The sequence below is a fragment of the Erinaceus europaeus genome, chromosome 13, assembly GCF_950295315.1.
Source record: "Erinaceus europaeus chromosome 13, mEriEur2.1, whole genome shotgun sequence".
Classification (NCBI taxonomy): Eukaryota; Metazoa; Chordata; class Mammalia; order Eulipotyphla; family Erinaceidae; genus Erinaceus; species Erinaceus europaeus.
This window is the reverse complement of record NC_080174.1, coordinates 19355146-19643503: the sequence shown is the minus strand read 5'-3', so window position 1 is coordinate 19643503 and position 288358 is coordinate 19355146. Positions and strand designations below refer to the sequence as shown.

General features: G+C 39.7%; 2 protein-coding genes across 7 annotated transcripts; one reads left to right on the top strand and one right to left on the bottom strand.

The window, feature by feature from the left end:
- The first annotated feature begins 698 nt into the window (after positions 1–698).
- On the top strand, positions 699–120427 carry IMPG1 (interphotoreceptor matrix proteoglycan 1). Its single transcript, XM_007521957.2, has 16 exons — positions 699–864; positions 6178–6344; positions 6644–6672; positions 10815–10879; positions 13636–13715; positions 19118–19270; positions 30728–30786; positions 35585–35605; positions 37941–38188; positions 39890–39966; positions 41973–42051; positions 81226–81746; positions 85224–85443; positions 111976–112159; positions 116246–116318; positions 119796–120427. Exons 1-16 carry the CDS (start codon positions 714–716, stop codon positions 119871–119873), a joined length of 2205 nt encoding a protein of 734 aa, XP_007522019.2. The 5' UTR covers positions 699–713; the 3' UTR covers positions 119874–120427.
- Positions 120428–132303: 11876 nt separating this feature from the next.
- MYO6 (myosin VI) lies at positions 132304–281002 on the bottom strand. Of its 6 annotated transcripts, XM_016187611.2 has the most exons (36): positions 280752–281002; positions 221680–221822; positions 216821–216890; positions 212670–212743; positions 209597–209726; positions 206095–206200; positions 201642–201697; positions 199358–199455; positions 198938–199102; positions 195019–195099; positions 191806–191986; positions 187650–187794; positions 186998–187155; positions 185740–185831; positions 181997–182069; positions 181082–181209; positions 179540–179635; positions 179039–179212; positions 173629–173667; positions 172252–172345; positions 168671–168801; positions 168491–168568; positions 166205–166334; positions 163549–163639; positions 161879–162029; positions 158596–158804; positions 157236–157314; positions 155631–155791; positions 153202–153228; positions 152798–152827; positions 148426–148464; positions 143294–143397; positions 140714–140845; positions 136670–136696; positions 134035–134253; positions 132304–133528 (listed from the first exon to the last, which is right to left on the bottom strand). In XM_016187611.2, exons 2-36 carry the CDS (start codon positions 221794–221796, stop codon positions 133329–133331), a joined length of 3885 nt encoding a protein of 1294 aa, XP_016043097.1. In that variant the 5' UTR covers positions 221797–221822; positions 280752–281002; the 3' UTR covers positions 132304–133328. The 6 variants fall into 6 exon arrangements, with proteins under 6 accessions (XP_016043097.1, XP_060061396.1, XP_060061395.1 ...); XM_060205413.1 differs by lacking the exon at positions 148426–148464; XM_060205412.1 differs by lacking the exon at positions 136670–136696 and having other exon boundaries at positions 280752–281001.
- Positions 281003–288358: the final 7356 nt, after the last annotated feature.

The window sequence follows — 288358 nt, the reverse complement described above, 5'->3', positions numbered from 1 at the left end:
TAATAAGACAAATTTTTAAAAGGAAGTCTAGACCTAATTATAACAGATATCACAATGTCAACAGGATGGGATGACTTTGGAAGTTAAATTCTTGGACCTCCCCTGCATTCTCCCACTTACCACCAACAACAACCATAAAATATCAAGCTAGCTGTGTGAAAACAATTCTAACCCAAGTCCTAGCCTGAATTATTCCCAATGAAATTGCCACTCTCAGAGCCCCACCTGTATAGAAGTCCTCAACGTGCCATTAAGAGCCAGTAAATTTTGTTGCATATTTCCCACTAGGTTTGTTGAAACACTGCACTCTCTCATCAAGAGTACGCCTCTGGGTACCATAATGCTGCATCACTTCCCACTTATGGTACAGTATCTAGCAACAGAGGCATCTCTTGAGAGGTTTGAGTGCTAAGCAGAGAGCGATTTGTAGAGAGATGTTAGGGAGTAGTTTCAATATTTGGCAGTTCCTGGAGGCAAGATTATATTTAGCAGTTGCACCACTGGAAAATGTTCATAAACCAGAGGATTCTAACTTTGAGTTTATTCTATCAATCATGTGTCATATGTATTACATAAGTAATAATAATAATAATATGTATTCACCAGAAAAAATCAATCTTCCTTTTACAGATCTCTCCATTAAGCCATACCATTCTGAAACTGACGATGTAGACAATGCTCCAAGAATCAAAACAACTGAAAGTATCACAAAAATGTACAAAGTATCAACCATGAGACGAATATTTGATCTGACAAAGCTTCGAGCCAAAAGATCAGCATTTTTCACAACTGGGGTTAAAATCTGCCCTCAGGAATCCATGAAACAGATTCTAGCCAGTCTTCAAGCTTATTATAGATTAAGAGGTAAGGAAAATGTTAAAACCTGTTTAGCCTTTTGTCTTTTTCATCCCTTCTTTTTCCTTCATCCCTAGATTTTCTTCAATTTAAAACATCTAGAACCTCTCATTTAGTCAAACAAGTTTAAAAATCTGAGAGTAATAAATAATAAATATTCAAAACTGCAGTCATAGTCAAGTCAACTATGACCAAGAGATATCAGCTATTAGACTTTAAAATAATACCCTGTTCAACGTGGAGTCAGTCAGGCATTTGACAAGACACCAGAAGACCTTGGCATCTGAGTTTCACCTCTGTTTTATTTTTGCTGAAGTTCAATATTGAATTTTAATGTTACTCTTATGAAGTTAGATGCAAAAAATGACTGCCGTGTCAGGAAACTAAGCTAGTTGATTTATGACTTGAGAGTTCATTTTAAAAAAGCACCATCACCATCAGATCCTATCTCCTTCCTTGATAAGTTTAAGTTGTTTATTGCAGATTCAGCAAACATTTCTGACACTAAAAACCTACAAGGATAGCCAACTGCAGAGGAGTCACCAGTTAACAGTTGTTACCAAGATATACTACAAGGCAGTGCATAGAATTTACAACCTAATTACTGTGGTTCCTAGCAGAGTTACAGAGTAGTTGTTACCCCAAGATAGAATCACAGGACTCTCAGAATTTCTGGAGATAATTCTGGTGTTCAGCCACTCACTCCACAGCCATCAGTGGATGTCCTTGCTATTCACTTGCCATGCATTGGAAAAGAAAAATTCTCCATGGTATTTTGTTTGCTTGATTTTCTCTAAACAAACAAACAAACAAAAACAAACATTCAAATCTTTAGGGGCTGGTACTATATCCCCTACAGATCTCCCCTAGAGATCTTCAAAAAAATGTGAATTATCTTGTCTGTCTGAAACCTAGACTCCATCCATCCCACATTTGGAAACTGGAGAGGTTTACAAATTATTATTTTGATCAAATTAGATGTTTGTTTCCATTTCAGAAAAGCACAATCACCCTGCTGGATTATAAACTCATTAACTAGAGAAAACTAACTCCAAGCTAATCTGTGACGGGGCTGCCCACTCTGACAACTGAAAATCCATTTCCTGACACTAAGGTCCTACAGAGTTTGTGGGTGTTTACCTCCACAAAGTATGCAAGGGTTGAATTAATCTGGGGAGTCTTGCTGGGCTTGGAAGGCATAATTAGCTAAACCTCAAAAATATCCAGGTCTCCTTTTATTTGGAAGTAAAAGGACGTTTACTTTCTGACATGCTCCCAGAGAAATGGCAAATGCTGGCTCAGAGTCAAAAGGTAGGTTCTAATTATAGAAAGTTGTGTGCACTTTATTACTATGCTGAGTTATTAACACAGCACCTCGGCATAGCTGGTTCTCAGTAAATGCTTGTTAATGGCTATGGAAGGCAAAGAGTCCCCTAGAAATGCAAAGACGGTGACATATGTAAACTATCCATTTTAAATGTGCCTATGCATTAATCAGTTAGTGGCACTGATCAATTTCATACTATTTTTTCACAAATGGAAGAATAAGCATATAGTATATGCATCAGATTGAATATGCTACTACTTCTAACTCTTTGCTACACATGTATGTAAGGATTCATGGCAGGTATTTGCAGAATAGACTGTTTTCTGTTACAAGCAAATTTCCAGCCCAGAATTTTGCTCTTAGCTATTTATTCTTGATTAGGCCTGCCCCCGTTCATTCTTGCATCCCTGGATGAAACAAAGCATTGTTTTTCTCCCCATGGCAGTGACAGTCCATTCTCTTTATGGCTGCCCCCTAGGTGCTATGAAATTTTCCTATTTATCAGCATAGATTTCTTAAGTCTAATAAATTAGTTCACAAAGAAACAAGAAATAAGACCCAGCTACAAAGCAGTACTCTTTAACAGAGTAACCCACTTGCTGTTTTCATAGCTTCCTCTATGAAATTATACATAGACATCATTCAAACTTGGGGGGGAGGCAGGTCCTACAGAGTTTGTGGGTGTTTACATCTGTAAAGTTTGCAAGGGTTAAAGTAATCTGGGGAGTCTTTCTGGGTTTAGAAGGCATAATTAAACCTCAAAAATATTGAGGTCTCCTTTTATTTGGAAGTACAAGGACGTTTACTTTCTGACATGCCTTCAAATCAAGTGGAATATTGATCTACTTCTTTTCCCAATGCTTGAAACAATACAAGAGAAAAGCTTCTGAGCCTTGTGGTGGAATCATAAATATGCTGACCCCAAAACTCAGAGGCAGGTTTACTTCTCATCATCTCCCAAGCTGGTGACCCAGGAAGAGTCCCTCATCTCTCTTGTAGGGAAGTAGATATTTACCAATTCAACAGCTCTCTTTGGCAAAAATTTATCTCCTGATATCTGATTACTGTAAAAAATGGCAACTAATCCCTAGCACTGCAAAAACGGTATCATCTGTTTTCCATCTACACCATGCCTCGGCCTCGCGTGAGCTTAATGTGCAGCTTGGCGATACGATAATACGGCAGGAAGCCCAGCCAGTCTATCTTGGCGTTACTCTCGATCGCACTCTGTCATTTCACGAACATCTCATAAAAACTGCAGCAAAGGTGGGCGCGAGGAATAACATCATTGCAAGACTGGCCAGCTCCTCATGGGGCGCGAGCGCTTCCACACTACGATCATCATCTCTGGCATTATGCTATTCCACTGCAGAATACTGTGCCCCAGTATGGTTCCGTAGCCCCCATGTCCACTTGGTCGATTCCAAATTATATTCCTCCATGAGGATAATTTCTGGAACCATCCGTTCCACCCCGGTACCATGGCTGCCAGTTCTTAGCAACATCGCCCCGCCAGATATTCGTCGGGATGCGGCATCACCTAAGTTCATTTCCCGCGTCTACACTCCACCGGACCTGCCAATATACGCAGATATCTTCGCCCACCCTGTTCAACGCTTGACGTCTCGTCACCCAATCTGGTCCCCTACGCCTACACTGAACTTCTCTGTTCCAGTCTCTTGGAAACAGAGTTGGCAGTCAGCTGAGGTAAAGAACAAACACCTCATCACAGACCCCTGCGAACGTCAACCCAGCTTTGACCTAGCACGTTATGATTGGGCCCTCCTCAATCGCTATCGAACAGGCCATGGCCGGTGCGCCGCTACGTTCCATCGCTGGGGAGCCAGAGACTACCTGAACTGCCCCTGTGGTTCCAGACAGACTATGACCCACATAGTCAATGACTGCCACCTCTCCAGATTCAAAGGAGGTCTCGAAACTTTACATCAGGCTCAACCTGACGTTGTTGACTGGCTACGGAAGAAGGGCAAACGCTAGAAGAAGAATCTCCCTAAGAATGGCCCTCGGCAATTTTGATTAACTTCACTGTAAAGTGTTCCCCTAGTGAGTTTGTAGAGAGGGTTGAATTTGAGTCTGCATGTATTTATCTTACTATGCTCCACCTTTTTTGTCACCTTCCTAATTATTCTTCCCCAATGTTCTTTGTATTGGCCAAACAATTTTAAGATCGTATCTAGGGCCATATGGTGAGTTACTCAGAATTTCTGGTCTCTCCCATATATACAGGAGGTATACATGTTATTTGTAAATTTTCCTTCACTTTTTCTCTTATCAGTTTGTCTCACGCTTGTCTGATTTTTTTCCTATCCTTTGAAAAACCTAGTGAGATACAATATGATATTCCCTTACCCTGCCCCCATACTCTCCTTCCTTCCTTTCTGTATCTTCTTCCCTTGCTCTCCAAATCCCAAAATAAAGTTATATTATTTTTCACAGTGATATATGACTTAGAAAAGATTAAAGTTGGATTCTTAGTTCCTGAAAATCCAAGTGCTGTCTACATACCAACAGCACCATCATCTTCAAAGGACTTGTTATCAGTGCAGATACTCACATACCACACTAGTCCTACTTTTAGAATCTGCACTTTAAAGTCCACTTTAAAGGCCAGTAGAAGCACTGGCCTTGAGAACATGTAGCCAGCAACCCCTTTGTAAAGATGAGGAAAGTATCTGTCCAGACTCTATTGATAACCAAGCATAGTTAGGACCCAGTTTCCTGACTTCCATAGCAGCAAATCTCTTTTTCTAATGTGTGTGCCAAGTATGAAATGAGCATTTCACATACCATGGGTCTAACTAAATCCTTCCAAATCTGAACAATTATCCTGAGGTTAAATCTGGCTTCAAGGGCATGTGCTCTGTGGTTTCAAATCTATAATGTATAACAGTCCGGGATATGGCAATCAGTAGAAAGTTTTGGGCTCTGTGATAAAAATATCAGGCATAGACCAGCAATTATGGGGAGGATAGAAAGTCAAAACTCTGGATTTCTATAGAATTCCTGTGCCACTCCTTCCAAGATAGTTTAGAAAAGTATGGTGCAGAACAGGGAAAACAAGATCCAACATTCAGAGGTTGTCAGACACCTCCTATCGCTGAGATTCCTCTGATGTTTCACCCTTCAAGGATGAGACTGAAGAAATGGTTCAACTGGTAGAGGGCCAGCCTTGCATGCCTGAGGGTTTCCAGTTTGACCCCAGTGTCATGTGTACCAGAGTGGTGCTCTGGCTTCTCTTTCATTCACGGAAACTTTCTCTCTCATGTGTAATAAATAATTTTTTTGTGGGGGAATCTGTCCCAGCAGAAACATGAACTAGTATACCTGTGCTCCTGTCATAGAAAGATTCTAGGCCTACTACTTTGGGGGAAGCTTCTAAGAGAAGCTAAAATTGACATTAGAGAACACACAGACACAAACGCACGCACGCACACACACACACACGCACGCACGCACGCACATACACCTTGTCCCTCAAGAAGACTCTAAAGAAAATCTACTTGTGTCAACATAAACCGCTAAAGACCTTTGGGCGAGTTGGTGGGGTGAGCCGTAGCACAGTGGCTTAAGCACAGGTGGCGCAAAGATCAAGGGCTGGTGTAAGAATCCCGTTTGAGTCCCGGCTCCCCACCTGCAGGGGGGGTCACTTCACGGCAGTGAAGCATGTCGGCAGGTGTCCTTCTCTCCCCCTGTCTTCCTCTCCTCTCTCGGTCTCCCTGTCCTATCCAACAACAACAACAACTATAACAAGGGCAACAAAAATGGGGGAAACGCCAGGAGCAGTGGATTCCTAGTATTGGCACCCAACCCCAGCGATAATCCTGGAGGCAAAAAACAAAAATTAATTTAAAAAATTAAAAATAAATAAAAATTTTAAAAAGAGCTTCCCAACATATAAGATTGTGTTTGAGTTGGAAGAAGGGAATATTCTTAGGATGTGACCATTTTCTATCTCTAATCAATCTACATTGCAGTGTGTCAGGAAGTAGTGTGGGAAGCATTTCGTATCTTTCTGGATCGTATCCCTGAAACAAGGGAATACCAAGACTGGGTCAGCATCTGCCAAAAAGAGACCTTCTGCCTCTTTGACATAGGGAAAAATTTCAGCAACTCCCAGGAGCATTTGGATCTTCTTCAGCAGGTGAGCCTGAACATGTTTGGAACATTATCCTAAGAGTTCCCAGGTGGCCTGCCTCGACCCCTTTTGAATTGCTTTCCACAGCATAAGGGTTAGTCAAAAAAATGACTAGAAATATCTGCTAAGGCCAATAGGAACTTTATTCTTTCTTTCTTTCTTTTTTTTTTTTGGAACTTTATTCTTATGAAAGAACATTCTACTGACAAGTGAAGTGAAGTTAAAGGGGAAAAGGAATGAAAATAGACTTTACCTCTTCACTTGGCATTATCTCCTGGTAAAATTACTTTTTTATCTTTCTACAGAGAATAAAGCAGAGAAACTTCCCAGAGAGGTAAGTACCCAAAATAGAGTGTTGCGTGCTCTTGACTTTTGAAAGATAATATAATGGAATGAGACTGAGCTATTGTACCTTTATGATATTATGTCAGCCCCTGAGATCTGTGTAGGTTATTCTGACAATTTATGCATATTTTTGCTGAAGGTAAATGAATATATAAAAGAGAAGTGATTAGATCTTATGGATTTGATTACCAGCTCTATGTTGGCAGATAAAATGAATTTGCAATTATCTGACAAGCACCTAATGTATATTTTCACTTATAAGCTATAAAGCAATTAGAAGAGTCTGTTTTTTACATTTGCGATAAATTATTAGTTACATGAGGAAAATTTTAATACAGAGAATATCATGATTTTTGAACTCCAATTTGGTATTCCATAAAGTGTTTGTGCTTCTCAAGCTGGATTACAGGTCACTGAGCTATATCCTCAACTAACGCAGAATATCAAAATGTTTTTGAAATGCAAAAATAAGAGACAGTATGTTAGGCATAAATAATTTAAAAGCAATGTTACAAATTCTAAGTTCACAATTTATCTGCATTTTATAACATTTAGAAATCTAAAGATAATAATGCAAAGAGACACTAATTGAAATGCATGCATCACTGACATTTCCTTATAATACTTTTCACATCTGACATTCTTTATAATACTTTTCATTGCTGTCACAAACAATCTGGTTTATAAACTTATTAATTTACACTGTGGGAAAAAAGTTCAATCTGATCTTCTTATTTTCTTGCCTTTTACCACTTCCTTTCCCTAACTTGCATAGCTGTTGTTCAATCAGTACATCTGAACTATGTTTTTTCTTGCACTGAGCCCTGTTCAGTACTTTCAGAGAGCCCCACATCTTCCTCTGGCCCTTTAGAATATCTGTTCCCTACATATTCCTTGTTCAGATTGCTGAGTCACAGGAAATGAATTACTGGTATCCTTCGCTTTCTGGCTTCTAGTTAGGCCCATCCAATAAGGAGTAGGAAATCAGAGAGAGGAAGTAGAAGGATGTCAGCTAACATATTGTCTCTCCTGCACACACAAGCGCACACACATCAGTAAGTAGCATAGTCTTTGGGAAATATTGCATTCCTATTACAAAGTCCTTTTCACAGAGCCTTCTTTGTCTCTAGTTCCTGTAACTACCCCATTTTTCTCTCCCTTCCTAATTTAGGAAAGGTTTTAACATTCCACCATCAAGTCTTTAGAGTACCCTCATTACTCTTAATATCTTTCCCACAATGTAATAAGTTAGGTCTTTATTAAACATTACCCAAATTACCCCACTGAGAAAGAATCATCTGGGGCAGGGATTGATAGCATAGTGGTTATGCAAAGAGACTCATACCAGAGGCTCCTAAATCCCAGGTTCAATCCCCTGCACACCTATAAGCCAGAGCTGATCAGTGCTCTGGTAAAAAGAGAGAGAGAGAGAGAGAGAGAGAGAGAGAGAGAGAGAATGAACTATCTGTGTTCAGAATCTCCACTGAGGTAGAGGTCAAACTAATAAAATTCCTTCACCCACTTACCTTTTAACTTTTGATCCCTTTAACCCCTGACCCCAATGCTGCCTCCATGACACTTTATTACTTCCCATAGACCATCACTCTGCTCATCCTGAGAGCTGATCCCAGCCCATTCTCTTGCGTGAAAACAAACAAACAAACAAAAAAACCATTCACCTTATACTAACCAAATCTCCCTTTTCAAGCTCCAAGTAGAGTCATGCCTTGTAAATATCTTGACTGCCTGTTCAAGTCTCTGCTTTGAACTTTGTATTCTACACCTCACTTACACTTCTGTTTATCACTCTTTCAGTTTACCATGTGTCCCTGCTAACTTCTCCAGGACAGAAAGTATTATAAAATTTTCCATCCAATGCCAAAAAAAAAAAAAAAGAGTAAAGTTTTCCTATATTTGTAAAAATAGTAGTACTTACTATGTCTGGCCAGATATTTAGAAGTTAAAAAAAAAAAAAGATATGACTAGAAAAAAAAATGTGACTTGAGAAAATCTCCAAACCTTACTATTATCTTTCACATAAGGAAAATAGATATAAATTTCTCTGATTTAAATATAGGATGATCCTTATGTCTCCATTTTCCAAAAAGAAGAAGGGCTAGGGCAATCCATAAGAAAACCTTTAGCAGTCTGCTCTAAGGTTTGACAGAGAGACATGTAGTATTATTCTTCTTCTAGCGTTTGCCCTTCTTCCATAGCCAGTCAACAGCGTCAGGTTGAAAGCTGTCAGGAGCTGCTTGTTGCTGGCTTTGAAAGTGACTGGGATCCATGTGGATTCAGTCGGCTAGGAAGGATCCTCAGTTTCCCCAATGAATGTGTACTCACAGGATGCACCACGAGAAGGTCGATCCAATGCATCCCATTTAGTATTATAAGAACCAATTACTGACATCAAAATGAAAATGAAATAGAATCATTCCTTCCACTCCTGTGTGGGCCAGCATTGCTAGAGAGAAAATAAAAGACAAACGTGTTACATCTGCTATAGTTACCAAGTTGTTAAAAAGAAATGAAACTTAGAAAGAAAAAAAAGTTTCTTATTTTTATTTCAGACACTTCCAGATAGACACAACAGAAAATCTTCTTACCTGACTAGCCCATAAGTCTGCCACGCTTAGAAATAGAAATCAGTGGCCCCACTACCCAAATGATAATTCTTCTTTGATGGTGTAGATTGTCAGGTTAGTGACAGAGTCTAGCCTACTGGCTCAGGATTAAGAAATAAAGGATTCAAATTAGGATCCTCTACAAAAGAGGCAATTAACTTACAAATATTTCAATAGCCAGCATTTAAAACTATTCTTTTTGGTTATTGTTTTCTTTTCTTACAGCAAAATGAAACAAGGGTCTGAAAGTTATAATAAGAGAAAGAAATATCATAAACAAAGACCTATAGACTAAGAAGAAAAAAAAATGTCTGAGTTACAACGGCTATAGGCCCGGTGGTGGCATATCTGGTTGAGTGCGTACATCACCATAGGCAAGGACCAGGGTTCAATTCCCAGGTCCATACTTGCAGGCAGAAAGCTTTACAAGCTGTCAAGCAGTGTAATTGTACTTAATTTTTCTTTGTCCTATCAAATAAAATTAAGGTTAAGGGGGAGAAGAGATGGCCACTGGAAGCAATGGTCCATTGTGAAAGCATCCTCAGCAATAACCCTGGAGACAAAAAGAAAAGAAAAAGATTTCAACTGGACCAGAAAAATAACTCCCTTGACTAGTGTGCTGCCCTACCATGTGCATGATCCAGGCTTTAGGCTGTCTCGCAGTGATCAAAGAAAGTGTTGGTATTGGGAGCTGGACGTAGAGCAGTGGGTTAAGAGCACGTGGCACAAAGCGCAAGGACCGGTATAAGGATCCTAGTTTGAGCCCCCAACCCCCCGGCTCCCCACCTGCGGGGAAGTCGCTTCACAGGCAGTGAAGCAGGTCTGCAGGTGTCTCTCTTTCTCTCCCCCTCTCTGTCTTCCCCTCCTCTCTCCATTTCTCTCTGTCCTATCCAACAACAATGACAGCAATAACAACAGTAACGATAAACAACAAGGGCAACAAAAGGGAAAATAAATAAATATTTAAAAAAGAACTCCAAGAAAGCGTTGTTACTATATTATCCTCTCTCTACCTCTCTCTCTCTCTCTCTCTCTCTCTCTCTTTCTCTCTCCCTCTCTCTCTCCCTCTCTTTGCCTTTTGGTCCCTATATAAATTAAAAATAATAACATTAATGTTTCAGTGATAACTCATTGCCATCAGTTATACACCCATGATGTCAAGAGCAGAGTGTAAATGCAATATGCGTAGGAAACATCAGATCCCAAAGGCTCACCCTAACTACTACAAAAATGCTCCCCAGACTGCATAACTACATAGCCAAAATGGCTGTGGAAAACTTTAACTCAAATAACCATCTGGGGTGGGGGAGGAAATGACTGATATTTTCCTTCAGTGATGTTCTGTTGGGCTACTCCTGTAATGAAAAAATAGGTAACCTGAGTTTTGTAGTGTATTTTTTTCTTTAATTTCTAGGTCAATCTATATTGTATGGGAAATTTTAAACACATTTCCCCTGTTACCATTAAACTCCTAGTCACTGTCTCTTCCTTTCTCTGGTGCTACTAGAAAAGATGAAGTGTCTGCACAAGACCCTCAAGGGAAGCCAGGTGAAACTCCCATGTCTTCTACAGGTGAGCTCAGAATTTATTTCATGTGTCTGAAATTCTGTTCAAATCATCAGAAAAGTCTGTGAATTTTTTTATTTATAAAATGGAAACACTAACACGTCCATAGGATAAGAGGGGTTCAATTCCACACAATTTCCACCACCAAACTCCATAACCCATCCCCTCCTCTGACAGCTTTCCTATTCTTTAATCTTCTGGGAGTATGGACCCAGGATCATTATGGGGTACAAAAGGTGGAAGGTCTGGCTTCTGTAATTGCTTCCTCACTGAACATGGGCACTGACAAGTTGATCCATACTCCCAGACTCTCTCTCTCTTTCCCTAGTGGGGCAGAGGAGCTCTGGGGAAGCGGGGCTCCAGGGCACACTGGTGGGGTCATCTGCCCATGGGAAGTCCGGTTGGCATCATGGTAGCATCTGGAACCTGGTGGCTGAAAAAAAGTTAAGATATAAAGCAGAACAAATTGTTGATTTTTGTTTTGTTTTGTTTTGTTTTGTTTTGTTTTTTTGTTTGTTTGTTTTTGTTTTGTCTGGGAGAGAATGATTTGCAGGATAGTTGTCACATGGGTACAATTTCTTATCTTTCCATTATAGGTGTCTGCACACCATTATTACCACATTCAACCTACAGCCTCCTCTGTTGTAATGCACTTGGCCTGCCATTTTCCCTAACCCTTCCCCAACCACGCTTATGCCACCCCACTTCTCCAGTTCTTGGCCTTGCTGCAACAGACTATGCCTAGTCCAGGATTCTTCCTGTGTTTGGCCTTTCTTTCCTTGTTTCTTAACTTTCACCTATAAGTGAGGTCATCTGACATGTATTCGTCTGCTGGCTGATCTCACTAAACACAATTCCTTCAAGTTCCATCCAAGATGAGACAAAGGAGATAAATTTATCATTTTTAATAACTGAGTAATACTCTATTATGTACATATCCTAACCATTCAGCTGTAGTTGGGCATCTGGGTTGACTCTGTGTTTGAACTATTACAAATAGTACTGCTATGTGGGGTGGGCAGAAGGGAGAATACAGGTCCAAAAATGATGACAGAGGACCTAGTGGGAATTGTATTGTTATACAGAAAACTGGAAAGTGCTATGCATATACAAATTTGTATTTACTGTCGAATGTCAAACATTAATTCCCCAATAAAGAAATTTTAAAAATATAGTATTGTATTGCTATAAACATATGCACACAAAAAGCCCTTTGGATAGGTGTGCCCTGTAATTTCAGAAAGCATCCCTTGGCGGGTAGTGTTGTTTTATCTAGGCTGGCTTCATGGGCGGGTAACAGAGACTCGAGGACACATGGCTAGGCTAAGAAGCTGTATATCTTTATTCACAAGGGGCAAATCACCACACCATGTGCTTTTCTCCATCATCCCCTCTCCGCTGCTGCTGGGACTCTTCTCGTCCTTAGTATAGGGGGCGGGGAGAAAGAGGGGAGCAAAAGTAGCAAGGGGCAAACCAATTCTTCTCAGAGGTCGGGGGGAAGGGAACATACCAACAGGGTAGGGGCGGTGCCAAGTGATAGCCTAGTGCACAGGGCACGTGAAGCTCAAGGACTGGCGTAAGGATCCCGATTCAAGCCTCCAGCTCCCAGCTCCCCATCTACATAGGGAGTTGCCTCACAAGCAGTTACACAACTCTGCAAGCTTCTCATTCTCTCCCCTCTCTGTCTTCCCCTCCTCTCTCAATTTCTCTCTGCCCTATCCAATAACAACAAGGGCAATGAAATGGAAAAAAATGGCCTGCAGAAGCAGTGGATTCATAGTGCAGGCAATGAATGAGTCCCACCGATAACCCTGGAGGCAAAAAAAAAAAAAAAAATCACTTGATTCTAACTTTCTAAAATAATTCTTACTTAGTGCAAAAGTTAGGAAAATATAGAGTAGAATAAATGTAAAACAAAATCCCCCATCATCCTATGACTTGAAGACAATCATTATGCGGCCAGGTTGTGGTGTACCTGGATAAGCGCACTCACTACAGTGCTCAAGAACCCAAGTTCAAGCCCCTGAATCCCACTTGCAGGGGGAAAGCTTCATGAGTGGTGAAGTAGAGCTGCAGGTTTCTCTCTGTTTCTCTCCATCTCTATCCACACCCCCTCAATTTCTCCCTGTCTCTATCCAGTAACAAATAAAATTTTTAAAAACTACAATAATAATTATTACCAGTATTTTCAAATAGTAGGGGCCAGATGGTGGCGCACCTCGTTACAATGAACAAGGACCTGGGTTTGAGACCCCGGTCCCTACCTACAGAAGAAAAGCTACACAAGTAGTGAAACAGAGCTGCAGTGTCTCTTATCTCTTCCCCTCTCTATCTCCCCCACCCCTCTCAATTTTTCTCTGTCTCAATCCAAAAAATAAATAAATATAAGAAAACAATTTTAAAAGATATTTTCAAATAGCAAATCCAAGATTTACTCGTCTAAGTCACACACACACACACACACACACACACACACTAACCAAATTCCCATAGGTAAAATTATTTAACTGTGACATCTAGGAGAGCACCAAATATGAGTCCTACAAAAAGATCCAAAAAGAACATAACTAGGACCATGAGTAATAGCTTTCTTTTGCTCAAGAACATATTTATATGATCTCTGAAAAAAAAAAAATAAGTTCAGCATGTACTTAATGCCTATAAATTCTATAATGACAAAAAAAATGTGAGACTTTAACCTTGCTTTAATATAGACTCCTCCAGTCACATGTTTGTGATTGCATTTATTTTAATTTCCACAGATGTTGCCAATGTCTCACTCCAGCCCATCCCTCTCCATCCTGATGACACTCTCTTCAATAACACGAAGACACCTATCATAGTAAGTTCTGAAAGTCACTGCAGCTTTTCTTATGCCTGCCTGGATTTTTTTTTAATTAGTGAAGCAAGAAAAGAGATTGCATAGACTAGCCATTCCATGCTTCTGTGTTGTATTTTTATTAACTCTGATTAAGGGTCAGTTAGTGTGTGCTATTTTCAGTATTATCACTTCTCCTTAGGGACTCAGAGGAAAAAAAAAAAACATAATTAGCTAGAATAACATGAGAATAATTGCAAGATGCAACTGAATTATAAACTCCAAGAGGACAAAGCTTTTTTCCTCACTGTATCTAACAGATCTTTATACAGAATAGATGCTCATTAAGAATTAGAATGAATGAATGAATCTGCTAAATGATCAGTAACATTTTTTTTGTATTGAAGCAAATGTCTGCCTGCTAACAGGTTAAAACTATTGTCTTCAGTCATGTCCACCAGGACAAGATCAGATAAATATCAAAATGATGGAAATAGTGTGTCTCAAATTGGGGGAAAGTAGGATGAGCCAGTTTTAAGATGAGCCAGTGCACTGGTCCCCAATCTGTTTGACTTGAAAGGCAAGCAGGATACAAGGACTGCTAACAGAATTTCTTATGAAATTTCAAAAAAGCAGGATGGTTTTAATATTTTTCAAGGAGCTCTGAACCCAGACACTCAGTATCAAAGTAACTACCATCCTCCTTACTCAAGAGACCAAGTGTATGTGAAGAGCGGGAAATGCAGGACAGGACAGGGAGCGGACTCAGAAGAGAACAAATGAGAACCTGGGTCACCTTACCCTTTGACCATAGAACCAGCAGGTGGCAATGGACCCATGTGATAAGAGTGACTTCTCTACCCCTCTCCTCTTCCTGTGAGTCTCCTTCAAAAGCACAGGTCACAGTTGCTTGAGTATGACTAGAGAGTCACCTCATCAGTTTGCCATGCAGATTCAGGGATGAGAAAATTCTACTGGCCATGCTATCCAATCTTTAGATCAAAGGGCTGCAGAATCTAAGGAACTGTTGCTATGAACAAATTTTGCTCAAAAATGTTCTTCTTTCAACAATGAAATGGGCTGCTGGGGAAAAAATGTATTGGGTTGAAAAATGTTCATTATAAAATTTCTAATACAACTCCAGCTAGCCTTTTCTCTCTCTCTCTCTCTCTCCCTCCTCTCTCTCTTCCCACATTCCCTATATCCTATGTCTTTCAAAATATAAGTCTCTGTTGGATATCTCCTCATTCATCTTAACTGCTTGTTACCACCTGCATCTGGCAAGAATTCTTTACAATCAGTGGACATGCTAAACATTGGGCTATGCACCAAAGATCCTTAGAAAAACAAGACACTCTCTTCCATCAAGAAATTTATAATGCAGATAGTACTGCAGAATAGCCTAAGTGCTGTTAGATATGTCAGGTGGATAGACTGGCAGAAGATGATAGGTTAGAACAAGTTGCAGGGAATGGAACCCCTGGTCATGTATATTCACACAGTTTTGTGCATAAAAAGGCCTCATGCATTCCACTCTGGCTGTGAAGTATCTGAAGCATGCAGGATTTTAAGAAACTCATCTGTGGGTGGGGGCAAGATTAGCATATGAAAAGTCTCCAGGTGAGCTTATCATAAGTACCAACAGAGCAATTTGCATGTTTCTCAATGCTACAAGAATTTAGAGAAAGCAAAGATTTCTTCCCTAAGGGGTGTGTGTGTGTGTGTGGGGGGGGTGTGTGTGTGTGTGTGTGTGTGTGTGTGTGTGTGTAACAGTGAGTAGAGCAGTCGAGTAATCAGAGAAGTGAGACAGTCTAAAATTGTTCAGAAACTGCTGAAATAGTTCAACTAGACAATGTGTTGCTTTGCCACGTATATAACCCAAGTTCAATCCCAGCCCCCACAGCACTGAAGGGAGCTTTGATGTTGTGATCTCTTTCTCTATCTATCTATCTATCTATCTATCTCTTTGCTATGTCTGTCTCTATCAAAAATTAATTAATTAACTAATTCAAATTTATATCAGTCTGTGGAGAGCATTGAATATCAGAAAAGAGTTTAGGTTTTATCCAATAGGAAATAAGTCACTAAAAGCAGTGGAGGAGAGCCATAAAATACTAGTCTAGTGGCTAGGAGAAAACTAGGAAACTTCTCATCAGTACACCTAAAGAACTTATTCAAATGTCTAGTATGAACTTCAAATCTACCAAATGAAATGGTAGACTTCCAGAGGATAATATCACAGTCCATACTCCCATTGAGTTTTGTTCTGTTTTGTTTTGTTTTGTTTTATTGTCATTGTTGGAGCTTCAACACTCTACGTTAACTTTTTCAAATAAAGAGAGGAGAGAGTGCAAAGAGGGAGAGAGAGAGAGAGAGAGAGAAAGGACACAGCTTTGAAGCTTCATCCAATATAATGAGGCCAATACTCAAACCTGGGTTAAGTTCATGATAAAGTAGGTGTACTATCTAGTTGAGTTATTTTACCATCCCACTTGTATATATATTTATTCATTTTTATTTTTTTACTATTAGTGTGTTACAAAACTTTAAGATTGCATTGTGTAGAGAGTCGGGCAGTAGCACAGCGGGTTGAGTGCACATGGCGCGAAGTGCAAGGACCAGCATAAAGAACCCAGTTCAAGCCCCCGGCTCCCACCTGCAGGAGAGTCACTTCACAGGTGGTGAAGTAGGTCTGCAGGTGTCTATCTTTCTCTCCCCCCTCTCTGTCTTCCCCTCCTCTCTCCATTTCTCTCTGTCCTATCCAACAAAGACAACATCAATAACAACAACAATAATAACTACAACAACAATGAAAAACAAGGGCAATAAAAGGGAAAATTAAAAATAAATAAATAAAGATGTGGGAAGAATTCTGAAAAAAGGAAAAAAAAAGATTGCATTGTGTAGCTCCACACTATACGCACCAACAAAGATCTGTGCCCCCATTCTCCCATCTCCCAAAGATAACTACCATAGTTCTCACAAAAGCTTATAGCCTATTTGCTTCTGTTTTATTTCTTTGCAAGTTCATGTGTATCAATTCTTTAGATTCCACAATTGAATGAAACCATCTAGCAGTTGCCTTTTATCTCTATTTATTTTACTAAGCATTGTACAGCCCACTTTTCAATTTATATCGGCCCTAGCATTGTGAACCCATATAGATACTCAATATCTATGTCATTACTGAGTGAATGAATGAATGAATGAACGAATGAATGAATCTTAGTTAAAAATACTAGGAGTCAGATATCATGTTAAGTGAGATAAGTCAGAAACAAAAGGATGAATATGGGATGATCTCACTCATAGACAGAAGTTGAAAAACAAGATTAGAAGGGAAAACACCAAGCAGAACTTGAACTGGAGTTGGTGTACTGCACCAAAGTAAAAGACTATGGGGTGTCAGGGTTGGGGTAGGGGGTGGGTTTCAGCTCCTGGAACATGATGGCAAAGGAGGACCGAGTGGGAGTTTAATTGTTATGTGGAAAACTGGGCAATACTATGAATCACAAACTATTGTATTTTACTGTTGATTGTAAACCATTAATCCCCCAATAAAGAAATTTAAAAAAAAAAAAAAGGAAAAACACTAGTAATCAGGTTTGTGTGTATCCAAATCCCACTTGAGGCCTGTTGGTGTTAGAGACTCTGCTGTTGTCCACCGATCAAGACAGAGAAGGGTTTGTAGTAAGACAAGAGGAAAAGCTACAGCAACTACTGTGCAAATGAGTTCTGCCCATCTTGGCATTTCCCACAAGGCATTCTCTGCTTTCAGCTCCTACAACTCTAAGTTCACTACATGAAAGCATGTACATTGTCACTGACATACATTTTTTTCATAAATGTCCTTATTTGCCTCTTTGAGAAAGCTCTGCAGAAATCAGATAATTCAATTCCAGTGTCCGAGACTGAATATCCATCAACCCCTAAATCTGGAGCTCAGTTCCAGTCTGCATCTATACCCTGGGAGCCTATGTGGATTCAGACAGGTGACTCTGGTTTGTTTCCACACCAAAGGACAGGAGGGGTAACCCTTGCCTCTTTGTGATCAGAGGCCACATCTAGATCCTCAGAATGGTGCATCTGTTCTTAGTCACTTTCAAAGGTGGCCCCAAGTGTCATTCTTCTCAAGAAAAATTTCAAACCGTCTCTTCATGTAACAATGCTTTCTGACTGGATTCAGTGTTTAACCGAAGCCCAAATAGTCTCATTAAATTAGTTTAACTCTTATCTAAAAAGGATAAAGTTAAATAATAGCCTGGCACCCACAGGTTATTTCTGTAGTTCAGTTTTCCTCAAAGATTATTTTTAGAACTACTGAAGTGGGGGCCAGGGGGTGGCACACCTGGTTGAGTGTACATGTTACAATGAGCAAGGACCCCAGTTCAATCTCCAGTCCCCACTTACAGGGGGAAAGTTTCACAAGTGGTGAAGGAGTGCTGTTGGTGTCTCTCTGTTTCTCTCCCTCTCTGCTTCTCCCTTCCTCTCATTTTCTGGCCTTCTCTATCCAATAAATAAATCAAGATTATAAAAAATTGAGATTTAAAAAATAAATAAATAACACTCCTTTGGCACAATCTTAATGACACCCTAGCAAATATATATATACACACACATATATATGTATATATATATATATATATAGAGAGAGAGAGAGAGAGAGAGAGTAAATGTTTTAATAAAGAAAATGTAGTCATAAAATGAGTGTTCTCAAGCAATCTAAATACATGGTAATTTGCCTCTCAGTGAAATTCTGAGGCTACATCTAGTTAATACAACTTTTATTCTAAAAGCATTTGCGTGTGCAGGATGATGGTTCAGTGGGAGAACACCTGCTTTGTATGCACAAGGCCTTAAGTTCCATCCAAATAGCAAAGAACAACAAAGATGGGGTAGTGGTTTTACATGCTTTCTCTAGGTCTCTACCTACTTATCTCTGTCTCTCTAACAAAAAATAAATAAAATAAAAATCGGGTCAGGGGAGTATCTTGGGGGCTGAGCATATGCCTGAGACCCTGAGTTCTGTCTCTGGCATTGCATCACAAAACTAAAATGGCAAAAATAAGGGCTAGTGGAATAGTGTCAGTAGTAATTCTCAGACTTGCATGCAAGATGTCCCAGGCTGGAACTCTCACACCACCAGTAACCTGAGCTGAACAATGTTCTGGTCAAAAAGTAAAATAAGACAAAAGCATATTAGATTTCATAGTCCATTTCTTTTTTCATATATATATTTATTTATAACTGGGTAGAGACACAGAGAAATTGAGAGGAGAGAAATGAGAGGCACCTTCATCCATGCTTCACCACTGGTGAAGCTTTCCCCCTGCAGGTGGGGAAATAGTCCATTTCTTGAGACAATATTAATGTGTATCACATAAGACAGCCTGTAGCTTATGTTAACAGCAGTCCTTCTTATTCAGGAAGCAGAAGCAGAATTCACTGCTGTGTCTGAAGACCCGACAGAGCAGAAGGTAGAACTAAGCATCTCTCTCACAAACCAGAAGTTCGAGGCTGAGCTCACTGACCCCCATTCCTTGTATTACCAGGAGCTGGCAGCGAAGTCTCAACTGCAGGTGAGTAAACTCAACCAACACAACCAGAGGCCAAGTCATGATCCCCAAAATCTCAGAACCAACAGGACTTAATGGTTCTGACTTCTTAGGGCCAGATGTTCACTTGTCATGATTAAAAAGACAACAAAGGACCAGGGAGATAGTTCAGCAGGTAAGCACTTAAAGTTAGGCACCATCTAGCCAGCGTGTTCAGTTAAAGTGTAAATTTTCTTTTTAGTGGTTTTAAGTTTCTTTTCTTTTTTTTTTTATTTAAGAAAGGAGACATTAACAAAACCATAGGATAGGAGGGGTACAACTCCACACAATTTCCACCACCCAGTTTTCATATCCCACCCCCATCCCCGATAGTTTTCCCATTTTCTATCCCTCTGGAAGTATGGACCCAGGGTCGTTGTGGGTTGCAGAAGGTGGAAGGTCTGGCTTCTGTAATTGCTTCCCCACTGAACATGGATGTTGACTGGTCGACCCATAGTCCCAGCCTGCCTCTCTCTTTCCCTAGAAGGGTGGGTCTCTGGGGGAAGCGGAGCTCCAGGACACATTGGTGGGGTCATCTGTCCAGGGAAGCCTGGCCGGCATCCTGATGGCATCTGGAACCTGGTGGCTGAAAAGAGAGTTAACATACAAAGCCAAACAAATTGTTGAACAATCATGGACCTAAAGGCTGGAATAGTGCAGATGAAGTGTTGGGGGGTATTCTCTGCAGACTTTTGTGTACTTCTGCTTTCAGGTATATATTTTTCCCTGGTTTATGGACACATGTGAACATATGCTCTATATCAGGGGATCTGGTCTATATCTAGGTTTGGGGACTTAATTGGGGAGTGGAACACCTGGAATGGAATTAGAGAATACTATGTAAGGTTTCACCCGAGTGATGAAGCTGAAGGGTTGTCATTCCATACCTGAAGTCTCTGGACACAGTCTGAAGTGAAGCATGCTGGGGTGGCACTCGCGTTAAAGTGTAAATTTTAACCCCATAGTACTTTCTCTTACATTCTATTTCCATTTTTACTTCATTCTGATGCAACTTAAAGACATGCCACTTTTCATGGGTGATAAGTGGAAGGCAGCTGTGTGGTTTGGCATCCATCACTAAGCAAAGGAGCTATCCAATAAAGCCCCTCTCATCTCTGACCAACTCATTACCCAACTCTAGTTAAACTAAAAGGTTTGTTGTCCCCTTTAGGAAACTACTGTGCTGGGTGTGGCTTCTGTATAACATAGCAAGAATCCCTGCTTTTGTTTCCAACCTCATCTTCACATCAATCCTTACCCAACATCCTCCTTTACACCCTGATTTCCAGAAATACTAACTGCTTACAAATCTCGTCTTACCTTTAACCCTTTGCACATACTACCTGATTTGAAAGTTCCATTTGTTTTCCCTGCCTCCTCTTACAGACTATTTTTTTCTTTTTTTTTTTTTAATTTCTTTATTGGAGGAATAATGCTTTACAGTCAACAGTAAAATACAATAGTTTGTACATGCATAACATTTCCACATAACAGTAAAACCCATACTCGGTCCCCCTCTGCCATCATGTTCCAGAACCCAAACCCCACCCCACACCACCCCAGAGTCTTTTACTTTGGTGCAATACACCAACTCCAGTCCGAGTTCTGCTTAGTGTTTTCCCTTCTTATCTTGTTTCTCAACTTCTATGAGTGAGATCATCCTATATTCTTCCTTCTGTTTCTGACTTGCCTCTTACAGACTTTCACCCCATATGAAGTTCCTTATTTCACTGTATGTATCCTTTATAGTCTCCACTTCTCCCACCTCACTGTCACACTCACTGACATCAGGCTGTGAAATTCCCCTTGAATGCTGACACTATTTATTTTGACTCTGCAAACTTACCTGCTAATGCAGAGCTTTGAATGCAGCTGACTACTCAGTAAGTGTTTGTATAAATGCAACTGGATATCAAGGCTCCCTAGATTACATAACCATAAACTTCATTTATGAGCAGCCCTGGTGTCCAGACATCCTCGTCAGCAAAGTTAAGGGACCAACACACCCTGCGGACCAGATCTGCAGGATTCAATGTTTCCCTAAACTGCATTCTCTTCCTGCATCAGCAGCCAGTCAATAAAATGTAAAGAATCATTTCCACAGACTTCAAAGAATAAGCATCAGCATGGGATGTTTATGAACCAGAGAAGTACTTAGACATGGCTTATTAGATAGAATGAATTTTTTAATAGTGAGTTAATGTTGCTACTTATTCTTTGAAAAAAAAATTTTTTAGCAACCCTGTGGTATAGTCAGTATTTTCAAAATTAAATAATCAGCCATACACTGTCTTCATTGACCTGATAGAAATTTTCTAATTGCCTGGAATAAATCGTAGTTTTAAATCCTATTTCTATTCTTATATCTGTCAATAAATTCCCATAAGAATTATCTTTTAGGGCCAGGGCACACCTGGTTGAGCACACATGTTACAGTGCACAAGGACCCAGGTTCAAGCCCCCAACCCCCACCTGCAGAGAGATTTCTTAGCAAGAGGTGAAGCAGTGTTGCAGGTGCCTCTCTGTCTCTCTGTCTTTCCTTCTCTGTCACCCCCTTCCCTCTTGATTTCTGGCTGTCTCTATGCAGTAAGTAAAAAATAAATTAAAAAATTTTAAAAAAACCCATTTTCTTTTAGTGATTTAATATTGAGTTACAAAATTAGCAGATCACAGGATATAATTCTATACCCTGCCCATCATCAGAGTTCTGTGTCCTTATCCCCTCCACTGGAACTGCAGTAGTTCTCCAAAGACATGCGTTAACTATTATTTTTCTAAGTTTATATTTATATATTTTCCCATTTTATGGTCCTGCCTTTTCTATAAGAATTTTTTTTATTGTCACTAGAGTCATCATTAGAGGTTGATGCCTGCACTACAAATTCACTCTCCCCAATAGTCCTTTTTTTTTCTTTCCCCATTTTTTTTCTGGAGAGATAAAGAAACTGACTGAAGAAAGAGTGTGTGTGTGTGTGTGTGTGTGTGTGTGTGTGTGTGTGTGTGTGTGTGTGAGAGAGAGAGAGAGAGAGAGAGAGAGAGAGAGAGAGAGAGGGAGAGAGAGAACCTGTAGCACTGCTTCACCATTTATGAAGCTCCTCTCTCCCACTAGTGGAGAGAGGGGATTTGAATCCAGGTCCTTGTACATAATAACATATTCACTTTACAGGATGAACCACCCAGCCCCTGGCCATGAAAATTTGGAGGACACCTCCCTAACTTTCAATTCATTGCCTAGGAATTAAAGCAGATGGCCTCAAAGTGCCTTTTCAAGTCTCAAACACTATGTCGAGAAGGTACAGCTAGCTCTAGATGTCCTTAATGCATTATATTAGTAACTTAAATTTGACACAGTCCTCTAAGGTAATTGATATTATTTTCTTTTTTCCTTGTGAAGATGTTGAGTTGTATAGAGACTGATTCGTATGCTAATTAGTATTAGGTCTAATAAAATCAGACCTATTAACTGGTAAATTCAAACCAAATCAACCTAGTGTCAGAACCCCTGCTTTTTTTTTTAGAATTCACATTGAAGATTTTTCATTAGTAACTAAACAATACTTTACATGATCATAATATTACAGGATTATAGTTGCATACCACACTCACCACCACAGTGCTGCCTCCAACCCGAAGAATACCGACCATAGTTCTCACAGACTTTGGGACAGTTTGGTTACCCTTATATATTTTTTTTTAATTTTTATTATCTTTATTTATTGAATAGAGACAGCCAGAAATTGATAGGGCATGGGGTGATAGAAAGGGAGAGAGACAGAGAGACACTTGCAGCACTGCTTCACCACTCACAAAGCTTTCCCCCTACAGGTGGGGAGCGGGGGCTTGAACCCGGGACCCTGTGCATTGTAATAGGTGCACTCAGCCAGGTACACCACCACCCGGCCCCAACCCTTATATTTTTTATAATGTGCTTCAGTTCTTTATATCGCACATATGAGGAAATCACCCTGTAGTTGTCTTTAAGAAAAATGTAGGTGATTTGCTAACATGTATAAATGACACAAGACAAACTGAGGAATAAGATTATTTGACTTTACTTTTGCCCCCAGGTCCCTGCTTGTAACTCCTATGCTCTGATTTCTACTTTCCCCAAAGAGATATTTATGAAGAATACATATTATTCTGTCATTATTAAGTGAATGTGCTCCTCCTAACCCTTAAAGTGTTTATTAGGGAAGGGAGATAGCTAACAAGTAGACTACACACCTCACTGTGTGTGAAAGTCTGGATTTGATGGTCAGCACAATAGGGAAGCACCACAGACAGTAGTAAGTGTACTCCATGGACGAGATAGCAGTACTTCAATGTCTCGCCCCCTCTCCTCTCTCTCTCTCTCTCTCTCTGTCTTTCCTGTTGTCTCTTTCACTCTAAATATATTGAAATAAACATTAGGCTGAGGGGGTCACTCAGTAGTGTGGCATATGTACAAGGTCCTTATTTCATTCCCTGGTGCTACTTAAAAAGATCTTGGCTACTATGAATTTGTGGAGAAAAAGGGACTCTGTTACACTATTGGTGGGAATGCAGACTGACTGGTGCAGCCCCTTTGGAAAGCTCTATAGAGAGTCCTTGAACACACTAATGTGGAATTGCCTTATGATCCTGCAATAGTACCCTTAGGCACAATGGATATGAAAACACTAATTCAAAGGGATCTATGCGTTCCTATGTTTATAGCTACATTGTTCACAATAGCTAAGGAGTGGAAGCAGCCCAAGTGTCCATCAACAGATGACTGAGTAAAGATATATATTTCATGGAGCACTACTCTGTAATTAAAAAAAAAATGATATTGAATCCTTTGCAACAAAATGGATGGAACTGGATATTGGTGAGAGAAGGAAAGAGATAGAAAACAACTACCAGATGATATCACTCATATGTGGAATCTAAAGAACTGAAATACATAAGCTTTCAAAAAAAGAAAAACAGTAAACAGTCTCTAAGAATCTGTGAAAACTATCATGCTTATCTTTGAGAGGGTAAAGGCACAGAACTTTGGTGGCAGGTACAATGTAGAAGCAGACTTTGTAATCCTACAATCTTGTGAACCACTATTAATCACAAATTTTTTAAAAAATGGTTTGAATATATATATATTCAAATATATGTATTTTTAAAAATATTCAATGTGAATTCTAAAAAAAAGTCAGAGATTCTGGAATGAGGTTGATTTGGTTTGCATTTACTAGTTAATAGGTGTGATTTTATTGGACATACTACTTACTCTAATGACTTAATATCCTCACATATGAAAAAGGAAATAATAACATTTAACTTATAGGAATATATATATATGTATGTATATAATATATATATAGCTTACTAATTACTCTCTATATGACTAATATCCTCACATATGAAAAAGGAAATATCATTTAACTTATAGGAATATATATACATATATATATATGTGTGTGTGTATATATACATATACATATACATATACATATATACATACATATATATATATATATATATATATATATATATATATATATATATATATATGGCAGTGAAGAGTGAATCTTACCCAGTCTTGGTCCATAGACCATCACACCAGTCCTCCTCATTCCATTTGGAGAATCACTGGCTTCTCAAGGATGGAGCCCCCTGAATTTCACTATCTGTTCCACTTCCCAGTTCCTGAGCAATCTCCACTACTTCCTCACAGGCTGCCAGCAGATAACCAGCCAGCCCCACCATAGCCCAGCCCTGGTATTAGCACAGCCATTTGGGTCTAATCAGGAATTAATGGACAGTGCTTTGCAGTAATTTAATTTCCACTATAAGCCTAACGAACAATTTAATACAAATGTCAGAAGGAATGCTTAGTTGTTGTCTGAATGCTTGCTCCTTTGCAAACATTCCTGAGAGCTCAACACAGCTGCCTTTTTATAGCCCGTTAACATATATCCCCGGCAGAAGCTTGGAGGCCCCTGTGCATTTCGTATTATTAATAAGGTTAACTGGGTACTTAATTAGCAATTTAGTGGTTAGTGCTTCATGATTGGAAAGTCTCCAGAAGATTATTTAGCAACAGTAACTGAAGGCCTTTGTCATCTCCTCCCTGGATGCCTTCTGCACCCTCCTAAGCAGAGCTGATTCTTAATCAATCAAAGCTGGGTTCACAAAGAGGCCATGGACATAAGCAATAAATTCCCTGTACTGGAGCCAGTATAGTGGAGCACCACTGCAGGGGGAATGGCTCCCCCAGCAAGCTCACTGCTGCCCAGGCTGCAGCTGTAGGCTTCTGTGCTTAACGGATTGTTTTCATATATATATATATAACTGCAGTTCTGATTGTTCCAGTCCTCTGCATGAAAGAGGGAAAAGTTGGGGTCTTAATCCTCTACTCCCCAAATATTGAGTCCCAGGTGCTGTCACTGGTAAAGCACGACAAATGCACTGTAACCCAAAACTGTTTATGTCACAGAGGTTAAGCATGTATAGAGCACTTCCCTGCCCCTCAACTCTCCACCCCCCCAAAAAAAAAAAAACAGCTCTGCAGAAGGTGACCTACTAACTCTCCTCTGTTACATGGCTATTTAGGAGTAGAGGAAGGGACTTAATATCTGGACTCCTGCCCCTACCCTACCTCTGTCCCTAATGGGATATGAATCCTGTCTTTCCTTCTGCCATTTGAGTCTACAAAAACCAACTGACCCAAGGTTTGCTTTACCCTTGGATATCTTCTTCTTGTGTGGCTATTGAAGGAACAAACAAAAAAAAACAAAAAAACCAAAAAAATAGTCAGTCAGTCAACCTGCAGGGCAATCCAGAAAAAGAGAAAGACAGGCAGAGGGAGAGAGAGAATGGGCAAATAAATAAAGATCTGGGAAGGTAGTTCTGGGTAAGTTGGGTGCCTTGACATGAACACAGCCTAGGTAAGACATGGGAGTGCTATGGCACTGAAAGGAGATCCAGTGCTGTGGTGTCTCTCCCTATCATTCTACATATAGATAGATAGATAGATAGATAGATAGATAGATAGATAGATAGATATAGATAGATACAGATATATGTTTCTACCTCAGTGGAAAAACAGCCTAGGTTTGGTGGAATAATAATGTCTATGTAAGGCTCTAGCTACACATACACATACACACACACACACACACACACACACACACACACACACATATTAATTAATGCAATGTCACTGACTCTGTCCACTATGTGCCAGACATTGATTGTATCCTTATGATATAACTATTTATGATCCCATTTTTGGTAAGAAGATAGAAATTCTGAAAGACCAGGCAATAAACTTAAATTTATGCCACTAGAAAGTAGCAGAACTAATATGTAATTTTAAGTCTATCAACACAACTCTATCAATCAAATGTATCAATATACATTCGGGGAATAAAAACTATTTTTAATATTTTCACAAACAAGAAATTAGAACTTATTAGGTAGGTCAGTCTCCAGGGCGTGGGGGGGGGGGGGGATGATGTATTCCAAAGCCTACTGTGAGTAAAGCAGAGGAATTTCTAATCATTACTGTTCTCATCCTCTGCATAGATAAGTGAAGACAGCAGTAATTTTAGATACAGTAATTTTAGTTCAGCGGCATGTTATGTTGATGTATTTAAATATTAAAGGGAGCATGGACATGGAGTAGCAAGAGACTGAAAGATGACACTCAGAAACAACCAGATAAAGCAATGAGAAAAGCACCCAAAATCTCACATTTCATCTGCAATATTTAAATAAATTCACTGAGTCACAGATGGGTAGAGGTGCACATGGAATGGGAGAAAGTTTCAAAACAAAAATGTCTTAAATTGGGAGCCCACAGCCACCAGTGGGTAGAAAGCACTATTTTCACAGTCCAAAGCAGAACACACAGACTCAACTCCCAAAAAGAGGGGGAAAACATGAGCAAAAACTGAAACTATGTAGACTTCTCAGACTGCAGCAGTGGGCTGCTAAAGATCACAGTAAAGTCTGAAACAAGGCAACAAGAACATATTCTGTCTATACAAAGGAATACAGAAGGCTCTTCCCTCCATCCCACCAAAATATAAACAACATGGCCACCGCACCACCTGCTGGCTTCAAAGCAGAAACCACACTTAACAAAAATATGTCCCCCCCCCCAATTTTTTTTCAAACTTATAAAGATTTGGAAATAATATCTAAGTTTGAACCCAGAAAGCTTATTGTGAAGGCAATTCAAGATGCCAACTATAACCTTCAAACACAAATTCAGGACCTCAGAGATAATTTCTCCAAAGAGCTACCAACACACAAAGAAAACTGACTAGAGCTACATGATGAGAACACTTTGGATAGAGTTAGAGTTTACATGAGTGGGCTAGCAAATAGAATAGATCATCTTTATGAGAGAATATCAGGACTAGATGGTAGAATTACCACATTTTCAGAGGCAAAACTATTAGAGAGGTAAGGTTCATAAAAATGAAGTGATTCCCTGTAAAATACCAGACTCAATCAGAAAAAAAAGTGAGATTTATAAGAATAAATAAATAAATCTGAGGACAAAGACATAGGGAGAGGAGCAAATAATATATTCAAATCATAGTATAAAATTTTCCACAGCTAGGCAACATTTAAATCACAGACACCAGCAAACTGAAACCATTAACTACTCCCCAGAAAATGTAAATAAATAAAATAAAGGGGTACAATCAACTCATTTAATTTTTTTGCCTCCAGGGTTATTTCTGGGGCTTGGTGTCTGCACTGCAAATCCACTGCTCTTGGAGGCTATTTTTGTTGTTGTAGTTGTTGTTGCCCTTGTTGTTTTATCATTGTTGTGGTTATTCTTGTTGCGGTTATTGTGGTTGTTGTTGTCATTGCTATCATTGTTGTTGGATAAGACAGAAATGGAGAGAGGAGGGGAAGACAGAGAGGGGGAGAGAAAGACAGACACCTGTAGACCTGCTTCACCACCTGTGACGCGATCCCCTGCAGGTGGGAAGCTGAGGGTTTGAACCAGAATCTTGACACCAGTCCTTGTGCTTCATACTATGCGCTACCGCCTGACCCCCCCCCTCATTTAACTTTTTATTGATTTAAATTAGAGAGAGAAAGAACTAGAGTATCACTATAGGATATGTGGCAGTAGTGCTCAATCTCAGAATCTCACATATGTAAGTCATGTACTCTGCTTCTCAACCACCTTCCCAGATAACGTTCAGTGCATTCACACACTATTGCATAAGCCCCTACTATGTGAAGGCGATCTGCAAGATACCTGGAGGGAGGGAGATGAAGAGACTGAAGACATGGTCTCTGAGTTCAAAGGACATAGTCAGAGAGAGAAAGAGAGAGAAACTTTGTGCTTTATAGTTGATTTATGGGTACGTTGTAATATGAGCTCATACAGCACTGCACTTTGAGTTGGGGCATTTGGGTTGTTCTTTAGTAGAAATATTTGAGCCGGCTTTGAAGATGAGAGGGGGTAGTCAGTGAGCAGAAGGTAGGAAACGTTGTATCTTGGAGTAATGCAAAAAATATCATGGAAGTCTGGAAGTGGTACATGAATTTAGAGAGGAGCAGAGATTAGCTTAGTGTGGCTAAGGAACACAGTATTAGCCAGGTTGACAATGACAACAGAAGATGAAAAGAGTGGGGCTGGGGAGTGGTATATCCAGTGGAATGCACATGTTATACAATGTGCAAGGGCCTACATTCAAAGCTTCTATCCTCACCTGCACAGGATGAAGCTTCATGAACTGTGAGCAGTGCTGAAGATGTCTCTCCCTATCTATCTCTATCTATCTCCTCCTTGCCTCTCAATTTCTCTTCATCTCTCATATGTAAATAAGTAAAGACTTTTAAAAAGAAGACAATGCTAAGATACCTGTATAGAGAGGACAGACTGTGTGGAGGGTCTTTAATTTCACTTTAAAGATCTGTATCTTACTCAATAAGCCGTGCAGTCCATCAAGGAATTTTAGTGACAATCAACAGCAATAACATGACTAAAGTGAAAAACAATTGTAGTCAATGTGAGAGCTGCCCTACCACACCTTATAAAATTATTTTCTCCTCCATTCCACCAGACAAACTCAGAAAACCATGTTAACAACATAGGAAGAAGAGTTGGAGGATGTGTCAGATGTGGAAATAAGAACAGAGAAGGAACAAATGGGCAAATGGAAGTCAAACAAACAGGAACTAGTGACTGGGTCTGAAGAAGTACAGAGAGATGGTAGCTATTGTGGCTGTACTTTCTGTCATGACCTCAATGGTGGTACACAATCAAGAAAGAAAAAAGGCAGATTTGGGACATGGAAAGACTCTGATTTGGGCATATTTAACAAATGGCAGATGTTGGGATAGTCATGTGGAGGACTCTGAGCTATGTCTCAAGTAGTCACTGAAACCATAGAAGCAAAAAGGATACCGTAGTAAGAGGCAGAGGAGATTGGACACAGAGGATAGAGAACAAAACCAAGCCTCTCTCTTCATTTCCATCATGCTCTCTCTTTCCTCAGCTTCACTGATAACCTGCCATTACTCCTTGGTCTTTCTGGCCTCCTGGCCTTTATAGAACTAAGTTGGAAGGAGCAGGACTTTTTTTTTTTTTTTTACTTTGTGACATCGAGTTCCTAAAACCTACCACTGTGTCTCCAGTTGAGCTTAGTGAACAAATAAATGGGCTGGTGAGTGAGGTCAAAAGATGAGAAAGAAAAATGTACAGAATCTTATCTTTAAAATAGAGAACACAAGGAGAAGGTAAGGAATACAGAGAAGGTGGTCAGAGAGATGGAAAAAAAAGAACCAGGGACAAGGAGGAACTTCATGAAGAAGTAATGGAAAATGCCACTGGATCTGAAGGTTGACAAAAGACATTGACCTGGAGAAAACCCTGCCTTTTGGAGAAAACTGGGAGGGGAAATGGCAGAAGCCAGACTGTAGTACTTTGAGAACTAATTAAGTATAGCAATTAAGTCTATCTTGATAATATTCTTCATTAGTTAAGTCAAATTAATCAAAAACTTTACTGTGTACTTCTTATAAATCTAAGAGCTAGTCTAATTTTTTGTACCTACCTCAACCATTTTATTCCATTTGAGCAGCCTGTTCAACTTTAATAATATCTTCAATAGTACAGACAGTTTTCAAATATAAACCAATTCAGAAAACCTTATGCTCTGTGCATACAAATGCAAATATTGTAGCCAAAACACGCTTCTTCCTTTAAATTATTTTATTTGTCGTGTAATTAGGTCACAGTCACCTAATTATAATCTTTAAATAAAAAATAAATTACAGTCTTCTGAGTTTCAGACACTACTGAGAACAAAATACTTGGCCTTGGTGACTGTTTCTATTTTTTTATTTCAATTTTCCCCCTAATTCATAAAAAATATTAAGGCTATTCCAGTTAGATAAGATCTGACTCAGTATAAGATGTATATTTCATAAAATTCTTTCTCTCTGCAGATGCAAAAGGTATTTAAGAAACTTCCTGGATTCAAAGAAACCCAAGTGTTAGGATTTAGGTAAGAGCCAGACTCTTCTCAATTTTTAAATTACTTTCTCCCTATCCTCTTTTTAAAAGTGATGTTCTGAGGATTATAAATTCCCTCCCCCCCAATTGTTTAGCTCTGCCAAATCCTGAAAACTGAATCTATTTCAGATAAAGGAACTGTCTAATTAGAACATGACTTCAGGTACAAAGGAGCTGTATCTCTTTCTCCCTCTGGAATCAGAAACACTGTTCTCTAAAGAGAACTCACCTGCTTGTCCTTGGCAGTGTTAATAGCAAAACTCTTAGGAAAATACTTCAGTAGAGACAGATCCAGAAAAAGTTGCAATTAGTTACCTTGGTTTCTGGCTTCTGATTGCCTAGTTTCTTATCAAATGTTAAATATATTCATCATTTAAACAAATCAAGTTGGCTCTAGGAAGACAAAAGCAAATGAAAAAGTCATGCCTGGGACAGAGGTGAGTGAGTTGAAGGAGTAAGGTAGACAGTGGCAAAAGCAAAAGCAACATTTCACCAAAATCCAACTTTTGTATCATGTTCATATCTCAACCACAGTGATATATCACCAACAAAAAAGTATTTGAAGTAGGGAAATAAAATAATAAAAATAGTGTCACTAACATCAGGTCTAATTAAGTTCTCTTTAGTGTAGGTCTGTGATTTGGGACAAGAATGTTTGCAACTTTCCCTTTGTTCTCATGACTCAGAATACCTATGGTTTGGGTCATAATATGATATATATTTTTCTAATTTCTCTATTGGGGGATTAATGGTTTACAGTCAATAGTAAAATACAATAGTCTGTACATGTGTAACATTTCTCAGTTTTCCATATAAAAATTCAACCCCCACTAGGCCCTTGTCTGCCATCACATTCCAGGACCTGAACCCTCCCAATAGTATGATATATTTTGTAATGTGCCATAGGTAAATATTTGCCAGCCTCACCCCACCCTCTGGAGGATTTGCAAAGTGATCAAGGAGTTATCATCCAGGGTCCTTCCTAGACCCTTCAATATACTCTTCCCAAGCAAAAGGTACACAGAGTTCACCAAGCTTACTTCAAAGTTGTCAGACCCTTCTGATTTGTATAACTCCAGAGGAAGGGAACATTGAAAAGCCACAGCTATAAAGATAGAGCACTCAATACACACCAAAGCAGACTTGTTTTTCTTAATTTCAAGATGCTACTCTACAGGACTTGATGTGAAATCACATGGATTAGAGAGAAATGAATATTCTGCACAGATGTCAAGATCTTCTAAGTAAACCACGGGATCTAAGGAACAAAGTTAACATTTAAAACTGAAACAAATGATAGAGCAGTTCCCTTGATGAATTTTCTAATACTCGTTACCCTCTCTCTTCAAATAAATGAAATATTAAATTTTTTAAAGATCAATTCTAGAAGAAAACCAAATATTAGGTGATGAAATGTTGCAACGTAAAAAAAAAACATTAGAGATATACCCCTGAAACTGCATCCTTTCCATTCTTTATCTCTTTAAGAAGTTATTCTTATTTCTGTTGAAAATGTTTATAAAGTAAATTTGATTACCGAGCCCCCATCATTCCAATGTTTAATGAAGATTATTCACCCAGAAAACATTTTGATCCCTGAACATAATAAATGGTATGCTTATGAGTATGGGGGGGTTAATCAATAATAATAATGCTCATAATATTGTAAATTTATTGCAAAGGAAATTGCTTTCTCATGGGGTCAGATCCTCACAGAAGACCCAAAATCAAATGGCTCTCCAGTACTGTCAGCTTATCTGTGTAAATCCTGGTCTATAATTTAATAAGCACTGTTATAGCACTGACTCATTCAATTCTTCCAACATATCTTGGAACAGTTAGAATGTCTATTATCAAGACAACTCTAAACATGAATAGCAAAAGACCCATTATAAATATCCCCTACTCTTTAAGCCACATACAGGGAACTACTAACAATCATTCACTCTAGACAGTGAATACCCTACATCTAAGACTTGTACACAAGTGTCCATAGTGGCATTAATTTTAATGGCCAAGAATTGGGAGCTACCCAATGTGTATCAGTAGAGCAACAGAATGAATGACTGGAAGACATAAAACACTGATCCATCTCAAAGTAAATACATCTAGTGAAAATAGAACAGAGTGTTTCATTATTCCATTTCTATTTGCCTCTAGAAAATGCAAGCTAACTATGGTGATAAAAAAATAATAATAGGGAGTCGGGCTGTAGCGCAGCGGGTTAAGCGCAGGTGGCGCAAAGCACAAGGACCTGCATAAGGATCCCGGTTCGAACCCCGGCTCCCCACCTGCAGGGGAGTCGCTTCACAGGCAGTGAAGCAGGTCTGCAGGTGTCTATCTTTCTCTCCTCCTCTCTGTCTTCCCCTCCTCTCTCCATTTCTCTCTGTCCTATCCAACAACAACAACAATAACTACAACAATAAAACAAGGGCAACAAAAGGGAATAAATAAATAAAAATAAATATTAAAAATAATAAATCAGTACAGGTAGTTGCTTTCACTAACTGAAAGAAACCTAACAAAGATTTTCAATTTTGCAACAAAAGGTGAAAAGCAAAAAGAGCATTTGTTTTATAGGAGCTGGTCTTGAGTAGAACCATCCAGCTCCTTCACCTAGGAATTACTTCATATGGGATATGCATTCTTTTTTTTAATCATTTTTGCTTTTACTATATGTTAGTGAATTCTGTTTGTTATTAAGCTTGATTGGGTAGGTTATCCTGTGAGCCTAAGAATGCTTAAAATTTTTTCCATCTACATTAATAGTAATTGGTTTTTGTTTACTTGTTTGTTTTTCACTTAAAAATGTGTTCATAGAACCAGTCTGCTTTCATATCACAGGAATTCTGTATGTGCTTGGGAAGGCAAGACAGAGAGAAATGGGAAGAAAAGATTACCAAGGGGCATGAGTAAATCTTTGGGAGTGATAATTAAGATAAAGCTCACTATCTTGACAAGGTAAAGGTTTCACTGGTCTCTGGTGTCAAACACATCAGTTTGTAAACCTTTCACATGTGTCTTTTGTTTCATAACAATTGTATTTCAATAAAGTGCTTATTTAAGAAAATCATGGATTACAAATTATAGCTGGAAGCAGGAAAGACAAAGATCAGATGAATGCCTAGCTTGGTACAAAAGGCAGACCAGAACCTCCCCTACAGAGCAGCCCCAGTTAGGTAGTCTAGATTCTCCCTTGTCTCCAGAGAAAGAAAGGTATAGAAAAGTCTATTTCAGTCATCTTAGCGCAAGGAATGGCAAACGCTAGAAGAAGAAGCGCAAGGTATAAAAGAAAGTCAAATAATCAGCGTCCAGGCAGTCAGATCAGCAATGACATAGAACTTCACTATCAGCAACTATCATGTATACTGTAAGGAGAGAAACAATATAACTTCTGGGAGTCGGGCTGTAGCGCAGCGGGTTAAGTGCATTTGGCACAAAGTGCAAGGACTGGCATAAGGATCCCATTGGACCCCCTGGCTCCCCACCTGCAGGGGAGTTGCTTCACAAGTGGTGAAGTAGGACGGCTGGTGTCTATCTTTCTCCCTCTCTGTCTTCCCCTCCTCTCTCGATTTCTCTCTGTCATAGCCAATAACAACAGTAATAACTACAACAATAAAACAAGGACAACAAAAGGGAATAAATAAATATAAAAAAAAGAAAACAATATAACTTCTAAATAAAATTCACATACTATATGTTCAAAGAAATGTCTGTCAATTTTTTCCACAAATGTTTTCTTATTCCTTTTCTGTCTTCCCCCCCTTGCCAGTATGGATACTAAATGACTTTCTATCAGTCACCAGAAGTTGCTGGTATGATAAAGTAAACCCAGGAGTAAGGTCAAGGCAGTCATGTTTTGAACCCTGTCACCGTCACAATTCAACTGACAATTCTACTTTTGTCCATGTGTTCTCTTATCTGTAAGTAGGGATTGTGTGGACAAAAAGATTAAAAGAGATTGCATGGAAACTGCCTGGCGTGGACCACCCAGTCAGTAAACAGGTGTATGTTTTTCTTGCAGCCTGTTTCATGTGAATTGCACTATTCCCTTAAAGCTTACTGATTAAAGTAATTCAAAAACCAATCAGTCTATAAAACCCCAGTTCCAGAGGCCCAGTGTCAGATGAATTACCTCCAGGGATAAACTAATCATTTAATGCTAGTCAGCATATTTTTAAAAATCCATTTATAAAATAATTAAATAAAAAAAAATAAAATAGAAACCTCTTGGCACCATCCAAAGTGTAAAATCTGCAGCATGTATTTGCTGCCTCTTTACAAGGACTATGAGAACTTCAAGGCATTCAGAAAAGATCAGAAGTACCTATGGACCTTAAATCCTAATTACCAACATCATACAATGATAATTACTTTCTGGGAATCATATGTCCTCAGAATTTCCATTCAAAAATCTGATGGCAGTTTTTGTATTCCTTTTCTTTCATTTTTTTCTTTTCTTTTTTTTTTTTTTTAGATAGGACAGGAAGACAGAGAGGGAAAGAGAAAGACAGACACCTGCAGACCTGCTTCACCACCTGTGAAGCAACTCCCCTGCAGGTGGGGATCCTTATGCCAGTCCTTGTGCTTCGCGCCACGTGCGCTTAACCCACTGCACTACCGCCAACTCTACAGTTTTTGTATTTCTTTCATGTTCTAGCCAAATATGGGGGACAATGAAAGGAAATCTTTCTAATTTTTTGTATATGAAATGATACATTTAGTATCTCAATGAATTTCATAAAAATTTTTCTCCTTTGCATGTTCCCATTGTGTATGGTGAAATGAAGACCAAAGAAAGAAAGAGATGGGTAAATAACCTTCCTTTTGTTTTTATAATATAGTACATATTCCTCCTCAGATTTCTATGCTGATCTCTTAAATAAGTTTTACGTATCAAGGCTAGGATAAGCCAATGACTTTTTAATGGTGTCTTCTTCTAGTGGATTTACTTGATCAGTGAATAGTGCAAAAAATGAGTCAAACATACTGTGACCAGCAAGTAAATAATGATTTGGTATGCAGAAGCATATTCTATAAACTCAAGATGTAATTAGAAAAACATAAAAATGTATATCCCTGATATAAGCATTTGAACAATTTCTTAGATGCCATTTGACATAAGAAGTTGTCTCTCTCAGGCAGACTGGGAGTATGGACCGACCAGTCAACGCCCATGTTCAGCGAGGAAGCAATTACAGAAGCCAGACCTTCTACCTTCTGCAACCCTCAATGACCCTGGGGGTCCATGCTCCCAGAGGGATAGAGAATGGGAAAGCTATTGGGGGAGGGGGTGGGATATGGAGATTGGGCGGTGGGAATTGTGTGGAGTTGTACCCCTCCTACCCTATGGTTTTGTTAATTAATCCTTTCTTAAATAAAAAAAAAAAAAAAAAGAAGTTGTCTCTCTGAATGCACAGGTATATATGCAACCACCCTGAGTTTGAAATACGGTAGAGGAACTAATTCATTCCATGCTTTCAAGGTTAGTTGGAATTGAGGAAAGAACCACCATAGCTTGGAGAGCTCAGTAATAAGAATCCAGTTTGAGCTCCTATAATTGACTAGTGAAATAATGAAATGTAGACTCTAACTGATTGCATGGCCCAAAGAACTGCCAAGAATACACATTATCAGTTCCTTTGGACTTTAAAATACCTTTGCATCCCTTTGTGTAGATTTATGGCATGAAAAAGAAAATAACCTGATCCTTTAGAGGTTAGAATGCATATGATCTGGGAGGTTATTTTCTGTTTGCGAATGCTCACACATTTGTTCCATATAAATTCATGGTAGAGATGCTCTGCAGAGAAATTTATTTCATTTTATATGCAAAAAGGTATTGAATCAATAAATATGATAATAAATACAGTTAATCACATACTACTTCTATTTCTGTGTTCTCACATCACAGAGATGTTATTTTTTATTGTTTATTTATTTGTTATTGGATAGAGACAGAGAGAAATTGAGAGAGATGGGGAGATAGAGAGGAAAAAAGACAGAGAGACACCTGCAGACTTGCTTCACCACCTGTGAAGTGATTCCTCTGCAGGAGGGGAGCTGGGGGCTTGAACCGGGATCCTAACCGGTCCCTGTGCTTTGCACCACATGTGCTTAACCCGCTGTGCTATTGCCCAACTCTCTGGAGATGTTATTTTTAAAAACAACTTGAAGGAAAATACATTATATCCAATTTCAACTTTTACTTTTAATTAAAAAAAAAACACTTAAAAAAGTGCAAGAGATCCAACCTTGAGAACTAAAGCTTTGACTTGGCTGGCTACAGGATATTCATACTGTTTTCCGTTGCTATGTTCCACACTGTTATTTAGAAGACCCTGTTAGAAAAGGCCATTTGTAGAAGAAAGGGCAATTCAACTTTCTTGCTGATTTGACACTGCATGTTTTTTCTCATAAGACCACCAAAGGCACTTGTGAATAACACAGCTCTTGACTAATAACACTTTTACATAAAGGCCTAAAGTTAAAAAGAAAAAAAATCTATAGTTTCTTGATTCCGTTAGTACTGGGCTTACCCCATCCTTACATTTTACTTCAGAACTAAAACAAGTCGATTTGTATTGGTGTCAATTTTCAAAACTGAAATTATGTTGAAGTGAGATAGTTTTTAGGAGTCTGTTAGCACAGAAGCTGAACCTGTCCTGAAGTTTTATAGAAGTGCAATGACTCTTTTCTTTTCTTTTTTTAAAAATTTTATTTATTTTCCCTTTTGTTGTCCTTGTTTTTATTGCTGTTGTAGTTACTATTGTGGTTGTTACTGATGTCGTCGTTGTTGGATAGGACAGAGAGAAACTGAGAGAGATGGGGAAGACAGAGAGGTGGAGAGAAAGACAGACACCTGCAGACCTGCTTCACCACCTGTGAAGTGACTCCCCTGCAGGTGGGGAGCCAGGGGCTTGAACCAGGATCCTTATGCAGGTCCTTGTGCTTTGCGCCACCTGTGAAGTGACTCCCCTGCAGGTGGGGAGCCAGGGGCTTGAACCAGGATCCTTATGCAGGTCCTTGTGCTTTGCGCCACCTGCGCTTAACCCGCTGTGTTACCGCCTGACTCCCACAATGACTCTTTTCTAACATGGCATGTGATGGTGACTTAGGATAACTTATGTCTCCTGCACTCTACAGTTCAAATTCCATAGAGATGCGACTGATGGTCATCTTTACTAGAGAGACTGCAAACAAAAAATACCCTGCAAGTGACCTCTTGCCTTTTGATTCCAACCAAATTGAAAGTGAAGAACTCCCTGATGAGATGATGGAGGAGGACAAACAGCCAGAAATCTTTCTCACAGCACTGGACCTCAAAAAGCTGATCAGCAAGGCATTGGAGGAAGATCAGTCCTTGAACACGGGGAGAGTTCAGTTCACTGATGGTCAGTTGGCTGTTTCATATTTCTAGTTTTGTCCTCATTCTAGCAAAAAGGTTATGTGATATTAATGCCTCATGCTTACTAAAATTTTAAGAAAAGTAATATAGAATAAAATATTACTGTGTCCAGAAGATATCATATACAGGCTTATTTCTCTGTGTGTTTCCTTCCTCCTGCATTTCATGCAGTGGGTCTTTAATGACCACTTCATGCCAACAATGGCTCTCGGAGAAGTCTAAATATTTGGTTGAGGCCAGCTCAGCTACATTTCTCCAGCAGAGCCCTGCACAATTCTTTTTCCCTGTTCTGACTCAGACAGTGTCCCTCATCTTGTAAATTGGTCAGATCCCAGAGGGAAACAGATGGCACATTCAATCAGGATAATTTGAAGAGAGTTTGATCGACTATAAAAATTTTCTTAATGCCCAAAGGAATAATACAGTTCCCTGGGGCCAGAAGCAGTAAGACTTCATTACTACCTCTAAGCATGAAGGATTGCCTAATGACCTAAGACATCCCAAAGACAGAAGGCTAGGGGCCATTGATATGATTCAGATAAGTCACTATTTGAGACACAGAGAGTAATCGGAAGAGAAGAGGACAGTAGATGTAAAGAAGTCAACAAGGTAATAAAATATAATCAAGACAACAGAGCATGCTTGAAGGAGCCTGGAACTTCTCTGTAGGCCCTATGCCCCTGGCATAATAGATGAACCCTGAAAATGCCATATATATATGATATGAAGTGGCATAGTACAGACATTCTTTGCCAGTTCTTTTCCTTTGGTTTAAATAGTCAAATTCAGCACTGGAAAACTTCACAAAGATCTCCTGAGGCAAGATGCTGGGTAGGAGAACTTCCTCAGAAAGAAAGAAAGAAAAAAAAAAAAAAAAAGATAAACTTCAGACTCATCTCATCTCAGAGACCATCTGTTTTTTTAAGTATATCTCTCTGTTGATGTATCAGGCATATTCTGAGTGTGAACAGGAACCCAAAAATGGCCTTTGGTTCCAGTGTTTCTGGTTTAGTTATATTTTCACCACACTGGTTTTACTAACCTGTGTGCCTGTTTGATGTAAATCTGTACAATGAAATTTTAAACAACCTAAAACTCCTCTTTAGTAACTTTTTTTAGTACAGAACTAAACAAGATTCATCCTTGCAATTGTCCTTCAGTTTGCTACTCAGATCAATGACCATGAACTTATGGAATACTGAATTTTTTTAACTTAATATTGGTTTTTAATATTATAAGATTTTATGTGTGTGTCTGTATGTGTACTTATCACACCCACCTCAAAGACCCTTTATCTACTCCGCCCACATCCCCTTTGAAATTCACTACAGTTTTCACACAGTCTTAGAGTCAGTTTGCTTACATTTTTGACAGTGTGGTTCCTTTAGTCATTTATAATCCACATATAAGTGAAATCATTAGTAGTTGTCTTTCACATCTTATTTCACGTAGCATCATTATCTCTATTCCATCCATTTGGGACACTGATTTCTTAATGATTTATCATAGCATTCCTCAAGAATGGATTATTGAGAAAATTAATTATTACCACAGTTTGCAATCTGGCTTCACTAGTTCAGTTGTAAAACAAAGAAATACTCAAACCTTGGAGTTCCAGTGGCGCAATCGGTTAGCGTGCGGTACTTATACAGAAATATTCAAACCTTGTGATTTTGTTCACCTACAGATATTGTTGGGTTATTGCCAGACTCAGAACCTGACAAACAATTAGCACTACCTACACTTCTTGTTGACATCATGGAGGTAAGTGGATATATTGTCCTTTTGTACTTTTATCCTTAAAACAGTAACAAAAGCTCAGAAACCTTTTATCAAAAAAAAAAAAAGAAGAAGGAGAAGGAGGAGAAGGAGAAGAAGGAGAAGAAGAAGAAGAAGAAGAAGAAGAAGAAGAAGAAGAAGAAGGAGAAGAAGGAGAAGAAGGAGAAGAAGGAGAAGAAGGAGAAGAAGGAGAAGAAGGAGAAGAAGGAGAAGAAGGAGAAGAAGGAGAAGAAGGAGAAGAAGGAGAAGAAGGAGAAGAAGGAGAAGAAGGAGAAGAAGGAGAAGGAGAAGGAGAAGAAGAAGAAGAAGAAGAAGAAGAAGAAGAAGAAGAAGAAGAAGAAGAAGAAGAAGAAGAAGAAGAAAGAAGAAGAAAATCTGCTTAAGGGTTGAACAGAGCAAAATGACTTTGTAATGAAATTATATTTCTCTTATATTTCTTACAGTTACTTGTTACAAAGTTCCAGACTCTGTATTAGTAAAATATAACAAACCCACAATTCAGTTTCTTAAATTCAGAAGATCTCTTCAGTTTATTTCGATCTTCATTTCAATCAAGTTAGCATTTACTTCATTTTTGATACAACAAACATGTCTATGAATTGAACGTAATGGGAGAGCAGAATGTATTTCTCAGTTTTGACTTTCTAAACTAAACATATATATATATATGTTTTTTGCCTCCAGGGTTATTGCAAATCCACTGCTCCTGGAGACTATTTTTCCCACCCACCCCCCCTTTGTTGTTGTTGTTGTTGTTGTTGTTGCCCTTGTTGTTTTATCATTGCTGTGGTTATTATTATTGTTGTTATTGAGTAGGAAAGAGAGAAATGGATAGAGGAGAGGAAGACAGAGAGGGGGAGAGAAAGACAGACACTTGGAAACCTGCTTCACCGCTTGTGAAGTGACCCCTCCCTGCAGATGGGAAGCCAGGTATTAAACTGGGATCCTTAGGCCAGTCCTTGCGCTTTGAGTCATGTGTGCTTAGCCCACTGGGCTACCGCAGGTTACCCCTAAATATATTTTATAGTTGTTCATATAAACCTTAAAATACAATCCATATATATGTGTGTGTGTGTTTGTGTGTGTATGGGGTTTCATAAGTACAACTTAATATCTCAGAAATAAAAAATAAATTTGCTAATAATTTTTAGATTTAAATCCATACTTATTTAACTAATGCCAGAATATGCCATTAGGTTCTCATTTTTGATAATGCTGACTAGGCTGTACTCCTTCTTTAAATGAAAGAATTCATATATTCAGACATGATTAAAACAACTCAAAGTACTTTGCTTTTCACTTAATCCTACTTAGGCATTCTCAGCTAACCAAGAAACCAACAGATCATCTTTTACAGTTGCATCAGTTCATGTTTTCCTTCCAGAGTATACTTTTATATTATAATCTAAATCTTCACCCACCCTGTCCAACGCTTGACGTCTCGTCACCCAATCTGGTCCCCTACGCCTACACTGAACTTCTCTGTTCCAGACTCTTGGAAACAGAGTTGGCAGTCAGCTGAGGTAAAGAACAAACACCTCATCACAGACCCCTGCAAGCGTCAACCCGGCTTTGACCTAGCACGTTATGATTGGGCCCTCCTCAATCGCTATCAAACAGGCCATGGCCGGTGCGCCGCTATGTTCCATCGCTGGGGAGCCAGAGACGACCCGAACTGCCCCTGCGGCTACAGACAGACTATGACCCACATAGTCAATGACTGCCACCTCTCCAGATTCAAAGGAGGTCTCGTAACTTTACATCAGGCTCAACCTGACGCTGTTGACTGGCTACGGAAGAAGGGCAAACGCTAGAAGAAGAAGAATCTAAATCAGAATACACAGTCAGTTTGTGAGCACTACAAAATTATTTGCCTAATTTTAAAAATCAACAACACAAAGTATAATTCTTCTTGCCTACAGAAATGGGAAAGCATATGAGAGCATCTTCTGTATGTTTTCAACATCTGTTTTTCTAAATTCGTTTTCCAGGATGCAACTTTGAGTTCAGAACTTTCCCTTGGTCATCCCAGGCTTGACACAGTGGACAGAGCAGGACACAGTCTACCTGGTGAGTTTCTCCTCACAGAATCTTTGTTAGATAGTGATGTCCTCTTTGACGAGTTCATACATGACCCTAACTCAAAAACAAGTGACAGAGTCATCTTTGACCTAGGAGAAGGTCTGGTAATATTTCCATTTCCAATACAACAGTCCACTGAACCACCCTCCTCTGAAAAGAACATACATAGCATCTTCTTCTCAACTCTAGTTCCCAGTCCCACAGTGAGCACTGATAAATCTTTCCCAACGGACCCAGTACAAGTAGGTATAACCAAAGCAACACCAGCTATGCCCCCATAAAACAGCCATCTCTTCTAGGCGTTGAAGCTAAGAGTTCTTCAGAACAAGGTAGGACTGAAATTCAAAGTTCAAGTCAACCAGAGATTCAGCCCGTATGATCAGTATGTGTACTCATATACACCACAGACAGGCTGAACATTGATTCTATCTGTTCTGGCTATGTGTGTGTGTTTTTTACTACTAATTAGCTCATATATAACTGATAATTATGAATTTCAGTGAATATTAAAATTGTTTTGGTTGGCTTTAAAATTTCCAAGAATGATTATTTTTGAGACAGCAAGTTCAGACTTCCTCGCAGTTAAAATAAATCTTAAGCACTATATGAAAACATTAAGGGGGAAAAAATGAAAATTTGCAAAACTGTCTTTAATGCAAGAAGAAAAAAAATTTAGTGACTTTAGGAAGTCCCTATGTTTTCCACTTTATATAGCTCTCTGGTGAAATTATAAGGGAAAAAAATACCATTAACATAGCTTGAACCCCAGAATATAAAGCTAATAAGGACATTCTGTGATCCTAAGAGCAAATGCCAGTGGAGGTATTTTTGGCTGGTATTTTTTAATAGGATTCACTTTACAAAATACAGCAGACTTCAAGTGGTCCATCTCAATGCTGTTTTCTTCATAAGCCCTTTTTTCAACTAATGTGTAATATTTCAGAATGCATAGTTATCCATAAATACAAATAGTACAGAATCATCTATGTAAAGTGCATTTGGTTTCCATTACTATGAATAAATGTTAACCGCATGATACAATTACCTTTCTCTACATTGCAAATCACCCCCATGAAGTTAGTAGCATAATAGGATGACTGTTTATTTTGCCCACATACTTGAAATGTGCAGAGAGGAAATCAATGGACAAAGAAGAGTTTCTCTTCCTTATCCCCTCAGCCAGAGCATGTTGACTGGTATTGAAGAGCTAATTCCAAGATGTTACATTCACAGAATTGGCAAATCAGAACTCAACCAGATTTGGTGTCAGGGAGCCTCATTATCTCTCTGTGGGCCTCTCCATAGGGTTACTTGTGCTTCTTCACAGCATGACAGCCAAGTTCAAAGAGTCAATATTGCAAGAGTCAGGAAGAGGAGAAAACAGATGTTGTCAGTCTCCTTCTAAGGTCCCAGAAATAATGCCACTTCCTCACATTCAGATGATTAGATAGTTAATCATAACACCCATTTCTATTCAAGGGGAGAAAATATAGGCCTTTTCTTTTAATGAAAGAAGTATCAGGTAATTTATGCCACTTATAGTCAATCATATTTACAACAGCCACTATCTTTATTTTTTAAATCATTTCAGACTTAGTTGGATACAATAATACAAAGTTTTTCATTGAATAATTGACTTCATCAAATAAATACTTAAATGCTCACTGGGTTCTTTTCTTTCACTGTATCATAAAACATTATAAAACTACCATTTCAGATAGATTAAAAAAAATTAGAGTAGTGAGGCCAGGTGGTGGCACACCTGGTTAAGCATACAAGTTACTATAAGCAGGGACCCTGGTTCAAGTCCCCACTCCCCACCTGCAGGAGGGGGGAAGCTTCACAAGCGGCAAAGCAAGTACTGCAGGTGTCTGTCTTTCTCTTCCTCTCCCTCTCCCCCTCCTTCCCCCCTCTCTCTTTCTTTCTCTCTCTCTCTCTTTCTCTCTCTCTCCAGCCTTTCAAATTCTCTCAGTCCTATCAAATAAAGGAAAAAATTAATTGTGTAGGGCACCAAAACAGTTTTAAAAAATTAAGAGTAAGAAGCCAGGCGGTAGTGCAGCGGGTTAAGCGCACATGGCGCAAAGTGCACGGACCAGCATAAGGATCCCAGTTCGAGCCCCCAGCTCCCCACCTGCAGGGGGATCATTTCACAAGCAGTGAAGCAGGTCAGCAGGTGTCTGTCTTTCTTTCCTCCTCTCTGTCAAAAAAAAAAATTAAGAGTAGTGGACTAGGGAGAAAGCATATTGGTTATACAAAAAGATGTTTATAACTGAAGCACCAAGGCTTCCAGGTTTAACCCCCGGCACCACTAAAAGCCTAAACTAAGCAGTACTTGGGTAACAAAAAGAAAATAAAAACAAGACGGTATCTATTATTACCACTGGGAAAGTGTGGAAGAATCATACACAGGAATTGTCTGTACTATTCGTACAACTTCTTGTGAAGCAACCTATTTCAAAGTAATGAGTATTTAAAAATAGAAAGAACCTTATTTCAGGCTACTAAATAAAAATATATATAGTCTCAAAAAAAAACATAGAATATATCTATGATTCAAATACTACTGTGTTATTGTTCTTACTATCTTTACATTTCCCATTTGTGACAGTACTATAGAACACTAAAGCAGGTATCTTGGGCATAATTCAGTTAAGCTAGTGTATTTCACATATACAAAAACCCACAAGGGAAGCAAAGTGTCATCCTCAAGGTCATATTATAGCTGGTGACAGGGCTAGGACCATTATTTGCTTCTTCCTCTTAGTGCACTGACGTCAGTAACCCTATAATTTTGTACACATGCGCACTCATACACATACACTAATATACATTCCCTAAAATATATGCATATATACTCTCTCAAACATATATTACATATATGTTTATATATGTGTATGTTCTGACATACATATATATATTCTCTAAAACTTTCTTCTCCCTCATACCAGTCTTGTCTCCATTTCACTACTCTGTTAATTTTATATAATTTTTTAATAAAATATATTTTTAATAAAATATATATATAGTTTAACCACCTGGGTTTTTACTGTTTCACCTTCTAGTCACAATTTTTTTCAGACTATAGTGATTTAATAATGATTAACAAGATTGTAAGATAACAGGGGTACAATTCCATACAGTTCCCACCATCAGAGTTCTGTGTCCCATCCCCTCCATTGGAAGCTTTCCTATTCTTTATCCCTCTGGGAGGATGGACCAAAATTCCTCCTCGTGGGGTGCAAAAGTTTGGAGGTCTGGTTTCTATAATTGCTTCTCCTCTGGATATAGGTATTGACAGGTTAATTCATGCCCCCGGCATGCTTTTGTCTTTTGCTTGAGAGGTAAGGTTCCAGGACACATTGGTGAGATCATCTCCCCCCCGGGAGCATCATGGTACTGTCTGCAGCTTGGTGGCTAAAAGGCCAGGGATCTTACACAGGGCAGATTTGATGCAGAGATGCAGGCTGGGGCCATCTCTCACAGACTGGTGATGTGATGCAGGTCATGCTGATTCCGTGACTTGGTGGGTTCCCAAAGTAATTCCTGTCTGTCTTGTTGTGTTCTCAGGTGATCCTCTTTGCTGTTCCTAGTTGAACAAGGAGTGTCAAACATAGCCGCCCACAAATTTTTATAAAGTTTCACCTCTAGGGGGCCGGGTGGTGGCTGGCCCAGTTAAGTGCACATAGTACGAAGTGCTAGGACCCGTGCAGGAATCCCAGTTCAAGCCCCAGACTACTCACCTGCAAGGGAGGTGTCATTTCACAAGTGGTGAAGTCAGTCTGCAGGTGTCTATCTTTCTCTCTCCCTCTCTATCATCCCCTCCTCTCTCAATTTCTCTCTATCCTATCCAAAAAAATTGAAAAAAATGGCCACAGGAACAGTGGGTTTGTAGTGCTGACACCTAGCCCCAGTGATAACCCGGCAGACAAAATTAAATGAATAAATATAAACTTTCACCTCTGGCCACACATCACACAGACAAGCACACATACATCACAATTAACTTATTTATTAACCAACTTAGCTGCCTTGTTTCCACCTTCATTTTCACTGACATTTCTGACTTGGGCTTCTTTTTTTTTTTCTTTAAATAAATCTTTTTTCATATTTTTATTTATTTTATTTTAATGAGAGAAAGATAGAGACAGAGACCAGAGCACTGCTCAACTCTGGCTTATGGTGGGACTGAACGTGGGACCTCAGAGCATCAGGCATGAGAGTCTGTTGTTTTGTATTCTTATCCCTACTTTACCAGAGGATGAACTCAGGGTCAGGTATGAGCAATATCACCAGAGAAAGACTTCCCCAGGCCAATTTTTCATTCCTTATTTCTTAATGAAGGAGATAAAAAGAAAAAGAAGAATTAAGACACACACACCCTGCACTGTTCCACTATCCATAGAACTCCACCTGGGACCAGCCATGATGCTCATATATGGTGATAGGGACTCAGCCCAGGGCCTCACACAAGGAAAATATGTGCTGTATGGCCAGGAGGTAGAGCTGCGGGGTAAGTGCCGGTGGCGCAAAGCTCAAGGGGGATCCCACCTGCAGGGGGTTTGCTTCTACATAAAACTCCTTCCTCACTTGATATCCACAAAGTGACTCCTTGTTTCTTCTCATTTTATTCTGATTACTCCTCTTCTATCTCCTACACTGGGACTTGCTATCAGATTGCCTTCTAATTTGTTTATTATTAAAATCTTCCCTCATTCAAAAAAAAAAGATGTGATGATTTCTAGACATGCATGAAACACAATAAGATTTTACTTTAAAGAACTGAGAGGAAAACAGGGAAAAAAAGATGAACTCTTTGAGTAGTGAAAATTTTTGAGAACTAGGTAGAATTAGTGACTCACAAAATTGTGAGTTTACTAAACCAAAATTATTGAGTGATTTTTTTTTTTTTGCATCCAGGGTTATTGCTGGGGCTCGGTTCCTGCACTATGAATCCACTGCTCCTGGTGGCCATTTTCCCCATTTTGTTGTCCTTGTTGTTGTTGTTGTTGCCATTGCTGTTTTTGTTGTTGGATAGGACAGAGAGAAATTGAGAGAGGAGGAGAGGACCATAGACACCTGTAGACCAACTTCACCATCCATGAGGCGATCCCCCCATCAGGTGGGGAGCCAGGAGCTCAGATGGGGATCCTTAGGCTGGTCCTTGTGCTTAGAGCCATGTGCACTTAACCCACTGGGCTACCGCCCAGCCCTCTGAGTGATTCATTTTTAATGGTTAAATTAATATGTCAAAAATTAGATTACTCTTTAGGGGAAAACTATATCTAAAATAAACATCACCTCCTTCAACTTCAGACCCCATGCATTAAAGTCTGGTATTCTTGTCACTGTATCAACTCCTGGGTCACCATTTTCTGTATTTGAATAGGAACAGAAGCTTAAAAGGCTCCCTGATGGTCAGGTAACACTTACTCGGGTTTTCTTTTCAAAGATAAAGTAAAATGAAGAAACAGCCAGGGGCAGAGCACTGGACTTGCCTGCCACCACTGGTAGCCAGAGCTTAGCAAGGTCTGGTCTTTCTCTGTCTTTCTATTTCCTTTCCTCTTTCTCTCTTTCTCTTTCTATTTCTATTTTCTCATTTGCTTTCATGATTAATCATTTCAAACAAAAAATAAATAAAATAAAATAAAATAAATAAACATCACCTAGTTCTCTTAAGTTTGCTCTAAGAGGCAGATGGATTTGGCTCTTAGCTTCTTAGCAGATCGTGCAGTGAGGAAAACACAATTAGCCATGTAATTTAGAGACTGCATGCTTACAGAATGGTAATTGCTTAGGAGAGAAAATTTTTTTGCCTTGTGGGTCCTCACAAAGCAGAGAGTCTGGGCTATGGGGAAACATGCCCCGTCTTCATCAACCTCCTTACTTTATAAAATTAGTGGCAGATGTTTTCTTAAAGGCTGGTATTGGGCATACATAACAAATTCTAAACCTAGTGCTGTACAGTATTTTTCTGAGGAGTTAGATTTTGACAGTCTCACTGAATTCCAGGATTGATTTTAGCGTTGCTATTCAATAGATGAATGAATATGCTGCAAAATCTTCAGTCAGTGCTCCATAAATAAAAATTATATCTAGTAGCTGAGCTGTTGATTAGTATTGATCATGAATCACTATATTTGCTGACATGGGTCTACAATACAAATACTCTGCTATCCACTAAAAGAAGATCTATGTGCTTTTATAATCAGTCCAGCTAGATACAGAAATGATGTATCTTAATGAAACATGAAGACATAACTAGGACATGCCCCAGATATTAAAAAAAAAAAGAAAGAAAGAAAGAAAGAAAGAAAGAAAGAAAGAAAGAAAGAAAGAAAAGAAAGAAAAATGCCTAGGGTCAGATGGTGGCTCACCTGGTTGACCTACACAAGGACCTGGGTTCAAGCCCCCAGCCTTCACTTGCAGAGAGAAAGTTTCATGAGTGGTGAAGCAGTGTTGCAAGTTTCTTTCTCTCTCTCTCCCTCTCTATCTCCCCCTCCCTCTCAATTTCTGGCTTTCACTATCCAACAAATAAAAGAAGAAGGAGGAGGAGGAGGAGGAGGAGAAGAAGAAGAAGAAAATCATGCCATTTATACATGGAAATTTGGTTGGGGAGTACACTCTAGATAAAGGTCAAGGTTACCTCTCTCAATAAACAGTTCTAAAGTCTCCTATGCTGAAATAAAATGACTATCAAGACTCCACAGGTTCTGCACTATGGAGGTACTAAAACAATTTTAGCCTGAAAAAAATTTAAGGCGTCACCAAACACCCACCAGCCCATTAAAATCCTAGCAAAGTAATCAGAAAACTCTCAGCCTCTGCACTTTAATTTAGTAGTTAATCCCCCAAGATAAAGTAATTGCAAAATATGCCTCTGGGACATGAATTGCTACATTGTATAGAATTCTGAATTCTTCTATTATTAATGTATTAGGCCTGTTGATATGGGACAATTTTTTCTGCCAAGTCAGTTATCTGTTAATATTACTTCTTTTTCATAAAGGTGTGAGCCTTAAATATATAGGTGAAATTTAACATTGTTTGACACCTATCATGCATCCAATCTATTCAAAAACAGTATTGAAATTGTTAGGCTAGAATTTTTTTTTTTTGTATTTGTATTTAGTTAAATTTGTTTTTAGCCAGCGTAGGAGGCAATACATTTTTTTCTTTTTGCTCATAGAATGATTATCTGAACTGTGAAAAGAGAAGCTCTTTAATACTCTCCTTTGGGAATTGTAGCCTTTTTTCACTTACTAGACATTGTATTTAAGATGTAAGCCAAGTCTTTTAATAAAATGCATTAAGTGGTGAAGAAGCAAACTTTAGACAGTTATTCTGCCATTGAGCACTGTTTTGTCTTTCATTCTCCTGGACTAGCCTAGGTTCTCCAAAGTGTCAGGATGAATAGGGTATCTATATTATGTATAATATATTAATGGTTATTATCAGCATCATGTGTAGTCATGATATACTATATATGAGAGACATGTCGCCTTTCTAGATGCATATCAGTAGAGCAAGATTCACTACAAGGAGTTGGATTGTACAGTTATGGGGCCTAAGAAATGCCACTTGCAATTAGCAAGTTGGAGACTCCAGAAATCCAAAGGTATACATTTTGGTGTAAGTTCAGAGCAAACTCAAAGACAGTCTGACAGAAAGCACAAATTTTCCCTAAACTTGTTTGTCCTATTCCAACCTGGAACAGATTAGATAAAGACTACAAACATCAGGGAAAACAATCTACTTAGTCTAGTGATTCAAATGTTAATCTCATCTACAGACACCCTCATGTACACACACAGAATGAAATCTTCACACAAAGCAGTTGGCCACCCTATGACCTAGTCAAATTGACAAAATTATTCTATCCTCCTGGGTCAGTTATATCTGCTTACCTTTGGATTCTGCTTATATAATCAATGAAGTGTTTAAGATTCAACAAATAGGCCTGCAGAGACAGTGTAATTGTTATGCAAAACTCTTTGTTGCCTACAGTTTTAAAGTCCCAGGTTCAATCCCTGGTATCACTGCAAACCTGAGCACTGAGAAGTTCTGTGGTCACCACAGATCTCCAGCTTTTCTTAACCTCATTCAGACTTTGAACTCATTGAAAGGAGCCCATGAAATAAGTTGAATAAACTTAGTACATCACCCAGCTACTAATGTTCCACACAGTTAAGAATTCAGTTGGTAAGGCCAGTAAGATAACTCGCTTTTAGTGTTCTGTTTTGGAGGTCGGGTGGTAGCGCAGCGGATTAAGCACACGTGGTGGGAAGCACAAGGACCAGCGTAAGGATCCCCGGTTCAAGCCCCCAGCTCCCCACCTGCAGGGGAGTCGCTTCACAGGTGGTGAAGCAGGTCTGCAGGTGTCTTTCTCTCCCCCTCTCTGTCTTCCCCTCCTCCCTCCACTAGAAGCCAAATCAGGTCTGTTTCTTTTCATACTTTGTGGCACTGAAACGCTTAGATAAACCTGTTGGGCCCTTACTTGCCTCCCCCCTCGGCAAAACTCAGCTCTAATAACAAGGAGAATGTCTCCACCTCAACTAAACTAAATTAAATGCATTTCAAAATTAAGCCGTCCTAAAAACCTAAACAGAAGTCAAAACTGAAAAATACATCCCTTAGTGATGAGAGGGAGATACTAGAGAAATGGTTTTGAGCAGAAAAAAAGTACAAAAGGAAGAAAGAGATTAAGATGACATTGTATGAGGGGAAATATGAGAGAAAATATAAAGCTGTCAAAAAATGCAACCCCATAATAAAACAAGATGTCACATATTTCTATAAGGTTATCAAGGCCAAGATCAAGAAGTAAATTAAAATTTCATGTTAGACAATTCTTAATCATACTAATGCCAGAAGTTCATTCTGATTGTTCAACAAGCAGATAATGGTTCTGAAAGAGTAGACTAAGTTCACATTGGACCACAGTGTACTTTCCATCTCTTTTCTTTCAAGACTTACACAAATGAAATAGAAATAATCTAAGAATTTATGTATAAGATTAAAAACAAATTCTAGGATAGTGTGCTCGTTTATCTTGTGTGAAACCTGGGTTCTAGCCCAGCTCCCATCACAATGAAGGAAACATCAGTGTTGTAGTCTTCCTATTTCTTTTTCTCCTCCTTCTCACTCTTTCTCTCTCTCTGCCTCTCTGTTTCTATGAAAAACAAACAAACAAAAAAAAACCTCTAGGCAATTTTATGTAATTTTTTTCAGTCAGGTAGAACATCAAGTGAGGCATAAAGAATACAGAGGGCTTTGCTGAAGAGAAGGGAGATGGCCCCACAGCAGAAGTTTCATTAGCAAAAATGAAGACAAAGACGTTGGAGTGAGATTGAGGGATTAGTTTATATTAATAAGGACTTTGAAAGTCAGGGGGTGGGGGAAGAGTTTATTCTGGGTATTCTAATTTATTCTGAGAAAACAAATGAGGAGAAATAAACTGAGGCTTGAAAATTTTCATCTGAACACAGATTGGTAAATGAAAAGTAGAACAGGGAGGGATTTTTGCCCCATATTTTGTGTGAGGATGGGGACATGGATAAAGACAGAAGTAGAGGAAGAGGAGTAGGAAGAGAAAGAAGAGATACTTTCTTTTTTAAAAAGTGAAATAAGGAATACTCTACTTTGAATAGTGGTGGGTGGAGAGGAAAAATGGTTGAAAGAGTCTAGGTCACTATGTTAAACCCAGCGCCATCTTCATTGTACATGAACATCAACGTCCTTATCCTGGAGTGTAAAATCGAATTGAACACCATGAACAAATCTCCCTCTCTCTTTCTCTCTCTGAAAAAAATTAGTGCATGTCAGAGAACAGGGGGTTCCAATATGCACTAGGAAGACCCTACTTGTGTGATTGGAATTGACCATAAAAGTAAATTGAATGCTCAGTATGTGTATTAGTTAAGAATTTTCAGGAAAACAGAAGAGAGTCTGTGGATTATAGAGACTGAGAAATTCACTCTTACAAATGTGGAAGCCAACAAACTCAAATTTTGAAAAGTAGGCTGACAAGTTGGAGACGTCTTCAGGTAGAATTCTCATTACATTTGAGATGGTCAGTCTTTTTTTTCATACAAAGCCAAACAAAATGTCGAAAAATCATGGACCTAAATTAGGCTGGAATAGTACAGATGAAGAGTTGGTGAGTCCTTCATTTTGTAGATAGATAATAGATTATTTTAGTTATATTCCAAAGGGCCTGTGGCTATACTAGTTGTTTTTTTTTTTTCTTTTTCCTTTTTCCCCTGAGCCTGAAATCTGACATGCCAGAGGATCCTAGTTATTGTCTGGGGAGATGATGTCACGGCTGGAAAAAGGACCAGTAAGCTGGATCAGGGAAAAGAGTAGCTCCCTAATATGGGAAAGGGGTATAAATATTGTTGACTGTAAACCCCATTGATTTGACGTAATCTGGGGCTCATATTCAACTTAGGAGTCTAGGTGAACACTGCATCCCTCTAGATCTGCGCTCAAATTCAGTGGTCATGAGTAGGAACATTCCAAGCTGCCCCAATATCTACCCAACTTCCTCAGGTGTAGCATAGGGTATGTTGTCTATCCTTTCTTCGGAGGATGGAATATTCTCTACCATTGTTTATCCAAGTTGAGGGCAAGGTCCTCTGGGGGACCCACAAAAGGGTCTATTGTGTTTATCCTGATAGAAATGACCAGTAACAATAGAGAGAGGGATTTATTCGAGGTCTAGGCCCATCATCTCTGTTTGGGAATCTCAGGATTCCCTGATTAGGGACCCAGCTACCCAGGGGTTCTTAAGCAGCATGTTAAGTGCACGTTGGCCTTTTAGCTCAGCTATTTCAGCTTTCATTTCTCTAATTACCTCGAGGTAGCTAGTATTTTCCTTGAGGGTGTTGTTTTCCTAATTCTGACAGCCCTTTCTTCTATAGTTGTCTTCATTTCTGTGATTATTAGATTTATTATTGCTTGCATACTTTTCTTATCTATGATTACTTCTGACTCGTTTGGAATTTCTCCTGGGCCCCTGTCTTGATTCATTGTGGTAGCAGTTTTATTTGCTCTTGATTTAACCTTTTTATTTTTGATGTGGTTTTTATTTTTCTGTTCTGTCATTTTTCAGTTGTTGTTTTTTGAGTACAAGCCACACCATACTAAAGACCTTTCGCAAATGCAGTCACCAACCTCAGAAATTACAATAAGAGCAACTGAAGCAAGGATTGATGCAGTTCAACCAATACCAGTTAGCCAAACCCCTCCAGTCCCAGAAAAAATAACAACCAAAACCAAATAAAAATAAAGGAAAAGAGAGAAAGCAAGAATAGACAATCATGCAAATCTACTGTCCACTATAAATTCTGGGGAGGCAAGAAGAGAAAGGGAAATAGAAAAGAGAGACACACACACAGAGAAAGTCCACTCCGAGTCAGAGTTCTTTCCCAAAATATTCACAAACGAATATCAGTGAATTCAGAAAGCAAAAGAAGGAAAAAAAGAAAAAAATAAATAAAACAGCAGTGAAAGGAAAGTTGTTTTTTTTTTTTAATTAGCTAGGAAGAGAGAAAAAGGAGAGTGAAGGGAAGAGGGAGAAAGAAACAAGTTCCCCTCACAATGGGTAGGACACCCAGTCACCTATCAATGGAAAAAACAACAACAGTTAATTTTGGTCAAGATGAAGAAGGAGGAGGGAAAGGGGACACGTGTATATAATAATTGTAATAATAAAATAAAATAGAGTAAAAAAACCCTAACAGTTAGTGTGCTGCCTGGACCGCTCCAGATTGGCTGTAGGCAGCCTGAGCAAAGACAGTTAACTATAAGTATCCAAAAAAAGAAAAAAACAACAAAATCCTCTAGGTAGTGTTTCCCAGGCAGGGGTGAGGCTCTGATTGGTCAGGTATTTTGTCACTCAAAGAGAGCTCCAGCCACCTAAAAAAAAGACAAGGAAAACAAAAAGAAAATGGTTTGGAATAACACCCCTGCTGTGCCAAGAATCTTGGTAAAGAAAATAGCTCAGCAGGAAGCCTGCTAGGAGCATCTGTCCAGCCCCTAGGGGCTGGTTCTGGGGGAGGGGGGAGGGGGAGTTCAGAAATAACCAAGCCAAAGATTTTCCTTTCTTTGTCCTTTTGGCCTCTGTTTGCCAGCCCAAGAGTGGGTTATAGGATTCTTTTGGTGTCACCCTGACCACCCCTTGTTCACCCTCCTCCTGATAGCCCAGTATCCTACCTTCTCCATAGAGTCCTAGGTTGTAAGCTGCTTCATTTTGGAGCTCACACCAGCTGTTGTTTCCAAGTCACCATCTTGCCCCCTGCCCCAGTCAGTCTTTTTTTCTATGTAAACCTTCAATTAATTGGAAAAGACCAGCCCACATGCTTTCTTCAAGCTTCATCCAAGATGGGATGAAGAAGGTGAATTCACCATTTTTAACACCTGAGTAGTATTCCATTGTGTATATAGACCACAACTTACTCAGATACTCATCTTTTGTTGGACACCTGGGTTGCTTTCAGGTTTTGGATATTACAAATTATGCTGCTGTGGACATAGTTAGACACAAATCTTTTTGGATGAGTATGTTGGGTGCCTTAGGATATATTCCCAGGAGAGGATTGCAGGGTCATAGGGTAGGTCCATTTTCTAGCCTTCTGAGAGTTCTCCAGACTGCTCTCCACAGAGGTAGGACCAATTTATATTCCCACCTGCTATTCAGAAGGGTTCCTTTGTCCTCACAAACTCTCCAGCATTTGTTGCTGCTATCTTTTCTGGTGTATGACATTCTCACAGGAGTAAAGATGGTATCTCATTGTTGTTGAATTATTTACATTTTTAAGGTCAGATGGATAATTATATCTGTCAGTCTGAACATTCAATGACAATTACAGAAAAAAAATTAATAGAAAAAATGAGCCCTAGGTGGGGTAGAATCTTACATAGGGGAGGTAGCTCACCCACAACTATAAATATGAGAAAAATAGAAAACTTCATCTTAATTTATTTCTATGAATCTCAGTGAGAATTTAGCATCTTTTGACCATTGCTTAAGCCAAAATGTGAGAAGATACTTGGTTTCCTCTACTTCTACTTTTCTTCTTTGGCAATGAATGAGGTAAAAAAAATAACACTTTATTTTTCTGTCTTGTTCATAAAACACATTAGTTTTATGATATCTGGAACATTAAGTAAGTGCTAGCACAGAGAATTTTAATAAAACCTTTACTAAATATCATCCAAAGGCAACACTTATAAAACTTGCCACTCTTCCTTCGTAGAGACAGAAAAAAGTAAGGCAGAATTTACAGGGAGTTGAAAGAATACATCTTTCTGAACTTTGTTTTCTTAAGCAAAGAGAAAGCTAGGCATGAGCAAAGAAAAACAAGAAGTTGCAATACAAACTACTGCGTGGTGGGACTCATCCATGAGTATCCTTAATTCACATGTGAAAGAGAAGAAGAAAATGATTTTTTTTTTTTTTTAAACAAGACCATAGGATAAGAAGGGTACAGTTCTACACAGTTCCCACCACCAGAGCTCCATATCCATCCCCTCCACTGGAAGCTTCCCTAGTCTTTCTCCTTCTGGGAGCATGGACCCAGGATCATTATGGGATGCAGAAGATGGGAGGTCTGGCTTCTGTAATTGCTTCTCTGCTAGACATGTGCATTGGCAGGACGGTCCATACTCCCAGCCTATTTCTATCTTTTCCTAGTGGGGCAGGGTTCTGGAGAAGTGGGGTCCCAGGGTACATTTATTTTGTACCCTGAAAATTATTTTGGCAGAAACTTCCTGAGATTTAGTTCTTCACTGAAAGTTCCCTCTCTGGAGCAATTGAATCCACTGTCTCATTGCATAGGAAAGCTATGAGATGCTCTCAGTTTCATGAGAATCACCATAAGTTTTGTTGGCTTGTAGACTTTGTTGGTGTTGTTGTTGCATTTTTGCTTCTTAAGTTTTCTTTTTTAAAAATTTTTTATTATTAGTGATTTAATAATGATTAACAAGATTGTAAGATAACAATGGTACAGTTTCAAACAGTTTCCACCACCAGAGTTCTGTGTCCCAACCCACCTTCTCCATTGGAAACTTTCCTATTCTTTAGCCCAGTGGGTGTATGGACTAAAATTATTTTTTATTATTATTTTTTTTTTATTTATTTATTTATTTTAGTATCTTTGTTTGATAGAGACAACCAGAAATTGAGAGGAAGGGGGAGATAGAGAGCTACAGAGAGACACTCGTAGCACTGTTTCTCTACCTTTGAAGCTTTCCCCCTACAGGTTTGGGGGCCTCAAATCCAGGTCCTGGGCAACCAGGTATGCCACCACCCGGTCCCTCAAAATTCCTTACGGGGTGCAGAAGGTGGAAGGTCTGGCTTCTGTAATTGCTTCTCCACTGGGCATGGGCATTGACAGGTAGATTCATACCCCCAGCCTGTTTCTATCCTTCCCTACTGGGGTAGGATGAAACTTCTGAACACACTGGTGAGGCCATCTGCCTAGGGAAGACAAGATAGTGTCATAGTAGCATCTGCAACTTGGTGGCTGAAAAGTGGTAAGAAATAAAGCAGGACAAATTGTTAAATAAACAGGAACCCAAAGATAGGAATAGAGCAGATGAAATTAGGTGTCTTTGTATGGGATCAAGTTTCATCCTTCAACTAATGAATTTCCCAATTCATTCTCTATCCTGTCCCGACCTCTGGGAAGTATCATTTTCTCTATTCATTGCCAATGTTTTTTGCTTGCTCTTATAAACACTGGTTGTGCAAGAGATCCAGTTTGATGTATTGTGTAGTTTATAGCAATATGTTTCAAATGATGTCTCTCAGCCCTCATTACTGATATCTATTTAGCTTGATAAGGGCAAGTTATATTACACGTGTCATTCTGCACTGCTTTCAGGGCATTTTCCCCATTTCGAATTTCCTCAGCAAATGCACAATATATAATGCAGGGTCCTTGTGCAGATTCCAATCTAGATTTGTGTCTTCAGTGACCTCACCACCAGCTTAAAGTCAATTTAACCGGGAGTTGATGGATCCGATTCTTCCCCCTGAGACTTTATAACAAAAAAAAAAAAAAAAAGAAAGAAAGAAAGAAAGAAAGAAAGAAAGAAAGAAAGGAACTCTGGGTCAGGCAATGGTGCACATGTTTGAGCGCACATGTTACAATGTACAAAGACCCAGGTTCAAGCACCCAGTCCCCACCTGCTGAGGAAAAACTGTATGAGTAGTCAAGCAGTGCTGCAGGTATCTGTCTTTATCCCTCTCTAGCTCCCCTTCCTGCTCAGTTACTCTTCTTATCAAATAAATGTAAATATTATTTTTTAAGAAGCTCATGGGGAGTTGGGCGATAGCGCAGAGGGTTAAGCACACATGGCACAAAGCACAAGGACCAGCGTAAGGATCCCAGTTCGAGCCCCCCGGCTCCTCACCTGCAGGGGAGTCACTTCACAGGCAGTAAAGCAGGTGTGCAGGTGTCTATCTTTCTCTCCCTTCTCTCTCTGTCTTCCCCTCCTCTCTCCATTTCTCTCTGTCCTATCCAACAACGACAACAACAATAATAACTACAACAATAAAACAACAAGGGCAACAAAAGGGAATAAATAAATAAATATTTTTTTAAATAAGCTCATGAAGAGCAAAATACCAAAACACTCAAAAGTAGGCTGCTATGTTTGTTTAATAACTCTGTTATTTTTAAGTCAGAAACACTCATCTCCAGTCTGACCATCTCCCCATCTCTGCTTACCTACAGTGTAAGGTTAGACAACATTTCCATGTGGCTTCTAGTAGTTTTATTCATCTAGTTCAGAATAGAATAGGCTATTTTCACAAATGTATCCAGGGGCACATGTTTTTCTTTTTGGTTCAGGATCCAATGGGCCCTGCACAAACAGAACTATGTCTTGGTAAAAACAATACTATAAGTGGAATTACTCTCTCAAGTTTTATCGAGCAGCCTGGGTACCAGATAATAAATGGTGTAGCCATGCTGAAATAATTCAAATAACAAAGACGTTAAGAGAGGAATACTTATAAAGATGACAAAAGGGTTTATTATAAATCACTAAAGCATTATTTTAGATTGGAAATGTATTCATTTTCCATGAGTTTCCTGAAATATACTCTTCAGTGGGGTTTGAAATCTTCCATTATTTTCTATTCCCACAGAGACTCCATTAGTGTAGTTAAAGTTACTCTCTGATAAGCCAGAAAAAGAAGGATGAATATAGGATGATCCCACTCATAGACAGAAGTTGAGAAATAAGAACAGAAGGGGTAACACAAAGCAGAACTTGGACTGGGTTTGGTATATTGCACCAAGGTAAAGGACTCTGGAGGATGAGGGGGGGAGCTTTTAGGTCCTGGTGCATGATGATGGAGGAAGATCTAGGTGGGGAGTTAGAATACCTTGCAGAAAACTGAGAAATTTTACACATATACCAACAACTGTATTTACTGTTTACTGTAAACCATAAATCCCCTGATTTTAAAAAAAAAGTTTTTTAAAAGGTATTATCTATCTGATCTGGTCCCTCCTGGTTTCCTGTGTACATTCCCCGTTCCCTGTTGCTCTCTGCCTGGTACATGCTTTGTTCTTAGTCCCTGTCATCTATACCCTCTCTGCACGTCATCTGCCAGTGCTAAATCTTTTTTTGGTGGGAAGTAATCAAGGTCCCCGGGGGGGGGGGGAACCATTTCAGACATTATGTTGACGATTTTGTAAGTCAAAACAGTTGGACACATGCGACATATAATGGTTCAAATTATTTTTAGAAAAAAAAATTATTTGTTAATGAGAAAGAAAGAGGGGGAGAGAGAGAACCAGAGCGCCACCCCAGCACACAGGATGGCAGAAATCAAATTCAGGACTTCATGCTGGGTTTCATCTATTCTTTACAGAAAAGAGAATTTATGCAGGTAGTAAGTTATTCAGGTGGAGAGGGGAATTGGAAGCCAAACAGGAGGAAGAGATGACTAGGAGATGAGGATATACAGGTGCTTCTCCTTTCACTGGGCAAGAAAAAGAAAAAGAGGAGGCAGTGTTATCAGAGTCCACTGGGCCTGTCTCAACAGAGAAAAGCTGAAAGCCCATAGGCCTATTTTGCTGGCAACTGGAGACACAGAGATAAGATTGTTGCCAGAGTAGCAAGCTGACAAATGAAAAAGGAAAAAAAAGAGAGAGAGAGAGAGAGTTCTTACAACATCTTTATATCCCTGTCTACTGAAAATGCCCAAGCTGGTCAAGCCCAACCAGAAACCAAGTGGTACAGAAACTTCTGAAAAGCAGCCTATAGGAATCAGTACCACAACACTGCTTCCCTGGATTAGGACAGAGGGAAAGACAAGAAATGACTGAAGGAAACCAAACCCACAGTCAACTCAGAGCCAAAGCCAAATGGGGTGATTACTAACTCGGAATAAGGCAACTACAGTAACAATGTCTTCATTTTCCGTATAGTGGGAGCCACAGACACACAGGTCATTGTAATTCAAAATTACGCCCTTATTATTTGTGCCTAATTAAATTCAGAAGGTTCTCTCTATTATAGTAAATCACATTTAACATTGTTACACTGTTGCTTACTTTCCCAGTATAACCAGGTCTATCTGTTTTAACAAAGTAATAAACATAATAATCACCTTGTAAAGTTCCCATTTTGTGCTGACATCGTCTTGATGTAGTTACCCATTTGAGCTGCCCTTGAAACGAAGCAATCTCACTCTGTCTTTTTTACACTACCACCACTGTATTGTTTTCTTCAGATTCAGGGACACTCTGCACAAACAGATGGGTAAATGAATAGAAGAACGAGTAATAGAAGATGTGTGGATGTTAGTGATGATAATAAGGATAAGCCTAAATTTTAAAAATGGAGATGTTCTCAACCCCTTTTGGTAGCAAGGGGAATGGCTGGATCCAGAGTCATTGGTGAAAAATGTGACTGTCATTAGTGTAACACTTTTATCACTAAACTACGGTTAGAACGTTAAATCAAAAAGTAGAAAGTTAGTAATGATCTAGGGATTGTTGACTGCAGCTGAGGAGAATTTGAATGAATTGTATTTATTCAGTTACTAAATAATAAAGTATGCCTACATTATTCAGATTTTTTTTCTGAATGTGCATATTCCCCATGCATTCAACTTTTGCAGGGTGCTATAAATCCTCCCTCACGTCCACCTACCCTGTGCTATGGAATTGAATATTTCTTATGACTTACTGTTAATATATGATTAGATAACGGGTTCTTCAAATACCAGTTGTTACTCTGAATAAATCTTAGATTTTTCTAAATCTGCTGCATAACAGAAGATGAAATATCATATTTTAGGCACAGTTGTCAATGTCAAGGGCATAAAATTAACCAGGTATCTAAGTCACAAATAGGCAGTTCAAATGTTTTTAGTAGATCACTTGGGGATGAGTAATGCTTAGAAACCTAAGTTTGAAATAGCTCCAGTTGAAACTATTAAAGTATTCCAGAAAAGGTTCATGCTTCTGAGCTGTCTTTTAAAAACAGAAATTTAGTACCAGTCTTCCGCACATAATGACTCCCTTTAGCTGATATAATATGAGGTAGTCTAGCAGTGTCTTCAAAATATGTGTTTACAAAAACAAAGTTAGAGAATTTATTGATGAAGGAGGTGATTGTTTTAAGTGACTAAAATACAAATATCTTCATGACTACAACTTGGCTGAAACTATTAAAAACTATCAATCCAGTTTCTTTCCTCTGGGGGAATTATATTCCATTTAGAAGTAAGCAAAGAAAAATGTTAACCAGCTTAAATTGAAAACATCCTGGAAAACTCAAACATGCTGTTTAGCATGTATTTGCTTTTTAACAAGTTCTATAGATATATACCAGAAAATGTCATTTACCCAAAAATGACATTCATTGATATAAAAAGCATTTTAAATGTCAAATGGAAGAAGTTTTCTAAAGGAACTTCAGTGTGATCAAATTATAGATTTCTTGTTCTTCAGAATACAAAGCTACTGCCGAAAGTTGCATTTCTTTGTAATTAAATTAATTCTAAAGAAGAGTTGCCCTTTTGTAGATTTTGCAGACTTGGGTATTAAACATAAATGTTCATGTAGTTCTTCTTGACCTGCCATTACCAGCAAAATATCACAAAGAAGAACTTGCAGACAAAGAAGGATTAAGGGCAGAAGAACAATACAGTTTTGTATTCTTCTCAGGGTTGGACCCCAGAGGGGCTCTATTAGAGTGTTTTGATCACTATCAATTTTTCCATGACAAATTGCCTATGCTTCTTCTGCTGGTATATGTTTTCATGAATCATAATCCCCTGCAGGAGCCTTCCCCAGTTTCTGATTCCAATTAGTCTGAGGTGGGGAAGATTTTCTTTTTTTTTTTTTAATATTCCTTTGTATTTTAGTAATACAAATAGAGATACAGAAGGAAGGGGGATAGAGAGGGAGAGGGATAGAGAGACAGCTGCATCACTGCTTCACTGCTCATGAAACTTTCCCCCAGCAAGTTTGAACCTGGAGCTTGAACTTACTGAATCCTTGTACACAGTATCATGTGCACTCAACCAGCTGTGCCACCACCTGGCCCCATGAGATATTCTTTTTTTTTTTTTTTGGAGTAATTCAACTTCATTTTAAATAAAGTCATTCTACCATGAAAATATTTCATACAAACATCTATTTACATACAAACGTGTTAAAACCTGTGAGAAAGGGCACCGCCCCATGTGGCTGTATGGCTTGAGAGAGAGTTTCATTGCTTTGAGTAGGTACGCACACATTTGGCAAAATGAAATGATCACAATTTAGGATTTTAAAAAGTTAAAAAAAAAAAAAAGTGACACCAAGGTTCTCCAAATTCCTAAAGGGACAGATGCTAAGGCAACACACTGCACTTAGGAGTCAGACTCAGAAATGAAACAGGTCTGGGTTCCAGGACACTGCCTCTCAGACAGAAACTCCTGGCAAGCAGAAACAAAGAGAAAGAGGCAAGGGACCCTTCCCAGAAGCTCAACGATGCTATTAGCAGTGGTTTCAACTGTCTGATGGTGTGTGTGTGTGTGTGTGTGTGTGTGTGTGTGTGTGTGTGTGTGTGTGTGTGTGTGTGTGTGTGTGTGTGTGTGTGTGGCAGGGCGGGGGGGGGGGGGGGGGTTTGCCTGGTGCTCATCTCACTGAGGGGATCCACCTGGGCCTCTCTGTCCCTGAGGTTCTCACAACCTCAGCGCAGTGAGCGGTCACCAGTCACCCGGCCCCCACAGTCAGGTGGTGGGAGTGGAGAGCTTTTCCTGCCTGGAAAGCCCCTAAGGCCATAGAATTTGGGTTTTCAGGCCCAGACCACTAGCGAGGTCTTGGGAAGGAATCTTCTCCTTCCTGATCTCAGGGGAAGGAGCTGGACAAAGGACGGGGCTGTGGACTCAGCCTTGTTGGCCTTTGCTTTGCAGTCTTGAGTGCTCCCTGACTGGGAAGGCGGCCTCACACAGTGCCTGTGGGCCCACTCTTGGGGTGCCCTCTTGGGCGTTTCTTCCTGCTTCTAACACCCAACACTGGTGTTAGCTGGCTTAGAGAAGCAGCTAAGGAAAGCTCTAGCCAGGCAGGCGGTACACACCGGGATGGCTCTAAGCAGACCTGGGCGGGGGGCTGGCCTCTTGGGTCTGCGGGGAGGAAAGAAGTGACTTTCGAACCCCCTCCCCACAGAAGCTTCCACCTTTGCTCTGTGACTTTAGCCCTGAGCTGATGCTTGGACCAGAGATTTTCATTTTTAAGACAGTGCAGGGGCCCACAATGCTGGGGTAGAGATGCCACCCTTCGACAACCACTAGGCAATAATAATAGCTGTAGCTCTAGTTTATATTTGGGTTTTCACATTCTCCAAACTCTCATGCCTTTACAATTTCATTACTTTGTAAAAAAAAAAAAAAAAAAAAAAAACCTGGGAGTTGGGCTGTAGCGCAGCGGGTTAAGCGCAGGTGGCGCAAAGCACAAGGACCGGCATAAGGATCCCGGTTCGAACCCCAGCTCCCCACCTGCAGGGGAGTCGCTTCACAGGCGGTGAAGCAGGTCTGCAGGTGTCTATCTTTCTCTCCCCCCTCTGTCTTCCCCTCCTCTCTCTGTTTCTCTCTGTCCTATCCAACAACGACAACAACAACAATAATAACTACAACAATAAAACAACAAGGGCAACAAAAGGGAATAAATAAATTAAATAAAATATTTTTTTAAATTTTTTTTAAAATTTTTTAAAAAACTATAAAATGCACAGGATTCCTATTCTCTCCATTTTACAGAGAAATATTGAGCCCTTCTCCCCCACTATATTCACCGTCTAATTGAACCTAGTCACAGCCATCAGTGAAAGTAACCGGGCTGGGTACCTTTTAGATTTAGAAGTTACCAAACATCTCTCACTCCAACTCATACCAAGCCAACAACCAGATTTTGCTAAGTTTAGTCCCTGGCTTCGTGATCTCTTGCTATCTCCCATTTCTGTGCCATTGCATATATTACTGTCTTCCTAACACACTTTGATATTCATGGCTGAATTTTCTGGGCGTGGGGGAGAAATGCTTCATGTGGTTAACAATACATTAAATTTGGGTGAATGAACCTTTTACCGGTATCTGATATATTTTACTCTCTTTTAAGTATTCATGAACCTAGTATGAGCTTCAAATGTCTCTCTGTCAGACCGAGTGTCAGTGCTGAGAGGACTGAAGAAGGTTTCAGGGAAATGAAACCATTAGCACTCTGAAGAAAACAAGCAGATTGAGGGAATGAAGGAATGAGGGAGTGAGTCAGTGAGGAAGAGAGAGACCCACTGAGGCCAGGAGGGTACTAGGCCACTTTATTGCTCTTGGTCAAGCCTTTTTCTACTGTCACTGGTGCAATCAGCTTAGACCTGCGTGGTCATTGTTACATCAGGTGTGCCAAGTCAGCACTTACACGAGGCATCAGGTGCGAAAGATGCCGGGTACAAAACATGAGCTTCAAGCCATGGCTAACATCCAGACCTTGAGCCAAGGCGGAGCCCTATCTCAACACTCTTTTAAGGTTACCACTTTGTAAATGGTGACCATCTGAAACTCATTTATTTGAGACACCTGTGGCATGGTTGACAAGGCCTACTCTCCAGGTGGAAACCAGGGAAAGGATTCCCCCAAAATAGAGGAGAATTAGATTCCCATTTTATGCGTTAGATTCAATCTGCTTTTTTCTCATCTCTGACTCTTCAGTCTTTCATTTCCTCCATTGGCTCATTAACTTTAGCACTTAGCCACATCGAGTCCTGGGGCTCAATGGAGTGCGCTGCGCTTCTGAGGAAAAGTTTATTGCTAATAAATATAGCTACTTATTTTCCTTTTTTATCAGAGTACCGTTCAACTCTGGCTTATGGTAGTACTAGGGATTGAACTCGGGACCTTTGCTGTCTCAGACATGAAAGTCTTTTTGCATAACCATTGTGTTATCTCCCCAGTGCATCTGATATTCTTTTATTGTAAAGTCTTACAAGGAATATAAGCAAGGTGTTGGCTTAATTGTTGGAATTACAATTGTTAAAATCTACCTGAAGTAAATTTTCTTTAACTCGCATTTTCCATGATCTGTATTTTAATTTTTTTTTTTTTTTGGCACTTCTATAGTCACCCTGCTTCGTAAAATAGCTCCCTGCCTTACATTCTTTTTATTGGGGGATTAATGTTTTACATTCAACAGTAAATATAATAGTTTGTACATGCATAACATTTCTCAGTTTTCCACAAAACAATACAACCCCCACTAGGTCCTCTGTCATCCTTTTTGGACCTGTATTTTAATGTTAAAAAAAAGATCTCTCTGGACATTTTTTGTTAATTTTTATTTATAAAATGGAAATATTGACAAGACTATAGGATAAGAGGGGTACACTTCCACACAATTCATACCACCAGAACTCCATACGCCTGCCCAGGGAAGTCAGGTTAGCATCATGGTAGCATCTGGAACCTGGTGGCTGAAAAAGAGTTAAGATATAAAGCAGAACAAATTGTTGACTAGTGATGAACCTAGAGGCAAAATATTGCAGATGAAGATTTGGGGTCTCCGTTTTGGAAAAAGCTAGTAGGTCCATTCTAGGTATATTCCAAGGGGCCCATGACTTTACAGTTTTTGCCTAAGCCTGACAACTAACATGCAGGTGGACCCAAGGTATTGCCTGAGAAGATGGTGTCAAAATTGGAAAAAGGACTAGAAAATTGGATCATGGAAGAGTGTAGCTCCCAAATATGGGGAAAGTATATATAAGTACTGTTAACAGTAAACCCTCTGGACATTTTTGCTTAGCTATTCCTCATACCTAAATTTCTGAAATCTCCCTAGCCAAAATTGGTAGACAGGCTGGAGGAATATTGTCAGTGGACCTGCTTCACCCAACTTAGAGACAATTACCCATTTAGAAAATAGAATTTACAGAGTTTAGAGATGCATTGTTGGGGGTTTGTTTTCAGCCTGAGAACTGCTCAACTCTGGCTTAAGGTGATGCCAGGGATTGAACCTGGGACCTTGGAGCTTCACCTATGATTGTCTTATTCATAACAATTATGCGATCTTTGTGGCCCTAGAGGATCGTTGTTAAAGTTAAGAATCCGGCTATATATATTAAGCCAGATGCTTTTGATTGGAAGGAACCTTGTGCGCTATGATGTGGCACGCGGTTCCCTAAGGCTCAGCAACATTACTTCATTGAATGTTCCCATCCCCCACCCCTCTTCTGTACAGCTCCTTACAAAATGTATTAGATCAGACTTCCAGTCATTCTTTGAGAACAGGGGCATATTTCTCCAGTGCAAAACTTTTTTAAATTTTTTTATTTATTCCCTTTTGTTGCCCTTGTTTTATTGTTGCAGTTATTATTGTTGTTGTTGTTGGATAGGACAGAGAGGAATGGAGAGAGGAGGGGAAGACAGAGAGGGGGAAAGAAATATAGACCCCTGCAGACCTGCTTCACCGCTTGTAGAGTGACTTCCCTGCAAGTGGGGAGTCCAGGGCTCAAACCGGGATCCTTATGCTGGTCCTTGCACTTTGCGCCACTGGCACTTAACCCGCTGCGCTACCGCCCAACTCCCTCCAGTGCAAGTCTTATAAGTGCTACATCACTGATACTGTACTGTTATTGATCTTTTTCTGCTTCATCACTAGTACTATAAAAAGAGTCTATTAATCTTTCTGTCTCGGTTTTTGTGTGTGTGCGTGTGTGTGTGTGTGTGTTTTTTTTTATCTGCAGTAGGGATGACAGCACTTCAGACTTGGATGTGACCTTTAGGTGTGGTAACAGGCATAAAAGATACTCAATACATTGGAGCCACTTTCAGTCATTACAAGCACTGAGGCAAACAATTATTTATCTTGTTCATTACTCTTGTACCAGTGTCTTACAGGTACTAACAAGTGGTAGTACTTTGAAAACAAGGGAACAAATGAAGCCCTGACCAAAAAGGAAGCACCAGTTTCTGGCATTCTTTGTGAAAATAAAGTGGTTATATTGAGAAAACTGAGCATTAGCACTAAGACTGTCACTGTTAACTCTGAGTAGTGCTTTTGAATTTTCCTAGCCTCAGACATTTTATCTATAAGTAGAGTAGCAATACTACTTTGTCTTTCTCATAGGAATATTAATCAAAATAAGTGAAATAAATAATGAACAAGGGGAAGGCATAATATGACATGCAGCAATAAAAGAGTATTTTTGGAATTTATTAAAAGGAAAGACAAAGAAAGCACCCAAAAAAAAAACTAAAAACTAAATAAATCAAATTAAAGGAGGGAAGAGAGAAAGCACAAATATTTATCATTTTGGAAGTGGAGATTCCCTGGTGCAGTGAGACAGATGGTCTACACTGCATGAGGGTGTGAGAGAGTAAGGGAGAGAGAGTTTAATATAGGGAACTAACTGCGAGTTCATATAAAAAGCATATACACTTGGGAGTTGGGCGGTAGCACAGCGGGTTATGTGCATGTGGTGCAAAGCGCAAGGACCAGCATAAGGATCCAGGTTCAAGTCCTTTGCTCCCCACCTGCAGGGGAGTCGCTTCACAAGTGATGAAGCAGGTCTGCAGGTGTCTGTCTGTCTCTCCCCTTCTCTGTCTTCCTCTCCTCTCTCCATTTCTCTCTGTCCTATCCAACAACAACGACCTCAGTAACAACAACAGTAATAACTACAACAATAAAAAACATGGGCAACAAAAGGGAATAAATAAATAAATTTTTTTTAAAAAAAAGCATATACACTGGAATCTCTTTTATAATATTTATTAAAATCTTTTGGGACCCTTTGATAAAATATGTGAAAGTGAAGTATTCCTTTTGCCAGGTAGAAAACATTAGATAGAAATAAAATTACTTGGCTTTTGGCAGCTAAGTCATCATAATTAGTGAATTATGGCACCATGAAGCCATCCAAAACTTTGAAACTTATAGAATTTAAGAGTTTCTGCTTCATAAACACTCTCTGAGTCTTCCCATCCAAGAAACTAAGGACATACTGACATAGAGCGGAAAGTCACAGCACTTCACAACTTGTTACTGATAATTCTAAGTCCTTTTTTATTAATTTAATTTTATTAATGATTTAATATTGATATACAAAATTACAAGATAACAGGGATATAATTCCACACTGTTCCCACCATCAGAGTTCTGTATTCATATTCCCTCCATTGGGAGCAATAGCACTTCTCCCAAGGTCACAGATATGGGTTAACTGTTATTCCCATAACTCTCTGTCTATATTTGTATATATTTGCCCATTTTTTTTCCCATGGCCCCATCTTCTCTTCCTTTCTAGGTCACACCTACCCCATTTCCAGAGCAGTCTTTTTAAGATTTTTTTAATACATTATTTATTTTACTTGATAGAACAGAGAGAACTTGAAGGAGGGGAGACAGAAAAAGAGAGAGAGAGAGACCTGTAGCACTGCTTCACTGCTTGTGAAGTGAAGTTTTCCCCTTGCTGGTGGCCCATGAAATAGCTCACTTTGATAGCGTGCTGCTCTGATATATGCCAGTCCAGCTCCAATCCACTGAAGTTTCAGTGCTGTGGTCTCTCTCTCTCTCTCTCTCTCTCTCTCATATATATATATATATATATATATATATATATATGATCAACCTTATTTTATTCAACAATGACTTCAAGGTGGATCAAAGATTTAGCAGTACTGGGTACAGGCATACATGTATCCATAAGCCAGGGGCAATTACATAATTACATAACAAAATAAAAGTGCTTAAAGTTAACAACTGCATAAAGTATACCAAAAACGTTAATGTACTGGTCAATTCTGACTGCATGTGAGAGTCACCTGAGAACTTTTCAGACATGCAATGCAAGAACCATGTCCTGAGAAAGACCAAAATACTGAAACAGTTCTGAAAACTTTCCAGGATTCTATTGAAAACTATTTACAGTCTTTAGAAAATGTTAAAAGGATAATTGCTAAGGGATAAAATCATTTCTCTCATTCAAATAGAAAACGAACACACTTAGGTAATGAAAGAACCAATAATAAGTTCAATTAGTTCAAAGGAGAAGCCCTGCAGTGGACAAAGATAAATAAATAAACCAAGAATCAGCAAATTACAAACCTGTAAGCTAAATTCAGCCTATGACTTATTTAGGACTGTATATACTATAAGCTAGGCATAAATTCTACATTCCTAAATGACTAAAGGAAATAAGAAATCAAAACAACTATATTTTTAAGAATTGCTCAGAGAGAGAGAAATACTTTGGCATATATAATACCAAGGACGGAAACCTGGACCACATGCTTTAAGTCTGGTACCTAGGTCACTGCTTCTCATCCAAGTCCACTAAAAAACTGTATTCTGTCCTGTGAAATTCAAACTGACTATAAATAAAACTAGGTTGAAATGCAGTCATGCCTATTGGTTTACTGTGCTTACTGTAGCGCTATCTAGCAGCATGACTGAGCAGATGCAATGGAGACCATATAGCCTCTAGAGCATAAAATGTTTATTACTTGATGCTTTTTATATATTTAAAAAAATGTAACAACTTTCGAGACAAGCTTTCAAAACACTGACGAGAACTTGCAAATAGAGAAAAAAAACTGGTCAAAATCTACCCAGCTATTAAAAATGTAATAACTAGAATTATCTCTGCAATAGCAGGAAATCAATGGCATGTCCATCAGACCAAAAGAAAAATCACTTGCGTTTCTATTTATTAGAATTTTTAACAATTTTATACTGATTTCCCAAAGTTAAAAGAGTTTAGGGGTATAGTTCCACTAGTGTGTGTGTGTGTGTGTGTGTGTGTGTGTGTGTGTGTGTGTGTGTGTGTAATACCTGTGAAGACAGTTCTTATACTCTTCCCACTTTTCTGCTAGTAACCACCATAATTTTCACCAAGTCTAAAGAGGATATTTGGTCATAGTTGACTTTGCAAGTTCATTTGCTTTTTATCTATATTTCACATGTGAGTGAAACCATCCGGTAGTTGTTTTTCACTTCTACTTATTTCACTTAGCACAATCACCTCCAGCTCCATCCACTTTGCACTAGAATAATTGGCATTACTGTCACTTTGCTATATTTTCTGGAGTTGTAAACTAGCCCGAAGGCAATGAAAAATACAAAGTCTACTAGAAACAGGTAATTCCCAATGTCTTCAGGTGTATTATTTGGGGTCCCAGCTCAGGTTGACACACATGCCATTCAATCAAACTCAGACTAAATTATAGTAGCAGTGCTGGACGGAATTGACCAAAGCAAGAACAGAAGAGCAAGATTTCTAAGGCAGGGGAGATAGCACAATGGTTATGCCAAGGGACTCTCATACCTGAGGCTCCAAAGTTCCAAGTTCAATCCCCCTCACCACCAGAAGCCAGAGCTGAGCAGAGTTCTGATATAATAACAATAATAATAATAATTAATAATTAATAATAATAAAAAGAAGAGCAAGGTCTCTCAAATACATTTTTTTGCCTCCCGGGTTATTGCTGGGGCTCAATGCCTGCACCACAAATCCACTACTCCTGGAGGCTATTTTTTCCCTTTTGTTGCCCTTGTAGTTTTATCATTATTGTGGTTATTATTATTCTTGTTATTGATGTCATTGTTGTTGGATAAGACAGAGAGAAATGGAGAGAGGAACGGAAGACAGAGATGGGGAGAGAAAGATAGACACCTGCAGACCTACTTTACCACTTGTGAAGCCACACCCCTGGAGGCGGGAGCCAGGGGCTCAAACTGGGATCCTTACGCTGCTCCTTGCACTCAGCACCTTGTGTGATTAACCCACTATGCTACCCCACACCCCACCCCCATCAAATACAATCTAGTGGGTGAGGAGTAGAGGAACAAAACCAACATTTTTTAGGAGCCATAAAATTAGGAAGAAAATTTTGAGGAAGGAAGAAAGAGAAATCTTGTATAATCGGATTTCTTTTTGTTTTAAGTTTCATTTTATTTGCTTATTGGACTTTTGTTTTATTTATTTATTTATTTATTGCATAGAGACAGAAGGAAATTGAGAGGAAAGGAGGAAATAGAGAGGGAGGGAGGGAGAGAGACAGCTGCAATGCTTATGAAGCTTTCCCCCTGTAGGTAGGGACTGGTAGCCTCCACTCAGCTTTCTGCACAATATAATGTGCACTCAGCCTGGTGTACACCCCTTGTGTAATCAGATCTCTTAATGTCAGCAGCAGTTAGCCAGATTGCAATCAGTTAGAGTGAAAGGAAGCTTTTAAAAATAAGGACACTGCTAGAGGTGGCAGGAAATTTTCTCTTACAAAGACACCCCGTAATCTTTTAAATCATTCACATTAACATTTTCAAAATATTAGAGATACACTTCTACCAGAGCTCATTTTATTCCAGGTTTGCTTAGGACATGCCCAGAGCACTGTTTTGTAGCACATCTTCTCTGCCTGCTCCAGAAGCTTGGCACACACCAGTAACCACCACAAACTGACCTGGATTGTCAGCTTCTAAAGGTGAGTCACTTGGGAGGCACAGGCTCTTCAGAGAGTATATGTTGTTAGCACAGAAACATCCAAGTCAACAGAGATGCTCTGTTTTAATTCTGACTCACTTGTGCTTTCATAACTTCCTACCTTCCCAAACAGAAGTACAACACTCCTCTGAAATTCTTTTTTCTCTTTTTTTATAAACAGCATGTTCCTTTTTTTAAAAAAAATATATATACTATTTTATTTTATTTATTAGATAGAGACAGAGAGAAATTGAGAGAGGAAAGGGAGCTAGAGAGGGGAAAAAGAGAGAGACACCTGCAGCCCAGCTTCACCACTTGTGAAGCTTTCTCCCGTAGGTGGAGACCAGGGACTTGAACCTGTGTCTTTGCGCACTATAATATGGGTGCTTAACCAGGTGTGCCACCACCTAGCCCACTCTTCTGAAATTCTTACCCACACTGAATTTCTTACATCTATTGATATAAAAGCAATTCTGAATAAAAGAAAAACAAGTATCTGATTAGCCTTTTATGCCTTTTAGACTTCTAAATTCACTTTGTTTTTATGTAAAGGGTTGAATATCTTTTTAATTTCTTTACTGGTGGATTAGTGTTTTACAGTTGCCAGTAAATACAATAGTTTATACATGTATAACATTTCTCAGTTTTTCATACAATAATACAACCCCCAGTAGATCCTCTGTCATCCTGTTCCAGGACCTGAAATCCCCCCACCACACATCCCTGAGTCCTTTTTTTTTAATTTCTTTATTGGGGAATTAATGTGTTATATTCAGCAGTAAATACAATAGTTTGTACATGCATAACATTTTCCAGTTTCCCATATAAGAATACAACCCCCACTAGGTCCTCTGTCATCCTTTTTGGACCTGTATTCTCCCCACCCACCCCAGAGTCTTTTGATTTGGTGCAATACACCAACTCCAGTTGAAATTCTACTTAGTGCTTTCTCTTCTGATCTTGTTTTTCAACTTCTGCCTGTGAGTGAGATAATGCCATATTCGTCTTTCTGTTTTTCACTTATCTCACTTAATATAATTTCTTCAAGCTCCATCCAAGATGGGGTGAAGAAGGTGAATTCACCATTTTTAACATCTCAGTAGTATTTCATTGTGTATATAGACCACATATATGCTCAGCCACTCATCTGTTGTTGGACACCTGGGTTACTTGCAGGTTTTGGATATTACAAATTGTGCTGCTATGAACATGGGTATACACAAATCTTTTTGGATGGGTGTTTTAGGTTCCTTATCCCCAGGAGAAGAATTTCAGGGTCATAGGTTAGGTCCATGTCTACTTCCTTCTGAGAGTTCTCCAGACTGCCCTCCACAGAGGTTGGACCAGTTTACATTCCCACCAGCAGTGCAGGAGGGTTCCTTGGTCAAGGGTTGGATATTTAAAAGAATCTTCATCAGATATATTTTCAGTGTTTTTATGATAGATATAAAAACTTCTTATAATGTAAACAAATTTCCAAATCTGCACTAAAATATTTGCTTTATTTTGCAAAGTAACTCGTGCTTTGATCTTAGCAGCATATAATCAAAAGTGCTTATGGTTAGTCTCTAAAGAGAGACACTTTCCTGAAGCCAGATTGGCATTTCCAATATATTTTAGTTTCTACAAATGACCACAGCTGATGGTTCAAAGAATAACACTTGATAAATTTTGCTTTCAGGGATTATTTTCGGTTTTAGATTCACCACATCCCTGCAGCAGGCAGAGCAGATTTCACCAGCCTCATTTCCCAAAATCAGATCACCCTGTTAGTGACAGCCTGGTCTTCCTATTATGCCTCCCAAAGCAGGTGGCCTCTTTCAAAGCACATGGCATCCTTGTGATTATATAGGTAATGCCCGGAGACAGAATGTTCTGTGAAGCCAAGAGCTGTGTCGGTTGTGTTCACCACCTCTGGCTTTCTGTGACTTGAGTTCTGGAGTCTGATTTCTGTGCATCCAAACCCCATGGTTGGGCCCTTGAATTCTTAAGCATGTTATTACTCTCTGTGCCTTATTTTTATTTATTTACTTATTTATTGAAAAAAGGAGACATTAACCAAACCATAGGATAAGAGGGGTACAACTCCACATAATTCCCACCACCAGATCTCTGTATCCCATCCCTTCCCCTGATAGCTTTCCTATTCTTTAACCCTCTGGGAGTATAGACCCAAGGTGTCATTGTGGGATGCAGAAAGTGGAAGGTCCGGCTTCTATAATTGCTTCTCTGCTGAACATGGGTGTTGGCAGGTTGATCCATACTCCCAGCCTGCCTCTCTCCCTAGTGGGGTGGGGTTTTTGGGGATTGGAGCTCCAGGACACATTGGTGGGATCATCTGTCCAGGGAAGTCTGGTTGGCATCATGGTAGCATCTGGAACCTGGTGGCTGAAAAGATAATTAATATATAAAGTCAAACAAGTAGTTGACTAATCATGAACCTAAAGGCTGAAGTAGTGCAGATGAAGAGTTGGGGGGTCTCCATTCTATAGATAGCTAGTAGGCATATTTTAGTTATATTCCAAGGGGCCTGTGGCTATACTAGGTTTTGTTGGTTTTTTTTTTCCCTGAGCCTGAAATCTGATATGCAGGTGGATCCTAGTTATTGTCTGGGAACATGATTGAAACACTCAGCCCAAGATGACAAGAATCAGACCAGGAAATTATCATTAGATTAACCTTCAGTAAAGTTCCTCCAGTCTCAAATATATGCATTTGCTGTTTTAATCACATATATTTAAGCCTAATATATATAACTCCTTAAAATGCCCCTTTCCTTTCAGTTTTTTTCTCTCTCTATCCTAAATAAAATAAATAAATAAATAAAATACATTTTAAAAAAAAACAGCGGGGCCAGGCTAAGCACAGTGCAGCCATCCCAGTTCAAGCCCTGGGCTCCCCATCTGCAGGGGGTCACTTCGCAAGCAGTGAAGCAGGTCTGCAGGTATCTATCTTTCTCTCCCCAGCTGTCTTCCCCTCCTCACTCAATTTCTCTCTATGCTATCTGACAACAACAGCAGCAACACAACAACAACAAAAATGTCCACCAGGAGCAGTGGATTCATAGTGAAGGCACCAAGCCCAAGTGACAACCCTAGAGGCAAAAAAAAAAAAAAAAAAAAAAAGCAAGATTCAGCAAATCATAGGATTCAGCAAATCACTGGATTCAGCTCCATAAAAATAATTACTGGACTAACTGAAAGGTCCTTGACCTCAACCCAGTAAACCTTTTAAAATAATCATAACTGAGGCTGAGTGGTGGTGGCGCACTGGCTTAAGCACACACAGTACAAAATCATCATAACTGCATTTTAAATAATATATTTAAATTGATATTTTATGCAAGCACAGAGCAAAGACTCAATAAACGCCTGTGAAATAGGCTTCTGGAATACATATATAAGCTATATAATTTGATATCACTAGAGATTAGAGCAATGTGAAAAGCAAAGTAGGGGACTGGGTGGTGCTGCATCTGGTTAAGTGCACATATAGCCAAGCTCAAGGACCCAGGTTCAGTCTCCTGCTCCCCACCTGTAGGGGGGACACTTCACAAGTGGTGAAGCAGGTGTCTTTCTTTCTCACTCAATATCTTTCCTCCCCCTCTCAATTTCTCTCTGTCCTGTCAAATAAAATAGAAATAATAAATGTCCATGCAGACCAGTGGACTTGGAGTGCCTGTAGCAATCCCCAAATAAACTCTGGTGGCAATAAATAAAATAAAATAAAATAAAAATAAACATACCATACAATTAGGAAAACAATTTTATCCAGATTTTGACAGTCAAATGTCTTTTAATTAGTGAAGAATCTCAATGAAAAGAAGTGGAGAAGGGTTATTGAAGAAACAGGGATCTATGAATTTAAAAGTGATCATGAGAGTGGACTGGGTCTTATCCAAGTCAGACACTACACAGGTGTTTTCCAAACACCTATCACAGGAAGATGAGAAACTGTACCCATGTGTCAATAACCTTACGATAATCTACTAGCCCCACCAAAAAAGTAAAAGGGGATAAGATAATGATGATTCTTTGGAATTAGCCTTTTTCCAGAGCTAAAAACTAAAAAGGCTACGATAGAGTCAAGATGAATAGACAGGAGGGAACATTAGCCATAGTTATGTTCAGGAAAGCTGACAGCTCAGCATCATCAGCACAATCAGGCAATAGAGTCCGTGTGGGACATGATTTTAAAGTTCATAGGGGCACTTGTTTTGGTTATTATAATAAGAGAAGAGTACTACCAATATTTAGTGGGGAGAGAATTCTGTAACAGGCAAGTCAATACCACACAACAAAGAATTCATCTGCTCCCACCAAGACTTTTGTATATCTTCTTAAAGATGTGGAGAAAGAAAAAAAAACTATCAGTTTCTAAAGTCAAACATTCTAAGAGAAAAATAGAAACTCTCATACTAGGATAAAATGGCACATCGTAAATGTGTCAAAGACTGTACCTACAAAATCAAATAACGGTGCAGGAGTAGATAGTATAATGGTTATACTGCAGGGGTAGATAGTATAATGGTTATACAAAAAGACTCTCTTGCCTGAGACTCCAAAATCAAATAATAAAGAAACACAGAAAATATTATGGTCAGCTCATGGAAGAAGTTGAGCATCACAAAATCAACAATTAGATATGTAGAGATCTTTAAATAAATAAATGCAAATCTGATTAATATCCATGGAGAAGTAATTAAATTCCACCTGGTGACAAGCATTTAACTTTCTGTGGATGAGAATAATTTGCATTACTATGATTATATAATAACTAACAGGTTGCAGAGACAATAAAAGTTTCCAGCATCAAAAAACCAGTTAACAAAGAAGAGAAGTGAGCTCAATAAGAAACCTAAGTCATTCACAGTTTTTCCTGACAATTCTTTTCTCATATAAGCAGAATTTGAAAAGTGTATTTTGCAAAGTGTTAACCCATCTTCTTCTAAGGGTGCAGCTAATATTAAAGTTAAAAAGATATCCTACCTTGTGGACTTCCGGAGGCGGGGCTATGGAGCAGCAGCAGCAGCTGTGTTTCTCTCCTCTCTTCTCCTGGGTCAACTAGGAATACCAAAGGAAATCATCTGGGACCACAACAAGACAGGACTAGAACAACTTCAGGAACCCACCAAATCACCGGTGAGTGCAAATACGTGTGGCTCCTGGACAGAGAGAACCCTAGGGAGAGATTAAGCACTAGTCACAGTCTGCCAGTTGAGACACCATCTCCAGTCTGTTTCACCAACAAAAAGACAGCTGAAGGGAGAAGAGGACACCCCTAAGACTCACCAAATGCAACTGTGAATCTCCATAGCTACTGCCCTCAGAGGCTGGGACAGCAGCATGGAGGCCCTGTGCTGACACCAGGGGACAGAGAACTAACCACTACCCAAACCAAGAGACCTCTCACAGAATGGGAGAAGAGCTTTACATGCCATACATCAGACAAGAGGCTAATAACCAAAATAAATAAAGATCTTGACAAACTCAACAAGAAAACAAATAACCCCATCCAAAAATGGGGAGAGGACCTGGAAAGAATATTCACCACAGAAGAGACTCAAAAGGCCAAGAAACACATGAAAAAATGCTCCAAATCTTTGATTGTCAGAGAAAAGCAAATAAAGACAACAATGAGATACCACTTCACTCCTGTGAGAATGTCATACATCAGAAAAGGTAATAGCAGCAAATGCTGAGGAGGTTGTAGGGCCAAAGGTAACCTCCTGTACTGATGGTGGGAATGTAAATTGGCCCAACCTCTGTGGAGAACAGTCTGAAGGACTCTCAGAAGGCTAGAAATGGACCTACCCTATGACCCTGCAATTCCTCTCCTGGGGATATATCCTAAGGAACCCAACACACCTATTCAAAAAGATCTGTATACACATATGTTCTTAGCAGCACAATTTGTAATAGCCAAAACCTGGAAGCAACCTAGGTGTCCAACAACAAAGGAGCGGCTGAGCAAATTGTGGTATATATACACAATGGAATACTACTCAGCTATAAAAAATGGTGACTTCACCACTTTCAGCTGATCTTGGATGGACCTTGAAAAATTCATGTTAAGTGAAATCAGTCAGAAACAGAAAGACGAATATGGAATGATCTCACTCTCAGGCAGAAGTTGAAAAAACAAGATCAGAATAGAAAACACAAGTAGAACCTGAACTGGAATTGGTGTATTGCACCAAAGTAAAAGACTCTAGGGTGGGGTGGGTAGGGGGGAGAATACAGGTCCAAAAAGGATGACAGAAGACCTAGTGAGGGTTGTATTGTTATATGGAAAACTGGGAAATGTTATGTATGTACAAACTATTGTATTTACTGTCGAATGTAAAACATTAATTCCCCAAAAAAGAAATTTTTAAAAAATAGAGGAAGAAAAAGAGAGGAACATTTGGATGTAGTAATAGAGTTATGTGTGGCTTGGAGGGGAATAGAGGATGGAAGAAAAGGGTGCAATTATATACAAATGTAGACAGATAGTTGTAGACATGATAGTTATCCCAGGTCTGCAACCTTGGGAGAAGTGTGGTGCCTTGCAATGGTGGGACTGGGAATTCAAAGTCTGGTGGTGGGAACAGTATGGAATTATACCCCTCTTTAATTTTGTAAATCAATATTAAATCACTAATTAAAGAATTTTCAAAAAAAGCCAAAGTTTTATCACAAGTTGATATAAATTGAACTGAATTGAGCAAAGTTTATATTGCTTCTCCAGTCTATCAGCTATATTTGGGGCTTTCCTTTGAGCTTTGATCTTGGCTGGGAAAGTTTTGTTAGGCAAGAGAGGAAGTGAAGAGACACTCAACTAGCGACTTTCAGTCAAGACTTCAAGAATTGGTGAGTGCTTAACATAATGTGAGTGCTTAACATAACGTGAGTGCTTAGGATCCAGAAGAGCAGCATGGTTCATTCAGAGACACTCAACACAAAACCCAACTAGCTTATGTTTTAGTTTAGTGAACACACTGCTGTGCAAGTTTACCTAGTTCTTTAGACATTCGGCCTTTATTTTAGTTTGAAAACTTCATGATAAACATTCATATTCCTCCCTGTCTTTGTGTTTCAAGTATATGCGAGACTGTGTGTTCTTATCATGGAATAATAAATCCTAGTTATTTGTGGGGGAAAAAAGATATCCTACCTTGTTAGGTTTGATATTAAGTATTAGCCACCATTTCAGAAAAACATTCTCTTCATTTAGGGCATGGTAACCTGTTAATAGATGCCAAAATAACATCTGAGTCAGTCTGCCTTTGTAGCTAGAGAAATAAAAGTGATTTTATACAAATGTTTGTATTAAAGTAAATGCTGGGACCCCAGTGATGCACCCAGTTAAGCACACAGAGTACTAAGCACAAGAACCCACACAAGAATCTGGGTTCAAGCCCCCCCCACTCCTCACTTGCAGGGGGTACACTTCACCAGCCACAAAGCAGGTTTGCAGGGGTCTTACCTTTCTCTCTCCCTCTCTATCCTCCCCTCCCCTCTCAATTTCTCTCTTTCCTATCAAAATAGAGAAAGAAGGAAGGAAAGAAAGAAAGAAAGAAAGAAAGAAAGAAAGAAAGAAAGAAAGATGGGAGACAGGAATAAAAAAGAGAGGAAAGAGAGAGAAAGAAAGGAGAGAAAGAAAGCGTGAGTGAGAGGGAGGAAGGAAGGACGGAGAGAAAGAAAGAGGGGGGAGGGATGGAGGAGGAGAAATGAAGGAAGGGAGGAAGGAAGGGAGAGAAAGAAAGAAAGAAAGGAAGGAAGGAAGGAAGGAAGAAAGAAAGAAAGAAAGAAAGAAAGAAAGAAAGAAAGAAAGAAAGAAAGAAAGCTGTGAAGAGTTAGAAATTCATTTTCATTGGTTGATAATCTTAAGCAGAGGACGGTTTTAACCTAATCCACATAGTGAGAAAGACCTAAGCAATGAGTTGCTGACCCAGAGCCAGAATGAGGTCATCTGTCTTTGCTCTTCTTCCCAGACCCTCACCATCTAGAAGAGCACAGAGAATCAATGCCAGGAATCAGTCCAATTGCATTTCCCTCTGGAACCAAGACGTCCAGTCAAATCCCTGACAGTACTTCACCCTTGCCATTCACCCACCCTAGATCCTTCTATGGATGCCTTTATCACCAAGGCTTCTAGGACAAAATACCACAGGTGCAGTGACTTAGAGGCATTGTTGAGCCTTCCACAGATGCACTGACTTAATTAAACACTAGAAATTTGTTTTTCACACACGGGTACATATCACATATAACTTTGCTGCTGATTTGTTTCCTGGCAAGGATTTCTTTCTAGTTTACAATCAGAAAGAAAAAAAAAACAAAACAGCTTTGTTGTTATATTTATATCCTTTCATGGCAGAGAGAGAAAGAGATCATCTCTCTGATGCCTCTTCTTATAAAGGCACTAATTCTATTCACCAAGCTCCACTCTCAGGAGATAATTAGTTAACTCCCAAAGGTCCACCTTCAAGTACTATCCCATTGAAGATTAAATTTCCACTACAGGAATCTGAAGAAGACACAAATATTAAGACTATCCAAATGCAAATTTGAGGGAGCAGGCAGTGGTGTACTTGATAAAGCATGTATGTTACAATGCACAAGAACTTGGGTTCAAATCCCTAGACCCCATCTACAGGGGGGGAAAGCTTTGAAGGCAATGAAGCCAAGCTGCAGGTGTCTCTTTTTCTCTATTCCTCACTGTCCCCCTTCCTTCTCAATTTCTGTTTGTCTCTAGCCAAGTAAATAAATAAATAAATAAATAAATAAATTTTTTTAAACAAGAGAAAAGAAGCAAAATTAATTTTTAAAACAGATTCGAATGCAGCTACAAGTGTCCCTCTGGAGAGACCTGGAACCTTAGGAGACGTTCTTTCTTTCTAACAACCAAGGAAGGAAATTATGGGTAGACACATCTGAGCATCCTCTCCAGATGAGAGCAAAGAAGATGCCTCTCTGAAGTCTAGGTACAATTCACCAAGAGCCAGGTTTTATTTTAAGAAACTAATAAAAACTAATATGATTCCACCTTCCAGAACTGTTTATCACTGGGAGTTTCAGTCTGGGTGATTGCATGCTGGTAAATTAGCTCACTGAGCGTCCAGAGATTATATCTGCCTCCAGACAGTCCATTCATCATGCTTAGCATTTGGATTTCAGCACCGCTTTTCCACATCTTTGCCAAAATGCCACTGAAGTAATCACAGAAAGCTCCCTGTTTTGATCTACCTAATGCCTTAAATATTGTCAGTGGTTCTGGATTTAGGTTTATTGGAATATTTTAATAACCTACCAATCTCTTTATCTGAAAGTTTCATATAACCACTTTTTTTTGTTCATAAATACTTATTCATTTAGATTCTACACTGAAAACGGAGTGGACTTCAGTCATTCAGCCTGCACTTACCCCAGACAGTGACACAAAGCGATGACTGAAATTATCGAGATCTAATCCTGTGAAAGGAATAAAAGCTTTCATATTATCAAGTACATAGCCAGATGTACTCAATATAAAGATGAAATCACAGGTGCCACTTAACACCCTTCACTTTCTCATTGCCATTTTGCAAGTCAGCCTCTGTCTGGTTCAGTCCTATTAACCAACGTGGGGAGAGCATACTTCAAATTATAAATGCAAAGGCAACCAAAATGTGATTAACTGGTGTCCAAAAACAAAATCCAGTTGCATAAAAGGCAGACTTACATGATGGAAATAAAATTTCTGGGTCCAAATTGCCTGGCTAACTTGCTGGAATTTTCAGGTGGAAGTGTGTGACCCAAGTTTATGTCATTGCTCCTGGTGTTTAGCCCTAATGGCTGACACAATCTTTACCATGTGCTTCTTAGTTATGGTACATGCCTGGGCAATAATTCCATAAATTCTAGGTAGCCAGTGCTCAGTGTTCTCTTAGGGTCTTATACCTCAAAATGATTGAACCTGAATTAAAAAAAAGTTGCGAAGAGCCCACCCTCTGTCCGGCTAGGTCTGAACACAAGGTTCCCTATCCTCTCTATAGTTCTTCTTTTCTTCTTTTTCATGAATATAACAACAACAACAACAAAAGCAAAAGGCATTTTTGAGTAAAGTCTAACTATGATTTTCTTTTTTTTTCTTTCTGTTCCTCCCTGTTCTTTGTGGGAATACTTGGACATAATGAATTGGTCTCAGAAGCTTCCTCCACAGTCAGTCCTTGGTCATCACCTGCTTTGGACTCAACTACCCTTCCTGGAAGTCTGCCTTTCTTTGCTTCAACTAGTGTCTTCTCCCTGACTCCTCAAAATGCCACAGACCACTTGTCCATTGACCAGACAGTAGTGATCCCAGTGTCAATGACCTCAACTGGTGATTATTCTGCAAGCGGTCAACCAGTTCTAGAAATTTCCCATTGGCCCTCGCCTTCAGAAGACAGCAGTTCGAGTTCAGACGGTCAATATATGCTTGGAGTGGATGTAGTGAGCAAGTCTGCCACATTGGAGGTACCAGGACTCAGTGACGATCTTTCTACTCCAGAAGATTCTTCAGAGAAAACCACTCCCATGCCAGCTCCCGAGTACATCACTACTAGCTCTATGACCACCGTGGCCAAGGGCCAAGAGCTAGTGGTGTTCTTCAGTCTGAGGGTCACTAACATGCCCTTTTCCAACAACTTGTTCAACAAGAGCTCACTAGAGTACCAATTGTTGGAGCTACAATTCACACAGCTGGTGAGTGGGCACTGCTTACAACTCTCTGTGTGTCTCTCTTCTTTTGCTGTTGCTACTTTCTAATAAAAATCACAGGGTGTTTTGAGCTGTGCAGGCTGAAAGAGGCAAACTTCTAAAAGAACTGTGACTGGTGGCATTCAGTTTGTATGGAAAGAGATTCAGTTCTAATGAGCAAGTGAGTTCTAGTGTGGACACATTGCACAGGGAACTAACTTACTCTAAAGATGTCTTCTCTTCTTTTAATTATCTTTATTTACTGGATTGAGACAGCCAGAAATTGAGAGGAAAGGGAGGAGATAGTGAAGGAGGCTCACAGATAAACACCTGCAGCCCTACTTCACCATTCATGAATCTTTCCCTCTGTAGGTGGGGACTGGGGACTCAAACCCGGGTCCTTACACACTGTAATATGTGCACTCAACCAGGTGCGCCACCACCTGGGCCCCTCTACAGATATCTTCATGGTAGCTTTTCCCTATCTATTTTTTGTCAGGGTAATGAACTGAACTTGGAATTTAACAGCAATATGGGACGGGGAGTAGGCAATGCCGCATCCAGTGGAGTGCATAGTTCACCATAATCCAGGACTACCTGCAGGGGGAAAGCTTCAGGAGCAGTGAAACAGTGTTGCAAGTGTCTCTCTCTTTCCCTCTCTATCTCCCCCTCCTCCTCCTCTCAGTTTTTCTCTGTTCTATCAAATGAACGAACGGAGAAAATAAATAGCCACCAGGAAGAGTGGATTCATGTGCAGGCATGGAGCCCCAGTGATAACCCTGATGGCAATAAAAAATAATAATAAAATTAATAAATAAAACAATATAGAAAGGGACCAGGTGGTGGCACACCTGGTTGAGCGCACATGTTATAATGCCACAAGGACCCAGGTTCAAGTCCCCGGTCCCCACCTGCAGGGGGAAAGCTTCACAAGTGGTGAAGCACTGTTGCAGGTGTCTCTCTGTCTCTCTCCCTCTCTATCATCCCCTTCCCTCTAGATTTCCGGCTGTCTCTATCCAATAAATAAATAAAGATAATGAAAAAATTTTTAAAAATATATAGAATGATTTTTTTTCTAAATTCTAATATCACAGTTTTCTAGTCATCTGACAAAATGTTAAAAACTAGGTCCAGCATAGATGAGGTCAAGTGTCTAGGAATAAGGACTCCTTATTTAGCTCTTGTTAAATTCTTAACAACAATAAAAATAACTGAACAGATCATCTTCCCTGAACCCTAAGAAAGAAAATGAGAACATGATTACGGTAACAAATACTTTAAATGATAAAACACCTCCAAAATGCATGCCTTTAGATTAAAGTCAAGTACACAATGCATACCATGAAATTGCAGAATTTAAGGAAACAGAAAACTTCCTGCAAGTTAAAATATAGAGCCAATTACAATTGCATACAAGTCTGTCCTTAAGTAGACTCTAAAGGAAGATTTAGCTTTAAGGTTAGATTCTGCCATCTCCCTATCCTCATGGGAAGGTGAACAGCCTGGGCAGCGCAAAGGGGTGGGTGCCTTGGTACCAAGGGGATGCACCAGTGATGTCATGCCTCTCCCCCAAATTATTGCCTACCTGGATGAAAAAGCATCCCAGGGACTGATAAAGTAGCTCACCTGGGTAATGCACCAGTTTAGCCATAAATGCACATAACCCAGTTTCAAGCCAGGCCCCACTGAATTGGAGGAAGCTTTGGAGCTCTTTGTCTTCCCCTCTCTCTGTATCTCTCTCTCTCTCTTTCTCTCTCTCTCTTTCTCTCTGAAAAGTCAACCCAGAGTCATGAAACCCCAGCCAGAACAAGAACAAAAGCCACACTGAAGCAGTATAATTGTGCACATGCAAATTTCTGCTCCAAAGGAAAAAAAAAAGAGGGAGAAAGAGAGAAAGAAAGGAAGGAAGGAAGGAAGGAAGGAAGGAAGGAAGGAAGGAAGAAAGAAAGAAAGAAAGAAAGAAAGAAAGAAAGAAAGAAAGAAAGACACTGGATATGGCACACCTGGTTAAGCACACATATTACCAAGCTCAAGAATCCAGGTTCAAGCCCCCGCTCCCCACCTACAGGGGATCCACTTCATGAGCAGTGAAGCAGATCTGTAAATGTCTTTCTTTCTGTCTGTCTACCTATGTATCATCCTCTCATCTCTCAATTTCTCTGTCATATCTTTAAAAAAAAATTTAGAAAAAAAAAAAAAAGGAAAGAAAAAAATGGCCACTAGGAGCAGTGGATTCATAGTGCCAGCATGGAGTCCCAGCAATAACCCTAGTGAAAAGAAAAATAAATAAATAGATAAAATAAAAAAGAAAGGAAAAATAAAAGAGGGGGGAAAGTGGGCTGAGGAGACAACATAATAGTAATGCAAAAAGACTTCCCATGCCTGAGACTCCAAGGTCCCAGCTTTAACCTCTGTTACCCCAGAGGTTAAGCCAGAGTGGACCAGTGTTCTGATAAAAATCAATAAGAAAAGAAAGTAAAGACTTGGAAAATGAAAATGCACTCAAGCATGACAGTGACGTGGATAAGAGACAGGTGTGAGAACCATGAGTACACAGCTTTATCAAATTTGGGGGGTGCGGGTGGGGAGGTATTCAATGACCTTAAAGAGCCATGTTTTTTCTCCCTCACTATTCAGATAAGGCCATGGGATGCAACACAGTGGGTGACTTGATGAAGATCACACAGCTAGTCAGGGACACAGGACTGACACGCATGTGTCATAATTGTCAGTTCCCTGTTGTTACATTTGTTTTGACTTTAAAACATCCTGACTAGGTGGCAGGTGGTGATGTACTTGGTTAAGCGTGCACATTGCAGTGTGCAAGGATCCAGGTTCAAGCCCCTGGTCCCCACCTGCAGGGGGAAAGCTTCGCAAGTAGTGAAGCAGAGCTGTAGGTGTCTCTCTTGTCTCTCTCCCTCTCTGTCTTCCCTCTTAATTTCTCTCTGTCTCTATAAAATAATAAATAAATAAAACATTTAAAAAAACATACTGACTACACAGACACTTTGTTAATTTTTTTCATAGGTCATTTAAATTCATTCGGTTATCCCTTACATGGCTGTAGGTTAGCCTGCCTCTGAGCTCAGCTTGAAATATGTTGCTGTTTGACGTGATTTCTTAACAACTAAATCTGACATTGCTGCTTTGCTGAGAGTTTAGCCTAGTTTCTGCTTTTTGTTGCTTTTGTTGTTATTGTTGTGTTTTTAATTCTCTCTTCTCCCAATTCATCATGGAGAAAAATCACTGCCCATCCATCTCAATACACTGAGAGAAAGGTGGAAATGTGGAACAAAGTCACTGCAAATAGATCATTCAATTGTGGTGTCTTGGTTTCACATAAAATCCAAACACAAAATCCAAAAATAATTTTCAAAGGAACAGAAATTTGTGTCTTAGATCATGAAATGTGAGTATAAATGGAATTAGCAGCAGCTGAGCACTTAGAACACAGTTAAGAGGAAACTGTCTTTTGTTTTGCAGCTGGTTCCCTATCTACAATCCAATCTTACAGGATTTAAGCAACTTGAAATACTTAGTTTCACAAATGGGAGTGTGATCGTGAATAGCAAAGTGAGGTTTGCGAACACAGTACCATATAACCTCACCAAGGCCGTGCAGGAAGTCTTGGAGGATTTTCGTTCTGCTGCAGCCCAACAACTTGATCTGAAAATAGACAGCACCTCTCTCAACATTGAACCAGGTAAAAGAATCCAACCCAAGAAAATATGGGAGATTGGGGAGGGGGCATTTGTTTTAATACGAATTTTAACTTTGAACCCACTAAACTCAAATTTAAAATCCTACTTAATATATATATTCATTAGGGGCCTGGTGGTGGTGCTCATGGTTGAGCATACATGTTATAATGCACAAGGACCTGGGTTCAAGCATCTAGTCCCCACCTGCAGGGGAAAAGCTTTGCAAGTGGTGAAGCAGGACTACAGGTGTCTCTCTTGCTCTCTTCCTTTCTATCTCCCACCTCCCCTCTCTGGCTATCTCTATTCAATAAATTAAGATAATTTTAAAAAATTTAAATAACCATTTGAAAACCATGGATCTTTTTACTAGAAAGGTAAGGTTAAAATTCTGTCAAAGACATCCAGGTTAAAATTCTCCTACAGCAAAAAAGCAAGTAAGCACTGCTCTTGCTGTATAATGTTCAATTTGCCTCTCAGAACTTCTACTATGTTTAAGAGAAATTTTTTAAATTAGCCAAGCTAATTTACATTCTTCTAGGAGTCAAAAGAATTTTCTCAGTAAGCTACAACAACCTCAGGGGTTCCTACATGTGAGTCCTAGTCAGTTAGCTCTCAGAATTGCCTCTTCTCACAATTCAGGATGAACTGAAAGAATAAGTACCCTGAAGATGTCAAAAATCACAAGAATACTGGATAGAAAAGAAAGAAGCTATTGGTAACCAGGCAACCTATAAGCTGGGAAACATATCTGGTCAGAGTTGGCTGTAGAGAAAATCTCAGAAAAGAGGGAAAGAGAGTCAAGTTTTATATCAAGTACAGTAAGGATAATATAGTAACCTATATATATTTCATTGTTTTCTAGGGACACTCCTGTTTTTTGAGGGGGAAAGGTGTGCTTCCACCATTGAGGAAGAGTCAATGATCACTCAGTACACATACAGAAAATGACAGCAAAACCTCACAAGGACCTATTTTTCAGTATAGTTATTACAAAAAAGCAGATTACATGCCAGCGAGGGTTTCAATGTGCACTCTTCATTAGTTACCAGAGAAATCGTATGGTGTCACCTTAATTTTTAGATCTTCTTGAAAGAAAGACAGCTTTCAAAAGATTGAACATTGTAAACAACACAGATTTATTTACTGAAGCAAACATATAGGTTAATTACAGAGAGCATGTCCCAAAGAAATTCAAGATGGGCTGTTGCAATGGAGAAAACAGGGTTTGGTTGTAAAATGGGAAAAGTAAGCTCCAAAGAGGTAGGAGGGGCCTATCCCAAGATGGGAAGCAGACTTCAGGGTGAGATTAGGGGACTATTTTAAGGATTTTCCCTGTGTTACTTCCCACTGCTCACTTCTCTCACCCTATGCACATTTGGGTCTTTGTTGACCATGTTTGCACAAGAACTCAGCAGTGTCGTACGTACTCTAGCTGAACATGTTCAGTGACTAAGAAAGTTCCTTTACGTTTATCTTCCTCCTTATCAAGGATATGTCTATCCTCAAAGTCCTAGTTGTGGCCTGGTTACTCAAGCCTTAGGACTTTTTTTTTTCAAGTTATTTTTTTATTATTGATTTTTTTTTTTTTTAGATAGGACAGAGAGAAATGGAAAGAGGAGGGGAAGACAGAGAGGGGGAGAGAAAGACAGACACCTGCAGATCTGCTTCATCACCTGTGAAGCGACTTCCCTGCAGGTAGGGAACTGGGAGTTCAACCCGGATCCTTACAGGGGCCCTTGTGCTTCGCGCCATGTGTGCTTAACCTGCTGCGCTACTGCCTGACTGACTCCCTTGTTGTTGATTTAATAATGATCTACAAGACCATAGGACAAGTGGGGCACAATTACCACCACCAGATTTCTCCATCCCACCCCCTCCCTTGGAAGCTTTCCTATTCTTTATCCCTCTGAGAGCTGGACATGAGCGTTGACAGGTTGATCCATAGTCCCAATCTGTCCCTAGCTTGCCCTAGTGGGGCAGGACTCCAGAGAAGTGGGGTTCCAGGACACATTGGTGAGGTCGTCTACCCAGGGAAGTCAGGTTGATGTCATGGTAGCATCTGCAACTTGTTGACTAAAAAAGCATTAAGATAAAAAGCAGAACAAATTGTTTAATAATCAGGAACCTAAAGGCAAGAATAGAGCAGATGGTATTTGGGGTCTTTATTTTGGAAAAAGCTAGTAGGTCTATTTTAGGTATATTCCAAAGGGCCCTTGACTTTACTAATTTTTGCCTGAGCCTGACAGCTAGCATGCAGGTGAGCCAAAGGTTTTGTCTGGGGAGGTGGTGTCAAAGTTGAGGATAGGACTAGAAAGCTAGATCAGGGTATAGAGTAGCTCCCAAGTAGGGGGAAGGTATATAAATATCATTAACTGTAAACCCCGTCGATTGGGTCAACATACCCTGTCACTCGAGGAAGGCGGGTCCTACATTGAGTGCAGCCTAGAATGTTCCTAGCTATGACCACAGAATGCGAGCTCAGACCTACAGGGACGCAGAGCTTACACAGGTTCCTGTGCTAAATATGGGCCTCAAGACTTTCTTTTTTTATTTATTTGTTTTTATTTATAAAAAGGAAACACTGACAAAAACCATAGAATAAGAAGGGTACAATTCCACACAATTCCCACCACCAGAACTCCATATCCCATCCCCTCCCTTGATAGCTTTCCTATTCTTTACCCCTCTGGGAGTATGGACCCAAGGTCATTGTAGGGTGCAGAAAATAGAAGGTCTGGCTTCTGTAGTAATTGCTTCTCCGCTGAACATGGGTATTGAGACGTCGATCCATACTCCCAGCCTCTCTCTCTCATTCCCAAGTGGGGCAGGGCTCTGGGGAAATGGGGCTCCAAGATACATTGATGGGGTTGTCTGCCCAGGGAAGTCCGTTGGCATCATGTTAGCATCTAGAACCTGGTGGCTGGAAAGAGAGTTAACATAGAGAGCCAAACAAATTGTTGACTAATCATGAACCTAAAGGCTGGAATAGTGCAGATAAAGAGTTGTGGGGGAGAGGGTCCTCCATTTTGTAGATACTTTCTATGGGTGATCTCATGGCAAGGTTGCAAGGTTGCTGCTGATTACAGCAATAAAATCTTTCATTCACACTCTCCCCTTCCCATTCATGTTCAGCTAACTGCCTACACATCAGCCTATTCTGCTCAGCCCAGGGGTCTTCATGCCTTTGATAAGGGATTTTTAAGATTTTTCTCTCTTGAGCCAATTAAAGTCTTTAAAAAAGAGGGGGGGAGGGGTAGAGGTTTGTCATATTGACCAAACTTCAAACCTGGCTAGTGTTTACCCATTTGTTTATTCACTTTACTTCACTAAGTCTGGGGGAACACCATAATGGTTCGGCAAAAAACTTTACATGACTTAGGCTCTGAGGTTTCAGGTTTAATCCCCAGACCACCATAAGCCAGAGCTAAGCAGTGCTCTGGTCTCTGTATCGCTCTTTCATTTTAATATCTGTATTTTAAATACCATTTTACTTCCTTAATGCTAGGATGCCTTCAGTTTTGACAAGAAAGGCAAAAGAGTTGCACAGAGCTCTGATTACAAGATTGTAGACCAAAATTCAAACTTCAGGGGGGGGGAAAGTCACTTCATCACCAAAGGAAAGAAAGCAATGCTTTCCCATCTCTACACCCTCGATCAGCTTCTGTACAGATTAAAACAGAGGAGTTTCAAATATGAAGAAAGCTCATAAACATATGGAGGCTTAGCCCAAAGCTATATAGCAGAAAGAAAAACATTTTTTCTGAGAAAAAAGCACAGTATATGTACCATGGTGGCCAATGATGCTCAAATTAAGAGCGACTTCCAACCATTAGTTTCAAAGTTCTGTTTCCTGACCAAATGGAGAAAGATTTTTAGTTCCCTAGACTTCAGGGTGGGGAAGGATCCAAAAGTATTTCCAATGCTATTTCCCAGTCAAGTTCAAAACAAAGCTTCCCAATTGTCTATAAATTAGTGAAGCAAATCTTTAGCAACTCTTCAGATTTCTGAGGACTAACAATGAAGGCAGAAGGAAAAGGCCTTGGGCAAAATGCAAACAAAAGGGCTCAGCTAAGATACACTTTAACAAAACAAAACTTTGAGCAACTTTGAGAAAATTGCCTCCTATTTCTGTAAATTAAAAGGACAGGGTACCCTCAGGCACTAAGCCCACAAGTATTTGTATGACTAAATAACCACTCTGGGCTTCTGAAGAAATCAAAGGCCTCCTAAATGCTGGTAAGAACTCACTTCTTTCTTTGAAAATCACCTCAGAACAGAGAAGGGCCAAGGGAGTACCTGCTGGTTAGGATCAGGAGACCCAAGTTCTTTAGTCAGTTGAAGATGATAGGGGGGGGGGGGAGATATGTATATGAAGAGAATTTGGAAGCATATGAGGGGTGAGGAAACAAACTCTCTCTTCATCCTTCTGAGAGCTGACAGCTTACTCTGAGACTAATCTAAGAATATGAGAATGTATGTGGAAGTGCCCTTGATTTCCCTGGCTGTTGTGACCTGTGCAACCGAGACTCGGTGGCAGTCACAAAGTTCCACAAAGGAAAAGAGAGAGCAAGGCATTGAGGTTTTACAGAGACCATTTATTAGAAGCAGAGTAGTCCTCCCAGGCGGGAAGGGATAGGAGGCAAAGCGAGGAGGTGCTCTGGCAAAGATATGGTTCCTCTGATGGGTGCATGGAAATCTTTGTCATAACTGGCAAAGAAGCAAGAGGTGCTCCTCGAGTGAGGTGCCTTATTAGGCAAGGACTAGGGTCCTTATAAAGAGCTCCAGTATCTCTTTGATGCAGGTGGAGGTTTCACAGGCTATACCCATATCACTTAGTCACCTTTTGATATATGGTTCCTCTCATGGGTGCCTGGGAATCTTGTACACTGCATAACTGGGTGTGTTACAAGTTCATGAATGTTATCTGTTTGATTCATTGGGGTTATGTGTATCTTTTGATGACATGGGAATCAAGTAACACTTGGTCTTCTACCTAGGGCTCTTTTTCTTGCTTGCCACTCTGTTTCTGTCTCAGGAGTTACAGTGAGACAAGGGAAACCTAAGCTAAGCCTACTATATCAGGACGGCTTCTCAACACAGATGCCTCTGAGGATGCAGCCCATAGCCCAGGACTCTCTAGCATGAAGTCCAAGTTTTAATTCCTGGCATCACATGTATAAGAGTAATGCTCTAGTTCTCTTTCTCTCTCCCTAACACCTGTCATTTCCCGGTTTGTCAATGTAAGCCATTTTCTCATTTTTCACACACACACACACAGAGAGATTTTAATTTGAATTTTGTTATGTTTTGTTTTTGTTGTTTTTGTTTTCCCACTGTATTGGATAGGACAGAGAAAAATTGAAAGGGGATGAGGATATAGAGAGGCTGAGAGAAAGACAGACACCTGCAAATCTGCCTCACCACTGGTGAAGCATCTGCAATACAGATGGAGAATAAGGTCCTTGCACTTCATACTATGCACACTGTTGTTAAAATTCGGGCGGCTCCAGCTGGCTGGGCTAGCTTCACGGCAGGTAACAGAGACGCGGAGACAACGGCTGGGCAGGGAAGCTGTATTTCTTTATTCAGGAACAATGACTCATAAACTAAACCAAACTAATCACCAAACAGAACTCTGCTGTCTCTTTGCGGCGGCGCAAGCACTCTCTCTTACTCTCGAACTCAGGAACCCCGCCAGAGTTTCAGAGTTACAGAGTTCGAGAGTTCCAGAGTTGGAGAGGGACAGAGTAAGAGAGAGTGCTTGCGCCGCCACAAAGAGACAGCAGAGTTCTGTTTGGTGATTAGTTTGGTTTAGTTTATGAATCGTTGTTCCTGAATAAAGAAATACAGCTTCCCTGCCAAGCCGTATGTCTCTGGTCGTCTCTGTTACCCGCCCGTGAAGCTATCCCAACCAGCTAGAACCCCCGAATTTTAACAACAGCACACTTAACCAGGTGTGCCACTGCCCAGCCCTCTAAGTGGAGAAATTCTTCCTATGTCTGTGGACCATGTGTATCTCTTGTTTAGAAAACTGTATGGTTCTTTGCCCCAATTTTTCAGAGAGTCATTTTTGCCTATTTTGTAGATCTGAACCAATTCTGTATATATAGATGTTTGATATCAGTTGTTTGTCTGTTGTATAATATGCAAATATCTTTTCCCATTTACTTAGTTGCCTGCTTATCGGGGTAGTTTGCTTTTGATGTACAGAAGCATTTTACTTCCATACAATCCCATTTATATACTCTTGCTTTCATTTCTCATGCCCAAGGGGTGGAATCTCCAAATATATCTTTGATGTGAAAGTCCTGCAAAGTTTCACTGACATGTTCTTCTATAAATTTTAGAGTTTCTTCAGGATTTTTTCTTTATCCTTATTCCTTTCAATTCTAAATATGATGTGTCTTGGTGTCTTTAAGTCTGGGGTAATTTTGTTTGGGACCCTCTGGGCTTCTTGAACCTTTATGTCTTTTATGCTGTCTAGACTAGAGAAGTTCTCAACTATTACATCCTGAAGAATGCTTTCTTTCCTTCCCTCTCTTTCTTCCTCTGGTAAGCCAATAATGCTTATATTATTTCTTCTGAAGTCATGCCATAGGTCTCTGTTGTTGTTTTCATTATCCCTTAATCTCTTTTGGAGATCTCTTACTTCTTTCTTAGTTGTCTCTAATTTGTCCTCGATCTTGCTAATTCTGTCTTCAGCCTCATTGATTCTATTCTCTCTCCCCTCTACTGTTTCTGGAGTTCATCTATTTTGTTACCCTGTTCTTATACTCTTTTAGCTTGTTCAGCTAGTTGTGCTCTTAGCTCAGCTACTTCAGCTTTCAGCTCTCTAATAATCTTAAGATAATTAGTGTTTTCTTCCAGAGTCTCATTGGTCGTTTCTGCATTTCTGATGACAATTCTTTCAAACTCTTTACTCACCCCTGTGAATAATTCCTTAACTAGTGTTTGGTTGTTGACCTCATTATTTTGCGCTTCAACCTTTAGGGGGGTTTTAGCCAGACTCTTGTCCTGGTTCATTTCTCCAATATTTCTTCTTGTTGGTTTAACCATTTTATATAATATGTTATGAGGTTCCTCTCTTAGTACTTCTCAAATTACTGATCACTTTTGCCTGCATTGACTTGTGTCTAAGTAAGGTAATTAATTAAAGGGTTCACAGTTGTGGAAATTGACAGTTGCTTCAATATTATTTTAATCCCTTAGTCAGAGCATAGTGGCTTAAAAGCCTCTTTTGTTCTTTTTCTTCCCTGTAGGCTATGGGTGCCTGAGGGCTTTTAAACTATAAGTAGGCCTCTTAGCTTAATCTTTCACTCCTGACCAAGAGATAAAGCAGTGTGGGGCAGAGATAATCCAGTGGTTATGCAAAGAGTCTCTCACAGCCCCACTGCTAGGCCACTGAGGTATAGATCTTCTCCTGCGTTTCCTCCTTAGTTCTCTGTCCCCTAGTGTCAGCATAGGGCCTACCCCCTGCTGCTCCAGCTTCTGAGGGTAGTAGCAATGGAGACTCACAGTTGCATTTGGTGAGACTTAGGGGAGTCCTCTCCTCCCTTCAGCCACCTTTTTGTTGGTGAAACAGACTGGAGGTGGTGTCTCAACTGGTGAACTGCCGGACTGTTACCAGCCACTTAATCTCTCCCTAGGCTCCTCTCTGTTCATGAGCCACATGTGTTTGCACTCACCAGTGATTTGGTGGGTTCCTGAAATCGTTGTAGTCCTGTCTTGTTGGTCCCAGATGATCTCCTTCGGTATTCTTAGTTGATTCTGGAGAGGAAAAGAGAGAAACACAGCTGTTGCTGCTCTATAGCCCCACCTCCATATATCCACAATTTCTCCTTTTGGTTGTATGTTCGAGTGTAAGCTGTCATGGTGATGGACAGTAGAGCTTATTAAAATGTCCTCCTAGTAAAAACCAACCCGTGCAACCCACTCATCTTGCTACTCCCAAGTGAAGATAATTAAAGTTTCTGCAGAAGAAGAACTAGAATTCCAATGTACACGGCCTCTGGCTGCACTGCTGGTGTGGACTTTTCTAGTGTCCACAGCTGACGCCCAACCCCCAGGAAGTATGAAAAGAGGTCAGAGGGACGCTAATAACCAAAATCCCTGATAATTCCGGAATACAAAAAAACCTCCCAGATTCAGGCTTGATCTCACAAGCATTTTATTTAAACTCACTGATGCTGGTTTTATCTATTGAGAAAAAGCTTTTTGAAAAATAATTGAAAGGGGAAATCTTAAGGGAAATAAAGGGAAGTTACAAGAAATACCATGTCAGCAAGAAATGCTGAGCTTTGTCTGTGAAAGAGATTCCCAGAATCTATACTCAGCAAATGGAGAGAAGGCTTCCTATCGTTTCAATCTTTTCTCAGCCAGGGTGGCCAAACAGAAGAAACTGAGTCACTGAATGTCTGGCTACTTTGTTCTCTTCCCAGCTTCTTGGGAGAAATAAAAGATCAGAACGAGAGCTATCAACACTAGTCAGTCCCCAGACTCAACAACCAATGACCCTCCTACTGGGGGTCATGAGCCACTCCTGGTCTTTAGAATATCCCTCAAAAGGTGAAAACCATGATGGCTTCACAAATAGATAGTGAGCACGTGTCAAGGTTTTATTGAACTAATTAATGAGAGAATCACTTGGCTAAAATCTGTTTTAAAGAGGCTATGGAAACGGATTTTATGTAGCCAGAGAATACTGGAGAATGCTGAAATAAGATTAAGCTAAATACAAAAGAGAAAATACAATCACTGGATCTTATCCACTTTCTAAACACTAGCCTCTAGCTGTATAGAGTTATAAAATGCTGTAATCTTCACATAGGCTCCTAAGTTAATTATGGGCCCCAGATCAACATCAAATCAATGGGGTTTATGGTCAACAATATTTATACCTCTTTCCCATATTAGGGAGCTACTCTCTTCCCTGATCCACCTTTTTGGTCCTTTTTCCAGCTATGACATCATCCCCCCAGACAATATCTTGGATCCACTGGCATATCAAATTTCAGGCTCAGGGGCAAAAAAAAAAGTATAGCCACAGGCCCTTTGGAATTTAACTAAAATATGCCTACTAGCCACCTACAAAGTGGAGGATCCCCCAACTCTTCATCTGCACTATTCCAGCCTTTAGGTTCATGTCTGGTCAACAATTTGTTTGGCTTTGTATGTTAACTCTCTTGTCAACCACCAGGATCCAGGTGCTAGCATGATGACGACCAGACTTCCCTGGACAGACAACCTCACCAATGTGTCCTGGAGCTCTGCTTTTCCCCACTAGGGCAAGAGAGACAGGTTGTATGGATCAACCTGTCAACTTCCATGTTTAGCGGGGAAGCAATTTCAGAAGCCAGACCTTCCACCTTCTGCATCCCACAATGACCTTGGGTCTATACTCCCAGAGGGATAAAGAATAGGAAAGCTATCAGCTGTACCCCTCTTATCTTACGGTTTTGTCAATGTTTCAGAAAATTGGGGAAGCAACCATGGAAGTGATGTAGCAGATGCCAAGTTTGATCCCCTATACCACATGTGCCACAGTGACACTCTCTGATTCACTAATAATTTTTAATTAACTAATTAATGTGATAGCACAAAGAGAAATTGAGATGGGAAGGGTAGATAGAGAGGGAGAAAGAGAAATTCCTGAAGCACTGCTTTGTGTGTGTGTGTGTGTGTGTGTGTGTGTGCGTGTGTTTGGTTTTTTGTTTGTTTGTTTGTTTTTCTTTATTGGGAGATTAATAATTTATAGCTGACAGTAAATACAATACTTTGTATATGCAAGAATAAATAAATAAATAAATAAGATGCTGTAATCAATAGGAGGGGTCAATCAAACAAAGTTAAAGCTTTCTAGGGGGTGAGCAAAGTTTTATTAAAGGTCCAAGTGGTAAACAGTTTAGGCTTTGCAAATCAAAGAGTGAAACTGAGATTCTCAGGTAGGTGTTTCTGTAACCATATAAAAATGCAAAGTCCTTTCCTACTGTGCATGCTGGTGATCCTGGATTACTAGGTGATGTGGTTAGTGCTCTAATGTGGTAGGAATTTGAAAGGCTCAGGAGTAACTTTCCCTGATATTTTCAAGTGTCAGTCATTACTCTTATAACCATCAAAAATTCTTCAGCCTCTCATTTCCCCGGTACTTGTCTTTGCTATTAGAGAAAGTTTCAACAAGTATATGATCAATGTCTGTTCATTTACATGGTCTCTGAGCTCTTGGAGAGTATCCACCCTTTATCAGCCACAGTTACAGATACCAGGACCCAAAGGTGAACCAAGTCCATCTCTGCCCTCAAACAATTAAATGCTAAACGGAATGGGGGGTAACCATTAAAAGCTCTGATAGAGGGGCCAGGCAGTTGCACACCTAGTAAAGTGTGCACACTATCATGTGCACAGACTCAAGTTCAAGCCCCTAGTTCCCCTGCAGGGTGAAAGCTTCATGAGTGGTAAAGTAGTGCTGCAGATGTTTCTTTCTCTCCTTTCCTTCTCAATTTCTTACGGTCCTATAAGGCCTGATACAGTCTGCTAACTACTCTGATAGTAAGTGAACAGAATCATTTCTTTTTTTTTCTTTTTTTTTAATTTTTTTTTTTTATTTAAGAAAGGATTAATTAACAAAACCATAGGGTAGGAGGGGTACAATTCCACACAATTCCCACCACCCAATCTCCATATCCCACCCCCTCCCCTTATAGCCTTCCCATTCTCTATCCCTCTGGGAGCATGGGTCATTGTGGGTTGCAGAAGGTAGAAGGTCTGGCTTCTGTAATTGCTTCCCTGCTGAACATGGGCGTTGACTGGTCGGTCCATACTCCCAGTCTGCCTCTCTCTTTCCCTAGTAGGGTGGGTCTACAGAATCATTTCTAAAGCTCAGAGGAGAAAGCCATTATCAGGGCTCCAGAGTGAGGGAATAGCATGGCCGCTTCCTACACTGAAGACGATACTGAGCTAAGCCTTGGTGTCTGCTGGTAGGGGGCAGTGGTGAGCCCTATAGAAAAGGTGTGAAAGGACTCTGCCAGAGATGGCAGGAGGAGACAGATGTTTCCAAGACTGTTGGGGGCACTTCAGTTATTCCACTGCAGTAGCAGCTTTGAATACATAGTAGAGAGCAGAAGAGGTTCAGACTGGAAGAAAGAGATAGACAAACTGAGTCACCAAAACCTGATTATCTATGAAGCCCTGTCCTTCCATTTGCATCTACTTTGGTACCATATATTCCTTTTTTTTTCATGATTGTGGTCTTTTGAAGTTAAACTTAACTTTGGTCAAGCTCAGAAAGTCTTCAAACTACCAAATTAGTACTAAGTATTAATAAGTTAGTCCTTAATACTAAGTGCATACTTAGCAAATACTAACTAAAGACTATCTTTATTTTCTTTAATATTTATTTATTTATTTCCTTTTTTGTTGCCCTTGTTGTTTTTATTGTTGTTATAGTTATTATTGTTGTTGATGTCGTCATTGTTGGATAGGACAGAGAGAAATGGAGAGAGGAGGGGAAGACAGAGAGGGGGAGAGAAAGATAGACACCTGCAGACCTGCTTCACCACTTGTGAAGCAACTCCCCTGCAGGTGGGGAGCCGGGGGTTCGAACTGGGATCCCTACGCCTTTCCCTGCGCTCTGCGCCACGTGCGCCCAACCCACTGCGCTACTGCCTGACTCCCTAAAGACTATCTTTAAAATGTTCTGAAAGGGGAGTTGTTCGGTAGCACAGCGGGTTAAGTGCACGTGGCGCAAAGCGCCAGGACCAGCATAAGGATCCCGGTTCCATCCCCTAGCTCCCCACCTACAGGGGAGTCGCTTCATGGGTGGTGAAGCAGGTCTGCAGGTGTCTGTCTTTCTCTCCCCCTCCCCTCTCCATTTCTCTCTGTCCTATCAAACAACGACGACAACAATAACTACAACAATTAAAAAACAAGGGCAACAAAAGGAAATAAATTAATGTTCTGAAGATTAACGCTGGGTGCTTGCTCAGTGCTAGAATACATGCCTCGCATGTGGGGGACCGGGCGGTGGCGCACACACAGTAGGAACCACAAGGATCATTGCAAGGATTACAGTTTGAGCCCCCACCCACCCCCACTCTCCACCTACAGGGGGGTCGCCTCACAAGTGGTGAAGCAGATCTACAGGTGTCTGTCTTTCCCTCTCCATCTCTATTTTCCCTTCCTCTCTCAATTTTCTCTCTGTCCTATCCTCCGCCCCCAATAAAAGTTGAAAAAATGGCCACAGGAGCAGTGGATTCCTAGTGTAGGCATCGAGCCCCAGCAATAACCCTGGAGGAAACAAAAAGCTATCTTTAAGATTGTAAAAGAAAATATATAGTTTGTCATACATAAAGCACAGCTGATTTCCAATAATACTTAGTAAGAAGAAAACTTAGTAAGAAATGGTACATAGGGGAGTCGGGCGGTAGCACAGGGGGTGGCGCAAAGCGCAAGGACCGGCTTAAGGATCACGGTTCAAGCCCCGGCTCTCCACCTGCAAGGGAGTCGCTTCACAGGTGGTAAAGCAGGTCTGCAGGTGTCTATCTTTCTCTCCCCTCTCTGTCTTCCCCTCCTCTCTCCATTTCTCTCTGTCCTATCCAACAATGATGACATCAATAACAACAACAGTAACTACAACAATAAAAAAAGGGCAAAAAAGTGTATAGGTAAATAAGTAAATACTTTAGAAAATTTAAAAGAATAAAGGACACATAAATTAATTCAGTTTATTATTTTAAATGTGAAAATTAATAAAGCATCTTAAGAATACAAAAGTACTCCAAAAAAACTATTTTTTGGTAAATTGGTTTTGAGGAAGTGGACATACATTGGCCTCTAGTCTATAAAACTGGTGTCAAAAGTGAGGACTGAGACCAGAACTGAAAGTGGTTTGAGACACTTCAATTGTAGACAGAGAACAAGTCAAAATGGCTCAGCACAATGTGTAGATGGTAGGAAAAGACAACCAGAGATGGAACACTGAGAATAGTGTTCCATTCCTTACTGGGCAGATAGAACAGTCTGTGAAGGTTGCCAAGAGCAGTTTGGGAGAAGCCAGGAGAGAGGGGGTCAGCTGGTGGCTTACCAGCACAAAGACCCAGGTTCTAATCTGTGTCCCCATCGAGATGGGATGGGGTGGTTATGAGCAATGGAGAAGTACTGCAGGTGTCTCTCTCTCTCTCTCCCACTCCCCTCTCAGTTTCTCTCTATCTTATCAAATAAATAAATTTTTTTAAAAAAAGAAGAAAAAGAGGGAAGAAAGAAGGAAGGAACAAACGAAGGAAGGAAAGAAGGAAAGGTTAAGATAATTGTTAAGTAAAAAGTATTTCAGAGTCCTAGGTTCAATGCCCCATACCACTATAAACTAAAATGGAACAGTGCTCTAGAAAAAGGAGGAGGAGGAGGAAGAGGAGGAGGAGGAAGAGAAAAAAGGAGGAGGAGGAGGAGGAGGAGGAGAAGGAAGAGAAGGAGGAGGAGGAGGAGGAGGAAGAGGAGGAGGAGGAAGAGAAAAAAGGAGGAGGAGGAGGAGGAGGAGGAGAAGGAAGAGAAGAAGAAGGAGGAGGAGGAGGAGGAGGAGGAGGAGAAGCAGAAGAAGAAATCATTAGGATGCCAGGCAGTGATGTTCCCAGTTGAGCACACACATTACACATTACCATATGCAAGGACTGGGGGTTCAAGTCCCCCTCCCCATCCACAGAGGGATGCTTCACGAAAAGTGAAGCAGGTCTGTAAGTATATATCTTACTCTCTCCCTCCCTAACCCCCCTGCCAACTTCTCTGTGTCCAATTAAATAAAATAGAAAAACATTTAAAAATTGTTTTAACTTCTAAAAAGAAGGAAAATTATGAAATAAAAAAAGAGAAAGAAGGGACCAGGCAGTGGTGCACCTAGTTAAGCACACACATTACAATGCATAAGGACCTGGGTTCAAGCCCCTGGCCCCTACCTGCAGGAGGACACCTTCAAAAGTGATGAAATAGAGCTGCAGTTGTCTGTCTATCTCTCCCTCTCCATCTTCCCCCTCCCCTCTCAATTTCTCTCTGTCTCTATCCAAGAATAAGGAAATTTTAAAAAAATGAAAAAGAGAAAGAAGAAAGAAAAAATGAATAAAAAGAAAAAGGAAAGAAAGTAAGAGAGAGAACGCTGCAGAAACCAGGAAATTGAAGATGCTGGAGAGGAGGGTCAGCAGTTGTGAGTTAACAGTGGATGGAAGCCATTCAGGTTGACAGTTCAGAGGTCACTAGGAACCTTTGCAAAAGCAGTCTAGTAACGTGACAAAAGCAGAGGCCAGATCTTAGCGAGGTCAGATGATGTGGAAAATGTGAAAGTCAATACGCCCTGTTCACCTCAGTCTTTGAGCCTGCCTACCCACAGGGCCCAACCTGAGAAAGAGAGCCTGTCTTCCTTGATGATTATGTTTCAAAGGGCCAGCTCCCATGCTCTTGAGAAACAATCCAGGGTTATGATATTGGCAAGAGGCTTTAGAGAGGATTTACATCTCAAAGGGGCAAAGAAAGAATGAGCTATTCCAAGTTTTCTAACCTAACCATGATAAAATAAAGGAAATTGTGGCTTAGTTTTCCTGAAGCAGCCTGTAAAGTTTAGTCAAACTGAGAAAAATTATACAGCAGTCCTGGATAAGAGGATTTAGAGTTTCATTCCTTTTCCATTCTTTTTAGTCATTTTATTAGGGGGTTAATGGTATACAGTAAAGTTGTGGACACATGGTTACAGTCTTTCATCTCTCCATAATAGGTGTCTGCGAAACACTCTCACCCCCACCATCATGCACCAGGACCCCAGGACCCTCTCCACCCCTTCCCTTCCCCTCATTCCCCAGAGTCCTTTGCTTTGGTGCAATGCAACCACACCCAGTCCAAATTTTACTTTGTGATTTTCCTTTTTGTCCTTGTTTCTTAAGTCCCAAAGTCCCTCCATCTCACCCTTTACCCTCCTTCCCCAGAGTCCTTTGCTTTGGCATAATATATACCAGACCCAGTCTAAGTTTCAAGTTATGTTCAAGGGAAGATATTTTGTTCCCTATATTTCCTCTGTGTCGGGCTAGCGTCGCCAGAGAGAGAGAGAGAACACAGGAACTAAGCTTGTGGCTGCAAGGCAGTACAAATCTTTATTCATTTGAGAGCCCCAGAGTCAACAGCGTCAGGTTGAGCCTGATGTCAAGTTTCCAGACCTCCTTTGAATCTGGAGAGGTGGCAGTCATTGACTATGTGGGTCATAGTCTGTCTGGAGCCACAGGGGCAGTTCGGGTCGTCTCTGGCTCCCCAGCGATGGAACATAGCTGCGCACCGGCCATGGCCTGTTCGATAGCGATTGAGGAGGGCCCAATCATAACGTGCTAGGTCAAAGCCGGGTTGACGCTTGCAGGGGTCTGTGATGAGGTGTCAGGTGATAGCACACCTGGTTAAGCCATGTGGCACAAACCACAAGGGCCGGCATCAGCCTCCTGCTCTGCATTCCCTCCCTCCTCCAGGTCAGACTCGGAAGAGACAAGACAGAAACAGAAGTAGCTTGACAATACCATACATGGTTAGAAAAGGGGCAGAGAAAAGGCAAAGGGGGCCGGGAATGGTATGGACCTCCCCAGCAACTGTTGCTAGGGGTTCGACTGGTAGGATTAGCAATACCCTGTGGGGAATTAGGAAGGAGACCTTCAGTCATTTGTAAGACAAAGGAGGAGATTGATATGTAGATAATAAAAGGAATGCAGGGTGGAGCAGGCTTAACATTTAAGGAATGCTGGATCCTGGAGGTGAGGCTGGAAGATGCAGGATGTTTTTGTGAGGCAGGGAAGACTTATATGGCCGCCAACCTTTTGAGGTTCATGTGTCCCCCTTTTGCTCAACCCCTAGAGACTTACCGGAGACTTACGTAGAGAGAGAGACTTACCAGGACGGACTCACCTCTCAGGTCGAGCCCTGCCAGGCCCCACCACATCCCCACAACCTCCCTACACCTTTGGACCGAGGAGAAGAAAGAATTTGAAAATATACATGAGAGGGACTGGGCGGTGATACACCCAGTTGAGCATGTGCATTAATTACCATGTTCAGGGGCCCAGGTTCAAGTCTCCAGTCCTCACCTACAGGGAGGAAGCTTCATAAGTAATGAAGCAGTGTCACAGATGTCTCTCTTTCTCTCTCTCTCTATCTTCCCTTTCCCTCTCATTTTTTTTCTCTGCCATAACGAATTAAATAACCAAAATACTGTTTTTAGAAAAAAGAAAATATTCATGAGATTTCTAGGTGAATCTCATTCCACATGCAGCACAGCCTCTCAAGTCCTGGATGTGTCCTCAAAACCAGGGTCGGCAATCTGTTAGTGCAAATAACATCTCAGAGGTGCCCACGTGGCGGACAAGTGACACTGTGATTCCTGCGAGCACTTTGCCACTCACCTTTGGAAAACTCCCAGCATAAATGAATCTGTGATATCAAAAGTGTAAACCAAAGTTAGAGCCATCTGTGATTTCTCAACTGAAAATTCGAATCCATCACCCTTGCTCAGTTTTCTCTCAGCTTCCCCGGCAACTAGAGTCATCTTTCATTTAGGCAGCTCAGAAAATTCCTCAGAAGCATACAGCTGTGAGCTATACAAGTTGAAGATTTTGAAAAATGCAAAACCACATAGAACTTAGGCTGATGCATTCTCCTTGAATTCCCAAGAAGACTTCCTACAGATGGTAAGACCTCAAGGCTGGCAAGTGGTAAACATCAAAATGAATTAGTCTAGTGTCAAGGTGCTCCCAGTTATAATGTGGATTGGCACACTCTTCCCAAAAAGTGTAAGATTTCCATTGAGGGGCCATGTGGTGGCATGACCTGGTCAAGCACACACATTACAGTGCACAAGTATTGTACATAAAAAATAAAAGACTCGGGAGTCGGGCGGTAGTGCTGTGGGTTAAGCGCATGTGGCGTGAAGTGCAAGGACCAGCATAAGGATCCCAGTTCCAACCCCCGGCTCCCCACCTGCAGGGGAGTCACTTCACAATTGGTGAAGCAGGAGTGCAAGTGTCTATCTTTCTCTCCCCCTCTCTGTCTTCTCCTCCTCTCTCGATTTCTCTCTGTCCTATCCAACAACAATGACAGCAATAACAACAATGACAGTAACAACAACAACAATAAACAAAGGCAAAAAAAAGGGAGGAAAATGGCCTCCAGGAGCAGTGGATTTGTAGTGCACGCACCAAGCCCCAGCAATAATCCTGCAGGGAGAAAAAAAAAAAGGAGTAGGAGAAAGTAAGAGAGAGAGAGAAAGAAAGAAAAGGAAAGAAGAGGAGAGAGATGAGGAGAGGAGGAGAGGAGGAAGGAAAGAAAAGGAAAGAAGAAAAGAAAAGAAAAGAAAAGAAAAGAAAAGAAAAGAAAAGAAAAGAAAAGAAAAGAAAAGAAAAGAAAAGAGTATTCAGAGAAGTTTGAGCCGATTACCCTTTAGTGGTCACATAATCATCAAGTGTTGTTGTAGTTTAAACTCAGAAGCAGTCCTGTGAGCTTCCTTCAAATCTCCTTTCTTATAAAAAGGTATGGGGGAGGGCGAGAGGGAGGACCCTAGCACAAGGGGTTAAGCACAGGTGGCACAAAGCGCAAGGACCTGAGGAAGGATCCAGGTTCCAGCCCCCAGCTTTCCACCTGCAGGGGAGTCACTTCACAAGCAATGAAGCAGGTCTGCAGGTGTCTGTCTTTCTCTCTCCTTCTCTGTCTTCCCCTCCTCTCTCCATTTCTCTCTGGCCTATCCAACAACGAACAACATCAACTACAACAACAACAAAACTACAAGGGCAACAAAAGGGAAAATAAATAATAAAATAAATAAATAAGTAAAATTAATAAATAAAAAGGTATTTAGGAAGCCAGCAGGATATCTCACTTGGATAGTGCAGTCTTTGTCACGCAAATGATCTAATTTTAAGCCCAGGCCCCACCTCCCTGAACAAAGTTCGGTGCTTGGAATCTTTTTCTCTGTATCTCTATCTTGGTTTCTTTCTATCTGAACCTGTCAGCCTGCAGCACTGAAACTCCAATGATAGCCAAAAAGCAGAGTCTTGGGCCTGGGAAATTAACAGCAGTCATGTGCTTCAGGCTTACAAGCCTGAGGATCCAAAAGTCCCAGGTTCAATCCCAGGAACCTCTTTATGCCACTATATACAGTAGGCTGTGCAGTGCAGTGCTCTGCTCTCTCTCTCTCTCTCTCTCTTCTCTCTCTCAGAAATAAATAAATCTTTTTTTTTTTTTTTGGTAAGTCTTATCAGGTCTCCAAAAGGACATACAAGCTGTTTACTTCTTTAGAAAAAAGTGCAACATACTTCAATTTCATGAACTTAAGTGAACTCTTAGATCCTATACTTCACCAACTCAATTGTCATGCTCTTAGAATGCTAAAAAAAAAAAAAGCTTAAATTTTAAATTGTCCCCTCTCTGGATTCCACTGGCTTCTCTAGGAGCCCTCAGCTGGAGGAGCCCATGGGGAATTCTCCTAGCATTCTCTCCCCTCCCTTCGCCCCCCACTCCCATTCTGTTTCCTATATCTGACCTCTTGGGCTTGCCTGCTACTGTCCTTTGCTTCCAGGGTCACCATCACCAGAGCTTTTCTGTTAATGCCTGTTTCCTATAGCTAATTTCCACACTGGCCACCCTGCTAGATGCCTTTGCCCCACTCCAAAGTTTCAGTCTATGCTTCATCACACATTCGAGCTACCCCATGGGTTTATTATTATTATTATTATTATTACCATTGATTTAATTTATGACTGGCAAGTCCGTTGGATAAGAGGGGTACAATTCCACACAGTTCCCACCACCAGATTTCTCCATTCCACCCCCTCCGTTGGAAGCTTTCCTATTCTTTGTCCCCCTGAGGGCATGGACCCAGCATCATTATGGGGTACAGAAGGTGGAAGGTCTGGCTTCTGTAGTAGCTTCTCCACTGGACATGAGCACTGCTGGTTCAGTCCATACCCCCAGCCTGTTTCTGTCTTTCTCTAGTAGGGCAGGACTCTGGGGAGGCAGGGTTCCAGGACTCATTGGTGAGGTCATCTGCCCAGAGAAGTCACATTGGCATCATGGTAGCAACTGCAACTTAGTGGCTGAAAAGCATCAAGATACATACTGTTATAATCACTGAGTAATAACAGCTTGAACAGCAGTAACCTGGAACAGCTTCTGCCACCCTGCAAATTCCTTCCAGACCTCGCCTACTCTGTGCCGGGTCGCACTGTGGGCTGGTTTTCCAGGTGACAGAAATTTGTGGTCCAGGAGGTGGCACAGTGGATAAAGCATTGAACTCACAAGCATGAGGTCCTGAGTTCAATCCCTGGCCATACAAGTAGCAGGATGCTGTCTGGTTCTTTCTCTAGCTCCTCCTGTCTTTCTCATTAATAAATAAATAAAATCTTGAAAGAAAGAGAGAGAAAGAAAGAAAACAAGAAAGAAAAGAAATTTTATTCAGGCCTTATAACCCGACCCCCCCCCCCCCCCCGCACCGACGCTGCTTTCTTTTGCTATTGAGCGCCATCTAGCGAACACTTCGGCTTCGCCGCTTTGAAATGAAAAATAATAGCCTGTCCTCCCCAAAAATCTCAGCTAAAGCCTGAGTTTTAGTCCAACTGAGCAGCAATCCTTCTGTTCTAGCTCAGGGCCCAGTCAAAGAGGAGGATTCATTCGCTGGCCCTCTCGTCGGGGCGGCGACAGCTCAAGAGGACAGGATGATGGTCTGATAAAGAGCAGGGCAGAAAGGCAATCAGTACACAGCTCAAGGCTGTGGAGGAGGCTCGAGCAGAGCCAGGAGACTTGATGAGGGCAGTCTTGAGCCATCTATGATATCGCTAACCTTTAACCTCTGTTAAATGAATAGATTTGATGACCAGGACAATCACCTTTTTAACTTTACTAGCAGAATAGCCCCCAAATGTGCCCTGCAGGCCTTGATGACTTTGTGGTCACAGGAGGCTGAGTTGAGAGCACAGTCTGCCTCATTTATCAGTTGGGAATGCTCTTTAGGATATCTGAGAATCCTATCAAAGACACTATGTAAGAAAATCTTTGAGAAAAACGGAAACAGAAAATGTATCTTCACTGGAACTCCCAGAATGACCCAGTCATGTCCAAACCCCATAAGGCCACTCACTCACTTTAAGTCGTGTTCATTGTCACACCTTTTTTTTTTCTTCTTTTTGCACATTTTACATTACTTTTATATTATTGAGTGAAGTGCATTGTGTTGTAATATCATTTAAGTTTTCTCATTGAAAATCTGCATGCAAGTCTGGAACATAGCTCACCTAGCAGAACACACATTTTGTCATGCTGAGGGGCCAAATTCAAGCTAGTTTCATGAATGGTGAAGCAATGGTTCCTCCTCCTCCTCCTCATCCTCTTCCTCCTCCCCTCCTTCTCCTCCTCCTCCTCCTTCTTTCTCTCTCTCTCTCTTTCTTCCATCTGGAAAAAAGAGCAAAGGAAAAAAGAAAAAGGATGTTTCACCAAAGCAGTGGAATTGTACAGGCGAGCAGTCTCAGCAAAGCTCAGATAGGAAATTTTTTTTAAATATGAATATACTACATTAAGTTACCACTAAAAGAGGACCAGTTAGTAGTACACACATTACCATGTGCAAGGACCTGGGTTCAAGCCCCCAGCCCCAGTCTCCAATGATGCAGCTGTCTCTCTCTCTCCTTTTCTATATATATAGCTTTGTTGTTGGCTGTTGTTTTCACCAGAGCACTGATCAGCTCTGGCTTTTGGTGGTGTGGGGGTTTGAACCTGAGACTTTGGAGCCTCAGACATGAAAGTCTCTTTGCATAACCATTATGCTTTTGGGCCCCCCCCTTCTCCTTTACTGTGCCCCTTTGCTGTCAATTTCTCTGTGTCCAATCAAATAAAACAATAAATATCTTTTAAACTTACTACTAAATGGAAAGCCTAACATTCCCAAACAATTGGTTGCTTTGTCCGCATATCCCCAGCCCCTTTTTTCTTCCCCTTCTAATAAGCACTAATTGATCTTATAGTCTAAAGGTTTTTTTTTTTTTCCATTTATTTGTTTCATTTAGCTCATCCATTTTTTTCTCTGTAAACCATGGTGGAATTAAAAATATAGTATCTGTCTTTCTCAAGCTGTACAGTTTTGCTAAGCAAAATGCCCTCCAGGTCCTCTCCTATCATTTATTCATTGCCACCCTTGAACAGCAGAAACAAGTGCGGAGCCTGTCTGGTCAGACTATACTTTCTAGGGAAAGCTTCCTGCCATATGGAGGAGAGAGAGCAGGCTATGGTTCTGAATCTCTGCAGTTTGGAAAGCCTTTGTTCAAAAGAGACATCTACGGCAGAAGGAGATAAAAATTTGAACACTGGGGATTTGGGTGGTAGTGCAGCGGATTAAGTGCATATGGCGCAAAGCGCAAGGACCAACATAAGGATCCTGGTTTGAGACCCCGGCTCCCCACCTGCAGGGGAGTCGCTTCACAGGCGGTGAAGCAAGTCTGCAGGTGTCTATCTTTTTCTTGTCCTCTCTGTCTTCCCCTCCTCTCTCCATCTCTCTCAACGACATCAGTAACAACCACAATAATAACTACAACAATAAAAAAATTTTTTTGAACATTGTAAGCTGACGTAAATGTCCATCTCTGGTCACAAACACTAGTCAAAATGGGCTTCAAATTTCTCATGCATGAAAATGCAGTTAAAAATAGTTACTGTGGAAGGTTATAAATGTTAATAAATATACATGATAAAAATGCCTAGAATAGTGCCAAATATAAAATGGGTCTTTTCATTCAAATAACTATCGTTGCACTCTTGGAGAAGCTGGAGGTTTAGGGTCCTAATCCCTGAGGTCATGCCTGGGTCACAGCCTGAAATGGAATAACATTAGTGCTTATTCTGTGGCCAGAATCCACATGGGAAGCGAAGAACAAATCCAGGACCTCTGGGTACCAGGTTAAGTCTAGTCCTTTCCCACCAACAGTGACTTAGCAACTGCTGACACCACTCAACTCAGCACAGTCAAATGCCCTGGGCTGCCTCTACAGAGAGACTGTCAGATTTGATCTGCAGAAGAGCTAGCCACATGAAGGAGAGACCATTAAGTCTTTTAGCCAGTATGAATTTATTGTAAGCCTAAAGGATGCTCCAAACCATGTGAGAGCTGTTTGTTGAATGTGGTACAGGCTCTCAAGAGAAACTTTTCTATTGTACCCAACATAAAATTGATCCATCTAAAGGAGATTTAATAAAAGCCAGGAAGCTAAAGTGATTATGCACCACTTATGAGGGCTTCACTTCCTCAAATCCATCTACAATGTGTGACTTGAAACTATTCTTCCATCAGTAGCATATAATTGTCCTAATCAATCCCCGTTCAAATCTTCTTACCTACCCTCTTTCCAATCTACAATTGATATTCAAACCAGAGCATTTTGGGGTTCCTGTTACATACTGTTTGGATTATTATTAATATTAACTAGCTCAGAAACAAAGAGTGGACTGTTTGGACTAATTTGTTTTGTTTTATACCAATGCCTGAATGTGTGTTAAGGAAGAAGCATATTATATGGCTGATCCATGAATACGTTTCTTATTCTAAGAAGAAATGACAAAAACAGAAATATATATATTTAAGCTGGAGGGACAGTATAATGGCTATACAAAAAAATTTCATGCCTGAGGCTCAGGTTCCAGAATCAATCCCCAGCACCACCATCAACCAAAGCTGAACAATGCTCTGTATCTTTCTCTGTATCTTTCTCTCTGTATCTTTCTCACTAAAAATAAAATATTTTTTAAAAAGAAGCAAAATATAACAACATAGTGTTGCTTGAGAACGTCCTCCTAGTTAAACTTTCGTTCTGCATAAAACCAATCTCTTCTCTTTCATGGTGTTTGCCCCTGAGAATTAGCCCTCATCTAGTTGTTGTTTGTTTGTTTGTTTTTGGTTTTGTTTGTTTTTTAGTTATCTTTATTTATTTATTGGATAAAGATAGCTAGAAATCAAGAGGGAAGGGAATGAGAGAGAGAGAGAGAGAGAGAGAGAGAGAGAGAGAGACCTGCAGCCCTGCTTCACTCGTGAAGCTTTCCACCTGCAGGTGGGGACCGGTGCCTCGAACATAGGTCCTTGCACATTGTAACTTGTGCGCTCAACCAAGTGTGCCACCACCTGCCCTGAGTTGTTGTCGGTCTTTAGCTAAATGGAAGTTGTAGGTGTCCCTCTAAGAATGAAATAATCCGGGGTCGGGAGGTAGCTCAGCGGGGTAAGCACACATGGCATCAAGCGTAAGGATCCAAGTTCGACCCCTGGCTCCCCACTTACAAGGGAGTCGCTTCACAAGCGGTGAGGCAGGTCTGCAGGTGTCTATCTTTCTCTCCCCCTCTCTATCATCCCCTCTTCACTCCATTTCTCTCTGTCCTATCCAACAACGAACGACAACAACAATAATAACCACAACAAGGGCAACAAAAGGGGGGGATGGTCTCCAGGAGCAGTGGATTCATGGTGCAGGCAAAACCCTGGAGGCAAAAAAAAAAAAAAAAAAAAAGAAGGAGATGGACACTAGAGAATATGAGGATCCTCAGAATCCCCAATGGAAGCATTTTAAGGTAATAAGAGTGGAAGCAGTATATGAAGTACTTCAAATACTGACGTTGTAAATAGTTTCTTGTCATGCTTCAGATTTAACTGCGTTGCCTTTGCAACTCAAGGTCCAACAGCGCCCTCTTGTGGTTCTTTCTTTCCCTGTAATTTTGCCACAGCTCATAAAAGGAAAAGGCCAGAACACAAACAGGCTCCGTCGTGGTAACTTTCAGCTTCACCATGAGAAAAATTACAGCATCCAAGTGAGAAAATTAGTGGAGGAGTTTCTAAACTACATTCTTCATCTACATTCCAGTGTAAAATAGGAATGTTTATACATGATCAAATGAAAACCTGAAGCAACGAGTTAGTCTGAAATCTTTTTTTGAAAAATACTGTTATTTATTTTAATGAGCTACAGAGAAATAAAAAGAGAGAAAGAGAGACCAGAGAGTACTGCTAAACTCTGACTGACAGTGGTGCTAGGGAATGAATCTGGGATCTTGGAGCCTCCGGCAAGAAAGTCTTTTGCATAACCATTATGCTATCTGCCCAGCCCATGCTAAAGAGTTTGAAGGGAGTAGTTAAAGTTTGCTGAATGAATAGGGTTTTAGTTCCCTGGGGGAGTATACACAGCAAACCAACTAATCTCAGTGTTTCGAAGTCTCTGACTTCTCTGGAAACTGAGTTTGGATAAATAATATGGGAAAGCAATGATCTATAATCAGGTGCAGTCATTCTCCTCAGAGCCTCTATATTTGGTATATGCATTTCTCCAGTGTGGCTTTAATGTGTTCTGTTCAGCATTAGTGGTGCACAGATTTTGCCTAGTGAAACAAAAACGCTAGTTTTAACAGGAAATGCTTTGGTTCTCACATGTTTTCTATTTCTCTCAGGCAGGTAGAATCCACACATGTAGTTGACTTTCCAAACTGAGACTTGACTAACTGACTGACTGACTGACTGACTCTGCCTCTCTCCTTCCCCCCCGTGGACAGAGGGAAATGGAGCCTTGACTTGTCTCTCTTAAATTCTGTTTTCCAGTCCACCGTCCTTAGTGTAAAGTCGCTGGCAGTCATTATTTATTAAACCAGGACCTCAACACAAATCACCTGGCTTGCCAGTATAAATGTGAGCTGTTTTGTAAAGAAAGGTGAGGACCCCTCCCTTCACACAGCCAGTTAGGGGACTGTGAGGCAGGGCAAGCTGTCAGTTCACACTAGCCAGATATGTTTCTACAAAAGACCTTCAAGCTGCTGTTGAGTACAGCTTCACAGAAAGACTTCACCTTCTGGGAGACCCAGAAATGTTTCCAAGGACCTCCTGTTGCCATTAGCCAGCCAAGTCTCACACTCGCCCTGCCTTTTGCCTCTTCCAGCACAAGGAGGCGGAGTGAACATGGAAGTTCTCTTGCAACTGCCCATACACAAGAGTTTCTGTGGTGGATAAGTGTATAGCACAGCAGACTCCATTTGCAGCTTGAAAATTCACTACAGCTATTAGCTTAAAATCCTTAAAAGTGAAGGGGCCAGGAGGTGGTGCACCTGGTTGAGCGCATACATTATAGTGTATAAGGATCCGAGTTCAAGCCCCTGGTCCCCACCTGCAGGGGGAAAGCTTCATTAGGAGTGAAGCAGAGCTGTAGGTGTTCCTATACTTCTAAAGCACTCTCCTGGCCATCCCTCTTTTCTGTCCAAAAATCCTCCATGATTCCGTACAGCTTAAAAAGTCCAGACTACTTAGCATGCTATTCAGTACCTACCAGAGTGTGTGTGACCCTCGTGTGAATACCTCATCTTAGTCCCTTTCCATCTACTGTTTTCTCCAAGCCAGGATGCCCTGCACTCTATATTCACTGCTTTCCCACCCCTGTGCTTCTGCTCCTGCTACTGGGCCCAGCTGAAAGCACCAGTGAGAGCCAGCTAGTTCTTAAATTGGGGGGCCATCCTGAGTTCTCCAACCCATCCAAACAGATTACTAAGTAAGATGCCCTGATTTTATTTATGTAATAATCTCATAGAGAGAAACTGAGAGGAAAAGGGGGAGACAGGAAGAGGAAGAGACAGGACCAGGTGGGGGGTGCGCCTGGTTGAGTGCCCACGTTTCCATGAGCAAGGACCCAGGTTCAAATTCCAAACTCAACGTCCAGGGGGAATACTTCACAAGCAATGAAGCAGAACTGTAGCGCCCTCTCTCACTCTCACTCTCTCTCTCTTGCTGTCTCATCCCTCCTTTCTTTCTCCCCCTCCCCTCTTGACTTCTGGCCTCAAAAAAAAAAAAAAATGACCAAGAGTGTGGATTTATAGCGCATTCACAAAGCTACAGCCATAACCCTGGTGGTGTGCACGCGCGCACACATACACACACACACACACACACACACACACACACTGAACGAAACTCCTGCAGGACTGCTTTACTACTTGTGAAGCTTCTCCCCCTGCACGTTGGGATTGGAATTTGAACCTGGGGATCCAGATCCTTGTGCATGGTAACATATGCACTCTACTAGGTGCACAATATCCCAGCATTCCAATTTTAAATACAAGTTTACAACACCTCATTGCAGAAAATGTTTAATTTTCTTTAATATACTAATACAAGTAGTTGTCAAAGCATGTTCCCAAGCTCAGAAGCATCAGAATTGCCCAAGAATTCTGTAAACACATAGGAACCGTGTTATTACAAGAACCCTTGAATGATTCTGATAACCCCAGTGTGTATGTTGTTAAATCTGGAGCTAGCCATGGTATTTCTTGCCTGTGTTTTTAAAATCATTTCTCAAGATACAGAAATATGTGGTTCTCTTCTCAATTCAGTCTGTTTTCAGTGCTTTGCAGCCCACTCATCCAAAATGAGACAATGGCAAACAGGTTGGGACTCTTGCCTTTGACCAAAGTCTACCAACTCCATTGCTTGGGCATTCAGGCTATATCACTCAACTCTGTCCACTCTTTCACAGCTGATCAGGCAAACCCCTGCAAATTCCTGGCCTGTGGTGAATTTGCTCAGTGTGTAAAAAATGAGCGGACCCAGGAAGCAGAGTGTCACTGCAGACCAGGGCACGCCAGCCAGGAGCACTTGGACTACCTCTGCATTCCTGGTGAGAAGTGTGAGACTCGTCAGGGAAAGAAAACTTTGTGCAGGTGGGTAGATTACACTAACTTTGTTTGTTGTTGTTGTTTGTTTGTTTGTTTTTGCTTCCAGGGTTATCACTGGTGCTCAGTGCCTACACTATTAATCCACTGCTCCTGGTGGCAATCCTTTTTGTTTGTTTGTTTTCCATTGTTGTTGTTGGATAGGACAGAAAGAAATTGAGGGGGGGGGGAGAAAGAGAGGGGGAGAGAAAGATAGATACCTGAAGACCTGCCTGTGAAATGACCTCCCTGCAGGTGGGGAGCCAGGATCTCCAACCACGGTCTCCAACCGTGATCCTTGCACAGGTACTGTGCACTTCATACTAAGTATGCTTAACCTGGCATGCTATCATCCGGCCCCCTTACACCTAGCTTTGTAGATCAATTACTCTTTATTCATCGGGTGGGCAAATGGCTCACTCCCTGAGTATATGCTTTGGTGTGCGTGAGGCCTGCAGTTGGGCGTCAGGTACCACAGTGGAGCAGCACCACGGGCAGCCCAAGTGAACTCTAGGGATATGGGTGGTGGCAAGGTAATGTGGTCTCTCTCCTTTTCTGTCTCCTCTATCTGAAACTAAAACTTGGGGGTCTCAGGAAAGTCCAGTTGGAACAGTGGAATCACACATGTGCAAAAGAAAATTAAAGAAAGGAAGAAAAGAAAGGAAAGAAAACTTGGGTGAAGTGAGAAGCAGAAAAACAAGGTAAACAGGGCGGGCGGTAGCGCAGCGGGTTAAGCACAGGTGACACAAAGCGCAAGGACCCGCATAAGGATCCCGGTTCAGCCCCCCCCCCCCCCCCCGCCCCGCTCCCCACCTGCAGGGGAGTCGCTTCAGAGTCGGAGAAGCAGGTCTGCAGGTTTCTATCTTTCTCTCCCCCTCTCTGTCTTCCCCTCCTCTCTCCATTTCTCTCTGTCCTATTCCACAACAACGGCATCAATAACAACAACAGTAATAGCTACAGCAACAATAAAAAAAACAAGGGCAACAAAAGGGAAATAATTTTTTTTAATTTTAAAAAACAAGGTAAACGAGATACACAATTTTTATGTGTGTTACCAAGAGTTCTTAAAGCTTACTCAGCCATCAAGCCTTCGTACAAATGTCTGCTGAATCAGAGTGTTGAAATTTAAATATCACTCAGACACTCTACTTTCAGACAATTATCCTACTATATAGTTGTCGTACAAAATAAAACTATAGGGGCCAGGCGGTGGCACACCCAGTTAAGCACACATAGTACTATAACTTATATTTCTCTCGACATTAAAGATGATGATAGTACGAGATAAATGTTTCTTAAAAAAAAAAAAAAGGAAGCAGTGTACCTCACCTGGAAGGATCCCTACTTTGGCATGCATGAAACCAGCTTCAAGCCCCACCTATAGAGGAAAGCTTTGCAAGATCCAGGTTCAAGCCCCACCTGTAGGGGAAAGTTCTGCAAGTGGTGAAGCAGTGCTACAGGTGTCTGTCTCTCTCCCTCTCTACTTCCCACTCCTCTCCAAGTTTCTGGCTGTTTCTATCCAATAAATAAAGTTAATTTTAAAATAATTAATTAATTAATTAAAAGACATAACAACAACAAAAATGCAGTGCTATACTTCAACCAGAGATATGGGCAGAGGCAAGGAGGGGGCGGCATCCAGGTATTTTATCCCATGAGAAACATAAATGACAGAATAATAGATCCTGCACAGAACATATATGTTTGTCGGTAAAGAATACATTAGATGTTCTTCCATGTAAATTCCTTAGTGGCTACCATTATTGGAGATTTCTGTTAATTATCAGCAAAGAAAGGACCCTCTAAGGCAAAATGGAGATTCGCTACTTGGCTCTTAAACCAAAACTCAGAAGCAAGTTATTTGCGGACACTATAATAAATCTGAAAACAAAATTCTTTAAAGAATTGTAAACTTGGGGCTAGGCATCATCAGTCACAGCAGGCTGAGTGGACACATTACCCTGTGCAAGGAAGTGGGTTCAATTCCCCAGTTCCTTTACCCGCAGGGGGGAAGTTCATGAAGAGTGAAGCAGTGTGGCAGGTCACCTCTCTGTCTCCCTTTCTACTTAGCCTTTCCCTCTCGATTCTTCTCTGTCTCTATCCAAGTAAATAAATAAAATATTTTAAAAGGATTATAAACTTGGTCAGATATTTATTATTCTACCTGACAGTGAACAAGGAGATTGGAACAATAAGAGTAAGTGCTTTGCTGAGATGAGCCTATAGACACACAATGAACACTTTCAACAGGCTCAGTTATTTGTCATTTATGACTAAGTCATTAACACTAATGTCTTCTCCTTTATTTTTCCCTCTGTTCTTCTCTTCCATTCAATATTTATGAATACGCTGCATCCATTTTTCATTTCCCTCAATTATAGATGCTTTCTATATAGGTTCACTTGTATTATGAACTTACTTGGCAAAATTCTCCCAAGAATAAACAAAATTTTCAGAGGTCCCTTTGTTTTAGCTTAGTGAGTTTGACTTTGATAATTGTGACATCACAATTATCATTATGTAGACACATAGAATGCAAATTGAGATCTAACTTGGAGAAAATTATCACCCTTTCTCTTCAGACATAATTTCCACTTTGTTCTTTAATAGTTCTAGTGTGTTGTGACTTTGTTTATAATAATGAAAACTCTCTCCAAGCATAGGGGCCGGAATAGGTCCTTAATAGTTTCAAGTGATATTTATGAGATTTGTAATAATGTAGAAATGTTTAACTGCAGCGAGATCAAAGGTTTACTTACATGCCATGCTTTAGATATTAGGGAAGAAGCATTTTTCCCACTAGAAGCTTTTCCTTACTAGCCCCTTTTGAGGAAAGAGAGAGATTAGAAGCTAATATTATCCAATCCTAACTGTGGAGACAGTATAGTGGTTTTGCAAACAGACTTTTATGTGTCTGATGCTCTGAGGTTCCCTTACCACAATAAGCCAGAGTTGAGCAGTCCTCTGGTCTTGGTTTCTCTCTGTTTCTGTTTCTCTGTGTGTGTGTGTCTCTCTCTCTCTCTCTCTGTGTGTGTGTGTGTGTGTGTGTGTGTGTGTGTGTGTGTGTGTGTGTGTGTGTGTGTGAGAGAGAGAGAGAGATGAAAATTCCAATCTAGTATTTGTTTAAAGCAATCATTCTGCCAACTCAATGTCCTTGGAATGGATAATCAGACTCAAGGACCCTTTTCCTGCTTCCTTCTCTCTTCCAAGGTGGTATCTGGGTATACATACATACAGAGGATGAGAAAGAGGTTCTCTTTGACTCACTGGATCCTATGGCAAGTTTCCATCTGATATTATCCTTGTTTGTGATTTCAGTGAAAGCTGTGGTCCCCATGTGGTCCCCACTCTCAATGCCCTCTACTCTCCCAGCCAGGACAAATAGAAACCAAAAATCCAGCCTTAGCTGGTAGCAAGGAAGAACAAGGAACTTGTCCAACGTCCTCAAATTACACCTCTTCTGTCCTCTGAATTCTTCCCATCAAATGTTGAAAGTAGGAGAGGATTTTCCTTCTTTAATCCCCTTTACTTTATCCCTGAAATTATAGTGGAACTGTATATTGGGAGAAAGAAGCTTACCAATAAAAGAACATATTTCAGAATGTGCCCTTCAAACACCCATTTCATAATATAAATTAAAAAAAAAAAACAGGTGCAAAATATGTACTCACTGGCGTCAGATATTACATAGTATATCCATAGGAAAGTCTGGAATTTTATGCAATTTTTAAAATAATATTTGATTGTATGAACAAAATACTATTACAGCATCATTTTTCAGCCACCAGCACTCAGAACTTAATTTTAAAAATAGCTCCACTTCTTACAAGAGGGACAGAGCACACATCTTTTCTAGGAGCCTTATTCTAGTCTTCTGAGACTGCTGCCTAAGAAACAGTAAACTAACCGGAAGGCAGCGCTCAGGGGAAAACAAAACACACTTCCTCAAACCCAAACGGAAGCCACCTGCAATAATAAGAAGAAAGAGCTATCATCATTTAAAGACCAAAATCGTAGGCTGTTGTAGTTGCTATCTGCGCTCAGGAATCTGTATCTCAGGAAACAGAGCAGGAATGTTTTTGCTTTCTCTTGCAGGTCACCAGGTCATTCTAAAAATCAAGTCTATGAAACCAGTGTTACAAAGTCTCAACGTGAGCAAACTAACAAGGTGATCCAATCATACTTTTTCTATAGTTTTTTTTTTTTTTACAAGTTCTTTATTTTTATTTTATGAAAATGAAAGAAACAGGACAAGGGAGAGATCAGAACAGGGCGTTCCGCATACATGTAAGGAGTTAGCACTGGGTAACTAAACTACTGCCATGCAGCAAACTTTCCTTCAATACAGTGGGGACCAGGTATCAACCTGGTCGCTCACGTTACAGTGCAGCACACTACTTCCGAGGGCTTGAAGCCGGGTCTTTGTGCACTGGGATGTGTGCACTCAGTCACGTGTGCCAATGCACTGCTCAACTTCTGTCTTCTTATTTTTATTAATGTTTCACTTATTTTATTTTTTATTTGTATTTTTTAATTTTTATTTATTTAATCTCTTTTGTTGTCATTGTTGCAGTTATTATTGTTGTTGTTATTGATGTTGTCATTGTTGGATAGGACAAAGAGAAATGGAGAGAGGAAGGGAAGACAGAGGGGGAGAGAAAGATAGACACCTGCAGACCTGCTTCACGGCTCGTGAAGCGACTCCCCTGCAGGTGAGGAGCTGGGGGCTCATCTTCATGCCAGTCCTTGCATTTTGCACCACCTGCACTTAGCCCACTGCACTACCACCCGACTCCCAATGTTTCGTATTTTATCTGTGACTAATAGTGGGTAATGAGATTATAAGATTACAGTGACCTATGCTGCTGGCCCTTCATCATTTTACTTTACAAAGGAAGAGAACTTGCCTATAACCAGGTTGAACTTAGCCTCTCTAAAGCTGTTCTAAATGGCTTTTGGAAAAATGTCTTGGAAATTTTTTTAGTCTGTGATAACCTAGTTTAAAAAACTGTACCAAAAAATATTGTGCTGAGTTTTTAAAAATATATTTTGTTTTATTTTAATGAGAGGCATAGAGAGAGAAAGGTAGAGAAAGAGACTAGAGCACTGCTTAGCTCTGGCTTATAGTGGTGCAGAGAACTGAATCAAGGACTTTAGAGCTTCAGGCATGAAAGTCTTTCTTTCACAATCATTATGCTAAATCCCACACTCTATACCTGGTTTTTGATGGTAAAAATCATTATCAACTACCATATTTCCTACTATCTGACATCATATCTAGTTCTCCTGAAATATTATAATGTATATATACAAACAATATTTACTTACATTTTTATATATTAATAGACAGCCAAGAAGCATACAAGGTAATTACACCAAATGCTTATCATAATTCTATATTTCTAAGTACATCTGGGAGTAAAAAAAAAAAATAAAGACAGAAAGGTTTCTAACTTGGAGCATTAAATGTCAATGAGACAAAAAGATCTGATGTTACAAAATGGTCAGGATGAAATAAAATAAACACCAACTAAAATAAGTCCTGAAGCAAATAAAAATACAATACAGAGTGATGGTGTTTGCTCAGATTGGAAAGGAACATAGAAATTGTGAATCACAAATTATTTCCCCTTCCTGCTTCAAGATAGAGTCCAACTGCTGCCTCTAAATAGAGTTAAGAAGAGATGGCATCCATTCTTCATAGGCATCCATTCTTCATAAAATCAACAATAAGAACAAAAAGGGAAAAAATGGCCTCCAGGAGCAGTGGATTCGTGGTGCAGGCACCAAGCACCAGCAATAACCCTGGAGGCAAAAAAAAAAAAATTTTTTTTTGAGGGAAAAAAATGTTTTCCTTAAGCCAGGAGGTGCCACATCTGGCTAAGCACACACACATACGATGTGGAAGGACCACGGTTGATGCTCCCAGCCCCAACCTGCAAGGAGGAAGCTTCACAATTTGTGATACGGTGCTGCAGATGTCTTTCTCTCCCTCTCTATCCCCCTAGTCCCTCTCAATTCTTCTCTATCTCAATTAAAAATAAGTAAAAATAAAATTTTCTAATAGTTTAAAACAGGTGAGGGGCAGAGTGCAGGTCCTAGAACATGATGGCAGAGGACCTAGAGAGGGTTGTATTGTTATATGGAAAACTGAGAAATGTTATGCATGTACAAACTATTGTATCTACTGTGGATTGTAAAAAATTAATCCCTCAGTAAAGAAATAAAAAAATTTAAAAGAGAGGGGGGTCGGGCGGTGGCGCAGTGGGTTAAGCGCACGTGGTGCAAAGCGCAGGGACCGGTGTAAGGATGCTGGTTCGAGCCCCCGGCTCCCCACCTGCAGTGGAGTCGCTTCACGGGCGGTGAAGCAGGTCTGCAGGTGTCTATCTTTCTCTCCCCCCCTCTCTCTGTCTTCCCCTCCTCTCTCCATTTCTCTCTGTCCTATCCAACAACAAAGCAACGTCAACAATGGCAATAATAACCGCAACGAGGCTGCAACAACTAGGGCAACAAAAAGGGGGAAAAATGGCCTCCAGGAGCGGTGGATTCACGGTGCAGGCACCGAGCCCAGCAATAACCCTGGAGGGAAAAAAAAAAATTTAAAAGAGAGTTGGGCGGTAGTGCAGCGGGTTAAGTGCAGGTGGTGCAAAGCACAAGGACTAGCATAAGGATCCCGGTTCGAGCCCCCAGCTCCCCACCTGCAGGGGAGTCGCTTCACAGGCGGTGAAGCAGGACAGATGTCTTTCTCTCCCCCTCTGTCTTCCCCTCCTCTCTCCATTGCTCTCTGTCCTACCCGACAATGACAACAACAATAATAACTACAACAATAAAACAACAAGGGCAACAAAAGGGAATATTTTTTTTTAAGTTTAAAAGGGGGCCAGGCAGTGACACACCTGGTTGAGTACACATATTACAATGCACAAGGACCCAGATTCATGTCCCCAGCCCCCACCTATATGGGAGAAGCTTCACAAGTGGTGAAGCAGGGTCGCAGGTATCTCTCTCTTATTTTTTATTATCTTTATTTATTGGGTAGAGACAACCAGAAATTGAGAGGGTAAGGGAAGGGAGGGAGCAAGAGAGAGAGAGAGAGAGAGAGAGAGGGAGAGGGAGAGAGAGGTCACAGGTATCTCTCTTATTTTTTATTATCTTTATTTATTGGGTAGAGACAACCAGAAATTGAGAGGGTAAGGGAAGGGAGGGAGCGAGAGAGAGAGAGAGAGAGAGAGGGAGAGGGAGAGGGAGAGGGAGAGGAAGAGAGTGACATCTGCAGCACTGCGTCACCACTCATGAAGCTTTCCCCTGCAGGTGCGGACTAGGGGCTCGAACTCAAATCATTGAGCATTGTAACATGTGCACACAACCAGGTGCACCACTACCTGCCCCCTCGCCCTTTGTATCTCCCTCTCAATGTCTGTCTCTATCCAAAATAAATACCTAAATAGAATTTTTAAAAATATCTTTGGGTTGGCAAAATAGCTTGAATAACTCACTTTTCCATCTAAGTGACCCAAGTTTGAGTCCAGCCTCCACCACATTACAATATCTCCCCCCCCTCTTTCTTCTCTCTCTCTCTCTCTGTCTCTTTCTATTATCTGAAAAAGTGAGCCCCAATAATGATAAAAATATATTTCTCTTTCAGGGAACCAGGAAAAAAAATTTTAAGGTACTGACTATAGGAGATGAAGAATTTAACCACCACGATAGGGAAGGAAATTAAAAGCTGATTTAATGCCAAGATTATCTTTTGCTGTATTTCAAGAGAGATGGTTTGCTTTGTCAAAGAAAATTGTCTCCACTCAAACTTCTGAAAACCTAGGCAAGAACAGTCACTAGTCACTGAAACCCAGGGATACAGTCAACCTTCAGAACCAGCACACACCACATCTCAAACAGAAAAGATCTGTGAGCTTGATTCAGAATTTGTATACATAAATTCTAAAAAAAAAAAAAATGCTCAGTAAAACACTGGTAAGTCAGGTTCGCTTCCAGTTGTTTAAATATTGGTCACAGACCATTTATAAGTGCAACTTACTCAGCTGCTCAGGGGAAGGTGAAATTACATGAAGAAGCTAGACTGTACATAGAAGACACCTGTCCAGGAGAAGAAATGCAGGTTTCTAAATGCTGAATGAATACAGTACAGAAACGTTTACAGTGAGTACGTCTATGCACTATCCATCGCTGTCAATAGACACACCGGCAGTTCGTAGGCTCTCTAGTTTTATAAGTAATATTTGTTGATTTGCAAAGACCTGAGTTCGAGCCTCCGCCTGCAGGGAGGAAGCTTCATAAGCAGTGGAACAGGCTGCAGGCATTTCTCTCCTTATTTTATTGTCTTTATTATAATAACAAAAAATTAAAATAAAAAATAAATTATTACTAACCCAGTATATTGTTTTACTTTATTCATTTATTTTATTCACTTCTTAATTGTTGCTTTAAAAGATAAAAGGCTCTGGGAATAGGGTGGTAGCACAAAGCACAAGGACTGGCAGAGGGATCCGGGTTCGAGCCCCTGGCTACCCACCTGCGGGGGGGGGGTCATTTCACAGGTGGTGAAGCAGGTCTGCAGGTGTCTTTCTCTCCCCCTCTGTGTCTTCCCCTCCTCTCTCCATTTCTCTCTGTCTTATCTAACAATGACAATAAAAAAAAACTTAAAAAAATAGTAAAGGCATTGAGGTTCAGATATACATAGCACGCAAACCTGTCACTAAAAAGAACAACTTTTTTTGGGGGGGAAATTGTCCCTTGTGACACAGCCAATTCCTGTTTTCCACCTCAAGTATGCCATGTGTGTCCTACTGTGTATTAACCTCGTGAATATGACTTTAGAATGACCTTGGTGTGTGTAGGTGAACCGGTATCAAGGTAATCTAGTTTAGCCAGTTTTTAATACCGACTCAGTGAGAAATGAATCTTCAGCATGTCTCTCAAATGTTCCATTATCAAATCTATTTGCTGTAACCTAATTTCAATAAAGTATGATAAGGATCATATTCATAGATTTATAATAAAATGGGTCTGTGTTTTACAGATACTTTTTGAGTTTGCTTCATGGTTGATGAGATGTGATTCCAAGCATGAATTTAATGCTGCCAAGAAGAAAGTAAAAGATTAAACATGGGCAATAACATTTATTTACCACGTCTCCATGGATTGTTTCAGATACAGAGGGAGAGAAGAAGAGGGAGGGAGGGGGGAGAGTGGGGGAGGAAAAGGGAGAGGGAGAGAGAGAGGCAGAAGGAGAAGGAGAGGGAGAGGAAGTCACAGCACTAGACTTCCGTTGGTGCAGTGGGGACTGGGTTAAAGCCGGGTCACAGATACAGCAAAAGAGTACACTATCCAGGCAAGCTACTCCACCAGTCCTACTTATTGTTATTGATGGGGCTTCACTGCTCCAGCATGACTTTTCCAGACAGAAAGAGAGAGACACACACACACATACAGAGAGAGAGACAAAAAGAATTTGGATCCATACTCCCAGAGGAAAAGAAATGTTAGGGGAAGATGACTATAAGGCTCTGAACCCCAGTTTCATCAGGATCCTGAGAGAGCAGAGGAATAAAGGAAGGACACTCAGAAATAGTAACAGGTGTAGGGGGTGACTCAGAATAGAAGGCAGGACCATAACAAATATATATATGGATATACGGGAGTTCGGCAGTAGCACTGGGTTAAGCGCACATAGTGACTTGAGCAAGGATCCTGGTTCAAGTCCCCAGCTCTTCACCAGCAGGTCTGCAGGTGTCTATCCTTCTTCCCCTACTGTATTCCCCTTCTGTCTCAACTTCTCTCTGTCCTATGCAGCAACAACGATGGGGGGAAAAAAAAAAAAGGCCTCCAGAGTAACGGATTTGTAGTGCAGGCAGGGAGCCCCAGCGATAGATAACCCAGGAGGTAAAAAAAAAAAAAAGGGGGGGGACACCACAGCACCAAAGCTCCCTCCAGTGTGTGGGGACCAGGCTCTGACCTGGGTCTCGTATTTGGCAAAGCAACACAGTCCAGGCGAGCTGTGTTGTCAACCTGACACATAGTATTTCAATAATAAGCCTCAAAAATGAAAAAAAAAAAAAAAAAAGTTTCCCGTAATATAAGACAATCTTTGGAGGAGTTTGTTCTAGAAGCCCTAGAAACTTCAATTTGCAAGAACAACTCTTACATGAGCCTCACAAATCATCCCTATTCTCTCCCCATTTCTGACTAAAAGTGAGGAGTTTTGTTATGGGACAAGGACTTCAAATCAGAATGTGACCATAAGGTGCCGCAGCATGAAGAATGGTGGCAAGACATGTACCTCCTTACTTCTAAATTCTTGGGACTTCCCAGAGGAAAACATAGTTGTAAAAAACGATGACAGGCCACCAAGAATTCATTTAAAATAAAAAATCACGTTAAAGAATTGTACTTAGTTGTAAACAAAAATAGAATCCTGTAGGGCCTAAGAGATGGGTCTAAGTGTTCTTACATTAAGTGAATAAAATAAACCAGAGAAACAAACACTAGGTGACTTTATCCATGTCTTGTTTTTGGAGAAAACAAATGATCAATAGTTAAGACAATAACAGATAAGAAATACGGGGGAGGGGCAATGGCGCATCTGATTGAGCTCACACATTACCATGTGCAAGGACCCAGGTTCCAGCCCTTAACTCCCACCTGAAGGGAGGACACTTCATGAGTACCTACAGGTGTCTGTCTGTCTCCCCCTCTCAATTTCCTTCTGCCCTGCAAATAAAATAGAAAAAGAAAAGAGGGAAAAATGAGTCTAGGAACGGTGATTTATGGGGCTAGCATGGAGCCCCAGCAATAGCCATGGTGAAAAAAGGGAAGGGGAAGGGGAAGGGGAAGGGGAAGGGGAAGGGGAAGGGGAAGGAAAGGAAAGGAAAAAGGAGAGGAAAGGGAGGGAAGGAGGGAAGGAAGGAAGGAAAATAAGGACGGGAGAAAGAGAGAGAGGGAGAGAAGAAGGAAGGGAGAAAGAGAGAGAGGGAGAGAGGAAGGAAGGGAGAAAGAGAGAGAGGGAGAGAGGAAGGAAGGGAGGGAGGGGCACTCAACTGCAAGAACGGTGATTACCAGAAGGCAAGAGGTAGGCCAAGAGCACAGAGAGGCGGTTGTAAATCAAGACAAAGGAGAAAAAACACAGAGATTTTCAGTGATACACATCTAAAACTTGCACAATATTATAAAGCACTGATATTTCAAAATATTCCAGTGCGAATGGGCTGACTGGCAGTGCACCTAGCAGAACATACACATTATCATGTACAAGGAGCTGGGTTCAAGTTCCCAGTCCACACCTGGAGGGGGGAAGCTTCACGGTCAGTAAAGCAGTGTTGCAGGTTGCTGGGAAATTATGCAGATGTCAAATCCACCATGTTGTCCCCTCAGGGCACTTTCAATTCCCCGCCATAGTTGATAATATAATCCCAGAGTGCCTTGTTTACTCCTCCCCCTTCCCATTCCCGCGAGAGCTGTTATCCTATTATGGAGTGCCTTGTTTACTCCTCACCCTCCCGCGAGAGCTGTGATCCTATCCCAGAGGGCCTTGTTTCCTAGCCAATCATGTCCTGACTTTCTCCCATAAAAGCCCTACCACTTCCATCCCTCGCTCTCTTAGCCCCTTCACCGGCGCACGTGGAGGAAGGTTGCTGCGTGTAGAGGGAGGATTTAAATCTTACATTAATAATTCCCCATAGTAGGATGAAATTAACTAATTTAAGTTTTATTTTTTAAAAATATGATGCCACTATTATTCCACTCTGAACTTTGAGCAAACGGCCTCACCAACGTGTCCCAGAACCTCATCTCTCCAGAGCCCTACCGCACTAAGGAAAGATGGAAGCAGGATGGGAGTATGGGTCAACCTGCCAATGTCCATGTCCAGCAGAGAAGCAATTACAGAAGACAGAACTCCCACCTTCTGCACCCCCAAAAGAGTTTTGGTTTATACTCCCTAGAGAGGGAGAAATGTTAGGGGAAGATGTCTAGAGGGCTCTGAACCACAATTCCATCAGGGCCCAGAGGAAAAAAAGGAAGGACACTTGGGAGTAGTAACAGGTGTAGATGTGAGTTAGAGGAAGAGAAGGCAAAACCATACAAAAAAAGGGTACAAAAATATATAGATAGTTAAGGAAATAATAGTCAACCCGTGTTTGTGATCTTGGGAGAACTACTTCAGTTTCTAATGAAGGGAATGGGGACGTAGGAAACTTTGGTGGTGGGAAAGGTATGAAAGTATACCCCTGCTGTCTTATAATTTTGTAAATAAAAATTAATTCTCTGATAAAAATATTTCTTAATAAATATTTTTTAATATTTATTTTATTTATTCCCTTTTGTTGCCCTTGTTGTTTTCTTGTTGTACTTATTATTGTTGTTGTTGTTGGATAGGACAGAGAGAAATGGAGAGAGGAGGGGAAGACAGACAGGAGGAGAGAAAGAGACACCTGCAGACCTGCTTCACCGCCTGTGAAGCGACTCCCCTGCAGGTGGGGAGCCGGGGTTCCAACCGGGATCCTTATGCCGGTCCTTGTGCTTTGCGCCACCTGCGCTTAACCCGCTGCGCTACAGCCCGACTCCCATAAAAAATATTTTTAAAAAACTCATGGAACATATACTCAGTGGAGTACTACTCCAGTTAGAAAAAGACATATGGGGGGTAGGGTTGGGCGGTAATGCAGCAGGTTAAGTGCATGTGGCGCAAAGCCCAAGGACCGGCATAAGGGTCCCGGTTCCAGCCCCCAGCTTTGCACCTGCAGGGGAGTTGCTTCACAGGCAGTGAAACAGGTCTGCAGGTGTCTGTCTTTCTCTCCCCCTGTCTTCCCCTCCTCTCTCCATTTCTCTCTGTCCTATCCAACAATGAAGGATGTCAACAACAATAATAACCACAACAAGGCTACAACAACAAGGACAACAAAAGGTGGAGGATGGCCTCCAGGAGCAGTGGATTCATGGTGCAGGCACTGTGCCCCAGCAATAACCCTGGAGGCAAAAAAAAAAAAAAAAAGAAAGAAAGAAAGAAAGAAAGAAAGAAAGAAAGATGGCCTTTGGGACTAAATGCATGGGACTGGCAGTGATTATGATTACTGAAGTAAGTAAAGAAGGAATGAAGGGCAACTATGGGATGATTTCACTTAGAAGATGAATAGAGAAAAGTGAAATATATAAACTTGAAAAATAAAAAATATATATACAGTCAACCCACACCTATCACCTTGGGAGAACTATGGCAGTTACCACTGGCAGGGGGTGGGGGGATAGAATTTTGGTGGTAGGAGTGGTGTCAAATTATACCTCTATTATCTTATAATTTTGTAAATCACTAATATTTTTTAAATGCTACCGAAAGCAGTCATGCACCCACTGTGACCCAGTAATCATCTCGATAGCAAATATAAATAAAAATAAAGTACCAGTGGGAAAAAATAAATCAAATATCATTAGCTCCCCAGAATCTGCCTCCCCTGATCCATACTACTCCAGAAAATGTAGCTTTTGATAGAAAAAAGAGGAGCAGGAGTTGGGCGGCGGAGCAGTAGGTTAAGCGCACGTGGCGCAAAGCACAAGGATCAGCATAAGGATTCCGGTTTGAGCCCCCAGCTCCCACCTGCATGGGAGTCGCTTCACAAATGGTGAAGCAGGTCTGCAGGTGTCTTTCTCTAACCCTCTCTTGTCTTCCCCTCCTCTCTCCACTCCCCTGCAGGCGGGGAGGTGGGCCTCGAACCAGGATCCTTATGCCGGCCGGTCCTTGGGCTTTGCACTACGTGCACTTAACCCACTGCGCTACCGCCAGATTCTCTTTTAAAATTTTTATTAGTGGTTTAATATTTATTTACAAAACTTTAAAACAATAGGGACAATCTCATACAGTTTCCACCGCCCAGAGTTGTGTGTCTGAATCCCCGCACTGAAAAAACTAGTAGTAGTTCGGGAGTCGGGCTGTAGCGCCGCGGGTTAAGCGCAAGTGGCACAAAGCGCAAGGACCGGCATAAGGATCCCGGTTCGAACCCCGGCTCTCCACCTGCAGGGGAGTCGCTTCACAGGTGGTGAAGCAGGTCTGCAGGTGTCTATCTTTCTCTCCTCCTCTCTGTCTTCCCCTCCTCTCTCCATTTCTCTCTATCCTATCCAACAACGACAACAACAATAATAACTACAACAATAAAACAACAAGGGCAACAAAAGGGAATAAATAAATTAAATTAAATATTAAAAAAAAAAAGTAGTGGTTCTCCCAAGGTCACTGATACAGGTGATTCTCTATATTCGTCTATGTATGTATTTTCCCCACTTTTTTCAACAATCTTGCCTTCATTTTTCGTTTTTTTTAATATTTATTTATTCATGAGAAAGGAGAGAAAGAAAGAAACGTATCACTCTGGTATGTGTGCTGCCAGGGATTGAACTTAGGGCATCATGCTTGAGAGTTCAATGCTTTATCCACTGTGCCACCTCCCAGACCACCCTTCACTTCTTTTCTAAATCACCCTTACACATATTACTACCTCAGGTGTCTTTCCTTTTTTTCCCTCTTCTCTCTCAGGTAAGAGGAACAGTGTTTGGCTTCTCCGGTGTTTTCCAGATTCATTTCCTTTTCATTGATGGTATAAAAATAAGATTCCTGGTGACAAAATACTTCGGATCCTGGTGGGATGGGGGTATGGAGCTCTCTGGTTTACTTTTCCTATCATTTACTCCCTCTGGAAGTATGGACCAAAATTCTTTTTTTAAAAAAATATATTTATTTAATATTTATTCCCTTTTGTTGCCTTTGTTTTATTGTTGTAGTTATAATTGATGTCACTGTTGTTGGATAGGACAGAGAGAAATGGAGAGGAGGGGAAGACGGGGAAAAACAGACACTTGTAGACCTGCTTCACTGCTTATGAAGCAACTCACCTACAGGTGGGGAGCTGGGGGCTGGAATCCAGATCCTTACTCCGGTCCTTGCACTTTGTGCCACCTGTGCTTAACCCGCTGTGCTACTGCCCAACTCCGTACCAGCATTCTTCTTGGGGTGCAGAAGGTGGGAGTTCTGGCTTCTGTAATTGCTTCTCTGCTGGATGTGGGTTTTGGTAGTTTGATTCATACCCCTAGCCTGTTTCTATCTTTCCCTGGTGGGGTAGAGATTTGGAAAAGTGAGGTTCCAGAAGTACTGATGAGATCACCTGCCCAGGGAAGTCAAGATGCAATCATAATGACATCTGCTACTTGGTGGCTGAAAGGTGACAGGAAAATGGAAAGCTGGACAAGATTTTTAAAAAATAAGACCCATAAAGGAGGAATAATGCAAGTGAAAGTAGGGACTTTAGGGTGGAAGGAAATTAGTAAGTCTATTTTAGGTATGTTCCTAGACACTTATGTCTTAGTAATCTTTGCTTGAGCTTGATAGCTAACAGATAGGTGCACTTGAACTATATTATCTGGGGAAATGGTGTCAGAGTTGAGAATAGAACTACAAAGCAGGATTAGGGCAGAGCTGCTCACAAACTTGAATAGTCCGCTGGGGTGGTGCCAGACCCAGTTACGGTCACATAGTACAAAGCGCAAGGACCTGCAGAAGGAGCAGGGTTCAAACCACCAGCTCCCTACCTGCAGGGGGTACACTTCAAAAAACAGCAAAGCAGCACTGCAAGAGTCTCTCTTTATCTCCTTCTATCTCCCCTCCTCTCTCAGTTTCTCTCTGTTCTATCTAATAAAATGGAGGGGGTAGACATCTAGGAGCAGTGGATTCGTAGTGCTGGCACCAAGCCCCAGTGGTAACTTTGGAGGCAAAAGAAAAGGAAAGGAAAAGAAAATACATAAATGCAATTAACCTTACCACATCGATCTAACCCAGGGCCCGTATCTATTCATATTTAGCACCAGAGCCTGTACAACTTCCGAGTCCCTGTCACTCTTGACTTCATAGTTCATCGTCACAGTTAGGAATGTTCTAGGCTGCACTCATGTCAAAAATCAGTCTTCCTTGAGTGGCAGGCAGAGTAGGATGACCCAGCCTCCCTTTGAAGAGTGGGCAGTCCTTACCACTGCTAGTTCACAGTGAAGGTATGGTCCTGAAGAAGCCCACAAAAGGGCTTAGATGGACTTCCCAGTGGATGTGAATAACGACGGTGGAGAGAGGGATCTCTAAGAAGCCTGGGCCCATACTATCTATAGGGGAATCTAAGGATTCCCTGTCTAGGACCCCAGGTGATGGGTTGCCTGATAAAGGCCAAAAAGGCCATTGTTAAGCGAGTCGGTCTCTTAAGTCAACTATATTTTAAGCTTGAGGGAGGATCTGTACTTGGATACTAAGTTTGTGCACGCAGTGCTTTTACACAAACATACTGGTAAGGATCTAGGAGAAAACCACCGGAACTTGCTCTTTTGGTTTTTGCCAGGAGTAGCCAGGGCTCACCTAACTAGTCCTGTTTATTTTCCTGGATGGAAAGTGGATGGGAGGGGACCAGGCAGTATCGCGCCTGAATAATCACACACACTACAGTGAGCAAGGATCTGGGTTCAAGCCCCTGGTCCCCACCTGCAGGGGGAAAGCTTCACTAGTGGTGAAGCAGAGCTGCAGGTGTCTCTTTGTCTCTCTCTCTCTCTCTCTCTCTCTCTCTCTCTTATCTCCCCTTCCCCTCTCAATTTCTCTCTGTCTGTATCCAATAATAAATAAAATATTTTTTTAAAAAAGAAAGTGGATGGTAGTTTGATGTCAAGGCTCACAAACCTAGTTATCACCCTGAGTGATAACTTTGCCTCTTCCTACTAACTCGGGACTTCCAGCCTGGTGACTAGATGAAGCATCAGGATCTCAAATTGAGAATTTTCCACTTGAGACTTGGGACAAAGGTAACAATTACAGCTTGTTTGTTTGTTTACAATACCCACAATAAATGTATCAAAAACACAAGATGCAAGGGAAAGTTCTATATAGAAGGCATTTATTATTTAGAGTTCCAGTACATCAGCATTCTAGGCAAGAATCAGGTATACATTTTTAAAGAAATGAGAAAAAAATTAAGTAGCGGTTGCAATTAGATGAATTTTCATAAGTGAAAACAGCCAATCAATAAGACTATTTGAAGTGTGAAGGGAAGACTAGGCACAGGTATAAATTAGGATTACGGGATTTTTTTTTGTTTGTTTTTGGTCTTTGATGTGCACGCTTTCCCGATTATCTCTTGAAAAACTGCGACGGTGTTTGTTTTGTTTCTTCTTATATTGGGTAAGTCATGGGGAATGAAGAATACACATATCTGATGTCAACTTAGTTGTATTCAAAGGTCTGGTCTTGGTAAGAGTAGGCTCTACATCTGAATATATCTCCACTGTATCCCCGGCATGAAGTAAGTTACACACAGAACCTCTATACTTGTCGCTGGCCTTCTCCAGTGTGAAATGCCACTTGTTTTTTTATATACTAAGAATTTACATATCACACCTATCTTAAAAGTATTAGCAACCACAGTTTCCACTCTTATATTACATATAGTTCATTCTAAAACATAACAAAGATCTGGGAATGCTTTGTCATCTAAAAATTATCAGCATTTTTTTCAACCTGAGGCACTGGCCCCTTCTCTTCTACCACTGCTATTTTTTTTTTTTTTTTTTTTTTACTTTCTTGGTACAACTGTTGTAGCCCCTACTTGTCCTTATTCTCATTTTTAGGTATACTCTTCCCACTGTCTCTTCTTATCTTCTGGTAGAAATTAAATGTTTCAATACTTGTGATTATTGGTAATACAGAGAAGACCTGTAATAGGTCCTGAGGACACAGACTAACAAGGAGATTCTCAGGTGGGTTCTCAAAGAAGTTTGCCGGTTTTTGACTCTTTTTGTGCTACATGACTGGAACAAAGGTAAATCACTTTCACAGTCTGGAACTAAATTACCTGACCTCTCTGGATCTCTGTTATTTCTCTTATGAAAGGAGCTCGGTCTGCTACTAACATTACATTTATTGAATGACTGGTTCATTCAATAAATATTCTACTAATGCAAGTACTCTTAAGGTACTTCAGGTAAAGAAATCAAAGATCTACCATTTTGGATTCCCTGAGAACCATAGTAATAACCTGTGAATGAAAATATCTTTTTAATCCAATTAATAGAGCTCTACAAACAATAAAATAAAAAAAAGAATGCTCATTCTTGCCTGGGAGTTTCTAGTCTCTTGTCTCCACAAGTACTGCCGATGTTCCACTAAGGTGGTTTTCTTCTTAGTTATTTATACAACAAGAGTTCACAGTATTACTGGGGGAAAAAATGGCCAATGAAAATTATTAAAGGAGGCAAAATGTCTCTTGTGTGAGTCTGTGCTCCTGTGTGCATTAGTTTTTCTTCATTCTTCCTTCTCTGGGACCATACTCATAACTCACAGAACATATCTCCAATGTGTTAGTGGGGTTGGGGATCACATTAGAATGGAATTGTGAAAACATTTCTTCTTCTCATTTTCAGTATTTTATGTATGTCTGTATTTGCCAATCATATACAAAGAAAGGAAATGATACTGAGTGAACAAACTACTAACTAGACTTGTAAAGAGGCAACTAATGTATAGCCTGCCATTTAAACTTCTAATTTTAAATATCAGTTAAATGAATTTCTTTAGATTCCTACAGTTGTTGCTGAATGTTTCTTTGTTTTATCAGAGCACTGCTCAACTTTGACTTATGGTGATGCTGGGGATTGAGCCTGGACCTCAGAGCCTTAGGCATGAAAGTTTTTTTGCATAATCATTATGCTGTCTCTCCAGCCTGTGTTTTTGCCTAGTGTTTATGGGTATTGCAGTGAAAATGGTAAAGCAGATATATTGATATCTTTTTTTTTTTTTTTTTTAATCAGAGCACTACTTTGGCTTAGGATTTGATCTCAGAGCCTCAAGCATGAAAGTTGTTTTGCATAAGCATTATGCCATCTCTCTAGCCCAGGTCAATACTCTCTAGAACATCATTTTTAAAACATTTTTTTTTATTATTATTACCAGAACTCAGCTCTGGTTTATGCTGGTGCAGGGGGGGATTAAACCTGGGACTACGGAGCTTCAGGAATGAGAGTCTTATTTGTATAACCATTATGCTCTCCATAACCATATGCTCCCCCGCCCTTTATAAGACTGGTCGGGTCCTAAATTTCCCCAGCAAAGGGGTCTCTGTGTATATGCATTACATGTTTACTGCTATGTAGGTTATTGTCGATCTGTCTGAATTAGGGCAGTTCTCCTGGTAGACAGAAATAACTCAGGAGGCCACTACTTTAAATAGAGAACTTCTAGGACAACTGTGTGACAAAATGAGCAACAAAATAGCACAAGGCTATACCTGTATTCACTATTAAGGTAAAAAAAAAATTAAAGATTTGTAACAATACTTTGCTATGATCCATTTCTTGCAAATTCTTAAATTCTGATTGCAATGGTCTTAAGCTGTTTGATCCATTTTCCAGCTAGTGCCTATGGGTATGTAGGAGACACATAAAACTGTTCCTGAAAAGTACTAACTTTTTTTTTCAAGGGCTTTACTTGTTACTAGATCAGAAGCAAAGAGTATAATTCTGTACCCTGTATGAATAAAAAACACCAGTTAAAGGCAAGGAGTGAAGAGAAAGCGAGAATAAGCCATTTATTTCAATAACCAGGCCTGCCGTTACCAATCACAGGGGCCAAATGATGTAAGTCTGTGCAGGCGTACAGCCTTCAGAAGAAAAACCACAAAAAAAGAAAGAAAGAAAGAAAGAAAGAGAGAAAAAAGAAAATTCACATTTACATTCTCACTAGCACTGACACGGCCACTTAAGCTCTTTCACAGAAAGACAATCATTTGCACAGCCTCATAATAAATAAATAGCTCTATACTATAGCACATCTTATGAGAGAAGCAATTCTGGAACCAGTGTCTGTGGCTCATAAGCACTGATCTAATCAGCTGGGAAATGCTTTCCTATCTGAGGTAATCCTTCTAGAAAACAATCACTGGAGATTTATTTAAACTGAGGTGTAGGGGGTGCAGAGAATAATTTCATTTTCTAATTTTATTCTAATATGCAAACAAGGCTCCGTACAATTATGTCAACATAATTCCTTGATTATTTGTCTCCAGATTCCTAGTATGAAAGTCATAATGATTCAGCTTGGAACTGATCAAAACGAACAGCACACAAAGAAAACTTTTTTTTTTAATAATTATCAGTTACATAAAACAAGCCATTACTAAGTACAAGAGCTTCTGAATTACAAAGCTCATAAAACAACTCTACAATTACTAAACTCTCAAAGGTCAAAAAGAGACACTAGAAACATTTTCAAAAAGGAAATGTGTGAAGCGGAACACTAAGTTAAATCATATGAAACAACTTAGACGAGATTCTGGTAAGAAAATATAATTGAGATGAAGCTGAAACAATTATTTGAGTTCAAGCCAGTTCAGCCACAGTTCCACCTAAAGCCTATTTCTTTTCTAAATGAAATGTAAGTTATCCTAAAGCTTTTAAGCACTTAAGGAATGTGAATTTCATTTATTTATCCATGGAAATAAGAAAAACTTTTTTAGAGCAACACAAAACATCACAGAAAAGAAAAACCAATCTGCAGGGTATTATGAGTACCTTTATCACAGAGTATGCATCAAATACACTAAGGCTATTTTTAATGCTTCCATTTTAGGTAAGTTGCTTTACTCAAACTAAAAACACACTGCAAAGGTAGGGGGGATAAAATTTTTCACCTTCGACAGAAAACCCCATGTGTTTCTGAAAAAGTAAAGAAAATACACAGCTTTTGAGATCAGTGCCTTGATCTATTTAAGTGCCCTCATTTTTTGTAAGAAATTTAAATTAAGGTTTCATTATTCCAGTTGCACGGTATTTTTTTGTCCTTTTTAGTTTACTTTCCTGGAGAAGAATTATAATAGACTTAAGGCAGTCTGTTGGCAAAGGATAAGGAGTGTCTGAATCTGTCCAAGTGTAACAAACATTAGTAAAATGAGAGGTTTAACAGTTACAGCTGGATACAAGAAAATAAAATTTAGGTCCCAAATTCACTACTATAATCCACCTTAAATTAACAAAAAGCCATGATTAATAAAATCTGTTCACTTTGTATTAAGTAAGCCTAGCATGATCATGGAATGGTTAAATCTCTTGGGCACAGACCCTACCTAGTACCATGGTAAGGGCTCCCAGCTGACATCTACTTTAGCAGATTCTGCAGCATGGCTGTTGCGTATGTGGGCCTAGCCTGTCTGCTCTCGATGGCCTTCTGAAGGTACTCGATGCCTCCACAGCGTTCCCAAATCTCTTCAAACTGTCTTGGCAAAATCTCAGCGCCACGTTTTCGAGTCAGGCCTGTACCTTCGAGATTCAACTCACACATCTCCATGTCATCTTTACCTGTACAGATGAGACCAGGAAGAGTTAACACATCTCACTCCAGAACCATTGATGACAGACGTCATTCCTGAATAGCCTGTCAGTTCTCACAGATTTGAAAACTTTTAAAACCTTTCCTCCTTCTGAGATTGAGACCTACTTAATACACCCACCAGAAACAAATCTGTCCTCCACCCAGGACCCTTTCAAAAATGGTCTTGATAGTAAAACTGATCAAACAAGTAACCAGGGTTTACAAGAACACTACACTTATTCAAACCGTTACATATCCACTGACATGATTAGACAACAGTGAAAAGGTTTATATAATACAAAACAAGTTTCTCTGTTCTCTCTGAGGATATAATTAACTCAAGCAATTTCACATTAACTCACTTAACTGAAGTGTGATTTAACCATGCCCCAATCCTGAAAACGAATAAGTTATTACACTATTAAACTGTTCTATTCAGAGTCTGCAATCCATTTTTGCTTCATAAATTTGATTTCATGGGAATCATACACACCAGCCACAAGAAGGATGGGTGGTTTGTCGGGATGAAGTTCCATTTGCCGGGCAATCCACTGTCCATCAAAATGGGCGTACCACCAGCCTTTTTTCTTATTTTGTGGATCTTTGTACTGGTCCGCTGGGCGGATGAATGGGATGCGGAAGTAGCGTTGCTGTCGATTCATTTCAATCTCCTGCTGCCTGGCAGGAAGCTGAGCCGCTGGGTTCTGCTGAGCTGTTACACAGAACAAGGAAAGTTATAGCAGAGACCCAGGGGATAACAATAACAGCTGTAGTCCTAGAATGCATTACAATTTTTTGTAATGTGGAAGAAAGGTTCTTCGAAGCAAACTTAAAGCAAGAAGTAAATACCACCTACCTACAAATGAATACAATCAAATGTGATTTCTTAACATTTTTTTTCCTTAAAGGGGTTGGTTTCTTTACATTACTTACACACACACATACACACACACCCCTAACAACTATCAGTAACCTTTAGCAGAGTCCTACAAATGACTGTACCATTAACCTAAAATAAACTCATATGACAGAAAAAAAATTAATACAATTTATATATTATTTATTTATTTAAACCAGAGCACTACTCAGCTCTGGCTTATGGTGGTATGGGGGGGGAACTGAACCTGGGACTTCGCAGCCTTGGACTTATAAGAGTCTCTTTGCATAACCATTATGCTCTCTACCCCCACCCCAAATTAATACAATTTATTGGATTTATATGCTTTAAAAAAAAAGAGTTTAAATGAAGGTGTGTTATGTTAAAACAAGAAATAATTCACAAATCTGAAGGATCATGGATATTTGTCAAATTACAATTTCCTAAAATATAAATATATATCATAAAGGATTTCTTATGTGGGAAATTGGGCAAAGATAACATATATTTTTTGCTAATGATATTTAGGCAACCTTCTGTTAACGACAACAACAAAAAGTTCTTCCTCTGAAACATTTACTTGCTTTGAAATCAGATTTATCTGGATTAAATTCCACCAAAAACAAGTCGAAAGTGTATGTAATGTGGTGCTCTTCACCAACAAGAAAGAAAATTCTCAATTTTTCCACTAGTAATGGGCATGGACTCATGTCAGTCTTTTTTCCTTAACACAATTATTATTAAACTGTTCATTTTACCAGTAAATACAGACAATTCCCTTGACCAATAGTTTTATACCTCTAACAGCCCATTTTTGCTAATTACACTTAATATACTTTATACTCACAACTGTAAAAGTAAAGTGTTTACCATAGCTCAGTTAAGAGTCTCCGAAGAGCTAAGTATGTCAGTGAAAATGATATGATTAAGTCAAGAACAGACACACATGGCTTCATTATGAACTTCCAAATACTTAGCGGACCAAAGTACTATTATGCTACTGTTTTATACCAAGAAACACCAAAAGCTGTATAGCGGCTGGATTTACTTCAGTGCAAACCAGAAAAAGCAAAAAGAAGTTAGCAAAGCTTTGTATGCCCATGAAAGAACAAAACAGAGGCCCACTTTTGTTAGTAACTTTAAGAAGCCGCAGCACCTTTAGCATATTAACAGAGATGAGTTTATTCATTTGTCACTGCTCTCCCCAAACCACATAAATACAAATGTTTCCATTTTAAATTTTAAAAACCACCTATTTTTTCAGAAAACACACTAGTACTTAACAGGGTAAAAAAAAAAAAAATTAAAGACCCTTCTGAAATACTGGATTAGAATTCAATATCTAGGTGGTAACTTACTATGGTAGTGATATCTCTCCTAATGATATGAGTAAAATGAAGAAGCCCACTGAAAGTCTCTAATATTTGTTTCTATAAATGTGAAATTGCATTACGGAAACTTAAAAACTAATATCCATCAAGGAAAACACACACATTACAGAAATTAAAAGTTTAAAATTAGCATTCTAAGCAATTATTTCACATGCATTTGTGTGATCTTCAAAAATCAATTTCAAACATAGTCTTATAAGCCAGCAGAAGCCCTAAAAACACCAGGTCCTACCAGCTGGGAAATATATATATAGCATTTCATCAAATTAATATCATACCTGTTTCTAGAAGATTTTTACTATATATGAAGATGCCTCAAAGCTCTCCAATTATCAAAAAATGTGTATTATAAGGAGCTATAAAAATAACAGGGTAATCTCTTCTTTGTACTAGGAGGTATCCTATTAAACCTGTACACATTGTCACAAAAAACTTAAATCTCTTTGGACAGAAATATTTATACCAGGACAGTGTTTGAAAACAGAGAATATTTGAAACCAGCACCTAAATTAGTCTTTATTCTAAAAGAAAAGCCACTTATTAAGTTAGAGTTTTGCTACAATAAGAATTGTATCTACTTAATCATAACATATGAGTGATTTTTTTTCAAAATGGATTTGATGTAATAACAACAATAGTGTTGTTGATATTAAGTTACATTTTGTTCTTCCACATATTTTATAGTGATCCAAATGAAAGCGTCATTTCAAATTGAGTATCTCAGTATGGGTAAATCAATTTTAATGTCCTACAGTTCCATTTAAAATTGTAGCAAAACAATGTTTAATAGAAGTTAGTAGTTTATAAAGTGTTTTAACCCATCTTCCAATTAGCACATGAGTGACCACCCATTGACTTACGTGAATTGTTCAAAAATGTTGCAAAATCTGTGAATAAATATTTTATATTGAAGTAAAGATACAAGTGCCAAGACTATAAATGAGCATTCTTCTAGTTTATAAACTTTCCTATCAACTGAAGTGGTGACAAAGAAGGAAATATCTTATCCATAGCCAATTACTCTAAGAACTACCTATAAGTAGATATTGTTTTCTAATTTTTTTTTTAAAGAAGCTATTCTGATCATGTTTTAAGAAATTCTGCTGGAGGAACATATAAAGAGGAAAGAAAAAATTAACTGCATTTTATCTACAATTTTGAGACACAGTGATATCCAAACAAAAAGTCAACACAATGACTTAAATGAAACACTAGTACCTTCACAGCAAAACACGAATGTAAATAAAAAAGTATCATTTCTAAATTTATCCAAAAAATGGATATGCATTATTTTAAAAAGGGGGGAGTTGTTGGTATGCTTGCAAATACTTTTTAATTTTTTGAACTGAGTCTTAAACAATTCTTGACATTCTTACTTTAGGAATTATAAAATAAAGTCTTTATTTTAAGCAAATAAATATTATTAAATTTCTACTATGTAAACTGCCACTGCTCTAAAAATCAATTCTAAAGGTCTCTTTTTTCTACAGTAAATTTACTGAGAATATGCTCACCAACAAAGCATACAATAGAAGGCTGTGAAGCTCCTCCTTCCACTAGAGTTAGAGAATTTACCATGAACTTACTAGGGATTTTATAAGAATTTACCACAATCTGTCAGTGTATTTTCCTTAAAAGCAGTTAATACCAAGATATATTTTGTTAATCATAATTTGCCATCATTTTTATTTCTCCAAATTAATGAACTCTAGTCCTTCTAAATTCTTTTGAACATTGACCCAGCTGTCCCATTAGAAAGACCACCTAGGTAAAAAAAAAAAAAAACAAAAACCACCTAAGTACAGAGTTTTCTCAACTGAGTTGCTAAGCATACCGGTGTCCTTCATCTTTCCTGTTAATTGTACTCCTGTGTCAGGATGAATTTCACATGAGAAAAACATAATAAAAGAGAAAAATGAAGTATTTTTCAGAGCAGAAATTACATTTTATCCTGAAAAGGATAATAGTGCATTTTTTTTATAGGTTAAATCTACAGGGAGCATGTAAAAACAAACCTTCTAAACTTGTTCCTATCCCTGGAGAGGAATGACTTGGGGAAACTGCCTGATATTCTAAGTATTACATATGGAAACAGTCTAAGAACCCACAAGATACATCACACATTACTCGCCCCTTTGCTGGGTAATTCATGTATCTAATGTTACAAAAGGGTCAGAATTTCGTGAAAAAACACAAGAGATATCTTGCATATGCATTAAAATATGTGTATCAATTTCTTTCTGTATCAAGAATTATAATCATCCACGTTATCAACTTTTTAGATAAGGCATAAAGAAAGTCTATAAACTATAGGGAATGATTAAAAATATTACTGATGTAAAAGCTAAAAGGAGCCGTCCATTATCATTTTTACAAAACAAAGGTTAACTCTGGTTAGACATTCGGTTCAGACAGTGAACAGGTTAAAAAAAAAAAAAAATCCTATCCTCAATTCACAGAAAGAAGAATTTAAACTGAAAGAAAAAGCAATAATCACAAAACATCCAAACTTAGGTGGCATTTCACCTGCCAGTTTTTAGTTCTGGATAATTTCTCTCCAGAAAGCTATATTTTGAATGACGACACCTTGCAGTAATCACTAACACTTAACATCTCTTTTACTAATAATATTTCCCTCACTGGGGTGATTCTTTGCAAAAACTAAGACTTCATTTCTACCGTGTAGCTGATTTCAATCAACACTGCTTTTTAGTAACACTGTTATTACTAGGAAGATGGGAAGGAAAACAATATAACATGGAACTCATTTTCTAAGTTAATGTGGTTCATGCATTGCTAAACTATACCATGAACTGCTGCAAATGTATCCCTTCCCAAAAAGGATTAGACGCCAGGTGGTGGCGCACCTGTTAAGAGTGCACACACTACAACAACGTGCACACACTTGGGTTCAAGTCCCTGGTCCCCACCTACAGGGGAACGCTCCAAGAATAGTGAAGTAGAGCTGTGTCTCTCTGTCTCTCTCCCTCACTATCTCCCCCTCCCCTCTCAATATCTCTCTGTCTCTATCCAACAATAAATACATTTTAAGGGTCAGGCAGGGGCACAACTGGTTAATTGCACACGTTACAGTACGCAAGAACCCAGGTTCAAGCCCCCAATCCCCACCTGCAAAAGGGAAGCTTCACAAATGGTGAAGCAGGACTGTTGATGACTCTATCTCTATCCCTCTCTATCTCCCCTTCTCTCTCAATTTTTCTCTGTCTCTATCCAACAATAAATAAATAAAATCAATGAAAAAATAGATTAACCGTGCTGTCACCTTCACATTTACCAAAGTTAAACTAATAAATTATGTCCACTTAAAAAGTACAAGCTGAACAAATGAAGCCCCAATCACAACTTATATGTCAGGGTGTCTCATTTAATGTCAAAATCAGTACATATGTTTTGTTAAGCTCTATCTTTCTCTATTTCCCAACTTCAAGTACATAACTTTGCTTTTTGTACAATAAAGCAGAAACAAAATCCATTTTTTGTGGCTTCCAGTAAAAAAAAAAAAAAAGTCCCGCCATATGCAAATCTCTGATCTAAAGCAAAGTAATATTCCTGTTATACTGGGTCGTCAGAAAAGTTATGATGCATCTCTGCATAGAAAAATACATCATTGACTTTGCTGACAACCCAATATTTTCACAGAATTGTTTTAAAATGTTTGAAATAGGGCTGGGAGTTAAGTGACCCAATAGAACACGCACTTTAAACCATAAGGACAGTGGTTCAAATCCCTGGAACCATGTGATCACTATGCATGACAAGGGCTGTGGAGTTACTCCTTCTCTCTCTCTCTCTCTCTCTCTCTCCCCTGCATCTCTATATTAAATTTAAAAAAAAATGGGGAAGACAATCTACAAGTAGTGGCAAAATCATGGAAAACAATGAAGCCCCAGCCTGCCTCCGCCCTTAAATGTTTAAAGTTTTTTCTCCAGTAATCTTTACTTTTTTCATATGTAATCTTTACATATGAGTTGTGTTTGTGTGCTTGGAGAAAAAAACCCTAGGGAGCTGGGCGTAGCACAGCAGGTTAAGTGCATGTGGCACAAAGCGCAAGGACCTTTGTAAGGACCCCAGTTCAAGCCCCCGGCTCCCCACCTGCAGGGAAGCCAATGAAGTAGGTCTGCAGGTGTCTATCTTTCTCTCCCCCTGTCTTCCCCTCCTCTCTCCATTTCTCTCTGTCCTATCCAACAATGACAAGAATAACTACAACAATAAAACAACAAGAGCAACAAAAAGAAAAATAAGTAACAACAACAACGACATCAATAACAACAACAATAAAAAAACAAAGGGCAACAAAAAGGAATAAATAAAAAGAAAGAAAAAAGAAAAAAATCCCCAATATAAATAAGAAAACTCACACCAATGATTTATATAAACAAGTAAATGCAATACCTCTTAGTAAATATCACTCTAAAGACATATTTAATCAAAGTAATGCTATGAAGTATATGCCATTATGGTTGTGCTAGGTTCTAGAGGGAAAGAAAAAAAATCAATTGCCACTGTGATTACCACTGGGGCTTGGTGACTGTATGATGAGTTCCTGGCATCTTTTTTTTTTTTAATAGAAAATGAGGAAGGGGAAGGGAGAAAGAGGCACTAAAAGAAAGGAAGCAGCACTGCTTCGCTGCTCATGAAGCTTCTTCCCCACCCCAGCCCCCGGACAGTCAGAAGCAAGTCTTGAACCCAGGTCCTTACACATGGTAACCATGTGTGCCCTACCCGGAACATACAGCCTGCACAAGAAATAAAATCACACTGGGCATTTTACCCAAATGTTTGTATGAATGTATGCATGTATGCATATGTATATATGTGTGTGTGTAGGTTTTAAGTATATATATAACTTTGAAACATTCAAAAATAAGAGATTTGTTTTTTACCATAATCAGTAACAGACTTCGGAGCTCGTTGCTCTGATTCGGTATTTCTCTTCTTGTTCTTGGATTTCCAAGCATGATACACTTTTAGTCTCCTGTGAAATTCTTCTCTACATGCTGCCAGAAGTTCAATGTCTGTGAAGTACAAAGAAGAAAGCTATCAGCTCCTCCAATAAAATAAAATCAACAGTAAAACACCCAAATCCACAGAGACAGAGATTAAATTAATGTTTATCAGAGGCAGAGGAAGAAAGTATGCAGAGCAACTGATAGTTTTGTTTGTTTGTTTTGCTTTGTTTTTGTTTGTTTTGCCTCCAGGGCTAATACTGGGGCTCAGTGCCACCACTAGGAATCCACTGCTCCTGGTGGCCTTTTTTTTTCTATTTTACTGGATAAGACAGAGAGAAATTGAAAGAGGAGGGGGAGATCAAGCAGGAAAGAAAGATAAGACATCTACAGACCTGATTCACTGCTTGTGGAGCAACGCCCCGACAGGTGGAGGTCTGGGGGATCAAACCCAGATCCTTGCACAGGTCCCTGCACTTCCGTCTTACGTTCAACCCATTGCACCACCACCCAAACCCCAGGTTTGTTTGCTTGTTTGTTTTTTACAGGTGTTCAAGAATTAGCAGTGATGGCTGCACGAACTCTTATTATATGAAAACCCACTAAATCCACTTTAAAGGGGTAGACAGTGTGATAAAATTGTAATCAAGTAATCAAAATGGGAAAAAGAGTTAACATCTAGCTTGGCCATGGTTTTTCTGTGGCATAAACAAATATTGTAAATTTGCCCCACTTGCACAAGTGGTGAAGCAGGTCTGCAGATGTCTCACTTTCTCTCTCCCTCTCTAGCTCCCCCTCCTCTCTCAATTTCTCTCTGTCCTATCAAATAAAAAAGGAAAAAAAATCACAAATATATATACATATATATATATTGTAAATTAATAAAATAAATCTTTCATTTTAAAATTAACTATATAAAATCCAAAGTCAGTCAATGATTGGTCAAGTTGAGCATTCTGTAATGATATTATTGTTTATATGTATAGCATTTTCTTTTTAATGAAAAAAGTGTCTCATTTAATTAGATGAACCCATGCAAAAAATTTCAGGTGATTAGCTCCTAAATATATGAAGAGTTCAACTTCTGGAACATTATGCATATCACCCAGCAAGCATTCAAAAGATGGTCACCAAATGATACTAAAGCTTTATATTTTCACTGATTATATTCAGTAAGGATATCCTCAGAATTCAATATATTAAAAATAATACTATTCTGGTGGAAAATCTATACTAGTGACTTAATTCCATTCCTAAAAATTATTTTGTAGATAATTTATTTATTCCTAAGAAATGATAGTCCGAGACAGAGAAAGAACCAGACATCACTCTGGTACATGGGCTGCCGGGAATTGAACTCAGGACCTCATGGTGGAGAGTCCAATGTTTTATCCACTATGCCAGCTCCCAGACCACTCTAAAGACTATTTATCATGTGCAATTTTAGGTTATTGTTGGAGAAGACAAGTTGGAATCTGGAGAAAGAATAATAGGAGACAGGTTAAGGACATAGGCAATATGGATACATAGAAAAAGTCTTCTCCCTGGTACTGGCCTTGACATTATTCAGTGCTACTATTGTAAGAATAAAAAAAATAAAAGAATTTAGATGCACAGACATCTAGAAAACAACAAAAAGAGTCCATATGTCTGATGTGCATAAACACTCCTCAAATAAATATCTACAGAGAATTTTCTTGCACATCATTACTATCATATTATTTGATTCACACAAGAACTCAGCCATCCAACAATAAATAAATAAACAAATAAATAAAATATTTTTTAAAAAAAGAACTCAGGCCAGGTAGGTCTTTCACAGATGAGGAAATTGAATGAGAGGTCAAGCCATTTGTCCCAAGTCACAGAACGTTACAACAGAATAAAAAGGTATCGCCATGCTCAAGCTACACTGACAAGAGACTCGTCTTTTATGCTTGTAACTGTACATGCACACTCGGTGAAGAGGAAAAGAATTCAGTGAAGAATCCTGTAGGATTATTACACTGCAGTTCTGACTCATCATGAATTGAATTCAAACACAATGATTTAAAGTAAGGAAACAACTGTGGACGACCAAGGAGATAATTCAGTGGGTGAAAGACATGCCTTCCTGTATATGTCCCTGGCTTTGAGCTCTAGCACAACTTGGAATCAGCGGACCACCATTTTTACTTTGCATTCATGGACCAAAAGATCCTAAACTACGGGTTTTTAAATATTGTGAATGACACTAGAGCATTAATCACAAGCATAGCACGCCCCCCCCCAAAAAAAAAAATTCTCTATGCTTCTCCTCTCTAATCTAGACAAGAACTAGGCAAAATGCATTTAATAAATGGGTCTTTCCTCCAGCTGTGTGAATAAATGAGCTTTTCATTTCAACGTGAGAACGAGAGAGCAAATGGCTTACACTAATACTTAAGTCCACAAAGACAGGACCCCCCTCTATCCTGCTTACTTTCTTAATTTTCAGTGACACATCATTCTTAGTTATCATCCTCTCTGTTCACTTACCACATGAAGTATTGATGGTATCACGTAGTTCTGCGTATTTCCAATTGCTAAGATCGTGCTTCTTGGAACCAGCGGCTGCCTTGGTAGCTTGCACAGCAGGCCCTCTGTAATTATGAGATCACGTTAAATTTAAACTAAAAACGTGAACAAAATGGTGACTAAAGAGGCAAAAAAAGAAGCATATGTTTGAGAAGTGATAATGACCACTAGAAAAATGCGTAATGATTTTTATATCACTGACAGATGAGAATAAGCATGGCACACTTAAAAGTACTCCAGGAAGATATAAATTTTCCAGGGTGTCATTTAAAAGTTATGTTAGGGGGCTGGGGTAGAAAGCATAATGGATATGCAAAGAAACTCTCATGCCCGAGGCTCTTAAATCCCAGGTTCAATCAATCCCCCGTACCACCATAAGCTAGAGCTGAGCAGTGCTCTGGTGTTTCTCACTGTCTTTCTCTCTCTGTATCTTTCTCAAAAATATAAATTAATTAATTAACTAATTAATTAATTAATTTTTAAAAAATCACGTTAGGTTTTTAAACCAGAACTTCTGATTCCAATACCCCAGTTTGTCAGTCTCCCCCAAACTTCAATTTAAATGTTCTAATATATATAAAATGCATATACTTATTTATTCCACAAAATCAAGAAAGAAATCCTCAATATACTTGGGAGGTGATTAGAATTAATGATTTACAAACCACTAAGCATTATAAGATTACCACAGACTAGCAGGAACAGCCAATGGCTAAATCCCAGCCATATAAATTGGCTCAGACTCTAGTGGGACATCAGGATATTTATAAGGGTCCACAGGTGATTGAACAAAGCACAGACCACTGTGTTAGTAACTGCAGATAGGCTAACTGCTGGGAGATTCAAGAGGCTTGTGTGATGTTTTAGCTTCACTGATAAAGGGCATGTAAAAAAGTTCTGTACGTCAGTAAAACTATGTCCTTATACTTACCAGTAATAATATGACAACTAGTAAATTAAAGGGAAAGGTTTTAAGTCACGAGACAGATAACAAAGCTCAAAGGACACAAATGTTGTTATCTTGTCATGGACATTTGAGAGAGAGGTAAAAAAGAAAGAAATTTAATAAACGGAGATGTAGGTTTATCACAGTAATGCTACTCGGGCTTAACACTTGTCTCTATACAATTTGAAATCATTGTTCAGAAAATATAGATGTAATTTTTTAAGTATTTTATTAATGAGAAAGATAGGTGTAGAGAGAAAGAACCAGACATCACTCTGGTTCATGTGCTGCCAGGGACTGAACTCGGGACCTCATACTTGCGAATCCAATGCTTTATCCACTACGCCACCTCCCGGACCACTAGATGTAATTTTTTTTTTATGAAAGAATGAAGACCATTTTTCAGCAAAGGATTGTATTCATCACATGCCAAATCAGGTTTCAAGAAGGCTTTTAAACTTAGTGTAGCAAAGGAAAATTTTTAATAAATCACATTTCAAGATATGAAAAAAGCACAAATATTGGAAGAATTAAAACACTCCTTGTCTGGTATCACACAAATAATGTGTCCATTGTCATCTATGACTTCAAAATATGTCAGGGGCAGCAGGTCCAGAAAAATATTTGCTTTTAATTATCAGGCCAGCAAAATAGCTCATTTGGATAGTACACTGCTTTGCCATGTGTGCAACCCAAGTTCAAGTCCTGTTCCCATCACAACAAAAGAAGCTTCAATGCAGTGGTTTCTTTCTCACTGTCTCTGGCTCTCTAACTGAAAAAAAAAAAAAAAAAAAGTCATCCTTGAAAAGTGAAGCCCCATCGATGGACAAAAATGGGGAAAAGGGGACATCAAGGCATAAATATCTAAAACCGATCTCCCATTTTCACATCACTTTAATATTTTAAAAGATAACAGTATTCTTGGCACAGTTAAGGCATTGTTACTTAAAGAGATGGTATTGAAAATGATGCTGAAAATATGTATTCTAAGCCCCTGTCCCCCATCTGTGGGGGGAAGTTTCATGAGTGGTGAAGGAGTGCAAGTCTGTCTCTGTCTCTCTCTCCCCCCTCCCTTCATCCCTCCCTCCCTGTGTATTTTCCCCTCCTCTCTCAATTTTTCTCTGTCCTCTCAATTAAAGAAAAAAGGTTACTGGGAGCAATGGATTCATCATACAGGCACAGAGTCCCAGCAATAATGTTGGTGGCCAAATAAATGCATCCTACCTAAAATGAAGAAATTTATTTCTCATTGTTAACTTTCACAATGAAATAGACAAGGTATTTTCGTCTCTTTAAAAGGTCTGGTTAAGGGCCATGAAGATGACATAGTTTACAAACCCACTCTTATCGGTGGGGCACGAGACATCCCAGGTTCAAACCCTAGCACCAACATGAGCCTCTGTTGAGCAGTGGTCTGGTCAAAGAATTTTATTTTAAAACTTATTATTTCATTTTAAAGAATAAAACAGCATGCTTTCTTCCTCCTATTCACCTGACGATTGCTAGATATGATGACTGTCACTTAAGAGACTCAGCTAAGAATAATGTGTGGGCATTTACTTCTTCCGGCATTTTTATAATTAAAATCTACTTTAAGTTTATTGCAGAGTCCACATTTTGTATAACCTGTGTAACTGGCAATTTTCCGTGTAACTTTCCTTTTTCACTGCTTTGCTCAAAAAGAATTGGCTGTGGGCAGGAGTAAATAGCATAATGGTTATGGCAAAGAGACTCTCAGGCCTGAGACTCCAAGGTCCCAGGTTCAATTCCATGAACCACCATAAACCATAGCTGAGCAGCGCTCTGGTAAAAAAAAAAAAAAAAAAAAAAATTGGCTGTGTGTCAGCAAGATCTATTGGCTTTAATAATAAATCATGCTTTCAACATTTATTCAAATGTTTTTCTTTTCTATATACCTGGGTCAACAAAAACAAAACCTCATTTCCTGCTAGTTAATTATGGGCGGGGGGTTTTGCTGATGTTGCTTTTGTTTCAAAAAATAAAGTGAATTTACATGATACAGTTTTGTAGACAGTATATACATGGTGTCAGTATACATAAGGCATATTTTAATATTTTGAGTAGTAACACTATATTTAACATGCAGTTTTTCTCAATATTTATTTATTTTGGACAGAGACAGAGAAGGGAAAGGGAAGGAGAAAAAGCGAGAGACCTGCATGGTGGAATGTCATAAGCAGTGAAGCAGTGTTGCAGGTCTCTCGCTTTTTCTCCTTCCTGGGTCGTTACATACTATAATGTGTGTAAGCCAGGTGTGCCACCACCCAGGCCTCCTTAACATAAAATTTTAATGTCATAAATTCATTCATATCACCCTAAACAAAAGTATTTCTACTGGGCCAGTGAGACAGCTCACACAATAGGGGTGTGCACTGCCAAGCACACCGTCCAGGCTGAAGAAATACATTAAGTGGGAGTCGGGCGGTAGAGCAGCAGGTTAAGCGCACGTGGCACAAAGCGCAAGGACTGGCGTAAGGATCCTGGTTCAAGCTCCTGGCTCCCCACCTGCAGGGGAGTTTCTTCACAGGCTGTGAAGCAGGTCTGCAAGTGTCTCTCTTCCTCTCCCCCTCTCTGTCTTCCCCTCCTCTCTCCATTTCTCTCTGTCCTATCCAACATCGATGACATCAAAAACAACAATAATAACTACAACAATAAAACAGCAAGGGCAACAAAAGGGAATAAATAATTTTTTTTTAATTTAAAAAGAAATACATTAAGTACAACTCATGTAAATACTTCCCAGAAGGTCAACAGATACAATCATGTATAAAGACCCAGGTTCAAGCCCCAACCATCACATGTGAGTGCCTGTGGGAAGGGGGGATTTCATTTGAGCAGTGTTTCTCTCTCTCTCTCTCTCTCTCCCTTTTTTTTTTAATATTTATTTTTATTTATTTATTCCCTTTTGTTGCCCTTGTTGTTTTATTGTTGTAGTTATTATTGTTGTTGTCGTTGTTGGATAGGACAGAGAGAAATGGAGAGGGGAGGGGGAAGACAGAGAGAGGGAAAGAAAGATAGACACCTGCAGACCTGCTTCACTGCTTGTGAAGCGACACCCCTGCAGGTGGGGAGCCAGGGCTTGAACCAGGATCCTTATGCGGGTCCTTGTGCTTAGCGCCACCTGTGCTTAACCCGCTGCGCTACAGCCCGACTCCCTCTCTCTCCCTTTCTATCTGTCTCTCACCCTTTATTAGAGGAAAGAAAAGTAAAAAAACTGCCACCAGGAATGGTGGAGTCATGCAGGCACTAAACCACAGTGATGACCCAGATGGTAAGAAAAAGAAAGAAAGAAAAGAAAAAGAAAGGGAAGAATGTCTGGAGGTACACATACATATTTGTATTTTCATGTATGTATTACACATTTTGCATATGAATTAGTAAAACAGAGGTCTAATTTACTGCTTAGTGGCTTGTTATAAAGATTATCATGTAAATGACATAAGAAATAGCAAAACTGATCTCTGATTTTTTATAAAAACACATGCCATTTTTGGAAAGGTAACATGAATATTTATATATTTTTATCTATATTTTTTTCAAATATAGATATTAGCGTGTTTGATGAACTTTGTAACTGTTCAATTAATAGCTGAAACATGATTTAACTCACCCCCACATTTATCAGGTTAATGGACCAGAACCTGTTGGGACGTAGTCTTCTTTGGTGACTCAAATTTTCCACCCATGGTTTTTAAACCACATGCTGCGATACACACAAGTTCTCAGAGCACTCAGCTACTCACAGTGGTTCCCCAGTAGGGACAATAACACCTCCAGGGGGTGTTTCAAAATATTCACTGTCACAGTGAAAAGAAAGGTTGCCTTCCTAAGACGGATTTGGTGAGGGGCAGTGATGAGTAGAACAGCACTGGCAGAAGGAACAATATATATCAACCAAAGCTCTACTGACATTCTGAATTAGAAGAATGGTTTTTATTTTCTCTCTTCTCTCTCTCTCTCTCTTAGTGTGAAGGTGAAATGAAGAGTAAAGTGACATTTCTTGTACATAAAAATTACATGAAAAATTAGTCAATTCAATCAAGTGGTCTGGCCCAAATAGTGAAAAGCAATTTAAAAAATATGATTCTGAGGTGATTCTCATTTCCCAAAATTACAATGCACTAACCTACTCAACATTTCTGACATTTCTTTCGCCATTTGTTCCCTATAAGAAAAATGATAATACAGCACAGTTATAAAAAATACAATTATATAAATTACTATGAAAGTCCAAAAATACAGTCTAAAATTTATATTTTCAAGGGTATTATTGATTTATTGACTACTTGCTAATATTTTTGTAAATGTTTATAGTATACTCTTCAACATATGTAATCATAAAATACATGTTTCTTTAGATCCAATTTAAGCTATTGAAATATGACTAGTTTTTTATTTTTGCAGTAAGAACTTTTAGGTAAAGTCTTGAGAGTCGTGGGTTGGGCAGTAGCACAGTGGGTTAAGCGTACACAGCCTAAAGCACAAGGACCGGTATAAGGATCCCAGTTTGAGCCCCCGGTTCCCCACCTACAGGGTGAAGCAGGTCTGCAGGTGTCTGTCTTTCTCTCCCCCTCTCTGTCATCCCCTCCTCTCTCCATTTCTCTCTGTCATAGCAACGAACGAACAATATCATCAACAACAATAATAACCACAATAAGGCTACAACAATGGCAACAAAAAGGGGAGGGAAGCCTCCAGCAGCAGTGGATTCATGGTGCAGGCACTAAGCCCCAGCAATGACCCTGGAGGCAAAAAAAAAAAAAAAAATCTTGAGAGTCATGATCTTGAGGGTTGTTGGGTTTTTTTCCTTCCAACTAATCAGCATGTTCTAAATAAACACAGGAAACTTGGCAGAATATAGATTCTATCCAAGGATTTCCACAGGGAATTACCTAGTAAATATTATTTAAGATAGGCATAATGATGCCAAACCTAGGTGATCTACTTTAATGTCTGACATATTCAAAGCTCTAAACATACAAAGGATGCTTTTTTAAAAAGAATTCAAACACATATGGTGTTTGTTAAAGATCGAAAGTGTACACAACTATTAAATTGTAGTCATATAAATCACTATTTAATTAATATGAGAGGGGGAAAACTGATTGTATGTCTAACAAAGGGACTTTTCAAAGTTAACCCAATTACCAAATAATGTGATGATAACAGTAACTATCCATTGTCTTCTTGAACCCTAAGACAGCAGGAACCTCACATTTCAACTATAGAGCCTAAACTTCCCCCAGTCCTGGGACCCTAGGGTAGGGCCCACTTTCCCGTATGCTTCTCCCAATTCTTATCAAATAATATTGCATCCGCTGACTGCAAGCTAATCAACGCAACGAGTACCACCCCAGCATGCTTCACTTCAGACTATGTCCAGAGACTTCAGATGTGGAACGACAACCCTTCAGCTTCATCACTTGGGTGAGACCTTTCCTTTCACAGTATTCTCTAATTCCATCCCAGGTGGTTCACTTCCTAACAAAGTCCCAAAACCTAGATATAGACCAGGTTCCAGGAGATAGAGCATATGTTCACAGGTATCCATAAATTAGGGCAAATATATACCTGAAAGCAGTAGTACACTAGAGTTTGCAGTGAGTACCCCCCAACACTTTATCTCCACTATTCCAACCTTTGGGTCCATGATTGCTCAACAATTTGTTTGGCTTTCTATGTTAACTCTCTTTTCAGCCACCAGGTTCCAGATGCTATGAGGATGCTGGCCAGGCTTCCCTGGACTGAAGACCCCACCAATGCGTCCTGGTGCTCCGCTTCCCCAGAGACACACCCTACTAGGGAAAGAGAGAGGCAGACTGGGAGTATGGATCGACCAGTCAATGCCCATGTTCAGTGGGGAAGCAATTACAGAAGCCAGACCTTCCACCTTTCTGCAACCCACAACGACCCTGGGTCCATGCTCCCAGAGGGATAAAGAATGGGAAAGCTATTGGGGAGGGGATGGGATATGGAGATTGGGTGGCGGGAATTATGTGCAGTGGTACCCCCCCATCCTATGATTTTGTTAATGTCTCCTTTCTTAAATAAATTAATTTTTAAAAAAAGAATTCAAACACATATGGTATTTGTTAAAGATCGAAAGTGTTCTCACTTTCCAAGGATAAATACTTCCCAAAGGCAAAACTGTTTATTTATTATTTTTTATCCTATTTCCCAAGAGAACTTGATATCTGATTCCATTAAATGAAACAGACAGCCCATTGTGTTCGTCAGCACTTCATTTATGTTCTTGCCCTTTGCTCTTTTCTTTCACAAGTAATCATTTTCATGTAGCTTCTAGTCATCAGCTTATGGTAACCTCAAAATTTTACAAATCCCAAGAACTGAAAGCCTAATTACAAAAGACTGAAGGGCACCTGTATTTCTTCCTTGTAATAAACATTGGCTAAGATTACACACCAACAGAAATCTATTCAAGTGTGCTGAGTCAGAGGAAAAAGTCATCATATAAAATTGATGATCCACCTTCTGCACCCATAATGACCCTGGGCCCATACTCCCAGAGGGATAAAGAGTAGGAAAGCTATCAGGGGAGGGGAACAGAGTTCTGGTGGTGGGAACTGTGTCGAGTTGTACCCCTCTTATCCTGTGGTTCTTGTCGGTGTTTCCTTTTTATAAATATATTTTTTTAATTGATGATCAAGAACAACAAACACAAAGCAAAGAACACAAATACAATCCAATAAAAATTATCTTTTTGAGCAACATGCTTATCAATCTCTCCTTAAGCCAGCCAGAATTTTATTAGTATAATTTTTTTTAATTTCTCTTTTATTTTCCCTTTGGTTGCCCTTGTTGTTTTACTGTTGTTGTACTTATTGTTGTTGCTGTTGATGTTGTTGTTGTTGGATAGGACAGAGAGAAATGGAGAGAGGAGGGGAAGACAGAGAAGGGGAGAGAAAGATAGACACCTGCAGACTTGCTTCACCACCTGTGATGCGACCCCCCCACCTCAGGTGGGGAGCCGGGGGCTTGAACCGGGATCCTTACACCACTCCTTGCGCTTCGCGCCACCTGCGTTTAACCCGCTGCACTACCACCAGATCCCCAGTATGATTTTTTTTTTTTAACTGTTTCACTGTACTCTCACCACACCTCCAGGTTTCTCCCTTAGTATGTAGGAGCCATTTGCCATCTTTTCACCCAAGGCTTCCTCCATTTCTTTTGTCACATCAGGTCTGGAGAGAATACAAGGTCTTTCAAAGATCTTTACAACATAGACTGTTGGGTGGATTCCTGACTGATGTATGTCCAGCTAACTCTATGCTACTGTTCTAGGAGCAATGCCAGATATACCAGGTAGAAAGGGCTCCTCAGGTTCGAAAGACAGCCACCCAGATAGTGGGTCTGCTTTGCTTTTTTTTTTTTTAATGTTTATTTATTTATCCCCTTTTGTTGCCCTTGTTGTTTTATTGTTATATGCTTTGCTTTTTTGTTGTTGTTGTCTTTCGTTCTTTCTTTCTGCCTCTAGAGTTATCACTGGGGCTCGGTGTCTGCACTATGAATCCACTGCACCTGTGTGGCCCAGTGGATAAAGCACTGGACTCTCAAGCATGACGTCCTGAGTTCAATCCCTGGCAGCGCATGTACCAGAGTGATGTCTGATTCTTTCTCTCTCCTCCTATCTTTCACTTTAATAAATAAATAAAATCTTAAAAAAAAAAAAAAAAAAAAAAAAAAGAATCCACTACTCCTGTGGCCATTTTTTTCCAAAGTTTTGTTTGTTTGTTTGTTTGTTTTAAATAGAACAGAGATAAATTGAGAGGGAAAGGGGAAAAACAGACTGAGAGGGAGAGAGAAAGACACCTTCAGACCTGCTTCACTAACTGTGAAGCAACGCCTGCAGGTGGGGAGCCACAGGCTCGAACTAAGATCCTTGCGTAGGTCCTTAAGCTTCGTTCTATGTGCGCTTAACCCAGTGTGCCACCGCCTGGACTCTGTGGGTCTGCTTTGTAATGCACATAAGCCAAAACTGAGCTCAGCTCCCACAACACTGGAGGAAGCCTCAGCTATGATATCATTCCCTCTCTCCTGTCTATGGAGGAAAAAAAGGGGGGGGGGGGAGAAGGCAACCTGAAATGATGTAGCCCCAGAGATGACAAAGAGGAAAAAAAAAAAAAAAAACTCCAGCCAGGAGGGAAGAAAGCAGGGAAATTTTTAATAAAGGAAGGAAAGAAGAAAGGAGGGGGAAGAATAAAAGACAAGAAAAAGGGAAGAGAATGACTTAGCTCAAGTTAAAAAAAATAGTGTCACAACTACTTGCAGATATATTCCAAACAGCTATTTGTCAGACATATAAAATAAAGGCCATAATCTTCTTTAACTAAATAAATGCTGCTATCTAATCCAAAACCAAGGAAATAATGTAAAATTTAGTTCAAATAAAAGAAGATCATTTCTCCTGAAAAATATCAACCACCTGTAACAAAAAGGTTATATGACAAAAGTTAGTTGTAAAAAGGGATGTGACATACGGTGTCATTTTGGGTCTTGCTCCATCAATTCTGAGAAAAGAACATATTTTCATGAATATCATAAACAATTGTGGACTGTGAAAGATCTGGATTGTGCAAATTGGTTTTTCAGTGACTCTGTTCATTAACTTTAATATTTCATTATTATTTACATAATCATATATGAGATCACTAAGAACTTTAACACTTTTAGTCATCACAGTGAGTATACAGGAATAGACATTCCATGAAAATTTAAAAGTATATTACATCTAGATTAGAAAATTTATACACTTTGAGGTTTGCTTATGTGATTTTAATAAAATCTGATTATTAGTTTATAATTTGGGGTAGTGTGGAATCATCACTTTACATCAAAGATCACACATGCAATTGATTGAAACTACATTGTAAGACATCCTTACTGAGAAGTTACCAGAAGAGAATCCACACTGGAAAAGTAACTCGAAATTATTAATTGCACAGAATCAATCTTCATACATTTCTTGATCTATTACAGAGCCCAAGAACATTTTCATGTACTATAAGAGCAAGGTCACTTAAAGGATATATCTTTGGAAAATATTTAGTGCTAGCAAAAACTAAACTAAAAAATTCAAAACACCTATTAATAGTTATACCCTGGGGGGGGGGAGGGAAGGCTCAGGTCCTGGGAACATGATGGCAGAGGAAGACCTAGTGGGGGCTGACCTGTTATTTGGAAAACTGGGAAATGTTCTGCATGTACAAACGACTGTATTTTACTGTCGAATATAAACCATTAATCCCCCAATAAAGAAATTTTTTAAAAGTTACACCCTGAAAGACTTTAAAATTACTAAATGTGAAAAGTCAATATAACAAATCATGTATACTAAAGTGCTGATATTTATAGTGCACAGTCTGAAATTGACAAGGAAGTGCTAGCTCACAAATTTAGGGAAAGTTTCCCAGAAGTGGCCTTAACAAAAAGGATATAAGGACTATTCCAAAAAGATGCCATCCCTAAAACTGTCCCATCAGATAACTCACTCTTCTGCCTTTCAAGTTATAACTGTTTGCACATATCCTATATAACGACCTTTGTCAACTACAGTACTTATTCAACTTCCTCAAGACGTTAGGAACAGAGGCTCTAAGAGTACAGAGGCTCTAAGAGTACGGTTTGGTTTGTTCAAAAGCTTTGCCTAAGGCTGGGAGTATGGATTGACCTATTTAACCTATTTAACCTATGGGGTCAATAGGATTGACCTATTGAACCCATGTTCAGCGGGGAAGCAATTACAGAAGCCAGACCTTCCACCTTCTGCATCCCACAATGGCCTTAGGTCCATACTGCCAGAGGGTTAAAGAATAGGAAAGCTATCAAGGGAGGGGATGGGATACAGAGTCCTGGTGGTGGGAGTGTGTGGAGCTGTACCCCTCTTCTCCTATGGTTTTTTCAGTGTTTCCTTTGTGTAGATAAAATTTTAAAAAATAAATAAATAAAGAGCTTTGCCTAGTCACTGGCCAGGCAAATGCCCACAGCCATTCCAATATAGCACAGGTAAAGTAAACAAAATAGCTAAGCTGGGTCTGCAGTTACAAAGTAATAGCTAGGTGAAAATATTTTAATTGCCGCGATATGCTCATAAAAAGTACGAAGACTGGACTCAAGCCCAAGATATTAACAACTGTTATAAATATAGTATCTTGTGCTTGAAAGGCCTACCCTGTTTAAGTAAAACATATGTTCATATACATTTCAGAATTCCTTAATGTAATTACTTACTAGAAAAATGTGTAAAGGTAACTTGAGGTACCCTTTTCCTTTGCTTCTAAACTATACACCACCTTGAGCCATCTTTTTTTTTCCTTTTGCAAGGAAAGAGCGACATCTAGTGGTGCACTCATCTCTTTCTTTTTTCTTCCTTCTTTTTTTTGTACCAGAGCCTCAAGCAAGAGAGTCTCTTTGCATAACCATTATGCTGCCCTGTTTGTCCCAAAATTCTGAAAAGCACTACAACCCATCACCTCTCTGTCTCTCCATATACTAAGCACACCCAGCTACATATAAGGAAACTCACAACCCAGTTTTATTTACAATAATCAAAATAAGCCTATTCTGCATTTTTAATGAATCTGTTCTACTAAAACTTTTAATAACTTCTATTGAATAAATTCTTTCACATGCCAATAAAATATTCAGAAATCTTGGGAGGCAAAGTACTTCAATGTAACTAAATTTTCCTCTTGGAAAGGGAAACCCATTGTGGTCCAGGAGGTGGCGCAGTGGATAAAGCATTGGACTCTCAAGCATGAGGTCCTGAGTTCAATCCCAGGCAGCACATGTACCGGAGTGATGTCTGGTTCCTTCTCTCTCTCTGCTCCTACCTTTCTCATTAATAAACAAAATCTTAAAAAATAAATAAATAAAGGAAAACCCATTTATTCTGAAACACGGGAGATGAACTGGAGGAAAGACAGAATTTCTTTTCAAAATAGAATTTCTTTCCAAGTTGTTATGGTGATGGACTTTTTAAAATTTATATGAGAAAAATAACATAAGACATTTAGACATTTAACATGTATTTAGAAATTAAGTGTCTATCCTTATTAATGCTGTCAGTTTCAGATTAAATGCTGACGTGTTACCTTAAGAAAGTACTCAAACTGAAATTTTTTTTTATTTTAATAAGTTAACAATGTGAAGGAAACCAATTTTATATGTAGGCATAAAAGTAAATATAAATTATTTTTCAGTTGTTTTACTAGAATGTATCAGGGCCGAAGGAATATGACTGATCTCCTATTCCCCTTCATGCTGAAAGGAAGTGTAACATCAACCCACCACCGTCCACCCTGGGCCCAGTACCTCCGGAGGGCTGGGTCGGTCTGAGCCTCATCACTGATAAGCTCGGCTTCACTCTGGGCAATCCGCAGGGCCAGTTCTCGGTCCCGGCGCTCCTGCTCCAGAACTGCTTGCTGCTGGGACTCCTCCTCCCGCTGTCTGGCAAGCTGTTCCTCCACTTCTGCCTGCCAAGGACAATCAGTCATTTCTCCAGCAGCTCTCTGCTTGTTGATCTGATCATTCCAGTTACTACTCTGAATCGCCCCGTACGTGTTCTTTACAAAGGAATCATACTGTTCAATTTAAAGTCTCTCTGGTCTCAGTTCTCTGATGATTAATGCTTCCCTCTTTTCAATGGAAGGCAGGGGCACCAGAGCTCCATCATTCTGTCACTATAAGAAGAGTATCCTCAATATCACATGAGTATCTTAAATGATCAATACCGGGAGTCAGGTGGTAGTGCAGCGGGTTAAACACAGGTGGCACAAAGCGCAATGACCGGTGTAAAGATCCCGGTTCAAGCCCCGGCTCCCCACCTGCAGGGGAGTCACTTCACAGGTGGTGAAGCAGGTCTGCAGGTGTCTCTCTTTCTCTCCCTCTCTGTCTTCCCCTCCTCTCCATTTCTCTCTGTCCTATCTAATAATGACATCAATAACAACAACAATAATACTACAACAATAAAAAAATGATCAATACCAACACCTGGATGGCAGATGGAGAGTATTTTAACCCTGACTTATGAATCTTCTAAGTTGCAGTACTTTTAAACATCATCACTGTATTTTTTACTTTTTTAATATTTATTTATTTATTCCCTTTTGTTGCTCCTGTTGTTTTGTTGTTGTGGTTATTATTGTCATTGTTGTTAGATAGGACAGAGAGAAATGGAGAGAGGAGGGTGACAGAGAGGGGGAGAGAAAGATAGACACCTGCAGACCTGCTTAACCGCCTGTGAAGAGACTCCCCTGCAGGTGGGTAGTTGGAGGCTCAAACTGGGACCTTTACACCAATTCTTTCTCTTTGTGGCCATCATTATATTTTAAAGTGAATGCTGATCTAACTTTCTTCTATGTACAGTAACACTCATAATGCTAGTAATTATTGAACTGAGCATGTGTTTATTCACTTAGTGCCCACAACAATCGCTGATCCCCACTCTACAGGGGGGGAGGGGTAAAAACTGGTCTCATTTCAATGTCACTCACTCATGTGGTACAATTTCTGTCAGTCACAGAACCGGGATTAGAGCTCACTCCCTAGGAGTCCCCTTCTCCTAACCACTTCAGAAACTGCCTCTTACTGGCGCTTGGTGTACTGCACCAAAGTAAAAGACTCTGGGGTGGAGGAAGGGCTTAGAGGTCCTGGAACATGAAGGCAGGAGGACCTAGTGGGAAGTGAATTGTTATGTGGAAAACAGAAATGTTACACGTGTACAAACTACTGTATTTTACTATTGACTGTAAACTATTAATCCCCCAATAAAGAAAAAAAAAAAGAAACACCTTTTATCTCTGGAATAAAGGAGTAAAAAAATTATCCATCAAACTAAGATCTTCACTACTTCCACCTTTATAATTACATAGATTCTATCTGGATAGAAATAGTCTTGACAGACTACTAAGTACATACCTGAATACGTTTTTCATCATCCTCCCTTTTCTTTCTCTCTTCTTCTTCTTGTTTTCTCTTTACTTCCATCTCAAGTTTCCTGAAAAAAAAAGTCAAATGAATAAAACTCTTAAAAGTGTAAAATAAATAATAAATGAAGGCAAATCAACTATTAATAAATAAGCAAAGGACTTACTAATACAGAAAGGGGCCTTGGTTAAACTCCTGGCCATATATATATAGATATATGTAATCAACTTATCCTGAAATTAGGGGGGAAAAAACCCTACCAGTGACAATTCTCTTAGAACAAAACACGCACAGCTATATCCGATAACCTTGAGCGTCTTGAGATTAACTTGGTTATGAAGCTAAGCTGCATGGTACCAATTACATTTGCTTCCTCCTACTCTTCCCACTAAACAACCATGTATCTTTTGTATGCCTTATCTTGAAAATCTTCAAAATGTTTTCAGTTTGAAAACTGCAAAAAGGAGCCTAGTAGGTAGCTCAATGGTAAGAGCGAATACCCTCAGTACTTCAAGTTTTGGGTTTAATCTTCAACACCACATGGAAATGCCAAGGGCAGAGACAAGTGGGGTCCCATAGGTGGTGAAGCAGTGTTTTAATGTCTTTCTCTTCTCTATCTTTACTTTCTCTCCCAAAAGTCTAAACTGAGGAAACTAGGTCAGAGTAGCTCAATAAGAGAGGGCACATGTGATGCCCTGGGCTATAACCCCTACCACTGCATTAAAAAAAAAAAAAAAAAAATTTAGGGACTGAGAGGTGGCACCTGGTTGAGAGCACATGGTACAGTGTGCAAGGACCCAGACTCAAGCCTCCAGTCCCCACCTGCAGGGGGAAAGCTTTGCAAGTGGTAAAGCACTATTGCAGGTGTCTCTGTCTCTCTCCCTCTCTATCACCCCCTTCCCTCTCAATTTCTGGCTGTCACTATCCAATAAATAAAGATAATTTTAAAAATTTTTTAAGTTTAAAGGGTTTTTTTTTTTTGCTAGTTTACAGAATAAAAAAATATACATAAACATACTATAAGGCTAACGTAATCAACACTGTCAGCTATTATAACACAAATTGATACAAAGATATACTGAATAGAACTGAGAGCCCAGAAATAAGTACCCACATTTAGGGACAATTAAGTTTTTGACAGAGAGCCCAAAACATTAAATGGAGAAAGGAGTATCACTTTAACAAATGGTGATGAGAAAAACTGGGTTGAAACATGCAGGTGGTGAATGAAGTTAAACCACCACATGTCACCATGCACATTCAGTCAACTTCAAATAGGTCAAAGATTTGGATGTTAGCCCAACACTATTCCGGTAGCTTCTAAGTTAAAATGCCAATGGAAATGTCTCACATTCGCCTTTCCTCCTCTTCCTTCCTTCGATGCTGCTCATCTTCCTCGCGTCTTTTCCTTTCCTTTTCCATTTCTTCTTGAATACGCCTCAGCCTTTCGGCTTCCTCTTCCTGCTGCTTTTTCTTCTGCAATGCACTGAGAAGGTCCTCTGAGCTTTTAACTAGTGCATTGTATTCTCTCTGTATCTGCTCCCTTGTCATCATAGTGGACTTAAGAAAATAAAACAAAAAGAAAAAAGTATGTGAGAGAAACAGTAGGTGTGGTGGTGAGCATAGTGTGGAACAAGACCCCTGGAAACTTACAATCTTGTGAGCCGCTAATAAAAGCTCAAAAAAAAAAAAACAGCTACACATACGCAGCAAAGATTGGAAAAGTCAATATGTATTAATAAGCCCATTCTCTTAAATACAGTTTATAAAATAGTATTCAAATCTTCAAATCTCTCCATATAACAATATGAACCTCTTTCCTAATAATCAAGTAATCAGATACATAAGGTTTTGTTGGAGACTAGGTAACATACTATAGGTAAAAACTATTTTTAGCGAATGATTAGCTCTGCCAGAATAATAATGTTCAAATAGTACCTAAGGGGAGCCAGGCAGTAGCCCAGCGGGTAAAGCACATGTGGTGCAAAGCACAAGGACCAGGCTAAGGTTACCGGTTTCAGCCCCCAGCTCCCCACCTGCAGGGGAGTCGCTTCACAGGTGGTGAAGCAGGTCTGCAGGTGTCTATCTTTCTCTCTCCCTCTTTGTGTTCCCCTCCTCTTTCCATTTCTCTCTGTTCTATCCAACAACAACAACGTCAACAACAATAATAACTACAACAACGATAAAAAATAGTACCTAAGGAATACTTAAGAAATTGCTCAACACGTTAAAATTGCTGGATGAGGGAGTCAGGAGGTAGCGCAGCACGTTAAGCACAAGTGGTGTGAAGCACAAGGACCGGCGTAAGGATCCCGGTTCGAGCCCCCCCGGCTCCCCACCTGCAGGGGAGTAGCTTCACAAGCAGTGAAGTAGGTCTACAGGTGTCTTTCTCTCCCCCTCTCTGTCTTCCTCTCCTCTCTCCATTTCTCTCTGTCCTATCCAACAATGACGACATCAATAACAACAACAATAACTACAACAATAAAACAAGGGCAACAAAAGGGAAAAGTAAATATTAAAAAAAAAATTGCCAGATGATTTTCCTAAGAGAACATTCAAAATATGTGGATAGATGGGTTTCAGCTGATAATCATGACATGTAAGCAGAGAGAGCTCTTGACAGATTTGTAAAATCAGCTAGCTAAGTTTATCCAAAGTACTTTTATTCTTCTGATCTTCTTTCTCCATTCTATCTATAAGATTTACCATTTTCTATCTAAAATAGCTACACAAGATACGATAAAAGTCTTTTCTTTAAAGTATTTATTATATCCTGCATAACTGCACTGGCCTATAAAAGTAGATTTAAAAAGTAAGACTTAAAAATATTGACTGAGAAAAAGATCTAAGTAGACAGACATAAAAAAAACTCAATCCCACTGATAATACAATAAATAAAAATCAAAACAAGGGCTGAGTGACGGCACACCCAACAGAGAACACATGTTACCACACACAAGGACCCAGGTTCAAATCTTCAGTCCCCACCTGCAGGGGGAAGCTTCAGGAGTGGTGAAGTAGTACTGCAGGTATCTCTCTTTTGATCCCCCTCTCTATCTCCCTTTTCCATAGTTTTAAAAAATTGTCCTGACATAGAACTAGTGGTATCACAACTGACTTTCACATCTGTGACACCAAAAGTCCCAGGTTCAATCCTTGGCACCACCATAAGTCATAATTGAGCAGTGCTCTGCTTAAAACAGATAAATAGGGGAGTCGGGCTGTAGCGCAGCGGGTTAAGCGCAGGTGGCGCAAAGCACAAGGACCGGCATAAGGATCCCGGTTCGAACCCCGGCTCCCCACCTGCAGGGGATTCGCTTCACAGGCGGTGAAGCAGGTCTGCAGGTGTCTATCTTTCTCTCCTCCTCTCTGTCTTCCCCTCCTCTCTCCATTTCTCTCTGTCCTATCCAACAACGACAAATAAATATTTTTAAAAAATAGATAAATAGATCCCACCTTTTCCTGCAAAATGGAGAAAGAGATTAACTGCTGCTTTAATAACAACTAAGAAAGTTATGATACGGTCTATATGAAGAAAATGCAATAGCACAGATAAAGAGTGATGGTAAGAATACTATAACATAATACTATTATAATATAATAATAACAACTGAGTTGAATGAACTAGTATGGGAGATGAAAGGTTTCTGGAAGTCTCCAAAATTTTGGTAATAGTATACTGATTTTATAATTTTAATATTAACTTTGAGCTTTCAGGTCCTACTGCAAGATAGTGGAGGAGGACCTAGGCTGGGGTGAGAGCGTTTTGCAGAAAACTGAGAAATGTTACACCTGTGTCAACAGTGTATTTACTGTAAGCCATTAAATCCCCCCTCAAAAAAGTAAAAACTTTAACTTGGAGGGCTAGGCTGTGGCACACCTGGTTGAGTGCACATGTTACACTGCACAAGAACCCAAGCTCAAGCCCCTAGTCCCCATCTGCTGGGGGGCTGCTGTTCAAGTGGTGAAGCAGTGCTGCAGGTGTCTGTCTTTCTCCTTCTCGACCTCTCCTTTGGTTTCTCTCTTTCTCTACCCAATAAATAAACAAAATTAACGTTATATATTTCAATGTGTTATTTCAGTAAGTAAATGGCAAAAGAAAATTAATTCCTTTTAAAAAATAAAAAACAATGAAACAAAGTTGTTGGTAGTAATCCCCTCTGAGTAGTAGTGACTTCACAATAGCTTACCAACATAGTATCCTAGTGACTATCTGTGAGCTAGAAATCCTTAGCAACTGGTTAAACTATTAAAACTGTCTTTTCTTATATTCTGTTATGAACATTTTCAAACACAAAGAGAACAGTATAATAAATATCAATGCCCATCACTGAAACTCAACATCTGTAACATTCTAAATAATAGGAACTGAGGCCCAGAAGATGGCTCATTGGGTGGAATGCTGAGCTCTTGAGCATGGAGTTGAGTTTAATCTCTAGCATCACATGTGTTAGAATGATGCTTCCTCTCTCTCTCTCTCTCCCCTCTCTCTGCCAGCCCTCACCCCTCCCTCTCTCTTTCATTAATTAGTATGCTGAATATTAAAAAACAAAGTCAAAATAAGCTATTTCAATATAGTAGCAAAAGATATACTATATCAGAAATCAAAGTCATTTGGGCTAAAAATTACATACCTTAATTTTGGCCATTAAAGCATCAATAGAAATTTCAAGGTTCTTGACCTGTTTATTCACCTCTGATTTCCCATCTTTCAGTGCACTTACAACTTCATTAAATTTATCCAGGCGTTTTTTCAGTGTGCCCACCTTAATCAGGCCATCAATGCTGTAATGATAATGCTTCATCAGAATTTAATTTTATCATTTAATGCTCTAGGTAAATCTTCCATTTTAATGAAGTACTACACAATATTTCAATACTCAGTATTCTCCTTTTCAGATCCCTTGCTAAGGGTTAAAAAAAAATAAATCTGGGCGTCAGGAAGCGCACGTGGAGCGAAGCGTAAAGGCCAGCTTAAGGATCCCAGTTCGAGCCCCTGGCTCCCCACCTGCAGGGGAGTCACTTCACAGGTGGTGAAGCAGGTCTGCAGGTGTCTATCTTTCTCTCCCCGTCTCTATCTTCTCCTCCTCTCTTCACTTCTCTCTGTCCTATCTAACAATGACAACATCAGTAACAACAACAATAATAATACAACAAGGGCAACAAAAGGGAAAATAAATAAATATTAAAAAAAAATTTTTTAATCTAATATAGGTCTAGATGACACTGATGTTTGTCAACAGGATTTAAGCCTTATATAATCAAATTCAAATTACAGTAGACTGAGGCTCTAAGAACCCAGGTTCAATCCCTGGCACCACCAGAAGCCAGAGGTAAATAATACACTAGTCTCACTTCTGTATATCTTTCTATCAGTATCTCTCAATTTAACATAACATAGCATAGCATAGCATAGCATAACATAACATAACATAACATAACATAACATAACATAACATAACAAACATAACAGGAGAACTTAAACCATGCTTCAAGAAGGTATTCTATAGTTTGATAGCTATTTAGACCTCCAAGTTTAAAAATCTGTAAATTAACAGTGAGAGATTCAAATAAGAAATAAAGACCAAATCTATAATGTCATAATATTATTTCTATAGATAATCTCTAAAAACACAGTCAAATCATTAATGATGTGTTTTGGAAAGTGAAAATCAATTTGATATTAAAAAAAAAAAAACTCGTCACTAAGGATACCAAAATAGTAAAAAAAAAAAAAAAAAAAAAAGTTTTCCTCAAGACAAAAGGTTTCACTCATATGTAAAATCTAAAGAACGACTAATACACACATATTTTCAGGAAAAAAAGAAAAAGGAAAAAAAAATTTTTTTTCCTTAAGATTTTATGAGAACTATGTTGATCATCCCTTAACTTCAGGAGGTGGGAAGATGGGGGACACATGACCTTGGTGGTGAATGTGGTATGGCAATAAACATTATAATCTTACAAAGTTGTAATCCAATATTAATCATAAATCAAATAAATTCAATTAGTAAAAAAAAAAAAAAGAGTAAAAATAAAAGAGCTTCCCATACCATTTATTTCAACCTTAGGGAATGTTCACATTTTTAGTAAGTAGCCTCATCATTTTGTAGCATGAAGGAAGTGGCAGTTATCAGTTCACTAAGACACTGATTTTAAATAAACGGTACAGATAAATTCAGATGGCTTACGATCACCATGAGGAACGAGGAAACTATCCAGATGGCTCCTCTTTTACACCTTCTAGCCACTGTGTACTGAGAGAATTCGTTTCCTAGGATTCATTATGTGCTATTCATCTTACCGAGGTTTGTGCCTCCTTTTGCAGAGCCACATTCGAACAGTTTTTTGCATTATAATGCAGGCCTCCGCTCGATATTTTATTTTGTTTTTCACTATGTGTAGAGAAAAAAATAGAACAGAAAATTAATTAAATTGGCCATTATCTCTAAAAACCATTTATTTACTCAAAGCAAATTTGAACACGAGATCTTGATGCTCTTATTATACCACACACAGATAAATCAATAAATGCAGTGTTTCTTTATTTCCTTATTCCCAAGATAAAAAGTCAAATGTGCAGGGGCTGGGCAGTAGAGCAGCGGGTTAAGCGCATGTGGTGCAAAGCGTTAATGGACAGGGCCTAAGGATCCCAGTTAGAGCCCCATGCTCCCCACCTGCAGGGGAGTCACTTCACAGGCAGTAAAGCAGGTGTGCAGGTGTCTATCTTTCTCTCTCCCTCTCTGTCTTCCCCTTCTCTCTCCATTTCTCTCTGTCCTATCCAAAAACGACGACATCAATAACAACAATAAAACAACGATAACAAAAGGGAATAAATAAAATAAATATTAAAAAAGTCAAATGTGCATGTGGATAAATTCATGTTTTTTTAAATTTTTATTATTTATTTTATCTATTTGTTACTGGATTAGAGACAGAAAGAAATTGAGAGAGAATGGGGAGATAGAGAGGAAGAGAGACACCTGCAGACCTGCTTCACCACCTGTGAAGCGACTACCCTGCAGGTGGGGAGCCAGGGGATCTTAACCGGTCCCTGAGCTTTGTGCCACATGCAAAATTCATGTTTTAAAGTGTATTGTTTCCTTATTCTACTGCACTGGTACTTCCCAAACTGGCTCAGGCAACAATATTCCATGACATATTAACAGATGAGTCTTAAAAATTAGGGACTTGAATCAGGAGGTTAGCTGGAATTGTGGATAACTGAAAAGTGTTTTCACTCGGAATACTCTCAGGAATAGGCTCATGTATGCTATGTATGCTCTCTCTCCATTTGGAAATCCACAGTGAACATACTGAGTTGAGGCCCCTGAGAATCGTGCCAAAAGAAACAAGCCATTTACTCAACTTCAACGACTCAGAATGTCTTCGACTGTTCTGACCTTCAAGTGTTTTTATCACAGCTTCCCTATTAGCATCCTACGAAGGTTCTGTCTGGTTGTCAACTTCAGCACCACGGTGCAACTACAGTCCACAAATGGATAAGCAGAATACAGATAATTCCAATGCAACGGACTTGCCACACAATGTACTATATAAAGCTGAAAACACTGAACTCCACTTCCACACTGGCAAATGTGGCTCTATTTAGGGGAAATGTTGGAGTTCATAAGTTGCTACTGTTTTCCTTTATTATGGTTATTTTGGTCTATATTCACAACTGTCTAACAAAGACCTCAATAGTAATCTTTGTTTGTGTGGCTCCTTTGCTTTAGGTTAAATCTATTTTATTTTTCTATTAATAGGGAACAATTTACTGAATCCTGTTCATTTTCTTTACATTACTCTAATGAGGGCAGGTGATAAAGTTAATCAAGCTAATGGCAATAACTCCCTACAAGTAAAGATTTAGCAAGGGCCCTCAGGCAACCCCAAAACATAGTCTTCCAAATCACCATCTGGGATCATGATAAGTAGTTACTACAAAATGACAAGAAAGCAAGAAACCACAGCTCAGTTCAATGCCACAGGAAAGAAAGGAGAGACAGGAGAGAAAGTCCCAGAGGGAAGTGAAATCCCGTTTTTATAGGATTTTTATCCTAAGAATTTAGACTCTGATACGAAGGAAGAGTTTTAATAAAAGAACTTTCGGTTCAGAAAGAGAACTCTAGAACTCTCAGGAGCCAAGACAACCCACATGGAAGCTACAGATGTAGTTTTGCAAGCAAAACAACACTTCACTCAGACACTGGCAATGAAGAGACTAAGATGAAAAATGCACAATGCTGAGAAAAGTCAACACAGAAAAAGATGAAATTCTGGTTTAGTTCTGAGAGATTGGAGAATGGTGTGGGGGAGGGGGGGAAGTTTTTCAGCTATGAAAAAGAATCTTCTCTCTTGCTATAGCATAAATAGGACTAGAGCTGACCATAACAGTCTAGATGAATCAGAGGGGGAAAGGCAAGCACCAAATTACCTCATTCATTGTAGAATGTAAAGTAACAAGGCAAAGAAGTGGACAAAAGCAAATGACAACGACCCGAGTCTGTGACAACAGGTCTGAGGTTACCAAGGGGAGAGGAGAAGGGGACCCAGTGGTGTTTGGTGAAGAAACACTGGCACTTCAGTAGTAGATGTGACACAGTAGCAAATATTCTGAAGACATATGAAACTGTAGCCCTAAAACATAAATAGCTTTATAAATTAACAGGAGGAGTGAGTTTGTTGTTGTTTTTTTTTTTAAGGACATGATGAAATTAATTTTCCTTTAACACATTCATATAAAGATGACACGTATGAGATATTCAAAAAGTAAATGAAAGTCCACAAATGCTCATTTATCATACACTCCACCGGAGGTGGTGTTTGAGGATCCCGGGACACGGTGTGAATAAATGTAGATCTGGAGTCCAACAGGTACCACTGAGACGTGTTCATAATGTTTCGCTCGCCAGTTCAGTTCCAAAACACCAGATACTGCTGTGGAAGGAAATACCTACATTTGATGACGGACAGTGAGCACCACTGGACTTTCTTCCAGCGACTGCAGATCAGCCAGTGGTTGACTCGCTTCACCAACTCTGCCAAATGATCAGGGTCCGACTTCATAATCTGATCAAATTCTGCAAACTAACACAGAAAATAATTTCCTGTCAGTCACAAAAGAGAAATGCATTTGAACACACAGATGGGTGCAAAACAAAAAACAAAAAAACATCTCAAATCCAAATTCAAGCTTTCTAAAAATGGTCACAGGTCAGTTACACAGAAACACAAAGTGGATCATTGAGGAAACTCAGTGGAATGCAGGGAAATGCAATGCACCGTGGGAGAAGTATCTTTACCAACACAGGCAGTGTTGGCAGCTGGCAATTCTGTTGACAGCTGGTCCCACTACTGGCCTCTCAAAAGGAACCTTTAACTGCAGAGCCTCTGAGAAACCCACAGCCATACAGCTTGTCAGGATTCACATTGCAGTAATATTCCCTTTCGACTAATCAGTTCTTCAGAAGGATAAGATCAAGTGCTTGCTCAGCCTATTAATTCTAAAATGATTACATTAGATAGTGACAGGGTGGTTCAGCAGGAAGAGAGCATACCTTGCACACCTAAGACTCCAGGTGTGAAACCAGTACCACATATGATGGAAATGGTGTTCTGATATATATATATATATATCCCCCTCTCTCATAACATGTTTTAAAAAATAATTACTATAATCCTGAGGTAAGGGAAATGTTGAGTTTATAAAAAAATACATATGATTACCAACAAGCTAAATTTGAGTATTTTCAGATTCTTTCAATTGTTTTCCTCTTGTGGGAAATGTTGTGAGCTCTGAGGAGTAAAGATATCTACCAAAGTGCACGTATCGGTAACTCATACGTGGATTTCACCTCATGTTAAGTGTGACATCAGATTCACATATGATTAAATTACTCTTCCAGGCAATAGAGCTATTTGTTAATGACTTTGCTAAGTCAGGCAAGTATGACTGACCGGCATATAATGACAACTGTGTTGAAAATTACAAGGATACAATTATTCAACGAATATTAAAGAAGTCACGAATGGTGAAAACATTAACAAGCTGTGATTAATAATATTAGGTATTTATCTTGTGTATATGTGTCCAGTTATGAAAGATTCTACAACTCAAATCTAAAGTTTAGTGTAAGAATCTATATAAACTGTAAAACTCTGGGTCAGTCTAAGAAATTAATATTACATACAAAATGACATTATAGACAAAAGTATTAGGGGTTGAGCAGTGGTGTGTCTGGTTAAGCATACATACTACCTTGCAAGAAAGCCTAGGGTCAAGCCCCTGCTCCATAGCTACAGGGGAAGCACCTTGACGTGCAGCAATGCAGGTCTGCAGATATCTATCTTTCTTTCTTCCTCTCTATCTATCTCCCTTCCCCTCTCAATTTCTCTCTGTCCTATCAAATAAAAGAAGAAAAGAGGAAGGGGAAAAAAAACAACAGAAAAAAAATGACCACCAGGAGCAGTAGATTTATAGTACTGGCATAGAGTCCCAGTGATAACCCTGTCAGAAAATTAATTAATTAATTAATTAATTAATTAAAACTCAGTCATTCATTCTAGGGTTTGATAGAAGTTAATACAAACTCAGTCCTGTACCTATACATACATATATTATACTTGACAGAACTTGTTTTTCAAATACTCAAAAGCACTATGATTTATTTATTTATTTATTTATTTATTGCCCTCAGGGTTACTCCTGGGGCTTGATGCCTGCACTATGAATTCACTGCTACTGGAAGCCATCTTCCTCCCCTTTGTTGTCCTTGTTGTTCATCATTGCTGTTGTTCTTATTGTTTTTGTTGTTGGACAGAACAGACAGAAATGGAGAGAAGAGGGGAAGACAGAGAGGAAGAGAAAAAGATAGACACTTGCAGACCTGTTTCACTGCCTGTGAAGTGACCCCTCTGCAGGTGGGGAGCTGTGGGGGAGGGCTTGAACCAGGATCCTTATGCGGGTCCCTTGCACTTTGCGCCATGTGCACTTAACCTGCTGTGCTACTGCCCAGCCCCCTGAAATACTGAATGATCAAAAATTGAATTAATATGTTTTAGAAAAGGTTTCAACTTTTTTTTTAAGTATGCTCTGGCTAACTCTTATTGATTACAGTGATTACTCATTTATTTATATATAGGTGAAAATCATACAAATCATCAGACACTTAAAAAGAGTCACTGACCCCAACTACCTATACATATCATGTTGAAGTTTAAATTAAGAAAATAAAAATGCTTACCTTACCAGGTCTAAAGAATACTTTTGTTAACCCAAATTTGTAATCAACTTCATTTAAGCCCAAAGCTTTAAACAGAGCCTTAAAATAAAAAAAAAAATCAAAGCAGATAGTTAAATGTCAATCATTTACAAGAAAAGATAACTTATAGGTGAGTAAATTTAATTTAGATGCTATTTATACCTTACAAAATAGTCTTGGATCTAATCTTGCAAGTTTGCCTGGCATATACTTTTTGTACATGTTGTAGAGTTCATGAAATGAAGCTCGTGATGGGAAACCACCCTGCATCAAGTCCAACACAGACACCATTCCTAGATGCATAAACAAACAAATTAGTGCCAAGCACTGCACAGAAGTCACCATGAATGACCAATTTTACAAATCAATGTTTTAAATGAGGGTGAATAAATTATCAGCAGTGAAATGATATTCTCTAAGAAATATCATAACCAAGTATGCCCTGACTTATCTGTCACTAAAAACTACTGTAACCAACAAAAGGAAATGATATATTCCTGGGATTGGCTAGAGACAAATGCTGCCATGAATGACATCTACTAAGATAAGGGCTGCAAAAAGGAATATATGAGTTAGAATAAAATCAATCACTGGTGACCGTATCAAAAACATATTTTGGTAGACGGATCTAGGTAGAATATAACCTCTCAGGTTATAGAGTAAGTGTGTGGCAGGAAACCAGAAAGCAGGTCTAGACAGACCATCCTTAAACAGAAAGACAGGAGCAGGAAAGAAATGGGGTAGAAAGATAGAAAGAAGTGGCTGGAATCAAATTTGCAGACAATTAACTAAATATAAGTTGTACTCATCTCAAGGGGAATGACTCGATATACATAATCAGCATTAAAGATTCCTGAGAAGGTATAAAAGAATGAATTTCAAAGAACTCCTCAAGGAGGAAGATGAACACTCTCAACTTTCTCAAGAGAAAGGAAGGGTATACAGGTAGGTAGAAAGTATTTGGCAGCAGACAGATGAAGCTTATAGCTAATTATTGCTATTGCTGCTGTTACTAGGACTTCACCACTCCAAGTCAATTTTATTTTCCATCTAAAGGGAGAGACACCAGAGCACTGAAGTTTGCCCCAATACAGCAGTATCCCATGTGGTGTGCTAAGGACTAAGACTTAGTTGCACATATGGTTTTAAAAGAGAGATCTCATACTTGGTAAGATCCAACCCAATGATTTCAGTTTTCAAGTAAAAAGAAGAGACTATCTGTTGGCAGAAGATCATGGATCTGGCAAGAGGGTGAGCTACACTTGGTGTCCGTGGAGAAAGAGAACATGCTGGGGAGACTGGATCTGAGAAAGCTTTGAATGCTACTGACAATGCATGAAACAGTCAGTATTTCCTGCCTTTACTCTGTAGATGGGAAGAAAGGATGGGAATAGAATAGTCAACACCTAAAAACTTTTAGGAGGGTTTTTAGGAGCAGATCTAGATTTGAGGGACCTGTAACTTATATACTAGGGGTGGGCTCTGTAAATTACCAGGAATTGAGAGCGAGAGAAGATGAAGAGCTTTGGAGGAAACTCATTTAAATGGGAGAATCCTAACGGTTAAGTGGCCCTTGCTTTCTAAGAAATCTGTCTCTATAAAGAACAAATTCAGGAGTCAGAAAGGTGAGTGAGTATAGTATATTAAGAATCAAGGTGCCTCAAAAGGAAGAGAAAGAAACAATGTCTTGGAGAAATCAATAGGAGGGAATGTAGAATGGGCATAGAGAAAAGAAAAAATAAGACCCACATGCCTCCAACTTGTTATGGCTTAGCAAGGCCAGAATAGGGCATGGCAAAGGACAGAGTAGTAGCTGAATTAAACACCTAACAGTTCCAAAGATGCTTAAAGGTATTATGTTGTTTCCATTCTTCTACTAGAGGAGAAACGGGAAGAAAAGACACCCAAAACTAATCGCTAACCAATTTACATTAGGAATAAGACCTGGAGTGCTATACAGCTGTTAAAAAATGATGAGATCTGTAACCATGGAATGCGAGCTCAGACTTTCAGGCTCCTGTGCTGAATATGGGCCCCAGATCAGATTGATGGGGCCCACAGTTAACGGCATTTATATACCTTTCCCATATTTGGAAGCTACTCTCTTTGCTGATCCGGCTTTCTAGTTTTACTTATAACTCTAAGACTATCTCCCCAGACACTACCTTTAGCCCAGCTGCAGGTTGACTGTTGGGCTAAAGCAAAAATTAGTAAACTCATGGACCCCTTGGAATATACCTAAAATAGACTTCCTAGATCCTTAAAACATGAAGACCCCAAATCTCATCTGCTCTATTCTTACCTTTAGGTTCCTGATTATTAAACAATTTGTTCTGCTTTATATCTTAATGCTTTTCAGCCACCAAGTTGCAGATGCTACTATCATGCCAACCTGACTTCCTTGGGCATACAACTTCACCAATGTGTCCTGGAACCCCACCTCTCCAGAGCCCTGCCCCACTAGGGAAAAATGGTATGGACCAACCTACCAATGTCCATGCCCAGTGGAGAAGCAATTACAGAAGCCAGACCTTCCACCTTCTGCATCCCATAATGATCTTTGGTCCATACTGCCATAGAGATAAAGAATAGGAAAGCTTCTAATGGAGGGGATAGGATGCAGAACCCTAGTGGTGGGAACTGTACCCCTCTTATCCTACAGTCTTGTCAATCATTATTAAGTCAATAAAAGAAAAAAAATTATGAGGTCCTCTTCTTTGCAATATCATGGTCAGAACCTGAAGGCATAGTGTTGAGTGAGACAAGTCAGAAAGAGGAAAACAAACACTGAATGATATCATTTATGGAACTTAAAGAACACTAAAGGGAAACATAAGATGAAACTTGAACTGGTTGTGGCATATTGCACCAAAGCAAAGGGCTTTGGGAAAACAGGAAAAAAGAAAGTATTAAGGGACACTGGGATCCTATTGTCTCTCCTTGACACCAAACAAGGGGAGATAAGAGGTTGTGCCTATGTGTTAAAGACTATACATAAACTATTAACTCCCCAAGAAGAGAAGAGAAGAGAAGAGAAGAGAAGAGAAGAGAAGAGAAGAGAAGAGAAGAGAAGAGAAGAGAAGAGGAGGGGAGGGGAGGGGAGGGGAGGGGAGGGGAGGGGAGGGGAGGGGAGGGGAGGGGAGGGGAGGGGAGGGGAGGGGAGGGGAGGGGAGGGGAGGGGAGGGAAAGGGGAGGAGGAGGGGGAGGGGAGGGGAGGGGGAGGGGAGGGGAGGGGGAGGGGAGGGGAGGGGAGGGGAGGGAAGGAAAAAGAAGAGAAAAAAAGAAGAGGAGAGGGGAGGGGAGGGGAGGGAAAGGGGAGGGAAAGGGGGAGGGAAAGGGGAGGGAAAGGGGAGGGAAAGGGGAGGAGGGAAGGGGAGGGGAGGGGAGGGAAGGAAAAAGAAGAGAAAAAAAGAAGAGGGATGGGGAGGGGAGGGGAGGGGAGGGGAGGGGAGGGGAGGGGAGGGGAGGGGAGGGGAGGGGAGGGGAGGGGAGGGGAGGGGAAGGGGAGGTGTATTGCTCCAAAGTAAAAGACTCTGGGCTGGGGTAGGGAGGGGGAGAGTACAGGTCCTGAAAAAGGATGACAGAGGACCTAGTGGGGGTTGTATTATGTGGAAAACTGAGAAATGTTATTCATATACAAACAATTGCATTCACTGTCAAATGTAAAACATTAATCCCCCAGTAAAGGGAAAAAAATACTAGACAAATCGTATTTGATACAGTTAATAAAAATATGGAAATACCTGAACACTGAAGTTGAGACAAAATCTGAGCACCTTCAAAGTGGTGACTTGTCATCTTTAAATTAGGCTTGATGCAACGAATAAAGCTTGATCCCTAAAGAAAAAAAACACAGCACTTTTGGTTTTACATAATTATACTTCAGTATTTCTATGAATACCAGAAATCTTGGGAGTATACTATCATTAATATATGAACCTTGTTTAAAATAATCAACAAGGAACTTAAAAATTTATTACTACACTCTTGTTTAAAACTTTGGATGGATTTATGCATTATATATTAATCATATTAGGAAAACACTATTTTTAGACTTCAATGTCAAAAATTGTGCTATGATTTAAAAACTTAACTGTAAAATATTTAAACAGTATGCTTCACAAGCTAATATAGATTTCATTCTTATTCTGAATTTTAAGTAAATTGATATGCTATGTTTCTGTGATTGGCAAATTGCCTTAAGCGAATTAAGAAAAGGTTCACAAGCAGTGAAGCGGTGCTACATGTGTCTCTGTCTCTGTCTCCCCCTACCCCTTTCCCTCTCAGTTTCTCTCTGCTTCTACCTAAAATATGAAAAAATAAAAAGGTATTTTATGATAATTTGCCTCCATAAGAAAAATTAAGACATTATGCCAGTAATTCCCACATTTTCCTTCTTCCATAATAGTTTTCTACTAAAACTACAATTTAGTAACATACAGATAATTCTATATACTTATAAAATAATATTGCTTTATAAATGTACGCAACTTTTCTTCATAACAAATGTATCCAAAATGACAATTTTAAAAGTTGAACATTTTATAAGGATAATTGGGTTAAAACTGCACTTTTGAGGGAGCCAGGCGGTGGCAGAGCGGGTTAAGCGCACATGGTGTGTGCACAAAGCAAAAGGACTGGCATATGATCCCAGTTTGAGCCCCCGGCTCCTCACCTGCAGGGGAGTCACTTCACAGGTAGTGAAGCAGGTCTGCAGGTGTCTATCTTTCTCTCCCCCTCTCTGTCTTGCCCTCCTCTCTCCATTTCTCTCTGTCCTAACCAATAACAAAGACATCAATAACCACAACAATGTTAAACAACAAGGGCAACAAAAGGGAAAATAAATAAATATAAATTTTTTTTAAAAAAACTGCACTTTTGGCATCCTTGCTACATGATGGTGGAAAAGACCTAGATTGGGAGTGTTTTACAAATACTTGTCACAGAGAGATGAGAAACAGTACCCATATATCAACTGTACTGTAAACCATTACCCACGCCCAATAAAATAACTAAAAAACAAAGTGCCTCTGTACTTATTCCAGATTTACTGTGCCTACTTGGGCAGTTAGGAGTCATAGTTGAAGAGAGGGGTTAGAGAAATACGTAAGTGAACTTACAGTACTTCGAAGTTTATCCAGAAGTAAATTTAGCTGTGTCTGTAGAAGAAAACCAGCTTGTTAAAAAAAAAAGTACACAATCTCTTAAGTTACTATTAGCTCTACGACATTAGATTAAAATAGCATGCAGTAATACTGACATATCACAATTCAACTCTATCTGATACACAGCTCTTAGCAGTGTCGTGCAAAATATACAGCTAAAGTAATGTCAAAAGCAATAGCCTGTTTTACTGATAATAGAATTTGATCAGTTAAAAGTGAAAACTAGCAGTGCTGAAAAAACATAGCATGCACACGTGCTGGTGGGATGAATGAGGAAAGATATACAGGCAATGAAGGAAACATTAAATGAAAATGCTGAGAATGTATTCAGTAAAAAAAAAAAATCAAGAGTGTCACAGAGTATGGGCAAATGAGGTAATAAAAGCGAGACACATTTAAAATGTAGACTAATCCTAATCATTAGAATAATTCTCCCCCCCCCCCCGGGATATTGCTGGGACTCGGTACAAGCATTACAAATCCACTGCCACTGGGGGCCATTTCTTTCCATTTTATTGGATAGGAGAGAAAGAAATTGAGAAAGGAGGGGGGAAGAGAAAGAGAGATACCTGCAAACCTGCTTCACCGTTTGCAAAGCAACGCCCCTGCAGATGGGGAGCTGGGGGCTCAAACCTGGATCCTTGCCAGGGTCCTTGCTTAGTACTATGTGCGCTTAACCTGGTGTGCTACTGCCTGGTCTCCAGAATTATTCTTTATAATAATTACCAGAGGTAAAATTATCCTGCCTAGTTATAGAAAACTTTTTAATATTTTAAAATCTTCCACATTTCAATTGTTTTTAAAAGCATGTTCTCTACAAAACTGACATGCTTTCCTGCTTTTAATATAACTAAGTGATTATAATTACTCTGATTCAAAATGTTAATGCTATCACTTAATTTTTCGCTTATATTACTACTTACATGGAGCAAGTCATGATGGTGATTATTAAATTAACATATGGATCATCTGTAGCTAGTAATCAAAGGCAAGTATAATTTAGTGATTTCTAAGAGTCAGATGCTGCCTAAAGCTTTTCAGGGGCAGTAACATGTTTAATCTTCATAGTAAGTCTAAGCATATGAGCCTCATTTTATAAAGTGATAGCACGGAGGTTTACACAAGCAAATAATGTGCCCAAAATCTCAAGAGTTCTTATTGGCATAAGACTTCAATATAGGCCTAATACCAAATTATAATTTCTTACTTGTTTGTTTTTTCCTCTTTATTGATTTGTTTATTCAAGAGATAATAAATTTCTACTATGAGCAATGTCTAATCTAATCTGGGTGTTAGGAATACAAATACTAAATAAAACAGTTAGAAATCTCTATTCTAGGGGACTGGGTGGTAGTGCAGTGGGTTAAGCACATATGATGCAAAGCACAAGGACCAGTGTAAGGATCCCGGTTCAAGCCCCTGGCCCCCCCACCTGCAGGTGGTCGCTTTGCAAGTGGTAAAGCAGGTCTGCAGATGTCTATCTTTCTCTCCCTGTCTTCTCCTCCTCTATCAATTTCTCTCTGTCCTATCCAACAACAACAACAGTTATTACAACATAACAAGGGCAACAAAATGGGGAAAACAGCCTCCAGAAGCAGTGGATTCACCCCAGCAATAACCCTGGAGGCAAAAAAAAAAGAAAGAAAGAAAGAAAGAAAGGGAAGGAGGGAGGGAGGGAGGGAGGAAGAGAAAGAAAGAAAGAAAGAAAGAAAGAAAGGAAAAAAGAAATCTCTGTTCTGATAGAATTTAGATATATTGTCTGTCTCCCCCGATTAGATCAAATTACATTTTCTTATCCATGGATGGGTGTGTGTGTGTGTGTGTGTGTGTGTGTATCCATCCATGGGGTGTGTGTGTATGTGTACGTCCCCTGATTAGATCAAATTACATTTTCTCATCCATGGTGCGTGTGTGTGCGTGTGCGCGTGCGCGTGCGCGTGTGTTTAAGAGAGAGATAATAAAGGGTTTTTTAATTTTCTTTAAATGAAAACATTTGTCCTTAGATTTAAAGAAAAAAAAAAAGCTACAAGCCCCATCATTTACCTAGCTGATAAGTTTTGACAGCTTTAATCAGTTTGGAGAACAACATAACTAAAAAGCAAATTTAAGAATTACTAACTTGGAAGAGAAAAAGTCATCTATCTCAGACTTCTTAACCTGTAGGTTACAAGTACACCATTCATTCCCCAAAAGGAAGATTAAGTATGAAAAATATAAGTAACAAAAACAAACTAAGAATATTTCAGAGAAGGGAAAGAATGTCAATTAGTAAAGAATAGCAGTCAAGGACCATAATGTGGAAGACTAAGCAGTCTTTTTTTTTTTTGTAATTTTATTTATCTTCCCTTTTGTTGCCCTTGTTGTCTTTTTATTGTTGTTGTAGTCATCGTTGTTGGATAGGACAGAGAGAAATGAAGAGAGGAGGGGAAGACAGAGAGGAGGAGAGAAAGACAGACACCTGCAGACCTGCTTCACCGCCTGTGAAGTGACTCCCCTGCAGGTGGGGAGCCGGGGGCTTGAACTGGGATCCTGATGCCGGTCCTTGCGCTCAGCGCCACCTGCGCTTAACCCACTGCGCTACAGCCCAGCTCCCGACTAAGCAGTCTTATACAGCTCAGGCTTTATTTGTATTTTTTATTTTAAAGTATAAAAACATGACAATGAGTTTTCCATCAAAAAGAATTATTTTCTCTAAAACATAGTTCTTAGTAAAAGAACTATGTCCCCGTAAGCTGAGAAAAAGTCGAATAAAAAATTTCTGGTTCTCAGTGATTTTTGGCAAACTGAATGCTACCTGTTTTGTTTTTATTGCCTTCCATACCTTGGGTTTGATTTAATCAATTACTATTCTATCAAACTTAAAAGATTACTGATAATTGTGTTTCAGTGAAACTTTTAGAAAAACATGTTACTTTACTAATAATAGCATCATTATTATAAGTCTCAACTATTTAATTTGAAAAACACAACTTGCTAAGCAATGTTAAGACATTTCATGGCTCAGTATAAAAATGTTTTGATAAGACAGAAAGAAATTGAGAGGAAAAGAGGAGATAGGGAGAAAAAGAGATACCTACAGTTCTGCTCCACTGCTTCTGAAGGTTCCCCACGCCACCCCCACTGCAGGTAGGAACTGGGTGTTTGAAACAAGAGTCCTTGTGCATGGCAGTGAGTATGCCACTACCCAGCCCCAGCATAAAATATTTTAATCCAAATTTTATCTGTCGTCTAAGATTTCAAGTATGTTCTTGTCAGCAATGCTACTACAATATTACAGTGGGAAAATAATGAATTATACTCATTTCATATAGGTAATGTACAATTTTTTTATTAGTGATTTAATAATGATCGACAAGATGGTGGGAGAAAAAGGGGTACAATTCCATACAATTCTCACCACCAGAGTTCCATATCCCATCCCCTCCATTGGGAGTCTCCCTATTTTTTTTATCCCCCTGCGATAATGGACCTAAGATATTTATGGGGTACAGAAGGTGAAAGGTCTGGCTTCCATAATTGCTTCTCTGTTGGACATGGATGTTGTTGGCAGGTCGATCCATACCCCTAGCCTGTTTCTATCTATCCCTCGTGAGGGAGTGTGTTTCTTTTTCTATTTATTTATTCCCTTTTGTTGCCCTTGTTTTGTTGTTGTTGTTGTTGTTGTTGTTATTGATGTTGTCCTTTGTTGGATAGGACAGAGAGAAATGGAGAGAGGAGGGGAAGACAGAGAAAGGGAAAGATAGACACCTGCAGACCTGCTCACTGCTTGTGAAGCGACTCCCCTGCAGGTGGGGAGCCAGGGGCTCGAACTGGAATCCTTATGCTGGTCCTTGCACTTTGTGCCATGTGCGCTTAACCCACTGCACTCCCGCCCGACTCCCTTGAGGGAGTATTTTTAAGTCCTCTCTTACCATATATATTCAGCAATATAATACTAGTCCATACAAGAGAGAAAATAATGCTTAGGAGAATTAAAAACTCAATTAATGTAACTGGTGGAAAAAAATTAAAGACTTTTTACTTAGTAGCCTACAAGTGTATTATGAACTTTATCTTGTGGGACCTGGTTGAGTGCACATTACAATGAACTTTATCCTACAGCTATGTTAAATCTTTTTTAAAATCTAGCTTTTATAAACTTGGTTTTATCAGGCTAGTTATCTGGAGTCCATTCACAATAAATTTCAGAATATTTATACTGTTAGTATCATACAATCTGATAAGCAAGTATTATTTTTAATCACAGCATTGAAATATATGTAAAGTAAGCATAATCAAATATATGAGATGTTTGTCATAATATTTTGTGCAATGTAAGAAAGTAATTCTATTTTTTGTTCTATGTATTGTCAATTTTAATTTATTAAACTTGTGATACAAGTTTTAAAATTATCTGTGGTCCAAGAGGTAGCTCTCAAACATGAAGTCCAAAATTCGTCCCTGGCATCACATGTATCAGAACTATGCTCTGTTTCTCTCTCTTCTTCTCTCCTATCTCTCGTTAATCAATAAATTTCTGAGAATGTCTTTTTTTAAAAAAAACTTTTTAAGTTATCTATTTTGATGCTAAATACTCAACAATTAGTTAAGTTCCATTTCTAGGATACATCAAATGATAATTCCTTGACAGACTTCAAAGAACACACTTCTGATTCAAAATTAGTGTAAAAAAAAAAAGAGAAATAAAGGAAGAAAAAGAAAGTAATGCGCTCAATGATTAATTTTTTTTTTAAAAAAAAGAAAGTTGAAGGGTTTGCATCACAAGGCACTTATCTTTTGCAAAAGCTCTAGTCAAATTTTAATGTACTAAGCATACCCATAAAGCACTGTGAAAGAAAACAAGCCAAAGATGAATCATTAACACAAACTGAATCATTAACTTAACACTGGTTCTTTTGAACATAGCAGCCACTCATGGATATACATACATAGGAGTCCACAAAGGTGATGATCATTTACCTGAAGCCCCTGGCTGTGCCTGCTTTTTATCTCTCAACTCAACTAGTCCTCACTAGACATCCTGAGCTGGACTACTCCAACTAAAACAAAACTGCTGAATAAGGAAGGAAACAGAAAACAAGTGGGAAAAAGGAGGTTTGAAGGTCAACTAGACAGCAAAGAAACATCAGAAGTAATTATACATGCCAACTACCAAGAAACAAACATTTTTTAAATTACAGGTAGATCGGTATGTTCAATTGCTATGCATACTTTATACTGTTTTGAAGATAAACATCAACAATACAGGATCTTCTTTTGACCCTGCTTGTGAGATCTGGTAGTAATCTACGTTATTCAACAGATTTTTAAACAACAAAATTTAAACGTAACAAAAAGTCTAGAATGATTTATCTAATATAAATACCTTAAACTTGTTTCCCACACTGATGAAGCTAAGTTTTCCTGCTTTTTGTTTAGTATCTTTGTTGTTGTTTGTGGACGATTCAAATAATTCCCGTACAAACTTATCCCTGGATTCACATATTAAGGATTCAAGAGACATATGTAAGGCATCATTATTTTTCTCCACAAACTGGGTCTAAAAAGAAATGATACACAGAAATGTTTTAGTCTACCTTGCAGTAATAACCCTTAACCTAGCAGCTGTCCAAAAGAATTTTGGGGGGATGACAGAAATAGTCTATTATCTTCACTTTCCAATACAATTGCCAATAGTCAATGTGGACAGTAAGTGCATGGAACTTGGCTAGTGTGCTAGGAACTGAATTTATTTATTTATTTATTTATTTATTTATTTATTTTTTATGTAACTGAAATGTAACAGCCAGATGCAGCTAAAGGTTACTATACAGTCTGGTGCAGCTTCAACATCCAATGACTTTCTCCTGATCAAAGTTATACTCACTGTTTCATAGCACACTGCCCCTGCAAAATGCCTGATCATGAAGCCTTCATCATCTCTGATGTTCCTATGAATTGCCAGCTTTGATTTTCTAGGAATCTGAAACACAGTATGTATCAGTTATTCAATTATCAAAAATATATTACAGAATCCCTTAGAAAATATTTGGGATGTGAAATAGTTAAAAATCATTGGGTAGATTTCATACTTACCTCCAATTATACTACTTTTTAAATGTCAAATGGTCTTAAAAGTGCCAGTGAAACTGACTTAATATTTGGTTCTAATGTTTTAGGAAAGAAAAAAAAAAGTGAGCCAACCACAAAATCTACACACATTATTTACAAACATATAAAACATAAGTAGGCATTTTATAACTCAAACTGCCTATGTCCAGAGTAATGAATGGTTCTTTTGACCTTGACTGCTGAATTAAGAGTCACCTGAAGGGGGTTGGAAGACAGTGCACTTGACTGAGCACACATACTATATAATGTGCAAGGGTTCAAGCCCTGTCATCACATGGGTGGGGCTGGAGAGAGCTTCCCAAGTGGCAAAAAAAAAAAAAAAAAAAGAATCACTTGGAGAATTTTCAACCTGCCCCAAGTCCAGTTCATTTACATCAGGTGATTCCTAGGTGCAGCTAAGGCCCAGACGCACTGTTGTTCTCAAGAAAAATCTGAACTCAGCAGAAGTACCCACCCACTACTTGAAGCCATACATCCTAACATCTCTACACAATAAGCCCGAGTCTGTGTGAAATACACTAATCCACTAACCACCCCCTGATAAAGTAAAAAAAAAAAAAAAAAAAATGTGTGTGACATTATCTGAAATGTAATGTTAATTCATTCAGGTTGCTAAACACAACTCCAGCGTAACTAGCGAGAGATAAATGTGGCCTCTTTCAGTGTATGAGAAAGAATATTTTGAAGACCAGAGGCTAGAGGTGAGAATGTTTTACAGAAAACTGAGAAATTTTACACATGTTCCAGCAACTGTATAAATTAGGGACAAGAACAAAAAATATATATTTTGAACATTAAGTTGAAGAAAAAGTGATGAGAACTAATTGTCTATATATACTCAAAGTCCAAGACTGAGACCACATTTTACCAAAAAAAAAAAAAAAAAATTATGAAAAGCACTTTGATCAGAGAGGAAAACACTGAAATAGCAGATAAATCATCTGTACATTTTAGATTGGTAGATATAATCTTGATCAATTTAAGGAGATCTGATTAAGTTATCATTGTGGGAAAAATTTAAAAGTAAATATATTAATGCATCCATACATACATATATAACCCATAGGCTTTAGAAAAGTCATGATGTATTTTTTCTGTTTGTCTATGCAAAAATGTCATGGCTTTTCCAATAGTCATACACATGAAAACTAAATGTCCATTTGTAGAAGTTATGCAGGATAAATCGTAGTTGCTCTAGATCTTCCATAAGTTATTATTCCAATTACTGGGTTGTCTAACATTGGATTCTAGCACAATTTTGTTCCTATCACACAGTTCCAATTTTGGGTAAACTCACAGTGAGACGGAAATGGTCTTTGTGCTTCTGGTGAACTGCTGATGTAAAGTGTTGATCACTAGGCTGGGGAAGACGATTTTCTTCATCCAAAATATCCAATATTCCCACTAATTTTGCTTCAATCAAATCTATTAACAAAATATAAGAAGGTTGAAACATACTATTTTAAAGCTACAGGGACAATTTACTGATCGCAAATTTCAAAGGAGTAGTCATAAACAATTGAACAGATTATGTAACAACAAAAGAATCAAATACATAGGGAAAGGAAAAGGAAAATGAACAGACCAATATGACCAACATAGGTGAACTATCAAAGGCCTAGATACTAGACCAGAAACTAAAAGTCCAGTGTTTGCCTCACCTTGGTTGGAACCTCCAGGAAAACTGTTAAGTGGAATGGGTCAGAAATAGAGGGGTGGGTACCAGATGGCCTCACATGTAGGTGGAACTCAGGCGACAGCGTCAGAAAGGGAGACAACAGGGTGAAATGATGGACTGGGGATGGTGTAGTGTACCAAATCAAGGGACTTCTCAGAAGAACTGGAAAAGAGACACTTGGAGGGGGAGGGGAGACTGGGGTCCTAGGATAGTGGTAAGAGTGTTTTGCAAACACCTGTGATGTGAAGCTGGGAAATCGTGCCCATGTGTAGACAGCTGCACTGTAAACCATTAACCCCACCCCACCCCAATAAAATATTTTTTAAATTACAATAATATATATTTAATATATTATAATACTATCTTGTCCAAGGCACTTAAGTTATTGACTTGTCTGTCAAGTGAGTTTCAAAACTATGGCTTACCTATCAGTTGATTTTAGAGATAGGGAAGGAGGGAAGGGGAGGGGAGAGGAGGGGAACATGTAATGTATCTTCCCATAGTAACCAAAAGTAAAGTAAGAACAAAACCTACCTATACAGTCCTGATTATCCACATAATGTACTTCATTCACTCCTAGACCTTCTTTTTGGTAGAGTTCTTGTTCCTAAAATGAAACAATCATAATTACAGATGTGGAAATACTATGTGACACAGAACAGACTCATTTTGTGCCATTTCTGACCATAAATTTAGATTGTCAACTATGGAGGGGGGCTAAGGAATCTCACAAAATATTAGGGAATAAAATCCCTAAAGTGATGGAAAACAAATAAAAAAAATTAAATGGTTGGCATCTGATTTATGTATATGATAATGTTCCATTCTGTAGATATGTACATTTTCTCTTTAGCTAGGGAGAGCTATTGTTGCTCAGGATGCATTGGATCGACCTTCCCGTGGTGCATCCCGTGAGTACCCATTCATTGGGGAAACTGAGGATCCTTCCTAGCCGACTGAATCCACATGGATCCCAGTCACTTTCAAAGCCAGCAACAAGCAGACATCAGGCTCAACCTGACGCTGTTGACTGGCTACGGAAGAAGGGCAAACGCTAGAAGAAGAAGAAATGCACAAGTTATGAATAAATAAAATTATCTTTTCCTAACTGTTCAACTATAAGGAAAGATCAGAGTTTTGCAATATTGTTAGCATTTTAAAGCCAAACATCATTAAAATGAATCTGAGCTCAGCAAAAGCTTTCTCTTAAAGGGCCAAACAGTATATATTATCAGCAATGGGCCATACTGTCTCTGTGACAAGTAATCAACTATGTCTCTGCACCATAAAAGCAGCCACAGCTAACAATCAATGAGGTAGTATGAATGTCTTTCAATAAACTTTATTTGCAAAAACAGGAATTATGCTGGATTTGTCCCAAAGGCCACAATTTACCAACCCCTGAGATACACAGAGACATTAGAACTTGCTTTTATGCTTGTTTGCAAGTTTAAAGAATAGTTCAACTAACTAGCTCCTTTTTGATATAAAATATTTCTCTATGATCTCCTCAAGAGCCCTAAATCATTTTTCAAAGACAGGTAGCAATCTAGGTGGTGGTCCTATGAATTAAAGCACTGGGCCCTCAAGCATGAGGCCCTGTGTTTGATCAAGGGCATTGTAAGTGCCCAAGTAATGTTCTGGTCCTCTCTCTCAAAAGTGAGTATTTTTAAAGGTATGTTAAACAGACTTTCAACATTTTCAGAGGCATTAAAATCAGAAAACAGTAATAAACTACACATACTGGCAGAGTGATACGTATATTTATGTATACACGCTATATATTACTGAGGAAAATAAATGGAATTTGGAAACACAACTTAATAATCAAAATACAGTCTCTCAATATAAGTCAGGTATCTTCTTGAAATTTAAAATTTAAAAGGCCAGGCAGTGGACTACATCCCATAATTAGGGGCGGTTCACACCTGGTAGAGTGCACAGGTCACAGTACACAAGAACCCTGGCTTAAACCCCCAGCACCCACCTGCGTAGGGGAAGCTTCATGACTGGTAAAGCAGGTCTGCAAGTCTCTCTCTTTCTATCTTCCCCTCCCCTCTCAATTTCTGTTAATATCCAAATAAATAAATATTAAAAAAAAAAAAAAACTTCACTCAATCAGGAAGAACTAATGTGTCTGGATAATCATTTTCAGAGAAACTATCTTAACTGACAAGTACTTGTTTTATCTGTTTGTTTATACCAGAAGTGGCTTAACTTTAACTACAAGATATAAGTAAAATATACAGAAGCAGGAATGTGTTTTAGGGGAAACCCATAAAAATAAAAACAAGGGAATGGGGCGGTAGTGCGGCAGGTTAAATGCATGTGGCACAAAGCACAAGGACCGGTGTAAGGATCCCAGTTTCAGCCCCCGGCTCCCCACCTGTAGGGGGTCGCTTCACATGCGGTAAAGAAGGTCTGCAGGTGTCTTTCTCTCTTCCTCTCTATCTTCCCCTCCTCTCTCAATGTCTCTCTGTCCTATCCAAAAAAAAATTTTTTTTTAAATGTCCACAGGAGCAATGGATTCTAGTGCAGGTGCCAAGCCCCCGAGATAACACTGGAGGCAAAAAAAAAAAAAAAGAGAGAGAGAGAGAGAGAGAGAGAGAGAGAGAGAGAGAGAAAAGAAAAATGGGTAGTGTACAGAAGCTATTTCATAGCAGTGCTAGGAAAAAAAAAATAGAGTGCTATGAGCCAGGAGTCAAGAAGGCAGGTTCAGACCCACAAAAATCACTGAATTGTTCTGGGAAGTATTTCCTTCATCTTAAAATACAAAGCTGGTTAAGCGCAAGTGGCACAAAGTGCAAGGACCAGCATAAGGATCTCTGTTCGAGCCCCCAGCTCCCCACGTGCAGGGGAGTCAATTCACAAGTGGTGAAGCAGGGATGCAGGTGTCTGTCTCTCTCTCCACCCTCTGTCTTCCCCTCCTCTCTCCATTTCTTTCTGTCCTATCAAACAACAGTGACATCAATTAACAACAACAAGGGCAACAAAATAAAACAAATAAAACAACAAGGGCAACAAAAAGGGAATAAATAAATATAATTTTTTAAAAAATACAAGGCTGCATTAGATATTCTTTTAAATCAACTACATTTCCTCAATAAAATATATCTGAAATTGCTCAAAAAAGAAAGTCATGAGTTTGCCATACGAAAATTCTGGAGAATTCAAATACAAGTAGGGAAAAAAAACGTGGTGGACCTGATCCAAAAACACTTTTACTTACTCTGTAGGCTAACCAATTATAAGAGCCAGGGAAGTAAATGGTAGAGTACAAGCTTTCCACATACGACCTGGATTGGAACACACACACACATATACACATTCACACATTCACACACACACACACACACACCAAAAAATAAATGTGCCAAGTAATTCCCCCAGACTTGGTGTCAGTCGTGCCCACAGTTACTAACAGCAGTGTCAGGAAGTAGACCTGAGATCTATCTGTCTGGCCAAAGATACACCATTCACAATCCACAAAGTAGTGGTCATGGGAATGGGACCAGAAAAGCCTTGCCCAGAGGCAGTCTAGACTAATCGTTCCAGGAAATCTCCAACTGTGGTTGTTTTCCTGCCACACACAAAGGGGTCAAAAGAATAGCAGCATAACTGAGTAGAAATAGAGCAGCACAGAGCAAGGGTGAGAGGTGTCAAGTTGGGGTGTGACGGATGAAAGCATGAAGTCGTTGGCAACCTAGGAATATACACAACTGAACCAGAAAAAGAAACGAGCAAGATTTTAAGTCTAGTGAAAGGTGTGAGTACAGATAAATGTCCACTCCAGAGGAGCTACCTGTTCAAATTCTGCTGGGTCCCTAAGATTCAAATGTATCATTAATATATCTGAGGGGCTTGTGCAGTAGTTAAGCCACTGTTGGGCAACTTTGATGTTCTGGGTCTCTTCACATCAATCATGGTAACTGTGGCAGATGTCTCTGTTCCTGTGGAATTTAATTAGCCTCCAAAGACTTTGATGAGACTTTTCACAGCAGACTCTTTTCCCCCTCTGCCACCGCCCCGCCCTACTTCCTCCAGATAGATGGCAAGAGATAGAGAAGGAGATAGAGAAAGAAAAAAAAGGAGAGACAGGATAGCACTCACTATACCACAGCTCATGGAGTTTCCCCTTCACATGGTGCCTCCATGTGGTATTTGGGGGCTTGAACTTGGGTCCTTGCACACAGTAAAGTGTGGCCTCTCCCACACCAGATGAGCCATCTCCCAGCCCTTTAATGCAGTTCTGAAATTTAAAATGTAGTAGAAATTACCTCCTTTAGAATTCTTTCATTAAAAAATTGTTGAAGTTTTTCATTGCAATAGTTGATGCAAAACTGCTCAAAACTGTTATGTTCAAAGTATTCTGAAACAAAACCAGAATTAAGTCACCATCAGTTCAGCTACATGCTGTAAATTTACTTTAGTATAAAATTTTATTGTATCAGTATGTTAAGATTTAAATTCTGTTAGGCATTAAAGGTAAGTATTAAAAAATGCCTTGCTTCATTTAATAAAAACAACATGTGTCAGGTGAGATAAATGGTACATAGTAAGATATAAAATGTAAGTCAGTTGTAACAATATTTGAAAGCAGATATTAAAGCAAACTGAATAAAACAAACACGTTTGAAAATGAAAGTGTCTTGAGAAGTTTTTTTCTGTGTCTGTAAAATGACAGTTAAATAAAAATATTTTGGAGGCCAACTCATTTATGAAACTAAGGGATCCTATTACGTTGAACCTGTTGTATGTATATTACGCTAAACCTAGTGTAGACCAGGAAATAAATGCTCAAAGTCAGCAGTGAGGGTTTATCTTTGGACAAAAAATGTTTTATCATAAAGTTTAAAATACACATCACAAAACTGCCCCTTTTCCCAAATGCAAACACTCAAGGTTCCCTTTTAGCCAAGGCAAACTATAGAAGAGGAAGACACACTACACAGCCAGCCTAAACACACATTTTGATAAAGCCCAAGATAAAAGAAAGTTAGATTAATATAATCATTCAGAACAAAGCTGCACTCAGATTTTGCTAACCCCGTTTATGTTTGCTTGCAAAGATCTGCAGCTCTTCTCAACTATTTATTCTGAGGTTTTATTCATTTGGTGGAAAAATTAAATAGAAATGGTTCTGTTGACAATGAACAGGAATGATGAATTTTTATACGAAATTATGAAGGTGACCAACATATGTGAGGTCAAGCTATATTCAGTTCCACATTACAAATTTTTTAATGACTTAATTCTCATTATAGTAACACTTGAGATTTTAGCTCTATCCAGATGTATTAATTTCAGAGTACAGGGATGCTGTCTGACTATCGTGGTTTCAATCAGTTATCTTTTAATTTTTCGCTGAAGTAGCTGTTTTCTATTTTAATCATATTATGAAATAAGATACACATATCGAACTATAACTAAAAGATATTACAGTAGGCTTTTTTTTTTTTTAGTTTTACTTATGTATGGTAAAAACAGGATAAAGATCTAACAAATGCAACTTTACAAAACAAAAATTATATTTACCAAAGCCAGCAATATCTAGAACTCCAATAAAATAGGATGATGCTTCAAATGGGAAACACTGATTTACTCTGTTTACCACATGATCAAAAAGATGGCTATAAACAGTCTTTGCCAGGGCATCACGAGCATTGTTTGCTTGTTCCACCTTCAAGGGCACCCTGTAAAAGGAGAGCGTGCTAATGAAAATTCTTTACAGTAATATTTGTGAAAAGAAGTCAGATACCCAAGGTCAAAGACTATCTAAGTGTAGTCACTATGAAGAACAAAATAAACAGATTTTTTTTTTTTTTAAGTTCGTTTGTGAACAGATACAGCTAAATGGGGCTAGGTAGAATGCTGTAACAGAAGAAGGAAACATCTACAGCTAGGTTCAAAAAAAGTCTCTTAATGAATAACGGTTTTTAGAATAAAAATCTACTGTACATATATTCTATTTTGTGTAAATTCTATTTATTAGAACTGTCTCAAAAAGCACAGTTCTGAAACACTTGGGAAAATGATCTGGTGCTGTCAAACACTGATTAGCATAAACAACTCCTATTTTCAGAGTAAAATATAAAATTTCATTGTAAAAAGTACAACCATTTCAAAGCTAGCTTTTCCCTGACAACCCGGCAGGGGAGAATTTTCACAAAGCAAGGGAGACATTTACTTTATGACTGTTCCTTTGGTGCCCCCTGCTGTTGTGAGCATGACTCTGGTAGTCAAACTTCCTCGAAGATCATCTTGATCCAAACCCAGTAATTCAGCACAATATTCTAATGACTGAGCAGATTTATTCTTCAGATTACAACCACCTAACAAAAGAATATTTAGAGTTGAAGTTAATAAGTGTGACGTATGCCCGATTTCAAAAACCCATTTCTAAGAAGTATACTTCACTTATATAAACCCATAGAATAGTTGTTTGTTTGGGGTTTCTGTTTTGTTTTGTTTTTTTAACTTTTAATTTTGCCACCCTTGTCAGATACACCTACTGCCATAGTAATGGGAGACCCTCATGTAATACAGTTCATGGAATAATCTTTCCAGCCTATCAATATTACCCAGCCACTGTTCGACATTTTATTTTTTTAACATTTTTTATTTACTTATAAAATGGAAACATGTTCTACATTTTATGACCCTGCAAGTAAGACACACACTGACCGATTATGGTCCTCGTTGCTATATTCAGTATCAGAGAAACAGAGTGCTTTGTCACTAAAATATATAAAAAACTGCAGGCGGTGGTTTTAGTAGCAAACATTAGAAGGTACTTTTATAGGTGGCTATGGGTGTGTGTGTGTATCAGTGTGTGTATGTATCAGTGTATGTTTATCAATGTGTATCAGTGTTGTGTATCAGTGTATCAGTGTGTGCATCAGTGTGTGTATCAGTGTGTGTATATCAGTGTGTGTATCAGCATGTGTGTATCAGTGTATGGTTATCAATGTGTATCAGCGTGTGTTTATCAGCATGTGTATCAGTGTGTGTATCAGCGTGTGTCCATCAGTGTGTGTGTATTAATGTGTGGTTATCAATGTGTGTGTATCAGTATGTGTTTATCAGTGTGTGTATGTATCAATGTGTGTGTGTATCAGTGTGTGTATGTATCAGTGTGTGTATGTATCAGTATGTGTGTGTATCAGTGTGTGTATGTATCAGTGTGTGTGTGTATCAGTGTGTGTATCAGTGTGTGTGTGTGTGTGTGTGTGTGTATTCGTGTGTGTGTGTGAGTGTATCAGTGCGTGTGTATCAGTGTGTGCACATGAGCACGCACAAGCATTCTTAAGATATGCTCATGTTGCTCAGAGACAGGTAACAGGATAAAGAGATAGTTGCTAAACACGGTATCTGCAGATAAAGACTGACATAAAACCTTGGCTACTTAAATAATCTAGTTTACTAACTCTCTGAATTCACTGCCTCATTATAATGTTCTCTGCTTTCTACTCTTTTTTCCTTTCAGTAGGAGAAACTGTGAGAGGAAGAATACGGTAACATAAATATGTACTATGTGCCTTTGGACCACGTAAGTTCTTTGAGCTATTTAGTTCATTCTAATTTTATATATAAATCTATAGCTACATGTCCTACAACACAGTAATAATATGGGATGTGAAACTGTCACTTATTACTTCTACCAACATTTGTCACGTGTGTACTCATTATTCTAAGCTTTTTGCATTACTTAGAATCTCTCACACACTCCCTAAGTATAATAGCGCTATAAAGTACATGAATTATATCATGACATATATCACATTTTCAAAATAAAATTTCAAATCCATGAAGAAAAAAAAATACCACTCATGGTCTGGGAGGTGGCACAGTAAATAAAGTACTGGACTCTCAAGCATGAGGTCCCGAGTTCAATCCCTGGCAGCACATATACCAGAGTGATGTCTGGTTCTTTCTCTCTCTCCTCCTATCTTTCTCATGAACAAATAAAATTTAAAAAGAAAAAAAACTACTCTTTAGAGCTTGCATGTTACCATACACAAGGATCCAGGTTCAAGCTCCCAGTCCCAACCTGCAGGGGGGAAAGCTTCACCAGCAATGGATTAGTGAGTGCTATAGTGTCTCTCTTCTTTTCTGTCTCTCTACCTCTTTCTCTGTTTTTCTGTTTCACCTCTACCAAAAAAAAAAAAAGTGAGAAGGAAGGAAGGAAGGAGGAAGGAAGGAGAGAGGGAGGGAGGGAGGGAGGAAAGGAGGAGAGGAAGAAATGCTAAGTGTGGGAAGAAAGGGGTAATGGCCTTGTATAGTTCTAAGCAAGCACAGAACCCCAGTCATAACCTTGGTGGCCAAAGAAAGAGAGACTTGTGGTTAGTACTAAGTGCCAGGCATAATTATTTGTCATATTTTACAAACACCTAATTTATTCCTCTTTATAACACATGGCAAGGACTATTATTATCCATAGTTTATGGGCAATCAAACTGAGAAACAGGAGAGGCTAATTAATTGGGCTTCTGGTCCAAATCACATGGCATGCAGTAAGTGCCTGCAGTAAATCTGGCTCTTAAACACTACCCTAAGTTGCATCACACATTACTGAATTCACATCATCACAGACATTACAAGTGAAAGTCATTAAGACCGCCAAGTTCAATTCGTTCATTCACAGATCAGGACTGTCAGAAGGGTCAGTGACTCAGGGCAATGAGGGACAATTATTATCAATACTTGCACTAGTTAAATAAGAGTAGATACCAGCTCTTGCATGTACCGGTTCATTAATAACCATATCACTTACTTTCTGAACAGGTATGAGTTCTGTTAAATGTAGATAATGTCCCCTATGTCATTATCCCATGAAGTCTAAATCATGATTAGTATTCATGATGAACTATATATAGTACGTGAAGGGTGGCCTTGCACATAGCAGATATTGTTCTACATGTTCTCTTTTCTTCCTCTTGTGCCCCGTCTCTAATTGTACGTGAAGTATAGATATTACACTTTAAAGCACTTCTCCTGAAGCATTTCTTCATTATTTCATGAATAAAAAAGTCAAGGTTCAGAGCTTCAGGGATATAAGCTAAAGTTCATGTTACTACTATATTAAATGGTGTTTTCAATTTTTAAAAAAGCCACCTCGTTTAAGTATAAGATTTAAAAATAATGTATTAGGGGTGGATAGCATAATGGTTATGCAAAGAGACTCTCATATGCCTGAGGTACCCAAGTCCCAGGTTGAATCCCCTGCATCACTGCAAGCCAGAGCTGATCAGTGCTCTGGTTTAAAAAAAAAATTACTTAAAAATAATGTATTAATAACACAGGAGTTAGCAATGTTTTTTCTCTGAAGAATCATTTTAAGCTTTAGTAGGCACGTAGGGCATGTAGTCTCCGTCACAACCTCACAACTCTGCTCCTAAAGCATGAAGGACAGCACACAAGATGAATGAATGTGGTTATGTTCCAATAACACCTGAATTACAAAATCAGACAGCTGGTCTGGTTTGATCATGGGTCACAATGTACCAACACCCATTTATCAGAGATTAAATATTTGACAACAAAAAAAAAGTCTTGACAGTTCAGATACCAGAATATTTCAAGTTGAAAATACCATCATTCAGGTATACTTGCATAAAATTGAACTTAATTCCACTTCCCATTAACAAAATGTTTATATAATCAGTTGACCTACTTGCTTGATCCAAGTTTATATCAGTTAATCAGGAAAGTTATCGGTATCTTAATAGATGACTGAAAATTATTTACTTATTGGAAAGTATATTATCAGGTGAAACTTCTGACTATAAGTAATCCTGACAAAGCTATGTCTCCTCCATAACAGTGATTAATAATGGACTGGGGGCCAGGTGGTGGTGCACTGGGTCAAGCGCACATAGTATGAAGTGTAAGGATCCCGGTTTGAGCCCCAGTTCCCCACCTGCAGAGGGGTAGCTTCACAGGTCATGAAGCAGGTCTGTATGTGTCTATCTTTCTCCCTCTCTGTCTTCACATCCCCTCTCAATTTCTGTCCTACCAAAAAAAAAAAAAAAACAGAAAAATGGCCATAGGAGCAGTAGATTTGTAGGGAAGGAAGGAAGGAAGGAAGGAAGGAAGGAAGGAAGGAAGGAAGGAAGGAAGGAAGGAAGGAAGGAAGGAAGGAAGGAAGGAAGGAAAAAAGAAAGAATGCAGCACTCATGACTTGCAAGAATCACCATGACATAAAATATTCTACAAATGTCAGGGTATTAACCAAGTTTTGCATATACACTTAATTTACATGAGCAGAAAAGGATAAGACATCTAATATCACTTCTATCTGTAGAAATACAAAACAATTTAAAATAGAAAAAAAAAATACCAACCTGAAGTACTGCCGGCTTCCTCAAAATCAATATTTCCAAGGTGCAGGACACCAGCCACTACACGGAATAGATCAAGTTTTTCTTCATCTCCCAAACCAATCTTTTTCATAGCTGTGCACATTCTAATAAAGTCTCCATGGTCATCTAAGAGAGGATCTTTCAAGGAACCTGACTTAACATACTGTAAAAGATGAAGGTTATCAGTTAACTGATCTTTGCATTACTTGTGCCGAGACAATTACGTGTTTATATACACATGCAAAAATAAAATTTATCAATGAAAAAACTTTAGTATTTCTAGCACATTTACAACCTGAATAACTGGGCAAGTGTGCGGAGATTTCTCTGAATCCTCATTTCATGGTTTGCATCCACTGCATGTGAACCTAAAAATTATCTCACTAGAAATTTAATAAAAGTGGAATTAGATATATTCCACTTAAATAATACTAACTCTAAAGTATCAAAAGACTATGATATTAGATAAAAAAATAAATTGAGTGGAAAATGACATAATACCAGCAGTTGAAATCAGCATGAATGGATGACATATTAAAAACAACTGAGGAAAAGAAGTGAATAATAATTTAAACCTAGCACTTAGCATTCAACTCCCTTAGGTTAACTGCACCAATATTCAATAACACTAAACAGTGAACAGGCCAATAATAACTTTATAGCCTGATAATTATATTTTAAACCTGAGTGTGTGTGTGTGTGTGTGTGTGTGTGTTCACGCACTCAAGGGCACACACACGTGAGCCCTAGAGTATAACAGTATACATTATTTCATATATACATTATATATGAAAAAAACAACAGAAAAAAATAATAAATTAATTTTTACTGCAAAAAGAACTTGCATCCACAATGTTCATTTTTTTACAACTACAACAAACCAGAAAAAAAGGCAGAAGAAAAAAAAGTCAAGTCTGCAGAAACTAGAAGAAGTATAAAAGTTACTGAACACAGAAAGAATGAACTAGAAATTTTCCAGAACTCAAGAATAAATAAGTAAAGTTAAACATTACATATCATCAAAACTAATCAGCCATTAAAAGACACTTCTTAGAGATATTTTTTTCCTTCCATGTTGTTAATTACTTCTCAGCTAAGGCTGAGACTGTCTCAAAAATGTTTGAAATGTTTAGTTTTCTTATGTGAAATTTCTGGAAAATGTCTAGGTAAATAAGTTTGCTCTTATTCTTAAGAGAAAAAAACGAAGCAATCACGTGCAGCCCACATTAACAAAACACCTATGATGCAGAATTTTTAGTCTTGCAATTTGATTATTTCCTTTTAAAATTATTTCTAATAAAGTGTTAATTAATATATTGCTATTACGGATAACTAAAAATGCTGCATTCTCCTAAAAATTACAGCTAACTTAAAAACACTCAAATAAAAGTAGGCAGCGGGTTCTAATTAGTTAAAAATGATCACCTTATCCTCCTGAGAAAGAAGACATAAAAAGTAATGTCAATATATTAATCCATTGTACACTTACTTATTTTTATATGCATATATACTCAATATATCCTGACAAAAATATTCGGGCTCTAGAATCAGAAATAATACATTTTCCTCTTAGGATAGTACAAAGAATAGATGCTTTTCTTTGGAGAGTAAAATTCAGTTTTCCTCTTTACTTAGTTTCTTCCATGCTAATGTTCCATTAGGAACTGGTTCTATTATCTTAGTGAAAACAATCCAACACTGGCAATGTCGTAATAAGATACAGATCAACATGACAAAGATACAGTTAAAAATATTACTATTGCTTTAAATAACATTTATGGTTTACAATTCAGATATCTGTGTATAAATGATAACAGAATGGTAACCTAAACAAAATAACTGCAGAGTAATCTACGTAGAATTCAAAATAATGAGAAGTTTACTTTATTTCTGTTCTTTCCTAGTAATACATTAGAGACACAATTCATCTCTCCCATTTTAAAAGGAGTAAGAATCATCTGACTAAAAAATCAGGCACATTAAGACTGAGTATAATAAAAAATGGTTCAAAGCAGAAGTACACTAGAGTTTGCAGTGAGTACCCCCTCACACTTCCTCTCCACTATTCCAAGCTTTGGGTCCATGATTGCTCAACAATTTGTTTGGCTTCGTATGTTAACTCTCTTTTCAGTCACCAGGTTCCAGATGTCATCAGGATGCCGGCCAGGCTTCCCTGGACTGAAGACCCCACCAATGTGTCCTAGAGCTCCACTTCCCCAGAGACCCACCCTACTAGGGAAAGAGAGAGGCAGACTGGGAGTATGGACCGACCAGTCAACGCCCATGTTCAGTGGGGAAGCAATTACAGAAGCCAGACCTTCTACCTTCTGCAACCCACAATGACCCTGGGTCCATGCTCCCAGAGGGATAGAGAATGGGAAAGCTATCAGGGGAGGGGGTGGGATATGGAGATTGGGTGGTGGGAATTGTATGGAATTGTACCCCTCCTACCCTATGGGTTTTGTTAATTAATCCTTCCTTAAATAAAAAATAAATAAGTAAATAAATAAATAAATAAAAGAAAAAAATGGTTCAATTAAATAGTAATATAATTCTGAAGAAAATTAATAAAGACAATATGACTTAAGACCTATAATTCTCACTTAACATTTTAATAAAGACAAGTTAACATCACATACAACTTAAATACTGCATATTAACATGTACAAGTATAGTAGGGTTCAGATTAAGTATTTAATGTTTTAAAAAGAATATCCAGTGGTATAATAATATCTCATTATTCTTTAAGGCTGAATAATTCAATAAGACTTACATATAAACATTTCATAATATATTATAGAAATAGGATTATTTTGTATTGAAATAACACAGTTCCACAATAATGCTTATTCTACCTACATCAAAGCATATTTCAGTCTCTAAATGGACAATAAACTATAAAAGGCATACGTTATACCTAATCTCAATTGGTATTATGAGAGTAAGTTTCTAAAATCCTGGCAAAGAGTAATTCTGAGGCAGCTGAACATCATCATCGTTGGGAAAAGAGTAAGAAGAGATCAGGATGCTGAGGTCTAACCAAGAAAAATCGGAAACCATTACTCCTGGATAAGTACCATTGTAAAGTATTAACCCTAGAAATAAGAACTATTATTTGGATTCCAAAACAAAAACCTATCTTTGAGCATCATTGTTTTATATTTAAGATTTTAATTTTTAAAAATTCTACTATACCTCAGGACTTTTCCGGTTCTGTAAAATCTGTTTGTCAGTTTCTTTGTTAGCAAAATATCTAGTGCAGCCTCGGTTCAAATACTATGACCAAAAAATTAAGAATATAATGAACAAACATGATGCACAGGAAAACAGTACAAAAGAAAACACAACTTATGAAAGAGTATTAGTCATGAAGAACTTCTAAACATAATTTGAATATCATTTACTCTCAATTAAAATTGATGCCATTTTTTCAAAGACTTTTTGTTTAATTTATAGAGGTGTAACTGACATTTAACATTATACAAGTCTCAGATGTATAACATAAAAAGTTGATATATACAGCAAAATGATAACCACAGTAAGTCTAGTTAACAATCAGTCTAGTTAACATCCATCAACTCAAAATGGAAAACTTTTTTCTTTTTTTTTTGGAAAACTTTTTTCTTATAGCTACTGTTAAGCTGGCATTTATTATGAGTAATGACATCAGGGGGAATAAAAATTCTAATTTCTCCCAGATAATATTTCTAGTCCACCTCCAAATAGCTATCACACTTAAGCAAATATTACTCAAGTCCTGGGTCCTTAGGAACATAAGCATCATAGCTTCTTTCCAGCCCAGGGTCCCTATTCTCATTAGCTCTATTCCTACTTTTTGATTCCTTTCCCTTAAACATTTTGTCATGCTTTATAACTTACCGCCTTTAGGCCACCAAATTGCAGATACTACTATAGTTCTATTCAGACTTCCCTAAACAGATAACCTCACCAAATGGTGCCCTGAAACCTGACTTCTCCAGAACCCTGCCCCACTAGGGCTAAAGAGAGAAACAGACTGGGTGTATAGATAGACCTGCTAACATCCATGTCTAGTGGAGAAGCAATGACAGAAACCAAAATTCCTCCCTTCAGTACCCCCAAAGAGAATTTTGGTCCATACTCCCAAAGGGGGAAATGTTAGAGGAAGATGGCCAGAGGGTTTGGAACCCCAACTCCACTGGGACCCAAAACGTTTGTCACCAGGAATCTTTGTTTTTATATCATCACTGAAAGGGAAGCAAGTATAGAAAACACCAGAGAGAGTCAGGCACTGTTTCACTTATCTGAGAGGCAAGAGGAAAAGTGGGGAACCCAAGCTCAAACCGAGGACCTGCACAGAGTAAAGCAGTACACTAAGCAGCTAATTTGGAGGTGATTATGCTTCGTGACGTAATAAGGTGAAAAGACAACAATGATTTTACTCATATGTAGAATATAAATGAAAGACCATAAAGGTTTCATTCATATGTGGAATACAGAGAACTGAAATAATACATGAACTTAAGGAGTAGCCAACCAGTCTCTAAGACTTTGTGTGAACTATGATAGCTATCCTTATTGGAGGGAGCTTTGGAGGGTTGAGAGAGAACTCAATACCACAACTACCATCAAAGTCTTATAACTCATAAACCACTATTAAATAACTAATGAAAAATTAAAATTAATAATACACATTAAAAAAAAACATTTGGGCTGGGAGTAGGATACTGAGGCAAAGCAAGGAACTTTGAGGAAGGACAGCACGGGGTGGGGGGGTAGAGGGAAGGCTAGGTTAGGGGTGAGAGTATGCTACACATAATGCAGAGCTGGGAAATGGAGCTCATGTGTAGGCAATTGTGCTTGAAATCATCAATTTCCAAAGGAAAGGAAAAAGAAATGCATTGTGTGGATATCAAGAAAAAATATAGCAAATTTAGAATGGTGTGAAGATAGGTTAGTTAGATGGATGACCAATGCATCAATTCCTCCCTCCATTATAATGGAATAGTAAAAAACAGTTAAAGCCAGAAAGAAAAAGGAAAAAAAAGTATGCAGTAAGTTTTTCTTTCTACTCTACAATCTTTGGCAAAGGAAATAAAAGAAGGAGGAGGTAATAACTCTAGTAAGCATTTTCAACTGACCATTTCTAAAAGAACTACTTCACAATGGCCTTGGGTCCATACTCCCAGAGGGATAAAGAATAGGAAAGCTATCAGGGGAGGGAATGAGATATGGAGATATGGTGGTGGGAACTGTGTGGAGTTGTACTGCTCTTATCCTATGGTTTTGTTAATGTCTCCTTTTTTAAATAATAAAAAAAAATTTTTTTAAAGACTACTCCATTTAGCAAAATAATAATAGCTTAGGCATAGATTCAAAACATGTTTCCTTTGCTTGTAAGAGTTTTATCCTGCGAGCCCAACTTTGAGTCAAATACTTAGATCTTGGGCAAATGAACATAACAGTAAACTTAGGAAAATTAATTTTCTCCCAACTTCTTTCATAGGAAACCTATCAACTATTCTCATCACCAATTTTCATTCTATTCAATCTTTTGATTCAAGATTACCTGTATATATTATGAATGCATTGATAAAAACATATAAAAATGCTTGAAAATATTGAATACTTCAAAATTTTTTATTCTTGACATTTTATTTTTTCTGATGTGTATGTAGTTAACAGAGATGATTTTCAAATAGGTTTGTCTCTATAATCCTCTCCATATTAATTAACCAGTGGAAGTGTCTTTGTTTTTACATCCATATCTATGAATGTGACTGACTGGACAAGTTTAAACTAAAACTTGTGGTTCTAACCATTTTGGAATTTTCTTTTTTTTTTTAATATTTATTTATTTCCTTTTCTGTTTCCCTTGTTGTTTTTATTGTTGTTGTAGTTATTACTATTGATACCGTCATTGTTGGATAGGACAGAGAGAAATGGAGAGAGGAGGGAAGACAGAGAGGAGGAGAGAAAGATAGACACCTGAAGACCTGCTTCACTGCCTGTGAAGGGAATCCCCTGCAGGTGGGGAGCCAGGGGCTTGAACCGGGATTCTTATGCCAGTCCTTGCGCTTTGCGCCACTTGCACTTAACCCGCTGCACTACCGCCCAACTCCCTTTGGAATTTTTTTGTAGCTTCCTCATACCCCACCTAAGCTTTCTTTCTTGAGCAAATAGCTCATTTATTCATCCCCCTTCAAACTTAGAGTCTGGATCCTGGCATGTTTCACAATCACTTATGACAATTTCATCTACTATTATTCTGGTAACTACCATCAAAGTACAGATATCTCCCAAACCTGTCACTGTAGCAGTGGTACTGATCTACAGACTAATATACCCCAGAACTGTCTTTCTGTAAAGAATCTAATTTATTTATTTCAAGTGCAATAAGTAGAGAATTTTACATAAGAAAGAGAGAGAAGACAGAGCACCACATGAGCACATGGAGCCCTAGGGGTCAAACCAGGAGCCTCAGGCATACAACCAGTAGTTCTGTACTACTGGTTGAGCTATTCCCCGGGCTCAACCTAACTGTCTTTCAAACATCTCTACTTAGATTGTCCATAAGGTCCAAAACGTAATCTTTCATCTGGCTCCAATAACGGATATTTGCATTGATCTACTCAGTTATCCTAGTCAACTGTGGGAAAATAATTTCAGGCTCTTTTCCTAAGGCTTAATGTGTCATAGATCCTCCCCTTCACCTCTACTGCAGCCATCACGAGACTGAACGTAGACACGGAGTAACTGTTATTTCAGCTATCACTGTGTGCTCCCAACCAGTCTACCCAGAAACTCCATCTCTAAGCTCTACTCCATAAATATTTCTACTTAAAGCCCTTCAGTAGCTCATTATCAAATACGGAAGACCACACTTCCCAACCATTTCATGCATTCCTGTTAAGCTGTTTCTTGCAATTCTTTACCTGTTTTTCATCTAAGAATGCAGGTATCTCTAAATACCTGGAAGTACAGTTATCTTATTTCTATACTTGCTTCCCTTTCAGTGATGATATAAAAACAAAGATACATGCAAACAGATCCCAGAGTGAAGTAAATGCAGTATCTGAATTGAATGCAATTAAATTTCCAACAATTACATAGAATTACTTTCCATCTGACCTACCCGAAAGTTATCTGGAGAGCTCAAGTGAAGTTTTTCCCTAATATCTTCAGAAGCACCAGCACACAATCTATAAAAGATATGGTAATTTCTCTCCTCTTTGCCTTGAACACAGATCCTTGATTTCTCAAGAAGGTAATGAGAAACAAATCCTCCAACAACCGAACTCTAAAAAGCAAGAGAGACAATACAAGCTTGCATTTAAAGTTTTTAAGTATAATATAAAAATGTGGAATTGTTTATCTTTTTAATAAATATTTCTCCATCAAAGAGAATGCTATGTTTATTATATAAAGAAAAAAGCAAATGTTCCCTCGATTATCCAAGGTAATATACAGAAAGTGAAATGGATATGTTATTAATTAATTCCATCAAGACACCTGTATTTTCCAGAAACATATCTCAAAACTCTTACACACTTACCTTTTCATTGAAATGTATTTCTACAAATTTTCCAAATCGGCTGCTATTATTGTTTCGTACAGTCTTTGCATTTCCAAAGGCTTCTAGAAGTGGATTAGCTATTGAAAAAGAAAATACTCATCAAAACTGGCATATACCATATATATATATATATGTGTGTGTGTGTATATATATATATATATAGAGAGAGAGATACAGTATTATTCCCATTTAGTACTATATATTGGTAGAAAAAATATTCTCAAAAATATTAACATGAAGAAATCCACCTCATGTGAAATTCCACAAATACTTATGTTCAAACCCAATTTAGCATAAAAGGGAGAAAAATCACTAAAGTATATAAAAAGAAAATATAAGTACTACAGGAAAGAATACAGTTTTTATGCAGGTCCTTGAGCTTTGCACCACATGTGCTTAACCCACTGCGCTACGGCCCAACTCAGAATACAGTTTTTAAAGTCAAGTTCAAAAACTACTATCAGTAAGATAGCATAATGGTTATGCCAAAAACCTTTCATGCCTGAGACTCAAAGGTCTGAGGTTCAATCCCCAGTACCAAGATATGCCAGAGGCCAGAGCAGTGCTTTGTTAAGAAAGGAAATAGGAAAAAAAAAAAAACCCAACCTATTCTCTAAAAATGTTAGTTTTCACAAGTAAATCAGTCCTACAAGAGATGTGATTATAATGCATCAAATAGGGAAATAACTTGTGTCAAAGCAAGGCAAGGAAGTTATTAGCTGATGTGCTTTCCCAAAATATAATTTCTGTATTTAGTATTTGTGTATTAATTATGTAATATTCTCAGAGCAATAGGTTTTAAATTTCAGATGAATAAACGTAAAATTTACATTGCTATTATTTTATAATCCTACACAAAAATGCATGTCACATGGCTGAAAAGGATTTCTAGGCTATTTTTGTACGCGGATATCTTCACCCACCCTGTCCAACGCTTGACGTCTCGTCACCTAGTCTGGTCCCCTACGCCTACACTGAACTTCTCTGTTCCAGACTCTTGGAAACAGAGTTGGCAGTCAGCTGAGGTAAAGAACAAACACCTCATCACAGACCCCTGCAAGCGTCAACCCAGCTTTGACCTAGCACGTTATGATTGGGCCCTCCTCAATCGCTATCGAACAGGCCATGGCAGGTGCGCCGCTATGTTCCTTCACTGGGGAGCCAGAGACAACCCGAACTGCCCCTGCGGCTACAGACAGACTATGACCCACATAGTCAATGACTGCCACCTCTCCAGATTCAAAGAAGGTCTCAAAACTTTACATCAGGCTCAACCTGACGCTGTTGACTGGCTACGGAAGAAGGGCAAACGCTAGAAGAAGAAGAAGCAAAGTCTCAGCTATGTACATGCCAGACTAGTGTCAGTCTTGCATACTCCCATCAGCAATAATCAAAATTGCCACACAATATTTATGGCTACAATATTTCTGTACTTTTTTTTTTGTACTTCTTATAATGCCTTTTATAGTCTATGTTTCCGGATGGTCATGAAAACTGAGCCCAACAAGATCAACTAACTTGTGCAGGATACACGTCTGCCTGCTGGCAAAAGGGAACTAAATTACATGTGTCTCTTTAGACTTTTACTGAGCTGTTAGATTTGCTGAATCTAGTAAGTAAATTGAAACTACTAAGTAAAATGTCTCCGATCAGGATAAAAGCCTTTGTGTCAAAGATTATAATAATACTATTAACACTATGCCTATCCAAAAGTAACAACTAATCCTCCATTAAAAATACCATGAAATAATCATTCTTTCTGCTTAACTTCTGGTTTTCTATAATGAACTATACAAATATTTGAAGTAACACACTCCAGATCTTTCAACTACAATGTCTATGCTTTGTGTAACATGGGAGAGTCTCCTAATTTCTGGGACAACATTGAAATAGGAAAAATTTTATAAGCTAATGTCTTTATGTACCTAACAACAAAAAAGAATTTAAGAAGTCGGGTGGTAGCGCAGCGGGTTAAGCGCATGTGGCGCAAAGCGCAAGCACCAGTATAAGGATCCCAGTTCAAGTTCCTGGCTCTCCACCTGCAGGGGAGTTGCTTCACAGGTAGTGAAGCAGGTCTGTAGGTGTCTTATCTTTCTCTCCACCGCCCCCCCGTCTTCCCTTCCTCTCTCCATTTCTCTCTGTCCTATCTAACAACGACGACATCAATAATAACTACAACAACAATAAAAAGACAACAAGGGCAACAAAAAGGGAAAATAAATAAAAATTTAAAAAAAAAAAAGAATTTAAAGCTTAACAATACCTTCAACAATTCTATCATCAATATCTTGGCCTGTTCCATAAGATTCTGTCAAATATCTGTTTAAAACATAAGATAAAGTTTAGGTAACAATACTGTATACATTATATTTAAATTTTTAATATCATATGATACATATAAAATACAAACCTGAATCACTATAATATTATTTAAAATTAAAAATTCATGTTTAAATGTGACTATTTAGGTATGTAAAATTTTATTGGAGGGGGTTGGATGGTGGCGCACCATTGACTGCACATGTTATCATGCACAAGGACCCAGTTTCAAGCCCCTTGGCCCCACCTGCCAGGTAGGAGCTTCATGAATGCTGAGGCAGTGATTCAGGTTTCTCTCTCTCTTCACCTGCCCTTCTTAATTTCTCTCTGTTTGATCAAGTAAAGGGGAGGGGGATGGCTGCAGGGAGCTGTGGGTTCATCCTGCAGATGATAGCCCTGGTGGCAAAAAAGAAAAAAAAATTGTTTGGATACCCTTTTACATCTAAATCAGCATTTTAATGAGCGGGTAGACTAAAATGCATGATCCATAGAATTCAACCTGCTTTTGTCCTTTGCACTCTACCACTGAGCCATCTTCCCAGCCCCCAAATCAGCATTGTTTCTAAAAACTGTTTTGTTTAATTTTTGTTATTGTTTTGCATAAAGACAGAAATTGAGAGGGAAAGAAGAAACAGAAAAGGAAAAAGAAAGAGACACACCTGAAGCACTGCTTCACCATGTGTAAAGCCCCCCCCACACACACACACACCCCGGGTTTGGACCAGGGACTGGACCCCAGGTCCTTGTGCATGGTAACGTGTACACTCAAGCAGGTGTGCCAATCACCCAACCCCCTAAAAACTGTTTTGGCATGGCCAACAAGGTGGCACAGTAGTAGAGTGCAAGACTGTCAAGTCAAATTCCTCCCTTGCACTGCATAGGTCGTGCTCTGGTTCTTCACGTTAGACGGATGGATGGATGGATGGATGGATGGATGGATGGATGGATGGATGGATGGATGGATGGATGAATGGATGGATAGACAGATGGACAGATGGACGATGGATGATAGGCAAGCAAGCACACACACATATATATATGTGTATATATATGTGTGTATATATATATATATATACACACATACACACATATATATATGATCCTTTATAAGTTGGGAGGAGGAATATTGACTCTAGATAACTATCTGATTTTAAATATGCCAGATTCCATACAGGGATAATCTATATGAGGTTCCAAAATATGTAGTATCCACCAACTTGGTCTTTATGGCTAGAGAAAATAATCTAGCTAGCACTGAGCAACTAGGAAGTCACCATGCTTCATGTTGTTACATCAAAAGACAAAAAAAAAAATGACAGCATCACTTCTTGCCCAGAATATTTCAAAAGAAAAAGTAATTTCAGGCTTACTTCATAATTATTAAGTTTCTTCAACTATGTATTTTTATTATAACCATCAAAATGACACATAACTATTCCATACAGGGAAAAAGAGGAAACAAACTGACACTTAAAATTTAAGATTAAGAAAAATTCGTTTAACCAGAACTACATAGTCAATAATGAACTCTTAAACTGGTTTTACACAAATAACTCCAAATAGCATGTATGTATTTGCATAACAAATAGCAACACTTTAAAAATGGATCCGCTAAGCAGAAATCAACTACAAACTATAATACAGTGGGAAGAACACCTGTGAGAGATTAGAATGGACTGGTTCTAGCAATAGTTTACCTAGATTTACCATTCTGGGTATATAAAACTGAAGTAATGACTGCTATGCTTCCTGCTATATTTAAGATGTTACAAAACAAGGGGCAATTATATAACTCAAAGTGCTCAATAGTGGTTGAAGTGCCTAAACGAGGCATCATAAATTCTGTAATTGATTGGACTTAGACCAAATTAGCTGGGCAGCCTAGCAGAAAGGCCCAAAGAAGACATATCCCCAAAACCTAACTCTGGCTGGGCTCAACAAATGATACTCAATGCCTGAATAACTGAGAGAAAATTTAAGATTATCAGAGAAAGAGAGGCCTACAAAAGTTGGATAAGGGCAAGAGACTGGCCCACTTAATAATGGCCTGTTTAGTCAATATCACACCACCTGATCATCTGGGGCACTAGTTACAGAATTCTTGGATTCCCATACACGTGATGGGTCTAGACCTCCAAAAGGTCCCTATCTCTACCACCACTGGTCACTTCCATAAGGAACAGCATCTTGTGGGCCCTCCTAGGACCTTGTCCTCACCATAAAGCAATGGCAGTAGGGATAGCCCGTCTCTGAAGGGCTGGGGATATCCTACCCTGCCTCTCAAAAAAAGACTGGTCCTGAGATGAGTGCAGCCTACAATGTTCCTTAGATGTGACCATGAGCTATAAACTCAGACCAGTAGGGACTTAGAGGTTATACAGGCTCTGGTGAGATAGATAGATAGATAGATAGATAGATAGATAGATAGATAGATACATAGGTAGATAGAGGCAGGCCCTGGAGCAGGTGGATGGAGGTAAATAGTTAATTTTAGCCACAGAATTTCTTTTCAAGAATGGGAGTTAACCCCCTGCCCTAATCCAACTTTCTAGCCCTTTTTCTCTACTCTGACACCATTCTCTCAGACAATATTCTTTTTTTTTAAATTTTTTATTTAAGAAAGGATTAGTGAACAAAAGCATAAGGTAGGAGGGGTACAACTCCACACAATTCCCACCACCCAATCCCCATAACCCACCCCCTCCCATGGTAGCTTTCCCATTCTCTAGCCCTCTGGGAGCATGGACCCAGGGTCGTTGAGGGTTGCAGAAGGTAGAAGGTCAGACAATATTCTTATCCAACTTCAGCTACCAAAAACAAGCAAAGCTACTATAGTTGTGTGCCCCCAGGAACATGCCTAAAATGGTTCTCCTAGCTCTCTCCTATCCTAAAATCCCTAACCTCATCTGCTCTAATAATACCTTTTGGTTCCTGTTCATTAAGCATTTTGTCTCAACTTAGGTCATGCCACCTTCCAGACACCAAGTTACAGATGACTCCATCCCAACTTCTCTGGGCAGATGACCTCACCAATGTGTCCTAGACCTTTGCATTTCCAGAGCTCTGGCCCTCTAGGGAGATACAGAAACAGGCTGGGGGTATGGATCAATCTGTCAACACCCATGCTCAGTGGTGAAGACGCTACAGAAGCCAGAACTCCTACCTTCTGCTGCCCATAAACAACCTCGATCCATACTCCCAGCAGAGGAGAAGTGATAGGCTGAAGATAAGAGGACTTTGCACTCCAGCTTCATCAGCACCCAGAGAAAGAAGGAAAAGGAGAGGGACATATGGAGGTAGTTATGGTATGGGTGGCTTGGAGGGGAAGAGAGGATTGAATCAGAAAAAGAAGGGGCAGCTATGTATAAATGTGGACAGATAGTTGTAGAGAATATGGCCCATGTCAACAACCTTAGGGGAACTGTGGTGGATTGCAGTGGGGAGACGGAGGATTCAGAACTCTGGTGGTGGGAATGGTGTGGATTCTACCCCTGTCGACTTGTAATTCTGTAATATAAAAATAAATAAATAAATATTAAATAATAAAATAAAATGTTATAAGGAGCCAGGTGGTGGTGTGTCTTGTTGAGCACACATGCTACAGTGCACAAGGACCCAAGGACTGGCGTTCGAGCCCCTGGTCCCCCACCTGCAGGGGAAAGGCTTTGCAAGTGGTGAAGCAGTGTCTGTCTCTCTCCCTCTCTATCACAATCTTCCCTCTCAACTTCTGGCTGTCTCTATTCAATAAATAAATAAATATAATAAAGAAATTTTTAAACAAATTAATTAGTAAAGTGTTATGATTGTAAACGAAAGAATAGAGTTTCATTTGATGGCAGCAAAAGGAATAAATTGGTAGAAGGGTTGTGAGGAAGTAGAAATAAGGTCAATTGTCATAAGTTTAAAGTAAAAAGTGAATTTCAACTACAGTAGTGGCAGGAATCTAGAGAACAAAATACAAAAGTTGGATCCTGAAGGAATAGTCCTAGCCTGTCCTTTGTTTAATCACACTTATCTGCTCCATGAACTTCCTGCAAAGAGCATACCAATATTGGCATAGTTTTCACAAAAGGTATCTGTTACTGAACAGGTATAGAGTACACCTTCAAACTATGTACGAAATCACGTAAAAGTACTCAAAGTCAACCTGTTCAAATCTCAAAGAGAGACTCATATGTACTTATTCATAAGGTTTAGAGCAGCAGTATTCACCACATCGAAGAGACAGAAGCAATCCAAATGCTGCAAGACAATGTGAACACAGTTTACACATTGAACACAGAACTTAAAATACAAAAGTGTATGTTGTATATTCTGCCTCAAAGCAATTTAAAACAAGCAAACAAAAAAAATGTCGACCTCTTCAAATTATTCTAGGTTAGCCAAAAATTCCTCACCGTAAAACAAATTTCGTATTTTCTGTTTTGCCAGCTCCTGACTCTCCAGATACAATGATCGACTGACTCATCTTCAGTACCTTCATGTCTCGAAAAGCTTTGTCAGCTAGGGTCAAAACAGCATGTTAATAACGAGCAATGCATCAACACAAACTGATCAAATGGCAGTGCATTTACTAACAAAGAGTATTTGCTTAGAGATTATAAACGTATGTTTACAATTAGAAATAATGTTAAGGGGCTGGGTGGTGGTGTACCTGGTTGAGTGCACCTGTTATAATGTGCAAGGACCTGAGTTGGAGGCCTCAGTCCCCAACTGTGTGTGTGTGGGGGGGGGGCTTCACGAGTGGTGAAGCGAGGCTGCAAGTGTCTCTCTGCCTCTCTCCGTCTCTGTCTCCCCCACTGCTCTCCATTTCTGACTGTCTCTATCCAACAAATAAAGACAATTTTTAAAAAAGAAAAGAACTTTCAAAGGAAGCATTCCAAAATGTGCACACCATCACTAGAAAGTATTTACTTTAAGGGTTCTTCCACCTTCTTATCCTGATAGCTAAGTGATATGAAATCTAAATAAACAACTCTTATGTTTATACTAGAATGTCTCCATATTATGACAACACTTCCAAATTCCAGAGCAGATCTTCAAAGAGATTAAAAATAATAATAATTCTCACTATGCCTCACTAATGAAGTCCCCAGAGCAAAGCAAGAAGTAATGAGCTACCAATTAAGAAACCTGGCAACCAAAAATTCTGTTGGAGGGAAAAAAAATACATAATAGCAAGCTAAATTTGTGTACTTCTTTCCATAATACCACTATTAAGTTTAAACAGCATTTCTGAGACAGGCAGAATAAATTGCCTTAACCTTTCTAAATTTGCAATTATTTATACATACAATTTTTAACTAACTTACACAGCAATTTGGACTATAAGATGTCTTAAATTTTAAGGTCACAAAATCAGTTGAGTACTATTTAATTATATAAAAATGGTCATGAATTAAAATAAGCTAGGGTTGAGTGGTGGTACACCTGGTTGAGAGCACATGTTACAGGGCTCAAGGACCCGGGTTTGAACACCTGGTCCCCACCTGTAGGGGGAAAGCTTTGCAAGTGGTGAAGCAGGGCTGCGGGTGTCTCTCTCTCTCTCCCTATCTTCTCCTTCCTTCTCCATTTCTGACTGTATCTATCCAATAAATAAAGATAATAAAAAAATTTTTTTTAAGAATTAAAGTAAATTTAATTCAATATTGGGTCCTGATCAATGTGATCTGGAAAGACAATCATTTCTTGGCTCAAACATGTGATATCCATACCAGGAAAGCCTATAAAGAGTTTGGGTTTTCTTTTTAATTTATTTACTTACTTATTTATTTATTTTCCCTTTTAGTGCCCTTGTTTTTTATTGTTGTTGTAGTTTATTATTGTTGTTGATGATGATGTCTTTGTTAGATAGGACAGAGAGAAATGGAGAGAGAAGGGGAAGACAGGGGGAGAGCAAGATAGACACCTACAGATCTGCTTCACTGCCTGTGAAGCGACTCCCCTTCAGGTGGGGAGCCAGGATCCTTATGTCAGTCCTTGCACTTCACACCACGTGCACTTAACCCACTGCACTACTGCCTGACTTCCCTATAAACTGTTTTTACACTAAGGACTAAATCCAGACCATCCAAGAGTCCACCTATTTTTTTTTACAATTCATCAACAGTCTGTTCCAAACACTTTAGTGTAAACATTATTTTTTTTTGCAGTAAGCAACTAAACAAAATGTTAAAGCTTGTTTACATTTGAAAGAAGTAGGTTCTCTTCAGTGGAGATCTTGATGAAAGTCAGATTATTAAGGACGTTTTTTCCCCACTATTTTGCTAGCTGATAAAAAATATGTTAATGCCCATCTGTGTTTCTTTTTTTTTTTTTCCTCCTCCAGGGTTATTGCTGGGCTCGGTGCCTGCACCATGAATCCACCGCTCCTGGAGGCCATTTTTCCCCCCCTTTTGTTGCCCCTGTTGTAGCTTCGTTGTGGCTATTATTATTGCCCTTGTTGACGCAATTCGTTGTTGGATAGGACAGAGAGAAATGGAGAGAGGAGGGGAAGACAGAGAAGGGGAGAGAAAGATAGACACCTGCAGACCTGCTTCACCGCCTGTGAAGCGACTCCCCTGCAGGTGGGGAGCCGGGGGCTCGAACCGGGATCCTTACGCCGCCGGTCCCTGCGCTTTGCGCCACATGCGCTTAACCCACTGCGCCACCGCCCAACCCCCCATCTGTGTTTCTTAGAACACAAAGTCAACCTGCTGTTGCAAACAGCAGCAGAGTATCTGCACTGCCCTGTACACAAATCAACCAAATCTGAAAGGGGAACTTAGGTAGGTCACAACACAGGCCTGAAGAAAAGCAAAATAAGGAGCTGGGTGGTGGTGCACCTGGCTGAGCACGCATATTACCACACACAAGGACCAGGGGTAAAGTGCTTGCTTGGTCCCCACCTGCAGGGGGACAACTTTGCAAGTGCTGAAGCAGTGCTGCAAGTGTCTCTTTTTCTCTCCCACTCTATCTCTCCCTACCCTATCAATTTCTGGCTGTTTCTATCCATTTAATAAAGATAATAAAAAAATTTTTTAAAGATATAGAAACAGACTGCACTAATAATCAGAACCAAATTACATCATCATTTCATTGTGGTTCATGACAGGATTCAAATGAGTTCACTAAATTCAGAAGCTTGCTCTGGTAGTCACAAATGGTCAGAGCGTGTGTCAAATAACTCCATCTCCATTCCTTAGGGCCTATGAAAGGCAAAGACAAAAACTACTGTCTTTCCACACAGGCTCCCAAGAGAAATATAAGGTATACTATTTTCAACCTTTTCAATTTTACAAAGTACTAATGCATGATAAGGAATCAAAGAAGTCTAGCCCACGTACCATGCATACAAGAAAGGACCTGAGTAACTATGTAAAGAACTGGGCCTTAAAGAAAGATTATGCTCTGAAGATGGAGAAGATTGTGTTGAGGAGACAAAAAAAAAAAGTTAAGTCAGGCTTAGTTTTGTCCTACTTTTGCCCAACCAAACACACTTAGGAGGCTATAGGACAATCACATACATCTCCTGTTAAAATTGAATACAAATGTATTCTTCTATACTGTGTACAAGATACATGTTCCTAACAATGATGACACAGTCAGAATGCACAGAGATCATCCAATATAAAAATATGCAATTCATGGTATATTTTATAAGGAAAAAACAAAAATTAGAGGGGCCAGGTGGTGGCGCACCTGGTTAAGCGCTCACACTACAGTGCACAAGGACCCAGGTTCAAGCCCTTGGTCCCCACCTGCAAGGGAGAAGTTTCATGAGTGATGAGGCAGTTCTGCAGGTGTCTGTTTGTCTCTCTCCCTCTCTATCTCCCCCCTTCCTTCTTGATTTCTCTCTGTCTCTATTCAATAATAAATAAATTAAAAACAAAAAAAATTAGATATAATAAAGCTGCTTACCAATTGCAAAGACATGTGGTGGCATTGTCCCAAGAGACTTTCCTTGATAGGACTTTATAGTTTCTGAAGAATATATTTTAGGTATGTCAAAGTAAGGATTCACCGCTATTAAAATGTTGGCGACATATGTCTAAATAGAAAAGACATCAACATGAAACGTTCCAGTTACTATTTTCATTTAAAACTATAAAATGTTCACAGGAGAAAGATAAATGCAGCAGATTGGTACCATTAATTCCCTAAGTAACCAAGATTCCCAAGTCTGCATTTCTTGCCTTAAGCTCTACAGAACCCATAACTCTAGCTCAATAAATATTTACATCATTTCATTTCATAGGTCTCTCAAATTCAGCATATATAAAGTCATGATTATCTCTCCTGACCTCCCTTTGCCTTTAAAAAGGAAATTATCTCCATATGCTACCCCAGGTTCATGGCATCACCACCAAGTCATCACAGAGAACTAAAACTCTCAGCTAGACGCTGACTACACTTGTGAATCTACTCTCCTAGTTCTATCCCTCCAGACCAAGTTTTGGTCATTTTGATTGCTCACTTAGATTTATAATTTATTCACCCCATGACTGAGTAACTTAGGAACATAGGATGCCCTAGGCCTGTACCCATCACTGAATGACAAGGACAGAGGTAACTCTGTGGTGGTAACTTAGTCTGAGACTTGTGCAAAACAACATTTGGTAACCATTATAGAATATTGACAGGCTAAATGTTTAATGAGCAATTTAAACTTGTTTTTAAATTTGGTATTTAACTGTGGTTTACAAAAAAAAACACCAAAAAATGTGCCAATAGGATTTATAAAATTCTTTGTGGTTAGAAAGGGAGTTGTAGGTTAGCAATTAGTTGTGGTTTACTGGTCAAACTAGGACACATAGGAATATATTTTCCTTTTTTGTGATGTATCTATCTGTGGAAGGGAAATGAGGCAGAAACTAGGAACTCTCAGACCACTAATCCAAAATTTAAGGAATGCTGCCCAAGACATTTTCTCTGTCCTGGAGCTCCGCTTCCCCAGAGACCCACCCTACTAGGGAAAGAGAGAGGCAGACTGGGAGTATGGACCGACCAGTCAACACCCATGTTCAGCGGGGAAGCAATTACAGAAGCCAGACCTTCTACCTTCTGCAACCCACAATGACCCTGGGTCCATGCTCCCAGAGGGATAGAGAATGGGAAAGCTATCAGGGGAGGGGGTGGGAAATGGAGATTGGGTGGTGGGAATTGTATGGAATTGTGCCCCTCCTACCCTATGGTTTTGTTAATTAATCCTTTCTTAAATAAAAAAAAAAATTAAAAAAAAAAAAGAATTAAGAAGTTACTAGGAAATACCAAAAGGGAAATGGCAGGAGAGCTTAGCAATAGCGAAAATGCTAAGTGTTAGTTAGTTAGTGTCCTACTCAAATTTAAGAAAGAATAGTTAGAATTTTGGTTGGTGAGAAATATAAAAGTACTACATTTCAATTTATTTAAATTGCTTCCTTTTCTTACATATAGCATGGGAATCATAACTAGATTTATATATTATAGTATTCTAATGTTTTTTTAAAGTAAGAGGCATAATTGACTGAAGAAAAAAAACCTAATCGTGATATCAATTAACACAGAACATACTAGATCTTTAAAAAAAAAAAAATTTTTTTTATAAGGCCAGGTGGTGACACACCTGGTTGAGCGCAAATGTTACAATGCGCAAGGACTGGGGTTTAAGCCCCTGGTCCCCACCTACAGGGGGAAAGCTTTGCGAGAGGTGGAGCAAGGCTGTAGGTGTCTCTCTGTCTCTCTCCCTTTCTATTACCCCCTTTCCAGTTTCTAGCTGTCTCTATCCAATAAGTAAAGCTAATTTTTTTTTTAAAAAAAAAAATTAAATTAAATACTAGATCTGCCATCGGAGAGATAACACAGCTGGCTGAGTATGAGTCAAGTAAGCCTAAGGCTGAAGTTCCCATCACTGTCACATGTACCGGAGTGGTGGGCTATATCTTCATTCTAATGTTTCTTCTCTCGTGTGATACTCTCTTATAAAATGAATAATTTTTCTAAAAGAGAAAATACTGATTCTCCAAGCAGATGGTGATGATGGGTAACAGCCTTGATCTAAATAAATATTGAGGAAGCAAGTAAAGATTTGATACCATATATAACCAGAAGATGGCAAATAAATTCTTTGGGGAGAGACTACGTTATTGCTATTTACCAGCTGTCGCCACTTAAGACAGATGGCAAAGACTAAAGGTAATTTAGTCAGAATAGAGTAAGTACAATTAGGCAAATTGATAGTCATATAAAAGATTAAGGCTGTCATTTGATCCAGAAGGTGTCAAAGAAGCCATGTGCTTTCTTCGTTCAAAAATAATGAAGTGTCCCATCTTTATAACACAGGAAATATATGAAGTAACTTATCACCAACCAACAAGCTGCAACATATAAAATCTCATACATGCCCAAGGAATAACTATCACTTAATGCTATTTAAGTATCCATCTGAATTACTTGGTGCTACTGTCTTCTAGATTAAAAATCACTGTTTGTCAACGCTTAATATATGAGCTTTAAAGGTAAGATATATTCAGAAAAGTGTTTTTGAAAATATATAGGTTCTATACACATCATTTGCTGTTTCTCAGTTGTTACCTTTTATTTTAATGTACTGCTTTTCTCAAAATTGTTTAACTTCAATATATATCATTTACTGGCTATCTTACTTTTTTTTGCAGGATAACATGGAAAGTGAATTACTCAAACACATGACATATACCAAAAAAAAAAAAAAAATCAAATCCAAAAAGTTTTTTAACTAGTCAGTGATCATTTTTAAGTCTGAAAGATATTAAGTGACACTCTAAATGTATCATTTCATTACATTAATGTTAAGTGACTAATATGTATCATGTGTAGTCTAAGTTCTGTAATTAGAGCAATAAATTACAAAAATATCCTTATCTTCATATAACTCATGATTTACTCAGCAAGCTCAAACCAATGATAACTTCTCAACAGTGGCAGGTAAAATAATTATTTCTACAACAACTTATGCCATAGGTAAAATACTCACATAAATTCTGTCTTTACTGTATCGAACTTTGACATTATGAAGGAGTGTAGCTTCATTTAAATACATTAATGAACCTGAGACAGAAAATTTGTAAATCGTTAGATACTCAAAGCCAAAATAAAATAATAATATAAGCTCAATATGAATCATTTTTATCCAAGCTAAAGTTTACCTGATAAGATAGATTTAATTATATATAAACTCCAAAGGCTCACTTAAAGTAATCCACTTACATATATGATACAGTGGCATTTTTAAACAATAAAAATTTAACCAGGAGACCCATACTAGGGAGTAGACATTGGTAAAGAGCTGGTTAAAAAGTTGAGTATAATTCAAATGGAAAAGATGTACATACTACTTTGGCTAGTGCTGGTTTTAATACATTTTTGCACAAAAACAGGAACTCATGTAGCTGGATGCTCAGAATTTTCCAGAAAGATGTAAAAAAAAAAAAAACACTTTAGAATGAAAAGGATCTAGGTCATCACAGTTACTGCCTCACAGCTGATAATGATGAATTAAGGTTCTAAAAAATCTCTTTCTCTTTAAATGGATATATACATGTGTGTGTGTATATATGTGTGTGTGTGTGTGTGTGTATAAATAAGATAGAATGTGCAACTAATTAGTGAGAGAATCAGGTAGAAATCTTATTTTTCTAGTATTTATTGTACTAATATGTCAGAGTATAATACTATATATCGACATGTGAAAACTAACAATGTATATGTTAGATGCAGCAGCTATTGTATGATTATAATATACAATTAAATATTATTAATTTCATATTATATGTCCTATATTACACTGACATTCTATTCTCCCAGTCCAATCTGTTAAGGTCCTTTTCTCCAATTTACTAAGTTCCATTCTTAATTTTTTACCACATGCTGGAGGAGATAAAATCAACTACTCTTCTTCCCATTTTGTTTCCACTTCAAGTAACACTATTCTTTCAGCTATCCAGACTGCAAACCTGAGTCAACACTAAGATCATCTTCTCTCTTCCTCATTGCTCTAAACCAGTTTCCAAGTTTTTATACTACCTAAACAAGTTTAGCAGCTCACTAGTGGTAGTCACTCAGTCATTAGCGAAATCTGAAACTTTCTCACTAATCACAGTAGTCTCTTTTTTGTAAAAGAAAGAACTGATTGATTAATTGACTGATTGATTGATTTAGAGAGAGACAGGCAGACAGAACAAACTAGAGAATCACACTGGATTATGTGGGGTTGAATCCAGGGTCTATTCTATTAATATGTCAGAGTATAATACTGTATATCTACATGTAAAAACTAACACTTAATATATATTTTAGATGCAGCAGCTTTTACGTGATTATAACATATAATTATGTCTTTCCAGAAAGACATAAAGAAAAAACTTTAGAATGAAAAGCAACTAGGTCGTCACAGTTACTGCCTCACAACTGATAATGATGAATTACGGTTCTGAAAACTCTTAACTTTCTTTCTCTCTCTCTCTCTCTCAGTGAAAGACATCCAAGTCCTGTACTAAACAAACATCTTGGCATCAAAAGTGGCCTTTTATTATCTCTTCATTCACTGTCCTCTTCAATTCAGAATGTGAAGCACATAAATCTAATTAAACTGGAGCCCCAATTTATCTCTGTCCTCCTCAAAAAAAGTAAAACACACACACACACAGACACACACACAGACAGACACACACACACACACACACACCCCTTACATTTAAGGCTCTTGTAAAGGATGTGTTTCACTGAGCCTTTCCATATGCTTTTCCGCTGTTCCATATACTATGGTCTAACTTGCAGGCACACAAACAATCAAATCCAAACACCATTCATACATTGGCTCCTGTATCTATATTTCTAGGTATCAAAAAATAAAATCTACCTATTGTGTAAGGACTGTTAAAAGACCTTCACGAAGGATCATTCCCCATTCTCAAGACTACAACCATGACTAGAACTACTCTGTAATTTCTTTATGGGGCTCACCAGACTCCTAATATGATGCTTACTATTTAGTATACTGGTTTTGTCACTAAGTCAGATCCTTGAGGACAGGATGCTGCCCAATTCATATGCTCGTCTGTTTGATCCCTCACGTAAGTTGAGTTGCCTACACTTTAAGAATGCCCAACAAATATTTCAACTCCTAATCAAAAGCCTCTTGCTACTCTTCTCTTGAGAAAGACTGTCCACACATCTGCACTCACACAATCCAGTCAATTCACTTTCCAAAGACATGTCCCTCACTGCTTTCTCATGTCACTTCTGGCAGAATATAACAGCTCGAAAATGGAGGCAAACCAGGAAGACAGCACAGCGCTTACAAAACAGACTTTAATGTAACTTTAATCGTGAGGCTTGGATGTGCCCGGTTCAATTCCTCAAAAGTACCATAAGCTAGAACTGAGCAGTATTCTACCCCCCCAAATAATAATAATAATAGTAGTAGTAATAATAATAATAGTGATGGCTCCTCCTAAGCAGGAAATTGGGAGAAGGAGTTGCAGGGAACTGGGAGAAGGACAGGTAGCACACATATACACTGTGTTGGTGGGAGTCACCTTTTCAGTGCCCCTCTGCTTTTTTATTCTCGCCCCTCTAGGAGCTTGTCTACATGTTGCCTTTCTGATCCAAAGCACAGCACTGAACTAGCTCCCCATCTCTCAAGTTCCTCTGATCTACCTGGTGGTATGATCTACCCCTTGCATTAAGGACTCCTAAATCTATAGTATTGTTGCCCTGAAAAAAATTAATCAGATAAACCTATATCAACATGTGAATGACTGTTTGATTTCATTTCTTGACATCTGATACACACCACCTACCTTCTCAGGAATATTTTTTAATTCAACCAAATAAATGTCTAAATGATGAAATAGCTGCCATTGAGGGGCAGGGTGGTGGTGTACCTGGTTGCTCATATATGTTACAATGCACAGAGACCTGGGTTTGAGGCCCCCCACTCACATCCTCACCTGAAGGGGGAAAGCTTTGCGAATGCTGAAGCACTACTGTAGGTGTCTCTCTTTCTCTCTCCCTATCTCCCCCTACTATGTCAATTTTTGGCTGTTTTTATGAAATAAATAAAAATAAATTTAAAAAAAAATTTTAAATAGCTGCCATTGACAACAGGAGTTTACAAGAGCATTTCTCTTTCAAATACTAACATATTAATCCTTAGCTATAAAACCCTTCATGATGAAAACCTAGAGCTAAAAATAGGTACTAAATCTTACAAAGTTGCCCGGACACTATCAAAAAGCAACACATGCCTCTGCTTCAACCAAACCTTTATTGTACAGTTTAGAAGGCTCCACATATACCCAGTTCATTTATAATTATCACACGATTACCATGACATGGAGAAGAATGGATATTCAAATCATGCACGTGAGGCCACCAGAAACAAAGTTAATGTGTCGTCTGGCAGAGGACAGTGGCAAAGTGGCAAGCCTCAGACAAAAGAGCTCTAAGGAATGGAATCGCTTCAGCTAGAAAGCTCTATTCTAGACCCAACAGCTAAGTTAATCATATGGCTCAGAAAGGGAACTTCAAGCGAGTGCATCTGGCATCGCCAAAGAAAATATCAGCAGGAGGCAGTAAATCTGTTCTATAGCTGTGAAGATAAAAAGATTGGACAAGTGTCAACATAAAACAACCAGAGGGAGACTGCTTTAAATATTAACTTAGGAAATTATGAAAGGTACTTTAAGCTGACTTATTATATTTAAATTCAGGTGGACCGAGAACCCACATTATATAAACACTTGTTCATTATTTGAAGGAACAACTAACTCCCTTTTCCATACTAACAATTACTTCATTTTTATATTTATTTATTTATTTATTTACTCCCTTTTGTTGCCCTTGTTTTTTACTGTTGTAGTTATTATTGTTGTTGTGATTGATGTCGTCGTTGTCGGATAGGACAGAGAAAAATGGAGAGAAGAGGGGACAACAGAGAGGGAGAGAGAAAGATAGAAACCTGCAGACCTGCTTCACCATTTGTGAAGCGACCCCCCTGCAGGTGGAGAGCCAGGGGGGCTGGAACAGGGATCCTTCCGCCTGCCCTTGTGCCTTGCACCACATGAGCTTAACCCACTGCGCTACCGCCCAACTCCCAGCTACTACTTCTTAACTGGTACTTACAATTGTCTTCCACATCTTTTTTACTATCCTCTTCGGCAGGGAACACTTGGTTTATGAGAGCCAAAAATGTCTAATAAAAAAAAAATTCATTAAATTGGCTTAGAAATATTAAGAAAAATGACAGGGTCCGAGGAGCTTGCATACACTGCAGTACTGGGAATAATATGCTCTTTGTTGAAACATAAAATTCTGCTATTTAGTAAGTAAAAAAACAGTATAGTAACTTGATTCAAATATGCCTCTCGGTATTTCATTAACATAAAATCAAACACGAAAAATAACTTTTAAATCCCATGTTCAAAGAGGGAGAGTAGAATAAGGTATATTAACATTACATTTACATGAAAATGTCACCTAGGACTCTTTAAAAAATAAAAAGAGAATGATAATCATGTCTGTAGATACACTAACTTCATTTTGTAAAGTAAAAAGAAAATATGGAGACAAGCTATATAGCAGCTCGTAACTTGCTTGTCTAAAGCTCCAGGTTCAATCTCTCAGAATGTGAGAGCTAAGTAGTGCTCCCCCCCACATTCTCTTTGATAAAAATAAATATGTAAATCTATAATCAAAAAGTATGCCAGAAATATAAACTGTATTCAAAATGATTTAGTCCATAAAATTATATGTATCCCCATAAATGCTATGTATAAACTCTAGAATATAGTGATTGTAAGAACAAATAATCTAAAATTACATCCAAACATAAATTAAATTTTATACATACCATTCTATTACCTTAAACTTACACTTATCAAATAATGACAATTATTCTTACAGTTAAAGCTGTGTATCAAATAAAAATCTATGTGGAAATTGGTCAATTATTTTTAGGAAAGTGTGTGTGTGAGTGTGTGTGTGTATGTATGTATGTATGTATGTATGTATGTACATGTGTATGTACACATAACAGCATATGACAAGGTTACATTTGTAATTTATACAGTAAAATATAGGCTGCTGTTTGTACCTCAAATCAAAGTCATTCCAATTTGGTGAAATTGTTATGTCCTAAAAACTGAAAGTTAATTATCTGGAACGTAGTACACATGTTCTTAATGTTATTCATGTGGGAAGGTTTAGAAGATAGATCAAAAAACCCCAACTAATCCAAAATGTACACTGGGCATTTTAGTGGTAATAAACAATCCACAATTTAAAAGAAAGATTTTACAGGGAAGAACATTCAGAAATAACCACTAATGTCATAGACCTACCTTATGTGCCTGCTTCCACAGTGCTGGCAGCATAGGTAAATAGTTCATAGACTTCAGGAATTAGTTCTAACCTGGTAGGAGCCACGTGAAAGAAAACAGGCTGTGGGGGAAGGAGGCTCCAGGACTAGAAGTGAACTAACGACTCCAGTGAGAAGGACAAATACCAGATACTCTTACTTAGCTGGGACATTCAGAGAAACAAGCAAGGGAATAAAGTCAATGGAAAGCAAGTCCTTCGACTCTGACTACGGAACTGAAGTCTTCAAAGGGGCAACGACAGAGAGGGCTGTAAGGATAGAGGGGGTTTAGCAGACTTTGGTGGAGAAATATTGGTTGGTACTTTATGTGTGATGAAGATGTGTGAGATTTAACCCCTAAAACACACAGCTTTTATAAACCAATGTTACCACAAGTTTTTAAATGTTCAAATAAAAAAAAATGCCTTGAATATTCATAAACAAGCAAAAAAGAAAATAGACTCCAGGAAGTTTAAAAATGGTGTGGGAGGCAGGGGGAACAAGACAGATGGTAAACCAAGAATTCTAGATGAGGAAGATGAAGAGCAGAGTTGAAAAGCCAGTAGCGAGTCCTGAGAGTGTCACTCCCTCCTTTTTCATTCCCTAAGTTATCACCGGTTCCCATCTTCTCCCTTTAGCTATCCATGTAGTGAGAAAGAGAAAACATGTCTCATTAAAGCAATTGTTTTCTCTTAAGATAGCAGAGGCTTTTTCTCCTACCAGAAGATCATATAACAAAGTATACACTGATCACCCAACATTAAACACCACACATCAAACACGGTGCATCAAGTTTCAATGACAAAACTTGAGAAGATTACAGTCTGGCAAGAAGGGAGAGAAATGTAAACAAATAAGTATTAGAGGCGGCTGAGAATATTTATTATCCTTTGAAAGAAGAAGTAATCAGTAGGGGAGAAGGGTAGTAGTGTGGCGGGTTAAGTGCACATGGTGCAAAGCACAAGGACTGGCAATAAGGATCCCGGTTCAAGCCCCCAGCACCCCACCTGCAGGGGAGTTGCTTCACAGGCAGTGAAAGCAGGTCTGCAGGTGTCTATCTTTATCTCCCCCTCTCTGTCATCCCTCCTCTCTCCATTTCTCTCTGTCCTATCCAACAACGATGACATAAATAACAACAATAATAACTACAACAATAAAACTACAAGGGTAACAAAAGGGAATATAAGAAAAAATTTAAATGGTGATTTCACCAATTTAAAAAAAGAAGAAGAAAAATTAATCAGTAGTAAATTGCAGGGGAGAGAAGAATGAGTAGTGCTAGAGAAAAGAAATTTCAGGGACTGGGTGGTAGCGTACTTGGTTGAGTGCACGTGTTACAGTGTGCAAGGACCCAGGTTCAAGTCCCTAGTCCCCACCTGCAGGGGGAAAACTTCACAAGTGGTGAAGCAGGGCTACAAGTATCTGTCTGTCTCTCTTCCTCTCTATCTCCCCCCTCCTCTCAATTTCTGGCTGTCTCTATCAAATAAATAAAGATAATTTAAAAGAAAAAAACAACTTCATAAAAAAGTTGATTGCACTCAAAGTCTTAAAATATATCTATTTGCTAAGTGGAAAAACGTAGCAACACCAGGAAGGGGTGTGTGTCGGTGTGTGTCGGGGTGTGTGTGTGTGTGTGTGTGTGTGTGTGTGTGTGTGTGTGTGTGTGTGTGTGTGTTTAAGCCTTAAGTTAAAGTGTTTTTTGATTCCTTATGCATACTTAACTAATATTACTAATATTACCCAACTACAGTTGAAAGCATATTAAATATTTAAAATATGGATAAACATGGGCCTATAAGTCAGGTTTCTTTTATGCTTTGACAGAATTATTTGGTCACCCACAGGTATATGCAAATGCAAATGAATGTACCTACAAAATATATTTATTCGTTTCATTTTTGGCCTTCTGCTGCATTATGCTTGTAAAGTAAGTTCAACCAATAAATAAATAAATAAAACTGTAAGACTTTGAAGGAGTTCAGCACATGTCATCTAAAAATGTGCTGCTTTGACATGCTGATTGTTTTGAACTAAAGGCACTCTGAGAGACAGCCGACTCAAGAAGAGAACTGGCCCAACCTTTCATTGCATAAAGCAAGAGATGAAACTCCCATACAAAAAGTACTCTCCCTGTACCAGAAGGAACATACCCCCCGCCCAATGACCAGAGAAGGGGGATGAGCCTGAGAAGAATCTGTACAAAAAAGGCCTTGTTAATCTAATACTATCTTCCTAATCACTTTTCACAATGTGTTATCCTTTATTACATCTTTTCCATTCCTTTATTACATCTATTCTTCACAAACATAGTGCTTCTTTGAAAATGTGTCTTGGTCCTTCAATCTACTCACTTCATTTAGAGCTCCACTCTCTTGGGATAACACCCATGTACATGTAAAAACAAGAGTTCTGTTCTTCTCTAGTGTGGATCTTGTCTTATTATCAGTCTAATTATTGGACTGACACACAGATTCAAAGGGAAATACAGAAAATGTGATTTCCCCATCCCCAGTTTCAAATACATAAAAACTAACTGCACTTTTCCCAAGTTCATTCCCTGGTATCACCAACAGCTAAAACTGTTGGTTTCCCCCTCCTTCACCCTCCCCCCCAAAAAAACCCACAAATAAAGCATTTAATTATTCCAAATTTTTAAACATGTACTGCACTGTAAGTACAAATAACTTAGCATATTAATAAGAGAAAAAACTGGAAACATTTTGTCTTTTCTTTCCAGAGGGTATCTTTAATTGGGTGTTTCTAACATGCCACATTATACATTATGCATTCAGGCTCCTGGGTTGTTTACAGTAACAGAATAGTTTTCTCTGTGAAAAGACCTCATGAGAGATCCACCTTGTTTTCTTAAGGTTCCCAGAAGGATGACAGTTATATGAAATTAGTTAACCATGTATCAGTAGAATATAAACTATTCAAGAACATTCAGAGTATAAAGCAAGCAGAAATGACCTCAACAAATTTACTCCTAAGTCTGCTTAACAAGAAAATCTATGACACTGAAAATTGTGACACTCTCTCACAAAAAACTGGAAGAAACTTCCAAGTGACTTCTTCCCCAAACTCCCATTTTAAAGTATTTCCCAATCTACATACTTGTATAATGGAAATAGATAATGGGCATACAAAATTAAATTGTCCTGCCTTATGAAATTATCCTTATAACAAAGGTAATTGTGGTAGTAGATATGCTTTAAACTTAAGACTTACTTAAAAGAAATAACAGTTATTTCAATCCCATGCTAGGAAACTTAATAAAAAATTAATTATCTAGAAGCTAAGACAAAAACAAACTTTGATAGAATAGCCCCATTCATTTTTCATATTTTTGACTCTGTAACAGGTTAACAACTTCAGTTATATAACATAAGGAAATGCCACTTTGATCATACAGCTATTTCCTAAGCATATAATGACAGACTGACTAAATTTCTTTTTTTTTTTCACCTGATGGTGCATATTTCTAAGCTGATCAAATAACTGTGGAAAACTAAGTCCCTCATCAGAAGATCGGGTGTTAGGAATATTTAACTGATTGAGAAAGACACCTATAGGAGGAAGGGGAAAAAAATAAAATAAAATTCTGAAATCTTTCTGAGTCACTCACCTTGCCTTTTTGGTTCAAGGGTTCAATTGTTAAGCTGTCAGGGCCAATATCCACAATATTGCCCATCTGAAATCCATCTGTAGGGTGTGGAGCCCAAACAGGCTTTCCGTCCTCCATTTTTTAAGTAAGTTATCCACGATCTCCTGTTTCCAAAGAATTTTTTTAAAAACAGCAAAATGAATAAATTGAAAAATAAAAAATATCTTAAAACAAACAACAACAACAACAAAAAAAAAACTAACAGTCACAACTCAGAGAAACACAGCTATATCTGACAAAGTAATCTCCAGTCTCCTCCCATTCTGCTGCCCACACCCCCCATCCACGTTTAAAGAAGGACCAGGTGGGAGCAGTTCTACACCAGGCAACAAACACCTGCTCTTTTCGCTACTTTCCTTCCGCTGTGAGTGGAATTGAGTTCCACACTGAGTAGCGTGTACACACACACACACACACACACACACACGCACGCAGTATAGCTTTTGCCCGATGTCCCAGTGTAATATTTAATAACACTTCTTTTTACTGTCTCTTGAGTATTCTGCATCTTACAATAAATTACATAGTCATCCAAGGAAGAATGTTATTGTGTGGAGTTGGCTAAGCATTGAACAGTGAGTCATGTTATATGTAAAAGGTTAAAACTCAGAAAAGTGAGAGATTACATTCTCTCATTCACAGTCTGTAGCAACCTAAGGCTACAGGGATGCCTCACCCATGTCCTCTTTATCTTCTGCCTCTAAGGATCACACAACATTCTTTTTCTGTTGTTGTTGTTCTTTTATTGTTTTGTGGGGTTTTTGTTGTTGTTGTTGTTGTTTGCTAAGGTAAATTTTATATACACTAAAACATATGGGAGGAAAATGACTATAGGAACATTGGATTCATAGTGCAGGCATCAAGCCCCCTTGATAACCCTAGGGGCAAAAAAATGGGGAAGGGGAGAACATTTTAGTCCATACTCCCAGAGGGGGAAAATGTTAGGGACAGATAGCCAGAAGGCTCTGGACTCCAATTCCATCAGGACCTGGAGAGAAAAGAGAGAGGGGGAAGAAAAAAAAAAAAAGGATACTCAGAACACAAGTAGTAGGTTTGACTTAAGAGGTAGATAGCGTGATGTTTATGCAAGGAGACTCTCAAATTGTCTTCTTAACCCTAATCAGCAGAAGCCTCCCATTTCCTCCATGGAGCTTATATTTCCCCCGAGTCCTAGAACCTCTATGGTGGGGCTCACTTTCCTGCATGCTTCTCTCAATTCATACCAAATGATATTGCATCCGCTGATACCAACCTAATCAACGCACCTCAGCATGCTTCACTTCAGACTGTGTCCAGAGACGTCAGGCATGGAATGCCAACCCTTCACTCTCATTACTTTGGTGAGACCTTTCCTTTCATAGTATTCTCTAATTCCATTCCAGGAGGTTCACTTCCTAACAAAATCCCAAAAGCTAGATATAGACCAGGTCCTGTGAGATACAGCATATGTTCACATGTATCTGTAAATTAGGGTAAAATGTATACCTGAAAGCAAAAGTACACAATAGTCTGCAGTGAGTCAGCATAAAGTTCCTAATGAAATAGTATCTAATTAGACTTAGATACCCTCCTCACCTACTTCCTATTACAGTTCTCTCACTCACTCCAAAGCTAACCTTATCAAAACAAGGACTACAAAAGCTGAATAAGAACAAGAGACTGGCATACTTTAATGATGGCTCTTTAGTCACTATCAGGCCACTCCATCAGCTGGGACCCTAATCGGGGAGTCCCAAACAGACATGATGGGCCTAGACCTTGAATAAATCCCTCTCTCCATTGTTACTGGTTATCTCCATCAGGAACAACAAAATAGACCCCTTTGTGGGCCCCCATAGGACTTGGATCAACAATGGTAGAGAATGTCCCATCCTCCAAAGGGAGGATGGACAACATACTCTATGCTACATCTGAGGAAGATGAGTAGATATTGGGTTGATACTGGGGCAGCTTGGAATGTTCCTACTAATGACCACAGAATTTGAGCTCAGATCTATAGGGATGCAGAGGTCACATAGACTCCTAAGCTGAATATGAGCCACAGGCCAAATCAAATCAATGGGGTTTACAGTCAACAATATTTATACACCTTTCCCATATTTGGGATCTACTCTCTTCCCTGATCCAGCTTTCTGGTCGGTCCTTTTCCATTCACAACATCATCTCTGCAGACAATAACTTGGATCCACCTGCATATCAGATTTCAGGCTCAGGGAGAAAAGAAAAAAACTAGTATAGCCACAGGCCCTTTGGAATATAACTAAAATATGCCTACTAGTTATCTACAACATGGAGGACCTGCCAACTCTTCATCTCCACTATTCCAGCCATGATTGTTGAACAGTTTGTTTGGCTTTGTATGTTAAATCTCTTTTCAGCCACCAGGTTCCAGATGCTGGCATGATGCCGACCAGACTTCCCTAGACAGACCACCCTACCAATGTGTTGGTGAGCTCCGCTTCCCCAGAGGCCCACCTTACTAGGGAAAAGAGGGAGGCAGGCTGGGAGTATGGATCAACTGGTCAACACCCATGTTCAGCAGGGAAGCAATTACAGAAGCCAGACCTTCCACCTTCTGCATCCCACAGTGACCTTGGGTCCATATTCCCGGAGGGATAAAGAATAGGAAAGCTATCAGGGGAGGGGATGGGATACAGAGATCTGGTGGTGGGAATTGTGTGGAGTTGTACCCCTCTTATCCTATGTTTTGTCAATGTTTCCTTTTTATAAATAAAAAAAAATAAGCATTATCTAGGATGAAACCAATAACCTCAGGGAGCAAGTCCCATGCTCTACCAGTTTAACTATTTCCACGGTCACTTTAAAGTTGACCCTTTAAAAATTACAGTTGTGGACCCAACAAGATAGTGCTACTGAAGGGCACCACTTTTATGCCTGAGACTCAAGATGTCCTAGGTTCAAGCCCCAGCACCACCATAAAACATGGCTGAGAAGTCTGCTGGGGCAGGGGGGTGGCACACCTGGCTAAACACACACATTCCAGTGCACAAAGACCCAGGTTCAAGCCCCTGGTCCCCACCTGCAGGGAGAAAGCTTCACAAGTGGTGGAGAGTTACAGGTATCTCTCTGTCTCTTCCAATCTCTATATCTCTTCTCCCCTCCCCCTCTCAATTTCTCTCTCTCTGTCAAATAATAAATAAAAAGATTTAAAAATAAATCTGCTCTACATCTATTTCTCATTAAAATAAATTAATTAATTTTTAAAAGAAAAGAAATTTCCTTAAGATGTATATAGGTATGATATAATTAGCATCTGTTTAATTAGCTAGGGTACTAGAAGTTGAGCACTAGCTAGAAGTTACATAGACTTGAACTAGAAATCCTGAAGTAAGATACCAAGTAAGAAGAAATAAGTATCACATAGGGCAAGCAGAATCCTTATAAGACTGTCTTTCACAGTCATTCATTCTATTAAGATACCATGTAGCACCTCTTGCTAGGACCTAGATATATAATGATGAGCCAAAAGTGCAGAGACCAAATGGCCTCATGCACCACTCTAGTAGGAAAACCACCACCTGGAACAGACAAACACAGATGCAAGATGTGTTAGATTTGCCTTTTAAAAACACCACTCTGTCAACTGGCAAGGCCCTGGTCTTGTTGATCAAAAGGGTGTTATGTGCACCCTTGGCGGGCATTCTTTAACTTGGCAACTTCTCTAATCTGTTATCACAGTATCCTGAAGCTACTAACTTCCATGGTATCCAGATATTGTGTGAAAAACAGGTGCCAGGTAACAGCTGACCTGGATTGGTGAGTTTTGGGTATACCTAGCACAAGCTGGTTTCAGCTCCATAAGAACTCTTCTGTATAACAAAATCAGCAAGATACCTAGGTCTTCACTGGTGGTGAAGTGGATCTGCAGGTGTCTATCTTTCTCCCCCACCCCAACCCCCCGTTCTCCCCTCCTCTCTCCATTTCTCTTCTATCCAACAACAGTCATAATAACAAGGGCAACAAAATGGGAAAAATGGCCTCCAAGAGCAGTGGATTTGTAGTGCAGGCACCAAGTCTCAGTGATAACCCTGGAGGCAAAAAATAATAATAATGTTTTGTCAAAAAAAAAATCTGTCCTCTTAGCACTTTAATAAAAAAAAAAATGTAATATGAAGTCCAGCTCAATCAGTATTGAATAGGTCTTGTGACAAGACTGTAATTAATGTGAACAACTAGGCCAAAAGGAGAGAGAGAGAGAGAGAGAGAGAGAGAGAGAGAGAGAGAGAGAGAAAAAATAGCAGTCTCAAACAACGAATGTGAAGTAATTCCTCCTCCTTCCTCCATGAAGGTTTGAACAAATTCTTTTCCGGGATGGTAATTCTTGTGAATTGAGACAAAAAGTGTAGCTGAGTTGAATTTTAATTGTTGAATAATCATTGTGTAATTAAATGTGGAAACTGAATAGATTTACAAAACTATTAACTGAGCATCTGAATCGCACTGGCAAAGTTTTTGGACTCAACTGACCTTAACAACTAAGAACTTTATAAATAAGCTGATACTGTAAAAACTCAAGACTTCACACTGGTGGTGGTGGGAAGCAGCAGTTATACAGGAAACTATTCAGGGTCCTGTTAGTGATTAGGAATAAAGGCAGTCTGCCCAAAGTACAGTTGAAGCAGAGGGGGTTCTCACTGTGACATCTACAGAAAATCCTTTGCTTACTTTTGACTCTGTTTAGGGAAACTGAAGCCCTTTAACCCTTTAGTTGCATTCCTTTGGGCTACTGTCATGCTTTAGGCTGCTGAGAAGTTCTAAGAAGCTTTGGGTCATACAATCACTGTTCTACAATTTGGAGTTGTTATTTTTGTTGGTGAAAAGTTAACTGCTTCATGAACTTCTTAAATAATTTGACAGAAAGCACTGAGGTTTCATAAAGCACCTCTTGAGAAGCATCATGAAAAGTAAATTGTGATCTTAAGTCTTTTTGATCTTAAGTCTTTGTGATCTTTTCTTGCTCCAGAAAAACCAGAGTCCAGGAAAAATTTCCCATTCAGAAGTTTTCATTAAAGTGTTGACTCATTCGACTTAATCAATTCTACTTTTTATCCAATCTACTTTAAAGAAATAAAATCCTCATCTAGAACTTACCCAATTTCTATAAGGCTTTATATTTGATGATTTACAATGTAGCTCTAATTACTAATTTTAATCAACAGACTTATGTGAAATGCTAATTGGATGCCAAGCACTAAATAGATGCTGTCTGGAAGATGTGTGAGGTTCAATAGATTGAGGACAAGGTGGCAGTTTACATGGTAGAGCAACACATCACAGTGTGCACTGTTCAGGGCCCAATCTCCACCCGCAGGTAGAAACCCTCATGAACAGGGAAGCAGCGATGCAAATGCTTTTTTTATTTTTTTTAGTGATGTTATTATTGAGTTACAAAATTATGAAATAACATGGGTGTAATTCCACACCATTCCCACACCAAAATTTTGTGTCACCATCCCCTCCATTGGAAACTACAGCAGTTCTCCCAAGGTTATAGATAAAAAGTTGACTATTATTTCTATAGCTATCTATCTCTTGTTATGTATTTGGCAATTTTTTCTATGGTCCTGCCTCTATTCCTTTCTTTTCTTTTTTTTTAATTTGATTTGTAAAATAAAAAATAGAAAATATCGACAGAACCATAGAGTAAGAAGGGTAAGGGAGTCAGGCGGTAGCACAGCGGCGCGAAGCGCAAGGACTTAAGAATCCTGGTTTGAGACCTTGGCTCCTCACCTGCAGGGGAGTCACTTCACAAACAGTGAAGGTCTGCAGGTGTCTGTCTTTCTCTCCCCCTCTCTGTCTTTCCCTCCTCTCTCCATTTCTCTCTGTCCTAACAACAACGACATCAATAACAACAATAACTACAACAGTAAAAAAACAAGGACGCAAAAGGGAAAATAAATAAGTATTAAAAAAATAAGAAAAGACTCAACAGGACAACAAATAACCCCATCCAAAAATGAGAGGAGGACATGGACAGAATATTCACCACAGAAGAGATCCAAAAGGCCAAGAAACACATGAAAAAATGCTCCAAGTCTCTGATTGTCAGAGAAATGCAAATAAAGACAACAACAAGATATCACTTCACTCCTGTGAGAATGTCATACATCAGAAAAGGTAACAGCAGCAAATGCTGGAAAGGGTGTGGGGTCAAAGGAACCCTCCTACTCTGCTGGTGGGGATGTAAATTGGTCCAACCTCTGTGGAGAACAGTCTGGAGGACTCTCAGAAGGCTAGAAATGGACCTACCCTATGATCCTACAATTCCTCTCCTGGGGATATACCCTAAGGAACCCAACATATCCGTCCAAAAAGATCTGTGTACATATATGTTCTTGGCAGCACAATTTGTAATAGCCAAAACCTGGAAGCAACCCAGGTGTCCAACAACAGATGAGTGGCTGAGCAAGTTGTGGTATATATACACAATGGAATACTACTCAGCTGTAAAAAATGGTGACTTCACCATTTTCAGCCGATCCTGGATGGACCTCGAAAAATTCATGTTAAGCGAAATAAGTCAGAAACAGAAGAATGAATATGGGATGATCTCACTATCAGGCAGAAGTTGAAAAACAAGATCAGAAAAAAAAAACAAAAAACAAAAACACAAGTAGAACCTGAACTGGAATTGGCGTATCACACCAAAGTAAAAGACTCTGGGGTGGGGATGGGTTGGTGGGGAGAATACAGGTCCAAGAAGGATGACAGAGGACCTAGTGGGGGTTGTATTGTTATATGGGAAACTGGGGGATGTTATGCATGTACAAACTATTGTATTTACTGCTGAATGTAAAACATTAATTCCCCAATAAAGAAATAAAAAGAGAGAAAGAAAAACTAAATAAGAAAAGAATAAGAGGGGTGAAATTCCACATATTTCCTACCACCAAAGTTCCATATCCCATCTCCACCACTGAAAGCTTTCCTATTCTTTATCTCTCTGGGAACATGGACCCAGGGCCATCATGGGGAGCAGAAGGTGGGAGGTCTGGCTTCTGTAATTGTTTCTCTGGTGGACATGGGCATTGACAGGTTGATCCATACTCCTAGCCTGTCCCTATCTTTCCCAACTGGGGCAGAGCTCTGGAGTGGTGGAGTTCTAGGGTACATTGGTGAGGTCGTCTGTCCTGGCGAGTCAGATGGACGTCATGGAAGCATCTGCAACTTGGTGTTTGGCAAGTGTATTCCTTGGCTTCCTCCTTTCTTGTGGGACTCAGGTCAGTAATTCCTTGGAAGCTGGGGCTGATCGTGGCAAATTCCTTTAGTTCTTGAATATCTGAGAAAACCTTTATTTCTCCCTCATATTTGAAGGACAATTTTGCAGGATACAATATTTGTGGCTGGAACTCCCTCTCCTTTAGAACTCTGAATATGTAATTCCCCTCTCTCCTCTGCAAATGATTTCTTTCTCTCACCTTCTCTATCCCCCCTTCCCTATCAATTCCTGTCTGTCTCTGCCTAGTAAATAAATGAAATATGAAAATTCAATAGATAGTAACAATCAGAAAAATCTAATCACTGAGTAGTCACCTTAAGATATGATTACCGGAGTCGGGCGGTAGTGCAGGAGGTTAAACACAAGTGGCGTGAAGCGCAAGGACCTAAGGGTCCTGGTTCAAGACCCTGGCTCCCCACCTGCTGGGGTGTCACTTCACAAGCGGTGAAGCAGGCCTGCAGGTGTCTATCTTTCTCTACCCCTCTCTGTCTTCCCCTCCTCTCTCCATTTCTCTCTGTCCTATCCAATGACAACATCAATAGTAAAAAATAATAACCACAACAACGATAAAAAAAAAAAAAAAGGGCAACAAAAGGGAAAATAATAGCCTCTAGGAATAGTGGATTCGTGATGCAGGCAGCAAGCCCCAGCAATAACCCTGGAGGCAAAAAAAAAAAAAAAAAATTCAAACGTGAAATTTCAAAGTAATAGACTTTATACAGTGATGAAAAACAACAGTGAATTATTCTATAAAATCGTTTTCCCTCATTATATATGAATGTTTTGTGTATATTTATTTACTTTCTCCTGATTCTTCATTAAAATAACAAGCATAAAACCCATCTTTATACCACTTTAAAAATAGTGTAAAAGGGGGGCCTGGGGGTGGTGCACTGGGTCAAATGCACATAGCAGGAAGCACAAGGACCAGCACAAGGATCCTGGTTGGAGCCCCTGGCTCCCCACCTGCAGGTGGTGGAGGAGTCACTTCACAAGCTGTAAAACAGGTCTGCCAGGTGGCTCATTCCTCTCTCCCTGTCTTCCCCTGCTCTTACAGTTTCTCTCTGTCCTGTTCAATAAAATGGAAAAAGTGGCCTCCAGGAGCTAAGATTAGTAGTGTAGGTACAGAGCCCCAGGGATAACCCTGGAGGCAAAAAAGAAAAAAAAAAAAGTGTAAAAGGAGATAGAAGTCTACAAGAGCGAAGAGGTTAGAAGCAATAATAGCAGTTGATGAGGGATTTCAATAGACTTGGACAGAGAAATATTACTGGATTTTGTTAAGCTGAGGAGTCGATTTAATGCTAAGTTACTATAGCCCAAGAACTAACAGGAAGTCAGTTTCCAGGTTCAAACTGTATTTTACAATTTGAAGGTCAGGTCAAACTGAAGGATCCATGACTTAGAAGGTGGACATTTTAGGTCTTTAGTTTCATAACTGTCTTGACAGAATAGAAGATGTGTCTGGAAAATGCAGCTTTACTAGTGAAAGATAAATAGATACTAACAATGTTCAAGTATTGCCCAATTACCTTAAAACAAAATTAACTGACAGATAATTTTGATCTTATTAAACAGACCTTCTGGCCACATTTTTAAAGCTTTCTAAATGAATGTGGATGGAAAACCAGCTATGTTTTTCATAGAGCCTTTGAAATTAACTATTTAAAATAAGGCACAACTTTTGGAATTTTTTTCCTTGTCAGACTTTATTCTACTTCCCTTGTGTTTCCATCTCTCTCATTATTTTTTCTTTTTTTCATTTTTATCTTGTGTAAAACTCCTCCATCATTTGACAGTGGAACAAAAACGAAAACAGAAGAGAACAGGGTTTTAAAAAACACGGGAGAGATGCGGCTGGGCCTATAAAAGACACAAGCCTCCGTGTGGCTGCCCCCCAACCCCCCGCACCCCACCCCCGTGCTGGTCCAGGGTGAGGTGGGGAATGGGAGGGGGCAGGATGCCCTCCCCCCCAACACTGTTCCTGGATTGAAAAAAAAGATATTTGTTTACTTATTTATTTGGGGTAGAGACAGAGAAAAGTTGAGAGGGGAGGGGAAGATAAGAGAGCGAGAGAGAAGTTTGTGAAGCTTCCCCCTTGCAGGTGAGGTAATGCATAACTTCTATTTTAAACAAATTGAATTCACAGTCAGATTCTGAACTTGACTCTATCATATGCTTGAATTAAATAAGAAAGTATAATAGAAGCAAGTCTTTCTCACAAAATACATGTTCAACTACGTATCCTAGAAGTTCCGGGTGGGAGCCTGGTACTCAGACATCCACTGTTTAAGAAAATACTCCAACTCTTGGGGGTAGCAATAGGGGGGTAAAAAATCAGAGCAGATATTTTCTTTTTTTAATTTTTAATTTTATTTGCTTCCAGGGTTATTGCTGGAGCACCATGAATCCACTGCTCCAGGAGGCTATTTTTTTTCCCTTTTGTTGCCCTTGTCTTATCGTTGTTGTGGTTATTACTGTTGTTATTACTATGTCGTTCTTGTTGGACAGGACAGAGAGAAATGGAGAGAGATGGGGAAGACAGAGGGGGGAGAGAAAGGTAGACACCTGCAGACCTGCTTCACTGCATTTGAGAATACTGAAATAAAGGAAAAATTAACTGTGTGTGTGAGCCGGGTCTCAAACGCAGATCCTTACACAGGTCCTTGCGCTTCGCACCACATGCGCTTAACCCGCAGAGCTACCGCCCAGCCCCTTTTTAAAGAGTTTTAACGTAGGGCGTCCCGCTGTAGCGCAGTGGGTTAAACGCATGTGGTGAGAAGCGCAAGGACCAGGCATAAGGATCCGGGTCCAAGCCCCTGGCTCCCCACCTACAAGGGAGTCGCTTCACAGGCAGTAAAGTAGGTCGGTAGGTCGGCAGGTGTCTTTCTCTCCCCCTCTCTGTCTTCCCCTCCTCTCTCTATCCTGTCCAACAACAACATCATCAATGACAATAATAATAATCACAACAACGATAAAACGAGGGCAGCAAAGGGGAAGAAAAAAATAGCCTCCAGGAGCAGTGGATTCGTGGCGCACCAAACCCCAGAGATAACCCTGGAGGCCAAAAAAAAAAAAAAAAAAAAAAAAGTCAACCTAATTTTTGAAAGTCTGCCCTAAAATGCACTTCAGGTAAGTGAATGATAGCCTCACTGATTTAATATTTAGCAACTTTCATTATAAAATTGAAATCTATTACCCAAGAGAGAAGAGATTTAATTGTGCGGTAAAGTAAAATCATTTAGGAGTCCTTACATTTTAAAATCAGTATGAAAAGAAAACACGTTTCACAGAAGTGCTAAGAGATGCTTAAAGTTTTACAGTAAGTGTTAAAAGAGAAATAGGAAATGTGCAAAGGTGGCAGAATCATTACTACAGTCCTCACCTGCTATAGCTATCACATTGGAGAAATCACACACACGCACAATTATTTTTTGCTTTATTTCAGTATTCTCAAATGCTACATTCTAAAATAATATCTACAGCTGGATAAAAACATATAGACATAATCAGAACATTTCAAAGAAACTCTGCCACTCTGAATAAGTTTGAGCAGAAACGCCGTTTTTTGACATTACGACAAAAAATATGCATGTTTGCTATCATAATGTCTGTAAACTAAATTTCCCTCTTCAACTTTGTAGAAAGTAAGTATACAGCACAATCTACAAGAAACTAGTATAGCAGCTTATTTTTTTAACAAGAGGAAGGGATGACAGAGGACCGAGTGGGGGTTGCATTGTTATGTGGAAAACTGAGAAATGTTATGCATGTACAAACTATTTTATTTGCTGTCAACTATAAAACATTAATCCCCAATAAAGGGGGAAAATATTATGGAAAAAAAAAAGATATTGATAACCCCTATCGCCATGCAGGCTACCTCACTGAATGTCATATGCAATATGTTATTTTTGGATCAATCCTTGAAATAGATTTTAACCCAAAATTAGAACCAAGTAACAATAGTAACTGACGTACCCACTCTTCAGAAGATTATGGTAACTGGACTGATTTTATGGTACAAACATCCAGTGGCCGATGTTATTGCGCTCATTTTCAAGTTAAAAGAACAGAAGCAGAGAAAGGCTAAATGACTCATCCACTGCTACATGACACAAACAGGGCTGAGACAAGTCTCCTTTGTCCACCCCTCTGCTTTCAGTGAAACTGTGCCAACCCTTCTACTTTCTTTGAAAAAATCTATCAAATCTATCAAATCCTACTGGCAGAAATATTTGTCAAAGGAAAATTCTGCGGTCCAATATATGTCACATCGCATCTGAGTTTTTGTTCCCAAAATAAAGAGCAGTCAAGTAAGCACTGCTTTTTACTGCTGAAAGCATTTACAATAATTAGCAATCAGCAAGGCTTGAAGATGTTTTAATTTTCAACCCAGATGCTTCTGTTTAAAGAGATAAATACATAAATCAGGGTGAAATTAATTAATCTCTTTTCAATTGTAAATCAACTGTAAATTCAAAATCTCGACAAAGTACTATTTGCTAGTGGTTAAAAAATTTTTTGCTGAGGGGGTCAGGCAATAGTGCAGCGGGTTAAACGCTCATGGCACTAAGCGCAAGGACCCATAAGGATCCCTGTTGGAGCCCTCAGCTCCCCACCTGCTGGGGGGTCGCTTCACAGGCGGTGAAGCAGGTCTGCAGGTGTCTATCTTTCTCTCCCCCTCTCTCTTTCCCTCCTCTCTCCATTTCTCTCTGTCCTATCCAACAATGACCACATCAATAACAACAACAATAATAACTACAACAATAAAACAAGGGCAATAAAAGGGGGAAAGCAAATTTTAAAAAATATTTTAAAATGTTTGCTGAATCTCTGTGTTATTATTTATCAATACATCTTAAAACAATTTAGTATACACATTTTATTACATTGAGTATATGCCATTATTTTAAAACTTTTAATACTTAATCAGACTTCATAAGAACTAGCATTACCTCAGCATTAACAAGCTCATAAACATTACACAAATTAATTTTTTTTTGTTTTCAGTTTGTTTTGCCACCTTGTCCTTCCTCCTTTCCTTGTTTTTTTTTTCCTTTCTTTACAAGAGCACTAGTCAGCTATGATTTTGTAGTGCGAGGGATTGAACGTAGGACTTTTCTGTCAACATAACTGTTATGCTAAATCCTCAGCCCACTAATTCTTTAAAACATGAATTCTCACCTAGGAAAATTCCCAGCTGAGCAACAGATCAAAACAAGAATGTCATCAACTGGACTTCAAATTTTTCCAATTGTACCAATAATTTTGGTTCCAATTTATGATTTCATTAGTATGAAAATTTTTTTGTCTTGTCACGACAAATGTCATGATAGCTACATGATTCCAGCTGTACTTAATGTCTATCACAATCATTTTGGAGTGTGGTTTGTTTACACAGAAGCAGAGACAGTGAAAGGAACCACAGCACCTAAGCTTTACTATTCAAATGAACTATTCCATGTCCTTTGTACTTAATGTAGAGTTCACTTGTAGTCACAAAAAATGCAACAAACTTATATATAGCAAAGATAAGTCCTTATTAATGTAATCACCCTAAGACAAAAAAAATAAAGTCTTATAAAAATAGCATTTCCTCAATAAAAATAACAGAAAAATTACTGTGGTCATCTGGGGAGACAGTGTAGAGGCAGTGTGCCAGACTCTCATGTCTCAGGTTCCAGAGGTCAAACAGATGACATAGATACATATTCATATGCATATATATTCTAAAACAAGCTCTGGCATCATCTTTCCCCAAGGCTGCTTCTACTTAAGCTCAATCTCTTTCCACCACTCTTTCTTATCTTGGTTCCTACTTTATCTGACATACAGTCTTTCAACCAAACCTGACATAATGTTATTACTCATACATACTTACATTAGTTCCAAAAGGCCACAGTACCCCTATGAGGGAGATAATACCTGGTCCTCACGTGTATCCTCAAGGAATGAACATAATAAACCTATAAATGTTGTATACACAGAGGGTTTAGAATGCACCATGGAGACATGCAAAATTGTATCCTGGATATATCAGAAACCTTCAAATCAGTGTCTGTCAGAAGCAGAGATTTAGTCTTACATATTTATGCTACAAATGTGTGAACAGGTTGACTGATGTATTCAATTTATGTTATTTTTGCTTGAAAGGAAAAATGGTTAATAAATTGTTATCATTATTTGCATCCTCTCCCTCTATCTCAATCCAAATGAAAAAGTAGTGGAGTGAAATAATAGTGCATGCATGAGAAATCATGCAAACAAAAAGATTATCTGTATCCATTTTACGTATTCTGAAAACAAAAGGCTTTTCTCATCTAATCTATAAAAGTACGTTTTGTGTCCAGAAAGAGTCCCTGCTCTTACTTTAATGATGACTCTTAAAGTCACTATCAGGCCACCCCATCAACTGGGGCCCTTGTCAGGGAGTCCTAGGATTCCCACACCAACATGATGACCTAGACCTCGAACAGATTCCTCTTTCCATAATCACTGGTCATCTTCATCAGGAACAACATAATGGACCCGTTTGGGAGCCCCCATAGGACCTTGCCCTCAATGTAGATCAACAATGGTAGAGAATGTTCCATCCTTCGAAGGGGAGTTGGATAACATACTCTAGCTACCACCTGAAGAAGATGGGTCCAGAAATTGGTGCAACTCGGAATGTTTCTACTGATGACCACAGAATGCAAGTTCGGACCTACAGGGATGCAGAGGTTACCTAGGCTCCTAAGCTGAATATAAACCTGAGATCAAGTTGATGGGATTTACAGTCAACAATATTTATACACCTTCCCCATATTTGGGAGCTACTCTCTTCCCTGATTCAGCTTTCCAGCCCTTTTTCCAGCCATGACATCATCTCCCCAGACAATAGCTTGGATCCACCTGCATATCAGATGTCAGGCTCAGACAAAAACTAATAAAGTCCTGGGGCCTTTAGAATATACCTAAAATAAACCTACTAGCTATTTCCAAACCGGAGATGCCAAATATTCATCTGCAATATTCCAGTCGTTAGGTTTATGATTTTTTTTTTTTTTTTTCCTCCTCCAGGGTTATTGCTGGGCTCGGTGCCTGCACCATGAATCCACCGCTCCTGGAGGCCATTTTTCCCCCTTTTGTTGCCCTTGTTGTAGCTTCGTTGTGGTTATTATTATTGCCCTTGTTGACACAATTCGTTGTTGGATAGGACAGAGAGAAATGGAGAGAGGAGGGGAAGACAGAGAGGGGGAGAGAAAGATAGACACCTGCAGACCTGCTTCACCGCCTGTGAAGCGACTCCCCTGCAGGTGGGGAGCCGGGGGCTCGAACCGGGATCCTTACGCCGGTCCCTGCGCTTTGCGCCACATGCGCTTAACCCACTGCGCCACCGCCCGACCCCCAGGTTTATGATTAATCAACAATTTGTCTGGCTTTATATGTTAACTCCTTTTCAATCACCAGGTTCCAGATGCTACCACAATACCAATCAGACTTCCCTAGACAGATGACCCCACCAATGTGTCCTGGAGCTCCACTTCCCAGAGCCCTGGCCCACTAGGGAAAGAGAGAGACAGTATGGGAGTATGGATTGACCTGTCAACACCCATGTTCAGTGGAGAAGCAATTACAGAAGCCAGACCTTCCACCCTCTGTACCCCATAATGACCCTGGGTCCATACTCCCAGAGGGATAAAGAATAGGAAAGCTATCAGAGGATGGGATGGGATACAGAGCTCTGGTGGTGGGAAATGTACCCCTCTTATCCTCTGGTCTTGTCAGTGTTTTCATTTTATAAATAAATAAATTTTTAAAAGAAGAGTACTTGTCATTATGAAAGAATGCTAAAAAGATTTTTACAAATGATTACTAAAGGTAATCAATTACTTAATATATTTATCAAATTAGGTTCACATGCAAGACCACTATATTTAAGTTTCTTATTATTTACATAAATATAATACTATAAATATCAGTTTCTTAGAAATGTATGAATCAGGGGGAGTCGGGCGGTAGCACAGAGGTTTATGTGCAGGTGGTGCAAAGCACAAGGACCAGCGTAAAGATCCCAGTTCGAGCTCCCGGCTCCCCACCTGCAGGGGAGTCACTTCACAAGTGGTGAAGCAGGTCTGCAGGTGTCTGTCTTTCTCTCCCCCTCTCTGTCTTCCCCTCCTGTCTCCATTTCTCTCTGTCCTATCCAACAACAATGACATCAATAACTACAACAATAAAACAACAAAGGCAACAAAAAGGGAATACATAAATAAATATTTTTTTAAAAAGAAATGTATGAATCACCCTGAAAACAATGCAGCAAAACGGGAGAAATGATCAAAACTCACTTATTTTTTTCATAAAGAAATTATCCTGTTCATGGGCAGTATATTTTCTCAGACTTTCTGAGAGCACATCACCATGTTCAGCTGTAATACTACGTCTATCAAAGGTCACGTTCCAAGCCATTTCCTACGTTTAATTCATAAACAAAAAATTACAAAACGTCTTGCTCGATGCAGTTTCTCTGCCTTCTGTATATTCAACAGATGGTGAGCTCTTCCTTTCCAGCCTGCAGAGATAATATCTTTGCAAACACAATTTAATTGATGACTGCTTTGAAATTACACAAGCAAGAGTGTAAGAGAAAATGTCCAACTGTTTTCGTTCTTGATTAAAATAATTTGTCTTTAAAAAAAAAAAGCAATCAACTCGTTAAAGAAAGCGTGTACATCTTGCCCACATAAACACCTTAACCTATTTAAAAAGCTATTTTCCACAGTACCAACAAAACTGAATTTTAAAAAATATTTATTTATTTATTTCCTTTTGATGCCCTTGTTGTTTTATTGTTGTAGTTATGATTGTTGTTATTGATGTCGTCGTTGCTGGATAGGACAGACAGAAATGGAGAGAGGAGGAGAAGACAGAGAGGGGGAGAGAAAGACACCTGCAGACCTGCTTCACCACCTGTGAAGCGACTCCTCTGCAGGTGGGGAGCCGGGGGCTCGAACCTGGATCCTTATGCCAGTCCTTGCGCTTTGTGCCACCTGTGCTTAACCCTCTGCGCTACCGCCTGAGCCCCAAAATTGAATATTTAATTACAAATCTGTGTATTACCCAGTTTAAAAATTGTTTTCCTGGTACCTACATTTAAAAAAAAAAAAAAAAAAGACCTGGTTTCCCCTTACTCATCTTCATCAGTAGCCAATCTATGGATCTGAGAAAGAAAAGCACAAGATTGTAGCCTAAATTCTTGAGCAGAGTATAAATCGGGCCTTCTGTGACTTAGAGGGTACACTCCAAATTCTTTCACCCAGCCCCTTATACACAAAGACACACAACACAACAGAACAACAAATGTTCATTCTGTCTCATATGTCTCTCTAGCTCTCTGTGATTCCCCTCCTGGCAAATCCCTGATCCTCTTTTCACCTTCTTTTCTTTGAAGCCTCTGCTAAGTTCCACAAAGAATAACAAAACCACAGGCTATTCTCTCTACTATACCTCATTACCAATCTACTCAAATACATTATCTGATAGCATTTTGTTGTAAAACAACAAGACAAAAATCTATGCGTTCTGCCTGCAAAGGCTTGTGAAAGGATGTCTCGATAGGCTACTAAAAATTCATGCCACTTCTGGCAAATAAATTATACCAGTTGCAACATAATCAAAAACCGTATCCTGTCTTCTTTGTAGTCTTTTCATCTGTCCCTACTCGAATGTGTACAAAGCATGCTACTCTTGATCTCTAGAAATTTTCAGGAAAAAAAAAAAAAAAACTACATTTAAGATTCCTTAAAACAACAAAAACAACAAGAAATATATATGACAAAAATAACCAAAATCAGGGGAAAATAGTACATCACCACAGATCCTAGATATCAAAAATATAAAGGTATCTCAAACAACTTTATATGAATATGTTTGAGACTAGAAATTGATGAGAGAGGAACCAGGAGGTACTCTACCTGGGTGCACGCCTTACCATATGCAAGGTCCTGCACTTACACTACTTGGGAGCACCATGAACAGCACTGGGGGAGCTCTATGGATGACAAAGTACTACTGCACTGCTCCTCCTCTTTCTGTCTTTTCACTTTTCCATCTCTCTCTTCCTCTCTCTCTCCCCCCCCCACCTAATAAAATACATGAGAAATTGACATATGGTGGTGATATCTTGCATGTGTAAAAAAAAAAAATACCCTGCACATTAAAAAATAAGAAGAAAAATATTATAAAATGGAGAATTTTTTTTTTTTTAAATGAGAGCACTGTTCAGCTCTGACTTATGGTGGTGCAGGAACCTGGGACTTTGGAGTCTCAAGCATGAAAGTCTCTTTGCATAAACATTATGCTATCTACCCCAAATTTCTAATTAAATAACTTGTAATACTAGCAAGAGAATAAAATTTTATAAAATTTTATAAAAATATTTATAATCTGTACATTTAGAATGAAACCTATAGTTCAAATCTTCCTACAAAGTAAAAAATAACAGATAAATGCCTACATTCCTAGAAGTCCATAACACACAAGGGCAGTCATGACAGTAAAACTTATAAAAATCCAGTAATAAAAAACACAATGTTTCACAACTATATTTATTTTATTCCTGGAACAAAATCTTATATTTGCATTCAAAAAAAAATCAATGATACTCAAAAGTATTATGTGTGTGTGTGTGTGTGTGTGTGTGTGTGTGTCTTCAGGGTTATCTCTGGGGCTCGGTGCCTGCACTACGAATTCTTTGCTCCTAGAGGCCATTTTTTTCCCCTTTGTTGCCCTTGTTATTATTGTTATTGTTGTTATTGCTGTTGTTGTTTCTGGATAGGACAGAGAGAAATCGAGAGAGGAGGGGGAGACAGAAAGGGGAAGAGAGAGACAGACACCTGCAGACCTGCTTCACCGCTTATGAAATAAATAAATATAAAAAAATTAAAATTAAAAAAAAAGAAAGTGTTAATGAGGAGCCAGGTAGTGGCTCACCTGGTTAAGTGCATGTTACAATGCATGAGGACCCAGGTTCAAGCCCCCAGTCTCCACCTGTAGGGGGAAAGCTTCATAAGTGGTGAAGCAGGGTTGCAGGTGTCTCTTTCTGTCTCTTTCCCTCTCTATCTCCCCCTTCCCTCTCAATTTCTGGCTGTCTCTATCCAATAAATAAATAAATAAAATTTTAAAAAATGAAAATCTTAATGTAATACTAAATGTTAGCAAAGATGCAAAACAGCAGTCAGGTGGCGGCACACCTGGTTGGGCGCACATTACAATGCACTCCATCTGGAATCCTCCTCCTAGGCATTTACCGAAAGAAATGCCTCTTCACAGACCTTTAATGCAAAGCTTACAGCAGCTTTTTTTTTCATAATTTCCCCAAACAGGAAACTATCCCAGTTATGACTCCATTTATATAAGATTCTTGAGCTGGCAAAACTAATCTAAAATTACAGAAACCAAACAAGGCTTCACTATTCTGGGCCAACTTTTTCAAAACAGATAGAGAAACCAAAAAAAAAAAAACAGAAGTGCAGGTGGTACAAAGCACAAGGACTGACATGTTAAGGATCCCGGTTCGAGCCCCCAGCTCCCCACCTGCAGGGGAGTCGCTTCACAGGCGGTGAAGGAGGTCTGCAGATGTCTGGCTTTCTCTACCCCTCTGTCTTCCCCTTCTCTCTCCATTTCTCTCTGTCCTATCCAACAACGACAACATCGATAACTACAACAATAAAACAAGGGAAATAAATAAATAACTAATAAATAAAATAAAAAAGAGAATAAATAAATATTTTTTTTTAAATGAAAGAAACAGGAAAAAAAAAAAAAAACACCACAGCACCAAAGCTTCCTTCAGTGCAGGCTGAGCTCAAACCTGTGCACTGCATATAGCATAGCAGGTGCAATGTATTCCTGGCTCTGTATAATCTAGGTCTTATAATCTAGGAGAGGAAATAGCAAACAAACCCAGATTGGAATACAAATTAACTATCTTGAATTACTTATAGTCTCAAGGTCTTAAAACACAAAGAAACATGCGAATGTTTCCTGATAAGGTACTCAAAGCAAAATAATGACTGAGTGCGGCAGATGATCGAGGATTTACCTTTGCTATGACATATTTGGAACAATTTGTAAATTCTGAATAAGGTTTTCAGATTTAGAACAGCAGCACAACACTGGGGAGCCAGCATAATGATTAGACAAATAACTTCCATGCTTGAGGCTCTATGTTCCCAGGTTCAATTCTAAACATTACCATTACTAGAGTGGAGCAGTGTTCTGGAAAAATAAATATTAATAACAACAACAACAACACTGGTAAGTAATACCTGTCATGTGGGAGACTGATTTATCTACAAATCTGAAAGTATACTTGAAAAATTCTAAGTGTCATATATAGGGGTGTGTGTGTGTGTGTGTGTGTGTGTGTGTGTGTGTGTAGATATGTGTGTGTGTAATGTAGATGGGGGAAGAAGAGGAAAAGTGGTAAGATGGGGGTCCAGGCGGTAGCGCAGTGGGTTAGTGCACATGGCGTGAAGTGCAAAGACCAACATAAGGATCCTGGATCAATCCTCCAGCTCCCCACCAGCCCGAAGGTCGCTTCACAAGCAGTGAAGCAGGTCTGCAGGTGTCTGTCTCTCTCTTCCCCTCTCTGTCTTCCCCTCCTCTCTCAATCTCTCTCTGTTTTATCCAGCAATAACAATAATAACAACAAGGTCAACAAAGAGGAAAAAATGGCCTCTAGGAGCAAAGGATTTGTAGTGCAGGCACCGAGCCCCAGAGATAACCCTGGAGACAAAAAAAAAAAAAAAAAGTAAGATGTTCATTTAATGAATCTGAGTGAAGGGGATGCAGAAAAAAAATATATTTATTTATTATTGAATAGAGACAGAGAGAAATGAGATGGGAGGGGAAGGAAGAGGAGAGGAGGGGAAGGGAGGGTAGGGGAGGGGAGAGGAGTAGAGAGGGTAAGAGACAGAGACACCTGCAGCCCTGCTTCACCACTCCTGAAGCTTTCCCCCTGAAGGTGGGGACCAGGGGCTTGAACCAGGTCTTACACACACTGTAATGTATGTGCTTAACCAGATGCACCATCGCCTGGCCTCCAGAAAATTTTAGAGTACTGTTCTAGCAAAAGTTCTGAAAGTCTGAAATATAAGCAAAGTAAAAATTGAAAAGAAAAGCAGGTGAGTGCCTGAAGCTCCTAGGCTCCAGGTTCAATCCCCAACACCATCAGGAACCAGCCCTGAGCAGTATTCTAGTCTATCTCTGCCTCTGTCTCTCTCTCTCTCTGTATCTCTCTCATTAAAATGTTTTAAAGAGAAAGAAAAAAAGGTGAGGCTATTCACTCCAGAGAAAACCACAGAACTATACAATAGCATTAACAAAAATTATCAAAGACCTATATAATTCAGCAATACACTATAACCCTAGATTACTGATACATTGTAGAAATCAATTCTCTACAAAGTGGTATGTAGGTTCAATGCAATGGCACTCAAAATTCCAACTAACATCAGGTGTTTTTACTCATATGTGGAACAGGTAATTAAAATAAATGAACTTGCAGGGGGAAAATGGGGATCCAATCACCTCTTGGACTTCATGATAACTATGGTGGTGGGGGGGGTGTCAGTGGCACAAAACTCTGGAGGACATGGCGATCTGTAATTACAGTTATACCCCTGAAATCTTACAAGTCTGTAAAACTCTGTTAAATCAGCAATAAAAAGGGAAAGAAAAAAAAACAGCTGATTTCTTTTAGAAGTTGACAAGCTGATTCTAAAATTTCTGCAAGAAATATAATGGTCAAGAGTAGCCAAAATAATTCTCAGAGAACAATCTGAGAATGTAAGATGCGTTACAAGGTTACAATAATAGGATGAAGTGATAGTAGTGTCTGAAAAAACAAGCAGAATGTGTAAGGATCCAGGTTCAAGCCCCCGGCTCCCCACCTGCAGGGGAGTCGCTTCACAGGTGATGAAGCAGATCTGCAGGTATCTATCTTTCTCTCCCCCTCTCTGTCTTCCCCTCCTCTCTCAATTTCTCTCTGTCCTATCCAACAACGACGACATCAATAATAACTACAACAATAAAACAACAAGGACAACAAAAGGGAACAAATAAATATTTTTAAAAAACAAGCAGAATGATAAAAGTAAAACCAAGATTTGTACATCTATGAGTACACCTGGCTTACAAGGAAAGTTCTAATGCAAAAAATGAAAGTGGCAATGGAGGAGAAATAGTCGCTTTTCAACAAATGGTATAGGGAAGATTGGATATAGACTGGGAGGGTGGTATAAAATCTGAGGCCATCTCATGTCATATGAGAAATTATACAGCGGTAGCTTTCAGAAGCTTGTACAGTAGATTATCTTAATGGCCTCAGAACAGGGGGAAAAAATTAAACAGTGGTCAAACAGGACTAGCCACAAAGAAAAGGCAACATGCCTGACAAAATAAGAAAAAGAGGGAGTCGGGTGGTAGCACAGTGGGTTAAGCACAGGTGGCACAAAGCACATTAAGGATGCTGGTTCCAGCCCCCCCCCCCACCTGCAGGGGAGTCACTTCACAATCAGTGAAGCAGGTCTGCAGGTGTCTTTCTCTCCCTCTCTGTCTTCCTCTCCTCTCTCCATTTCTCTCTGTCCTATCCAACAACAATGACAACAATAATAACTACAACAATAAAACAACAAGGGCAACAAAAGGGAATAAACAGATATTTTTTTAAAAAATAAGAAAAAGAAAAGAAACTTGGGCTAGGAGTGTTCTGCAGATATGTATCACAGGAAGATAGGACACTGATTCATGTGACAACCATCCTGCAAATCATTTCCCCAACAAAGTGACTTTCTTTTTTTTTAAATAATTTTAATTATTTTACTGTTGGATAGAGACAGAAAGAAATTGAGAGGGATGGGGAAAACAGAGAGAGGGAGAGAGATAAGAGAACTACCTGCAGCCCTGCTTTACCACTCGTGAAGCTTTTTCCCTGCAAGTAGGGAGCAGGGATTTGAACCTGGGTACTTGCTCACTGTAATAAGTGTGCTTGGGGCCAGGTGGTGGCATACCAGGTTGAGTGCATAAGGAGCTAGGTTCGAGCCCCCAGTACCCACCTGAAGGGGAGAGCTTTGCGAGTGGTGAAGCAGTGTGGTAGGTGTCTCTCTGTCTCTCTCTCCCTTTTCTACCACCCCCTTCCCTCTCTATTTCTGGCTATCTCTATCCAATAAATAAATAAAGATAATAAAAAGTGTGTGTGTGTGTGTGTGTACCAGATATGCCACCACCTGGCCCCCAAAGTGATTTTCTATTAATACTGCAATTCTAGAAATCTATTCCAAAAAGAAATTTGTGCTCTTAATGACTAGAGACATTACTTTCCCCTAAGAAAGGTACTTAAGCAAAATTTGGAGCCTTTCTTATGACTTATATGTTGTTGTGACTTCCTTCTTCAAACACGCAGAAGCTTGCCTGTCTGTTTCAAATTATTAATTTGTTCTTTCAAATCCTAGCAAATACTAAGTGATGATAGTAATGAAAAAATGGCCACAGACTAGTAGGTGTTGGCTGTTAGCAGAGGATCCTTGCCTTGACTGTGAAAACAATTGATTCGATTGACCTTTTGGCACAGCCCAAGGCCTTGTCTAATTATGGTATGAGTCAGAATACTGGGGCAAAAAAGATGTTTAAAACAGCAATGACAAATGAGATATCAAATGCCACTGGAAACTAGCACCTCTATAATACTTCACTATTAAAATAAAGAGCACCATCCACCCTGTGATCTGTCACCAAAACAAAGAAAGACACAGAGGGAGGAATGCTGAAAGTCCCACTTTACAAGGCGATTATCCAGTGTCCTAATTTCACAAGTGGATCTTACCAACTCAGTGAATCCAGTCATGTAATGTATGCGGTATCCCCCACACACACACCCCTTCACAATCAGAAGAAAAACCTCATTGTGAGTAAGTTGTTTCTCAAAGGATAGAGAAGATGTAGATTTGGGGAGGAAAATGACAGGTATTTCTGAGGGAAAAAGACAATAAAGATATTCAGGAATATCAAAGTCTACTGTTTGTTCTTTTTGTGAAAAAGCTAAAGTTGCAACAAGCAGACCTCAGAGTGGTTCATAAAGACTGCCTGAAACCTTGGTGAAACAAAGAACCTGTTTTCAGCTTAAGAGATAGGAAGCACAGAAACAGTAGATATGGGGCAAGGAGACAAGAACAGACAGAAAACAGGTTTAAAAAGAAAAGAAAGAAGAGAGTGGGAACATGAAGCCCAGGTTGGGATATCAGAGTGAGACGAAATGTGTTATAATCAGATCAACTAGTTAAGAAAGCAGTAATTTAGAGGCCAGGCAGTGATGCACCCAGTTGAGCATACATGTTACAGTGTTCAAGGCCAGGGGTTCAAGCCTCCATCCTCACCTACAAGGGGAAAGCCTCATGAGTGGCGAAGCAGTGCTGCGAGTATCTTTCTCCATCTTCCTTTCCAATTTCTGTCTCTACCCAGTAGATAATAAATAGATCTAAGGGTGCAGGCGATGGTGCACCTGATTGAGCACACACATTACACTGTTCAAGGACCCAGGTTCAAGACCCTAGTCCCCACCTACAGGAGAAAAGCTTGACAAGAGGTACAGCAGTGCTTGCAGGCACCTCTCCCAATCTATCTTTCCCCCTTCCCCTTCAATTTCTGTCTCTATTCAAAATAAATAAATAACAAATGTTTAAAAATTCTCAAAGGTTTATTTAACAGAAAAGAAGAAAGAAATTAGCGATCTATTTTGCACAGCAGATTACATAAATAATAGGGCAAATATAAAAAGTCATTTGTAATTATCACCAAATTAATTGGATTTTTAAAAAAACATGTGTTTCTTTCCTTCCCCCCCCCCTTTGTAAATGCTGGTTGATTTAATGAATTAAAAAAAAAAAAAAGCCAAGAAAGAGTGAGGTGAAAAGAGTAGCATGGAGTGGCAGGGGTCAAACTCTGAATGTGACATACTGAAGTCCTTTACTCTACACTGCTACACCATTCTACCACTTGCTCCCCAGAGTCAGTCTTTTTATTTCTACTTCTTTTTTTAATGATTTTTTAAATGTTTGAATTATCTTTATTTACTTATTTGATAGAGACAGTCAGCAATTGAGAGGGGAGGAGGAGCTAGAGAGACAAGACACCTGCAGCCCTGCTTCACCACTTGTGAAGCTTTCCCTCTGCAGTCTTCTCTATGATCTTTATTTATTTACTGGACAGAGACAGCCAGAAATCTAGAGTCAAGGGCGTGATAGAGACCGTGAAAGACAGAGAGACACCTGCAGCCCTGCTTCACCACTTGTGAAGCTTTCCCCCACAGGTGAGGACCGGGGGCTTGAACCTGGGTCCTTGTGCATTGTAACAGGTGCACTCAATCAGGTGCGCCACCACCTGGCCCCTTATTTCTACTTCTTAACCAGCTATGGAGAAAAGATCAAATACATTTTGTGAGGGAGCCAGACTGGTACACCTGGTTAAGCGCACACATTACAGTGCACAAGGACCCAGGTTCAAACTCCTGGTCCCCACCTGCAGGGGGGAAGCTTCACAAGCAGTGAAATGGTGTTGCAGATGTCTCTCTGTCTCTCTCCCTTTTCCTCTCAATTTCTGGCTATCTCTATCAAATAAAGATAACCCAAAAAAATCAAATAATAAAAAAATAAGTATATTTTGTGGAAGAAGGAGCAATAATATGCAATAACCCTGAATATATAATTAACACAATGGACAAAACCCAAGGTAAATCTAAAACAAATTAATATTATATTAAAGTGATACAAATTAAAGTAATTAATTAAGGGCCAGAGATGACTCAGTAGTAGATTGCTTATGAAAAGCCTTGGTTTGGATCCGTGCATTTTAATTAAGATCAATTACAAAAACTCCATAGATACTGAAGCAATGCTTTGCGTTCTATCTCTCATAAAAAGTAACTTTATTGGGTGTTGGGCGGTAGCAAAGCGAGTTAAGCGCAGGTGGCACATAGACCAGCGTAAGGATCCTGGTTCAAGCCCCTGGCTCCCCACCTGCAGAGGAGTCACTTCACAAGCAGTGAAGCAGGTCTGCAGGTGTCTATCTTTCTCTCCCCCTCTCTGTCACCCCCTCCTCTCTCCATTTCTCTCTGTCCTATCCAACAAGGACAACACCAATAACAACAACAGTAATAACTACAACAATAAAACAACGAGGGCAACAAAAGGGAATAAATATAAAAAGAAAAAAAAAGTAACTGCATTTCAAGCTATCATTAATTTATATCAAAACACCCAGCACAAGTTCACATTCCAAGTGCAAGTGAAAAGTGTTGGTGGGAACTGACTAAGAAGAAGAGTAAGGCCCACCTCAAAGTCATCTCCACCATCCCACTTTACAAGACATTTTGATATTTGGAGTAAGGTTACTCAGAATGATTAGTTTCACTCTGGATCTCCAGCACAGCTGCTCATCTGTCCGTGCATGGTGTAGGTGACACCCCATTCCCTCCCCCCACCATTCCTTTGTCTTATGGTATCTTGAAGAGAAGCTCTTTCTCCAAGTGACACTAGAGAAAAAAAAAAAAAAAAACATGTAATCTTGAAGTCCTGGAGAGCGGCATTATCATCCAGCACAGATCAGCATGGCAAACCTGTTCTGGAGATGAAGGCACTCAGACAGTAGCCCTTCCGCTGAAAAGAATGGAGCCCATTTCTCCAAGGGACTCAGCCTGCATTCGGCCCCAAGCACAGATGCATCCTTTATGCACGGAACTTGGAGTCCTCTTTCCAGAATGACCTTGCTCCTATTCTTCATGTCTTGTGTTTCTACTCACCGTTTCAAATGTTAAGCAAATACCACTCCCAGAAGACTTCCAAAATAACGCCTATCAGAAGTAAATACCCCTGCCCCTGCTCTATTTTAACTTCACAGGGCATTACCTTTCCCTGCTTTGTTTTGTACCTTGTTGCTTAAGTTTAATCTCCCTTACAGTGTAAGGGCAGGAATCAAATCTCACTAATCCGTACACTCCAAGCCCTAATACAGAATACTGTACAGTGAAATACCACTGCAGAGCAGCCTCTGTAGCCTGCCCACGCCCCCCCCCCCCCCGCCCCGGTCTTTCTCTCATTACTTTAGAGCAAGGGAAAAGCACCTCAGCACTCACTGCTCCACCATCCATGAAGCAGCCCAGTACTGTGCACGATGTTCACAACTACTACATGGTTAAAGAATTGAAGCACAGGGAGTCAGGCGGGAGCACAGCAGGTTAAGCGCAGGTGGCAAAAAGTGCAAGGACCAGCGTAAGGATCCCGGTTCAAGCCCCCGGCTCCCCACCTGCAGGGGAGTCACTTCACAGGCAGTGAAGCAGGTCTGCAGGTGTCTATCTTTCTCTCCCCCTCCTCTCTCCATTTCTCTCTGTCCTATCCAACAACAATGACATTAATAATAACTACAACAATAAAACAACAAGGGCAACAAAAGGGAATAAATAATAAATAGCACAAACTTACAAAAAAAAAAGATGGAGGGGAGAGTGAAACTGTCTCTAAAAATTAAGGAGAACTATAAGGGCTTATTTTATTGTTGGAGGAAGCACAGAAATGTGGCAGTAGGTGTGGTGTAGAACTATACTCCTGTGATCTTATAATCATATAAACCATTATTAACTCGCTAATTTAAAAGAAAAAAATTATTTTTTTTTCCTCCAGGGTTATTGCTGGGCTCGGTGCCTGCACCATGAATCCACTGCTCCTGGAGGCCATTTTTCCCCCTTTTGTTGCCCTTGTTGTTGTAGCCTTGTTGTGTGTGTTGCCATTGTTGATGTTGTTCGTTGTTGGACAGGACAGAGAGAAACGGAGAGAGGAGGGGAAGACAGAGAGGGGGAGAGAAAGACAGACACCTGCAGATCTGCTTCACCACCTGTGAAGCGACTCCCCTCCAGGTGGGGAGCCAGGGGGCTCAAACCAGGATCCTATGCAAGTCCTTGCTGCTTTGTGCCACGTGTGCTTAACCCTCTACACTACCACCCAACTCCCACATTTCTTTATGTGAAACGAAAATTTCAATTTTTAAAATTTTTTTCTTTACTTTACCAGTGAGGCAAGTGACACATAAGAGTGGTGGAGTAATATTCCTGAGGTCTCAAAGAGACAAATTCAACTTTTTTAATCCTTTAAGCATAAAATCCAAGTTACAGTCAGTCATGTCCCTACAAAGCACTATGTCAGAAAACCATATTTTATTTGCCTTTATCATTAAATTATATTTCTCCTTAAGAAAGATCTCTTGCGGACTGGGAGATAGCACACCAGGTTAAGCATACATGGCGCAAAGTGCAAGGACCGGCATAAGGAACACGGTTCCAGCCCCAGCTCCCCACCTGCAGAGGGGTCATTTCAAAAGCAGTGAAACAGGTCTACAGGTGTCTTTCTCTCCCCTTCTTTGTCTTCCCCTCCTCTCTCAATGTCTCTCTGTCCTGTCCAATAACAACGACAGCAATAACAACAACAACAATAAACAACAAAGGCAACAAAAGGGAAAAAATAGCCTTCAGGAGCAGTGGACTCGTAGTGCAGGCACCAAGCCCCAGAAATAACCCTGAAAGCAAAAAAAAAAAAAAGAAAGAAAGATATCTAATTAAAATACAATATTCATTTTTAAACAACACAATGAGAAAAAAATTAATCACTAATATAAAATTCTGTTAGTGAGACTACAAACTGGTAAGCCCCTCTAAACCAGCACTTCTTAGTAAACATCAGTCATGTACTCTGTACATGACTGATGTTTTATTACACTGTAATAAAAACAGGAAGGGTGGTCCGGGAGGTGGTGCAGTGGATAAGGCATTGGATTCTTAAGGATAAGGTCCTGAGTTCGATCCCTGGCAGCACATGTACCAGAGTGAAGTCTGGTTCTTTATCTTCCTTTCTCATTAATAAACAAAATCTTTAATTAAAATAAATAAATAAAAATAAAAAATAGGAAGGCTGAGGGGGCCAGGCGGTAGTGCAATGGGTTAAGTGCACATGGTGCAAAGCACAAGGACTGGGCATAAGGATTCCCCCCTGCTCCCCACCTGCAGGGGGAAGTAGCTTCACAAGCAGTGAAGGTGAAGCAGGTCTGCAGGTGTCTATCTTTCTCTCCCCCTGTCTTCCCCTCCTCTCTGTCCTATCCAACAACAACGGCAACAAACTAGAATAAATGGCCGCCGGGAGAAGTGGATTCGTAGTGCAGGCACTGAGCCCCATCGACAATCCTAGAGGCAAAGGGGGGGGGAGGGCTGCAAACAATCTAAATACTTACCAATAAAGAAAACAGCCGGTAGAAGCAGTGGCTCAGCAGTAAGCATGCCTACAATGTGCAAGGTTCTAGATTCAATCCATAATACTTATTAAAAAAGAAAGACATAGCGTAAAGGAAAAGTCTTAATAACTATGCTAGATTTGAATAAAAATGCCAACAACAGCAATTTAAAACAGTCAAATGAGATATATATATATATCTTTCAACATGACATTTAAACCTGTCACATAAAAATGAGGATGCTGGGAGTCAGGCGGTAGCGAAGCGCAAGGACCAGCGTAAGGATCCCAGTTCGAGCCCCCGGCTCCCCACCTGCAGGGGAGTAGCTTCACAGGCAGTGAAGCAGGTCTGCAGGTGTCTTCTTTCTCTCCCCATCTCTGTCTCCTCTCTTCTCTCGATTTCTCCCTGTCCTATCCAACAACAACAATAATAATAACTACAACAATGATAAAAAAAAAAAAAAAAAAAAAAACAAGGGCAACGAAAGGGGAAAAAATATTCTCCAGGAGCAGTGAATTCGTGGTGCAGGCACCGAGCCCCGGCAATAACCCTGGAGGCCAAAAAAAAAAAAAAAAAATGAGGATGCTAAAATGTTGTAGAACACAATGTCTTTAAAGTGAAAAACCACCTGCAAAACAACGTATTTCAAGTTAAAAACCTTAAGACATCACTAAAAGATACAGAAGTGTACAAAGCCAAATTTTTGAAAAGGTTTAGTTGCTAGATAGAGATGGGCAAACACATGGAGGTCTGGGGAATGTCAACTATTTATCTTGTTTTGATTTATTGGTAATAAAATAAGGCATCCATTTACTAACTGACTTCAAATAAAATATAAAACACATTCAAAATATGCGTCGTTAATAAGGAATATGAGGTACCAAAATAAAATTTCAGGGGGCAGATGGTAAGTGAGTTAAGCACATATGGGGAGAGAGAAGTGCAGGAGGCTCCCTTCACAGGTGGTGAAGCAGGTCTGCAGGTGTCTGTCTTTCTTTCCCCTTTCTGCCTTCCCCTCCTCTCTCCATTTCTCTCTGCCCTATCCAACAACGACAGCAATGACAACAACAATAATAATAGCAACAGCTATAATCAACAAAAGGAAAAAATAGTGCAGGGGCTCACTTCAAAAGAGGTGAAGAGGGTCTGCAGGTGTCTATCTTTCTCTCCCCGTCTTCCCCTCCTCTCTCGATTTCTCTGTCCTACCCAACAACAATGATGGCAATGACAACAACAATAATAATAACAACAATGATAAACAACAAGGGGAAAAAATAGCCTCCAGGAGCAGTGGATTCGTAGTGCAGGCACTGAGCCCTAGCAATAACCCTGGAGGCAAAATAAATAAATACATACATACATAAAATATAATACTTCTTCACTAGCTACAATCCAAAGATTAGATTTTTTTTCCCTAGATGAAAAGGGGAAATTATTAATGCTATGATTTTAAAATAGCTTTTCAAAGCAAATTCCTCATGTACAATTAAACAGAAAAAAATCTTGAAAACAGGGCATATTTTATCTGATTTGGCAATGAGAATCAATAAATTAAGTTGTTGTGTTGTCGTTGCTGTGTTTGATAGAAGAAGAGCAAGTGAAAGAGAACACAGCATCCAAGTGTCCTTCAATGCAACAGAGGCCAGACTTGAACCTGAGTCATAAACACGGCACAGCAGCACACTATGCAAGTGAGCTATTTCACTGGCATAATAAATTAAGTTTGAAAAACAAAGGCTATATGGAAATATAAGTTGGTGGCATTCTAAATGACGTTTTCTTTACATATTTCTTTTTTTTTTTCAATTTTCCTAAGGACAGGTATTGTGTTTATAATTAAAATGTATTAACTTTTAAAGCAATTTTCACCCATGGATTCAATAAATTCTATGAAAACTCTTGACATTATAAGTGTATGTACTTACAAGTATAAGTCTTTTTTTTTATATTTATTTTATTTATTCCCTTTTGTTGCCCTTGTTGTTTTATTGTTGTAGTTATTATTGTTGTTGTCGTTGTTGGATAGGACAGAGAGAAATGGAGAGAGGAGGGGAAGACAGAGAGGAGGAGAGAAAGATAGACACCTGCAGACCTGCTTCACTGCCTGTGAAGCGACTCCCCTGCCGGTGGGGAGCCGGGGTTCGAACAGGGATCCTTATGCCGGTCCTTGTGCTTTGCGCCACCTGCGCTTAACCCGCTGCGCTACAGCCCGACTCCCTATAACAGTCTTTTTTATTATTTAGGAAGATTAATGGTTTTATAGTCAACAATAAAATACGGTAACAAAAAAACAAAATACAGCAGTTTGTACATGTGTAACATTTTTCAGTTTTCCACATAACAATTCAATCCCCTCTAGGTCCTCTGACATGTTCCAGGGCCTGAACCCTCCTTCCCCAGCCCATCACCCCAGAGTCCATTACTCTGGTGAAATACACCAATATAACAATTTTTCTAACATAGTCAGACTTATTTAGTCAGACTTACTTTATTCTACTCTGAAGCCAGGGAAAGTAGTACATTAAACCTCAAGATGGAGGTTGAAAAGAGGAAATATGGGAGTCAGGTGGTAGCGCAGCAGGTTAAGCGCATGTGGCACAAAGTGCAAGGACCTGAGTAAGGATCCTGGTTTAAGGCCCCCGGCTCCCCACCTACAGGGGAGTTGCTTCACAGGCAGTGAGTCTATCTTTCTCTCCCCCTCTGTCTTCCCCTCCTCTCTCCATTTCTCTCTATCCTATCCAACAATGACTATATCAATAGCAACAGCAATAATAACTACAACAACCATGAAAAACAAAGGCAACAAAAGGGAAAATAAATAAATATTTAAAAAGAGGAAATATTTATAAATTATTCAATTTATCTTAAATTTTTCAAAGTTATTGGTCTAGATGTAGCAGTTACACAATGAGTGACCAAGAGTTTAAATTTTCTTTTCACATGTGAAAATCATCTTATCTTAGTCACATACCCTGCCAAGATCACATCCCCCTAAGCTCTTAAATAATTTCATCTATAACTTTAACTTCCCTAAAAAAAAAAAAAAAATCCTAGTTTTGTTTCAACTAGCTAAGCCCTATATTCACTAAATCCTGGCTATCCCAATCTCACCATCTCCAAAAGATACTATGTTGATTAGATGACCTAGAATTTCTATTTGGAGAACATAAGTTTTAAAAGAAATATAGAGGGGGTCGGGTTATAGCACAATGGAATAAACGCATATAGTATGAAGCACAAGGACCTGAGCAAGGATCCCGGTTTAAGGCCCCGGCTCCCCACCTGCAGGGGGGTCACTTCAAAAGTGGTGAAGCAGGTCTGCAGGTGTCTGTCTTTCTCTTCCTCTTTCTATCTTCCCTTCCTCTCTCAATCTCTCTCTGTCCTATCCAATAAGATAAAAATTAAAATTAAAAAAAAAGGAAAAACTAGCCTCCAGGAGCAATGGAGGAGTAGTATGGTCACCAAGCCTGGAGGGAAAAAAAAGTGTGTGTGTGTGTGTGTGTGTGTGTGTGTGTGTGTGTGTGTGTGTGTGTGTGTGTGTGTGTGTGTGTGTGTGTGTAGAGTGTGTGTGTGTAGAACCTAGCTCAGCAAAACAAACAGCAAAAAGAAAAATAAATGTAGCATCATAAATGGTCAAATGATATTTGGTAGTGCCTCCCCCAACACACACACACTTTAAAGTAAGTAAAAGAAATAGACAGTGTGTGAGTCGGGCGGTGGCGCAGTGGGTTAAGCGCACATGGGTTAGAGCCCCCGGCTCCCCACCTGCAGGGGAATCGCTTCACTAGTGGTGAAGCAGGTCTGTAGGTGTCTGTCTCTCCCCCTTTCTGTTTCACCTCCTCTCTCCACTTCTCTCTGTCCTAACAATAATAATAACCACAACAAGGCTAAAAAAAAAGCCTCCAGGAGCAGTGGATTCACAGTGCAGGCACTGAGCCCCAGCAATAACCCTGGACCCTAAATTTACAATTAAAATATATGTTGGTGGGGGGGGGGGGCACGGAAGATAGCATAATGGTTATACAAAGAGATTCTCATGCCTGAGGCACCGAAGTCCCAGGTGTAGTCCCCCGCACCACCATAAACCAGAGCTGAGCAGTGCTCTGGTAAAATTAAATAAATAAATAAAATAAATTTTTAAAAATTTTAAATAGTGGTCTGGGAGGTGGCACAGCATTGAATAAAGCATTGGACTCTCAAGTAGGAGGTCCTGAGTTCGATCCCCGGCAGCACATGTGCCAGAGTGATGTCTGGTTCTTTCTCTCTCTCTCCTCTTATCTTTCTCATTAATAAATAACATATATTTTTAAAAATTTTTAAATATAGATTGGGCATTTATTGCACCTCTATCATAACAAGGCACAGCATGAGACCCTGAAGACGCAAAATGAAACCACAGTCAGCACTCAGCACTCAGCAGTCAACTGTGGGGTCCAGCAATACTTAACACAAAGTATCAGAGACCTGGGGACTGATGGGTGGGGCTGGACATAAGGAGCAGGACAAAGTCCAGCAGAATGAAAATTTAACACAGTGATGTGCTATAAATGCCAGGAAAACAGCAAAGCACCTAAGTTCAGTAGATGACTCAGTAGAATACATCACCAGACTAGCCTCCGTGGGGCCCAGCTTCAGTCTCCTGCAGTGCATATGCCAAGTGTGGGACTCTAATGTCTGTCTCTCTCCACCCCCTCCTTCTCTTTCTCTCTCTCTCATACATGCTTAGACATGGATTTTATATTCTCATAAAATAAAATAAATCTTTTTTAAGCTTTTTTTTTTTTACTATATTTATTTATTTGATAGAGACAGCCATAAATTAAGAGGGAAGGAGGTGATAGAGAGGGAGAGAGACAGAGAGACACCTGCAGCCCTGCATCACCACTTGTGAAGCTTGCCCTCTGCGGGTGGGGACCAGGGGCTTGAACCTGGGTCCTTACTCACTGTAGTGTGTGTGCTCAACCAAGTGCGCCACCGCCCAGCCCCAAATAAATGTCTTTAAAGAAAAGGCATGTGTTCAAGTGGAGGGTAGATAGCATAATGGTTATGCAAAGAGACTCTCATGCCTGAGGCTCCAAAGTCCCAGGTTCAATCAATCCCCCGCACCACCATAAACCAGAGCTGAGCAGTGCTCTGGTAAAAAAATAAAATTAAAAAAAAAGAAAAGAAAGAAAGAAAGAAAAGAAAGGAAAAGAAAAGGCATGTGATATCAGGATTCAAGCTGCCTTGTGAAAGTACTCATTATGGTTAATAGAAATAGACTAGTAAATATATAAGGGTAAAACTATGAATCCAATTGAGCCCCTATTTCCTCAAATACTGACATATTAATAGGATTTTAATAGGCATCAAAACTTAAATCAGGCTGGAGAGGTAGTCATTCTGCAAGTAGCATGCAGGACCTACCCCAGGTACTCACACAACAGAGCAGTGTTTTAATCTCTCTCTCTCCCCCACTGCTCTCTCTCCATCCCTCTTTCATATTACATCAATAAATAAACTGTTAACCATAAACAAAATAGTAAAAGGCAAATAACTAAAGAGAACTCAAGCCTTAACTAGCCTAATCGGAAAGGAAAAAAAAAAAAAAAAAAAGGATTCTCTTACAGGTCATATACACCTCCTGACCTGTATTTGGCAATCTGCTCCCAGACTGTCAACAGATAAGCAGCACAGTTCTCAAGGCAGGAAACTGATCTTTGGCAAAGCCAAGAGTCCACCTGGGAGCTGCTCTCAGACAAGCCAAGGTAGACCTGGAACCTGAGAAGGTATATTTCCAATCTGGACAGAAGCCAAATTGTCTCATTCGAAGTATCCAGGGATAAGGGCCAGTCCAGTCTACCTGCCCCCACCTGCCACCCCCATGCTTGGAGCCAAGGCAGCAATATCTTCTGTACAAACTGCCAACCCAGAGGTGACCTGCATACAATCTTCCATGCCTGCTAACAGCCATGCAAGAATTTGCTCAGCTCAGTTACTATACAGACTCTAAACTCATCACTGGCAACCCAGCAACCACAGTTCCAAGTCCTGTGGGGATGTATTTACTGCAGAGAGTGTATGGTTCTACTGGGACATAGCTAAGCACTGTGAAAACAGCACCTTCTTTATAGTGCATGAATGAGAATATCAAAGGATAAACCAGTATACGTGGCAATAAAATAACCCCTGTCTAAAACACCCAACTATTTAAGTATGGACTCACAATAATGAAGGTGGACTCAAAACTCAGAGGAAAGCTCAATTTGTCTGATTATCTTCACTAAAATAAATCGCTAAAGCACCACCACAAAATTCCAACTGCTCTGAAGAAGCCATTTATAGAGGCAGAAGACACTGGCTACAAGAAAAGTAAAAACATCCGTGTTAGGTCCATATATTTCTATAAATGTCTCAACAGTGACATCAAACGTCCCATTATCTTACTTAACATGTTTCCTTGGAGTTTCACTCATGATCAGGCAACGGGAGATGATTTTGCAAGTGTCTACCATGGGGATGAGAGGTTGTACCAATGTGTCAGCAACAGTCCTGTAAACCATTACAGTGATTGGGGGGAACGGGGAGCCACTGAATCACATTCACTCTCTAACAACTGCAAAAAAAAAAAAAAATGCACTTAAATGTAAAAGAATCTCTGCAATTTGGTGAAAGAAATTACAGACAGGAAGTGGGAGATAACATAATGGTTACACAAAAAAGACTCTCATGCAGGGGCCATGCAGTGGTGCACCTGGTTGAGCACACGTTACAACACACAAGTACCCAGGTTCGAGCCCCTGATCCCCAACTGCAGGAGGGAAGTTTCACAAGTGGTGAAGCAGGTCTGCAGGCACCCCTCTCTCTCTCTCTCTCTCTTTCTCTCTCTCTCTCTGTCTTCCTATCTCCTCCCCTTTCAGTTTCTCTCTGTCTCTATCCAATAATAATAATAATAATAATAATAATAATAAAAAGACTCTCATGTGTAAGGCTTCGAAGTCCCAGGCTCAAGGCCCCCGACACCACCAAAGCCAGAGCTGAGTAGTGCTCTGGTAAAAAAAAAAAGTGTGTGTGTGTGTGTGTGTGTGTGTGTATTTATGTATATACATGAACTTATCAAAAATAATGACAAGCTTAGATAACAATCTTAGATAATATAAATATAAAAATATTAGATAATATAAATATAAAAATATAAATATAAAATATATTATATTTATTATATTTAAATTATATTATAATTATAATATGAATATATTATAATATAAATATAATATAAATTATATTATATTTAATTATAAAATATATATTATATTTATTATATATAATATAAATATAAAAATATTAGATAATATAAATATTAAAATAATGACAAGCTTAGATAACATCATTTTATCTCCCCAGCCTGATTTCAATTTTCCAGAGAAAATATAGGTGCACACAAAAACACAAAATTAATACTAAATGTCCATGAAAATACCAACAATGATTGTCTCCAGGCAGCATTAAGTATTCATAGCACTTCCCCCAATGAAGCAATGATAATTACTTTTAGGGGAGGGGTGCATAAAAGTGGGCTAATCAGTCCACAGAGCTACTTTATCACCCATCCTATGTTTCACTGTCACCTGACACCATTCTTTTCTCACATCCTTTCTCTATTGCGTGATCTTACAGTGCGCACAAAAGAGCAGCCATAACAAACAGCTGCTCAGTGTCTGCCTCCCTGCTAAAACACAGCTTAGACACGGTGGGACTGTGTCTCCCTGCTGACCAGAAGTGTATTTCTGGAACCCAGCATAGTGTTCAAGGAGTAGGCATGCAAACGGCTTTAAGGGAATAAATGGACTGGTCTAAATCCATCAGGAAGGGGGAGGGGGGTGTCAGGTGGTGTCGCACCAAACCGGTTAAGCGCAAATAATACTAGGAAAAACGGATATCTGCATGGACCCGGGTTCGAGCCCCCACTCTCCACGTGCAGGGGGAAAGCTTTACAAGCAGTCAAGAGGGTCTGCAGATATCTATCTTTCTCTCCCTCTTTCTGTCTCCCCATCCTCTCTCAATTCCTCTCTGTCATAATAAAAAAAAAATCAGAAAAGGAAAAAATGGCCCCCAGAAATGATGGATTTGTAGCGCCGGCTCCAACCCCCAGAAACTGAAGGCAAATATAAATAAATAAATCCATCACGCAGCAGCCAAAGATCAAGTGGTCCTCTGATTTGATTTTTAAATGCTTGCTGACACATGACCATTACCTTCTATATTCAAAATATAGCTGAACACCTCTAGCTTTCTTTCCTTCAACTTAACCAACTCTAGTGCTCGAGAAATGTTTGCAACTATGCGGTTGGCCATAAAGTTTACTAGTAACTCAAACACTCCGATTCTTATTTACAACCCTGTACATAGTTTAAATTTACTTTTTATTAATGATTTAATATGGCTTATAAGACCACAGGGGTATTATTTTACACCACAATCACCAACTAAGTTCTCTGCCCACTCCCTCACATAACCTGGAGAGTTCTCAGCCTTAGGGATAGTTTTCCTACTTTCTTTCTTTCTTTCTTTCTTTCTTTCTTTACCTCCATGTGTTTACTTATATTCTACATATGAGTGAAACCACCTGGTAGTGGTATTTCACTAAGCATCATCATCTCCAAGTTCATCCACTCTGTTCCAAAGGGTACAATATCATCCTTTATAATTGCAGAGTAGTATTACGTTTACTACCTATTAGAATTGAATAAATATTCAATAATTTTCACTAAAACTCAGGCAAACCCCATGAAATGCTTACAATACCTTTTACAATATTCAGAGAGTCTGTCTTCCCAGAAAAATTAAACATCTAGTTGCTGAAACTGCTTCATTCTCAATACTCACCACCATCACTAGTCTGGTACTAGCACCAACGGACTATTACCCTTCTCACATAATCACTGCCACCATCATGGCATCGGTAGGTCTTTAAGTGACTTCAAGAATACACAGAATAAGGGGAGTCGGGCTGTAGAGCAGCGGGTTAAGCGCAGGTGGCGCAAAGCACAAGGACCAGCATAAGGATCCCGGTTTGAGCCCCGGCTCCCCACCTGCAGGGGAGTCGCTTCATAGGCGGTGAAGCAGGTCTGCAGGTGTCTATCTTTCTCTCCTCCTCTCTGTCTTCCCCTCCTCTCTCCATTTCTCTCTGTCCTATCCAACAACGACAACAATAATAACTACAACAATAAAAAAAAAAAGAGCAAGGGCAACAAAAGGGAATAAATAAAATGAAAAATAAATATAAAAAAATAAAATAAATAAAGAATACACAGAATCCAGGGAGACAATGCTTTCTTTGGTAATGCACCAGACTTTCACGTTGAGACTCAAGAGATTCCAGATTCAGCACCACCAAAAACAAGAGAAGAGCAGTGAATGCTCTGATCTTTCCTTTGGCTCTCGTTAAAGATAAATCTGTTTTACTATCACATGTAGACAAACTTACATAAACTTTCCTACCTCAAAGAACAAATTTAATTATCTTCTGAAAAGTAAGCTCATGTGAAATACAAATATTTGAACCGGGCGGTGGCGCACTTGGTTGCGCACACATGTAACAGAACGCAAGGATCCAGGATGGAGCTCCGGTCCCGACTTGCAGGGGGAAAGCTTTGTGAGCAATGAAGCAGTATTGCAAGTGTCTCTCTGTCTCTCTCCATCTCTATCATCCCTTTCCCTCTCGATTTCTGGCTGACTCTATCCAATAAATAAATAAAGGTAATTAAAATTTTTTAAATATAAAAAACAAAAAAAAATTTTCAACAGGGAAACTAAACAACTTTGATAATCAATATATTTACTAAAATGGACAGTTCATTTCATGTCTTCTAACTTAGCACCCCATTTATGGCCAAAAATATTTTTTTTTTTATTTTTTATTTTATTCCCTTTTGTTGCCCTTGTTGCTTTATTGCTGTAGTTACTGTTGTTGTTATTAATGTCGTTGTTGTTGGATAGGACAGAGAGAAAAGGGAAGAGATGGGAAAGACAGAGAAGGTGAGAGACAGACAGACACCTGCAGACCTGCTTCACCGCCTGTGAAGCGACTCCCCTACAGGCGGGGAGCCGGGGGCTCGAACCAAGATCCTTATGCAGGTGCTTACGCTTTGCGCCATGTGCGCTTAACCCACTGCGCCACCGCCCAACTCCCTTATTCTCTGTTTTCAACCACTCCAGAGCCTGCCTACTCTATACTGCTCTCTAAACTATTGTGCTGTCAGAAAGTTCCAATATATTTTTCTAGGCAAAACTGTATCGTGACTTTTTAAAATGCTGACACTAAAATATTTAGGGATGCAAAATATGATTTCTGTAGTAACATTAGCTTTAAAATGCAACGAATTACCATCAATGTAGTAGTCTGAGGAAAATTTCATGTGTTATCTAGGTTATCACACTCAGATCTTAAGGAATGATGAAGAGCTTTTCAGACAAGCTTCAGCTAAAAAAAATTCATATACTACATTAAAGAACTCATATTATACTCTTTTTTTTTTTTTTTTAACCAGAGTACTGCTCAGCTCTGGCTTATGGTAGTATGGGGTATTGAACCTGAGACTTCAGAGCCTAAAACATGAGAGTCTCTAGGCATAACTGTTATGCTATCTACCCCTGCATTTCATATTACTATATTAAAAAGAAATATACTACTTCTAATGGTTTCTTATTTACATCAGCATAAATGAAACTTTTATTTATTTCACCAACCCTTTGCATTTTGTTGTTGTTGTTGTTGTTCAAATTTTAGGCTTTCTTTTTAAACCAGAGCACTGCTCAGTTCTGACTTATTGTGGAACTGAGGGGTTAAATTTGGGACCTTTGACACTCAGACATGAACAACTTTTGCATAATCACTGTACTTTTTCCTGACTGACAACTTAGTAACACACAGTACTCTTAGATGGAGGTCTTTTTCATTCAAAACTTGGAATACATCCAGCATGTCTTTTCTATTTTTTAGAGTTTCTATAGAGAAATCAGCTGAGGGGCCAGGCGGTGGTGCACCTGGTGAAGTACACACATTACAGTGAGTGAGGTCCTAGGTTCAAGCCCCTAGTACCCACTTGCAGGTGGAAAGCTTCACAAGTGGTGAAGTAGGGCTGCAGGTCTCTCTCTGTCCCTCTCACTCTCTACCTCCCCTTCCCTCTCTATTTCTGGATGTCTCTATCCAATAAATAAATAAATATAATTTTTAAAAAAGAAGCTGGGGATTCTCATGGGGATTCTTTTAGAGAAGACTTCTTGGTTTTCTCTAGCAGCTTTCAAAATCATGTCTTTGCCTTGGATCTTTACACATTTTAGCTGTGTGTCTTGATGAACTTAAGTTTGGATTCTTTTTTCTTTTTTCTTTTATTTATTTTTTATATACCAAGAGGAATTGAAAGGGGAAGGGGAAACAGAGAAAGAGAGAGAGAGAGAGTAGAGATAGAGACAGAGAGACCTGCAGCACTGCTTCACCTCTAATGAAGTTTCTCCACAGCAGGTGGGAACTGAGGGCTTGAACCTGAATCCTCATGCACTGCAATATACATGCTCAACCAAATGCACCACTGCCCAGCCCCTGGATTCATTTGTCTTGAAGCTTTTCAAGCTTCCTAGATCTGAGGAAGTGAAACTCTTTCTTTTTAATTTGCGAAAATTTTAGCTAATATTTCTTCAAATACGAATTCTAGCTCTCTCTCTCACCCCTTATACTCCAGTGAATTGTTACTCTTACTATTGCCCTCTCATATCATCATTTGCTTTAGTGCCTTTTTGGTTTTTGCTGGTTTTTTTTTTGGGGGGGGCAGAGGGGTTTTCTCTTCTCCTCCTTCTCTCCACTGTAACCTTTGACACATATCTTCCTGCAGCTGTTCTAAGCTTTGTCTGTGGGGGGAGGGTTGCTGGGATGTATTAACACTGTCACTGAATTCTTTGTTCCTAATTCATGATTTCTCAGAAATGTGGGGTTTTCTTCAAGCTATTGCCTTAGCCTAGTCACTGTAGGTGTTTCCTCTATCTTCTTCTTATGATTTGAGACTCAGTGAAAACCAGGACCAGCAGTCTGTGTTTCACAGGTCTTGGCAATGACCAAGGATTCAGTCAATAGTGGTTCTAGCAAACCAGAAGGTTTGAGTTTGCAAGTGTATCACCAACTGGAGGGAAGAGCTCTGGCAAATGTGTACCGACAGGGTGCTCCTCAGTGGCTTCACCCCAAGAATCCTGTTGCTCTGGGGAACGAGACTGGCAATAGCTGTTTTTAACTGCCGACAGCTGCCACATGGTTTGAAGCTTTTGTGTCCCTCTTTCTTTTTTCTCCCCCACTGTTGTAAAACTGTGGACACTGAGCTGTAGTAAAGATAGGGCAGCCCAGACCAGCAGCAACAAAGGAAATCAGACCACAAAGGCAGCAGGAAGCAGGATGCATTAGGCAGCAACAGAGGAAGTGCTAGTGGCAATGGCAATAGCCTAATCAGGTCAGCTGGGCAACTGCAATGAAAGTAAGTAGGCAGGGGCCAGGTGGTAGCACAGCGGGTTAAGTGCACATGGCCAAAGCGCAAGGACTGGCGTTTAGGATCCTGGTTCAAACCCCAGCTCCCCACCTGCGGGGGAGGGGGGGTACACTTCACAAGTTGTGAAGCAGGTCTGCAGGTGTCTATCTCTCCCCCTCTCTGTCTACCCCTCTCCCTCCATTTCTCTCTGTCCTATACAACAACAACGATAATAACATCAACAACGACGATGACAATAAACAAGGGCAACAAAAGGGAAAAAAATAGCCTCCAGGAGCAGCGGATTCCTAGTGCAGGCACTGAGACCCAGTAATAACCCTGGAGGCAAAAAGAAGGAGAGAGAGAGAGAGAGAGAGAGAAAGGAAGGCCACCCCACCATCCAGGGCCCTACCCAGGGAATCCTGGGATTCCCACATAGATATGTGGGAATATAGATATGATGGGCCTAGACCTCTAACAGATCCTTCTCTCCACCATCACTGGTCATCTCCATCACAAACCCTCAACAGGACTTTGCCCTCAGTGTGGAACAACAATGGCAGAAACTGCCTCACTCTCTGAAGGGAGACTGGGTCAACATACTCTGCCTTTTCAGGCAGACAGCTCCTGAAATGAGTGCAACCTAGTATGTTCCTGGCTATGACCATGAATTGTGAGTTCAGACAGACAGGATGCAGAGGTTATGCAGGCTCCTGTGCTAATTATGAATAGACATGGACCCCAGATCAGATCAATGAGGTTTACAGTTAACAATATATATTTTTAATTTTTTTAGAAATATTTATTCCCTTTTGTTGTCCTTGTTTTATTGTTGTAGTTACTGATATCGTTGTTGGATAGGACAGAGAGAAATGGAGAGAGATGGGGAAGGCAGAGAGGGGAGAGAAAGACAGACACCTGCAGACCTGCTTCACCACCTGTCAACTGACTCCCCTGCAGGTGGGGAGCCAGGGGCTCAAACCGGGATCCTTAAGCCGGTCCTTGCACTTTGCGCCACATGCGCTTAACCTGCTGTGCTACCGTCCGACTCCCTTAAAGTTAACAATATTTATATACTTTTCCTATATTTGGGAGCTACTCTCTGCCCTGATCCAGCATTTCAGTCCTATTTCCATCTCTGACACCATCTCTACAAACAATACTTTTAGCCCACCTGCATGTCAGCTATTGGGCTCAGGCAAAAAAAATCAGTAAAGTCATGGCCCCTGGAATATATATACCTAAAATAGAATTCCTAGTTTTTTTCCAAAATGAAAACCCCAAATCTCATCTGCTATATTCTTACCTTTAGGTTCCTGACTATTAAACAATTTGTTCTGCTTTACATCTTAATGCTTTCCAGCCACCAAGTTTCAGATACTACCATGATGTCAAACTGATTTCCCTGGGCAGATGATCACCAATATGTCCTGGAACCCCACCTCCCCGGAGCCCTACCCCACTAGGGAAAGATAAAAACAGGCTGGGGGTATGGATCTATTTTTCAACGCCCATGTCCAGCAGGGAAGCAATTATAGAAGCCAGACCCTACCTTCTGCACCCCATAATGATCCTGGGTCCATGATCCCAGAAGGATACAGAATAGGAAAGCTTCCAATAGAGAGGATGGAATACAGACCTCTGGTGGTGCGAACTGTATGGAATTGTACCTCTTATCCTACAATCTTGTCAATCATTATTAAAATAAGGAAGGAAGGAAGGAAGGAAGGAAGGAAGGAGAGAAGGAAGGAAGGAAGAAGAAAGGAAGGAAGGAAGGAAGGAAGGAAGGAAGGAAGGAAGGAAGGCAGAGAGAGAAAAAGAAAGAGAAAGAAAGAGAAGAAAGAAGGAAAGAAGTAAGTAAGTAAGTAAGGGGGAGTCAGGCAGTAGCGCAGTGGGTTAAGCACATGTGGCGTGAAGCAAGGACCAGCTTAAGGATCCCAGTTTGAGCCCCTCCCTCCCTACCTACAGGGGAGTCGCTTCACAAGCAGTGAAGGTCTGCAGGTGTCCCACCTGGAGGGGAGTCACTTCACAGGAGGTGAAACAGGTCTGCAGGTGTCTATCTTTCTCTCCCCCTCTGTCTTTCCCTCCTCTCTCCATTTCTCTCTGTCCTATCTAACAATGACATCAATAGCAACAACAATAATAATAACTACAACAACAACAAAAAACAACAAGGGCAACAAAAGGGGAAAAAATTAGAGTTGTCCTATTCTGGTGTCATTTTCGCTCACTCAACCCATCATTACACCTCCCAACCCATCTGACATAACCTTTCCCTGCTTAACCATGCTGACTTACTGACTTACTCAGTTGTCTCTATGTCCTGAAAACACAAAATATGTGTCAGCATAGTATGCCAAAAAAAAAAAGTAGAATTTTATGACCTGTGAATGTCCATGTCCAGTGGAGAAGCATTTACAGAAGCCAGAACTCCCACATTCTGCACCCCAAATAACTTTGATCCATACTGGGGCGGGGGAGGGGGGGAATGACAGGATTAGGATGGCTCTGAACTCCAACTCTGTCAGGAACTAGAGAGAGAGGAGGAAAGAGAGGTGGACATTTGGATGTAATGATAGGTGTATGTGTGACTTGCAAGGGAAGAGAAGATGGGACCTATAAAAAAATAATAATAGAGGCCAAAGATAGACAGATAGTTGTAGAAATAATAATTAGCCCATATCTGTAACTTTGGGAGAACTGCTGTCGTTTACAATGGCGGGATTGGGGATCCAGAACTCTAGTGGTGGGAATGGTGCATAGTTGTACCCCTATTATCTTGTAATTTTGTAAATCGATATTAAATCACTAATAAAAATTTAACATAAATTAAGTTTTTTTTAAAAAAAAAAGGTAGGATCTTAAGAGAATAGGTCCAAAGTTGATGAGATTCTGAGCCAGTTTCAGAAGTACATAATAAATAATGGCTCATTTCCTAAAAATGTTAACATTCCTGTATGTAGCCATCAGGTTATTACCATTATTTTTTCTAGTAAGTCATTAAAATCACCAAATTCAACTGGTTTACACATTTCAAATTTATGCTGGCTCTCCCTACCTAACAGTAAACTCAATAAAATGTATCTCCACAAACTCAAATCTTATCTGCTCTTTTCTTATCTCCAGGTTCCTGATTATTAAACAAATTGTTCTGCTTTATATCTTAATGCTTTTCAGCCACCAAGTTGCAGACGCTACCATGACACCAACCTGACTCCCTGGGCAGACGACCTCACCAATGTGGCCAGAAACTCCACCTCTCCAGTGCTATGCCCCACTAGGGAAAGACAGAAACAGGCTGGGAGTATGGATCCACCTGCCAACACCCATGACCAGCAGAGAGGCAATTAGAGACAGAAGCTAGACCTCACTTTCTGCACCCCAATATGATCCTGGGTCCATACTCCCAGAAGGATAAAGAATAGGAAAGCTTCCAATGGAGGGGATAGGATGCAGAGCTCTGGTGGTAGGAATTGTGTGGAACTGTACCCCTCTTATCCAACAGACTTGTCATTCATAATTAAATCAATAAAAAATTAAAAAGTTAAATAAAATTAACAGAAAAAAATGTATCTTCATAAAAGACAAAATTCTTACTAAAGTAATTTATTTTCTTTTGTTAACTTTTTTGATTTTTTATAATTTTTTTTCTTTAAATATTTATTCCCTTTTGTTGCCTTTGTTGTTCTTTATTGTTGTAGTTATTGATGTCATTGCTGTTGGATAGAACAGAGAGAAGTAGAGAGAGGAGGGGAAGACAGAGGAGGAGAGAAAGGCACTTGCAGACCTGCTTCAATGCTTGTGAAGCAACTCCCCTGAAGGGGGGGGGAGCCGGGACTTGAACCAGGATCCTTATGCCAGTCCTTGCACTTCACGCCACATGTGCTTAACCCACTGTGCTACTGACTCCCTTTTTTTTAAATTTTTATTTATAAAAAGGAAACACTGACAAAAACCATAGGATAAGAGGGGTACAATTCCCACCACCAGTACTCCGTATCCCATCCCCTCCCCTGATAGCTTTCCTATTCTTTATCTCTCTGGGAGTATGGACCCAAGGTTATTGTGGGAGGTGGAAGGTCTGGCTTCTGTAATTGATTCCCCCCTGAACATGGGCATTGGCAGGTCGATCCATGCTCCCATCCTGTCTCTCTCTTTCCCTAGTGGGGCGGGATTCTGGGGAAGCGGGGCTCCAGGACACATTGATGGGGTTGTCTGTCTCGGGAAATCTGGTTGGCATCATGTTAGCATACGCCACCTATTGTCTCCAAGTCACCATCTTGGCTCCGCCCCCAGTAATTTATTTTCTAATGAAAGCTGCTCCTCACCTAAAATCTTTCTCAAATAATGTAGGCTCATTAGTCATTTAGTATATAGTGATTGACTTTATAGTTACAGACATCACACTCGTGATATATTTTCTCTTCCCTATCAATGACCAACTCAAGCCACAATTTCAGTTCCAATCCTCAAGCACAAAAACAATAGGTTCACAAATTATTAGGAAAAAAGATAGAAACTAACCCAGTTCTCTTCAAAACCTGTACGCATGCATACACATTGTTATTCCCCCAGAAACTAGGAGGATAACAGACAGCAAAATCATGCCCACAAACCAAAATACAGCTGATTCATCTAATTTTAGAAAAAAAAATAACAAGGAACAGGAGAAAAGTTCTTTTGAAAGAACTCAATCCTCAAATCAAGGAACTTCAAAGAGCTTAAAAAGAAAAGAAAAAAAAAAAAAAACCCAACAGCCTCAACTCTTCCCTGCAGGATACCACTTCTATCAATGTCAAATTAAAATAAACAGTATGCTTTTAGAAGATTCCTAACAGTTTGATATTTCTCTTTTAAAAAAAAAGTAACTTGTAGGAGAAAAAGAAAGAAAGAAAGAAAGAAAGAAAGAAAGAAAGGAAGGAAGGAAGGAAGGAAGGAAGGAAGGAAGGGGAAGGGGAAGGGGAAGGGGAAGGGGAAGGGGAAGGGGAAGGAAAGGAAAATCATAATGTCTGATTTTCCAAGACAGAAACTACTTGGTTGATTCCAAACCTGTTTCAACTCTATGAGCAAGTCCTCAAGTTAGACCTTTTGTTATCTCATTTGCTCAGCCTTAAGCAATTATATTGCTCACCCTGTTCTAGAAGCGGTGAGCAGACCCCCTCTAACTACTGCTTAATCTAAATGAGATCCTCCACTCCTTTTTTTCTTAGAACTCTCAAGATGATCAACAAAAGACAAACTGAAATTTTCTCTGAGAGAGATGCTCATATACCAAGCATCTCTATACCATCTTTCAAAAGGCATCCTTTCCCTTTGATGCCATAGGAAACATACCCAAAACAAAAAGCATGGATTTACATTTTTAGCCAAATTTCAGATTAAGATAGGTAAAACTGGCATTAGCAGAAGACAGCTGAATAACAAGGTGAACAGATGTATGTAGAAATGTACTGTGTCTTTAAAAAGACATGAGAAGGGAGTCGGGCTGTAGCACAGCGGGTTAAGTGCAGGTGGCGCAAAGCACAAGGACCGGCATAAGGATCCGGGTTGGAACCCCGGCTCCCCACCTGCAGGGAGTCGCTTCACAGGCGGTGAAGCAGGTCTGCAGGTGTCTATCTTTCTCTCCCCCTCTGTCTTCCCCTCCTCTCTCCATTTCTCTCTGTGCTATCCAACAATGACGACAACAACAATAATAACTACAACAATAAAAAACAACAAGGGTAACAAAAGGGAATAAATAAATTAAATAAAGTATTTTAAAAAAAAGACGTGAGAAGAACAAATAATTCCTAATAGCCTACTTGTAGTAACTACTATACCAACACTGTGTTCTGCTGTTTTCACTATTGGTAGAGTCTAGGGAACAGAAACTAATAAATTCTTGAAAGGATAGCCCTTAACACAAGCTTAAAGACTTACTCATTAGGAGCCAGATGGTGGCACATCTGGTTGAGCACACACAGTGCAGTGCACAAGGACTCAAGTTCAAGCCCCCAGTCTCTGCCTATAGAGGAAGGAGGTTTTACAAGCAGTGAAGCAATGCTACAGGTTGGTGGGGGGGAGAAAGAGAGTGTGTGTGTGTGTGTGTGTGTGTGTGTGTGTGTGTGTGTGTTCCCATCTCACCCTTCCCTCTCAATTTCTTTGTCCCTATTTAAAATAAATAAATAAAGTATTTAAAGTAGTGTCCTGAAGCTTTTAAAAAATACATTCATTAAAAGATTTTTAAGGGGGAGTCAGGCGGTAGCACAGCAGGTTAAGCGCACATGGAGCAAAGCACAAGAACTGGCCTAAGGATCCCGGTTCGAGCCCCCAGCTCTCCACCTGCAGGGGAGTCGCTTCACAGGCGGTGAAGCAGATCTACAGGTATCTATCTTTCTCTCCCCCTCTCTGTCTTCCCTTCCTCTCTCCATTTCTCTCTGTCCTATCTAACAACGACGATATCAATAACAACAACAATAACTACAACACCAATGAAAAACAACAAGGGCAACAAAAGGGAAAATAAATAAATAAATTTTTTTAAATTTTTTAAAAGATTTTTAAGGGTGATAAGTAAATAGCATAGTTATGCAAAGAGACACTCTTGCCTGAGGCTCCAATGTCCCAGGTTCAATCTCCTGTACCAGAACTGAATAGTGCTCTGGTTAAAAATAATAATTAATAATTTTTTTTATTTATTTCATCAAACTAAAACTACTCACTGAAGAAAATCTCAGAAAACCACATAAAGCCATAACCTACTAATAAAAAGGAGACAGTTTATCTAGCACAGTACATACTTTACCATGAGCAAGAACACAGGTTCAAGCCCCTGGCCACCATATGGGAGCACATACACAAGGAAAGTTTCACAAGCAGTGGAGTAGCGCCGTGGTATCTCTCTTCCCTCTCAGTCGACCACTACTGTCGTTCATTGTCTAGTAAAAGAAAAAAGTTCGGGAGTCAGGCGGTAATGCAGCGAGTTAAGTGCATGTGGCACAAAGTGAAAGGACCGGCTTAAGGATCCTGGTTCAAGCCCCCGGCTCCCCACCTGCAGGGGAGTCACTTCACAGGCGGTGAAGCAGGTCTGCAGGTGTCTATCTTTCTCTCCCTCTCTCTGTCTTCCCCCTCCTCTCTCCATTTGTCTCTGTCCTATCCAACAACAATGACATCAATAACAACAATAATAACTACAACAACAATAAAAAAACAAGGGCAACAAAAAGGAAAATAAATAAATGTAAAAAAAATTTTTTTAAAAAAGAAAAAAGTTCTGTGCCAACAGATCTAGAGATTATTTCTCACTGGATAATATAGATCATCATAGGTTCCTAAATAACTCTTTATTTCAATGAGAAAAATACATAAACATTTTCTACAAGACAAGCAGTGTCAGGGCTGGGGAGATAGTAATAATTGTACAGAAGTCTTGCAAGAAAGTGGCCCCAAGTTCAATCCCTGACACCACCAATAGCCAGCATTGTATGATGCTCTTGTGGCAGAAAAAAAAAGGGGGAAGGGGGAGTAGGCATTCTGCAAGTGTATCATAATGCTAAAAACTAAAATGCGCCAAGGAACATTCCCAAAGGTTCTAATCAATGCCCAAATTACCTTCTGTTTGGTCCGCTGCATCCCCATCCCTTCTCTGATCCTACCTTGTGAGGGTGAGTTTGCACAGATCATCCATCACCTAGGCTCCCCAGCTAACTAAGACCCAAAGACAAAAGGAGGAGAGATCAGAGAGCTCCCCCCTCCACCCTACCAGCCTGCCTCAAAGCCAAAGCTCCCGAGGGCCCTCCTCCACAATGCCAGCTCTCAGCTCTGATAATCTCTAGAGAATGAAGAGCCTCTTGCTGTTGCTACTCCCTGGGTACCCTGCCACCCCTTGTTTGTTCCATAACCTCTGTAATTTCTTCATTTGCAACATCAAGGATGAAATCTCTTTCCTACTGGGACTGTGCCTGATGAGGCTAAGAATACCAAGTCTGATTATTCATCATCTAAGAAATCCAATTAAAAAGTTTTAAAAGGTCCTAAGGTCTATACAAGCATGTGTGTGTATACATACCACATGTGCCTGTATGTGCATTATAGCTATGTGTGTATTTGCTTAACAATCAAATACAACTAGTTCACTACCAAATGAAGGGGATGAATAGTATGTAACACTCATTACAACTAGATATAGGTGTGAAACTTAACACTGCATTGTCCTTTTTTTTTTTTTTGCCTCCAGGGTTATTGCCAGTTCTCAGTGCCTGCACCACGAATCCACTGCTGCTGGAGACCATTTTTTCCCCTTTTGTTGCCCTTGTTGAATTTTATTATTGTTGTGGTTATTATTATTGTTGTTATTGCTGTCATTGGATAGGACAGAGAGAAATCGAGAGAGGAGGGGAAGACAGAGAGGGGGAGAGAAAGATGGACACTTGCAGACCTGCTTCACTGCCTGTGAAGCGACTCCCCTGCAGGTGGGGAGCCGGGGGCTCAAAATGGGATCCTTACACCAGTCCTTGTGCTTCGCACCATGTGCGCTTATTACCCGCTGTGCTACCTCCCGACTCCCTGCATTGTCCTTTGAAGATAGATGCTGTAAGCCCCAAATAGGCTTAAGGTGAGCGGAGGAAAAATAAAACAGTGAAGGGATTCTGGTAACTGATATTTCACTTCCTCCTACTATTGACTACCTGGTTAATCCAATTTTTGTCGCTACTACTGAAGCCCTACATAAGCATAAAATAAAGGCTTGAGCTAGTAGTTCCCAAATTTTGATGTATCAAGTGAATCAACCAAGAAGCTTGTTAAAATGTTAATGCCCAGGCCTCACCCACATTTTTCTGACCGTACTAGTTACCCGGGCAATTCTGATGCACACAAGTTTCACAACTACTTAACTTAGCTAATGCTAAGATACTATTCAAGGGGGGTGAGCTGTGGCATATCTGGCTACACACACCGGGACCCGAGTTCAAGCCTCTGGTTCCCAACTACTGGGGGAAGCTTCACAAATGGTGAAGCAATGCTGCAAGTGTCTGTCTGCCTTCCCCTCTCTCTCTCTCTCTCTCTCTCTCTCTCTCTCCACCTCCTTCCCCTCTCAATCTCTCTCTGTCCTATCAAATAAAATAAAGGTGTTTTTTTTAAGGTACTACCAAAATCTCTAAAAGTGTTGCTGATTTGTACTTTTGATGAACACTCCACACTGAACAGGGCAGAGAAGCCAGTAACAGTGACGTTGTTCATTAACTAGGTGCTAAGCTATGTGACGTGTGCTTTATAGGACTTACTGTCTAGTTCAGTCCTCTTAAGAGCCAAATTAAGGGTGAAGGATAGCATAATGGCTATGCAAACAGACTCCCATGCTTGAGGCTCCAAAGTCCCAAGTTCAATCCCCCACCACCACTATAAGCCAGAGCTGAACAGTGCTCTGGTAGCACACACACACACACACACACACACACACAAAGTGGGTAAACTGTTTCCTTTATCATGCAGATCAAAAAAGCAAAAGCCCAGAGAAACTCAGTAAGCTGAGCAAGGTAGTGTGGCAGAAACAGGATAGCTGAGGTATGCCCATGTTGTTACTCAGCAGCTGGACAAACACAAGGGTGGCAGGAGTCTCAGGGCTTTCACAGGCAGATTAAACCTGAGGGCCAGGCAGTTAGCTAAGCAATACATTCCAATACCCTCCCAGTTTCCTCCTTCCCCCAAATGAGTTCTCTTGACTTTTCCCCACCCACCACTCACTCACCCATGCCTTCCACCTACCTGATGTGTCATCACAGACGGGCAGAGCACCACAAGTCTGTGTGCACATCGGCACCCTGTCCACAAGAGTACTTACAGGGTGATGTGGTCTGGGAGGTGGTGTAGTGATAAAGCCTTAGACTCTCAAGCATGAGGTCCTGAGTTTGATCCCCGGCAGCACATGTGCCAGAGAGATGTCTGGTTCTCTCTCTCTCCTCCTATCTTTCTCATTAATAAATAAATAAAATCTTAAAAAAAAAAAAAAAAAAAAAAGAGTACTTGCAAGGTGCTGATGACTATACGGGTGACAAAGTGGCAAGCCAGAGCCAATCAACATCTCTGTATTGATTCAGTTTCCTAAACTATAAAATGAGGGTCATAATGCCAATTGGACCACTGGACATAAAGTACTTGTTTTGACAGTACTTGCCAAACAGTATGAGCTCAATAAACAAAGATGCTATTAAAATGATACTCTGGGGGGGCCGGGCAGTAGCGCAGTGAGTTAAGTGCACATGGCATGAAGCACAAGGACTGGCGTAAGGGTCCCGGTTCGAGTCCCCGGCTCCCCACCAGCAGGGGCGTCACTTCACAGACAGTGAAGCAGGTCTACAGGTTTTCTTTCTGCAGAAAGAAATCTGCGGGAGATTTCTTTCTCTCCTCCTGTCTTCCCTCCTCTATCGATTTCTCTCTGTCAACGACGACAGCAATAACAGCAACAATGATAAACAACAAGGGCAACAAAAGGGAAAAACAGCCTCCAGAAGCAGTGGATTCGTAGTGCTGGCACAGAGCCCCAGCAATAACCCTGGAGGGAAAAAAAAAAAAAAAAGATACTTCGCCAACAAACTATTAATCCAACATATCAGCCCCTTTTTAATTAGGGACAGGGAGAAATTTATAGGGAAGGGGGAGATAGGGAGAAAGAAAGACATCCTGTAAGATTCCCTAATCATGAAGCTTTCCCTCTGCAGATGGGAACCAAGGGCTCTGAAGCCAGGTCCTTCTGCATCGTTAACTGCACTCTACCAGGTGTGCCACTGCCTCGTCCCTCATTTCTTTTCTCTCAGTCTTGTTTCCTAAAACTATGATAAAAGATGGAACACAGGGAGCCAAGCGGTGGTCCACCAAGTTAAGCACACACAGTTCGAAGCACATGGACTGGTACAAGGATCCCCGTTTGAATTCCAGGACCCGCAACTTCACAGAGGTCTCTTCACAAGCAGTGAAGCAGGTCTGCAAGTGTTTATCTTTTTCTCCCCGTCTTCCCCTCCTCTCTCGATGTCTCTCTGTCCTATCCAGCAACAGCAACAACAATGGAAAAAAAAAAAAAAAAGATGGCCACCAGGAGCAGTGGATTCATGGTGCATTCGCTGAACCCTGATGGCAAAAAAAAAAAAAAAAGAGGGACCATAACTCTTATTTTATCAGAAGCAGGCTGATAGTAATGCTGTAAATCAATGGGCTGAAGGCTAAGAGAGCTTTTCAGAGCAAACGAGTCTCTCAGCAGTCCTCAAATTGTACCACTTTGACAACCATCTATTACCCAACTTTAGAGTCAGCCCGGCTGATTACATGCTAGTCTGGAGAGTCTATAATTAGCTTAATTCAAAACAACAATAAAATGTCACTTTGGACTGGGACGTGGTACTAATTTATCACTCTATTGTTGACACTCTGAACAGTGCCTGTTCTATGGTAGACACTCAAATACTTGTTAGATGAATGAAGGCATAAAGGTACCAGTGCAGGCCAGCAGGAGTACATTTGCTTTGTCCAGCCTCCATCATATTGAAGGAAGCTTTGGTGTTGTGATGTCTTTCTGTCTCTCTGTCTATGTTTCTCCATCTTTCTATCTGGGGGGGAAAAAAAGTTAGCTGCAGTGATAATGGGGGAAAAAAAAAAACAGGTACCAATACAGACATATCTTAGCTCATTAGTCTTTATTAGTCATAAAATCATTAGATTAATACCAACATAGCAGTCATAAAGTTATTTTCAAAATCCTCTCTCCAAAAGATATTTCTCTTTTTTTAATTTTTTTTTTGACTAATTACTAGTTTGGGGAAAAAAATAAGAAGAAAAAGAGAGTTCTCTTTTTAAAAAAATATTTTCTTTATTTGTTAATGAAAGGGGTAGAAGGGGGCAGTCACCAAATCACTCTGGTGCATTTGCTGCAGGGGATCAAACTCAGGACCTCGTGCTTGAGAGTTGAGAGTCCAACGTTTTATCCACTACACCACCTCCTGGACCACAAAAAAGAAAAGTCTCTAACTAGAAAAAAAATAATTACCAGGGGAGTCGGGCTGTAGTACAGCCGGCTAAGCGCAGGTGGCGCAAAGCACAAGGATCAGCATAAGGATCCCGGTTCTAACCCCGGCTCCCCACCTGCAGGGGAGTCGCTTCACAGGTGGTGAAGCAGGTCTGCAGGTGTCTATCTTTCTCTCCTCCTCTCTGTCTTCCCCTCCCCTCTCCATTTCTCTCTGTCCTATCCAACAACGACAACAACAATAATAACTACAACAATAAAACAACAAGGGCAACAAAAGGGAATAAATAAAATAAATATAAAAAATAATAATAATAATTACCAAACTCAGTCCATTTTGCTTTATTAAAAATATTAAAGTAGTTCCATAATAATGCATGATTATCTTCAATCTTCTATCATCTTCAATCTCCCATGGGGGGGGGGGGCTTGCAACTCTTTTTTTTTTTTTCCTTCCAGAGTTCGTTCAGTGCCTACACCACAAATCCACTGCTCCTGGAGGTTATTTTTTCCCCTTTTGTTGTCCTTGTTATTTTATCATTGTTGTGGCTATTATTGTTATTATTGTCATTGTTGGACTGGACAGAGAGAAATGGAGAGAGAAGATGAAGACGGGGAGGGGAAAGATAGACACCTGCAGACCTGCTTCACTGAGCGTAAAGCGACCCCGCCTGCAGGTGGGGAGCCAGGGGCTCCAACCGGGATCCTTATGCCGGTCCTTGCCCTTTGCGCCATGTACAGTTAACCCACTACGCTACCACCCGACCCCTGCAACTCTTTAATAATCATCACTTTAGTGACTCTATCTTTTCAGAATCACTGAAGTTAAAGCCATAAAATGAAATAAGTCATTGATACAAGACGAACCCAAAACAACATCTAGGAGATAGATAATAAGAGAGCCCGGGGACCTAGAGTGGAAAGGTATGCACAGCGTTGGAGAGAGGGCAGAGCACAGGACATGCACGCTTAAGCGCCTCCAAGTCCAAGACATGATCATATACGTTGCCTGAGCAGTACTTTGCCATGTGTATGTGTCTCTCTCATAAAAATAAAAAATAAAAAAACTTTTAAAAAGAAAATAAGGGGGACTGGGAGGTGGCACCGGGTTAAGCTCACATTGTACAAAGCGCAAGGTCCCGCAAAAGGATCCCAGTTCGAGCCCCTGTCTCACCACCTGCAGGGAGGTCACAAGTGGTGAAGCAGGTCTGCAGGTGTCTCTCGCTCGCTCACTCGCTCGCTCTCCCTCTCTATCTTCCCTTCCCTTCTCAGTTTCTCTCTGTCATATCAAAAAAAAAAAAATTCAAAAAAATGACCATAGGAGCAGTGAATTCTTAGTGCAGGCACCAAGCCCCAGCGATAACCCTGGAGGCAAAAAAAAAAAAAAAAAAAAAAGGAAATAAACTGAGATGTGTATGTCAGGGGAGTGCGCTGGGCTCAATTGGGGATTGACCTCAATACCAAAGGAAGAAAGAAAGAAAGAGAGAGAGAGAGAGAGAGAGAAAGAAAGAAAGAAAGAAAGGAAGGAAGGAAAGGGGGGAGGAGAGGAGCTGCATTATCAGCTATACTTTTAAGCTGTCACATCTTGACCTAGAACAAGATACTTAATTTTTCTGTCTCCAGCTTCTCATGGGCATAGCGGGAACCCGGCAGTAGCACAGAGGGTTAAGCGCCTGTGGCGCAAAGCGCAAGGACCAGCATTAAGGATCTCATGAACATACCAAGATTTCATTTACTGTCTCTACTTCACAAGGTTATCTGAAGGATCAACATACATGTAATAATTTCCAAAAGAGTAAAAGCACCATACAAATGTAATGTTTGTGCAGATTTTTTTGTAGTGTGGTAACAGCCATTTTAGTATTAGATTTTTATTTTTTATTTTTAACCAAAGCATTCACCAGCTCTGGTTCACCGTGTGCAGGGGATTAAATCTGGGACTTCAGAGCCTCAGGTCTGAGAGACTCTTTGCATAACCATTATGCTATGTACCCCCCCCACCCTAGTATTAAATTAAGTCATATCTCTGTCTCTCTTATTTCATAAATGCCAAGATGTTCCAGGACAGAGAAGCACATCCCCACCTATAACCATACATCAAACACAGAAAGCCCTCAATAGTTATTTGTTGAAAAGCTGCTCCACTCCATATATCAGGAATTTTCAAGTTCTGCTCTACCTTATCCCTTGTAAAAGTTAAATAGCAGGTTGCCTTCAAATAAAAGAACAAGTGAGGTAACATATACAAAAGATGCCTGTGGTTTCGCCAGGAACACCACCTCCCTTTGTGCACATTACTGAGTATGGCCATGAATATTCACCTACATGAATATCGCAGAAGGAATGATCTCCAGAACATTGGTGTCACTGGAGAAAAGAATTTCCTCTCTCCTCAATGCTAGCAGGACTTTTTTTTTTCTTTTTTTGACAAACGGGTGCCAGATTCGTTCTTCCAGTTCTACTTCCTATTCTTTAGTACTCACAGGGAGAACTCTCGGTTGATTTGTGGTCATATCTCAAACCACTATGTCATTCCTACACTGCTCAATAAGAAAAAAATAATAATAATTTTCGAAAGTCCTAACTAAAAGAGTACTGTAATGCTTACTTTAAGATGATTGAGATTACTAGCAATCTGCTAAAATGTGTCATGTGAAGGACAACCACACAATGGTTTCACTCATATGCGGAATAGAGACAATTGAGGATATGAAAATGACAATGTCAACCTATTTCCAAACCTGTGGGAGAGCTACAGTGGTTATCTGTGGGGGGTGGGGAAGGGAACACAGACCTTTGGTGATGGGAGTGATGGAAAAATAAATAAACATAAAAAAGTGTCCAATGGAAGCATGACTATTTTAAATGCAAAACACTGTGGTTCCAGTGAACATTATTATACAATGCCTCAAAAATAGAATTTAAGCTTATTTAACTTTAGTTATTTCTTGATTATCTACACACAACAGAAGCAGATGTATTACAGACCATCCATTAATAATTTAATACCAAGCCTTTGGGTCACGGTTTTGTATTTACAGTTGAATATGGGTATCATGGAGACATAAATTCATGCCAAATAATGAAACAGACAATTCAGTCTTCTTACCATTTTCTGCTCATTTACTCAACTCCACTCCACCCCATTAAGACTTCCTGGTTGCTACAAAAGTTGGACTTTGTGTGCTTATTTTGTCCTTTATGTCTGTTACAGCTCAAGATATTCTGAAATAAACGCACCATTAACAAAGAAAATAACTGCCCTAACAGTGCAACTGGCAATTTTATCATAATCCGAAAAGGTTTACCCACCGAGGATTACAGTCAACTGCGTAATACTTAAAAGTCAGTTTCCATTTATGGGTAACAATCTATCCTAGTTGAGGACAAATTTGAAATACCTAACTAGGAACATTATGGTATTCATTTTCACTACAATGACAAACAGTATTGCATTACAGTCTATTTCTGGTTATAACAAACTGATCAAAATAAAAAGTGTAGAACATATATATAACAGAATTCTAGAATCTAGGCCAGAAATGATACATCCCTATCCAAGACTGTTCACTTAAGAATAAACCACCACAAGACTTAAAATCAGCTAGCTCCAGAATCATAGCAATTCTCACAACTGTGTGCATCCTTCAAACCTCAAATCACATTCTTTAACACAACACCAGTTCTTACAGGCTTAGCCCAATAGTCTACCAAATGAATGAAATCACTGGCAACCGAGCCTTTCTGGAAATGACGCAGGTTTCTTCACAGTTAGAAAACTTGGGTGTGAATTCAGACTTTGTCCCTTTTGAACTACCTGCCCTTCATCAAATACTTAATTCTCTGTGTCTAAAACTCCCCAGGTAGAAAAGAACAAGACCGCCAACCTTGAAAATAATTCTGTAGAATAAGTCCTTCAATTACTGCTTTGATAAGGGCAGATGCAGTGAATGAGGAGAGATTTTATACAGCACCAAAGGGTCAGTTCATAAATCATGATGTGTCTTATGGGGATCAAAATTCAACTGCATGAGATTTGCTAATATTTCTTCAGTCTTTTACTTTAAATGTTTTCATACAGCAAAAGGAAGAATTCACTGAGGTGTGAAAACTTTATTAAAAGTGGCATGTTACATATCAGAGGTAGAGCTTCAATTACCAACAGTGAAAACTGTTTTTTTGTTTTTTTTTAAATAAATGTTTGGAGTGCTCATATTTATTGAAACCTCACATGGTAAAAAGAAAAAGAGAAAAAAAAAATGTAAACCTTCCCAAAGAAAGCTGTATTTTGGAACCCAGGGACAGTTGAGTTATCTAAACAATGACATGATACACCACAGTCTCCAGGCAAAGTCACAACAGGATGAGAAAAGAGCCTTTAGCCTCTCTCAGATTTCCTGCCCACTGTTATTTTAAAATGTGATCACATAAACACAGAGGCAAAAAAAAAAAAAATCCATTTCAGATAAGTCCCATAGGATATTTTTTAGAACTCTATATTTAATACCTTGATTCACCCACATTAAATATTGTAATAGCTCACTACACTTTTCTTACTAATGTTTCTAGGCACTAATGAAGAATGTGTATTTTATATACAGAGTACTGAGGCATTATAATTTTCATTTAGTGTTGCTTATCATTTCTGGGACTGCCTTCTAAAAATAGTTTATGAAAACAAACAAAAAAAATGTACTTAAGAATCTGGGAGGACAATACACAGCATGTGTCACAGAACCAAATGTAACTTGCAGATCAGCCTAAGACAGAAATGACTTCTGTTTACCACTGTGCATACAATTCCTGTACAACTGAAAATCCTCAAAAACGAGCTAGACATTTAAAAGTCAATGAGCTATTTTGAACGGTTGCATTGTTTCAGGCTCTGGTTATAGCCCAATTTGTGGTGTTTCCAAAATTAATGACAAAAGACACCAAGGTAATTTTTTTCTCTAAACAATTTCCAATTGGATAACCACAACCCAAGACATCTTATAAAGCTTAGTTAATTTGTACAGAAATGCCATTTTGCTGCCAACCTTTGTACCGTGACCACTACCTATCCAAGGTCAAGATTGAGATTTTTATGGTGTGAAAACAGTTTCTGTTAAATCTAAGTTTTAAAATTCTCAACGCCGAACTAGTATTTAGATGCAGCATCTGTAGCAGGAAATTCTAACAAATGGAATTTTTTTTTTTTAATTTAGCAAATAGAGCAGTCCATTAAGTTGGGTCAATCTGCCTAGCTCCTCGCTAATATCTGTAGATTCGACCTAGACATTCCTTCACATTCTTTATCTGAGGTAAAAGACAACACGTTTTCTGAAATAGAATGTAAAAATTTCTCCTGTGGAGGCTCTAGAAATAACCTTACAAAATAACTTTCTACTTAAAAACTCTGGCGTTTGAGCATATAATTTTTATAAGAATTTTTTTAAGAGTTGTTTTAGGGAGAGGATAATATAAAAGGCTTATTAGCAGATAAATGAATTAACATACTCAAAAGTACTGGGCCACTGAAAGACTTTAGACAATTTTAAATAACCCCAACTGGATCTCCTGTCGTAATTAAACTGATCCTCGTAGCCCAGCATCAACAGTACTTATCCCTGCACTTGATAGCAAGCTTGGTTACGAAGAAAAAAAAATAAAACTATTGCCGAGTGTCCCAGTCAAGAGCTGGACACCTGAGTGCCCTGCTTCTTCTACCTGGGCCCCTGCAAAGATACACAAAGGTATCTCGGTGATGATAATAAACCCATGAAAGGCGATCCCTCAGTCCAGGGGGAAAAGAGAACCAGCCCCTGCGCTACCTGGAGCCGTCTCCGCCCGGGCCCACCCATCACCTGCTGCAGACACCCGCGCCCTCGCCTCGCCCCGGGGAGGGGAAGCTGGCTGCGGCCCCAGGGTGGTGCGATGAGGCCCCCAAGCACGACCGGCCGGGGACCCCAAGGGGCAGACGCTCCGCGGAGGGGTGCGGGGTGCGGGGGACACTCACCCGCGCGGGCGCAGAAGGCAGGTGCGCGGCGGCGGGGTTGCCTGTGGCCGATGACGCGGGAGGGCGGGGTGCGAGGCGGCGAGGGCCGGGCGCGACGAGGCGGCCCCACGCAGCTCTGGGCGGCGGCCGGGCTCCTGCTCGCTTCCTGCTCGGACAGATCCCGGCTCGGTCTCCGCCCGCCGGCCCGAGCCCCGCCGTGTCCCCGGCCCCGCAGCGCGCACGTCACGGCTACGGAGCGCCCGAGGGGGCGTGGGCGCCGGGGCCAGGGCGGGCCGAGCGGCTCGCGGGCGGGCGGGCGGGCGGGCGGGCGGGCGGGCGGGGATGCGCCCCGGGACCGCCCCGCCCCTCCGCTGCGGCTGCTCGGGGCCGCGGGCACGAAGCCTGGGGGCTGCGGGGGGGCGCCCGCAGACAGCCGGGTCCAGAGTCCTCCTTCCTTCCCGGGCGGAACGGCCTTCTCCGCGGCGGCTGTGCTTTCCAGCCCCGGCGAAGCACGTCGCCTCCTCCCGATCGGGCAGAGCGGAGACTGCTGGCCGGCGATCCAGGAGGCCGAAAGTTGTGGAGGAGCTCGCTGAGGACCCCCGAGTCGCTGTGGAGGCGGGACTGACTGACTGGCAGCGAGACTCCAGTCCTGCCGCCTTGAGTTGGGCCGTCCTTGAGGAGAGTAACCTTCCCGTGCAACAAACTTGCTATTTATTCTACTTTGGGGAACCCAGGGTCTGAGAAAGAAAGATTGCATTACTTGGGCCCCCGCTGCTTCCGCGGCCGTCGGGTTTATCTTTGAAGCCCCCCTTTCCAGACACGCACACACTTCTGGGTCATACACACACACACACACACACACACACACACACACACACTTCTTCTCGGTCCTACGCATTTTATTGTCTTTATTAAGTGTCGTCCCTGTGAGTCGAATCTGAAAAGTAAATGTGAAGTAGCTGTGCAAAAGTCACTCTGCATGACGAGAATATACAGTTAAAAAAAAAAAGTTTAAGAAAGTGAAATTGTGATTGCTCTAAGAATAACTCTAGTGTCGATTTAGTTGGAGAAAGAGTGAAAAAGAAGGAAGGAAAAGAAAGAAAAAAGAAAGAATGAAAGACAAGAGAAAGAAAGGAAGGAAGAAATAGAAAGATAAGAAGATAGGAAGAAAGATTTACCTACACACAATAATTAGCTCCCCTGGCACCTCACCCCTGCAACATTCCCAAGGAAGCTTCAGGCAATTTATAAAGATTGTGGTGTCTCAAGTTGCTGGACTCCAGCTATCACAATTCTCTTAGTGAAAAAGCCATGTTATGGTGAGATTTTTTTTTTTAATATGTAACTTAAACAGTAGACTATTAAGAATAAAATAGAGAAGTAAGAAAGAGGAAGCGAAACCCAAAAAGGAAATATTTTACAGCAATCTGAGAAATTTAATTACAGATTGCCAGGAGATAAAATCTTAAGTACATAAACCTAGATTTCAGAACAAATTGGGAAAGAGAAGGGAAGAGAACAGGATGATTTCAGTTCACTGCTTTGACTTCATTTTGTATTTAAAATTAAAAAGCTATGGCAAAGGGGGGGGAGCATACTATTTCATTCTTTCTTTTTCTTTTTTTTTTTTTTTTTTGCCTCCAGGCTTATAGCTGGGACTTGCACTATGAATAACACTGTTCCTGGTGGCCATATTTTTTTTTCCATTGTTGTTGCTGTTATTGTTGCTGTTGTTGGATAGGACAAAGAGAAATTGAGAGAGGAGGGGAAGACAGACAGGGGTAGAGAAAGATAAACACCTGCAGACCTGCTTCACCGCCTGTGAAGTGACACCCTCCATCCACCTGGCTTCACCAGGGATCCCTGCACCAGTCCTTGCACTTTGTGCATTTGGTGGGTATGGTATAGGAACTACTCCATGTAATCTTACAATCTTCTAATACACTGTTAATCACAAATTTAAAAATGGGTGAAGGGAAGCTATGTCAGCCCAACAAAAGTCTAAAGTGTGTGTGTATGTGTGTGTGTGTGTGTGTGTGTGTGTGTGTGTTGACTTGGAGTGGTTTTTCTGCCTCTCCTTTGTCCCTAACTTCTAATCTATCACCAAGGCTCTTTGCTTCCAGCTCCCTATCTAGCTAGTGTATCCAATTACCATTGGTAGCCTCTTTCATTATCTTGTTTCAGGCCAACATCATTCCAGATCTAGTGTATTGCTTTAGCCACTGAACCAGTTCCTTCCAAGGACAATCTTCTATTTCAGGTTCTGTAATGCCACCAACTTTATATTTTGTGAAACTAAGAGCCTGATTATATACTTCTCTTATAAAAATTATTTTATTTTCATGAGAGAGAGAGAGAGAGAGAGAGGAGAGAGAGAGAGAGAGAAGAAAGAGAGAGAGAGAGGAGTGCCATGGTCCTCTTCCAGTACATGCAGCTCTGGGGATCAACCAGGAAGCTCAGGTTTCTGTCTTCACCAGTTAAGTCATTCCTCTGAGCTGTACTCCTCATTTCAAACTCCTGAAATGGTCCCCCACTATCCTTAGTATAAAATCCAAAGTCCTCAAGATGTCTGATATCATCTTTCACTTGTTTGCCTAATGCAGTAGGAAAAAAAACTCTTCTTTTTAAATTAATATTATTATTATTATTTTATTGCCACCAAGGTTATCGATGGGGCTACATGCCAGCACTACAAATATACAGCTTCCAGTGGCCACTTTTTCCTTTTTTTTCTCTGTTTTATTTTTATTGGATAGAACAGATAAAAATTGAAAGGAAAGGGGAAGAGAAAGAAAGACACCTCAGTGGGGTGGGTGGATGGGGAGAATACAGATCCAAGAAGGATGACAGAGGACCTAGTGGGGGTTGTATTGTTATATGGAAAACTGGGAAATGTTATGCATGTGCAAACTATTGTATTTACTGTTGAATGTGAAACATTAATTCCCCAATAAAGAAATTTAAAAAAAAAAAGACACCTCAGACCTGCTTCACTGCTCTTGAAGCATCTCTCCTACAAATGGGGAGCAGGACTCAAACCTGAGTCCTTGTGCATGGTAATGTGTGTGCTTAGCCAGGTGCCCTACCGCTGGGCCCCCCAAATTAACATTATTTTTATATGGTGCCAGGCATGAACTCAAGGTTTCACACACTCACTGTACCACTGAAGCACTTCCACTTCTTCCACCCCCACATTCTTTTTTTTTATTGTTTGTTTGTTTGTTTACTGGACAAAGATACAGAGAAACCAAGAGGAAAGGCGGAGATGGAGAGAGAGAAAGTGATACCTACAGCACTGCTTCACCACTTGTGAAGCACATTGGGACTAGGAGCTTGAACCTGGGTCTTTGCTCATGGTAACATGTCTGTTCTTCCAAGTGTCTCACCACCCGGCCCCCTCACCCACCCCCACTTTCATTGAATTTGATCGACTTTTTCACTGTTCCACACTCATCACTGTCCTAAACCCCACCAGACTGTCATAAACCAGGTTTGTTTTGTGTATTTCTTTTTTTTCACAAAATGTTACCCATCTGTGTTGTATTCTTTCCCTGATTTTCCAAAGTACCCACTTCAAACCTATACTGGAGTACTTAATGTTTTTATATTTGTTTCTCAGTCACAGCTCTCCAAAATGCTGAGCTCTTCAAGTAAAGATCCTGTCAATTATAGAGCTTAGTGCATTGCCTGCCTTACTGACATAATGATGGTAACAATGCTGAAATTTGTTAAGTGCTTATTGTGTGCCGACACCTTGCTAAGTAAGCACTTTACACAGACAATCTGTTGAATCATCACTGTCCTATGAGGTCTTGTGGCAAGCATTTGCTTTTTGCCTTCCTGTTACCTGAACTCCATTTCTATTTGTGGAGAAACCTCTATTTTGAGTTTGAGTGGGAGCAAGGTCCATCTCACACATTGAAAAAGGAATTTGGGAGGCGAGGTGGTGGTGCACTTGGTTGAAAGTGCCTGTTACCAAGCACAAGGACCTGAGTTCAAGACCCCAGCTCTGGTTGTGGGGTCAAGGGGGCAGGGAGGGAGGTTTACAAATGGTGAAGTGGTGCTGCAGGTGTCTCTCTTTCTCCCTCCCTCTTTATCTCCCCATTTCATTTCAATTTCTCTCAGTCTCTGGGCAATAAATGAAAAAGGAAAGGAACGGAGAGAAAAGAAAGCAAAGATGTAGCCAATGTCCTTCTCTTCATTATATGACAACTAAGCATGGCATAGGGCTTAAGTTAAATCAATTGGAGGCTCTCACCTGAAACTTGGAATCTGGGAAAATTGTTCAAATATGCAGAGACAGAGGGAGATGTATCACAGTGATGTATATATAGTTATGTTAATTGGGGTCTGGTGGCATCCTAAAAGGATGGTCTATCCCTTTTTTTTTAATCAGTATTTTCATATATATATATATATATATATATATAATTAATTTTATTTTTGAGAGAGATCCAGAGGGAGAGAGAGAGAAACAGCAGAGCACTGCTCAGCTCTGGCTTATGGTGGTGCAGGGGATTGAGCCTGGGACTCTGGAGCCTCAGGCATGAGAGTCTGTTTGTATAACCATTATGCTGTCTCCCCCTCCTGGTCCTATCCCTTTTTTACTAGTGATTTCAGAGGTAACAGGTATAAGTCCACACTGTTCCCACCAGCAGCGTTGTGTCCTTATTCCCTCCATTAAATTGCAATAACTTTTCAATGACTCCAAAGTGTGAGCTCATCTGTGTGTGATACTAATGTGTAGCCTCCAAGTCCAACTTTTTCATCTTATTTTTTTAAGAGAGACAGAGACAGAGAAAGAAAAGGAGGAAAAGATATCAAAGCACTGCTCCAGCATTTTTGGTCCTGTACTGAAAATAAACCAGGATTTCATCCATAATAAGACTTGTAATGTATCTACTGAGCTCTCTACCATCTGGGATGCTGTGCATTCCACAGACCTCATACCCTACAGTCCTCAGTGATTCTGTAATCTCTGCAATATTCTCCCAAGACTTTTCTTTTTTTCATCATTTTTTTTTTATTTTACCTTCAACCAAGAACCCCAGAGACATTCTTATTATTAATCCCATTTTACAAAAAGAAATGAATAGGTATGGACAAGAATGTATTCATTGAAAAACAACTGAGAGACAAAAAAAGAAGTATGATATTTGCAACAGTGTAATTTCTGGGAGTTTCGATCATGCCTCAGTTATTAACAAGCTTGTAAAAATGGTAATCATTAGGAACTGATAACAAAATTAATCATAAGAAATAAGTCCCTGAAAGTTTTTATGAGCTTTCCATTGAGACATACCTTAGTCCCTATTCATACAGCATCAGTAGCTGCCTGTACCATATTTTATCATGACAAAAATGTGTTCAATCAGTTTGTAATTATAAATATTTTCCCCTGTGGTCCAGGAGGTGGCACAGTGAATAAAGCATTGGATTCTCAAGCCTGAGATCCTAAGTTCAATCCCCAGCAGCACATGTACCAGAGTGATGTCTAGTTCTCTCTCTCTCTCCTCTATCTTTCTCATTAATAAATAAAATATTTAAAATAAATAAATAAATATTTTCCCTAAATGGGGCTAGGTGGTGGCACATCTGGTTGAGCATACACAGTACAGTGTGGAAGGACCCAGGTTCAAGACACTAGTCCCCACCTGCGGGGGGGGGAAGCTTCATGAATGGTGAAGGAGTGCAGATGTTTCTTTCTTCCTATCCCCCATCTCAATTTTTGTTTTTATAAAAGATAACTAGAAGTTTATTGTTTAACATATATGTATATAATTGCCCATAAATCTATTAAATATTTTCACCATCCTGACATAGTTCAGAAATATTTTCCACATAAAGAACTAAACATAGGGCCAGAGAAATAATATAGTGATCTACACAATAGTTTTTCATGTCTGAGACTCAGGTTCTATCCCTGGGACCACCATAAGGCAGAGCTGTGGTATGCTCTGGTTAAAAAAAGCAAACAGGGAGTCGGGCTGTAGCGCAGCGGGTTAAGCGCAGATGGTGCAATGCACAAGGACCGGCATAAGGATCCCGGTTCAAACCCCGGCTCCCCACCTGCAGGGGAGTCGCTTCACAGGCGGTGAAGCAGGTCTGCAGGTGTCTAACTTTCTCTCCTCCTCTCTGTCTTCCCCTCCTCTCTCCATTTCTCTCTGTCCTATCCAACAACGATGACAACAACAATAATAACTACAACAATAAAACAACAAGGGCAACAAAAGGGAATAAATAAATAAAATGAATATAAAAAATTTTTTTAAAAAGCAAACAAAAGAACAAAAATTAAAGCAAAATGTGGGGACTGGGTGGTGGCACATCCGGTTAAGCACACATAGTACTAAGTGCAAAGCACTGCGAAAGGACCTTGCAAGGAAGACGCTCACAAGCAGTGAAGCAGGTCTGCAGGTGTCTACCTTTCTCTCTCCCTCTCCCCTTTCACTCCTTCCACTTTCCCTTCACTCTCAATTTCTCACTGTCCTAGCTAATAAAATGAAAAAAAAAAAAAAAAATGGCTACCAAGAGCAATGGATTCATAGTGCTGGCACAGAATTCCAGCGATAACCCTGGGGTCGAGGCAAAAAAAATTTTTTTCAGGTAAAATGTCATTTTATGAATAGATGCTTTAAAAAATTCTTCACCAAATAACCACATATTACTTAAGATTCTAGCTTATGGAAATTTCTTTTAATTTTTCAATATTTTGCTTATTTATTAGATAGAGACAGAGAAATTGAGAAAGGAGGGGAGTATAGAGAGCTAAAGAGACAGAGAAACACCTGCAGCCTTACTTCACCACTCATGAAACTTTCCTCCTGCAGGTGAGGACCAGAGGCTTGAACCTGGGTCCTTGTGCACTGTACTGTGTGTCCTTAACCACGTATGCTACCACCTGAGCTTCGGAAATTTCTATGCCTATGGTTTCTTTTATTTAAACTCCAAGCTAATTTTCCCTGAATTATTTCAGTGACATTATAATTAAAACATTATGGGAGGAGATAGCATAATGGCTATGCAAACAGACACTCATGCCTGAGGCTCTATAGTCCCACGTTCAATCCCCCACTCTACCTTAAGCCAGAGCTGAGCAGTGGTCTGGTAAAAAAAAAAAAAAAAAAAAAAAAAAACTTCAACAGTAGCATCAGTATAACCAAAGATCATCACCTCAAACACTTTTTTTCTTTTTTATTTATAAAGAGGAAACACTGACAAAACCATAGGATAAGAGGGGTACAACTCCACACAATTCCCACCCCATCCCCTCCCTTAACAGCTTTCCCTGTTCTTCAGCCCTCTGGGAGTATGGACCGAAGATCAATGTGGGAGGCAGAAGGTAGAAGGTCTGGCTTCTGTAATTGCTTCCCCGCTGAACATGGGCGCTGACAAGTGGATCCATATTCCCAGCCTGTCTCTTCTCTTTCCCTAGTGGGCCGGGGTTCTGGGGAATCGGAGCTCCAGGACACATTGGTGGGGTTGTCTGGACAGACAACCTCAAACACTTTTAATGAACTGTTGAGTGTCTTTAAAACCATCTTTTTTTTTTTTCCTTGCCTCCAGGGTTATTGCTGGGGCTCAGTGTCTGCACCATGAATCCACTGCTTCTGGGGGCCATTTTTCCC

What these genes read in the sequence shown, in the direction of transcription:
- IMPG1 (XM_007521957.2), top strand. Translation starts at nt 714, where the DNA reads ATGTACAAAGTATCAACCATGAGACGAATATTTGATCTGACAAAGCTT. An exon ending in ATTTGGATCTTCTTCAGCAG is followed by an intron (nt 6,345 to 6,643) that starts GTGAGCCTGAAC and finishes ATCTTTCTACAG; the next exon opens with AGAATAAAGCAGAGAAACTT. An exon ending in GGAAAGAAAACTTTGTGCAG is followed by an intron (nt 112,160 to 116,245) that starts GTGGGTAGATTA and finishes TTTCTCTTGCAG; the next exon opens with GTCACCAGGTCATTCTAAAA.
- MYO6 (XM_016187611.2), bottom strand. Translation starts at nt 221,796, where the DNA reads ATGGAGGACGGAAAGCCTGTTTGGGCTCCACACCCTACAGATGGATTT. An exon ending in ACAGTAAAGACAGAATTTAT is followed by an intron (nt 209,727 to 212,669) that starts GTGAGTATTTTA and finishes TTTTCTATTTAG; the next exon opens with ACATATGTCGCCAACATTTT. An exon ending in TCTAGATATTGCTGGCTTTG is followed by an intron (nt 185,832 to 186,997) that starts GTAAATATAATT and finishes GTTTTGTTTCAG; the next exon opens with AATACTTTGAACATAACAGT.